This window comes from Epinephelus lanceolatus, chromosome 17 (assembly GCF_041903045.1).
Source record: "Epinephelus lanceolatus isolate andai-2023 chromosome 17, ASM4190304v1, whole genome shotgun sequence".
Taxonomy (NCBI): Eukaryota; Metazoa; Chordata; class Actinopteri; order Perciformes; family Serranidae; genus Epinephelus; species Epinephelus lanceolatus.
Genome location: NC_135750.1, coordinates 17,182,422 through 17,470,779, shown reverse-complemented (window position 1 = coordinate 17,470,779; position 288,358 = coordinate 17,182,422). Strand labels below are relative to the sequence as shown.

Genomic DNA, 288,358 nt, shown 5'->3' with positions numbered 1-288,358 from the left:
CAGAACAGCAAAACGAGATGAAACTCACTCTCAACTTCACCTAAAGTACGCATCAAACAAATTCTGTTCTCCTCTGGGGTGGAGTTAAACCTTTCAGTCTCTAAGGCTAATGGATCTTTGTCTTTTGTTTAGATTATACTTTACGTAAGGTTGTAGCTGTTCTTTATGAGACATTAAGTTCGTAGTTTTGGTTTATACCATATGTCAACACGTTTCTCCGGACATGCGAAACATTTCACTCCCAATCTCCTGAATATCACAAAGTAACGTGTTTTAAAAAATAAATGACCAGTTGTTCCAATAAAGTAATATGGTAATATGTAATAATATGTAGTAATATACAGTGAAAACAGTTGAAGAATTCTCCGTCCACATTTAGAGTTGTATATAATGGCTGCACAGACCACCGCCGTCTACAGCGCTGCCTCCGTTTAAAGGTACAGTACAGGCCAAAAGTTTGGACACACCTTCTCATTCAATGCGTTTTCTTTATTTTCATGACTATTTACATTGTAGATTCTCACTGAAGGCATCAAAACTATGAATGAACACATGTGGAGTTATGTACTTAACAAAAAAAGGTGAAATAACTGAAAACATGTTTTATATTCTAGTTTCTTCAAAATAGCCACCCTTTGCTCTGATTACTGCTTTGCACACTCTTGGCATTCTTTCCATGAGCTTCAAGAGGTAGTCACCTGAAATGGTTTCCACTTCACAGGTGTGCCTTATCAGGGTTAATTAGTGGAATTTCTTGCTTTATCAATGGGGTTGGGACCATCAGTTGTGTTGTGCAGAAGTCAGGTTAATACACAGCCGACAGCCCTATTGGACAACTGTTAAAATTCATATTATGGCAAGAACCAATCAGCTAACTAAAGAAAAACGAGTGGCCATCATTACTTTAAGAAATGAAGGTCAGTCAGTCCCGAAAATTGCAAAAACTTTAAATGTGTCCCCAAGTGGAGTCGCAAAAACCATCAAGCGCTACAACGAAACTGGCACACATGAGGACCGACCCAGGAAAGGAAGACCAAGAGTCACCTCTGCTTCTGAGGATAAGTTCATCTGAGTCACCAGCCTCAGAAATCGCAAGTTAACAGCAGCTCAGATCAGAGACCAGATGAATGCCACACAGAGTTCTAGCAGCAGACCCATCTCTAGAACAACTGTTAAGAGGAGACTGCGCGAATCAGGCCTTCATGGTCAAATAGCTGCTAGGAAACCACTGCTAAGGAGAGGCAACAAGCAGAAGAGATTTGTTTGGGCCAAGAAACACAAGGAATGGACATTAGACCAGTGGAAATCTGTGCTTTGGTCTGATGAGTCCAAATTTGAGATCTTTGGTTCCAACCGCCGTGTCTTTGTGAGACGCAGAAAAGGTGAACGGATGGATTCCACATGCCTGGTTCCCACTGTGAAGCATGGAGGAGGAGGTGTGATGGTGTGGGGGTGTTTTGCTGGTGACACTGTTGGGGATTTATTCAAAATTGAAGGCACACTGAACCAGCATGGCTACCACAGCATCCTGCAGCGACACGCCATCCCATCCGGTTTGCGTTTAGTTGGACGACCATTTATTTTTCAACAGGACAATGACCCCAAACACACCTCCAGGCTGTGTAAGGGCTATTTGACCAAGAAGGAGAGTGATGGAGTGCTGCGGCAGATGACCTGGCCTCCACAGTCACCGGACCTGAACCCAATCGAGATGGTTTGGGGTGAGCTGGACCGCAGAGTGAAGGCAAAGGGGCCAACAAGTGCTAAACACCTCTGGGAACTCCTTCAAGACTGTTGGAAAACCATTTCAGGTGACTAGAAGCTCATCGAGAAGCTCATCGAGAAGCTCATCGAGAGAATGCCAAGAGTGTGCAAAGCAGTAATCAGAGCAAAGGGTGGCTATTTTGAAGACACTAGAATATAAAACATGTTTTCAGTTATTTCACCTCTTTTTGTTAAGTACATAACTCCACATGTGTTCATTCATAGTTTTGATGCCTTCAGTGAGAATCTACAATGTAAATAGTCATGAAAATACAGAAAACGCATTGAATGAGAAGGTGTGTCCAAACTTTTGGCCTGTACTGTACATTATTACAACCTCTTCCACTGATGCCTCTGTTGTGTGAACTTTTGACTCTGCCCTCTAGTGCCATCTATTGGCTATCAATTTCAGTTTTTCAATTTTATTTATAAAGCCCAATATCACAAATCACAATTTGCCTCACAGGGCTTTACAGTATACAGCTATGCCAGCATAAATGACGTTTATGTTTCAAACGGATGTATCTGTTTTTGTGCATAAAGGGAGTGCAAATGAGCCTTAAAACAAAATGAAAGTGAACCCTAACAAAACTGTCCCTGATAACACTGGGTATTTAATGGCCTGGGCATTCTCAACTTACTAATAGGTGTAGCAGGACCTTGCTAACCCATACGTATGAGGCTGATAACCACTAATAACGCCCATTTAATCAAGTGGAAACATTCAAAATGGGTGCTCTCAAACTAAAGAACTCAAAACATTAATTAATAGTCAAAATACAAGAGGAGCAAAGAAAGCAAAATAGTGTCATATATATGTGATCATTTCAACCCGGCTATATGCCCCAGCTTGAATTAAATAGAGTGTATTTATGTACAAGTTCTCATCAGAAAACATCAGATTATGGGGTGAGACGATCGCAGTTCTTCCACTTTATCATGCAAAAAGTATGATAAAAGAACACACTGTATTTCAAAGAGAAATATAAACAACATTTGGAATAATTATATTGATGAGACACTTGTTTAACATTTCCTGGGCTACAGATGTTGGCAGATTAGCAGTACTTTATAGTGGAGCAACACACTTCCTCTGTGTCAAACAGTGCCTACAGCGATGCCTACCCGACTCTTTCAAAACCCCCACATGCATTTAAACAGGAACACATTGTATAATTCATCAGATGTTTTCTTGATGGGGAAGCCCTTGAAGTTACAGTGAGAGATTTATGAATTGTAATACAATCCCTGTGTCTTGTCAAATGCTTTAATGTATTACTTGGCTTTTGAGTCACTAAGGAGCTGTTTACATAAAACAGGGGCTCTTGCTATCATTCCTGTGGTGTGTCAACAGAAGAAGAATTGATCCATACCTTGAAAATCAATAAATCAATTGGTAAATTTATTTAGACGCTCTAGGAAAGGGCGTGCATGTATTAGGGTTCACCTCCCGGAGTGAGTCATGAGTTGTCAGTTCCTAGAAATCCTATAGGAGGACTATATCCCCCGATGGTAAGGGGTAAATGAGAGTTCATTTCTAAATGTTACGGGGAATTGAAAAGGCAAAGATGGTCACCTCATGTATGAACTCAGCAGCCTGCCGCTTTTCTGTTTCGAATATTTTCAGTCCAGTGACATAGTTAAGTGCTGACATATCTCTGCTTGTTCAACATGTCATTGTAAACAAGACCAAGGGTCTTGTGTGAAGCAGGGTACAGAGGTCAGGTAACTTAACTCTTAACTCCACACCCCAAGATTTCTTTCATTTTCAAACTTGTAGTCTTCAGCTCCAACTGACATTTCACTCAAAACCACAAATGTCAACCTCATGATGATGCTGGAGGAAAAGTCAGAGGATCACCAAAGTCATAAAGATTCATCATATGGGGACCATAAACCAAGAATTGGACAAATTGAAATTTTTGACCTGCTGATGGCGCTAGATAAAGAGTTAAGGGATCAAAGTGATCCTATGGGGGACATGAATGTCTGCACCATATTTTATGGCATTGCATTCAGTCGTTGTTGAGAAATTTCACTCAAAAGTACAAATGGCAACTTCACAATGGTGCTAGAGAAAAAGTCAGGGGATCACCAAAGTCATTACGATTGTACCAAAAATGTCTCAATCCATCAATTTAATGTTGAGATATTTCAATGCAAAACTCTGACCTACGGGTGGCACTAGAGAAAAAAGTCAGATGATCACCAAAGTCAGTAGGATGGGAACTGCCCATTGGTTTGACAGCCCATTGGTCCGACCATATTAAACTCATTGTTCCTAAGTCCGTTCCGAAATCATCAAGATGCCCTGTGGTTAAGGTCTGGTTAGGTTTAGGCACAAAAATCACTTGGTTAGGGTCAGGAAAAGATCATGGTGTGGGTTAAAATGAAAAAGAAAGTGACAAACACATAAGCCGTGAGCCTGCCTTGCCTCAAGCCGGTCGCGGCGCACCATACACCCGCCGCGAGCCGTTCAGCACCGCGGACAGTCAGACTAATGGGATGTCGAACCAATGGGCTGTCAAACAAATGACATGGACCCAGTAGGATTTCTCCTCTGGGTACAATTGATATCTGTATCAAAATCTATGCAAAACAAATTACAACGCCAGAAAAAATGTTGGCATCGTACATTTCTGCAAATCAGATGCAAACCAGATACAGTTACATTCGCACATTATGTATAATGTTGGGCAAGTTACTCTCGAAATGTAATATAGTACATATTCCGAATTACCGTCATTTGACCTGTAGTGTATAATGACATAACAACAAAGAAGAGCCTTCAGAGGATATTTTTTTCTGCTGGTGCACTGGCAAAAGCGAACCGGAGTGGATCAGTGTGGTTGAATAAAAAATGAAAACAATAAACACTTTATTTCAGGTATAAGACGTTACATGACATTGTTAATGTAATAATACTTCTCAAAATTCCATTGATGTTACTTCATGACTGCTAAAGCATAACCTTTTGTAAAACGTTACCTCCAACACTGATTATACAGTGGACACATTGAAACTTCACGTTTCAACAACATTGTGTTTAACGTGGTTAGGTTGAGGCACAAAAAAAGCACTTGGTTATGGTTATATTTTGGTTTAAGATACCCAGTTTTAGGGGCACACTCCCGGCAAGAAAACCAGCAATGTCTCTGTAACAAACAGTTAATTTTCATGGCAATATCCTCACTATTAGGTTGCTATGAAACATCAACATTTTGGGCCAAAATAGCCAATGGAGAAGCACCCACCTTTGGAGACTATAAGCCGATGGAAACACTCTGATGGGTCACGACAAAAAAAACATTCACCTCCAAATGACAGTCAGCACCTAGTTCACGTCTTGTTTACGTTGTATTTTACGTGAACATTTATGATATCTTGGGGCGGCAGTAGCTCAGTCCATAGGGACTTGGGTTGGGAACCGGGGGGGCGCCTGTTCAAGTCCCTGTCCGGACCAAAATATGGAGCGTGGACTGGTAGCTGGAGAGGTGCCAGTTCACCTCCTGGGCACTGCCGAGGTGCCCCTGAGCAAGGCACCGACCCCCCCAACCGCTCGGAGTGCCTGTCATGGGCAGCCCACTCTGATATCTCTCCACTTAGTGCATATATAGGTCCTGTTTGTGCATGTGTGTGTTCAGACCTGTGTGTAATTGACAACAGAGTGAAAAATTGAATTTCCTCTCGGGGATTAATAAAGTGTATATATATATATAAAAAAAAAAAAAATGTACATTGCCAGCATTATCGTCAGGGCTGCCATCCAACAGTCGTGGAGACATTTCACTAGAAACCAAGAATGTTGACCTCATGGCGGTGCTAGAGGAGACAGTAGGATTCATCCTCTGGTGACCATGAATATCTTTACAGATCATGATATTTACAGTTATGGTATTCCATTCAACACTTGAGATATTTTAGTCTGCACCAAAATGGTGGGCTGACCAACCAAGCAATGTTGCATCCTTTGAGATGTCCCACTAGTGTTGCTAAAAATGCTTTTAACTTGGAATATTGTCATTTTAATTGGCAGGAATACACATATTGAACTAATTTGTCTTTTTTGTTACACAAACTGTAAAATAGCATCAACAGTCAAACTGAGTATGTCAACAAGGTTCCCAGTCTCTGCTATGAAGTAACGTGCCCTGAATTTTGGGCAGCATTGTGTGTTATGTATCTCCACTGGATCCAAGTAGCTCTGCCTCCACTGTGTTCTGCGATGTGTTGTCACATTAACAAGACAAATTAAGAAACGGTCTCTTTTTGATCATTAGCCACTTTGGTTCAACGTTCAGTGTCTGCGTGTGGGTGTATGCACTGTGTATGACTGACTGAACAGTGAGGAGCCTTGCAGCCAAGGAGAGGAGCTGCAGTGTTGCTTTCTGGTAAGCTCTGCTTTTGTTGGACTCAGGGAGAGCGTGCCTGGCTTAAGAGGGGGATCAGACTGTTGTGCAATTGATCTCTTTGACTGGATATCCAAAGCTGCAACATCAACAGCAAAAAGTAGTCACAAAAGAATGGAGCAGTGCAACAAAAACTTACTATTTAAATGTTGAGAATGGTTAGTCAGCTAGTTAAAGCGTCAGAAGATGAATGTGATAGCTGAAGTTGGTTCTAGCTGACGAAGGGAAAAACAAAGATGACCTTACATCAACTCATGAAACTGAGGCTGTGTAGCATCAACTGTGACAGTAAAGAAATGCAATGCACATTTCTTTTGCAATGCATGTTCAAAACTTTTCATTTAACGAGCTACCAGTGGAGCTCGGATTTGGGAGCAAAGCTGGTGGAGGGGGGACAAATATTCCGTTGGACATTTCAAAACAGATTATCACAACCCCAGAGTTGTGTAGTGTGAAATTGCCGAGTGGTGTACTGTGAACGATTCGGCAACTGAAAAGACCCTCACCATAAAATCATAGGACGCTCGCCTTCTTCTCTTATCCGGTCTGAAAATAAAATGTCTGTTGTTGCTTCAGATGATAAAAGTGCTCAAGTTCTAAGAGATACCAAACAGCAGTGAAGTGCAACAGTAAACACAACATTTTAAAACTCAGGCCAACGGCTGTTTCGCTTGTCTACAGTTAGTGCCTTTTTTCCCCCATGAAAGGTCATGCACAGGACTCGCCAGAAAATGGTTCAAAAAAAGCAGATGAAAAAACTGTCTAGATCTCTGTGGCATCTCTAGGGAGTGTCATTTTAAAATCAAAACAGGATCTCGATGCCACACAGCTATGCAAAACTGAAATTATGATGCAGAACTCAATCAGAGCTTGTGACACGCTACATTGAATGTGTGTTCCTTCTGCAGCTTCATCACAATACTGGAACACGGAGTTGTCTTTTCTAAATGTTTGTCATTTTCTTGCTTGATTATTCACTGAAAAGTGCAAGAAAGAGACGAGCTTGGTGAAATGTAACAACCAACCTAAAAAACATTGAGGCCAACTTTCAAATTAAGATATTTAACTGGTGTCTGCCCATCTACTCAACCAGAAGCTTCTTTTGTCCTTCTTTTTGAAACATCTGCATCAATGACAAACAGTGATATAGTAAAATAAACTAAAGCAGATTTTCCATACTTACTCATCCCGCTGTCTTCCGTCTTTTCTCTTTCCTCTCTACAGTTCTTTGAAAGTTCAATTTACTGCCTGTCTGCATTTGACAAAAAAGCCAGCCTTGAACTGCAAAGATAAAGGGACACATCTGATCTCTTATTGTTATGCCAGCAGAGTGTGTAAAAACATTGGTACTTCTGAAGTGAAACACTCAGCTGCCACAATTTCTGAAGTGTTATGAGTAAAGTGTCAATCTTTCATGAGCATGCACATTTACACCTCCATGTTCTTGGAACCCCCATGTCACAGGAAATGTGTCACAGACTGAAAGGTAAATGCTCTTCCTTTGGTCTATCCAACAGAGGAAGTCATCGTTCTGACTGTCAGTGCTCTTGGGATGCAACCACGCATATCCTTGTGTAAGATAACCAATTAATACAAGGTAAACTCGATCTAAGTCCATTGTCTGAAACTAGAAAACACCTGCAACACTGCCAAAAATGTTAAGGGAAGGCTGTATATCAAGAATTAGGTGGTTTAAAACTGAAAAACCCTAGTGAAGTAAAACCTTCGATGCACTGTATCGATGTCATCCATGCTTTATTTTGAATTTGCTATCCAGGGTGCTTTTCATTATGTTAAATTATGCGTATTATTTCCCTTCTGGCATCATGGAGGTTCTTCCAATCCCTTAAATGTACCTCAAGGAGATGAAGAGTAAGGAGTGGAAAGGCTTCTGGAGGAGCTTAGAGCAAGTGATGTGTAATGCCGCACCTTGACATGTGGCACAGCATGTCATAAGTAGCTGATATCGCTCAATATGAAGCCATGGCATCAAGCACTTACATCCTTGTGTCTCTTTCTCGCAATGCTTTCTCACATCCTTGCTGGGAGGAATTAAGACACAAGGAAGAGATGCAAGTGAGGGGAGCGACAAGACATGTTGACATAATGAAAAGCAACCTCATACCCTTGTTTTACCCAAATTAGCATGTGTATGCAGATATTTTTAAATATGGGACTCTTTCCCATTGCCAGTAGAGTACCTGCTGTGTGCACGATTCTGCAGTAGATGAGTCACTCTTTTGTTTTGTTATGTTTATTTTTTCTTGTGTGTCAAGTTCAACATCAAGGATGGGCCAGGAAACGGGGTTAGTAAGCAGTAGAAAGCAGCATGGAGACCAGCGAAAATATTAGTGGTATCTTCTTTTTACATCTCTTTTATTCAGTCTCTCTCGCGTAAACATGTTGTAGACTAAATTTTGAACAATTCTTGGGCACTGCTTGGACTAGGCCTGTCACGATAACAGATTTTGCTGGGCGATTAATTGCGTCAGAAATTACTGCGATAAGCAATAATTTTGTGCTTTTAAGACCATTTTTTTATTGTTGTAATTTTGCTGTTTTTAGAACATTTTTTAAAACATTATAATGACAATAAAGGCATAATGATGCAAGTACACCCTTTTAAAGAGAAATAAACATTTATTTAACAAGAATATTTAGGAATGCAAAAAAGAAAATTTAAATATCCGAAATAGCACGTAAAAATATTGAAATAAATACGAAAAAATAGAGTCTCAGTCTCTCACTCTCAGGTGTGCAGTTAAGTTGGTCATATTCGCTCTTTTTGTTGAGATGATTTTAGAACAAACCCGGCATACTGGCTCGTCCAAATTACTGGGCTCCCCTCTGTCATTTGGTTTAAATCCAAAATACTCCCACACAGGGGCCGTGGCATCTGGTTTAGGAACAAGTTTCATGTCTTTTTCTTGCGCTCAATTCTTTTTTTTTTTCTTCGCCTCGTCTCCCCCTCACGAAGATAGCACTGTGTGTGTGTGTGTGTGAGGCCCATAGCCCTGCCTCCCCCACAGAGACAAAGACACTCGATGACAAGAGCTTTCCCTCCATTCATTACGCTAATGAACCAACTCACCTGGCTGCCAGACAATGCACGGCAGTGAACGACAAGGAAAACAAACACGCATGAATATGGCAATTGATCACGGCCGGAAAAGTTACTGTCTCCATTTTAATTTACCATGCAATTAACCGACTTATCGCATATCGCGACAGGCCTAGCTTGGACTGAGACAGATGGTAATTTGTGCAGCCCATCATATTGCAACGGAAAAGGGGGTAAAATTAGCATCAACGCCGATCAGAGCTGGAACTGATATCTTTGACTGTTGTCCTGGGAATGAATGCCGATTGTAACCATTCTCTTTACAAACAACTCAGTGATCACGGGTCTATGTTAGTATTGTCTGGGGAAGAAAGGCTGAGAATTCTTTGGGGTGGGGAGAACAGAAAACAACAGAGTAGTTCAGAAGTGGCTGAGCAGCCTTCAGTGCAGGGGAAAAAGAATTCAGCTCCAATGGTTGAACCTCATTCATCTGAAGTGAAGAAGGAAGTCAGTGAGCAAGGAAATAAGTGAGGACCATAAATATTGAGCAAAAGACTGGAGATCAAGTCAAGGCCAGATCACCAATTCCAAAGACTACGTCCTGTGAATTTGATTCTTCTGAGGGTTTTGAAGCATTGCATTGCTGATTTTGTATTTTTGTATTTTGGATGGAGGGCATGTATATTCAGTCTCTGGATTTGGATATTTCCTTAAAGTCTGTGGTCTCTAAGTAGGATTTATTTAGTTGGATGAACCTTGCAGACATTCAAGGGAACATTAGAGTTATCTTATTGTGAACTTTGTTGAACTGTGTTGGAGTATACATTTGATTTTCCTTTATTTGCATGCTGTTATCAGGAGGGCATTAAAGGCACCCAAATCCTTCAATTTTTTTCTCTCAACCAGATCTTCAGTAGCTCTCGAATTATAATTCTAACTAGGCATAAAATTTGAGATAATTGCTGCACACTGACTAATGTTTATTCTCAGCACAACCACAACAGATTGTGCATCTGAGCTAGCACTGCATATTCTGTCAGATGCTGAGAAAGAAAAAGAGCATGTGCTTTTGGAGTCTAAGTTCATATGAACTGTAGATTCCTCCATGACATTTGACAGGATCCAACACCCTGGGCTATCACAGTCAACAGCAGAACCTCAAAGACAAAGGTCACAATGTCTAAATTAATTCGCATAACTAACACCTACAAATCCACAAGTGAAGTGCAGAAGCCCTCACTTCAGCGAGATAACCTTTATCTAGTGTTACTGATTCAATGTCACACTAGATTTTGTATGGTTTTTCTTGAGATTGTGACTCTGGCTTCAGGCCAACTCTGAAGTTATAGACCACTGACCAGCATGGCAGACGCAGAGTCAAAGGGCTGCCAGGGTGGTGGTGTTTTAAAACTAGCCACTGAGGAATCTGTGCTGTTAGAAATACAGTCTCTTTGCTGTAAAGCTGTACACAGCTTTCAAAAAAGAAAGATGGTACATGCATCATTGAAACAGTGAAGACAAATAGAGATATTCTCACTTCTTGACTGAGGTTTTATTCACTGTTTGTCTGTAATCAAGTTTACATCCAAATGTTGTGTAAATTTTCACAGAATTTCTGCAGAAGAAAATGTGATTTATTGCTCAATTTCACCTACTACTGTTGCATGCATGTATTAAGGGTTGTGCACATCAATATTAACAATTTATTGCTGCTTATTCTGCAGTCCAGTGCCATTAAACCACTGCAGAAGACGGGGGCTGAACAACATGTAATTAAAAAGCACCAGTGCACCTTCAAATGATAGAAGACATCTAGCATTTCTGTTTGTTTCATGTAGTAATATGAAGCTCATTACTGTGTCCTCATTGATGCACACAAGATGTTTTTGTGTGCTGCCATTTTTCATCTCATCAGTGGAGCAAAAGCTTGAATGCACATTAAAGTCACGTGCCTCGTGTATGTCATGAATATAAGGCTAAGTCTGTCTCTGTTGCACATTGTCCCATTTTGTTTTGATCGATACACCAACTTATCCACCTCAGCCAAGTGTAAAACTTCGTTACCTTGGAGCAGGCCCGCCATCAGGGACGGTCAGAGGGTACAGACTCCGGCCCAAGGCCAATGGGGGGCCCATGAAAAGGTCTATGGTTGACCAACAATCTACTTACTGACTTAAATCACTGACAAGACAAGTTATATGTATTTACATGATAAATGAATGTAATTTTACCCAAGTCAGAGTGCCTCAGCAAAAATCAGGAGCTCCTACAGGAAAATTTAGGGTACGAAAAGAACAAAACAGTGAAAGGAGCAGAGAGGCGAGGACCAAATGTGAAGAAGCAGCAGGTATGACAGGCAGAGCTGAAGGTGAGATGTCAGGTAGAATCATTTTTAGCAAATAAAACCTGCTGTAGTGGGCTCAGCTTTAAAGCTACAGTGAAAACACAGGTATCATATTAAACTAGAGGGCCTAAGGCATCCATTGGTATCAACCATGTTATGCTATCTTGTCGGAAAGATTAATTTTCTCAATCAATGTTTTGATTTAAAGATGGTCAGTTGGATTATACTCTCAGGGAGTATAAAGGGGACCCCCTCCCTTGGATGTGGAAGAGGGGCCCACTTTTGAAAATGTTGTCACCCTGTCCATATTTCCTAACGGCTGGCCTGCCTTGGAGTCATTTGTATAGACCGGTGGTTCCCAACTGGTCCAGTTACAGGGTCTAGATTTCTCCTCAGTCATTAGTTCAAAGTCCCACAGTTTAATCTGTGCAGTGTCATAGGCTGAATCCAAATGTCCACCCTCTGGACTTGCGGACTCAGCCCTCACTGACTTCAGTTGCACATAGTGTGATGTATTTATTGTTATCACGTAAAGTCTGTGAGGGGAGAGACTGCTAGCGGCTGATGGACAGCTCTCAAGACTGTTTTACTTGTTGCAGTGGAAACGTTTAATTATCGCTGCTGTCATATATGCCATAAGTTGATTAATAGTGCCTGCTCATCTGTCCCTGCTGATAAAAAGATAGAAATCCCATGTATAGTCTTTTCTTGTGACTGAACAAAATTGTAGGCTATTAATATCTCTATCTCTATATAACATACAGGCTACACACATTCACAGAAATGTTTGTAAATGAGAACAGGACTATAACTCATTAATTGGGCATTACTGACATTAGAAAACCTTATTTGGTGTTCTTGGGACAATTTTCTTAGCCTATTACACTGCGCATATTATACATATCTCTGTATCATGGTGTGGTCAAATATAATTTTTGGCCAACACAATTCAAGTAACATTTTAAAAGACCTAACTATCAATAACTATTTTACACATCCATTAATTTTTATTAAATATGCGAAGTCTGCTGAAATCTGCACCCCAAGCGGACTCTCTGGAAGCCTGCAGAAAGTCCGCTTGAGGCCCCATGTGGACAGGATGAATTGTGGATTTCGACAGCCCTAAGCACTACCAGAACTCCCGGGAACGTGCCTGCAAAGTCCGCGAGTCTGCAAGTGCGGTACAGTTCAGAAATTTGGATTGAGCCATACCTGCGTTTGGCTATGTCATTGAGCTAGTTTGCTGTCTCTGTCAAGTAGCTGTGGGTTAGTCACTCACTCTACAGCAGGAAACTACACTTCAAAAATTTACAGTACTTAAAAATAAGGTGTTTTTTTTTTTACAAACTTGACATGTTTGCGAGTCACTGTAGCATGGGCCCACAACCAATGTTTGGACCGTGATCCACCAGTTAGGAACCACTGGTATTGACAGTAAATTAATTTTGTGATTCTTTTGTTTTGTTCCTGTTTTAATATTGTGGTATTACAAAGTAACAATTTATACTACTAATCTGGGAGTCAACATTCTGCAATGCAGGGAAGCAGGAAGTACCTCGCTTTGTGTGTGTATGTGTGTTATGGCATATGCTGCTTATAACAACACTGTAATAGAGCGAACATATATTGATCTCTGGGCTCAGGGTAGTTACATGTAAGCAGGAGTTGGATAGCATGCACACACATTTAAGCACAATCAAAACAACATGAAATTCAGGGCTCAGCTTCATTTTGTCTTTCTTGCCAGTAGTTGTGTGAGTGCGCCTGCAGTCCGGGCCAAGAGAGAGCCTATTTATCAGGCTGCTATTTATCAGGCTGCTAATCAACCTGATAACCTGCAGCTGTGCCTGCTGCCTGGCTGAGCCACCCTTCACTCTTCACCCACAGTCAGTGTTAAACCACAGCCCTCTGCTATACGCTCATATTTCTCACTCTCATTACAAAGTAAATCCTCAAACAACCTCAAAGACTTGTAATATACTACCCGACTGTGAAAGACAGATTAAAGCCTGACTTTTAGCAGATTACAGTCATAGAAAAGAGTTATGTCTTCAGATTTCTTATTACCCACTTATTTTTCATACCCAGACAGAGATCTGAGTCTTAATCCCAAACTAATGTCTGTGTTAGCTGTCTGTGGTGAACCACCTATTTGTCTGGAATCCCTGTGATCCTGAAAATGATTTGTAATGAGGGAGAACACTGCATTCACCATATTATTGCAACATTTGTCAAGGGTTGCACCCGTTTAACTGCCAGTGGACACACCATCTGACTTCATTACTTATGGTAAATTGTAGGTTTTGTGCTAAATTGCAGCTTTAGCATGAATTTTGTGTCAGGCTCTACAGGTCCTGCAAAACCAAACAGGTGTTTCCAATGATTCTGGTTGGTTATAACTGCCCAGGTTATAATATGGATAGCAGTATGTTTGGAAGTGCAGACATTTTGACTTGTAGTCAAAAAAGCACAGGTGTCACTGATAAAATAAACAACGGTTTGTTCTTTAAATTGTCCCAGTAAGTCATGTCAGTGTGACAGTGAGCCAGCATGCACAATTTGCACAAAACACATTGTGTGTGTCCTTGAGGTGTAACAAAATGTATTTCTTTCCTCGTTGAAATACAGCTCCATAACGCTACTCAAGGTCTAAAACTCCACAGGGAACCTTTAAGCAGAGTCGGCACACCCACAAAGTCCTGCGAGGGGGTCTAATCAGCTAAAAGTGAAAACACCTGTGGGGATGTACCAAAACAAAAAGCCACAAAAGATCACGACAGATTAAACTATGATACTTATTTTTCTTTTGCAGCTGCAGTCATTTCCCTAATTAAATTGTCACAAAAACACAAATCTTATCTCTGATGATAGCTAGATGATTATTATGGATTAAACAAACAAATTCATTTTCTGAGCGCTTCACCTTTAAAGGAGAATTTCACTGAATTTGCCCATCAAAGTGTGAGGAGAAGACTAACGTTACTTCTGCATATTGTGAAAGTAGTTTTTGGCTTCAGAAGCTGCATAAAATCTGATAAATTGCCTCAAGTGACATCATTCTGAAGACTACAAATTTGAAAAATATCTGGGAATGTGGATTTTTGCTGTGTACTGGTGGACTGTTTTTTGAGGTATTCCACGACTGGGGAACATTCGCCATTTACAGCTGTGCTAACAGTTGTGCTAACTAACAGGGGAAGGCAGAGAACAGCTAACTTCGTTTGTAGTTAAGTACAACTGATAGCTGGAATCAAATTATGTGAACCTGGTTAATACAGAGGAACCATTGAACAACCCTAAATCAGGACAACAGTCTTTGTTATTATTATTAATTTCAAGTTGTGCAAATACGTGAATCGTCATTCGTGTTGCCCAACACGAAATTGCATCTTAGCATTGACTTTGTATGTAGTCTCGCTGCACGAAATGCTCGCCAAGTGTGAAGACACAATTTGAAAGAAGTGAGCTTACTAGATCTGTGTAGCAACAAGTCCTCCAACCGATAAGACCACGACCATGGGGCGGCAGTTGTTCAGTCTATAGGTACCTGGGTTGGGAACCAGAGGGTCACTGGCTCAAGTCCCTGTCTGGACCAAGTATGGAGTGTGGACTGGCAGCTGGAGAGGCGCTAGCCCACCCCTTGGGCACCACCGAGGTGCCCCGAGCAAGGGAGCAAACCTGCCTGGCCATTAGAAGCCCCTGCACCCTGACATCTCTCCATTTGATGCCTGTATAGGTCCTGTTTGTGCATGTGTGTATTTTGGGCCTGTGTGTGTGTGTGTGACAACAGTGACAAAGTTGAATTTCCCCTGGGGGGGATTAATAAAGTATATCATCTTCTTCTTCACATATGTTGTTCGTTCCTACCCTCTCATACAACGGCAATAGCTCAGTCCATAGGGACTTTGGTTGGGAACCGGGGGATCCCCTGTTCAAGTCCCCATCTGGACCAAATATGGAGCATGGACTGGTGGTTGAAGAGGTGCCAGTTCACCTCCTGGGCACTGTCGAGGTGCCCTTGAGCAAGGCACTGAACCCCCAACAGCTCGGGGCGCCTGTCCAAGGCAGCCCCCACACTCTGACATTTCTCCACTTTGTGCATGTATAGGTCCTGTTTGTGCATGTGTGAGTATTTCGGACATGTGTGTTAATGACAACGGAGTGAAAAAATTGAATTTCACCTCTGGGGGAATAATAAAGTATAAAGAATTAAGGAGCATTTCCTTTATTAGTACCCCTACTGGTTACGTTTTGAAAAAGAGTCATGGTTGGGCATTGGCACATTACGTACTTAACTTTACGTTATGTAACATTACATCACATAAGGTATATAACGTGATGTTAAGCGCACATATAGCTTAAAAAAAATACAAAAACCTTTCGCTATTGGTTTCACACAGGACACAAACGCCAATCTCCTGAGCCAAAGTCCTGTTTTTTTTTACCTATTCATCCACCCCAACAACCTGGACTTTGTCTCTTGTTATACCAGCACCTTTGCTTCTGTCATAACTACTGCAGCCACTAGAGGTCACAGCCCACACCAAACGTAACTATGGGCCGTAATAAGCTGCTTGTACAAATGAGAAGTCTTCTCCGTAGCGTGCATCTCTTCTCTGCTTGAGACTAGCAACTTGAGGCTACATTAGCCACCACTAGCATAACACATAACCTGACTGAAGTTTTGGCCGTTGAGTTGCATTGTGGGTAATGTAGGCACCAGGTCTTGACAAGGAAGAAGAAAGTGCGGAATGAAAAACATGATATATCAGGTTCTGCTGCATCACTTTTGATCCTTTGTATTTGTCCATTGTGAATCGGACTCTTAAGTCACACATTCAGAACATGTCACCTTATGCGTGTGTGTGTGTGTGTGTGTGTGTGTACATACGTTCATGTCACATAACAGATAATGCTACATTTTCCCAAACCCAGTACATATTTTCCACCCTAATTGCAAAATAAGAGACACTGAAAGGAGACTGCAGTAAAGAATAATAGACTTGAATTTCATTAGTGACTTTAACAATGTGCTGAACAATTTGATAGGCACAAACACAATTAACCCTGTGCTATCCATACAGTTCACTTCATTAGCCTACAGAGTAATTGAGAATCAGACCAATGGAGTTCTTTTTTTCACACACTGTTTAATTAATCTCTATAGCTGAAGACTCAAAGTCATCACGGGAAGGCAAATTAAGTCAGACAAAAATCCCCATTGAGCAATTTTAGTTTTATTGTTGTACGAGTATAGCATGATGTGTCTGGTATTGCCTGAGTGCACTCTCACAAAACAATGGCGTCATTCAGTATTCATAAGCACTGTTGCATTGGTGAATTAATGGCTTTTTCCACTGTGTTGCAGATCGCATGTATAGACTTACTATTATGACTGTTAACGTATCCAGGAGGGTAATGCTTTTTACATAGCTGTTCTCAGTTCATATTAAGGAGTCTTGTTTCTCTCTCTTGCACACACACATACACACACACTCACATACACATCCATCATTGTCCACGTGCATGCATTTTGATTCAGTCCCTATAGATTCATTGTCCTTGTAAGTACCCTTGAGTCCAGTCAAAAACAATATGGCAATCATCAATTCTCCATTAGCATTCTGATGCCAAGAAACATATTTGAGAGGCCGTAATCATACCACTATACACCATCTGCTTCCTTACATACAGTAGACAAAGCATCAAGCCGCAGACCAACAATCAGTCCATCAGCAGACTCACAGGACTCACTGGCCAGTATAACGACATTACACAGAACACGAGTCACGTAAACCAGGACAGCTGGGAGTAAACGCAAAGTGAACAGAGCTGCTTTTATCAAATCAGAATTTTGTCAAACATGCGACATGCTCACAAAGACCAGCTTGCATGTCTCCAATATCTCAGCTCACTGCTCACCCGAAAGAAACTTTAGAGAGACATTATAACATGACATTGTAGAGTAATAGAATTCACCATACATAAAAGATTAATTTACCTCTGTCCTAATGTACATGATAATGGAACAGAGAATAGGTTGCCCTAAAGGAAACGGTTGTGCCTTTCTGTAATATCAAAGATTAAGATGTATGATTAATGTCTGTCAGAATAAAGTACTCTCGGATATTATAAAGGACTCTTTAACGCAGTGAACTCGGCAGTACAACCTTCCCTGTGTTTGTGTGGAGGGCAGATTATAAAGGAGATCATCTTAACTTTTTTGTGATGAATTTGATTCTAAACTTTTGTGTGAAAGATTGATAAATATGTGGCGTTACCTTGAAAGGTCACAACCAGTTATACATAAACAGAATGATTTTATAAAGTAATGAGAAAGTAGTACAAAGTGGTAGTAATAAGTGTATGTACATTGATTTTCTTGCTTTTGAAAAATGAAAACTCGGGAAAACATCTATCATGATTACTGCAGCTCACACTGCACTGCATGTGCTGCAGGATTAAAGAGGTTATAACATGGAGTATCTGTCAAATCCTAATGTATGCACATTTGTCTGCCATGCGATGTAATCATGGTATGGACTGTATTGCCCTTTTTAGAATGTAGGGCAAAGTAATTAGCTCTAATAGTGAGGTAAGTAGCTTTTTTCCTGTTTTGATTTTCATTTCAAAGAAACACATCTTTGTTCCGTCTTCTAAGAAAAGTGGCGTGTTACTCAGGGCCTTTGTGACTGTGAGAAATACTATTAGTGTTAATCCATGTCACAAAAATTATGTAAATACCTCTCAGGGTAGGTTATTAAAGGAGTCCCATACCTCCTTTGCTCTTGAGGGACCCCAGAGCTCCAGTGTTAATGCCACTGCTGTTCCTATTATTTAACTTCGTCAATTTAGTTATGTTGTAAAACATTTAAGTATTTCAGATATATTGAATTCTGGGAGAACAACCAATGTTACAACAACCAGTATTTGAATGCACCGTTGACACACTGCAGTTGGGACTAAGTCTTGGTTGGTGTTTGTTTTCCTGTAACTGTGCAGTTAGTGATGAGTATTAGCCCGGCAGCTAAAACACCAACCCACTGCAACAACATCAGTGCCGGCATCCAATAGCTTTTTCCACAATTGGCTCAAATAGACTCGAAATGGAGTCATTTGGCTCTCTTTGGCTGTCCAAGCACATGCCTGTCTCCGGGAGATGGCTTGAGGGGATTTTTAAGTCTGTCTCCCGTTCCGCATATAACGATAAAAAGTAGGCTCAATCTTGCCGCAACTTAAAAAAAGGACACATTGAAAGGGGAAGCTGTAATGAGAAGACTGGCAGATGGGGTAATCCATCCTGGTTGTCCAAACAAAAAAAGGTTAATAGCTTAAGTGTTTGGAGCTCTTAACAGGAGAAAAACTGACCTGCCACAAACTGTCTGGGGCAGCCCACAGCCTAACTTAATTTCCTGGCCACTGATCAGGATGGGATTGGATCAGCTTAACTTGATATAGGTCAAGAGAATAGCAAACATCTGGAGCCAGCGGTGGGTCATGACAGTATTAGACCCCACCTTAAGGTGCAAGCAGGGGAGCACCATCAGGAGAGGCAAAGCTGGCAAATGTTTTGGGTCCCCCTGAAAAATTTTGGGAAAAAAGCTCCTCATTGGCACATTTTACAATGACAACTATAAACCCCCTTATATCTCCCATAAAGGCACTACACACCGCCCCCTAAAAACCCTAAGTGAGGCCCCTTTGTGGTAGGGCTGGCCAATACGACCTAAAAAAAATATCACCATTAATTGAACAGTTTATCTCTATTTTTTATTAAAGGGCCAGTGTGTAAAATGGGTTGAAAACAGTGACATCAGTGGTCAAATTGTAGATTGCAGGGCTCACTCGCTCACCCCTCCCGTTGGGTAAATTACGGTGGCCTCGTAGGGACAAAACGCTCTGCGCAGACACGAGTTTTTCGGGAGTAGGTCTATCTAGCAACGAGGTAAATGTTTATTTAGAAATCTAAACCATGTTATGATATTGTAATGAATCACTCACGAGCAGGAGACCAGACTAGCGTTCGGGAAAAAGGCCAGTTTATTTGAGCCAGTTTATTTGAGACTCCGTCCCAAACTCTGACTCTTCTAGCGTAACACACACACTCCATACACACATACTCGTTTACAGTACCAAGCGGGTACCCCCTCCCCTCTCTGCTCCACCAATCTCCAGCCCGCACACTGACTGACAGCGTAGCCTGTAAACAGAGCTCAGCTGTTTATTTAGCCTAGCAATATCTGCGGACTATAGTAGCTGCAATGGACGACTTTGAACGCGATTTTGAAGAGTTTCTTGTAGCGGACACAGACCCAGAGCCATACCTGTTTGAGCCGGAGTACACAGATGAGAGCCGGAGTACACTGAGCGGGCGAGAAGAGAGGCTGAATCCTCCGCTCCCATTTTGCTGCACAGAATGGGATTCGGTGCTACTGCTGCCATCATTGGGGAGATATATCATCAGGAGAAAAAGCGCCTCAGAGAGTGCATCACAAGGAGTGAAGTTGCGTCTTCTTTTCCTTGCAGATGACGGTTTGGGGTCATTCTCTCCTGTTGCGTGGTAAGTGTGGTCCATTCGCAAACTTTCTAACTAAAAAAAACCTTTCACTACTCTCTATCGACGAACTACTAACACTCTCTGCTGTTTCCTCCTCCTTCTTCCTTCCTTCCGCTGTCTTCATTGGTTTATTTATACACTCGAAACGTGTTCTCTGGCTGGCTGGATTGTCCGCTTGGTCTGCTGTACATACATGGCGGCGCAAGATGGCGACCTCTCTAAAGCAAGGCCCTTGCTATATATATATATATATATATATATATATATATATATATATATATATATATATATATATGTGTGTGTAAAAGCATAATTATAAGGCTACGAAAACCAAACGAATTTTATTTTATAGCGATTATACACTTATATAAACATTAATGGGTAGAATATTCAGATTCAGATTTAAGGAACGATTATCTTGTTTTTGGTTTTTGCTCTCAGTATACTGAAAAGGTTTGTACTACAATATGCTCAACTATTAAAGCTGGGATATTTTTTATAATGAAAGAGTGCACATCTTTGTGATTTTCAAATAATTGAGGGAAACACACACAGATGAACTATTTATGATTATTGAAATTTTGTGATTGAAATCAAAGCACACATCTCTTGAAATGAAAATGTCGTATGAAAAAGGTCACATTTTAGTTTCAATTTAAAAAAGTAAGTTCCCTAAAAAAGCAGAAAATGAATAACTTGCATTTCTTGCAAACAAAATAAATTATTTGAAATATTGCCATGTCAAAATTAGAAAGTAACTCGCATCTATTCAAAAAGTCACATTTTTGATAAAAAGTAAAAATCAAGTTCGCTAAAACAGTATAAAATGAATAACTTGCATCTCTTGCAAACAAAAGAAATTTTAAATATTGCCATGTCAAAAGTAATAACTTGTACATGTTTGGCGCCACAGTCTGGTTTAAAAAAAAAAAAAAAAAAAAAAAATTTTGCAGTGGCACAGTGTGTCTTCTGTCGAGGGTTTTAACAAGGTGTTTAAACCCACTGTGCTCCACTTTAGCAATGGGAGCCATATCATTCGTGATGTAGTGAGAAACAGAGTCAGTTATTTCTTTGCATTTTCTTGAATCTTTTCATATTGTGTAGCCTTTGTAAATGCTTGTGTTATCGAGAGCTGCCTGGTGGAGGCCCTTACAACGTTTTTCCAAACAGCTTTTCATGTCGGGGCTTCAGGACACTTGGATCACTACAGACAAGCAGTATGGAGATATTTTGTGGTTTCAATTATGTTTTTGGATGTTTTAATCTGGGGTTAGCCGTCAGCCTGCATTAGGTGGAGTTGTGCTGCTACCCACTCCCCCCTCGAATCTCCACAAGTGATGTGAGGACTCTAAAACTTCACCAGAGCCGCCCTCAGCACGAGGGTGAGTAGATAGTGGCTGAATTTTCATTTTTGGGTGCACTATCCCTTTAATACCCATGGATGTATAAGAGAACTGGATACAGCATTGGAGGCGGCACCTTGTTCATTCATATGAAAGTTGCAGCTGCCCAGTATAGAATAAACCCACTGATTGGCACTGCTTCCGCATCATTTGAGCCATAGAGCGGGTGCACGAGAGACTTCTGCTGGCCAAGCTGCCTACTTCTGGTTTAGTGCTTTGCTAACATGAATTGTGATAAAATGATTTAATCGTGCAGCATTTCTAGACTTTTCTAATGTTCCTAATGTTAAACATTACTTAAGGAATGGATCAAATCCTGGTAGTGAAATGTGTCATTTAGTGGGTCTGTGAAATCTAAGTCTATGAGAAAAAAATACTTTTGGGGCCAAATGGCATCACATGACGGACTCGGAAGTTGCTTTAAAGTCCTGGTTCACTTCCTGGGGGGCTGATAATGTTAGTAAGGACAGTTCGCAAGCTACCTGTAAATGTCACCCATACAACTCTGCCTAAGTCCCTCCAAACTCTTGGATCATCACTGGTTGCACGCCTGTATAGTCTGCTATTTAGATGTTCTTATCACATCCAATTATTGTTTTGAATTGCATAGGAATCACTGGTTCTGCTTTCTCTGCCATCAGTGAGTCTGCAGAAAGCCCCTCATATAGAGGCTGACTATAGTGGGTGGGACTGTTCTCACAGGCAGTCAGAGGGAGTCGTGATTTCAGAGAGGAGTGATGAAGTCCTGCTTGACTTTCGCCCTTTTTTCAACTTAGCAGATATAGCAGCACACTGTAAAAGAGATGTTTGGTTCTTAATGATTATCCTCTGCTGACAAATCTCATCACGACCAAGGCCGGGATAAGATTTCTAATTTGAACTTCTAAAATAAACCTGCTGAATCATCCACAGCAAATATGTAACACCACGTTAAGGCAAATTTGTGTTTCTGTGTCTCAAAGCTTTAGTACTACAGGTAAGTATTTTGTTGCCTATTCAAGGACAAAGACTAACAAAAAAGTAAAGTGATATGAACAAATCTAATCACTATCATAACTTGTGATCACTTGTACTCGGCATATTTGGACGCTGTTTGAATTAAGGAAGTTGTGTTTCATGTTAAGATATTTTTAAGAAAAATTGGTAGAAATGTTCCCGGCGTTAACCCCCACTGAGAAATATTTACAATATGGGAAAAAAAAAAAAGTTCAAACCCCTGTCAGCAATATTGCTCCCCTCCTATTTGATAGTGTTGCGGCTAATAGGATTATGCAAGAAGAGGCTGCGTGTGATGGAGAGGAGGGGAGACTTCCATGATTTACAAGCCTGACAGGAACAATTAGGAGGGCACACTCAGTGGGCTATTACTCAACACAGACAAAATGAAAAGCCTGCCTTTCATTTGCATCAATGCAGCCATGAGGGAAGCAAGTAGAAGTGTAGCTGAAAAGCGATACTCTTTGTTTCCGACTGGGGAGCCTATTAAAAGCTAAAATAGCCTCTGCTGCATTTGTATTTTTGCATGATTAAGTCGAGCATTTCTGGCAGACATGCTCTTTTTTTATTTTATTTTATTTTATTTTTTCTTTGTGTGCTATCCTCACGATGGACTCTTGACACTTACAGAGCCCAACATGCTACAGATATAAAAGGCTGTGTATTGTTAGTTGCTCATTATTATCTGAATGTGTGTAATTGCCATGCACTACAACTGGTGGGATGATACGTAACATTACACTGTACAGGACTGTCATTTTCTGTTTCACACCACAGAGTCTGTAATTAAGGGCTTTTAAATGTGTTTTCTGTGAATCCGAACCAAAGGGATGAATAGGCTGGACTTTAAAGTAAAAAACTAAAAATAAGATGAGAGGATGGGCATCCATGCCACAGCTACATAATGATTATTAGTTTAAGATGATCAGCATTCATTATCATCCTTTCTATGAAACATATTCTGGCAGTATTTACTTCCATAAGAGTGAGTGGAGGTATAGATGAAAGTCTACAAACAGGACAGCACAGCAAGAGGCAATTAGAGCAGCTGCAGTATTTCTAGGCTGGCCTAATGGGTCACGTGTGAATGCAGCAACGAGGGACTTCCAGCAGCTCCCGTCCCCACATCTGCTGAATAAATGAGAGATTCTCTCCAAAAAAGCACAATGTGCAGTGACAGCTGATCAGAGTGGTGGGGAATGATGCATGTATATGTGTGTATGTGTGCTCGCTGAATGGCTCGAAAGAGGAGCAGCATACCGATCACTGTGGCACCCGGCATACAAAGACCTGGGCATACTGATCAGGATTCTGTGCACACGCTCATTTTTGTCATAAAGTAAGTAGAGGAGATGGAGGTTTAAGCAGGACTGTTTTCGTTTAATCCCACACCCACCTGCTCCTGCAGGATTTTGGACTATTACCGCCTGCTCCTGCAAAAAACCCATCCCATCCCCCCCTTGTTCCCGCTGTGATTTTGATCACTGCCACCCTCAACAAAGTTTTCAGTTGAAAATCTGTCTCCCACTTCCCACAAGGAAGATTACACATTGTGTTGCCTTTATGGAAATGATGCAGTAATTCAGTTACTCTGATGTTGAACAAGTCACCTTTGGAGGAAGTGAGTCGAAAATAAGCCCCAGCAGTGGTAACAAAAAGTGGATTTTAAAACAAAACTGTAGATCATGTCCTCATACCTTAGCTTCAAACGGTCTGTCGTCACATGGGGTTGCCAGGCAACCAGCAGATATTACAGGAAGTCATTGTGCTCGGTCAAGAAATACACCACCGATAAAACCCAGTGCTTTCTTATACCTAAACAACAGAATAGGTTGATTTGCACTGACTTCTAAAATGACTCATATGACTGGCCCTGAAATAGCATATACTACCAACACGTTCTCATCCCAAGTCGTCAGATGTTGCCACTTTGTCAGTGGAGTTTCATGTCTACATATTATGTTCTAGGTATCCTTCAGCTTCTGCTGTTGATGTTCCAGGATGGGTCATCAATAAAAGCACATGGTTAGGTTTAGGCAGCAAAAGCATGCGGCACCCAGCACCGAGATCTCAACAAAAGCATATGGTTAGGTTTGGAAAAAAACATCATGGTTTGGCCATCCACCAACCCTCCCACCTGCCCTATCAGGCCTTGCCAGCTCCGTATATAATGTTGTTACCGGCAGCGTTTTCAACTGACACAGTCCAGCGGTGTACTATACAGTGCGACCTGTGCGGTCCAGCCGCATTATGAACTGACCCCGTCCATGTATCATACTGTCACGTAAAAAGATTCCATCCAGCTGCATCACAAACCTATCATACCACCATGCAAGGTAGCTTTTGGCAGCTTTGTCTGACGCTTAAATCACTGACAAAGCGGCAGTATTTGATGACTTTGAAATGAGAGCGAGCTGACATTTTAAACACGTCCTCAACATCGTAAAATGATCGCAATTCCATTCCAAAACTACCTGGGTAGGTTTGGGCAACAAAACTACGTTGTTCATTGCCATGGTGTGGCAATAAATAAGTACTGTTGTCAGTAATGTAACGTATCATGTGACATGCCTCACATATGACATGTCACATACCTCACAAGCATAGCGTAGTACACATACTAGCATATTAGGCTACATTGTTATTTAAAAAAGCCAACCTGGACTTCAGGATACGAACACTGGTCTCCTAGGTGAAAGTCCTGCACTTGTTTGATCCACCCACCATGCCTCCTGCCCACTACAGGGGCTTCTTGGATATTTGTACGACATTACTGTGTTACTTTGCGTATTTGCAAGTAGCCAATACATATTTTCAGCACTTACCATGTAATCTTATAGCTTCACTCACTTTTCTCCATGCCCTCTCCCTTTTGTTCTGTCTCCATACAGTACTGATGTTGTTTGTGGGTAATCAGAGCATTGTGACTCAGAGACAATAGGTTTGTTCTCCATTTCTGATTTTTGGTGATATCAGCAGAATTTTAGTTCTGGCAGGCTTTTTTGCTAAAGTTGAAACAGTTCGGACACTCACACAGACAGGTATTGTATTTGTGTTTGTAGCATCTTTGCACTGACTTTCTATGAAATGGCACCGTGCAAGAAATTTGCTTCTTGTTTTGTGTGACCACACCTTTAAGATGCTCTTAGGCTCCTACAAGTGGGTTGGACTTATTTACATGTATGGCTTAGACCAATAATTGCAGCCTATGGTATGACAATATATCCAATTGTACATGTAAAGTGTGTATGCTGCATTCATTCTCATTTAAAACAAACCCGAAAAGATGCAGAAAAATTGGTCCACGCTTTTGTTACCTCAAGGCTGGATTACTGTAACTCTCTATTATCAGGTAGCTCTAGTAAGTCCTTAAAAACTCTCCAGCTAATTCAGAATGCAGCAGCACGTGTACTAACAGGAACTAAGAAACGTGATCATATTTCTCCTGTTTTAGCTTTGCTGCACTGGCTCCCTGTAAAATCCAGAATCGAATTTAAAATCCTACTGTTAACTTATAAAGCTCTAAATGGTCAAGCTCCGTCATATCTTAGAGAGCTCATAGTGCCATATTATCCCACCAGAACACTGCACTCTGAAAATGCAGGGTTACTCGTGGTCCCTAAAGTCTCCAAAAGTAGATCAGGAGCCAGAGCCTTCAGCTATCAGGCTCCTCTCCTGTGGAATCATCTTCCTGTTTCGGTCCGGGAGGCAGACACCGTCTCCACATTTAAGACTAGACTTAAGACTTTCCTCTTTGATAAAGCTTATAGTTAGGGCTGGCTCAGGCTTGCCTTGTACCAGCCCCTAGTTAGGCTGACTTAGGCCTAGTCTGCCGGAGGACCCCCTATAATACACCGGGCACCTTCTCTCCTTCTCTCTCTCTCTCTCTCTCTCTCTCTCTCTCTCTCTCTCTCTCTCTCTCGTATTCTATTACTGCATCTTGCTAACTTGGTCATTCTGGAGGTCACTAACTCGGCTTCTTCTCCAGAGCCTTTGTGCTCCACTGTCTCTCAGGTTAACTCATATCGCAGCGGTGCCTGGACAGCGTGACGTGTGTGGTTGTGCTGCTGCCGTGGTCCTGCCAGATGCCTCCTGCTGCTGCTATCATTAGTTATTAGTCATACTTCTACTGTTATTATACACATATGACTATTGTCACACATGTATACTGCCAGATATTAATACATACTTTCAACATATTGTACCACAGTAGCCAGAACTATAACTATAATATTATTTTCAATAATGTTGTTGTAAGCTACTGTCATTACCTGCATCTCTCTCTCTCTCTCTCTCTCTCTCTCTCTCTCTCTCTCTCTCTCTCTCTCTGTCTCATTGTGTCATGTGGATTACTGTTAATTTGTTATGCTGATCTGTTCTGTACAACATCGTCCTGGAAGAGGGATCCCTCCTCAGTTGCTCTTCCTGAGGTTTCTACCGTTTTTTTTTTCCCGTTAAAGGGGTTTTTTTGGGGAGTTTTTCCTTATCTGCTGCGAGGGTCCAAAGGACAGAGGGATGTCGTATGCTGTAAAGCCCTGTGAGGCAAATTGTGATTTGTGATATTGGGCTTTATAAATAAAATTGATTGATTAATTGATTGATTGATCCCACTATATCCCATTCTAATCCTCAAAGGGAGTTCAGCTCCATCATTGATGACAAATAATGCAAATGAAAGACACTCTATCCACTTACTCTAATCACCAACAGGAAATTATGCCCTTCATTTCTCCTCCGATGTACCTGTATGAAAGGTCACCAAAGTCATTGACGTAACACTGTATGATAACTACTGTACAAAGAGAATCCCACTTAGCATGATCTAAGACAAGGACTGTTAAAGAGGGCAGCTAATAGGAACCACCAACATTTATTTTTGCTGTACCTGATACAGATACACATCTTTCCTTAAAGAACTCTTCACTCGTTGCCCTTCAGTAACAGACAATCAAAGTCTCTGCATGGCTTATAGACCCAAAGTTTTTTGGTGTTTGGCATTAGTGTATGCTATTAATAATGTATTAGGTGCCTTTGTTTTTTTTTGTTTGCTTTGAATTGTACACCTCAAATATCTATGTGCCACCATTGTCATTGTTTCTAAGCAACCAGGGTACCCTAAGACCAAAGCAGTATTTTGCAAAAAGAGAGCGAGACCAATTGGATCTGGAGCTGCATGCACAATGATCATCTTCACAGATTAGAAACATATTTTTGACAGCGACCACAGTTTTCCAAAAGAAAGCCCCGGGGTGTCATGTATACAGCAGTTACAAGAGTTCTTGTTAATTTTGTTTTCGACAGAGCAACATCCATTTTTAATTCATGATGTTTAAACTCTCAAATTACAATCATTATACTTCTTTTATTGTTATCCACTAGAATGAGCATTGCCAAAGTATACTTTGTGAGCTGCAGCACATAATGAACTCGTCCAAGTAAATCAGTGTTATCAACTTGTTTTGGAAAGTTGTCCACTAAACTGCTTGTTTATGCCTTTCTTATATCCACATGTTACACACTCTCACCTCCTTGAGGCTAAAGAGTGACACTTAAAATCAGTTTGACGGCAGAGATGCTATAATTTCACAACCTGCAATCTGCCTGCTGTTTGGATATAGAACGTTGTGTAGAAAATCCATCATTGCTGAAGCACGACTCTCAACAGCTCGCACCGCCTCTCCCCAACACTTTGGTAACATTAGTAGGCAGGCTGAAGCTCACTTCTCCCAGGTTTATATCTCTGATAGACCAAATCTTACCTGGAGCACCCTTTAGCAAGACTCTGATCTGTGATGTTAGTGCTTTTCCAAATTGATTTCTCACCATTCAGGAAAACCTTAAACCTCCCAAATGTGTTTACTGTATTCCCTCTCCCATTTGATCCATAGATCACAACAGTGTCTATAGTTATGTATATCAAGCCTGATTGTAAATACACCTTCCCCTGTATGTAGGGGCAGAAGAAAGAGGCAAAGGATGGGGGAAAACACTGCTTTTATGGTTACATAATTGGAAACCTCCTGCTTCTCATGCTGGAATAACCAATTTGCCTGCGACCTGTGTCACACAGCTATAATTACCTCCATCCAATTAGAGACAGATCTTTAGCTCAGCCTACAGCAGGTACCTTGAATTTCCTTTGCCAGGAATATTCCCTTTTGATTTCGGATCTCTTTTCATCAGGATTGTGCCTTCCATCAAAATCATGGTCCCAGCCCCCCCTAAAATTTAATTGGTTGGTATTCTGCTGAGTCACAGCAGCTGGAGGAAAAATATGTATGTGTGCGTACATCTGTCTGGATTGCAAGAGACATGAAGCAGGAGAATGATTGACTGATTTTTTTTGTCTGTTATTGCCAGATGCACATTTAGAGCAGGCAGCCTTTCCTCTGTGCCTCTGGCCGACGTGACAGACATACGACATACAGCAAGACATCATAACATACATTGTACATATTTTACCAAGAAGGAGTCACTGGGCAGTGGGTAGTATATGTCCAGTCCATAGAGAGATCAGGGATGGGTGTTCAAGAGCAGAGTGTGTAAACCCAGTGATGAGTAAGCACTTCCACTATTGCTCTTGACAGATCTGACAGCTTCTCTCCAGTAATACCGAGCCGCAGCTTCATCTCAAGGGTGTTATGAATTGAGACAGATTATTTGGGGAGTGATTCAGAACTGTCATTATTAAGTCCTCAATGCAATCTGCTGCGTTTCGACTGGGCCGCCTTGAGCAGCGGTTCTGCGAGACAAAGTCTGAAAACTATTCCGGCTAACGTAGCCGTGCAAGCAGCATTTCCGAGAATAACCAGTGTTCCACTGCATGTGGTGCGGGACAGAGTGTTATGACTGAGTAGCAGGGAAGTGAAGAATGCAGAGAGATGGAGGATTGAAATAAAATGAAGAAATGGCAAGTCAGTTAGAAAGGTGGTGGGGTAAGCGGCTTCAACCCTAGAGCAGCTGATATATTCATGCACCACCGTGATTAGAATTTATATTCTGCAACCGCAGCCTTAACAGCAAAGTCTTCTGTTCCAGGTAATGTGTGTTTGCAGGTCTGTGTATGCACTGACTGCATATAATATGATACTGTGATGTGAATGTGGATGTGTTTGTTTAATGTGCATGAGTGTGTGTGTGTGTGTGTGTGCCTAATGCTCAGCATGTCTTAATGGCTGGCTGGCTACAGGTCATCACACATCATATTAAGCGTCTAGTTAAAACAGACTGCCATATGGTGAGCTGAATATTATTATTATTACAGCGGAGGCATCATATGATTTTTTTATTTATTTATTTATTTTTTACTTCAACCACACAAATTAAAATATGCATTCACTGTGTTTTCATTCATTTGTGCAGTGTTTTTTTTTTTTGAGCACCAGCTGCTTCAAAGAAAGCAGTGCCACCCCCACACACACTCCACTGACTTTAGCTGTTGTCTGTTTCACAAAAGACATTGGAGAAGAAAACTTCCTTAAGAGTGTAATTTGCCCCGAAAAATAATTGCTGTGAGTAGCAGAAGAGCAAAGGCGATTTGTAGTGAGAGCTCGGGGGCTTATTTAAAAAAGAAAAAAAAAAATGTTACTGCTTCCCAGAATCCTTTTACATTTTATAAACAGGTAAGCTATAACTGACACAGTATGGTTCAGTAGCCTGGAAATACATGATAAATAACACTGAATGTAAAAGTCATGAAGAAATGGCAACAATACAAATAGAAAATGTTATATCTTAGGGGTGGGATAGAATATGGATATGGGAATATATGGTATAACTTCCTCTTGCAATGCTTTGTTGACACACTGGTGACAAATATCAATTTTTTTATTAAAACTTGCAGGCACTCCAAACAGATTCCCCTGCCTATTTGACTTACCAGAGTCACTACTCCATGTGACTTATCCTCATACAACAGTTATGCCTAAGTAATGTACTTAACGTCAAGATAGTGGCGATTGCTCATATGATATCCTACAAATTACAGCCCCCTAAATGACGTCATGAACTTCCATTAAGTTCCGATGGTTAGGCTTAGACAAGTAAAGTTACTATGGTAGGTTAAGTTCAGAGAAAGAAATAGGGTGATTATGTACTTTATAATGACTTAAAGTGCACATGGTTCCAAATAGGGTGGGGAATATGGCCCTAAAAGCAATAGTTTATAAACAACAACAGTAACACAGAGTGAGATTCAGATTCTTTATGCAATGTTAATAGTTCAACTAGTAGCATCTACCACAAATTAAACATTTAAACAGCTCCCAAATGTCCCCTGGGATCTATATATATAAATCAACAGGCAATTTCCTTCTCTTTCAGAGGAGGGAGAGATGCTGTGCTGCTGCCTGAGGAGCTGCTGAATGAGTTCCCTCTGAGCGGTAACTCACTAAAAGAGTCTGAGAAGTCTGGGGCTGTTCATAAAACATTCAGGACGCCCAGGTCTAATGACGCCGCAGTTTATTCCGCACCACTGAAGCTGCTCCACTTTTTGGAACCACCGCGGAGACAGTAATACTTTCACTTTCAGCCATGCCCGTTGTTGCCGTGGGTAACAGTATGATGTCAATATGTCAACAATTTGAAATATCGTGAGTATCATGATATAAATTTCTCATTCATTACAAATTATACCAGTATTATTGTGAAAAAGATGACATGGCCAATGCCTAATGGTGATGATGTACTTTAAGTGAGTTGAAGTGTGCATGACTCTGAACACTGGTCGCCTGGGGAAAGACCTCTCTTTTGTGACTTATCCACCACCCTAACCTGCGTCCTTATGTGAACTGTTTTCTTCTTTACTGTCAGCACATTGGTCTCTTGATCACAGCGCTCCCAAATCTATGGGTTATACACGGAACACTGGTTCATTATCACGTTTGATATTTACGAATTTTGGTGCATTACTTTTAATAGGTATACGTAGGAACCGTGCAGGAGAACAGCCTGCCCCATGACTTCTTGTGGTGGCATTTTTCAAGTGAATGAGGGTAAAGTGAACAGACGTTAACTAACTTACAGTTAAGAAGAAACTGGCAGGCGAAATATGGTGGACAGTGCAGAGTCCAACTGCCAGGTAAACATATATTGCATATGCAATAGATTACAGTGCTCAGAGCACTGAATGGAAAATGCCGACATGTCTGCATGGTCTTGAATGACATGCCAAAACTAATTTAAATACACACCCGAGCTGATGCGGCCCACAAGGTTAAAGACACTAATAGTTATGTGGGAATATTGGATTCCGTGGTAATAAAGTATCATGAATCACGGCTCAAAGATGCTGTGTCAAGGGTTAATCCCCCCATATTCCAGCCGCATGCAGCACAGTCTGTATGTCTGCTTCACTAAATGGCCGGTGGGGTTAGTTACCACTGAGATAGCATATGAGCTCAAATGGAAAAGCTGATGAGTAACCGTGATTTAATTTGGATGAGCAGAGATGACATCTTCACGCATGAGGAAACTTCAAAGCCATATTTAGTGAGTCACAAATGATGGCCCACTGAGAGTGGTGTTCTGGAGTTCTTCTATTAGCCAAGATATATCAAAGTCCTAACTACACGTGTGATTACCATTTTTCCATGAACCCTATTGAATCTTGTTGGGAGCTCATCTCTTTTACAGAGTAGCACACAGTGCATATCTTTTTACTAATTACGCATAATATGTTCTGTTCTTCTGTGCTATTCCGAGATGCATAATGTTTTCTGATAAGATAAAACCGCTGCAAAATGAATGCATATCTGAAAATATCTGATTAGTCGCAACAATATGGGCTGCCATGGAAACAAACATCTTCCATTTTAAAGAAGTGCGTGTGAAGAGAAATAGGAACCAAGCACATCCAGCAGGGGCTCAGAGATCATTTCTCACTTTGAAGTGTGTCGTCGACCAGAGCCTGCAGTTGGTGTTGACACAAACTGGGAGCAAACAAAATCTGGGCCATTATGTATTTAATGATGGAAGAGGAGGTACAGCCCACCCACCCCACACACCCGAGAGACCGTAACTGTTACTCTCCAGGCTCTGTGGACAGCGTGTCAACACTACTGCAGAGACTTAAAAAATAATATTGAGGCCAATATGTGCACAGTGTGCAAATATTGAAGTGGCTGCTATGCAGTGTGATTGAAAACCATCACTAGAAAGTATACAGACCGGGTGATTGGGCTACAGCACGTCTAAGCGTGTCTTTGTTTTGTTATGGGTTTTTACTTCTTCTTTTTTTTTTTGTTGCCAATATTGTGATTGGGAGCAAGTGGTTTTAAATTGTTTGCCTCTGTGGGATTTTATTGGGCATGTAGTCATATTCTGCAAAGGTATCATACCCACAAAAACTCCATTTGACCATTTGCAGAAGGGAAATAAACTGTCACATCTTGCATCAACTCAAAATGCTGGTACATTATGTTTACAAGAAAAGTAGCACTTACGTGAAATCTCAGCAGCAGTATAAGCTTGAAATATGAGTTAATCCCTTTTCTAGCCATGCTAGCAGCGTGTCAGTCTGTCAGTGAGTCCACTACTTTGGTCCAGACTGAAATATCTCAACAGAGATTGTCATGAAATTTTGTACAGATAGTCATGGTCCCCAGTGGATGAAACCTCCAAACTTTGGGGATACCCTGGCTTCTCCTCTAACACCACCATGAGGTGGAAATTTTTGTCATAAATATCTCATCAATAAACAGATTGCTGTGCGATTTGGTCCAGACATTCATGGTCCTAAACGAAAGTTAAAAACTCCCCTGATGTTTGGTCTGGTGCCATCATTGGGTCAAAATTTCCATATGTCCAATACTTGGGACCAAGTACTTGCAAAATTAAAAACATTCCCATCAACCTCACATGTACTTTGTGCTTAGTGCACATTAGCACATGATACCATGCTAACATGCTAAACTAAGACGGTTACCGTTAAACCTGCTAAACATCAACATGCTAGCATTAACAGGAAGCATGCTAATATTAGCATTTAGCAGGGGTGTAACGATCCATCTATCTGGATCGATATATTGATTCAGTGATCAATGATCCAGTATTATCAATGCAAAGTGAAAACATTGATCCATATTGTCATCTTTAGGATATGCTTTTATTTTGAAAGTCTGTGTCACCATCAAACAGCTGCAGGCAAACATCAAGCAGCTAAGAGCCAGAAAGTCCTGAAGGGTAATTTATCCCATGTGCTGTTTTAGTTGTGTTAGTGGTGTCTGTTTAAATTAAACTTCTCTGCACTTAAAGGGATAGTGCACCCAAAAATTCAGCCATTATCTACTCACCCATATGCCAATGGAGGCCCTGGTGAAGTTTTAGAGTCCTCACATCCCTTGCGGAGATCGGCGGGTGGAGCGGCTAGCATACCTAATGGTAGACGGCGCCCCAGACTAACGTCCAAGAACACAAAATTGAATCCACAAAGTATCTCCATACTGCTCATCCGTAGTGATCCAAGTGTGCTGCAGCCGCGACATAAAAAGTTGTTTCAAAAAACGTCATATGAACTCTGTTTTTAGCCTCATTGTAGCCTGTAGCTCTGACTGCTTCTCTGTGCTCCGCGCTCACGTGTGCGCGCTCAGGGTGATCGGTGATGCATGGTCTCTGAAGAGCAGCAGTCTCATCAGTACTGATGTCCAGATTCTCAAGTGCAGGCATCGCCAAGTCCCAGCAGCAAAGACTTTCCTCATCCATTGACATTGCTTTGCATTTGAAACAACTACACCACCAGGTTTCCAGTGCTCGACTCTGATATTCTGCGGCTGGCTGAGGCTCATGAGCTGCGGCGGCTGCTTCGTCCAGTAGCCTGAGTTCCACCGGCTCAACAAAGAAATGCTGTTCCTCCTCAGTTTCAGAGTCTTCAGACATGTTGGGCTGTCCTTTGCTAAAAGACCGTAGTGCAAATTATCTTTTAGCTCTGTGCTTACGTTGTCTCTCCCTGCGGTGCACGTGTCACGTGATGTAAACACGGGTGAGCAAAGCTCATGCTTTCGCTGGTCTCGCGCAAGCGCGCACACGTGAACGCGGAGCACAGAGAAGCAGTCAGAGCTACAGGCTACAGTGAGGCTAAAAACAGAGTTCAAATGACGTTTTTCAAAACAACTTTTTATGTCGCAGCTGCAGCACACTTGGATCACTATGGATGAGCAGTATGGAGGTACTCTGTGGATTCAATTTTGTGTTCTTGGACGTTAGTCTGGGGCGCCGTCTACCATTAGGTGTGCTAGCCGCTCCATCCGCCGATCTCCGCAAGGGATGTGAGGACTCTAAAACTTCACCAGGGCCTCCGTCGGCATATGGATGAGTAGATAATGGCTGAATTTTCATTTTTGGGTGCACTATCCCTTTAAGCAGTAACAGTTCCTTATGTTATTTATGTGTTTTTTTTTATCTTTTATGGCCAAAAGCAAAAACAAAGGGGTGGCAACTTCTTTTGTAAGTGATTGTATTTTATGGGCATTTATCGTAGGCCCCTAAATCGCATCGAATCAAATCGTATGGTTGCAGACTGAATAATATCAGAAAATATCGTTTTCATTTTCCAAAGAATCAATATTGTATTGTGATGAAACTGATGATTTACACCCCTAGCATTTAGCTCCAAGCACCACTGTGCTTAGTGCAGAGGTAGGCAACCTGCGGCTGTGCAGCCCCATGCAGCTCTTTCGCCCCTCTCCAGTGGCTCTATGTGGCTTTTACAAAAATTATATGGTAATGAATAACACTTTTGTATTACATTTTAACTTAAAGTGATTCTTACATTTTCCAGCTGTAAAAATGTGTGCCTATACACAGTTTGAACATTCCGTCAACCAAAGTGTGCATCATACATCTATGACCTGGCACCTTGCCCTAAATTCTGGTGAACTTAAAGAGTGGTGGTTAGTTAGTGATGGAGTCTCCCTTGCTAGAAGAAGAGAGGAAAACAGAGAATTTGATAGTGAGTGGACGGATTTCTTTGCTCTCACCGCCAACACTGCAAAGTTTAGGTACCAAATAAATATAAATAGCCCACTGCAGAGGAGCCACATTGTGCTAAAACATATTGAATATGATGTCCATTTAGAACTATTTGTAATATTGCTAGGGTTTTTGTAAACCTAATAGGTTGTGTTACCTTTAGTATAAAGCACGAATATGTATTGTGGCTCCAGAAAAATAAAAATTAAAAGGCCAAAAATGGCTCCTTTGATAGTGAAGGTTGCTGACCCCTGGTCTTGTGTGTAGGGTTTAGTGGCATCAAGGGTGAGATTGCAGAAGTGAAACTACCTGCCACCACGAAACTGCAAATGGCCCTATGTAGAGCCAGTGTTTGATTTATCCGGTTGGTTTGTGGCTACTATACAGCAATGTGGTTGACTCCCTGGAAGAGGACCTGCTCAGTATGTAGATATAAACGGCTCATTCCAAGGTAATGAAAACACAAAGGTTCTTATTTTCAGGTGGTAATAAACTAATGAAAACAATATACCATTTCTGCCAGTTGATGCCCCTAAATCCTCCACACTTGACCTTTAAGTACAGCCTTACAGAGCTACTAGAATAGATTAAATGGACTCTTAGTGCTGTATGTATATATTATTAAGGCTGTATCTAATGACAGCCCTTGTAATGAGTGGTTTGCTAATGCCAAGCCCTCTCTCTGTTCAGTCAAGTGTTACAAAAATATATTCCTGTCAATATTTCTCCTGAAAACTCCCCCCAAATTATCTCAGAGTCAACAACAATCTTGTAATCTAATATTAAATCAACTTTGCGCAAACATTAAAACTCTCTCTGAGGCTGTTACAAGCTTACCCATTGTCCTAACTGAAAAAGAACATAGTCAAAAACAAATGGAGAAGCGATTCGTTCCTCATTCATGTCTGCCGTTTGTTGATCCAACGAAAGCATGCCGCTCTGAGTCTCCAACGCCAGATTAGCTGTGTTTGAATGTGGTCTCAGGAGGGATGGGCACACAGTGCATATGCAAATAGATTTACAGACAACCAATTACACTGCAAACTCCTCAAACAAAAGTGGGCCACCCAGGAAGGACCTGTCATTTCTGGATGGAGAGAGCAAAGAGTCAAAGAGTGACTCAGAGTCAGTGACACAGTGAGAAGAAGTTCTGAGTATAATGTGTTAGATTATATTATAAATTGGATTATATTCTGATTGCGTTGTGTTCCTAGTATGGATCAGAGGGACGCCGATACACCAGTACATTATGACTGACTTGTCATTGTATTCATGCACCATAATAGTTACCCAGTAATCATCTGCAGCCAACGGGGAAATAATGGGCTATGTAACAATTCTATATTACATTGATTATTTATTTTGTGTTTACGTGCCTGTGTTGTATAATGGGGTTGAATTAAACAGCATTAGCGTTGGCTTCTCTGTGGGAGTTTTTACAGATAGTTAAGCCAATTTTCCAGAGACATAGTGATTAACGGTGCTGTGCTTTTAATGCTATTTGTTGAGATAAAACTGGAGTGGCAGTTTGGTGAAAAGAATCCTAAAATAGACCAGGAGTCAAAGCATTAAGAACTGTTATCTCCTTAACAAGGACAATATCATTTAACATTATGGCAGTTTGGAGAATGACCACCATCTGTGTTCAACAAGGCGTTCAGTTCCTATGTATGTGTGTGTGTGTGTGTGTGTGTGTGTGTGTGTGCGTGTGTGTTTTTGGAGTGGGAGGTGGATAATGTGTGTGTGTGTGTGTGTGTGTGTGTGTCCATGACTGCATTTGTTATAAATTCACAAATAATACGATTACTCTGTAGAGATGGATCATCTGGATGTCCACAGCCAGGCAAGTGTCTCTGTGAAGCTGTACTTAGTCACAGAGGTGCTTTAAGTTGAATGCGACCATGCACACAACGATTCTAATGTTGTGCTGCTTGTTTACGATAATCACCACCTTACTTTAGCATGTAGGCATGCCAACATTTGCTAATTTGTACAAAATACAATGTAGAGCTGATGGGAATGACATTAGTTTTGCTGGTATTTGGTTGTAGAAGTACTTAAAATTTTGACCTAAAGATGGTGCTCGACGAAAACTTAAAGAAGCAACAGACAGCGTTTTTGCCTACATATATATCATTATGAAAATAATGTGGGTTGCACAGGGTAGTATACACAGTAAAATCAGACTATCAGCGTTTACATAGGTTACTAAATGGCTTTGCAATCTTTGCAATAAGCTTCTGCCACCGGGAACGAATTTTCGCGGAAAAAATCTGCTTTACGGCAGGAAATGCGTCATGTATTGCCAAACTGGTTGGTCAGCCAATCAGGGACTGGAGCTGGTCCTTATGAGGAACTGGCCGGGGCATGAGATAGTTAAATCACGAGCACAATGGCAGATGGACAAAGTTTGGAAGCAAGTGAACAATGGCCTCCCAAAAGAAAATGAGCTAATCTGTGTGAGGAGGTGAGGATGCACAAAAAGGAGAGTGATAAAAGAAGAGGAAAACAAGAATAAACCTCAGTCAGGTGTTCAAGAGATCGAAGGAGCTCCGTGACCAAAGAGGCTTCAACACCGGTGTTCAGCTAGCTTTCTTTCTAATGGATCAGTAAGTAACACGGCTAAATGTTAGCTAGCTGAGAGAGGACTGTACTGTACTGGCTGCTAGTTAATTCCTAGCTGGCCAGCATCGCAAATCACCACAACCAGGGACCGGGTAGCGAGTGTTGGTCGGCTGACATCCTTGTTGCCATTCTACGGCAGCCCTCAGACAGTTACTTCTGTGGCTCAGAAGGTAGAGCGGGTCAGTCGGAAGATCAGCGGGTCGATCCCTGGCTCCTCCAGTCCACATGTCGAAGTATCCTTTAGCAAGATACTGAACCCCAAATTGCTCCCAAAGGCTGTTCCATCGGTGTGTGAGTGTGTTTGAAACTGAGTAGCAGGTGGCACCTTAGCCACCAGTGTATGAATGTGTGTGTGAATGGGTGAATGTGACCTGTAGTGTAAAAAGTTCTTTGAGTAGTTGGAAGATTAGAAAGGCGGTATACAAGTGCAGGTCCATTTATTTATTTAGTCTCTCCTTCAAACTCAGTGCCAACTAATTTTGATCGATCTTCATGCGCTGCTTGGACGGACATGGACAGAATACGTGCCTAAAGATGGCAGACAGTTGCAGAAATTTTAAATGGCTGAGCAGGCAAAAATTTGCATGTCGTGCCGACTGCTTCAAAGCAGTTTGTCCCAGAAATCAATGCTGAATGTAACCTTTCCCACTTAACACAAAAGCCAAATGTAAGTTGGTGTTGATGTTTTTTTTGTCCAGTGGGAAAGGTTGGGTTAAGAACTGCGGCATCATCTGGTGTGATTTCACCAGCTGTGATCATTGTGCTCAACCCCTTTTAAAGTGTGTGTTTAGTGCTGGTGTCCCATAGGCTCCACATACCAATCACCAAAAACTTTTTATCAGCAGGTGCAATCAGAATGTGTGTGAAGCAACATCTCGAGTGAGGACGTCCTTGTTTATGCATGTTTGTGGCTATATGCAGTGATCTGACTTGTTCCAATCCCCATGTGTTTGCTGCACACAGTAGGAAAATACTCATGAATAATTTAGATAAGAAATAAAAGTGTATGTTTACTGCCTTGGCTGTTTCATAAACTAATGCAACCATTTCTCCTTCACCTAGGGATGCTGTGTGGATCTGAGGAAAGCATTTGACAGTGCACACTCTCCTCACCTGTGAGATTTCGGAGAACTCAGTCGAGATTGGGGAAATCAACCGGAAGAAATAGAATAGTGTTTGTGTCTGAACCTCAATATTCTCCTTCAATCTTTTATGCAACATCTGCTGTTTTCCCGTTCACACATTTTCACTCTCCCAAGCCTTCATTCAAATACACATTTCCCCGGTTTCAGTGGTGTATGACCACTTTAAAGTCTCTGCATGTACAATCTGTCCTCAGGGATCCAACCATAATGAATGGTTAAGCTGACAGTCATCGGCGAGCAGTGAGGGCTTTTTTGCATAAATCTGGACACTCCCCTCACAGCCTTTGGCAGGTCAATAAACGGCGTAGTAGAGAGGAGATTAAGGAAAGTGGTGGAGGGGGGGATTTTCCCTACTTGTCAACTCTGTGTTGTTCCACTCATTAAGCACAGTGAGATTAAGCTGGTGTCGAGGCTGAGGGGGATCTGTGGTTCGTGGCGGGTTGGATCGGCATGCATGCAGTGGGCGCAGTCAGAAGCTCGTCATAGGCCTATGAACAGGCAGGGCTGCGAGGAAAACAGACAATTAAATCAATAACACAACAGTCAGCAGATCACCGCGCCAGCTACTGCGCCCCCCCTTGCTGTTTTGGAATAAAAAACTCATTTTAAAAAAGCTTTTCTCCTCTTCAGCTTCAGGTTACTTACACAAGTAAAGAGTTGTAAAAGTTTGGTTCTGTTGTCATTTTATGACATCTCTACTCTTAAACCTACAACTCCAAAGTAATCAAAGATAACCCAAGTTAAATAGACGGGCATGCCAAACTTTAAAATATAAAATTCACTTTTAAACACTTCAAGGTTTCGGAGCTTTATAGTATTCACTCTGCAGTACATTACCAAACTGGTATCAACAATTACTGTGAAAGAAATTTGGCAAGATTTTAGTTTGACTAAAATCTCCAGGGCAATCTCATGAAGCAGAGTGCCAAACAATGAAACTGCGTATGACTCCCCGGGAAATTAATAGAATTATTTCACTGACTTTACTGCCAGCTCTCTCAGAGTTACTTCTTCACCTTTTCACCCTGTAAAGGTTTATAGTGCGAGTACTTAAATCAAATCAAGTAACGTTTTATTTATCAAATACAAAATAATACACACTGTGGGTAGTAAGATTCTTTTGTGCCTATAGCTCCAGAGCAACTAACAAATAGGAAAAAATGAATACAACAGAATAAAGTCACATAAAATAAAACATTTTACAAAAGGAACAATAAAAGAGAATGTTTTAAAGAGGTGAAACAGTAAACAGTGAAACAGTAAGACCATGAGTGAGTTTCAGAAAAATTTAAATATAGTCATATGTAGTATATGATTTATAATAAATTGTAATGATGAATTATGAATTGTGTGTAATGAGTTATTGATGCATGAAGGTCACCGGTTCAGCACCCCGATGGCCTACAAGAAAAAAATATAATGATAAATTTAATACATACAGAGGCACATATATTCATACAGTGCAGTATATGCATATGAAAGTATAGCATGTTGGAGTGGTGAAGGTCAACTGCTAGGCTGCAGACCATCAAATAAAAAAAAAAACTGTTTTTCATTTAGCGAGTCATCCCTGCGTTCACAGCAGCTTTAGCAGCCACCAAACGTGGATGTTTTTCTTTCACAAGGTTGGTGTTTTGTAACAAGCTTGTTAAATCACAAGTGTCCACTCCACCTGCACTCCTGACGAGACCACTCCCTTCAGGCCTGTGAGTGTCTTTTCTCTCCAAAGATGCCAGGCGGGACAAAGAGAGGACTGATGTGAGTGGTGTATGGACTTTTCACCTTTCATAATGTTTTACTCTATTCATCCTGTACGTATTATTTCAAGTCAACATATTGTTTTGTGCTTATTTTTCCAAGATTCCTGAATTTAAACAGTTGTTAAAGAGGAATGCCATAGTGGATGCATTAATGACATGAATTAAATAATAACCTAATTTACTAATATTATTTGTATTATTATTATTGTTTAACATTATGCAGAGCGGTAACATTTTGTTTCAATATTTCTTTTTATAGAAAAAAGTCATCTGACAACCACCTAAGAACTATTCACCCACCATGTCTGTATTGAACAGTTCCCTGGATCCTGTGCTTGAATGTGCACCCCAACATGTGAACCAACGTCAGCAGGTTTTTCACAGCCAGTTGCTGCGTTTCCAGCTGGGATTGTGCCAACCAAAGCAGGTATTATTATCTAAAACATGATCTTTTCCCAACCATTACCTAGTGGTTTCTATGCCTAAACCCAACACGTTAACCACAGCATTGTTGAAACATAAAGGAACATTAAGTTTCAACATATCCACTAAATAATAATGTACAAGAGTAACGGTGGGTACACATCTTTTGGTTTGCAGAAATTAACAATGCCAAAATGTATTCTGGTGATTGGGTTGCAACTATAGGGCAACTTTGATTTACTTTTAGTTATGTTCTTTATTTAGTTCCCCAGCTCCTGGGGAAAATAACTCGGTGACTTTGGTTTGCTTAATGACTTTCTTCACCTGCTAAAAGGATTAAATGTCTTTTGTGATTTTATCCATACTGATACAGCTTTCATAACGGAATTTAAGGAACTTTTATTTGCACTTCTGCTACTTTAATTGCATGAAAACAATCAGCAGTTATTTTTTAATGTTTAATGCTAATGTGCAGTGTTTCACCGCATATAAACTAAGCCTAGCACCCCCTATGTTTAAAATCTTTATGTAATTCTTGAATCTGTCAAATTTTTCTGGGGCACCCACTAGCTCACCTGGTAGCGGCAGGCGCCCCATGTACAACAGCTATGTCCCTGCCGCAGCGTCCGCAGGCTCCATTCCAACTCATTGCCCTTTGCTGCATGCCATTCCCCGTCTCTCCTCCCCATTTCATGCTATAGCTATCCCAACAAATAAAGGCAAAAAGCCCCAAAAATATATTTTAAAAAATCTGATGACACAGTTTTTGTGTAGAAAATTAGTGCAGTCTATGTGCATCTCTTTTTTTTTTTTTAGCTCATCCATTCTCAGTGTTGCCAGGGTATTCCCCCAATGTCTTTTTGAATACTGCCTCTAGGAGGTGCAAAGAAAGAAAATTCTAAATCCTACACACAGGAACTTTAAATATAGCAAACTACAGAAGTGAAAACTCACAGAAATAGATAAATAACTAAAGGAGGCAGTATTCATTGAGGGGCAATGATGTAAACTAAAGAATGTTGGCTTTCACACAGTGGTGTTAGCTGTGCTAAGCTGTATAAAGTTATTCTCATGACCTTTTTCTCACAGTACAGTCATTTGTTTGTGCATACCGTAGCCCTTTAACTTCCAAGACAACAGCTCGTTCACAGAGAGTATTGCCACAAACTAAAAGCTTGTTTTCCAGGTGTATACATTTTTAGTCATCTTCGTGACTTATTGCAGGTTTTTCTTCTGTTTCCATTGACTAAAGACATGTTGTAATTATTGGATTGTGTTGGGCAGTACAGGTTAACAGGACTTTATACACCATTAGGCACAGCCACGAACTTCCAAGAAACTTGGAGAGTTTGAAGAAATCTGAGACGTCGGTATAATCAATATTGCTCGTTTTCCAGGGAAGTACATTTCTCTCCGTGCCTCTCACACTGTCTCACTGTCTCTATTAGGCTACTCCCTCTCGTCATTTCATTTTCTCTCTCGTCTCAGTTTCTCATTAACACTGCTGCCCTGTTGGCTCCTCGCCTCCTCTGTTCCCCCCCTTTGTGCAGCTACAGAGCCACTTCTCTTTTTCCTTTGCTCGATTCAGCCCCCTTCACCATCTCTCATAAACAATGTGTCAGATGTATGAAAGTAACGGGGGGCAGGAGACATCCAATTAAAAGCACAATGCATTATTATTTCACAGCTCCCCCTCTCTGCCGTCTCCCGAAGCCCTTCAGATTATATAACAGCTCAGTGTCACCGGAGCCAGCCTGTGGAGGACAAGTTAAGGGGGTCTTCGCCGATGATGCAGCTCAGCGACTCTGGACTTTCCCCAGCAGCTTGCGTACTACCCCTCACTCCTCCTCCTTCTCCTCCTCCTCCTCCTTCCTCCCTTTGCCATATCCACCCACCCATCCACCCACCAGCCCACCCTCTCCCTGCCTTCCTAACACACACATACACACATACACTCAATCACGAATGCACAGGGATTGCAGCAACAGCAGCAGCACAGCGAGATGGAGATCTCCGCTGCGTGTGTGAGTGCCTATTCCCGGTGAGTGCAGGGACAAGAGCGAATGAGTGTCAGTGATGCTTGAATGAGGTGTATAAGGGAGAGGAGAGCAGAGTAAAAGGCAGGAAGGGGGATATCAGTAAGGACCCGATGAGGTTTTGAGGCAATGTCTTTCTGCTTTTTTCCCTCTCCCATCCCGATAACCTGAATCTTTGCCGGATGTGCCACAACTACTCCAGCTGTCACTGCACCGGCTGCCTCTCTCTCGGTCCTCCCGCAGCCTGTGAGAGCTGCTCCAGTGGCTGGACGGTACCCTGGCACCCACTGAATACATGGATGAACACTGGCTCTACAGGGGATCTGCGCTTTCTTGTCCTTTGCACCTCTGATCTGTTTCTCAAGGTAAGAGTTGTGCTTCCTTTTCTTGGAGTTGCACACATATTCACAGGTACTGCAAAAAGAGTGGGGGATTCATCCGGTCTGCCTTTTAAAATCTTAATTTAATCAAAGTGGATATCAGAGGCATGCGAGAATTGGGGTAAAATACTGTTAAAGTCTTTTGGCTAGTGATGCATGCATGTGTATGATCCCTGTGTGCATTAGATATGGATAAATTAGGGAGGGGGCATTTCTGCATCCAAGCATTGAAAGGTTTAATGACTAATCAGGAGAACACGTAAAGGTTTTTCCTTCACAACTGAACATGAAGATGAGCAGTGATGTAATTTGACTTTGATTTATATACTTATCATAATGCGTGTCTTTGCAGCCTTTGACAGACATGCAGTATTTATCTGATGATGCAGAGGCTGATTATCGAGATAGCTGTACTTGTGAATTGTCTGGGTTTGATAGTGAGGAATATTGATGAGCACTCACTAATAGACTATTTTATATTGTGCTGTGATAGACTGCCAGGATGATGATCATTTATTGGAAAACACCTATCGCATTAAGTGGCGTAGACTGTATGACAAATTCATATGGGATGAGTGATTTGCTCCTCAAGGCTAAATTTGATAAGAGGTGGATTCAGACTTATCATGACTAATGACATGTGTGATCCAGGAAGCTCTGGGGTGCTGCATCACATAGAGAGCTGCACTTATATTTGCTCAGTCGTTGCCTCTCTCTCCCTCTCTCTCCCTCTCTCTCACCCTCTCTCTGTTCCTCTATTTTCCACACGTCATTCCTTGACTACCTGAATTTACAGGAAACACTGACAGGGTACAGCTTTAAGGTGCCAAACACTCTGTGGCTTGTCTGTCTCAGCATCTTTTTCCCTTATAAATCATCTTTTACATTATACCCAAGTCAATCATCACATCGACCTGAGTACACATGTATGCCCATAGCCCAGCCCCTTATTAATCAATGAACTCATCAGGGTGATGCACTACAGATGTAAGCTCTGGCGTGAGAGGCAGACACTGTCGTCTCCATAATTTTATACCAAAAAGAAAAAAGAACGACAATAGCAGGAAAGTATGTGATCACAAAAAAATGCCCCTCTGCATATCAGCCTCTCCAAACTTACTCTTCCCAAGGATCCATTTCACAGCCAGTGCTCTCATCCAGGAGATAGAGGGATGGGACCCTTTTAAAACCTCCCGCTATTCCCCATAACAGAAAGTGCTTCTCAGTGATAAATCTTTTAAGCCAATGTCATAAAGCAAACTTTCACAGGTGTAGCCGGCAGTACGGATAGATACAGATAGCTCTGGACGACTGCTGGAAGAAGATGGTTTGTGTATGTGTGTGTGTGTGTGTGTGCGTGACTGTGGAGATCTCAAAACAGGCTGGGATTGCTTTCAAAAATTGAACAAAAGACAATATAAAAATCTGGGACCAAAGGGGCTTACATTGTTGCAGGAATAAGAGCGTGATGGTGTGTTGAGAAAAAGATTACTGCAACGCGGAGGGTGTAGGGGCCGGAACCTATACTGTACAATTGCACAGTGCGAAAAGGAATGCATATGACTACGCACGCACATAACCTTATGGATCGGACAAAGGCAGCGATATCTCGTCCTTTGCATTGTGCTTAGTTGGTGCAATGTCACGCTCTGTAATATATGCAAATAATGAGAGAAAATCCCTCATACAAAATGGATACATTGCACAGCAACAATGCATACAGTAGAACACACGGGGAGATGACAAGCACAGCAGCATTTGCCTTGTGATACACACTTGATTGCACATACTAGTAAAATGATGAGCTGTAGCACTGACAAACATCCCTTGATGCACTTAGATTGAATAGATGGTGCAGTGGAGGTTACTGTATGGGGCCACTATAATACCATTAGTTAACCATTAATGAGAGTGGCTAGACAGTGTTATCCTATGTAAATATCCTACAGATGCACTTCAGTAATTATTGCGTTGATGCAGGCTGTCAAGGATGTAAGGCAATCTACGCCGCCTCTTTCTCCCTGCCTTGCGATGGGGCATAAATCATGAGTCAGCAGTGTTGTAGACCTGCTGTTGCATGGAAAATGGATCCAACCTCCCTATTAACAATTTTTACACACAACCACATTTCAACGTTGTGGTCATAAGAAATCAATCATGATACTGTAGCGAAAGGTGCTTTTTTTTCTGCCCTCCCTTGTACATGCAGCGTTTTAGCGTGAAGAACTGAAGGGCAATTGCAACAGACAACGTGGTCTGCCAGGGTACATAAGGAGATTTCAGAGGATTACTTTTGCAATTTTAGAGTCAATGCATTATTCATAATCCTTTGGATAGCTGAGGCCAAATCAGGGAAGGACCTCAGGTCATTAGCAGAGATATAGCTTGCTTTGAGAGGAGGAAGAGGAGGAGTAGGAGAGAGAAGACGAGGAGGAGAAGGAGATTCTCGCTCAACCATGTGAATATATTCATGTGTCACGTCAGCCTCTCCTCTCAGTCTGCGTCTATCTGACTCCCAACAATAATAAGTCATTGAGAAGCTTTTCTTGATTCCCTTTGTGTGAATTACCATTTAGCTGCTTTACATGCCTTACATGGCTGCATGGGAAATTGTTCGCGCTCAGAGGAGACTTCCTGCAGATGTGATTACCTTTTCAGTGGTGTGAGATTGGTATTTCTGAGTGTGAAATAGTATGATCCCGTGTGAATCAGCCTCGAACAAATTTCTTTTTATCCGTGGAACCGCTTCTGACAAACAACTTACGCTAAAATCAAAGTGCATACTAGGCTATGTTTCAGAACAAATACCACCCCCAATAAAATCCAGCTGCTCCGAAATTCCAAAACAACTGTGCGTAAATTCATGACACAGCATACCATATTGTTCTTGTATAATGAGACTGAGCTTAGTTGCTTGTTATTTTTTTCTCCTCATCTGGCACTGAATGCATTGCGGCGACTGAAGTGACACTAGAAGCGGTTGGCATGCGGTTTCTTTGCAGCATTAATGGGAAGCAAGATGAAACATGGTTGCCTCTAAATATATTCCATTTCATCAACACTTTGAGCTGAGGGTTAGGTTACAGTGGACAGTTTGCAAGGTGAAACGCATGGCAGGACTCCCAAGAAATACAACCTCATGCTTTTTATTATCAGCCCCTGTCTGCTGTTGTGTGCGTGTGTGTATATGCACACACTCCGTAAGATGCTGGCAAGGGCCTCTTTTTGAAAAGGTGACAATACGGCCCACACACACTAATACATACACTAGTGCATGTATGCACACTCACACAAAAGACAATGCAGAGTCACCAGGCATGAAGGCAATTTTGGGATCATTAAAAAGTGTGTATTCTCTTTATGCTCTTTACACGTTAAGTCATTACTGGGACTCAACATGCACTGCAGATATAGATCAGCTGCAGATCAGAAATTAACATTAATCTTATCTACCCATTCCTTTCCTTTCACTAATTTCATGGGAGTAGTGAAACTGACAGTTAGGAAACGTCTCTTCAGTATGAATTTCCCCAACAGAACAATCACATTGATGGATTTACAATGTCTCCGAATGATAAAACATGATTACTTTCAGGGAAGCGGCGACACCATGAATAGCTTGCTTTTGTGTGGTAATAAATGATTCATTGGAGTTTATTTATCGCGTGGTGTCTTGTCATATGAAAATGATTAACCAGCTCTTTCTGATGTTTCCTTTCAACCATATCAGACATCATTTCATTTCCTTGTGCTGCTTGATATATTTCATGCTCCAGCTATGAAATGTGTTTCTGCGCGGATGAGACAGAAAATGCAGTATTTCTCATTTGATCGTATGGACCTTAATTTGAAACTCTGCATGGGGGGTGACTACAGCGGCAAGCTGTTGTATTACAAAAGTCAGTTTTTGCTCCTTTGTCTGGTCAAAGCAGTTTGTGATTTATTACATAATCAATATACATCAAGCTTTGCCATTGGAAATATGTAAAAATGGGGGAAAGATTTCATAATGATGACATAAAAGTGATTTAAACTATTTGGTAATGATGAATTAAACGTAAGAAATTAGTCAGGCTACTAATAATGTGAGAAATTCATGTTAATGTTTGGTGCATCATTAGTCATGTATGACAGCAGTCAAACAAGACAGATCTTGTAAATGAAGCACACTGATTTCAGCACATCATATTGCTGCATTCACAAACACAAGAAGTTATGATTGGCCATTCCTTAGCCCTGGTTGAACAAGCTTTGAACACAGCAGCACCTCAGTCAACTTTCCCCTTTCCTGTTGTGTTAGATATGCAATGTGCTTGGGTCATATATGTTGAAAAGAAGACCAAAATTTTGATTAAAAGATGTGGCTGGGGGACTCTCACAGTCTTCACAGACACATTGCAATGTATATAGTCACATCTTGAGTTGGCTGATGTTATCAAAATGCTGGCTGGAGTTAGCCTAATGTCAGATCACCAACATCAGCCAGGTTTGCTTCCTCCTTATTTCTGTGGTATTGGTAAGTGATTCGGAAAAGGACAGATACTAGTAGGTCTCTGAAAAGGCTAATGACCCTTTGTATTATCACTGTAAGGCTACGTGCCGCCCAAAGTAACTAATGCAACTTCCTACAGTAAAGACAAACCAGTGTGAGGTCAGCACCATGGTCTGTATTCAGTAATAAATGCATAGAGTAGCCTACTTAACCGATCCCCAGAGGGGGAAAGGCGACACATACCTGGCTTTGCACAGGCATTATTGACTGATAGTCTTGTCATCGTCTGTCTCTTCTTCTCCCTTTTTCATTGAGACTGGAAGCTTCATTTTGCACCATTTTGCCTTGTTCAGAATGATTAACATGGCGGCACAGTGGTGCAGTGGTTAGCATTGTTGCCTTACAGCAAGAGGGCTCCTGGTTCAAACCTGGGGTGGGGGAGCCCTTCTATGCGTGGGTTTCTCCAGGTACTCCGGCTTCCTCCCACAGTCCAAAGACATGCAGGTTAATTGGTGACTCTAAATTGCCGGTAGGTGTGAATGTGAGTGTGAATGCTTGTCTGTCTCTATGTGTCAGCCCTGAGCTTGTTAGGCATCCTGTCCAGGGTGTACACCACCTCTCGCCCAGTGTCAGCTGGGATAGGCTCCAGACCTCCTGCTGCAAGCGGTAACAAAAACTGAATGAATGAATAATAGTTAACAGTGTGAACATATCCTTACATTGCATACTGTCATCCCTACTGTCGGCTTCTTGAAGCTGTAGTGCCTGGCGCCCAGAAACTATCTAATAAACACTGCAGCACACAGCATCCCCATATTCCTTTTTGTCAAGTTTGTCCGAGTTAGCAACAGTAACTAAGGGCAGGACTTTGGATCAGTCAATTTTATTGATTTACCAATGACAAACAACCATAGGTGTAAATTCTTGGGGGGATGCAGAGGACATGTCCCCATCAGTATTAAGAATGTATGCATTTTTACCCCCCCCCCCCAGTAGACATGAGAGTAGCAGAGGACTTTTTGTATTTACCAATACATACAATGCACAAAGTGAAGCATAAAACTTTATCTGAATGCATGTGCAAGTGCAATGCAAGTGTTTGATGCTTACATTTACTGGCAGAGGACCCCCACCCCTCTATTTTATATGTGGCCCACCAATGTTGAAACAAACCTACACCCTTGTAAACAACTGTGGTTTGAATGCTTCAAAGCAATTATTTCAATTTCCATCATTTATAAACCATATGCTAAAACATTTGTTAGAAATCTGCCTCACATTTCTTGGAGACTTTAACACTCCTAAACCCATTACTGTGTGACCTGTGTGTGTCCCAAGCTGCCTGTATAATAAAAAGTTGTCACAAACAGTAATCTGTAAACATTTAAAGTTTAAGGTCATTTCAGCCAGCCAACTCACACGGAACAGATTTATTATGTGATGGCGGAGTATGTGCGGACTTTAGATGTGATGTCTTGGCTCTGACCTCGTCACTCCACTCAGCACAGCAGAGATCGTGGAGTGGAGATAATAAATTTCCCCCTGGGGACTTTGGACTCAGAGCCTCCAGGTGGATACAGGTGGAGAGGCCTCACACCAGCTATTATGCAGAGTCTAGTATGTGTGGGCCACAGCTGCTGTGTGGTCATTTGCTCTTGCAGGAACCTCAGACCACAAGGGGAATTTATTATACTAGACTCCTGCTACAAGTGAGCCAACTGCTGCACAGCTATACCTTAACAAAACACCTCCAACCATTGTGGGTACGATACTATCAAGTAATCTAAATGCTGAAGAATGCACAAAATCTTATCAAATGCCATGTAGCATTGATAAGACGGTGACCATAAGTGTGTGTGTGTGTGTATAGGAAGCTTGAGGTTGGCAGTGAGTGTGGTTGAGTGTATCGGTGCAGAGAACAGGAGCTCAGACGTTTAGATGTAATTATGATATGAAGAACAGTAAAGCGAGCTGTCACATGAACCCATTTGTTTGAGTTGGAATGCTTCTCTAATGTAAAGCCAAACAGGATCTGTGTGGATAAAATGTAAATGTGACTCTCCTGTGTGCAACAAAAGACTTCCCCATGAAGCCAAGAGAACTGGCTGTGTGCGAGGCCGCAGCGTGTTTAAACCATTAAAGCTCATATACAGCGTTACCCTCTAAAAGAAATTGGAGTCCGCAGTGATCTGATAGGAAACCCCAAATATGACATGAGCCGAGGGGGAAATAAGCCACAAAACCAACTGAGCCCAAAACACTTAATACTGAAACATGAGTACTGCTGTTTCACCACAGCATAAACAAGTCATAATGCATTTGTAAAACCAGAGTAAAAATAAGGTTTGCTACTCAAAGTTATCTTTCACATCTACTGGAGAGCAATAACAGCCAGCAGCTTTTGCGGTCCTATAGTTTAATGATATTGTCAACCACACAAACATCTCCTAAAAAGCATAAACTCACATTCCCACATAAATAAATATATGTTAGAGTAACCGGCAAACACTTGAGTTGATTAGGTAAAGCCGTGATCTGGCACAACACCCCGAGTTAACGGCAAAACTGTGTTTCAAGCTGGAGGTGTGTATTGGAGGCTGACAACTGACATAAGTCAGTAAACAGAGTTTCTGAATGGTGGCAGCCGGAGCAGGGAGCGTAGCGCAAACACAGTTATTATTCCAAAAAGGTGTCCCGAAGCAAATGATCAGACTTTTGGCAGGCGGGCTTGCTTATGAAAAACTACTGTACGTAACTAGCAGTTGCAAGTGTTGTCAATGAGCTGTGCAGCAGAAGGGTTAGCACAGTAAAAAGAAACTTCCATTCATTTTCTCCATAGACAGTTTTAGGTGAATCAGAGTTGGAGGACCTCTAAAGCCTGGACAGACAGGAAACTCGCCAAGTTGAATCATCAGAACAAAAAATTGAACAGCTGTGTTATTAAATATCTGCCTCTTTGATAAAAAAAATTGAAGGCACATGGTTTGTAACATAAAAACGTCAGATGAGAAATTAACTACAGCTCCAATGATGCATTTCCAATAAAACAGCTTAAAATTATGTGTTGCAAAGTTCCAGTAAATAAAAGTGGAGGCAGTAACATAAACCTATAGGCTGCTTATATTATCTGGAAGAGTTCTGTATTTTTTTTATCACACAACACTGAGGATGTCATTAAAAGAGATATTTGAAATGAGAATACAGAGTAAGGAAAATAATAATCTGTGTGACAAAGCATCAAGTATATGTGGCGCCCCCAGAAATGTTTCATAGTGTTGGCCAGATGGGGCCACTGAGAATCTTCGGGTGGCACACCAAAACCAAAAGCCATAACTAATGTCAGGAAATTGCTTTTGCTGTTGAAGTATATAGGCTAGTTGAAACTTTTTCACTATAGATTGTTAAGGAATCACATACTGATATACTATAGTTTGTGATTTTAAAGTTGATACGATTCATTATCTAATGGGCCCAGACTAATACCAGTACAGTTAGCATTATGAGCTCTACAACAGTCCTGATTTAATGTGCTGTGTTGGGCAGCAACTATTTAACGGCATTTCTCAGCAGTGTGGTGGTAACGTCAGTACTTTCTGAGTCAGATTTCTGCTGCTTTGCTATTGGTTTTTATTGGCAAGACCCACCCTACTCTGCCTCTGATTGGCTACATTGCAGTTCTTGATTTGTCTCTCATGTGTCTTGCCCATAGACTGTATATATTTAGTGGATTTGCAGTGGACACTTGAAAAATAGACACAACAAGGGCCAAGAAAAGAGCTGAGAGACACAGAACAGTAGTAAGAAGAAAGAGAGGAGAGACATACTGATGTCACGTGTTATTTGCAGGATGTGTTCATGTCCAAATGTCCCCCAAAAAAGAAGAGTTTTAATTTAGATCTTTTATTTTTTATTGCTTTTCATTAATTGGTTTTATTGACTTAAAATATATTTTGGAATTCTGGTTTTTAATTACTGGCAGAGCCAGATAGCTGACTGAAAGAGGCCAAGACAGAGAAATGCATTAAGTAGGAAGAGGAGAGAGAAAGAGAGAAGGCAATAGGCCGACTGATGATGTCGTGTTATTGGAGGACATGTTCAAATGTCATAAAGTCTGTTATTTTACAATGAACAGTCCAACTGAATTTGTTTTTTTCCTGCCTATTTGTTTTTCTGACAGTTTTTCTGATCTCTGAGATTCTGCTGCTTTGACATTGGGTAAAAAAGTAAAAGTAGCTTTGCAAGTAGCAAACTACTTTTGCCATTTTCCGTAGCTTATTCAATGTAGTGAAACTTAATTTTGATGTAGAGTAACTAGTAGCTTAGCTCACTACATTTCCCAAGTAGCTTGCCCAACACTGTTAATGTGGTATGTATCTGTGTATACACATGTTGCAAGGTCTTGCTCCTCAAATAGATTGGTTAGTATACAGCTTTTATATGAAAGAGTACTTTGATTGTAAGGAACAAAAGATCTACTAGGAACAAGCCTGCTCAAGATTAGGGGACTAATGGCTATCCAAAGAACCCATTTTCATTCAGATATCTTTAGGAGGGAGGTCAAGAGACCCCTCTGAAAAAGGCCATGCCAGTTGTTTCCATGACAATATTTAGCCTCATTTTGGAGAGGAATTTAGCCCCCTTCCTGCCTACAGGATTGGCACCAGTGAGTGCCTTAGATTTCACAAGACACCAATACGAGTGTGCCACAGCCTCTTTAAGACAATATTGATGGACTCCAGTTATTTCAGCTGGGACAGGGGGGGCAGTTGTATCAAGTGTTTCATATACATAACCAGATAGTTTAACTTGTAGATGAAATATGCTTTGTGTGTGTGTATGTGTGTGTGTGTGTGTGTGTGTGTGGTTTTCAATGTTTTACTTTTGGCACATTTCACAACATGTTTTAATAAATGCTGTGCTGTAAATTTTGGATTTGGATTTTGGATCACAGATTGTGTTTTAATAAAGGTTTATGTTGTGTTACCAGAGTGTGAAGTTATGGTCCCAGAGGAGAAGAGAATCATTTGTTACAGTATCTTACTGAAGCGATTTCAGATCAAATTCCTCCCCAGATGATAACAGAGTAACTTTTTTTTTCTCTTTTACCTTTTTCAGGAAATATGGTGAGCAAAGAGGACACCAAATGCATTGTTCTCTCAAATTCAGATGAATCCGATTCAGAGACAGGCCCATCACACAGCCTCGATGCACAGTCTGGACCAGAATCAGGCAAGCAGCAGGTGAAGAAGAGAAACAAGGCCTTACAAGTGCGTTTTAAGGATATCTGTGACGCTCAGAATGAGCATCGTGGAAAACGCTCTAGATCCATTTCCTGCAAAGTGACACACCGAAAGTACATGACCATGCCTGCCAGACGCTCTATTCCAAATGTTACCAAGAGTACAGGTGTCCAGACATCGCCGGACCTCACTAAGCGATACAAGACTTTCCCTTTTGAGAGGAAAAAGGGACATACATTTAAACATACTGCTTTGGTGGAAGATTATAAAGGACAAAACAATGGTTTTTTGAGTGACATAAAGACGGGAGGAGAGGATGGACAACCTATCGGGGAGTCCTCTAATTACAAGGGTAAGATTGTGGGCCAGACAAAGGCATTGCTTCACCACACTGATGACAGCAGTGATACAGAGGATTTGCTTTCCAGTGCCAACTGTGTGGATGGACCCTCTTGTCCAGACTCTTCACATTTCTCGGAAGAGTGCCATCCGAGCAGCCCTCCTTCCAAAAGAGAAACAGAGTACCAGGTTTGTGGGACAAGGACCAAACACAAAGGATTACCCAAAGAAGACATGGACGCTGGCACTTCCTCAAAGCGCCAGCTGGCTAACTCAGAGTTTTCACAGGAAAAGTCAAAGGGCACAGGCCCTGTCGCTTGGAACTCTTTGACACAGGTGGAGTCTTTAGGAAGCCCGTCTGTGAGCTGTAAACGGAAAAAGGGCACACAGCTAAACGAACAGCAGTCACAGACACTTCCCCATAGTGCCAAATGTTCTGTGCAGTCACAAGGGCAGTGTCGGACAAGGCATGTGTCAGCCTCCTCTAAACTCCAGCAAACAGTTGGGGGGGATGAGGGCTTTCCTCCAAGAGACACAGGAGCCCCGGGCATGGGGAGCAGCCAGCAGATAATGCCCTTATCTGGAGACAAGGATATCAAAGCACAGCTGCAGGCCATGGAGAGCCTCATCAGCTCAAGCCAGGAGACCATCAAGGTCCTACTTGGAGTCATTCAGGAGCTGGAGAAAGGTGAAGCGCAGAGAGAGGGGTGAGTAGAGGAAGCTTTACAAAGCCGTGACTTTTATACATGCAACCAAACACGCATTAAACACACAATGTACATGTCACAGTGTGCTGTCAGGAAAAACTATGACAAAAGGTAATTCCAAGTCTTGAGTCCTGTAGCTTTGGCCATCACTCCTATTGGTTATCAAACAATGAATCGCCAAAGAATGGATGTTTACACTGGGCAATTTTTGTTAATGACTTCATAGGATCCCCTAGGTTTCTCTTCAAGATAAGTTAACCTGTGATGTTTGTTTAAATGCTGCACTGATGTCTGACTGCTGGTGTTTCTCAATCTGTCAGATTTCTTTTTAGCTCTATCACTGGGTTCCCAGATTTCAGCCAGCCCAGTTTCCAGTAGAAAATGTTGGCATTGTACATTTCAAACAAATCACATCAGCGTTTCTGAAGTGATGTGGTTCAGATTGCTTGTTTATGAGCAGAGTTTCTAATGAGGAGGAGGAGGAGAGGATGGTGGATGGCATGAGACCTAGGTGAGATGGCAAGTGGCAGACCACTGCTTGACACCAGCTTTGTTTGTGGTGTTGAAAGTTGGTATTTTTAACGACGCGGCTTGACATTACCAGCAGTGTTTGTGGCGATAAAAGCAAATATTTATTGACATGTCTATCCATGGTTGTGGTGACAAATCCGGATGTTCTAAAGCCAAAACGATCTTATCCTGACCCTTACCAGCTAATCATGTTAATCACAGCAATGTCACAACATAAATTTGAAAACTGAAACACAACGAAGCATTAAGTTTCAATATATTGGCTACATATGAAACTTACAAATGTATTGTATCTATGGTTTGCAAATATACAATGCCAAGACTTATTCTGTCAATTCAGATGTTTCGGCAATGAACATTGTAAGCGCAATGTCATTGTGAGTAATTGCAATCATAGCCTGAGCCACAAATATAGCACGTAAGTTGTTTGGCATGTATGTTTACTATCTTAGTTTAGCATATTAGAATGCTAACACTTGCTAATTAGCACCAAAAACAAAGCACAGCCAAGGTTAATGGGAGTGGCATTAGTTTGCAGATATTTGGACGTGCACTGAATTGTTGAAACAGAAATTTTAACCTTCATGATTGCACTAGATGACTGGTGTACCAAATTTCACAGCAGGTCATTGAATATTTAAAAATATGTCAATAAAACCCTAAAAAGTCAACCTTATGATGACACTAGAAGAAACATCAGGCTTCACCCTTTGGGAGCCATGGATATCTGAGCAAAATGTGCTGCCAGTCCATTGAGTAGATGTTGAGATATTTTGCTGAAAGAGTGAAGACTTTGATCTGCACATGGCATTAGAGCAACAGTGGGAAAATTACCAAGCCATACCTCTAGCATAGCTAAAAAAATGGTGTGATATGATCAACCGTCAAGGTCTAATGGGACACTCCAGACACAGAGCACAATACCTGTTAGCACTGTCTCTCTCTCTCTCTCTGTAAATTTAATGCAAGAGCAAGAGCACCTCTAGTGATTCTTTATGTGTCATATTTCATTAGAGATGTACCTGTAAAGGAGAAAATGCATTAACAAGCTTCATAAAGTCCTCATGCCATGTCCGCAGCCAGACTCACAAGCATCGCAATCGTAAGAATCAATGTACTCCATCTCTAAAACCCATAGCAACACAAAGCAAATTGTATTTAAGTCTTATCCATATCCAGTGGAGAACAAGACACCCCAGTGTGGCTCTGTGGAACTTGGTTTTTAAAGGCCCAATTAGTGCAGCCTCATAACGCTTTGCCTTTCATCTCCGCAAAACGGAGCCTGCTATAGTGCCTTCACTGCGTGTTGTGTTCCTTCAGCATTATTAGAGAGGTGCAGTTACAGGATGCAAAGCCTGCCGTCCACAGTATGTTCCCAATACTCTTCTTTTTTTTGCATGGGTGGACAGACAGATAGCCTTCTGTAAAGCTGCACTTTGAGATGAATCCAACTAAAAGCCTCGCTGTTCTCACCAGGAATAAATACATGATGTCCAGTCATTTTGTAAGCCGCTGATTTAAGCATACTGTACATGCAGAGTCAGTAATGTAATGGTCCAGCAAAGGTATAATGCGTTTCCTCCATTATACTGTTTGAATTGGAAATGATATATATTACAAAATATCCCACTTCTCCATTGTTTTGAATTTTTCATGCCCATGAACTAACCACAAAAACAAAGAAAAATGTTTCCTGCAAAAGTACAACAGGAACTTAAAATGCACACACTCATCTGTTTCACATCTCCTAAAGTTTTGATGAGGTCACACTTATCAATGACATCCTGCAAAAAGGAACTACAAACAACGCATTCACGTATCATCTGTTTCACATCCCTTCATGTTTTCCAAAACTAAAGCAGAAGCGGGTCAGGCACTGTTGATATTACGGCTGTTCTAGATTCTTAACTCAATCACAGCATAATGAATATATCTGAAAAGCCCGACCAGCTTGTATGCATTATGTAAACTTTGTGTTCAAGGTCTTTGTCTTGAAGTGGTTGCAAGACAGATAACAACACAGTTACACACAGAATAGTCTGTTGCATGACCTTAGATTTTATAATAGCAGCGCATAGCTTGATGTGTGATGCATGCCAACTCTAGGTTATACTGTATTGATAAAACTGCCATAATACTGATATGCATACACAATTATACACAATAATAGGGGTGTGTACCCACGCCAGTCACAATGCTGCATCAATTAGTCGCAAAATGATGTCTGTTGTGTGTGTATATTATAAGCAAATGTGTCTAACAGAGGACCACATGCAGTATTTACCCCATATTCAAAGCAAAGCATGTCATGTTAGACAATGTGCTGTGATGTGATTATAGTTTTTGCTCACGGGATATCAATAAAAACACAAAATACCATGCAGTGCTCAGGCAGGGAGAGCAGCAGGCACGTAGGCAGGGGGTGTGGACAGTAAAACTGGAATGACGAGGGCAGGACATATCCCAGGACAGCTGACGTGGGCAAACAACACAGCAGTGAATCTGTGCCAACAAACAGTCAGCTTAGAGAACGACTTTCAGAGGTGCAGTTATTTTTTTTTCCCATGAAGCATCTATGAAATCATCCTCTGTGACATTCTGTGCTTTTTAATGCAGTGACATTATATTGGGTCATGAGCATTTTATCCTGAATGGGGAAAGGAAGTGTGTGTGTTTTTACAAGCGGTGATTATGAATTTAGGTTAATACCCTTTGATTATTAGAGCGAAGCTCTTTAAATTACAAGGATGTACATGAAAATCCGGGCAGCAGCACAGCACTAGTGTGGAGCTTGTCTGTGCAGTGAGTTACTGTCCTTGCTCACAGCTGTTCAGAGAGACTTCATTTGGGAACAGGGCAGGATGGATGAACTTGTTGACCTTGAGCTCCCATCAGCGTTTTCGATCCACGCGCTGTTCTGTCTCCCCCAATGAGGTCACCTCTCATGTCATGGTGAGCAGTTGAGGTCCAACCCCTCCACATGTCATCCAACAGGGTGAACGGCTGCCATGACAGCAAGCAATTACATGTGCAGCTCTAACGCAGCCCCTCCCATCGTCCCCCAGCACTGCAGCCTGCCATTGCATGCAGTGACTTATAGCGCAAATAACAACATGCGGAGCTGCATGCTTATGTCATTAGAAATATGAATGAAAAACTCCAGATATGGACGATGCGGACTGATACAACAAAACCATTGTATATTTAGTGTTTCATCTTTGACATATGGACGCATAAGCCTCCGTCGTGCCCGGAGAGATGGCTTAAGTAGGTCCTTTGTGGAGGTCTTTCAACATAATAAATTACAACTCTTATACGGTAAAGACAACAGACCCTCAGGGCTGTGTACCTATGCCATAAACAGAGCAGATACAATTTGTCTTGTTGATTGCTTTTTTCGAATCCTTGATGTTCATTATGTCCACAGCAAATTGAGTTGCATGAGGAATAAAAAAGATGTACAATATAGCCTCCATTTAAAGTAACGATTTTTCATTACATATGATTCATGCAGCATTGCGTTACTACTTGCTTCCTATTTCCTATTTCCTATAGGATACAGACACGGAGTACATTTTAAAACTCTGTCGTGGCAAAGCAAAATAATCCTGTTATGTAAAATCAGCAAGTCTACACACTTGATTAACCAAATCTGAGCAAATTACAGGATCAGAGCCCTTGCTGCATTTTCAACTGTTAGGAAAAAACAACACCAGCTAAAAAAACAACAAGCTGAACAAATTTTGTCTGATAGCTGATGCCCACAGGTGTTGAAATATGGAAGCTCAGGCCTGTCACTGGAGATCACATATATCTTTTTCATCTCTCTTTTCACAGACTCACCTACCGAACAGGACAAGACACAGCGAACTGTGACACTTGTCGAAACAGTGCGTGCATCATTTACAGGTGGGCTCTTTTCACTGCCAGTGTGTCGTTAATGCTGCATTAGATGCTGTTTTCTGTATGATAATTTGGTTCAGTGTGACAGGGAATGCTTAGAGGTGTTTGGTGCAGTGATGCTTTGCTTTGCAGAAAATGTAAAGGGTAATGTATGTGTGTATGAGTATTGCATTTCCAGTGGTTTGACCAAGGGCTCATAAATGTTCAACATTAGATACGGACACGGACGGAGCCTTCTGTCTGTATTCTGCATTCATTTAATTTCATATTTGTGAACGTTTTCAGAAAAGCATATGGATACAGGCAAAAAAAGAGTGGTACCACTGAAAATTGTGGGGGTATTGTAGAGTAGTCCAAGCAAGACATGACCCACAGGGCATAACAAGATGACGAGGAAATGTTAAAAAAATGGCAAAACAGAACAAATTGGTAATATATTGAAGACAACTGACCTTTTTTTAAGCCCCGCCCCTTTGTGATGGTCCCTCAAGCTGTCGGAGTAAGCATGGAGCCCACACTGTAACTAACTGCACTCCCTGAAGAAATATTATCATATTTTTGAACAAATGAAACAGTGATTCCAGAGAGAAGCAGACAGAGGGGTCTACAGTCTGTGTTTGAAGGATATATCCAGGATGTCAAACTGACTCAGCAGCAACAACAGGTTAAAAAGACAAAGATAGTTAGAAGCTAAAGCCGAACTATAGGCTACAGATCACAGTGTAAAAGTCAACCATCACATCACTGCTGATCGCCACACAAGACAATGGGTCTCATTCATGAAACGTGAGCAGAAGGAATTTGTGTGTAAACTGTTCGCAGACGGAAATTTACATGCGTGTCCGCATTCATCAATATTTTAGTAGCTCCGATCTTTTCGTAGCTACTAACAAAATCTACTTCTGCTCCTGACCACTCATAGTGCATGTGTAAATTTAGTAAAGCACATAAATATTGCTTGTCACTATTGGAAATTACAATTTTAATTCGTATTGCGCTCTGTTATGTACACAATACACAGGTGCCTTTGAAACACGTAATCTAAACATGACAAAAATATTAAAAATATAACACATTTAGTTAAATTAGTTGGCAATTAGCAAGTTTAAGATCCAGATTAGGTTCATGATTGTGAATTATCTATGTAAATCGACTCAATAGATTACACGTTCTTACATGTTGAATGATGATAATAAAAATGTCCGTAAGGACAGCCGGATCACAGCCTCTTCGGCCTTCGGCCGTTCCCACTTCATTCAAAACCCCACAAATGAATCTTCTGTTTGTTTGGTGACCGCTGTATTTTTTGTGTGTGCTTATAGGCCATAAGGTGAACGCAGTTATCGTTTCATCTCGTTCCGACATCTGGGGACTACACGATCTTTACTTCATAAAAAAGATCGATACATGTTCAGCTAATCAGCGGGAGTTCGTAGCTCATAACCCCGCAAGAGTCCTGTGATCGGGGTCATAATTCGGCACTTGTTCCGTCTGAGCGTAATGATCTGTTCCGCCTGAGCATTATTCGCTGGGTCGGTGGTGAAGTGGCGCGCATGACTCGCCACGACAGACAGCCACGTATCTTAAACAGGCAATACATCTGGCTACATCTTTCCCACATCAAATATCCGTGATCACCTACACCCGCGTGTGTAAAAGTGCACACAATTCCATGTCCTCTCACCGCAGATGCTGTGATTTGATGGCCCGGTACTCACTGTAGCCCACTCTTAGATGTCGGAGCGGAAATCAGTTTCTGTGAGACTTTTTCTGATTCACCTTACGGCCTGTTATGCGTTTCTTTGCCTCCAGTTTCATATCAAACCATTTACGCTTCACCTCTGACATGGTTCTTTGTACTACAGAGACAACATTAACAGCATCTGTTACCTCCCTCCAGGCCTTCGCTTTGCCTGTCCCTGTCACACCACTACTAACTGAAGAAAATAAAATGTTTTTTCTTAAGTCCACTTCACCCAAAATTATTTCGATCTCCGCTTCGGAAAAATTCTTTTTTCTTTCACTCTCTTTCTTTGTTTGCGCCATGACTGACAGGTCGACAGGATGCACCTACACCTCCTTATATGGTGGTCATTGGCTATTCATGGGCGGGGATTTATGCTAATTGCTGATTACCGGGAGCGCGCTGTCACTTTACCATGGATTGGCATTCATGATCATACACACGCGTTTATGATCAAATCTGAGTTTCCCGCGGTGTTCACGAATCCGGAGTAGGTTTTTAGTAGAGTAGGCTTTTATGTGCAAATCTACACACAGATTTACTCACGTTTCATGAATAAGACCCAGTGAATATAAAGGGAAACTTTGCTGATATTGAACCAGCTGTGTGGCATCACAGTGTGTGCAGATGAACAGTGTTTGGCTTCGCCCCCGTGCCGCAGCCAGCACCCGGACCTCCACCATTGGACGGGCAGGGATCTCCAAGGGAAGTCAAACAACGTTCATCTGCGCACACTGTGATGACACACAGCTGGTTGAATATCAGCAAAGTTTCCCTGCTTCCCTTCACTGGTTCCTGTACAGCAGGGTCGGTCTTTTTTTCACTGTTATAATCATTAAAAAGCAAAAGCAGCATGTGTATACATTCAGTAGGCTACATCTTCAGTAGCTAGCTAGCTAACCCTACACTTTTCAGGGTTTGATTTTGGTTTTGGAACAGGGAAGAAACGTATATCTTTTTCCAACCTCTCCCGGTAACGAGTATCATTAATACACGACGTGCCCCAGGCACAACATTTAGCTCCAAATCCACAAAACCAGCCCAAATGAAGGAAATCTGAAACGATTGCAGTCAATGGAGTACAGCTGTATTGTTGTCAGACCCAGATGCTATGTTAAGATTGTCCAGTCTGCATCCGGGGGCGGGACTTAGCGAAGGGTCAAATGTCTGTCAACATGATGTGATGCATTTAATGGCTTCACAGACCACCATAAATACAACACTGCCTCCTATCCTATGACAACCTCCTCCAGCTTCGTTGCCTTGTTTGTTGTTGTCAGAAGCATTTCAATCTGCTCTCTAGTGCCATCATGTGAAGGTATCTTTGCCAGCAAAAAGGATACATAGAAGTATGTGGGCAGTGCTGTTTACAGCGTTTGAAATCTATGTAAAGGGAACATAAATTAGCCTTAAGGCAAGAAAGATGTTATAAGGAGAATTATAAAATAAGCATCAGGGATATGGAAAAAATAACTCAAAGTAGTCAGTGTGCAGCTACTGGCAGTGCTGTACATAGTATATTGGGTGTTGCTCTGTAGCATGTTTTCTACAAAGGGTGATAAAATAGATAATACCTCCAATATCATTTGCTAGGGTTTCTGGGGGATGTGTGGCCTCAGTGTAATGAATAAGTAATCATACACAGCAGTGGGAAGTGAATAAGATAGGATAGGAAATACAGTTGACCCTGTTGCAGACAATATGAGGACCTACAGTTTTATCACGTCCCATAAAACGTGTCAGGGTGTTTTTTAGAAACAAAGGCTGGAGCTCTCTGGATTCTTTCGTTTTGTTATTTTTAAGAGGCACAGTATTTCTGTCAAAACACACAGCGGATTTGTGTGGTGTAAGTGTTCTGATATGTTCTTGGCTAAGACAAAAAAAAGAAATGACTCGGAAGCAGGTGGGAAATCCACTCAAGCTGTAACCTCGTGTCATTTGTCACTTCAGTCCAAAAGCCTCTTCCACTGAACCCGCTTGTTACCTTGTTCTCTACAACAGGAAACAGACAGCTGTTTGGGAAATACACTGCAGATGATTCACTCTGTCTGCACAGTGGGACTCCTGGGTTGTTTCCACATGGGCCAGAGTGAAAGTAGCTTACAAACAAAATCACAAATTATAGATGGACACTTTGCATACTCTCTGAACATGAAAGTTTGCTGCAGTAAAGGGATCTTCCTCCCAACTTCTGCTTCTCTTTTTTAACATAATATACTGCACTGTAATAGAGACAGCAATACAATAAGAGTTGTCCAGTCTTACTCTGCTGTCCTTTTGGACTATTTTGGATAGATTTTATTCATTTACAACACCTAGAATACTCTGAACTCATATCTGTAACATTTCTTACTGCAACGAGAAGGAAAACTGCCCTGTCCTGGACACGTTTTCCAGGATTTTTGCTTTATGTAACATTTTCAACAAGATGCCTCCTCTCTCTTTTCCCTCGACGGGTGCATTGTTTCAAGCTGACCCAGATTGTGCTATAAAACCATATTGGAACTTGAAAGCAGGATCTCCATTTCATATCAGATACAGGGGGATGAGAAATCATTGAGCCTCACAGATTTGTTCTCATGCAAGTGTCGCATGACAGGTCATGTCGTACAAGTCATGTACAGATAATCTGCCTTCTCCGCGGAGGGAAGAGAACTTGTTTGACTCAGAAATTATAATGCCTGCATTTGAATGAATTTAAATTAAATTCTAAAGTCTGCTAAAACAAAGAAAATATAAAACCTAATTTGATACAAAAGGAATATTCTCGCACTACAGCAGCTGCCTCGGGGTTTAATGAACCTCCTCCATTGCACCTGGCACTATAACATCACCTATAATGAAATGTATTCTCTCGTCCATCTCCATGACTGTCACATCCCCTTGACCGCCTCCCATTTAAGTCATGGACTGCTTTGCTCTTGCAGGACACTTTTTGGCATGTCAAACCATTCTTTATGTGTGACTCTGTTCAGACGACAGCTGTAGTAATATTTTCTCATGTTTGGGTCCTCTAATACCATTGACGCTGCAACAGTTTTTAGCTTTTAAAGTCTAGACCTAAAGATCCTCAATTATAATTATGATTATATGATGAAGACTCAAGAACAGGTGGTATTTATCATGTTAACGTGGAACACAAGCAAGGAGAAAAAGGTGGAAAGTGGACGAACTTAACATCACAATGCACCTCACATTGAATCTGGGTTGCACACTAATCAAGACCTACTGGTTATGAACCCCCCAGCTGACCCAGACATGTGCTGCTAGAGCAAGACTAAACATTATTTCATGTTTCTCTCCTGAGCTTTGGTCTGATGTTGGTCTAAGTCGAAGCAAAAAAATATAAGCAAAAGGCTTTCCTCCATCAATATTTCTCCAAAACCACAGTGGGATAACAGAGACAGAGTGCTGCAGAGCGCCTGCTACTCTCACCAGTGCAAAACAGAGAGCAGCTGTGGAATGTAGTCAATAAAACTGGAAAACAGATTTAAGCCTCTACAGAATGAGCCTGAGTCACCATCAAAGAATAAGATTCAACAACCGAAGGCAAAAAAGGGAGATCACCACTACTCAGCAAGAGCTGAAAAACTGACTCAACACTCTGTGGTAATATACCACATCTTAGCAACGCCAACTTATTGGACCTAAATCTGATTCTATCCTCAGAGACAGACAGGCGTCAGGGGAAGAATTTTAAGGCCTGTTGCTTTCCTGATGACCTGGTGTCTGACCTGATTAAAAAGATCCTTCAAATCTTGTCCGCCCACCGATCTGTGAAGACTCTTGTGGGTTTAATGATCTTTTTTAAAACAGATGGAATTCACTCAAATAGAATGAAGCTGTTCACCTTCAACCTGTTCCTACATGCAGCTGTTCATGCTGCTCCTTAAGATATTAAAGTAAATAAGGCCAAGATTAGTGATGGGAAAAGAATGTCCTATATGTCTCTGACAAATTGTGTGATAACTTTCACAGTTCAGTCAGGAACACTTTTGTCAAAGAAAACTTTATTTCCTTTTGCAGTATTATATTTGGCGGTATGGCTCTGTTCTGGGGCCCCTCTGCTTTTCCTTGGGCCTACGCAGAAAGCCTCCTCCACTCGCCGGTGTGGAAAGCTTGAGACGGAGAGAGCACAACTGTCTGCCCTTCCATGTGCAAATGAGGAAAGCCTGACTCAGAGAGAGCACACCTCTCTGCCCTTCCATGTGCAAATGAGGAAAGCCTGAGACGGAGAGAGCACACCTCTCTGCCCTTCCATGTGCAAATGAGGAAAGCCTGACTCAGAGGGAGCACACCTTTCTGCCCTTCCATGTGCCTACTCGGAAAGCCTAAGGCAGGGAGAACCCCCGGAACAGAACAGAGCAGCATCAATGACAAACAGAAATGACATTGATAAGTCAGACACAACATGAAAAGGAGGAGCTGGGGTGGAGGCAGGTTGCAAAGTAGCCTGCAGAGGAAGCAGCAACAGTAGGCAGGCCAGAGCAGCTTAAATAGGGCGCCCTGAATGAGATTTGCCAATTGGTTGCATAGAAAAGAATCATGTGATCTATCAGCTGACTCCCTTCCATCAATCAGATGCTCCATCAGTTGATTGGCTGTTTGAGATCAGCTAATGTAGCTGGGATGTGAGCTGAGCTTGACATTGTGTCCTGCCTGAACTAACGCTATGCTATGATTATAATCTTTGGAATTTCTACATGATCGTAACTTCTATGTATCATGCAAAAATCACAAATAATTAAAGATATGTTTTACAGGATTTCCCAAGACACAAAGAAATAGTCCCTCTCAATTGTCACTTATGACCCAGTAGAGCTTTGTGGTGGAGATATTTTCTGCAGAGACTCTGCCCTCTGCTTTTATTTTCTCATTTTCTCCTTATTTTCTGTGCTCGGGACGTTTATGAGCGTGTACCTCCACAACTCTTAGACGAGCTCAGGACTTTATTAAAAGGTAGCGACCAGCTGCCAGACCCAGTGCCAAACAAACAAAAAAACAAAAAAGCAAATATTGCAAGGCGAAACAGCACATGAGAATGAATCTGGGGTTGGCTTTTACTTCTTACATGCTTACAAACACTTAATGACAATCCTGCACAGTATACTTTTAATATGACAAAGACTACAGTGTGGGGCTACATCAAAATGTTTTCTGTAACAAAGAAGTCTTCTTTCATTTTTTAAACACATGGTTATTCTCTGAAGTTTCTTACTGAAGGAGGCTCTGTCTCTTATTTTACAGCCAGAATACTGCAGTGTGCCTGTGTGTTTATTTGTGTCCCTATCGATCAGACAGGCCTTTTCTTTGATTTGTTTTCATGGGTTCAGCCATTACTGTAAGTAAGTGTGGCTTTCAGTTTGAGGCTTTAAGCAGAGTGGATCTGTAAAAATATTTATAACTATGTGAATAAATGGTCATATAAGCCTGTGATGGGTATTATCTGTGTCAATTGATTTTGACTTATTGTTTACTTATGTCGTCCTGCAGAAAAACTGGGCAACAGAGTGCATTTGGGTTTCATCTAACTAACATTATAGTTGTAACTAACAGCAACATAATTTGTAAGACTGAAGCAATGAGCCCTCTGTGTAGAGGAACAGAGAAAAGTCCCAAAGCCTATAGCTGAGTTTCTCTTTTTTTCGCCTCGCTGATCTTATCTTGTGCCAACTCTGTATGTCGGCGGAGCAGCTTGACTTAATTAACAAACTCTGAACAATTTCTGATGGCAAAAGAAGTGCCCTCAGTCTGTCGCCACTAAACCAAAGCATGTGGTGTGGTAATAAAATCACATTGAAGACGCACTCTGTGGAGCACTAATAAAGTGGAAGATTATCATTTCATCTGCGCTCTGTATCGTTGAATGTTGTTTATTTCAAACCACCCAATTGGTTTTTAAGTCGTGGAATAGAGTCTTAGTTGGCAAGCGGGGTAGTGCTCCATCACAGTCCTATCTATCTCTGCCAAGGCAATTGTCATAAATATCTTAAATTCTGCAAATAGTCCTATTTAATATTCCTCGGCTGCACAAATCTTCCTAGACTGACTGAATGGTGTTTTCAGAGAGAATGAATAAAAGCATTTATTTGTTAATCTCTGCTCATATTTTCAGATGTACTTTTTAATGTCACATACAATGACCACACCTCATCACCAGCATCCCTGTTATTATAATAATGTACTCATATGGTGATTTAGACTCCTGGTCAAACCACTCTGTGTGACACCATGATGTGGAGGCCTGAGTGCAGCAAGGAAAATTAAAACCAAGAAAAGCAAGTTGGGACCAGAAGTGACCCCTCAGAGTTAGACAGCAACTGTGTATACCAACTGTAACCAAGATTAGCGGCCCCTGAGATGCAGCCCTTAATTTCAGAGCAGTCCAGCATCTCCAGTAGCTCCGATAAATTCAGGAATCGAGCAGTTTGCTGAGCTCAGGTAGTGAATCTATGGGTCTTATCCAGACTTTGGTTCTCCCCTGGCAGTCTCCACCCACCCTGGGTACACTGCAGCATCTCATACATCACTGCAACAAATAGGGCATACATATGGCAGAGAGGGAGGCAGAGGCTGAATGTATGGACGATAAATTAGGGGAATAACTTACTGTCTTTCACATCAGGAGACAAAAGGGATCCCTTAAAGGGTCCCTTCACCCATCTAGCAAAACGCCCCTTTCAAATGATTTCAGCTTTGTCTCTGACAAATGATGTTTTGTCCATAAATTTGGCATGGTGGACAGGTCCAAATATCAAAATACTCATGAGGCTTGGCCGCCGTTGTCATGGAGAAGAGGAAAGTCAGGGGCATGAATCAGAGCGGTAGCAAATTCAAAATGCTTCATCATTACAGAGGAGAATAAAGAACATCCCCATAATGGCTTCATTCACCCACTACTGACCCTGAAGTTTAAAGTGAATAGATTTAAACTGCAGATTGGGTTTTCAGGTTTCTCCACACTCTAGTCTTTAGCTTCAACCCGCTGTTAGTGGCAGATTTTAAAAATGGTGATTGTATGTTTCTTCTCCTATTGCACCTTGGGAGTCAGCGTTAACGTCCACCTTGAAGCTTTTATGTACAGAAGTTTGTATCTTTTACTTTTGATCAAAGAACCAATTATTTCTAAACAGAGTTCTTGATCTTTTGCACTAATGATGTTTCCAGCAGAGATTCATGCCCATCCAAGCAGTAGAAGTGCTCTATATGCTCATGTAACATTGTATATGGGAAACCCTATTGGGACTTTGCTGGTGCTACCATGCTTCTAGCTTGCTAGGATGTTAACCATTAGCTCACCAGTTCACAGCAAACTATCAACTAGCCCTCTGGCCACACTTCTGGCGTCACCTATTTTTATCTGATGCATTCATGCAGCTTTAAATAGGACATTGTTTCTGGAAAGGCACATTATTGTTTAGATTTTTTAGCTTTCTATTCATCATCATTGTACTGAGATAAAGCTAGGAGGCTTAGATAAGTAAAACTATGATCTGCTTGGCTAGATACTGATAGGGAAAGTTTTTCTTAATCATTAAAACCCTTGAACGTCCCACTCAATCGTTTGGTAAAGCACATTTTGAGTCACTATCCTAGTGAAAAATGTGTTGAATTCAACTCAATCTGAGCTATCTCTACCATTCAGTTTAGGCATCTTATGCTAAAAAATCCACTAGATGACGCTGTTTCTTCACATAGTTTGCCTTCTCAGTTTACCTCCTTACAGGAAGTTAGTAACAAAAAAACTCACTCCAGACTCACTCCTGTTTAGAGGGAATTTCAAAGGTAGGCATGTTTATCTCTTGCTAAAGAGATTTACGTAACTTTATACAAAAAATAAAAATCTAATAAGGGGCAAATACATTTTTAGACACATGGTCTAGTAAACGGTTCATTTATCCTTTCATGGTAAAGGCAGTGAAGCTAAGCTAAGCTAATATAATTCAGATTGACTATTTGATAAGAAATAAAAAATCTTTTGATCATTCATCGTTGTTAAATAATACCTTTAATGTTAATGTTTAATGTAAAGTATGATTTTTTTTTTACTGTCTAAAGCCATGCTCAACCGAATGGTTTAATTGTCCTGGTATGGTAAAGGTAGTAATGCTAAGATAATAAATTCACATTTTCATGAAATAATAAGGGATGAATATTCATTGTTGTTAAACCATAAGTTTCATGTTAATCCTTCATAAACTTAATGAAAAAAATTATAGCAATATGATTTTTTTCACCAGTCATCATTTTTGAGATGTTATAAAGTACTGTAGTGGTCATGGAAATAATACTAGTACTGGTAATACAACAAATTCCATGGTAAGAAATTGTTACTGTACTAACATAATACCAGCATTATAATACTACATGATTTATCATTTGGATTTTTTCTTTCTGTTTTACCATTACCACGAAGGTCCATCTCAACCATAAAAACCAATCTAGGGTCTATTAAAAATATATATTGATTTTTTTAGTGTAGCCCCAAGGACCTAAAAACACAAAGAAAAAATGTTTCCATCGCTTTTTTTTCGTAGTGAGGACATTAAAGGAGCTCTGTATGACATTCAAATCCCTAATATGGCAGCATTGCTGAAGATACAGAGGAGTAATGGCATCCTGAGCAGAGATGGAGTCAGGTTCCCTCGGTGTGTGCTGTAATCTGAGCTTCTCTGTTTATTGATGTGGTAGATGGATCCAGAGGCAAGCACCTGTGAGTCCTGAGGGTGTGCGCCCACCCTCTGGTTCCCCCTGCAGGTTATCACTATTAGCTACGTATGTCAACTCTGTTGCTGTTGATAACGCTGTTTATGGAGTTAGCAATGTTAGCTGCTAGCTGCTGGCTCCACCACCTATATGTTGTGAACTGTGTACAGACAAGCTGAACCAGAATCTTTATCATAGATATGCTCTGAACATTGTAAACAGCTACTTTAATATAAGTAGTAGTTGTAGTTGGTAACCCTGTAAAAGAAACTCAAACATGGAGGCTGTATGACGACGCTGTATCCACCCTCTGCTCTTCATATTGCCTTGCTGTACTTCGCCGCGTGTGTAGTTCAAACGAGATTTACAAGAGCATCCCTTGCAAATTATATGAGGCCTACCACTGAGTGAACCTAGAGTGCAGCAGGAAGCCCGGTTTAACAAACACGCTCGGATAACAGCATTAAAGGATTTTATTCCTATCATGCTGTGTTGAATAAAAACCAGCATTTGAATCAAAGTATACGATGTAGTTGTTTCCAATTTGGAACTAACAATGACTTTGAAAAACAGTTAAGTTCAGGGAAAGGCAACTGCAAAGCAATATGATGAGACGCAAGCAGCTAATTAGCACTTGTATCCCACGCTGAGATGGCAGAGCCGTGGTTGTTTTGGTGAACAATTGTCAAGATTGCCTATTCTGTTTTGTTCTCATTAATGAGATTGGGTTTTTCTTTGTGTTTCTCTGAAGCAGAAAGCTATGTAATATACAAGAGTGATGGCTTTTATATCTGATATACATGACAGGGGAAGAGTTTCAGCTGCTGATTTACATAACCTGTGGGAAGTTTCTGCTTCAACTGTTGCCTGTCGGTGGAAGAAACAACTGTCAGTCTCTGGTGATTCAATCTACTATGCCCCGTCATGTAGTTCTGTAGATGTTACACTGTACTGGGCCTGCACCGCTCATTTTGTCAAGTGGAGAGTTTGAACTGTGAATGGCCAAAAGGGAAATCACGGGAGGAGAAATGACTTTTTACGCTGAAAGGTGCCAGCAGCAGGAAGAACAGAGAATAGCAGTGAGCAGGTATACACTACTGAATGAATAGAGTATGCCGTGCTAAAAAGACATCTCACAGCAGCAGAATCCCTCCCAGGAGCAACAATTATTGAATGGTGCTCAGCGCACCACGACCACAGACAAACAAACGGCTCGCCACTGATCACAGCAACAGCTACTCACACTGCATAGCTAAAGAGATGATTAATCTGCTTTGCTGAATGCCCTAGAAAAGCCTCCCAGTCTCCAGCCGCTTCAATCTGTTTGTGTACAGAGATGATCTTAGATATAGGGCTTTTTGTTTGCTGAAGCACCTGCTCCCCAGTGCCACCCGCATCGTACAGTGCTGCCTCTGGCTTCCCACCGAGGCATTTGTCCACAGCGTACAGTAATTGCAGTGATCTGCCAAGTGATTAATTGCTTAATAATTGCCGAGGCTATTCTGTGTTGTGCTGTGCCACTGTGATTCTGCTGCTTTCTGTCAAGTCAACATTCTTTAAACAGCTGTAAAAGACACAAAGTTTTTTTTTATTTTACAGAAAACAAAAGAATCGTATACAGATAAAAGCTGAAAGAAATTCAGCAATAGATAATATGAATAAGAAATGGAAAACTAGTGCATCTCATACTGTAAGAAACAGCAGTTCTGTCAAGATAAAGACTTTCAGTTTACTCTAAAAACTGATTGTCAAGGATTCAGTGTGCACCTGCAAGTGTTAGCTTTTATTTGATGTGGGGAAAAAAGGAGAAAGCACATAAGAAACTGAAGAACGAGCAAAGCGCTGTGCAAAAAGAGCTTTTGTTTTGATACAGCAAACATGCTTAAAAATTCCTTTTTTATACCAATAATGAAGTTGAGTTTTGAGCAACTGGGACCCATGCAGGCCCCTGTATATTCTCGATTTGCTTTTCATTTCAAGGTCCAGTGTGTAAGACTAAGATCATTCTCGGAACCCATCGGCTGTATTCGGCGTCTGTCTTCAGGCAGATGGCGATGCAGCCTCTGGGGGCAGACCCCCGATTTTTTGGCATTCTGGTTTGATTTGGGCAGAGGAGGTGAATTTCCGTTTCCGACTTCCGTTTATATATAAGTAAATATGCTGAACCATTGCGATGGATTCAGAGTTTGCAGTGACGCCAATTATGTTCCACCTCGTTAGTTCACTGCACGGACTGTTTAACCTGGCAACAACTGCAGCCAGCTCAAATGTGATTGGTCAATATCACGCGGACTACAAACAGCCTAGCACTGGAAACCAGGGCTCTTCCGCTCTTCTTCTGGAGGCAAGATCTCCGGGGTTTGCCTACAGACTCTACATTCACTGAATGTAGAGTCTGTATATAGAGACTAGACTAAGATATACTAACAGAAATGAAAAATAATATTATAAGTATGTTTTTTAGTGTATAATCACCTGAAAATAAGAATCGTCATGCTTTCTTTACCCTAGAATGAGCCATTTATATCTACATAGGGAGCAGGTCCTTGTCCATGGACTCTGCCATGTTGCACTGCCAAACTAAACATTGGCTCTAGATAGGGCTATTCACATTTTTGCATCAGCCACGGTAATTAGCGAAGACCAGTGTCAGAACATGCTAATTTTTTGACATGAAACTGCTTTATTTTGTGTTTTAAGCTGTTTAAATCACAAGGTCCTTTTGTTTTGGAAAGGAAGAGACCTCTGCAAATAGTTCGCCTCATGATTAAGATGTCCTGAATATCTGGATCCTATGTTATCAGGGAAAACAGATGAGCACACATGAGTAGGTGCTGGGCTAGCAGCCTGTCTCCGATGTGCTGAACAGCACTGGACAAGCACTAAGTTTTTAACATGAAACTGCTTTATTCGGCTCCTTTTAAAAACCTCCTGAACACTGAAGGAATTCTAATCAGGAGACGTTTCAGCTGGTTGCAGTCTGCAATCCTCACCACTAGATGCCACTAAATCCCCCTAAATCTTACAGACTGCTCCTTTAATCCAGCGTATTGATTCATTGGAAGCCCAAACCTGCCAAATTTCTATCCGGCCCTCGATCCAGTTTCTCCCCTGAAGGCTTTAATAGAGCTCTGTTCTCAGTCGACACTTATCTTGAGGGTGAGGACAGTTCCCAGGATTCATTATGTCACTTTGAGTATAGCATATCCTTCAGCCAACTAATTACACTGCCCATCAAAGCTGTTACCCTATCAGGCCCAGCTTTGTACCTTAACGTCTATTTGTGTGCCCGCAGACGAGGAGAGGAGTACATGTTTGACCTTGGCGTGTCAGATGTCATCTCTTTCAGCAGCTTTAGTTCTCCCTTCCACCTTTAATCCTCCAGACTTTGAATGACAGGAATAAGCTTTGTAAGTCCTGTGCTTTTAAAATGTGGCGCGTTAAGTAATGCCAGTGATGAGAAAAAAAATAATAAAACGAGGATGAATCAAAAATGCCCCAAACCAAAATGCAACAGAACGTTCTATTATCAGGTACGGTTTGTTGAGGAGTGTCACTTTGGCAGGCACATAGCAGGTGATTCATTCTCTTTTATTTCCACTCGGATGCTTTCAGAATTTATTGCATACCCCAGGAATAAATACATTAACAGAGCACTACAAATCAATAGCAATAAAGTGAAAGGAGATGGTGTATAATAATGCATTTATCCCTTGCTTGAATACAGGCAGTTAATCAGGGCCTGCTTGGCCTCTCAATGGTTTCATTTGGATGGGATTAAGCCCCACATTTCTCCCAGGCCTGAGAGATTTAATCGGAGAGAGAGTTCAACTATGGTGTCGGAACAAAATCAGACGATGACCAGCCTGGGATTATACTGGCGGATGTGGAAGTCTGATGTCAGGAGCAACCTACATTCTGGCTCTTTTTTATTTATTTTATTTTATTTTATTTTTTGATACAAATATAATCTATGCAGGAAAAGCCCTTTGACTGCATGCATAAAAAATACAGAGATGATGCAAAGGAACTCTATTACTCGGAGGAGTCTATGAAATGTGGATATGTGCCGCAAGAGATATGTGCTGCCAGGGTGTCTGTCAGTGCATTTGAACTGTTTGCCTCCCTCCCAGCCTCCATCTGGACATCAGTGGATTACTAATATAAAAAAAATAACTGAGTCATAAATGTTATAGTCATCCAAAAGATAAATGGCTAACTTTGAATACAGACAGATGAATGCACTTGATTTTACTGTCAATCAAGATATCTACAATTAAATCCTTGTTTGTGCTGCACAACACTGAACTGAATACTTTTCTAAAACTCTCCCACTTATGCTTGTGTTGCAGTGTCGAGCTGGACTTCAAGCTGCAGGAGGACAAGCTACAGCCCCTGATAAAGAGACTTTGCCCCCTGGACAGCCAACAATGCCCCGCTCTGCCTTACTCCAATGAAGTGTTCACCTCCACCCCAAAACGCAAGTCCAAGACAGAGTCCAAAAAGCATGCTCGTTGGAAACTCTGGTTCCTTTGAATAAAACATGAAGGCTTTTGGAAACAGCCTTTTTGTTGGGCACATTAATACCCCCGTTAATCTCGAAATGGATGAGGGAATATTCAGAGGGAGTAATCAACATATGAGGATGGATAACGGCAGAAACCGGTTCATTTGGGGTTCTGAGTTGAGACTGCACATTAAGTCAGCCGGGGGACAGCAGAGACAAAAAAAAAATAAAAGAAACATTTTAAATTCTGTTAAACCTTTTTCTGGCATGTTTCGCTGAAGAGGATGGACACACACCTGCAAAATCTAGGTGAGCTTTGGGATATGTTTTTGTTTCTAAGCTGTGTAAAGATGGTTGTTATTTATACTCTGGCACCTCTCACTTTATATTTACGTCTTTTTATTGCCTTCTCCAATGCAATGCACTTTTGGTTTTTTCCCCATAGAGCATATTGCTTGGCAACAAGAGGAGGCGCCATGTGGAGGGCCTTTTATGAGTGAAGCTATAATCTTTGAATGGACATCAGCCCCACCTCCGGCAAAGCACAAACATTTGACTATTGAGAGGAACACGCGTAAAAGACTGAAACACAGTACAGTACATGGCAGTGTGTCAGCGCTGTTCTTATAACCCCCGTCCATTCTCTCCTCTTCCTCCTTATCTGTTAACATCCTGCCCAGATTGTCTGTCCGACTGAACGTCTGCCTGCCTTTGTTAATAACACCTGTCTCCTCCCTCTCTTTGTGTCTCTTTATCTCTTTCTGTCTTTCTCACTATCCTTCTCTCCATTTAGCTCACTGTGCAACCAACCTACTAGCCAGCCAACTTTGCCTCAGTCATCCTGTGTTTTTCTGTTGGCTACACTGACACATAATGTTCAGAATTTATATTTTAGAATATCTGCATCTTTTTAGCAAAGTACTGTGAAATGAAATTTTAAAACATATGTTCGGGGCTCCTCCTCTTGAAGCAGGTACAATTGTTGAAAATGCAGACGTCTTCTGGGTTAGGTCAGATATTTTTAACAACATATATAATGTTTGACTACTTCCAAGGCATAATATTTTCTATGATAACTTAAAAAGTGTTTTTTTTCTTTTGAATTTCCAAGAAGAAGTAAAGGCTATTTTGACATTTCTCTTTGAGTCCGTTAAGAGTTTGACTTGCCTCTCAGTCACTCCTTGTGTCACAGCAAAGCTCTCATGTGAAGTCTTGAACCGAGTCTACTTCTAAGTAATTTGTTTCATGCCCAGTTAGCTGACACTTGAAGTGTTGTTTTGTAATATTAATTTATCTTGCCGTTCAACTGCAAGTTCCATCTTGTAAAATGAAACCACTTACAGAACACCAAACATCTGTTTACCAACCCACACAAACAACTGTGCACTGAACTTGCAAGAGTAGAAGGGCTATATACATGCAGTGCTAATGGAGTATGGTAGCAATCTTACAGCAGAGAAGACTTGTAGCCACCAGCTTTGGTTAAGTACAAAAACAAACACTGATGATGTAGCAGTGACACTGACTGAACTTGCACGCTGTTCCAAAGCAGGTATTTACTGAAGTCTTAAAGTAATTTTATAACAGCAGCTCTTATGTAGATTATGGTACTGTTACATGTCTGAGAAATGTCAGGAAGACTCGCCTCCCATCATTAGACGATACAGCAGATTACGTTATTCAGGTCACCATTTTCCATGCAAAGATCTGTACCCTGAGAAAGTGCAATTTAGTGATGTGCAATATTATGCATTTTTCTACTGTTTCTACATCACAATTAAAACATTTTCAACTGAAGGTGATTCGGTGTGCTCCTATGTCGACTGAAAGCTAGAGGCAATGGAGTTGCGAAGTAAGAGGAGGTGTTTTGGGCGCACATTTATTTTTCCCATGAACAATCTTATGTAAGTCGCAGTTGGAGTCCCTCTGTGGTTGATCTTCAAGTCAAGAAATAAATACGTTAGAAAATATCTGCTTAAAGTTAATTAATCTTTTAATTTAGGTAACTACGACTCCAAAGGTGCATTTTAGTAAGAAACATCCACTCATCTATTTTAAAATTCCTTAACCTGCGCCATTGAGAAAACCAAGTTTTGTATCAATTTTGGTTGAGTTTTGCAACTATAACACTGAACTTTGTTGGCAACTGTATTTTGAATTTCTTTGTCTATGGTTGGTGCTTCGACTAGACTCCTTTCCATAGCAATAGTGGCTAAGGCTCATATAGGTACTGTGGTATTTAGAGCCTTGTCCATGCTAAAAGGATGAATAAAGCATGATATCAGGAAAACAAAGTTGAAATAAGTGTAACCGGTGGCCATAGCATAAACTTACATGATCTTTTCACGTATCCTTATATGTCGGCTTGTAGTATTAGAATTAGTGGGCATTGTCACATTATGTACATTTAAGTTACTTAACGCTAAGTTACATGGGTTGGGTTTGGAAGAAGAAACATGGTAATAATGTTCCTTCAAATAAGTCAAAGTTCACTTCACAGGACACACACACCAGTCCCTTGGGGAAAGTCCTGTGTTTGTTGAATGTGTCCTCATACAACGGTTTGTATGTGTCCTACGAATCAGCACATCGGCAAATGGTGTTACATAGTCACTGTACTACTGTACTGTCACTGTAGGTAGTTTTAGAAAAAGAAACATGGTAACGAAATACCTTAAAATGATTTAAAGGTCAATCAAAGCTCACACAGTTTCAAACTTTGGTATTCTGGGGAGAGTCCCAGGGGAAGTCCTGAAGTTTGTGACCTATTAACCACCCCAACCTTCCTTTTTACAGGGACAACTCAGGACTGTTTCTGTCTTTAGTCCCATCATTGCATTGGTCACGTGATTGCTGCCCTTCAAAATATGTGGGTTACGCACAAATTACTGCCTCATAATTATGTGAGATATATACGAATTTTGGTGCGTTACTTTTCTGGGAAAAGTATGAATAGTGCATGACTAATCCACGACCCCAACCTGCAGCTTTATGCAGACTTTAGCTCTTTTTACTACTTCCTTCTTTACTCCTGTCAGCACATTGGTCATGTGATTGCAGCCTTTCTGATTATGTGGGTTATATATGAATTACTGGCTCATGATTATATTCTTGTGCATTACTTTTTGTAGGTATACCTGGATTGTTATATTATCCTGAAGAGCCCTGTGATTGTATGTTAAGTAAAATTTAGGATATCATTGAGGGTATAAATTGAGACACAGATGGGGAAAATACTTCCAGAGCCAAAGCCCCCCTTTTACTTTGCAACTCTATATGACAGCAGACAACTACACCAGGACTAGGTGTAGTGCAGTCAGAGCTGCATTCACCCACTGTCAAGCAGTCCAAATTTTACCTCTTTTGTGCTTTAGTGAACCAAAGTTGGACCATGACCAGAGCTCAGCAGCAGCAGTGTGGTTGAGCTCCTTCTTCTCTCTTCTAATGTGATTAGTGCTCAATAGCAAGAAGGGACACAACCTTCAAGTCAAGACCAGGAGGCTAGTGGGGGTTCCAGTCCATCAAACTAAGTGACCTGATCCCGCATCCATCCCTCTCCCCTGATCACCTCCACTGTGTCTGTCTCTTTCATTCTCCTCAGCTGATTCTGTTTTGCTTTTATTTTACCAGTGTCCTTTATCGCTCTATTCCTACAGCGTTTCCTTCCTCTATTTTTTTCAACTGCTCATGGTTTTCTCTACATTTATCTGCTTCCTCTGCCATCTGCCTCTTACTCTCAAGCACGTAGGAGTTCTCATTTTCAGTTTCTGTTTACAAAAGCCAAATTAGTTTATCGATCATATGCAGTTTAGAAAAACGCTTCTCTTCCATTTGGCATTATTTCTATCATTGCATTCATATTATAAGTGCATATTTTCTTACTAGAAATAGTTTTAAAACAACATGACCAGGCATTGTTATAGCAACTGATAAGAATTTTATATATTTTAAAATATTAAAAACAACAACGTTCAAATCATTTATCTCAAAATAAGATTCAAGGGTGTACAGATTTGAGATTTTGCACATTATACATTTTTCATGGACACAAAAAAAACAGAATAAATAAAAAGAAACACTCCCTTTTTATAGCAGTGTCTGTAACTGTAACTTTTTAAAATCATATTGTGATTATTTTAAGTATTATATCAAAGTGCGGTTTATTTAGGGATGTTAAGGACTGTACGGTGGTGGAAGCCCATTTCTGCCGAAGGAAAAGTTAGTTTTTGTTTGAGATAGCGGGTAAAAAATGTACTCCCCCATAATATTGATTTAGGATCTCATCATTCTGCTTACGCTGAGTATTTTTATTTTCATTATGCATTACTTTTTATCCATTTTCCCCCTGGAAGAAATGGGCTTCTAAAGTGTAGCAGTAGTTATTGTCAAGTAAAAACATTACGTAGAAGAAAATCCTCTGATTTATTTCCAGGCTGGAAAGTGGTGTTTCACTGTCCTCTTTGGTTCAAAGTTTTGAGGCAGTTTGGCTACACTCAACTATGATGTCGATCAAGTACACTTAATCATCACTGTAGCAAAACAAGAAGTTAAAACATTGGAGGTCAGCAAAAATAACATTTCCATCTATTAAACAGCTCCTCTTTTTAGGTTTATCTGAGGTTTTGTGGTTATGAAAGAGCACTATAAATATTTAAGCATTAAAAGCATTAAAATACAGGAAGTTGCACATCTAACCCAGCCTAAATTACTTAGTCGAATCTAATAACGACAAACACAGTTGTCTGATTAGAATAATTGAGGCGATATTTGTTGATATTTGTAAATGTATAAATGCAGCCTAAAAAGCATAGTGCATAAAGAGCTTTTGGATAGTGTAATATACGCTATAAATTATATTTCAGTTTCTCTTGACACAGATGGCCTCTCCAAGATCAGTGCTTTCTGAGTGGTGTTACGAACACCCTTGAGGAAGACCATGAGGTTGGATCCGCCGGTCCCTGTGGCGTTCAGTGCAGTGCCGACACCTCTCAGCGGGCAGCCCATGGCGCGAGCCTGATTACCGGGCACAATGACATACTTGGTCACAGTATTGAGGTGGTAGTTCCGTAAATCCACCAGCGCTGAGACACAGGACTTATAGGCCTGGCAGAGATCAGAGCTGGAGTGGGACAGGATGAAGTCTCGCAGAGATGGACAGTCAGACAGAGTCTCTATCAGCTGACGATGGGCAGGAGGCATGTAATCCCTCATGCGTGTCAGGAAAGCTCCTGGATAGGCCGAATCAATGAAGAGAACAGAAAAAGAGACTTTGAGAGAAAGAAAATAACAACCTTCCCTGGAAACATTTTCTGTCAGAGCAATCAACTGACTGCACAAACAGACTGATTCATTCACGAGAGACAACTGATGGGGTCGAAGGTTGAAGGAAATGCATCTTTACCTGTCTCATCCTCATGCTTGATGCACAGCAAAGCATCAAAGCACTGAATGGTTGAACTCTGGGCTGCACTTCCACCTGATAACAAAATTGGCTCATTGCTCACACCTTCATACAACAGCCCCCTTGGAAGCATGGGGTTGTCTCGCCACCTAAAAAAGTTCACACCACATGCATGAGCTGTGAATGTTCTTTTTATAGATGCAATTAGACGCACATGGTTCCATTTGACATGTTATCCAGTTAAGCATACAGCGCAGAAATAGCGAAAAGTACAATAGTAGGGTAGAAGCAGAAGGGAATTTCATCATTTCATCTGCATGAGAGATAAATATTAAAAGCATTAATAACTTCAGTATGCAGAATATTGTTAGCGGCCTTAAAACTCACCCCGAGACAAAAATTCTCAATGTTCCATGAAATTCAGTTGGATCCACATGATCTGGAAAGAGCCAAATTCAGTTATTCTAATTACCTTGAATTTCCTTGCCTCCATAAAAGGCTCAGCATGCAAATCGATTAAATTCAGATTGGGATGGGTTTAATTCAAACTTACTGTGCATGAGTTTGAAAGTTTCCTTCATCTTCTTCAAAGACTGAGTCACTTTAGAGAGACCTTTCTGTATGCCGATGAGGTCTGAGATTTTCATAGCGTGCATCACCTCCAGAGCCCCCTGGTTAGAGTTCAAAAAAATACCATCACTGGGCGATAAGGGACAAGGACACATGCAGTATGTGGAGGGGACATATAAAATGGAATGGCACAGTTGGACAGACAGCATCAGGCTGAGGTTCAGAAAGAGGGTGGAAAAAAAGAGGAAGACATAAGAGCATACAGTACTAACTGTTATGCCTGAACTGGCAGCCATCTCGACCAACAATGACACCATGAAAAATCCCCTGCAAGTCTCGCCACCAGGAAAGGAAAATATCAAGTCCATGTTCCTGTTTTAGAAAATGATGTTTTTAGAATATATGTGCTAAACATCACAAGCACCACACCACAAACGTCACATGAAAATGTGGTTGAGAAATTCAAAACAATGTGACAGGATATCCCTTTTCTTTTCCTTGTACTCACCCAATTTCCATGTCCCTAAAATGAAAATGAAAGGAGAAATGTGTTAGTGGAGAAAGAGATATATTATTTTGCTGTAATATTGCTATTAGAATAGATGATCTGTGGACAGTGGGCATAATATCAAGACATTAGATAAGACAATTAAAAAGCATTACTCACCCTGTGGGATCCTTTAATTTCCAGTTGGCTAAAACTGAATCTGCATAAGTCAGGATTGGTGGAAGGCCGAGCCTACGGGATACCACCCAATAGGGCCAGGCCAGGGCTTTTGGAAGAATCTGTCAAACAAGCAGCATAGTAAAGTTTCAGTCCAGGAGTGCTGCCTTGCTGAGATTTTGGAGATTTTTGAGTCACGCTATGTCTCAAGGGATGGCAGTGATCAAAACCACTTTGATCCAGACTGAAATATCTCGACAACGTTAAGATGGATTGCCATGATATGTTGGTATCCAGAGGATGAATCCTACTGACTTTGATGATTCCCTCAACTTTTCCTACAATCTTTCACTTATCCTGAGAAATATCACAGCATCTACTTGATTGATTGTTTGAAAATTTATCACAGACATTCATGGTTCCCAGATGATGTGTCTTAGTAATTTTAATGATCACCCTGTGACATTTCTCAACTATTGGATGGATTGCCATGAAATTGGCTCTGACGTTAATGTCACCCTCAGCAGCCAATTGAAAGGCTGTTGTCAGTGGTGATATGTGCAAAGATAAGGGTTAGTAGTGGCCGGCCAAACCTAATATTAGGTTGAGAAGACCGTTATCAGGCCATGAAATGAAACTTTCATGGGTAACTCCACAGGTAGGGTGACTGAGTGGGAAGAGGTGGAGGTAGTGGTAGCAGTTGGGTCAAACACAGGACTTTCACCCAAGAGATTGGGGTTCAAGTCCCATGTGAAACAAACTTTTACACCCAACCATGATCTTTTTCTAAACCTAACCACATCACTTTGGCACCTACACCACAAGGAAAGTTAAACCTAATGAACCGATAACGACCACTGAATGGCCTGATAACACCCTTCTGAACCTTACCAGTAGGCGAGCAGGCCCCTACTGACCCATTTATATGAAGCTTATGACCAGAGATGGCAGCAATTTAATCAGGTGCACAACCCTGACTTTTCAGTTAAAATTTAAAGTGGCTTATGACTAAATATCTGCAAATCTATTGACATTCCCGCCAGCTGTACTTTGTGTTTGGTGCCAGTTAACAAATGCTAGAATGCTAAACTATTTGTACAGCCTCACAGAGCTCCTAGGATGTCTGTAGACTCTTAGGGCTCTAGTTTCGCAGACCGGGTGAGGCAGGGGCGCAGCGCACCTGCGCTTTGCCAACTGGGTGTGGCCAGGCGGATTTTGCAAGTTTGGCACACCGTGTGCCTGGCGCAGCTACTCCTCTTTCCCACCTCCATCCCTCCTACCTGCGCAAGTCGGAAAGAGGGAGGAGAGAAGGCGTAGAGTGGCAGATGGGTCATACACAGGACTTTTACCAAAGAGATTGGGGTTTGAGTCCCATGTGAAACAGACTCTTACCCCAACCATGCTCTTTCTCTAAACCTAACCACATCACTTTGGCACCTACACCTAAGGAAAGTGAAAGTGAAACCTAACAAATGGATAATGGCCATTGAATGAGCTGATAACACCCTTCTGAATCCACCAGTACATGAAGCAGGCCCCTACTGGCCCATATCTGCGAAGCTTATGACCACTGATGACAGCTATTTAATTGGGCACACAATGTATGTACTTTTCAGTTAAAATTTAAAGTGGCTCATGACCAAATACCTGCAAAACTATTGACATTCCCGCCAACTGTACTTTGTGTTTGGTGCAAATTAACACATGCAAGCATGCTAACAAGCTTAACCAAGATGGTGAACTTGGTAAACATTCAGCCCTTTTGGCATCAGCTTGTTAGTGTGTTGACATTAGTGGTTTGCTCAAAGCATCACTATTTGTACAGCCTCACAGAGCTAATTCCATTGCACTGTAGTGTTTTACCTGAGCAGGTTCACGTTGTCCTTCCTGCCACACGTATCCCATGCTGATGAATCCCAGCGCTAGGTGAGCCAGCCTGAGCTCCCGATGGTTACTCAAGAGGTATGGACTCAAGACCGGCATCTGGATTTTGATAAGATTTTCTATTTTTATGTTTCCATTCTCAGCAGCAGTGCAACACAATCAAGGCTTCACAAATGAAACTGTATGTCCACATTTACATGAACAGGTTCTGAACTCTAATTAGCATCAGCTTTGCTCATTCTCACCTTGTGTACCAGATCCCGCAGTTTCTGTGTCTCTATCAGATGTGTGAGATTGTTCGCCAGGTCCAGCCACACCCAATAATAGTCTGGAAGGTTAGTCTAGACGATAATAAGAATAAAATTACTTGCTTGTTGATTTTTTGATTGTTTTTTTTTTGTTTTTTTTTTTTTTTTTTGCATGGGGGATTTTCATGTTGAGTGTAATCAGTAACATCATCAGCTCGTGTTTGCCACGGTGCCTGACCTGCATGTCAGGGAATGACTGGTGCTATCAATCAGAGAGAGAAAGCAATTTAAAAGAGGGAGGCAGTAGAAAACTGAGAAAATTAGCCAAGCAGAAAACAGGGGCAACCCCAGATGGAAAATTACTGTATAAACAGATGAGTAGGCTTAATGCAAATCTTTAATTCCTAGTTTAAAATTGTAAAAGTAACATCAATGTTGACATGTAAGCTTTGCAACATGACAAAATCCATCATTCCCAAAGGTTGTTGACTGATTTCTCCTTGCATAAACCGTCAAATGAGACCCATATATGCCATTTTTTTCAACCAAATTTCTCCTTAAGACATGAAAGACTTTGTGTAACCAGAATATCTGAAATTGGCATTTTAAGTGAAATGAACCACTAACAGGCCCAGTCATGTGAATGGCTCAATAGAAACTTGAAGAGACAGGCTTTCACCAGATCAATAACCTCCTATAATCCAACTCAAAAACAAGCAATGTTATCAGTTTCAGCCTTGAGGTACTGAACATGTTGCTGAATACTGAAAAACGCCAAAAGATAAAGAGGAAATAGTCCTCAATGGTTAAAGAAATGTCCATGTGTACTTACAGGATTGTTATTGTCATCTTTTGACTGAGGAAATACAGACAGTAAAGGTCTGTATGAGAAAAGATGACAATGAAACTTACCAGTGGCTCTTCAAGGAGAAAGCCAAGCTCCTCAGAAATATCAAATGCATCAAAGTCTGCCTGCAGTGTGTCTCTGCTGTTAGTCTCCATATGCTCTGCCCTGTACTCTACTGCAGCAGTTTGGCTGTGAGAAGGGGAATCACTCTGTGTGTCTGACACTGATATCAGTTGTTAAACCTGCTCTAAGCCTGATTTCAGTACCTATGTCACATCCCTTTTTATTGCACACTCCCAGCAGCAAAGAGCCAATCAGATTTCTCGTATTGTAATGTTAGCAGTTCACAGAGCAAAGCTGAAATTCCCTCTTTTTTTTTTTTTTTACAGTGTGTAATATAAAGCGTATCTTCCTATTTTTGGCAGTAGATAAAGGAAACTGAAAACAATAGCTGCTGCCAAATAACAGAAAATGTTACGCTATACAGGCTACACTTTCTGCGAAACAAACTGCATGTGTACATGACTCAACATTTTGCAACAGTGAGGATTATGTCTGAGTCAGTTATTGAGACAAATACCAAACAAGTGTTGTCTGTTCCAAATTCAATGTACAGTGGTTAATTATTGAAAAGTAAAACTGCTTATGTTGACTCCTCATGGCTTAGAAACATATTTGACTCTCGAATGTGTTGCAAAATATCAGAAAAAAGGTCTTTGTGAATACAGGCTTTGAATTATTCTCCTTTCACCCCACAATGCCTGAGACTGAGACTAACTTTTGCAAACTTAACCCAAATACTTCAGAGAGTCAAAACTGTCCCAGCAGCTCATTAACTGAAGCTGGAGTGCTTCCAAAACTCAAACTTTAATGTAGTCTGTTTTTACTAGATAGTTGTGCTGGTGGATGACGACTGACCATAGAGGGTGCTAGTTTGACAAAGGTGTCTTAGACGATGTCACATCTCATCCACAGCAACAAAACACAAAAAGCTGTGATATGAGAAACCATGAGCTGAACAATCTGTTTTTATTTAATTATCTAAAAGAAGTCAGTGTACCAAAAGTGCTAGTATACTTGTCATGTCTGGATGCTTCACTATAATATATGGATTTGTCTCCTGCACTCCTTGAGGTGGGGCAGCATGGTGGTGCAGTGGGTAACATTGTCGCCTCACAGTAAGAGGGTTCCCGGTTCCAGTGAGAGTGGGGGAGTTCGAAGTTTACATGCTCTGAAGATATTTTAGGTGAGAAATAGGCAATGCAGTAACAATATCTTGGTTTGTACTTGATCAGCACTGCCTAGGTAAAACTAGGCGGGTCTCTCTCGATCCATTTCCATATTCTAAGAGACTCTAAGGGGTCCTGGTTCAAACCCGGAGTGGGGGGTTCGAACACTGGGGTGGGGGAGCCCTTCTGTGCAGAGTTTGCATGTTCTCCCTGTTTCCCCTGGGTGCTCTGGCTTCCTCCCACAATCCAAAGACATACACATCAGGTTAATTGGTGACTCTAAATTGGCCATAGGTGTGAATGTGAGCTTTTTTTCTCTGTCAGCCCTGTGATAGTCTAGGCGACCTGTCCAGGGTGTACTCTGCCTCCCGCTCAGTGTCATCTGGGCTCCAGCACACCCGCGACCCCTAAATTCTTGAGGTGCAAAGAGACGGATTCTGAAACAAGAAGCATTTTATTTTTGATCTTCTTTCCATGTCCCTGTGTGACTCCAGAGTAAGCTGCCTTTGCTGCTGATGAACCTGCACAGCCAGACAGACTAGTGTTTCAGCATTTACTCTAATTCTATGAAATTATCTTTGATGTTTTTCCCACCATGAGTAGCACAAATATTATCTTTCATCATTCAGCTGATTGCAGAGACAAACATTCTGTTTGCACTGTATGTTTTTGCTCCTCCGGTTTATGATTTTGTGTACAGCTAATGCTAAACAAAGAACGTTTTTCCGACTAATAATTATCCGAGCTCTCTCTCCGCTCTCTCTCCTACATCTGTAACAAATTCATGCGTCGATGAAGGCCTGCATCCGTCTCTCCTCCAACCTGTATTTGATTTTACAAATCTCTTTCATCAGATACCAGATATAGTCAACACAACAACACTCAGCTGGAAAAGACTGTAATATATTGACTTTAGCCATCTGAGCTGCACTTCATTTTTCAAATAATGAAGTGAATCATTTTGTGCGGAGGAAGGAGAAACCCACTTTCACACTTTCAACTCCTGGTTTAAATTGATATGTGGCATTTTAAGATCCTTGTCCTCACTAAAGCAGATAAAGGTACAACATTTGAAACAGTTTCTTCACTTCTTAGTATTGTGAGTACACTTTAAATGTACATTCTGTTTGTTAATCTGTACCACTTACAGGTTTAGTACCTAGGATTTAGTGGCATCTAGTGGTGAGATTGCAGATTGCAACCAACTGAAACTTTCCTCATGTGCCAAGCAGGTAGGAGAACTATGGTGGCTGGTGCGAAACATGTAAATGCAAACAGCTCTCTCTAGTGTGACAGTGTGGTTTGTCCATTATACGCGACTGTAGAAACAACATGGCAAACTCGGTGGACCGCTCTGTATGTAGATATAAAGTAGGCCTGTCAATCGATAAAAATATTTAAGCATGATTGATCACATGATTGTCCATAGTTAACTCACTTAACACATTTTTTATATATTTTATTTTTCAAGTTTTTAATACTCTTATCGACATAAGAGTGGGCAAATGTGTTTGTTTAATGTAAATGTATGTTTATTATCATTGCAACAATCCAAAACCATGGCAAAGACTGTCCAGAATATTCTCCAGGATGACCTCAAAGGGGGTTTGATCTCAAAACCTCAAACTTTTCACAAATTTGTTTCAGCGTGTGCCCTATATTTAACTCCGCCAGCTTGTCAGCTATTCTTCCATGGACTCCGGTTGTTTCAAGTGGCCAACTCGAAGTCTTGTTGAATTTCTTCCTCGGCAAATACGCTCAAAAGAGCCTGGACCTCGTAGCTTCTCTTCTTTCGCTCCATTTTCCAAATGATCAAAACACAAACGAAGTGAAGCTTGTAGAGATGAAATAAAGTTTGTAGCCACACTGGCACGGTAGTGCGGAACGCTTCAAGTGTGTGTTCCAGCATTCTTCAGCACACAGCCCTGCACCTCAAGAATTCCAGGGAATCTGAAAAGTCCTACTCTCTACTAGGTGCTTTTTTCAGGGAAAGTTTGGGGTTGAGGGAAAGTTTTGTTCCCCGGGTAATTTCAGTGGAAACGAGCCTAGGTTTTTCAAAATCCTGGGTAAATGATAAAAGTTCCTGCGGTGGAAAAGGGGCTAATGGTACTGCTCCATCACTTCCAGATTTACGTGCATCAAAAAGATTAGTGCTGTTAAAAGGAATTTGCATTAACTCATTATTAAGACATTAACTTTGACAGCCCTAATATAAATGGCTCATTGTAAGGTAACAAAAACACAATCATTATTATTATTTTCAGGTGATTACACACTTACCATTTCTGCCAATATACTGGACCTTTAAGTTGTGTTTTAACCTAAGCAACTCAGGGTGTGATTAGCTTATTGATGGACAACAAATGTACTAAATTGATACTTTTGTGTATTTTGAGGACTTTTCCACCAACATAGTACAGTTAAAAAGCATAAAATAACACTTGTCAAATATCTTAGTACTTAACTGCTAAATATTTATATAACATGCTATGTTTCTGCATCTGTAAAGTATATAAGTATCATATTTAGAAAACATAGCAAGACGGACATTTTAACCTCACTTCAGCCAGAGAAGGGTGGAGACTTTGCTGGTTGCCTGTTTATAGGACTCTAGGAAGTCACAATGTCTGAGCAAGAAATAGTTACAGAAGGCAGCTGCTTGTAAAAGTACAGCTTCTTGCTTTTGCATTTATGTTTTGTGTGTAGAATCTTAGAGGTGCTGGTAGCACTTCATACTTACACTTTTTCTGCTGTGGTGGAAGTGAAGCTTGAAACATCCATTGGTATTCTAAAGGGATACTGTATGTAGGCTTGTCCCACTGCAACATCTTCATCCGATTTCTTTGGAGCTCATATATATATAAAAAACTTAACTTTTTATGCGCTGTCACAAATTTACAACAGCATGAAATTAAACAAATGAGAATGTTGATCTCCAGTAACATTTGTTTGGGATTTTACCATCAACACAACAGCCCCATTATGCTTCCTCCCCGGCACATGTTGTGCTCATCCCTGTTTGAAATGCGTGTATTATATGGACTCAAATGCATCTGCAGTAGCTCCACAATCAAAGCCCAGTGGGGTGTGCATGGAGATGCCAAGTGAAATTTGTAATGTTGACCGAGGCTGTGTACCAAATGTGAGCCTTTGAGAAGGTTGTGCCAGTTTCCTTGCATAACACATCAGCGTGAGCCCAGTCCAAATAATGTGGAACGTCCCATCAAGAGAATGAATTTCCAAAAGGCTTCCTCGATGCATCATTCACTCTCCCTCTGACAGACGTCGATTTCCTTGCAGATATATTTTGTTCACTGTTGGGTTGTTTATATATATGTGTGTGTGTCTTTATATATCATTGCATATGAGTATCTGTTTGTGTGAGTCTGATCAATTTTCATCGGAACATATCAAGATGCTATGAGAAATATTGCATTCCTATTATTTAGATTTGTGTCCAAAGTTTGACGACTTTCCAAAAAGGTAGTGCCATTATTACCTCTGACATATCAGATCACATCTATGGATACACTTTACTTAAAATTATATAATGCATTATGCAATATGCATGAGTTGGAACTTATCTTATAATGCATACCAAAATACTGCTTGATGTATTTTCCGGTGGCTAAACCGGTTTCATGCATGTGGCTGCTCTATAGAGGCTGCTTTGTCCTCTGTCAGCGGGAGGTGCTCGGTTATGTCTTTGGAATTTGATCAGGTCAGGAGCTGAGACCCATATCTGAGCTGCTTTGTCAAACGGCTGCATCATAGAGACATAGAGCAATCGCCTCCCCCTCACCTATCATGCGAGCCCTCGCTTTCTGCCTCCCATTGTCAGCATGCTTTACTGCCATGGAACAGCAATCTCTCAAAGCGTTTAACCCTCCAAAGAGGCAGGAGAAACAGGCAGGAAGGAGAGAGGAGCAGGAGGGCGATGAAAGCTGTGGTGATCAAATTAATTTCAAGACCACTTACCGAGTCATCAGACACAGGGGGCGCAAAGGGACAGTAAATTTACTCTGTAAGGGGACAAGTGGATAAATTGTTAAAAGGGACTTGAAATCAGGGCAGCATCTGCGCAGTGTTGTACGTCAAGGTTTGAAAGGGGGGAGCAGCAGTGCTGAGGTTCATCTTGTAGATTTGCACTCTCTTTCAGTCACAGATCCTTCACACTCCCATCCCTCATTTCTTCTTCTTCTTCTCGCTCGCTGTCTGCCTCTCTCAGACTTGTTTTCTTTGCTCTCCCACATCCACGTTGTCTGGAGGCAAGAGAATGATGTCCAACTGGCACATCTACTGATGGAAAGAGAAACGCTCAGAGAAATGCATTCCCTTTTTGCTCTCCTTTGAGTGTTTGCTGTGTTACAGCATGTATAAGAATGAGATTAACAGTTTGGGAAAATATTTAACATCTTCTATAGATAATATTTTTTCGGAAAAGTCCCAGTAGTGCATACTATTAATAGTCTAAGTCTTCCTCACCATCTACATGTACGATGTATGGGCCTCTAACCCATCATGTAGCTGCTAATAAAGAACACTTTTGTATTTATTTAAATCCATCAAACGTTGCACCAGTGAGCAAAAGCTAAACCTCTCTTTAATTAGATAATCCAAGTATTTGTCTTATTAAAATGTACAATTTTTTTTCCTCTTTGAGATGGTGTCACATTTACAGTTAATCATAAACGTGCATTTGAACATAAACTGCTATTTTTAATTAAGAAAAAGGTCCACAAGGTCTTCCGCTTTGTCATCTCATGTGGCAAGTTTTGCAAATTGCCTTATTTGTAATTCATTCAAAAATAATTCCCCATGCACAGTCACCCTGGCTTCAGGCAAGCTGAGCAAAGAAACCAAGGTTAAGGACTTGTCTAAATGTTCCCTGCGAAATGTGTCAAATGATGCCCCATCCAAGTGTCAAACATAAGCCTGTTTAAGTCTGACAGTCCTCGGGGGAACTTTTTCAAATGTTGCATAATGCCAGTTTTTTATTTACCCACAGTTGGACTAATAACAAAGTCAATTTCACAGCAACTCACTCCTACACACTGCTCCTCTTGGCTTTAACCATGTTATGTGAAAGTGGGTTCTGCCTAAGAAAGTGCTGTACCATACTTATTGCAGAGGGGCTCGTTAACAAAAACCTGGCAGATGTTTTTTGGATGTACATGAGTTTTTTCTGTAACTCATCAAACTCCAAAGCTGCTGCAATAATTGGCTAAGTTTTCAAGATCTTTGTATTTTGAGAAAGCCTATGAGAACTATCACATCCTGAGATTTAGAGCTCAGCCTTTTCAGCATGCTGAGGAACGCTTAATTGGGGCTAAACTGGGTCAAATTAGTTCAGACAAAGCATTATGGTTAAGATGTCAGAAAATCGTTGTACAATGTAATAACTGAAAAGGACCATGTCAATCATATGTCTTTGTGTCAGGGAGTATTTTTATATAATGGCACATAATTTTCCCTAGTTATATAATTTTGTATGATTATGTCGTAAAAATAGCAAAAGTGTGAATATTAGATTGGCACAAATTGTGTGAACAATGAATGTCACATGGAGCACAATTCAGATTAGTCAATTGACCATGAACCCTAATGTCCCTTATATTCTTTATACCTCTCGTACTTTTGCTCTCATGTGGATTTATGTAAGCAGGATTTATACTTGTGCGTCAGCTCTGTGCAAAGCCTACACCATAGCCTACACATGTGGCCTACGCCGTTGTGAGGATTTCTACTTGTGGTGTGTCTGTGTCACCCAGCAGTTACACCTCCAAACCACTAGTCGGTGGTAGGGGTTTCTGTGAAGTGCTGTAAAGTTTAGTTGATTTAAACGTGGCTTTCAATCACAAGTACACAAATCAGCTTCACTATAACTAGCAGCATTAACAGACAAAGAATTTGTCTTTGCTGGACACATTTTCCCCCCAGAATACAACATGCTAATGTTCTTAGCACAAGCCTATGGCATTTTACATTGTATAAACTGGTTAGCAGACTTTTCCTCTACTCATATAAAGCCAGGGACAACAGCAACATTTAACAAAGGTAACTAACAAAATTGGGTTTCATTACAACTCACAAATAAAACATGTTAACGTTATTAGCACAAGCCTATGGCATTTTACATTGTATAAACTGGCTAGCAGACTTTTCCTCTACTCATATAAAGCCAGGGACAACAGCAACATTTAACAAAGGTAACTAACAAAATTGGGTTTCATTACAACTCACAAATAAAACATGCTAACGTTATTAGCACAAGCCTATGGCATTTTGCATTGGATAAATTAGCCTGGCGACTAGCGGAGATTTTCCTCTACCCGTATGAAACCAGGACAAATTACACACGAGACTTAAAATGCTATTTTGTGGAGGGTACAGTGTAGATTCGATGCAGAGCTATAAATCCTGCTGTATAATCGCTCGAAATTTGTCATATTTTAAATAGTAGGCCCTTAATTTCAGACAGAGGTAGATAAAGCAGGCTGTTCATTTGTAGCCTGTTATCAACTTTAAGCATCCAGGACACACTGCCTGTGTGAGCAGGACATGTGCCTCACAGAATCTCTCTCTTCTTTTTTTGCAGTGCCTATTTTTAAGAGGTTAGAGAAGCCACACTGTTGGCATGAGAAGTGCTGCATAGGCCAGGCACGGCTGCTGCTCAACTGCAGAACATCTTGGGAATGAGAGACTTGCCCATTTTTAACTTGATTTCCCTGAAAAATACAAATATATGGTCCTTTGATAGTCATATTGACATTATACCACCTTTTACCACAGTTTCAATGTCTTAATCCATCACAGAGAGTAAAAAAGAAAACCTTTCTGTTAAACTCAACATTCACTGTTTCCGTTTCAAATTAAAAACTTCTGACAACATTTGAGGACAAAATCCCTTTATTTGTTGACACAAGGCTTTTACTGTGAATCATTTGTAGGAAGGTGTTGTTGACAATGCAGTGGCTTGCACAGCGCCAAAAAGAAGTGGAGTATCTGCTTTTAATTTTGGAAATACTAGCAGCAGGCAGCTCTGCAGCAGCATCACTGTCTATGTGAATACTGCACGTGTGAGCCGCAGCAGTTCAGTGAGATAGCCTTCACACACTGCTCACACTGGCAGTGTGGCCTGAGTGTAAAATGACAACTGTCCGCTGAAGCTACCTGGATAATTACACTAACACTGGCTCCATGAGTTGGTTGAAAATGCTTTCTTAGCCCTAAAGGTTTCCAGCTGACTCATCTGAACACAGGAATTTTGTTCAAAGATTCTCAAATATGCACATGATAGTAACATACATGATTTCATGCTAAAGACCTAGGCTAAAGCTGTTTGTCCCAGGCAAAAAGTTAGCATCCTCACCAACTGATGATCCATGTTGAAGACTTGCAAATAAAGACATGTTTGCTTGTATTGCATCACCATCAAACATCACCACTGAATGGCATGCGTCAAAATGCCCCCCCTATTATGTATGTACAACCCCACACTGGCAGCGGCTCGGCATGTGTCTGCGCCCTTGAAAGTGCCACTTCAAGACACTTTATACTATTGTCCTATGTCAAGCCTCACCGCCCCTGTAAAAAAACTCATGCCCCCCCCCTTCCTGCTTATACATCCCAGCTTCAGTAGCAGCTCTTCTTCCCTGCTCTCATGGCAGCTCCACTCCCTTCCTCACCATGGATGTAAAGAGAACTCTTACCTCTTGCTGTCACTGTCTCGCTTGTGTGTCAAAGACAGGATGAGTTGTTGATGTTGAGAAATATCCCGAGCTATAGGGCCCATCCCATCATTAGACAATGAACAAAAAAAGATATTGCTTGCTGAGCCATAGCTCTGGAGTTTGGCGCCTCAGGAAATAGAAAGAAATCATGTTTAATTATTGGGTGTCCATGCATGACTTAAAGCTAATGCAGATGTGGAGGAAGTACAGATCCTTTAGTGAGAATAATACTAATTGTGTGTGGTCTTCTGTTGGCGAGCTGCAGTGCGTTGCCCTCTCGTCTTGTATAACATTTACTATTCATTCACTGTTCTAAGAGAAAGGCTTTTGAGTTGAGGACTAACCGATGTGTTCAGTAAATGCAATGCTATCTGGGGCTTGTGGTTTTAATTTTTGAAAGGCTAAGAAAACAATCCTCTGCGCTCCTGAAATGATGAGTATGGCTTTATACAGGCACGTACACGAATAGCTATGATTGGACAATCCCTTGGTCTGGGTATCAATTTAGCAAATGGTCAGTCAGACCTTGAGTATGCTAATGGGCCACTCTATGAGACACTGAAGCAATAAACTGCAGACCTCCAACTCTTTCTTTGTAGTTATATAAAGAACAAGAAATAGATTTGCATAACAAATGAGCATTTCTGGATCTTGTTGTTTTCCGTTATGTACTGTATTAATAATGTATACTTTTTAAATAGATTCTTTTTAAAATAAGTTAAGGCTCCAGGTCAGGCATTCATTAAACATTGTGAATGTTATTGCATTATTCAACCCATATCATTAAACTTAGATTATTTTGTTGTAGGACCTTTAAAACAGTGTTATTATGCATGTAGTATCTTTCGATCTCAGTCGTGAAAACTGTGACTCTGCTGAACAATGAGAGGTATGACAAATTATGACAGCCAATTTATCAGTCTCCCTTGTAATCCACTGTTGCCAGTATATCTCCTGGAGATGTCACAAAGACAAGCACAGAATCCATCCTGCTTCTGGTCATGTCTCTAACATATGGGGCATGTCAACACAGAGAGAAAACAAAGACTAAACGTTTTGGATAAAAAACACGTCCACTCGTAGTTCTCGTCATCTGTCTTTGTAAGTTCGGTTTCAGCATTCACCACACAGGAATGTACACACACATGGGCGTGCATACACACAAGCAACCCCTACTAAACCACCCTCTCCATTACTTTCAACATCCACCTGCTGCAGCTCCCCAAATGGACAACGCCAAGGGTGGGTCATTAGTCAAAGCTGGGGGATGAGTTGGTGTGGGTGTACAGGATCTATTCTGCACTGGAGCATGATGTCCTTTTGTATCAGTGCAGAACTGATGCTGGGATAGGCAAAGAGTAAGCTTCCCCTTTCTGTCCCTTTCGCACTATATGCATATTTCAACTGAATTGTCACAGAGCCCAGAGCTGAGGACAGCCAGTCAGTCACAGTGTGAAGTTCAGCACCACTGCTGCTCCTGTAACAAAAAAAATGTGGAGTAACCACTGAGAGATCGTTGGAATGACTTGGTGTAGTCAAACAACTCAATAAAGATGGTGCAATTTCAATATTTGGAGAATAAGAGTTTACCATTGTGATACCACTAGAAAATGAATGCTGAGATTTGCTCTAAGTAAATAATTGATGATTCTAGACAGAGTGAGAGCAGCGCAGATAAGCTCCAGGGAGGTTAAGGTTCACAGTTATCCAGGTTATTGTATCTCTCATTGGGCCTCATTAATCAATATGTTCATGTGTGTATACGTCTGTTTGTGTGATGTTGGTGTGTGTTGTCATGCCTTTCACTTTATGTAGCTGTACTCTGTGTAATCTTATGAATAAAACTGTTATGCAGTGGCGCACCTAAGGGAGGACTGAGGGGGCCCTGGCCTCCTTGATACAGATGTTGCCCCCTCCTGGCAGAAACAATTGAGGCTTACTTTGCTGTCTTTTAAAGGCTGTGGCGCACTCATTTTTAAGATAGCATGAAGATACTGGTATCTCATGAAACTATACAACTGAAGGCATCCATTACTAACAACCATGCAAATCCCCCTGAGACCCCGTGACCTCATATGAGGACATTTTGGGTTAACTGGACCTTATTCTTGATTCTGCTTAACGTAGGCCTGTTGTCCTCATTCATGGACACTTTCTTGTGCCATCTAGTGGTAGTAAGATCACAATACACTTATCCATGTAAAAACAAGATGGCAGCCATCTCTGCCAAGTCAGTCTGCAGCTAACCCTGAGACAAAAGTGGGTAAGATCCAAAACCTGATCACATTTAGGGGTTGAAACTTGTTTATTTGTGATCAATATTTTTTGTAGTTTGATATGCCATACAAACTTTACCATTTTTAGCAAAAGTAACAAACTAAGACATTGTTAATTAGGAAGTAATCGTTTGAAAATATTGGGAATTTATTGTTAGCTTGTTGAAGGACATTGGGAATTTATTATCGTTGACAGTGTTTATACCTATCAGGTCCTACTGATCCTAAATAGCTAGGAGAATTTAAAAATGTATACCAAACAAAAGTTCAGGTCTTAGGAGGACGTGCTAGCTTGTCAGGAAGGGGGCTAAATAAAGCTACGAAGTTAGACTAAATTTTGACAAGGAAAAAACTGGCATGGGGATTTTTAAAGGGGTCCCTTGAACTCCCATCTTGATATATCTGAATAAAAAAATGGGTTCTATGGGTACCCATTCCCTGCTGTACTGGTATTAATTTATGCACTTCAGATAATTAGTAATATTAATTGTAAAATAGCAAACCAATGTACATCTAGTTTGGGATTTCTTAACTCTCATATTGACATTAATTTCAACTAGCCTATATACTACATTTTTGGTTTTGGTATGACACCATGACACATTTCTGAGGACCACTGGCTTTAGCCAACAGAAATAATTGCTACAACTACAAATGTAAGTCACAGGAAAGAGCAAAACAATGCCAGATCTACAAAATATATACGCTTATTGGTGCACATCTTTAATTTCCTCATGTAGCACCTTTCAAAACTAATTTGAAAAGTGATTTGCAAAGACATATTTAGAAAAATGTAAAAACCAGAGTAAAATATTGGAAGGCAATAAAAGTACAAAATGGAGCAGGATATGATTTTTAATTCATATTACATTAAAGCAAGTCTACATTGATGTAATTTTTAAAAGAGTTAAAAAGTAGATAAAGAGCTGAGTTGCATGATCTTATTCCTTAAGTTAAAAATATGATCTCTGGTTTTTAACTTCAGCCTAAGAACCACTAACAAGGACCCACTGGAGGATCTTTGGCTGCACTCAGGCTCATCTGGGGTTATGAGGTCAGTAATGTAGTCAGCAGCTAATCCCATACACACCATAAAAACGGTCATTAAAATGTTAAAATCTTCAATAAGGCAAAAGGGTAAGTGGATTTAGGGTTATGCAGTCTCCTATTAGATCTTGTGGGTCACACCTTTCCATTCAGACCACATATTTTTAAATGGATAATCAGCATAACATTGCTCAGAGGGGCACTGAGGCAAGTGTTGGTGAAAAGGTTAAATGTATTTGTTTAGATACTCCTCTTGACATTGCCATTAGCAGTGCCTGTACACTTTTTTTTTCCTTACTAGAATGGTTACGCTGCATAAAACCGTTAAACGTTGACCTTTATATTATCAGTGTGGAACCTTTCTCATAGTACCACTTGACTGTGACACCATGTGGGATGTTTTACACTGGGCCATTTCTACCTTGCTCTTTACAGTGTCTAACAGGAGGGTGAGTTCTGAGCCTGATTTCCTCTCTTGAATGTAACTGAAATGTAAAATGTGTGACGGGCCGAGACCCCATAGAGCACGTGTTAGGTTAAAAGGTAAGCCTGCATGTTTTATTGCCACACTAAAGTGAAAGGTTTAATGGCTCTGAATGTCTGTAGGAGAAATTAATGGTCATGTTAGCTGTAGCATTATTCAGTATCTGTATTTTTCAGTAGCTTGGATCGCATCATGCGGTTGAGGATTCATGCGCATACTGAACAGATGATTAAGAAACATCACACAATTCATCTGCTGTGCATCACATTAACACCCATAATCTCTTATTTATAGCCATTTATATGTTCCATATTCAAACCGGATCCTAGAAAATCCACTTGAGATTGTATAGTGATATGCTAGCGAGAAAAAGTTATGTGCCTTAATTAAAGAAGACTATAATACCATGCCATATGTTTTGTTCTTGTAATTGTAGTCATGCCATCTTTGTGATAAAGACAGCATGTTGTTATTTGAATAAAGAACACACCCAGCCAACGTATTGTTTGATAAACTACTAATGGTGGTGTGAAAGCCGAGGGGGCCAAAATATCTGCATGCAGAACAAAAAAAAAGTTTTAAAAAATATGTGTAATTAATGCTCAAATGAAAACAATAAACACAGTCTTTTCCTTTAAGGCTGTACAAGTGGGTACAAGTCCTGGACTTTTATATATCAGAAATGCATCTGGACAGCGAGTGATTCTGCAGCGGCTGATAAATGCAGACTTAATGGTCGCCCTTGAATAAACTCCCTGATGTGCCATTTGATTAATGCATCCAGAAGTCACAGTGTAGCATTTATTGTAATCCGCTATGTGAAAAATAAGTTTCTTTCTCTGCGTGCTTCAAAAGTATTCTATCTAATGGCTGCTGGCTGTGATAAAGTAAATATCACACAACAAGATTTTTGGCTGACTTTCAAAAAATGTACCTACATAGCTACTGCAGCATAAACAGAATATAACACAAAAGCAAAGCAGAAGTTTCTGTACAAAGAGATATTAGGGTGAAACACCTCTGCATGACCTTGAAGGAGAACTGCGTAACATAAAAACACATCCAAGGTTATCCTCAGTTTTACCTTAAGAATGATCTGTTCATCCACATGGTTTTGATGTTGGTTGCTTAAATTTGGAGATGCATATCTCCTCATTGCAATGCACTCAGTGTCATCTGGTTGGTGGCGTTCTACATAGCAAAGGATTACATCTGACGACAGCAATGTGTCTTTCCAAATTTCGTGACACCGTCACACATGATAATCTCCAGACCTGTTAACAGGTTTTGCTTTTCTTATAAGTTGTTTGTCTATCTGCAGGCACATATAAGAGCAAGTTTTTAACAAAATGTAAGCATTAATGTGAGCGACTTTACCGCAGCGAAACAAAGGAAGACTAGATTGTGCCCTGGGCAATAAGCAGACTTTCTTGCGGGGAGGTTATTATGTTTTTTAGATGACTGTTTCTTGTTTTCATGCATTTCTCACTCTTCTTCACGCAGAAACACAAAAATAAGGAGAGGAATAACTGAGATTGCATATTCTTTTTTTAATATCATCATCATCCTTTAACCCAGAATTGCTGCAGCCCATGATCTGCGTCACACTCACTGACCTGTAGGTATCATTTACTGGGCAGGCTGATCCTTAGTTTGTCTTTCGAGGAAACAACAGCTCTGAGCTGTTGGATAATGAAAGCTTGTTGTCTGGGATCAGCACTGGTCCCTGGAAGCCAGTTCTGACAACTTTGACGTGAAGCCTCCCAGAGATGCACTGGACCAGATATTGTAGTCTGTCTTTTCGACATCAGGCTTGCAATGCTGCAAAACAAGTAACATTCATCAACACTAACGGCTAGTGACACGGCTCAAGGAGGAAAAGTTGCACAAGATTAAAAGTGTAATCAAAGATTTAGTAAAAAAAAAATAGAAATGAAAAAAGAGGAGAAAGACTAGCGTGAGCAGTAAATAATCTAAGGTGTGTTCTCACGTGTAATTGGATCAGTGGTGATTCTCATCTGTGAATCAATAACCTCAAATTCATGCATGGAAGATGTGCAAGTTGATTCTTGCGCCTCACGCAGTCCAAAGCTCTCACATGAATTTATTCATACGTTCTGTGCTGACAGCAGGTTGTAAATAATCATTTGGCTCATACAAGTGGTGGAAGCATATTGTCTGAGGGATAGATTGCTGTCTGAGATTCCTCAGCTGTCTTCCTGTTTTAATTCCCAAACAAATGAGACGTACGCAAGTTTTGACAGATTGTCTGTCATTCAGTGTGTGATAGCTTTCGGTGCGCATGCGAGTGTGTGTGTGTGTTTGTGTCTGGATATTTGGGGACAGTGTTGTCATTTCACAAGGGAATATTCCCTCAAAAACAAATGCGTAGCGTTTGAAAAATGTCGACCAACAAAGTGGTTGCTTGCATCTGGAAAAATCACCTTGGACAAGATATGAGAGAGTTTTAACATGGCATGGGCAATCAATTATTTATCTTTTATGGGTTGTCATTGTGACCCAGAACAAAATAAACACTTTATGCAAATGCTGACTTAAATGCAAAAGCATTGTGTACAGCACTTTACAGCAGATGCACGTTAGGATTGCGTGAGTCAACAGTCCTGCTACAACAGTGCTTCCTCGTTTCTTTTTACGTATTGATTTTTGTCATTACCTCACATGAGTGATGTTAAATGGAGGCAAATGGTGCAGTGAAATGTATAAGACTGATGGCCTCCCTCAGGCCATGAATAACTCAGAGACCTTCACAGTCAGTGAATCTATCTGCAGGGTTCTCCCATATACTGTAGGATACATGGAGGGTGTGTAAATGGTAATATGCTCCCACACTTTGCACTTGTGCACACCAGCGTGTTTATGCATGTTTTGTTAGTCCAGCTCTTCCAAATTGATTTCACTAGGTTTACACCCCAGCTCCTGTTCCAGCCCTCCTCCCTCACCAATTATCTGCCACCATGTTGGCTGCTGCTCTCTGACATGTGGGCTGCAGATGGCCGTCCTGTGTAACACTGCCAGGACAGGGGCAACTGTTCCCTGCGCAAAACAACTGTCACGATTTGCCACATGACACTTTCACTCTAATGAGTCCCATTCACTAAAATTGCTGTGTCCTCAGAGGGCACGCACACAACAGGCTTTCCCGTACTTCTGCACAGAGAACATTAAAGTCTTAGTGCACAGCAGCAGGCAGTCGTGTCAGGAATCAATGTGAGAGAAAGAAGGCCAACAAATGTATTATGAATCTGTTGTTTTTCCAATTCACTTTTAAGTTTTACATTGGAGAGAAAAGCTCTACCGACAGTGGATCATCCTGTTAAAACATACGGACCACATGGGACATTCACCTGCCACGCGCAGTGTATCTTTCCATAGCTCTCTGTCGCTCGATCACCATTATAGAGCTGGAGCTATAATGTAATTGCCAACCATATGGGCAGATGGTCCCTTTACTACATGTTTATCATGTCACCCTGCACATTCAGCTATCTTTCAATTTGTGAACCCCCTGGGACTCTAAGCGATCATGATTAGCCGATTCTCATCATAGCCACAATATACAGTGTGTGTTTTTTTATGCTTTAAGTAATAAAGGGGAGAAGGGAGAGCCGTTACTGTGATTCTGAATCACAATGTCATCTGGCCCTCCACTTCAATCCTAATAGGCTCAATGCTTTGCAGTCTGTGTTGCGTGAATATGATTGTAATTCAGTCCTAAAACAGCAGATAGAAATTGGTTATGACACTGAATTTGGAAGGAAAATTATACAAACATTGTCACTTGCCTGACCTTCACAGGAAGGAAAAAGCTGTGTAACAGCCCAAAGAAATACATTCCCTAACAAAAAGCCTTCAATTTAAGATGTAGCTTTCAAATTGATTCATTTTGGATTTAAGTCAAGCAAAGAAATACCTGTTACAGAGCTCATTGTACTTAATTTCACCACTACCTGGTGCCAGTGTCAAAAATCATTTTTCCGTGTTATATCATCACTGACTAAACTGCCAGAATTATGACAGACAGATTCTGTACTCCAACCTCTGTGATCACCATAATAACACTGGGATAATGTGCTGTATAATATGATGGATTCACTGGCTTGGTGGTTTATTTGGAGGTTCATCAGTCAAATCAGTTTCCAGAAGATTACTTCCTCTCAGCGGGAGCAAGGTCTTATTAAGGCTGACAAACTGATTAGGAGCTCTCCTGCCTCCCTTACACCTTCAGTGTAATTACTTGTGCCACTGAGGTTATGTTTGCCGTCCCGTTTGTTTGTCATTTTGCTAGTTAGCAGGGCATCACAAGAGTGTCGAAACAGATTTCAACGGAATGCGAGTGATTAGTGTTTGGTTGGGGACCTGAATGTTTTATTATATTTTAGATTATTTCTTAATAATGCAAGACACAGGCGATTTGGGCCATTTTCTTAGATTGCACTTTCTCCACATTTTCTATTATTACAACAACAAATCTAGAGGGCCGTGCAGGCTTGGCAGGGCTTTGCACTCACTCACTTACTGCTTTCTAGTATTGAGATGGTTTTTGGAAGAGCTGCTGGCCTGGCACTGACTCCTTAACATAATGTAAGAATATCAGCAATCAGCAATGCAACAATATTGTGCATTCAACATTAAATGTATTTCACATTTTTTGACTGTTCCCAGTTAGTTTTAGTGAATGTCAGGAAGCTTTTCATGTATGACCTCAGCATTTTTTATGAGACAGTTGAGGTTTATAGTAGAGGCTGCATAAGAAGACAACAAAAGAAAAAGAACAGATGGTACATCTCAAAGTTGTTCTCATGAAAAATGCAACACAATGCAAACCAACCCCTTCCTAAAAACAACAATTGGGAAAAGTGGAGCATCACTGTGCAATACAGTTCGAAATACTGTTGTTATCTAGCACAAACTTTTAAAGATTCATCTTTAGCAAGGCAACGCGCTGATAATGAACCAGAGAGCTGCCAGGGTTGAGGTGTTTGTGAGTATGTGTGTGTAGAGTGCAAGTTTCCCTCCCACATGCTGCAGGCGTGACTGTCACAGGTGAGGAGTGTAACAAGCAGCCTCCGTCTAGACAATTCAAACACATATATATGCCCTGTGATTTGAGCTGGCATGACAGCCAATCCTGTCAGCCGCTCACAGTGTCACGCTTCTTATCTGTGTTAACAACAGCTGCTCAACCTCACCGCAGAGATGAGGAGGTGTACCGTGTATAATCTGCTGAGTTAAAGCAATTACTGTAGCACTAGTTAACGAGAGAATAGAATAGAAATACCATATACAATTACCAAGGTTGATTGTGAAGCGTGGGAATTGTTTTTGACTACAGTGTAACAAATAACTATACCATCATTGGGGATGCAAAATTGTGCAATACAGTTATAAATGACATGGAATTTGCAGATCAGAGACGACTGTGCAAAAAGTGACCATACAGGTTACAAGGGCTTGTACATGTGTATTAAGTTATTGAAGAGATGTCGAAAAAATAGCTGTACTGATTCTTTTCTCCTTTTTCGGGGGGCCCAAGCTGGGGAGCAAGCACATCAATACTGGCTTTCCGCTGATGTAAAAATCCTATACAAGAAATGTATTTTTTAAATGCCGCGTGTGTGTGTTTTCCCCCATGTTTGTTTCCCTCCGTGAAAGTTCATAAGCTTGTCTCTGCCAGAGTTGTCAGGTCATTGAAGCCTCATGCCATATCTCCTCCTCGCCTGTCAGTCAAACAAAAGAAACTTCCACACGCTCTGCTATCCAGTGCGCCTGCTGTTTAGTCACGAACATTGTGCCATGGAGAGCAAATGAATGACATTTACACCACTATACCCCCACATCGGGATCTATATTAAAGTTGGAAAAGTGTAGCGAAGTGTATAACCTGCTAAGCATATATTCCTGATAGCAGGTATCCAAGTATAAATCTTGTAAGCCATTCTCAGGTCATGGACTCACAGCAGGAGAAAGAATTTCTGTTTTTTCTTGTCTCCTGCAGCCAGTCATCACGCCAGCATATTAAAAAACTTGTTCTGTGCTTTACATGATTTGCATGTTGGACCAGGAACTGGGTTTAAGGTGAACAAGAATCCATATATTATGGAAATGTTATTACAATGACAAATTGGAGGTTTGTGCAGCCTCTGTAGAGGTATGTGCTCATCCTGTGCTTTCTAGCCAAGGTTTTATCCTTTCTGTCAAAAAAAAAAAATTCGGCACTTTCCTGGCCTCAAAAAACTATTTTAATTCAGGATTTTAACCACAGCACAAAGATTTACGGTTTTAAATGACATTTAAATTAATTAATTCATTAGTAGTGCACTGCACTCATTCATATTAAGCAAAAAAGACTGGATAAGAAAGATAGATTTTGTAGAAAATGTCCTAAATGGTTCAAATGTTGTTGGCAATCTGTCACATCAGGACAGACTGTCAACATGGTCTGTTCAGACCAAATTGACATGAGGAGTACCCCAAGGCTCAATTCTCGGGCCTCTGTTGTTGAATTTATACATGCTCTCATTGGCTCAGATTGTACAAAACAGCAACATCACTCATATTTCAGTTGTATTATCAAATAATTATTTAATTCACTACATTCATGGAAAAGGGGATTATCTTTTGTTATGATTAACAATGTTCAATCCCAGAGCTCACCTTGAATTGCTGTTACTGAAAACTAATAACAAAGCATTCGTCAAAGGAATACTTCACCCCCCAAATGGCCATTTGTATATCATTTAGTTTCCCTGTGTTATGTTGAATTTGTGAGGAAAACTTTTTCTTGTTCAATCCGAACTAACCCTTTGAAACACTAAAGGTAAGTAACATTAACTAACTACCGGATCGAGGCAGCAGTAGACCAGCACCTCTGGGGATTAGCCAGGTAAAATTGTTTTTGTCAGTGCAGTCTGGCTTTGAGGAGAGCTTAGATAAGTTTCACTTTAGTTCAGTGGGCTGTCTGTTTGGGAAATACTAAGTGCACGACTGGATCAATGAGACTTTTACTGCACGAGTTGTGTAAGTGTATTTACACAGATGTTTTGATGTAGCTTTGCTGTTGTTAAATGTGGTCGCCTATGACTTCCATTCATCAAGAATTTTCCCTGGTTTTAAATTCTTCATTCAGCATAGAGGCATGCAAGAAAACAGTGTTTTCTTCGTGATTTCACCATAACGTGGGATGAGTAATTGATAGACAAATGGTCATTTGGGGGAGGAAGTATTCTTTTAAAAGGGTGGCATTAAAAGAAATGAAGCTGTTGTATCCAACCCACTACCAGCGTCTTTACAGATCTATCTTTAAGAGAAAGGCTCTATTGGCAGAGTTCTTACCAAACGAAAAAAAATAAAAAATAAAACAAATTATTCCACTTCACAGATCATTGCACTGGCTATCTGAGTGTCCAAGAATTGATTTTAAAATTATATTGCTTGTTTATAAAAGCACTTAGTGGTTTGGGACCAAATTACATTTCTGATGACCACTACAGACCTCTAATCACCTGGGAACTGTTTGATGACTGCCAGAGGACTGAAACAAAACACGGTTAAGGTTTTTTTTTTTAATCAGGCTAAAAACAAGATACTTAAAGCAAAAGGCAATCCTCAAGTCTATGTCTGTGGTAGTGAATTAATATTAAAATGTCAAAGTTTACAATGTTGTTGTAGCCTCTTATATGTCGAATAGGCTTCCAACTCGTCCCCAAACACCTGTCTTTTGATCGCAGAGTGTGAAGAACCTTGTTTCCTGACTTATCAAATATATCTTGTTGATGTGTGTGCACATATGAAGTCATAACAAAAATGAATTAATCAGATGAATGTGTGCCAGCAAAGAAGCCCTTTTCAGGCCTGCAGATGAAAAGAACATGTGGACAAAGGCTTCCTCACATCATTTAATCACCCTTTTCACTTTGTTAGGATGAGCAAGTGTTTGACCATGGCTGTTACGGTTTTTATTGCAATTTCCAAAGAGAAAAAATAGGTTTAACCAAACGTTATAATAGAAAATAGTTCACATCCCTCTGACTGTCAACAACTCCGCGTGTGATGAGTTCTGGTTTTGACTACTTTGTTTGTTGCTTCATTTGTCACTGTTTCATCTAGTTTGTCATTTATTCAATTTGTATTTCCACCGAAAACCCAGAGGCAAAATGCGAGATGTTTGTTAAAGATCAATAGGCCACATACAGCACAGTGTATCTTCTCCAGGATACATTCTGTAAATGTCTGTGGCAAGGAGTAAGGGCTTTTACTCAGACTGATAATGCTTCATTTTCTGGTCTTGATATATTAATGATATTGTCGTTCAAAGTGAACAGTGGATATGAGATGATGCAGAATGTGGAGGTGTTGGAACACACATAGCACCTGCCTACCTTGTGTTTTAGCTCCAATTTTTGTTGTTGTGTTAACCAACACTACTTTTTCTTGAGAACAAAACCACAGCAGGTTGCACTATGCAGCTAAAAAATATATAGCAATAAAGTCCTGTGCAAATGTGTCATACATTTGTGTGTGCGCGCATACACATACTCCTTTCCTGTGTTTCATACGCTCTGTATGTGTGGGGTTATGTTTGTGTTTTAACAGCCAAGTTTTAATGACATCCACTGTTCTGCCCTGAAAATCAACTATGAATTACTATGAATTATATGAAAAACTTCTGGTCTACCCTGTCAAACTCTAGCCAGAGTCGTCTGAGGGGATTCTCGTTCAGAGATGACAGCATAATTACCAAGCTCCTGGGACACTGCAGGTTTTCATAGCAGTGTGTGACAGCCTCGCATTTAAGACCATTCAAACTCCACTTGTTTTGCAATAACTTGTTAAATCCTGTCGTTTTTCTGTAAGATTTTGCAAGAACAATCAAGCGATGACAGCGCCTTGACGGGGGGGGGGGGGTCACATTTTACAGAGAAATTAAAAGTGAAGGTGCTAAGAACTTTAAGACTGACCCCTTTGTTCAATCCCTGGTCCCAACAACACTGTTCTTTTTGGTAAGAAGGCAAAATAAGTACATGCGCATAACTTCAGTCACTGTGTATGATGATTCAAGCAGCAATATGCTTTTTAAAAACGAGCTGCGGCTAAACTTGAGCAATTAACCATCATCCATATAAAACTAAATGTTCATTGCAGTAGAACTTTAAAACTCAAGTGTTGTTGATGCTTCATTAGAGCAGGTGCTACCAACATCTCCCAGATCCAGGTCCTCCACATGACATGCTGTCCTGCCATCAGCTGCCTCTGTTTTTGATTAGGCGTAACTGTGAAATCAGGCAAACTATTGTGAAATCAAGTCCTTCAAAATCCAGCTGCCTCTTCTTTAAATTTCAGAAAATCAACACAAAAGTGTCGATTAGATGCCTGGAGACTGTTGACTTCCTGGTCTTTACCGTTATATTGTGTTTATCACCAACTTGAAGAAAGATTTAAGATCACAGATTTGCAGATTTCTAGTGTGACACTCCCGCATTGTTTAACTAAATGTAGACACATTATTCGGGATAACTTGTGGAGAACACAGAAGTCAGGATCTGGACTTATTGATTAATCGACCAATTTGGAAAATTCAAAAATTGAGACTTGAACACTCTTCGCACTTCAACCATGTTTCCTACAATAAGCCATTTATATGTTACTAATTAGTTACTAGTTACTAGTTACTAGTTACTAATTGTTTTTCCACTTATGCTGTGATGGCAAATGTAATTTCTGCCTGGATTATGTTTAGAAGAGTTTAGAGACTTTAGAAGTGATACAGAAGTTGGAGGACCCAACACATTCTCAATCTGACCTCGTCGCATATCAATGTTTGGTCATGGACTTTCCACGTTGACATATGACGTGCAAGGTACACTGGGTGCATTAGTTGTTGATGTTCTGGGATGACATGTTAACGTCTGCCTGTTACATGAATTACCTATTTTCAAAAATATACTTCTGTTTTCAAAGAAATACACTATGTCAGTACAACACCCCAATTAATGTTTTTTTTCCTTCAACAACAAACACACGTGGTTACATTTTACCAACACAGGCACAGGTGGTTGGATTTAGGAAAAAAGAACAGGGTTTGGCTTTACCATATTCCAGAAGGGAACACAGACCTTGTACCAGACCCTTTCACCACCCCTCCTGCTTGCCCTACTGGGACTGCCGCCGGTTTAACTTTGTTGTTGTCCCGCCGTGTTTCCCCCTGACAATATGTATCATGCCGACATGAAAGCACAGCTTTTGTCGTCGGTGTCTGACCCCAGAAGTCACTGACCAAGCACTTCAGAGTAACACCCAGAGTCCTCCTGGGGCTGAGGATCCTACATCTTCTTACCCTCCAGCCCTAAACAATACTTTAGAGAGCCACAGAAAGAGAACATTTTTCTTGCATAACCAACCCAGCCATTTTATTTTCATATCAGCAGGTCTAAACTTGAAAATGAAAATGCAAACTGGACTTTTTGCAAATGAATTCAAAGTAGCCTTGGTCTGGATGATAATGATAACCCCCAAAGACAGAACTGACAGGAACCAAACAAGCCAAGCCAACAGTATTTTACAGTACCTTTCTTTTCCTGAGACATAAAAAAACAAGTCCCAGACAGTCAAATGAAAATGCAAAATCAAACCAATTTTCATTTAATGTGCTACAATTCAAATTCTGACAAATTCAAATGAGTCCTGTGGACTGAACCACACATGGAAATCAGAAAAATGTTTTTTCTTTGTCGTGCTCTTGTTTTGGTTTGATGTGACAAATCATACTATTTTGCTGCAGTGACTGCTGTGCATTTAGTTTATATTTTTATTTAGCTTGGACACAAAAAAACTTAATTAATATATTTTCTGTCCTCATGCTCTTGCTTTAAATGTGATTATTATGTTTCTGAAATGCTTTAATATTTCACCAGTGCACAGAAATGTGATGAAGTCTGAGGTCTTACTGTGAATGCAGCTTACTACTACTAACAATAATTATCTGCCACCATGTGGTGCAGTGGTTAGCATTGTCACGTCACAGCAAGAGGGTTCCTGGTTCAAACCCAGGGTGGGGGAGCCCGTCTGCGTGACGTTTGCATGTTCTCCCCATGTCAGCGTTGGTTTTCTCCGGGTACTCCATCTTCTTCCCACAGTCCAAAGACATGCAGGTTAATTGGTGACTCTAAACTGGCTGAAGGTGTGAATGTGAGCGTGAATGGTTGTCTGTCTCTATGTGTCAGCCTTGTGACAGTCTGGCGACCTGTCCAGGGTGTTTCCCGCCTATCGCCCAATGTCAGCTGGGATACATTCAGGGGTCAGCCCAAACCTATGGGTCAGGGGGCATGTTTTTACAGAGAGATTTTTTTCCCTCATTAACGACAGCCATATGCACTATTTTTAAGCCATTTGAAATCCTAAAAACTAATGAAACTCTGTGTAAGTTCAATTAATAACACTTTCTCCTCTCCCTCCCACTCCCACGGCTCCCTTTAATCTGCTTACTATGGGTGCTCACTCTTCTAGTTATCCACAATCTTTATCAGCCAATCAGGATGCTACTGCAAAATTTTAAATTTGTTCTCTCCTCTGCTGCCGTCAGCTGTCATGTTAGGCAGAATTGTCACGCCCTCTTCCACCCTGTTCACCTCCAGCCATCATATCCAGAGTCCAGGACAAGCTCAATGAAGGCTCATTCCTCTACTCATCCAGATCATCAGCACTTCTCCATCTTCTCCACACTCTCTTCTAATCTCATCTTCACCACTTTTACCACCAGCAGCGACCCCGGGGGCAAAGCATTCTCACTCCAACCTCGTCACATATCGACGTTTGGTCAAGGACACACAGCGAATTGACGACTACAAAAGCACATGGTTAGGTTTAGGAAAAAAGAACCGAGCTTGGCTTTACAATCTTATGGGATGCGAACACCACTCTCTTGGGTGAAAGTCGATGTTTGTTGGACCCATCTACCACCCCTCCCGCCCGCCCCAGTTGGACTTTCACCACTTTAACTTTCATACTTGTCTCGCCTCTTTTCCCCGACACCGCCAGGCACCATTAAACTACAACGGCAACCAGCCACGTATCATGCCAACGTCAAAGGATGCCTTTTTATGTCGGTTTCTGACACCACAAGTCACTGCCCAAGCGCCGGATTTTGACGACTTCGGAGTGAGACCGGGCTCCCAGGTGGGGTTCCCTATTCATGTTGGATTCATTAGCTTCCTTAAATCATACCATCTCGGTGGGGTCTAATTGCCAGAGGCTTTTCACATTTTTCATTGTCATGTGCACATGTTAATAAATACTCTTTTTACTATGAAAACGAGTCCCTCCTTACTGAAATAGATCCGGGGCTTTGAGAAAACATTCAGTGCTGAAGCCCCTGAGGCCACCACCACGTTCCCCCCCTGGTCTATAAGCTTACGTGTGTCATTCCAGCCCAACCTAATATAATCTGCGTTTCCCTTAAGTCCACTTAAAGGAAAAGACTTGAGACAGGAACATAGCCCACATGCCAGTGATTAGAAGCTGATCTGATTGGATGAGGCTGGCATTTCTTTTGTACATACCTTTATGATCCAGATCTGCATTATTAAAATTCTTCCAAGCAGTGGTCTTAAACCAATACAGTTCTGCATGATAAACCCAGCTATGCCATTGTGAAAACCTAACATAGCAGGCCTGAAGGGAGCTGGTGCGGTATACCCCTGATGTTTCTGATGTAGGCAAAAGGGGTCCTTTGGGGTTAGAGAGAAGAGAAATTGCTTAGATTTTCTCTAATGAACACAGCATAGCTTTAGAGCACACTATTGATTGCACAAATCCCCATGAAACTTGAAACAGTGGCAATCAAATGAAAAGTGACATTGCTGGAAGACTTAGAGTGGACATACTGTACAACATGAGAATTTTAATAGGATTAGCTCAGAATAGACTCCCCTACACATATCTTGAGGCAGGGTGAAAAAAACCCATTTCACACTTTCTCTTAGGTACTTTCTCTGGGCTCTCGAACTACAGCGCTCCAGTGAAACTGCAACTTTTTGTGTTTATTTCAAGAGATCTTGGAGGGTCAGTCCAACCATAGAGAAATTTCAAACAGGAATAAAAAGCAGGTTTAAAAGGTTGAGGTGGGAGGAGGTACAAGGATGACTTAAAAAGACTTGGCTCAGCTTGATGCTCTGAAGCTGGATACAACAACTGCAGTGGTCATGTAATTTTCTTCAAAGAACAAACTGTTGTTTGAATGAAATTGACTTGAATGCTAATATACTGGAGGTTACAATGTTCAGTGCACTAAAAGCCAAATTATTTGTATATAAAATCTACAGGCCACTGTTGTAGGTACATATCTACAGTATATGAACCAAACATTGAATATAGTGAATATATTCATCACTGAACTAATTTAATGTTAATTCAGGTGTAAAGATTTCCACTGACTGCATTGGACCACACATCCAGTATAAGCCCCATGTGCGATCATTGCAAGCAGAACCAAGCTGCTCTAATACACATGTTTTGGGAATGTCCAAAATGATCTTATTTTGGCAATTAATATTTAATATGCTTTCCAAAACCACAGATAAGTCTTTAGACCCATCACCCCCTCCTGCTTTTTTGGTGTGGTTACCCAGAATCTGACTTGAAATCACAATAATCTAAATAATTTGTCTTTTGCCACGCTGGTGGCCAGAAGAGAAATGTGGATTAGATGGAAAGATTGTTATCCCTCAACATTTACACAATGGATTTGGGATGTGTTGTCTTTTATTAGGTTGGAGGAGATTAGGTTTACTATCAGTGGGTCAGCAGAGAAGTTCGTATTGATATGGCAACCTCTCTTTTGCTGTGTTGATGCTTTGGGCTCTGATAACTTTAAGGCTGATTAAAGTCTTCGGTATAATATGAAACTAAGAGATAAAGCACTGGGAAAAAATCATCATTATCTTACTATATAATGACAAAAACTCTGTGTGTGTGTGTCTGTGTGTCTGTTCCACGTTTTTCTCCTCACTGACTTGGTCAATCCATGTGAAATTTGGCACAGTGATAGAGGGTCATGGGAGGATGCGAATGAAGCAATATTACATCAATTGGCCAAAGGGGGGCGCTATAGCAAATGATTGAAATTGCAAACTTTGAATGGGCATATCTCATGCCCCGTATGTCGTAGAGACATGAAACTTTGCACAGAGATGCCTCTCTTCATGAGGAACAAATTTGTCTCACTTAAAATCGATCTCTTCCTAGGAAGTTTGACCGATTTGCATGAAACTCGGTGAACATAATCTAGGGACCAATATCTAAAGTTCCCTCTTGGCAAAAGTTGGAAAACTTACTAAAACTGAGCTTCTATAAGGCAAAGAATATTGCGGAGGGCATGGCTCATCACATAAAGGTGTATAACATCTCAAGGGTTTCACCCATCACCACGCAACTTTGTAGGCATATGACCACACATAATCTGAGGGGACCCCTCCATTATTGACCCCGTCAAACAAAATGGGGGTGCTAGAGAGCTAATTTCTTATCTAGGCTGAACCGCCGTATCAATTTTACTAAACTTGGTAGATATGTAGATATGCAGGACGCCTCAAGGTGACTGGAGAAATTTAACTCTAATTGGCAGCTGGGTGGCGCTATAACAACAGAAAAATGCTTAAAAATGGCTAAAATGTGACAGATCGCTGTGGCTCCCCCTGTGGCCCAATGTTTGTTTTTTTTTCTAATTTTTGGTATGACTAAGTCATGGTATGGTATGCTGTACATAATCACGGAAACTATCAGTGTATCATTCTGTCTGTCCCACGTTTTTCTACTCACTGACTCACTGACGTGGTCAATCTACTGTACTTTCAATAAAGCAATCGGACTATCAAATTCACAAACACTCTGTCTGAATACATTGCTCTTCTTAATGGGTTCAGTTGACTATTTAATCTGTAATTTCCTATGACCTGTATCCCAAACACACACCATGTGAAACTGTACGTGGGCAACTGTGCACTCAATGGGTATGGACTAGTTAATAATATTATTATTAATCACTGCTTAGCCTGTTGGGGGTTGCGTGGGGCTGGAGCCTATCCCAGCTGACATTGCACAGGGCTGACACATAGAGACAGACAACCATTCATGCTCACATTCAGACCTATGGCCATTGTAGAGTCACCAATTAACCTGCATGTCTTTGGACTGTGGGAGGAAGCCAGGGTATCCAGAGAAAACCCATGCTGACACGGGGAGAACATTCAAACTCTGCAATAAAATAAACTTCGGTGAAAAAATATGTTTATTCAAGGCATGTAATTACACTCCTCGGTTGCTCCAGCATGACTGTTTTAAGATGATCAAGTAGCATGGAGATGGTTCAAAAGAGATACCAGGCTATGAAGATAAAAAGCACCATGAAAGAAAACTGCTGCTATTCATGATAGATTACAAAAAATGATCCCATCAATTCTGCATTACTATAAAATACATACCCATGTTTCCAACTATTTAGAAGTGTTACAGCACATGCCTTAGATTAAAAACTGGAGGTATTTAAGTCATTGATCATCACCTTGCTTCATTCAGTGTTTATATCAGCATAACCACTGGGTCATGAGTAGTGACAGGAGTGAAATATACCTCAATGTTTTTACTGTTTTAGTTGAGTAACTGGGTGATTCATCATCATGACAGTGTAAACTTACTGTACTTTACTGTGCTTTTTAATGCTACCCTACTTTGGGTGCATGGGGAGAAACAATGACTTGAATATTCAGCACTTTTTTCAGCGCTGTACCATATCTAGACGTTTATTTATAGTTTTGCCTTTACTTTTTCTGTCCTTTTGTCCACATGCATGTCTACCTACTCCCGAGAAAATGTATGTATCTTTTCAAAGAAGCTTTGGGGGGGACATCTGTGGAAAGTACTGGTTTGAGTAATCACAGGAAAGAGTAAAAGTGGGAGCAAACACCCTCAGTTTTATTTTATCTATGTTTTTTTTTCTCTTTGCTGCATCAGTACGGCAACTGCAGAGCTGTTGAGAGCCTCTGACTCCATTAATAACTTGTGCAGTGGGGACCTGTTATGCAAGGCCTGAAACCTGAGAGCCAGTCACCTGTTCCGCTACCTGAGCCTGGGCTCTGGGGACGGATGGAGGAGAGAAGAAGGGTAGACAGCCTGGCTGAGCTGCCTGCCGGAGGACTTAACTCATATGGACTCAAGGCCTAGGGTGCTGCTGCAAGCTCCAGAGATCCCTGTTGGGTGTTTTTTAACCAGCATAACCAACCCACAGGCGTGTGTGGAGACTGAATTAACTGAGAAATACCAAGATCCAGTGAAGTGTGTCCACCAGAGCTGTTAAAGTTCTACCAAGGACACAGGATCGCGTTCTCTAGCTTGGCAGAGCATATTCAGCTCTTAACGCTCAGACGGCTAACATAAGCTCACAGGGTTATTTGTATAAAGATATTGACTCAGTTGATGAGCTGTGCTTTGCTCCTTGATCCCCTGTCAGCTGAGAGGAGTTTCCAGCAGGGCTTGAGAAAAGACCACAGAAAGCTGTCGGCTACCTGATGACTGGCTGGGTGCAGCAGAGTCTGCACTGTGGCCTCTGCTGAAAGAAGTGGATATATCTACTCCAAAGAGAGAAGCGACAGCGGATGTCCTGGCCCTGACACTCTGCTTTATCAGGTAAAAGGGCTCCACAATATGTGCTGTAAAGGCTGGGTGGTAGATTTTAGAATTACGCTTCTATTTTTTCTCTGTAACAAGTCTGTTTTTAACAGCAATTATTTCAAACTTGTCTTAAAAATTATAATAAATGTCAGGGTAAGACATGAGGACACTAAGTGCATTTAAGTCAGAGCTATAAAAATAAATAAATGTCCACAGTCAATATAATCTACCAAAACCGAGCAGACTTTTCAGCTGTTGCAGATAATTCACACAGTTGCAAATGTTTAAAACACTCATGGTTTGTTTTTGCTGTCTCAGGTGACCATAAATGTTCAGTATCAAATTCAAAAAACTCTTGGGGCCACTAGTATGTTTTCCTACTGCGAATTCACACAGATTATGGCCCATGTGACCACATTCCAGTGACCCACTGTCAGGACTATTACAGCATGCTTGACTCAGTCTGACAAATTGCTCTAATACAGAAACCAGTGTGTAACTGCTGCAGGTAACAACAAGGAGCAGGTACAGTACATCATCTGTACTATCCGTGATTCACTGACCAATAACACACGTGTGTTAAGAAAGTAATGTGCATCAGCAGCATACATATATGTCTCCTACGAGAAGCAATTTCAAGTCAGTAGGTTTCTTTGTAGGTAAAATGGACACCATGCAGAGGAATAAATCATGCACAAAAAGTAAAAAAAAAAAAAGTGAGGATTATAAGACTAGTCCATAACAAGAATAACCTCAGCTAACACCAGCACTTATGACACATCTGAATACCCGCGTTTTGTCCCAGCGCTCCCTCAATGAGCCGCATTTCTGCACTGGCTGTGCTGATGGGTTTATCTCTCATATACCCCACAGCTCTGCAAAGCCTGTCTGCTTCCTAACCAGCTGTAGGTCCCATGGCCTCCCTGTCTGTTCCTGGCACTGTCAGGAGCACAAAGGTTCACTCAATCACTGGATTCCATGCATGCAACAATAAGCATATGGTCACATTAGCCAAGTACGAACCCTGTTCGCTCTCTGCGTGCTGTCACTGCGTCTCTCTCACAAGCACACACTCTGTTTCTATTTTCCTCTCCGACACGTCTTGCATATTTTTCTCCGTCTCTCACAGACTCTTTGTTTGCTGTATAAGGTTTACTTTCCAAGAAACAGGCTGGCTATAGTCTATATTTTTATGTCAACAAGATGAAAACCAACAATGTGTCTGTCTCTCAATGCCTGCCCAACTTTGTCTGTGTCTCTCAGCCTCAAGACATTTTTTTCTGCCAAAGACATACATCTTTTTAAAAAATGCTCACAAATACATAATTTCAGTTTTTAAAAAAGTTTCAGTTATTTTCTAAAACAGTAGGGCATTGTAGATTTTAGTAAATATACCCCTGACAAGCGTGAATAGTGCATTTATTGTGTTTTAGTCATGTATGCTAACCAGCATGGAAATAGACTTACATGTATTTATGGCAGGAAGGTTTATGTGGGATTGACTCAATAAACTGTAGCTCCCACATCCATTCTGATGAAGGAACATGTGTATCAAGCTTTAGCCACACAGGGAATATTTGTAAGTAGGATTAATTCATATTTGACTTTAGTCTTTTCATGACAATAAAAAAACATTTTGAATATCATTATTATTATTATTATCTATTGTGCCTTTCCTTATTGTCTGTCATATACATAATGTTGCAATATGGAACATTCATAAACATGGCAAAAGTTTCAAATAATGAGGTAAAAATATGTAAAAGCAATCCCTGCAAGCAAAAACATGAGGCTTCAGATCATTCTGAATGCTCTGTTTCTAATATATTTTTTCTACTTTTAAGACAAGCTGATGCTGGCTTGTGATGTATTTCTTTATATGGTCATTTGCTACAGGCATGCTACTGCAAATGTTTGCATTACATAGCTCACTGCTACATGTAGCTACATGCTAACATCAGAGGAACATGCAATCTTGGTTGCCAGTGTTGTTAATTTCTCCCTGATTTCAGGTCATATTCTGCTGGGACATGCTGGTAGTGAATATTTAAGATTTATAAGATTTCATAGGTAAATTTTCACAATAGAAACTACCACTATACTCCGTTTTCCAGCTGCAAATACACTGCTACATGTAGCTACATGCTAACATCAGAGAAACATGCAATCTTGCTTGCTGATGTTGTTAATTTCTCCCCGATTTCAGGTCATATTCTGCTGGGATATGCTGGTAGTGAAGATTTAAGATTTAGAAGATTTTATTGGTAAATTTTCATGATAGAAACTACCACTATACTCCATTTTCCAGCTGCAAGTACACTGCTACATGTAGCTACATCATACATGCTAACATCAGAGAAACATGCTCCTGGTTCCCGATGTTGTTCATCTCTCCCCGATTTCGGAGTGTTGAAAGCTCCACAGTAATCCAGTGCTATCATTCCCCCAACTGCAATGATGGAGCAGGGAAACAGTGAGCCTAGAAATGGAAGACCAATCAGAGCAGACTGGGCTTTTTCAGGAGATGGGCTTAAAGAGACAGGTGATAAAATGAAGCGCTTCATACAGACGATGAATACAGGTGTTCCAGTGCAGGCAGTTTGAGGAAAATAGAATGGTTTCCAGTAATAACCCAAAATACAAGTATTAACCTTAACAAATGAGCATGATAAGTCTCATTTAACAACGTATATTGTTTATTCATGCACTCTTTATCATGTTACCACGACTTAAACATTTTTTTAAAAGGTGAGTTAAAAAGTTGGTAGAGAAAACGGGAGTGAATTTGTATTCCTACACATACAATACTATAACATGCCTTTTTTAATGAGGTGTTGGGCTACTACAGCTTCAATACTACTACACATAGATTTGACAAGTCTGCAGCAGTCTATCAGAATGATCAACACCATTCTTCAAAAGATATTCCTTCATTACAACAAAGTCGTTGTCTAGAGCTGTTTCCCTAATGCCTTGATTTAGGTTGAGATCCGGTGACTGTGAAGGCCATACAGCAGCATAATTGTCATCATTTTCATACGACTAAACAATACAGCGAGCCCTTTTTCCCCATATGAAAGCATCTGCATTTGTTATGTTTCCCTGCTCATTTATTCAGGTTTGTCCTTCATACAACAATATGGAAAAACCTACACACTCATACAGTCTATGCACATATATACATGCACAATTACCTATATCCATCTGCATTTCTCTCACACACTGCAGTGTTCACACCAGCTGTTTGATGTTAAAGAATATCCCTCTCTAGTTAAAAGACTTGTGTCACCCTCTGCCTCCATTGTTTCACTGCTCATTCTAGTTATTCCGTTTAATTCCCCATTTTAAGCCATATGTCCTTCAGGCTCCTTTCCTCCCGCACAAACAAACTCCTAACCAACCCTCTTTTGTTGAGTGCAACATTAGAAAAATGTTATTCCCCCAATTACACTTGCTGGCTGGGCAAAAATAAATCAAAGGAAAAATGGGGTGAAACTGTGAATGTATAAACTTCTATTTCAGTGTTGTTGTTCGAGCCAGCATTCCCATCCCATGTGACTCACCTCAAAGAGGAACACACGGGGTAAACATAATTACTTCCCTTGTATTATATGAACTGTCCCATTCATGCAAACATATTAACAGGCAAACGACATGACTTCAATTTGCGGGGTCTCACCGTGACATTGTGTAACACAGAATGGATGCTCTGCACGCTTGACAGGTTTGTTTAGAGTAAATTATGCCTCCATTTGTTACAATCTCAGTTTTATTAACTGTTAGGGCTACATTGGGCTTTAAACCAGCTGAATTGAGAGCAGTGCACTTGGTGTATCATGATTAGAAAACTGAATTACACTCAGTGGTGAATAAAATGAGTCGATAACCCCCTTCCTATGCCTTCTGAAACAATAGGCCTAAACATTTAAGCTATTGTTTGGTGTTAAGGAATAATCAAAAATGTGCCAGGCAAGCAAAGGCAGATAACTATGTTAGGAGAGTCGTCATCAGCTGAGCTGAGCAGCAGAGAGCCAGAGAAAGAGAGAGATTGATTTTAATTTTCACTGCTGATGGGTAGGAATGAACATGGCTCTAAGCATGGAATAAATGATGGAAAGATAAAGTGAAGTGAATAATGCAATATTGAAGTATTACCAGAAAGACTTTTTTCAGTGACAGGATAGCTGTACTTTTGTGATGAGTAGGTAAGTCTGATAATTGTGTTTCAAGTTGCCTTTGAAGTGGACTTCCCTTTTATGTCATGTGGTGTGTGCAGCCTAGTTAAAATCAGAAGCTGCAGTGATCTAATGTACAATAAATTCCCTTCTCTGCTTTGAACCAACAGATGAGAAAATAGAAGACAGCTGGTCGATGTCAGTGGGTTTCCACAGTCAGAGATTCCCAGGTTTATCGACACCTAACATCAATGAGGTAAACAGCACTGGGTGTACCTGTCTGTTTACCCAATGTCTTATGACCTGGAAAGTTACTTAACACTGTTTCTGCAAATACACTGCTGCACTGTCATTGTGTACCTACGCTGTTTGTTACTTGAAGATGCAAATGGTGTTTGCCTGAAGGAAGAAAACATACAGTGAAATAAAAATCTAATTTTAATGTTTTCTGGGAAAGCTTGTTCAGTAGATTTTAAAATGATTGTTATTGTGGATGTCTGAGCCAGAGCAATATGACAGTCATCACTGTCAACCAAAAACACATAGGCTATTCTGTGCACACCCCATATGGAGTGACATTAACGAGGCATTGACAAACTAGAATAACCACCTTGCAGTCAAGTTGCAGTTACAGTTTCTATTCATGCCTGTAAAAACATGGATGCTTAACACAATCGACCAGCCCTTTCTCATTCCGAAGTTATTGAATACCGTATGATACGCGGCCGGGTGGCATCAATATGTAACACAGCCAGACACAACCATTTGCATTGTTATGATATACCATGGAACAGCGGGAATGGCACCTTTTGTAGTGGCATGGTAAGCCACTGATGGCAAGTTCTGCCTTTTACATGCGTTGTCTATTTTCAGAATACACTTACATTTTCACATGAAATGTAAAATTTGTATACAGGCAGAAAGAACAGGATTTGACTTTACAATCTTACGGGAAGAAAACACCAGCCTCCCAGGTGAAAGTTGGTGCTTGTTGTACCTATCCACCACCCCTCCTACCAGCCCTAGTGGGACTTCCGCCACCTTAACTTTCATTGTTGTCCCACTGTGTTTCCCCCTGATGCCGCAGGGTGCCATTAAACAATAATGACGACCGGCTATGTATGCCGACGTCAGAGCACTGCTTTTTTCGTTGGTGTCTGACCCCAAAAGTCACCTACCAATGGCCGGATTTCAACGACTTTGGAGTGAGTGCGGGTTGAATATTAGGAGCTGCAAAGTCCTTATAGTGTCCTTATATGTGTCCAACAAAGCCTGGACTTTCACACGGGAGGCTAGTGTTTACTTCAGGAATGCTAACCAAGATGGGGTTTTTTTAAACCAAACCATGTACTTTTGTTGACGTCCTAGTGTTGTTAGCATGTCCTGGAATGTCAATAGCAGAAGCAGAGAGATGCCTAGTGAATAATATGCAGATGTAAAAGTCCACTGACAAAGCTGCAACATGCAACAGTTTGGGATGAGAACATGTTGAATGAAAACAGTTTCAAGGTGGGCACCCAAAATTAGTGCCACCAATTCAGTATCTGACCAAATGTCTCTCCTTCTGTTCCTGAGCTATGGCAATATGTTGAGCAATGGCCATAAAAGTGTTCTTGCAAAATACTATGATGTCACAATGATGCTGATCTTTGATCTTTTGGATAAAAAAATGTCATCACTTCATCATTTTACTCTATAGACATGATTGGTATATGAATTCTTGAGCTTTGGCCAAAAACATGTATTGTGAGGTCACAGTGACTTTCACCTTTGACCTTTGATCACCAAATTCTCATCTGTTCATTCTGGAGTCTGATGGACTAAGAGTCTCATCCTACTCTCTAATGTGCTATGTGTGAGCTCAGTCCTGCGTGTTCTTTAATGAAGCAATAGGAGAAGATATTCGGTCTCAGTTAATGTAGTTTATTAAGCAGTAAAGGAATAAAATTACAGAGCTCTGGGTCTCAACTTCACGTCCCTGACGAACAACAAAGGTGTGTCAGTTCACGAAGTCTGACCTCCTGTCCTTTCCCTGACCCAGTATATTTGAGCGTAACAGAGTGTCATTGTGCACGCAAGGCGTTGTCCTCTTCTCATTGGCAGTTCCACTTCCTCCTTCACCACACCACGCCCCTGCCTCATGTTAATCTGACTCCTTCCCGCTGGCGGTGGGGGCGTGGTTCCTGTTTTGAAAGACAAGAGAACAACACAACTCCCTACACGTGCTGTACCTTACTATCTGTATATCACTTTCTATTCTTTTTACCATATATGAAACTAATTATCTAAGCATTGCGGTATGTGCTCCTCAGACTTCATGTCTCTTCCTCTCCTGTACTTCTCCACTTCTGCAAAGCAAACACATTCAGATCAGCTGAAATCATCTCAGTATTCTCATTGTTCACACATCTAAAACTTATATAGTGAAACACAACTTATAGTAAAACACATAACATCATTCTATTCCCAACAAGTCCAAGTGGACGTTTGTGCCAAATTTGAAGAAATTTCCTCAAGGTGTTTCAAGATATAACACCTGGAAGAATGTGACAGACAAGGTCACAGTGACCTTGACCTTTCACTTATCATTTTAACACTGAGTGAATGGATGTTTGTGCCAAAATTTGGAAAATTCCCTCCTGCATTCTTATCTTAGATATCACATTAAGGAGAATGGGACGAACAACTAGAAAACATAATGACTCCAGCCACAATTATTGCTGGCGCAGAGGCATAAAAATGTTTACAAAGCATGCACGTTGTAAGTTGCTCACTTGCTTTAGTAGGTCTAAGTCGGATACACATCTTACTAAAGCATCCGCATGCTTTAAGTCAGTTGTTTCGTGCGCACTTCCATAAGACACATACACACACGTTAGCAACGACGACACCATTCCCCTGCCCCATGGCACTTCAGTACTCAGGTAACTGAGGTTTAATGAAGTAAAAGAAGGTCTCACAAAACAGCATCCTTTCTCAGATTATATTCCACATCATAATGGACTTCATTTATATAACACATTTCTTTACAAGGTTAAAAAATGCTTTACAGAAAAAAAGACAGACAAAAAAAAAAGATAAAATAAAATATGAACAACAGAGGGGTCATAAAAACATCAAAACAGGAGGATGAATTCAAGTTTAAAAAATATATAAAAAATAACCAGTGAGGGATGATAAAACCCAGCAGCATATTAAATACCCATAAATACTTTCATGTACAAGAAAGTTCTAACAAGGGATTTAAAAGATGCTAATGATGTAGCCTGTGTGAACTCAGTTTGCAGGGTGTTTGGGGGGTCTAATAGCAAAAGCCCAGATCATGTTTGGTCACAAGCCGAGATCTAGGAAAAACTACAATAGCAGAGATTAATTCAGTTAAAATTACTTTTTCCACCTTAGATAAAAACAGTCATTTATAAATTGGTCAGTAATTACTGATCCAGATTAGGGTGTTTTGGTAGCAGCTGAATAATTACATGCTTAGAAACATTTGCAAAGATGCCAGAAGTCGGAGAACTAGTAATAATTAATCAAATAAAAGGACAACAGTGATAAATACCTTTTTAAAAACTTTGTTGGGATACTGTCTAAAACACAGGTAGAGGATGTCATATGAGAAACAGATTTACTAAGTGCTGAAATGTTGAGGTGAAAGAAACAAAATCATTGTTGAATGTGGGTGGATGTTGGGGATCAGGTGAAATTCGACACTGAATCCTCCCTATCTTCTGAATAAAGTGAGCAGAAAAATGTCTCTATCCAATCATTACCACGTACAAGATCTGAATTGGTTGGTCCACTGAGAGCAGAGCTCATTACTTTAAATAGGACTTTGGGGTTATGGTTATTGGATATTAGATATTCTGTCTGAAATATATGCTGATCTTGCCTCTTTCACTGCTCCCTGTTAGTTTGCTGTATATTCTTTGAGAGCGTTGTGGAAAAACTGCAGACTTTATCAACTTCCATTTGCATTCCAATTTTCTGCACGGTTGTTTCAGGCATCACGTGTGATCATTTGGCCAAAGCAGGGTGTTTGACTAGCTCTCTGATTTTCATTGGAGGAATGTGGTCAAGAATGGGAAGACAGTAAGTGTTGTAAGAGGTTAATTGTTACTGTTTATCTAGAGATTCGGATAGATAGATAGATAGATAGATAGATAAGCAGGAAGTGAGGGTTTGTAGCTTCATTATTCGTGACATCTTGGGTACCTCAGTGTGGTACTAGGTTTCATCATTATTGAAGATGAGGCCTAGAATGGATGTGTCATCTATGTGTTTTTGTCTGGCTGTATAAGAATAATGAACAAAGCTACCGTGATGTCACCTATTGATGTTGGAGACTCTTCTGAAGCCTCGAGTTTGGTACTTTGGTCATTGTCATCTTGTTTTTGGGAGCTAGTGACCATGTTTAGTAGCCTGGAAATCCAGACTCAAATCTGGAGAGATTTTGAGTCTGGCCCTCACCAATACACCCTTCCTACCCAAGAGGCGGCACTAACTGAGGCATATTGAATGCTGCCGCACGCAATTGGATAGCAGAGCAAAAAACAAGGTGATGTATTCATTGCACTAAGCCCCATTGGTTTGCCGACGAGTGGGGCTAACTGATATGCTTTTGCCGTATCCCGTCGGTAAAACGGCAAAAATGTTCTTCCTGGAAGCGAAGGCTTCCAGGGCAGTCTTCTGTTCCTCTCTCAAGGAAAAAGATAAGTGTAGTTGGTTTAGCGTTTCTTTCAAAGCTAAATTGAATGGACGTGGTCCTTCGGCAGCTGCCATCTTGGCTGTTTACTTTTCGACTCCTACGGCTGTCCTCATCATGTCCTCATCATGTTACGCCCGCCCAGAGCGCCTCTGTCAGATAGACTCATCTGATTGGTCCGATGGTGATTCACCAGGCTCTGCTCGTCGGGGCCAGATCGCCGTGCAGAGCAAATTTGAATTTTCTAGGGGCGGGGCATCTGGATTTCCAGGTTACATGTTTAGGCAAGAGGTTGGAGGTTGGAGATGTGGCGGAGCGAGGGGTGGATCTGACTTACAGACTGTAGTGACGCCTTGCAGGCCGCCTGTTGCTTAAGTGGCCAGGGCCTTGAATATGCGTAACGTTAAGCCTTAATAAAATATAAAGGGGTGAAGAATATAAAAATTCATCCCCTGTACAGTTGTCATGAATGTTGAAATTAGCCATAGAGATGAAAACCATTTTATGTAGGTTGTAAACATGTTTATTTGTGCTGTAAAAAAATCAGTTAAACATGGGGGTCGATAGGGATTGACCCGAGTCGGTCTCAGGTGGTCATTCAAGGAGCTGACGTTTCTGGCATTTCCACAGTGGTTTCATTTTTCAGCCCTGGATGCTGCAGCTTGGTCAGAGTAGAGGTGGAAATTAAAGTGTGTTTTTCCAGCTTATCTCAATACTGAAAAACAGAAACTGACCTATAATATGAGGATTTCTTCTGAAATTTGCTTGGGTAGGGGGACAGCATCTCTAGCACTAAAGCATGTGTGCCCTTGAGTAAAGCATGCATGTGAAAATGAAACCTGCAGATTGGACACAGTGTGCGTTGCAAGTGCTGCTGGCAGATCTGAACAGATGTTTTGAGAAGTCGTGGAGGAGTGTGCATATTTATGCTTATCTTCTGTCTATATTGACTATTTGATATATAATGTATTCATATTTATTCAGGGTGGCATAGTGATACAGTGATTAGCACTGTCACCTTACAGGTTCCTGGTTCGTACAGCACCTGTGGTGGGGGAGCCCTTCTGTGCAGAGTTTGCATGTTCTTGCCGTGTCAGTGTGGGTTTGCTCTAGATATTCTGGCTTCTGTCCAGAGACATGCAGGCTAGAATAACTGGTAACTCTAAACTGGCTGTAGATGTGAAAGTGAGCATGAAAGGTTGTCTGTCTCCATGTGTCAGCCCTGTGATAGTGTGGCGACCTGACCAGGGTGTAATGTGCCTCGCGTCCAGTGTCAGCTGGGATAGGCTCCAGCCCCCCATGACCCTCAACAGGATACATGGTTAAAGAAAATGAACACTTAATGACATTGTTCACATTCTGTCTCCACTGGTTATCTGCTAACTGCATCCCGTTGTCCCTGCTGTGACAATAAAGTTAAATCTGATCTGAACGCCATGCATTTTTAAAACACCTGAGATTCCAACTTAATTAGAGACCGTTTTCCAACTATATTATTCAAAAAAATATAATTTCCTCAATTTCAATAGCTTGTTATTCTACTCTGATATATGCCTGCTGTTTAAAATCATTCATGATCTCACACCGTCTACTCTTAGAGGATTCCTGGCCTATCTCATCAGTGGCAGTGGGACCAGAGCATCAGTGACCGGGTACAGAAAGACAGCTTTTGGTCAATATGCCTTCCCTGTTAAAGTAGTGAGGAAGTGGAATTCCATACCCACAATCATTAGAGACTCAGAAAGCATTACAGTGATTACAACCAACCTTAAGCTCTGGCTAAAGTCAGCACAATAGTGTCATCTCCAGTGATTGCTCTGTAATTATCACATTCATCATACTGATTTTATTCCTCACGCTGATGGACTTTTATGCATTGTGCTGTCTTATGTGGTGTATCTGCTGTTCTGTTGCTGATGTTTTTATGCCTACCTGCTCAGGGACAACAGATGCAAATTAGCTGATAGCTAACTCTGGTGCAATTACTTTTAATTGCGTGCTGTCCCTGTAAAAATAAACAAACAAACAAACAAACAAAACTGTACCTAAAGCGGCTGTGTGCTTTACTAAAGCATGCATGCGACTTATACAGTGCACACTAGCTTTTTAAAAATTGCATCAATGTCACCTCCTTCACTCCATGTCTGAATATGTCACAGAATACTGTCTCCTCCATAATTATATGTTGTTTGATCTCTGATATAATGAGGTGATATCTTTAGATTTCCATTACCACAGTTAACAATAACACTCAAACAAGAGACAAAATTATTCATTAAGCAAAATTATATTTGTGTAAAACTCTCCTGACATTTGGGTCTTGGGAATGTGAGCCAACACTAGAGCTGTTTGAGGAAGATTTGTAATTGTTTGCCCTTCAAACAGAGAGAAAGAAAAATGTTCACCGATGAGGTATCTTGGGTACAAAAGCAGCAGGATAGAAGGTATAACTCCAGAATACTCTATAGCCGACAATGTGAACAGAGTTTGCTGGATTCTTTAAACTGATTTTTAAAAAAAAAATAGAAATATTGGGAGAGACTGGTAGTGTTTTTGTTTTTGTTTTTTCAAAAGACAAATCTTGATTGTTCATTTTAAATGTCATGGCTAATTTGTCCCCAAGTGCTGCCTATCAAGTTACACATTGTCACAGCAACAGAAATAGATCAAGAAACAAGTCGGGCAGAAAATAAGTCCCTCCAACCACATCACAGCGCCTAATATCTTTTGAATTTGTCGTCTTTGTCGGTTTAATTTGACTTACACAGTCTCTCAGTTTGCAGAGGAGTAAATTGCGCACTTTGGGCACAACTCTGATATGAAGCTGTCTTTTTCCTTTTCTCTCTCTTTTCGCAGGCCTCAAGTAAGGATGTCACTGCTTCACTGCACAGGAATGTCCTGTCATGGGGTGTGTGGCGGGGGCAAGAGGAGAAGGAGAGTGTGTCTCTTAGAGCAATAACACACTCTGCCTCCGCTCAGACTGCAGATAGCCGATCTTACAGGGGAGTTTCTAACCTGTCCAGGGTTGCGAGTGTCCCAGATGTGGTGGAACGGTGGCCAAAGTCAGCATTTTCCTCCATCACCATTGCAGCCCAGAGGATTTTGCTGTCACCACAGGACCCCGTGTATCCATCCTCTCCAGCACAGCCTGTGAAGGCATCAACTCCACTGAAACTACCGGAAAGTTTTGAAGGAAGAGCCTCATCCATACCCACGAGCACAATGAGAGTGTCAAACTCCCAAACGGACGTGTGCAGACAGAATCTTTCTGTCTTGAAGCCAAATGAGTTCAGACAGGCCTACTCACCAGCTGATGGATTGGCAGTGAGAGATCAAGGGAAGACGAAAGTACAACTTGTACAACGCAGACTGAACTGCACAGAGAGCAACAGAAAGCTGGACAGGATAGGTGGCTCGTTAATGAACCTGTCCTCACAGCCTTCCTACCGGTCTTGTATCCATCTTGAGGTGCCACTGAGGTCCACTAGCTCTGTTTTGTTTTTGGACAAGTCACTTTCCATTTCCCTTGTGGAACTAGAGGAAAGAAGAGCAGGTCGACCCCCTTTGTACAGGTCTACCTTGTCTGTTCGCCTCGGTGTCTCATCCTGCCTCAGATCCTCCACAGATAACAAACCAAGCAAAATAAATGAGGGTTACGGGAGACCCAGAGCGGCCATGTTGGGGCGAAACAAGCGCAATGGCCGAGAGAGTGGTTCAGATCAGTGCAGCAGAAGCCCTCTATCAAAGCACAGGGGCCACAAGGTCGAGCAAATAGCACCCGCTCATGGTGTTAACAGCAAGGCTGATGATTCAGGCACACAGCGCCACAGCACTACTTTGGGATTATTGTCATTCAGAGGGCCAAGCCCCTCAAACACAAAGGCTGGCAGGCAGAAGGGGAATGCAGATGAGGCAGCCTTCCCTATCCGTAGCAATTTCAGGCACAGGCAGCACACTTCCAATATTGGCCCAGGTATGAATTTTATCCCCTTGCTTCAGAAGTGAGAATCTAAAGTACCTTTTGCGATTGATCTGTGTATTCCTTTCAGTGGCCCGTATATTCTTAAGCTATTTTAGATAAGATCACATTTCCAAGGTGTAACAGCAAGCTGAATGCGGTGCCAAGGTGGTCTTAGAGGCTGGAAAGTCTTTTTTTTTTCCAATCTGCCTCTCTTTTGATTTATACCTCATGCATTGTTAATAGACCACACCCACCCACCACACTGCTCCTACTGTACATTCATATTGTTTAAGATAAATCCCAACTGGTACACACACAATCAGCCTGACTGCAGATATAAATAAAGAACAAACACTTTCATTTATCCTCCCCTGACTTCCAACACTTCAATATAAAAATCTTAAATAATGAACTGCTGTATATATTAAGAGTGGGCTGACTAGACTGGATTTGCATGATTTTAAACAGTCTTTCTCCAGGTCTCTTGGTACAGAAGTGAGGATAGGATCGAGGTTATATGAGGGCTGTATTAAGAACTATAATTTGGTTTATGCCACTGTGGAGCTTCCGGTTTAATTGTTGTGGCAGACTGTCTTCGGGGTGATATAAATGGGAAGTAACACATGATACTAGTCCCAAAGCAACAGAATTGGATGTTACACTGCAGGTTTGGGCCTCTAAGAGGTAGCTGATTAATTCATTTATGCCATTTTAACAGAGTAGTTCAACATTTTGGGAAATATGCTTATTTGCTTTCTTCCTGAGTTAGATGAGGACGTCGACATTACTCTCATGTCTGCATGCTAAGTATGAAGCTGCAGCCAGCAGCTGTTACCTTGCCTTAGCTTAGTTGAGGCCGAGAGGCTGTCTGTAAACAATGTGTTGGTCACAGGGAGACAGAGATCTGTGTGGGTACATGAGACCCTTAAAAAGAGGGTGGATCATGGGGTGTACCACCAGTTGGTCCAGGAGCTTCTCCTTCATGATGGCTGTTTCCAGGCATATTTTAGAATGACTCTGGGGCAGTTTGACAACCTGCTGACTATCGTCGGGATGTATAGTAGCGGTATCCAGCAACCGCTACCACCAGTTTCTCCTCTATTGTTTACCAACTGTAAACTTGTGACCACCACAGAAGGCCCGCCTCTCAGATCATCCACTTGTACAATGGGGAAAAAGATAACTAAAAAGAAATGACGTGGGCCGTTTTTCCACTCTGAGTTGAAGTCTTTTCAATTCCAGGAGTTCAGAGTGCTCGGGCAAAAATGTGAGGCACGCAGAGCACAGAAACGCAAGGCACATCGTAACGCAAAAAAAAAAAACAGAGCTTGATTCTCATTAAAAACAATTACAAAGCTGCCTATAGGTGCTGGAACGCGTTCTGTGCGATCAGGGCCTTAAGTTGGGGACTATCTGACTTAGCTTCTGCTGGTTGCCTGGAAATCTCACACAAGAAAGGACTGCACCTGACTAAGATAGTCTGGCTGTTTCCCCTGTTTACATTCTTTAAGCTAGGCTAAGCTAAAGGCTGCTGGCTGTAGCTTCGTATTAAATGGATAGACATGAGAAAGGTATCAATTATTGCATCCACAAGAAAATATATAATAAAAGTAAATATAATAGTATATCCAAAAATAGTGCTATCCAAATTGTCAAAACCATTTCTTTAATATCAGGGTTTAGAAACCTAATCACCAGAATAAATGTTGGCATTTTACATTTCTGCAAACTACGTATAGGTTACATATGCACATTATTATGTATGGGATACATTTAAACTTCATTTCAATAATGCTGTGGTTAAGGTGTGGTTAGCTTGGGCACACAAACTACTTGGCAATGGATAGGAAAAGATCATGTTTTGGCTTTAAATACTTGGTTTTGGTGGCCCCATTGGATAGGCAGCGGTGTCTCATTAAAAATCCTTTTTAATGACACTGTTGCTGATGGAAGCACAGCATTGACACGGCAAAAAACAACTTCTTTTCATGGCACTATCCCAGCAGGAAACACAGTGACAGGTTACTAAAAAAAAAACTACCTATGTTTGGTGGCTAGAAAGCCAGTTCTGTTGTTTGTTGGTCTTGAACAGTGATCTGCAGCTTGGCAGTTTCCTCAGTGTCACACCATCTATCTTGACCTACACATCCCAAAGACAAAGTCAGCTTATATCTTTAGAAACACTGATATGATACATCTGAAACATACAAATTTAACGTTTCTGTAGTTGGCCAAAACATACAATGGCAATATTTTCTTCTAGCAACTGGGCAGGTTTACTGTAGCAGCACAGGTAAGCTGAATTAATTAATATTGATAAGTACAGTTAATCTGCTGTACCTTATGTACACTTAGTAGACTCATACTGTACCGGAATTCGCAGCCACAATGACAAAAGAAAAAAAAGTGATGTCACTGCCTGAAGCAGTTTTACCTGCCTGCCTCCCCTGTTACTTTGGCTGTCTCAAGAAAAACAACTGCAACACGACACTTTTTAATAATTAAAGCCCTCTCTACACTCATTATTTATTTTCTGCATCATCCCATACCCTCATGCGTTTTCTTCTTTAAACTTCTGTTCTTCTCACTTGGTACTTCATTTAGTCCGCTGTCTGAAGGGCAAGACATATCCTGTAGCAATAACTTGACTGGCGACATTACATTTTTGCGTGTGCTTCGTGGACCATGTAATGATGCTCTTCCTACGTGCCACATGGTCATGGCAGGGAATTCTGTGGAGATATGTATTCCACAGAAGGTAGAGGAATGGGGTTACGGGTGCAGGATGGATGCACTGTCATCTTTTGCATTATTCATAGGCCACACTCATGTTCCCTCTGGGTTTTTTCTCGCTATGAGTTGTGGGGGTAGTGTGTGTTTGTGTGTGTGTGTAAGGGTCAGTGTGAGGTCTGTTCATTTTCCTGCTTTCTGCGGATCATAAAAGCTCGGATAGAACTCGAGAACATTGTGCAAATTGTGCTATAACTGAGTGTAAGAGGAAGAATACAGTCTTCTGAATTACATTCACTCTATGTCTTTTATATAACATCAAATTGTAACAAACTGCATCACAAACTGCACAAACACACATCTATTTCAAATTATTTCTCCCTGTGAAAGTTACCCTGTGAAAACAATCTTGTTCTTTGCTCTCCAATCCACTTTTTACTTTTTCTACTTTTGTTTCCTTTCTTTTCTCTTTGGGAATGATGTGACTTTCCGATTTAAAGTTTACAGCCATTTCACTTCTCTCTGTGTCTCTCAAGTGGACTCCAGAACTTGGAGCAAGCAAGCTGGGAGAGAAAAGACAGAGGAACAACAACATGACTCTTCCTTGGAGCCTCAACATGTCTCGGATCAAACCTGTCGTTCCCAACTTAAGGCCAATTCTCTGGAAGGCACAGCCAAGACTCTCAGCCTCCAAGTAGGAGCCACAGTTCAAATAATATCTACCTATACTAATGCACAATAGGAACAAGCTAGAGGCGCTCCAAGGCAAACCTAACACTGAGCTTGAACATTCGTCATAGACCTTGGAAGAAGCAGTTTGACAAAAATATTCTTGTCACAAGTCACACATTGTTTGGAGCTTGTGGCCACCTCATGGCTTTTATTAACAGATTAAGTTTGCTAGGTTGTCATGGAGATGGACATAATTCAAGCCTGTCATGGTAAATATATTTGGTGGACAATATATTGTTTAAGAGATAATTGCTATACACTATAGTATTGTCATTTAAAGACCATTTTATACCACTTATATAACATCAGAATAGCATAATAATGCAAGTACACCTGAATTGGAATGGTGAAAAAAAATTTAAATATCCAAGACCTAAATAACCAGAAATTACAGCAGAATTTTGCAAAATGTCTTTTTGGTTTGTTTTTTCGCTTTTTTTTTTCTTTGTTTTGTTTTGTTTTATTTTATTTTGGTTTATTTTGGTTTGCTTTGCTTTGCTTTGGTTGGGTTCAATTGGATTCAGCTGGATTTGTATTTTTTGTTTTTTTCCTGTTCGTTTGACTTAGACACTGAAAAAAATACATAGGAGTTGCTCCCAAGTTTTATAAATGGTTGGAAAAACCCTGCTGTTTATTCTGGTGGAGTGTTGGCTGAAATGTTGCTGACATTCTTACATAGACAAACACGTATGTAAACCTAATGGACAATGTTGTACACTATATGGACATGACCTCGATAATTATGCTGACTTCGTCCATAACATAAATATCATGACCGGCCCAGTCATCTAGGGACATGAGTAGACTACTTATCACAGGATAGCATGTGATATGTGGTAGCAGTTAACTCAATCACCTGAATAAATGTTGGCAGTATACGTTTCTGCAAACCACAGAACCACAGATGTTACATTTGCACATTAATACGTAGCAGATACATTGAAACAACACTGTGGTTTTTGTGTGGTCAGGTTTAGGAAAAGAAAAAACAATCTGGTTTGGTTATGGTTAGGAAAAAAAAACATGTTTTGGCTTAAAACACCCAGTGAGGGTGGCACTAACCCAACTGAAAACACAGCAACGTCTTGATAAAAAACAAACCGTTTTTCATGGCACTATCCCAGCAGGTACGCAGTAATGACTTTGTAGAAAACAATCACCTTTCATGGCACTATGCCCAGTGGATACCGAGTGATGACTTGCTAAAAAGCAACTGGATTTGTTATTTTTTGGGCTCAAACAGTGGTCTGTAATGGTCTGCAGTTTGGCAAGGAGAGGGTTTGGCAGGTGTCTCACCATCCACCACGCCATCAGCTTCTGAATGACAAAGTCAGCTCATATATTACTTAAGATTAACTTAAGAAATGTCCATGATACATATGAATCAAATCAAATCAAATTTATTTATAAAGCATATTTAAAAACAACCAGAGTTGACCAAAGTGCTGAACAGTAAAATAAAATGCATAAAATAACATAACATGGTAACAGCAAAACGTAAGAGAAATAACAAACCCAAAAACATGCAAAAATAAACAAGTAAAAAACAAAAGAAAGCACAGAATAGTAAGATCTGAAAATAAAATATGAAAGATAAAAGAGAAACCTTAAGGACAATCAAAGTTTTTAGAAAACATGTGGGTCTGAGGCTTAGATTTAAACCTGTCTACAGAAGCGGAGCACTTAATTGATCACAGTTGCCCCTTAGTCTCAATCGTAGGACTGCCAGCAGGAACTGGTCTTAGGATCTGAGAGATCTAGGGTTGGAAGTGGGGCAGAGGAGCTCAGAGATGTACTTTGGTGCCAGGCCATGTATGGCTTTAGGAAAACATACACGTCACATATTTGTGGTTTGCAGAAATAAACAACATTTTCTTGTGGTGACTGGGCTGCAGAGGTTGTAACCTGTCTCTCTTTAGCAGTTGCCCATGGCATTGAGAACAACTGAAACATGTTATTACTCCACACATTCTTCTCCCTTGTCAAAACCTGCTGCCTACATCCCCCACAATGCCACTCAAGTGCAGCCGGAGACACTTGTGTGTTATGCTAGTTGCAGCTAAATTACCCTTGAGCTGCTAGTCTTAAGCAGAGATGAGCAGCGTGCTACAGAGGTCTGGTAACCTCCCGTCTCTCTCTACCTTCACACCCCCAGATGTTTTTCATTTTTAAACTTTTAGTCTTCAAACCCAACTGGCAATTTATCAGATTTTGCACAGTTCCTCCCGAAGCCACAAAAGGCTTTATACAACTTTTTTTTTTCACAGTAGTACTCTCCAAGACCTGTAAACAGACTTTGATGTGTAAATTCTTGAGAGTTCACCTTAAAGTGGAGCTTGTGCTAAGGTATTTTTTGTTGTCAAGCCCTGACCATTTTTTAACTGTTTTATATGTGCATAAGGCTACAATACAATATCACAATAAACAAGTAGTTTAGTTCGTTATTCTTTCTGAGAGCATTTTCGGAGACTGTGTCAGCTCTAACAAGGAGATTATTTCACACAGGTTCAAGCTAAAAATGAATAAAAGTCCACGGTGGCAAATTGATTTGCGACTGTCTACTTGTTCCACCGCTTTTGATCTATCAAAGTTAGGAAGTATCAAAGAATGAGCGAAGCCGCAGAGGATGCAAATACAACAAATAACGGTTCTACAAAGTACACAGACAAGACTGACAACATAAAGGTCATTTATGTGGTTGAGGAAATAACAGGAATAGCTGCTCGGTGTTATACGCGGTTCAGACGCACTGATCAGATGTGGAAAAGTGCAGTGTCGGTGCCATATGGAACCTTTAGACCCCCAGGAATGATGTATTAGACTATTTCAATTAAGGTTTTCCTCACAGAGAATCTTAATGTGTTTACTCTTGGAATAAACATTATCACAACAGAAGCAGCATCTCTTGAGGGGTGATTTTTACACTTGGAGGGATTTTTGCTTTAGTTGGTGTTTGACACAGCCTCTGCCAAGTGGAGGGGGAAGGAAAAAATCTTTTAATGATTTCAGGGTTTTCCGTCTTTTTCTCTTTCCGTCTTCCTCTTTTAATTGAATTTTCATTTTCCTTTCTACCCAGTTAATGTAACAAGTTTTATCTCAGCCTTGTGAGAGGTAAAGATCCAGTGAGGTTTCTAAAGAATTCAGATTCCCCCCCTGAGTAAAGCTCTCTTACTTTTATCCCCCTTAAAGCTGAGCATAGTATTACCATGTTGCCTATACCTCTCAGCTATTACGAGGCTGCGAGGAGGATTTTCCAAGGTTAAGGAAAAGATTACAGATATGTTTCAAATGGATTCTACCCCAATGAAGATTTTTTTCCCTTTCTCTTTCCACAGGATTAGTGTCTATGAGTTCTACTGTGTTCTTCCCACCAACAAGCAGCTCACTGTACATATCCTTCTCCCCCGCCCCAGGAGGCTCTGGAGCTCTTCAGGCCAGACTTCATCAGCCGATCTCAGGGTCGGGTGAGGAGGTTGGAGCAGAGGGCTAGGAGAAGGAAATCGCTGCAGAACTCCAATCCAGACCTGGTGCAGGGCCTCAGGGAGGATCGAAGCAAGCAAAAGAGGAACTGCACCACCCCAGATCCACTTAGTGGTAAGTGCAGCTGAGTAACCTAGAAAAATACAATTTCATCTCCCTGCCCAGCCAATCAGGAGGTTTCTGTTCTGCTGCCAGACCACCCGTGATGTCAGCAGTAGCCGCCAGCTGGAGATCATATGTAGAAGTGAAAGTGTGACATTCAGCCTATAGTGACGACAGCAAGCAATTCACAGTCTACCACTTGAGATGGTCTCCTAGGAGCCAGTGCAGTGCAGGCCCTCGTCTTCTATATTCATCTTGTTCCCCATCTGTCGTTACATCACTTCTGCAGGGACTAGCACATTCATCAAATCCACGGATGAAGGCTACTTCAGTGGGTGTATAGTTTTCTGGTGAGAAGGAGCCCCACACATACACTGGGAAACAACTAAACAAGGAAGTTGTAGTTATGCCATATTGATCTGTTTCTCAAATAATTCATGTTCAACCCAACAACCTCAGCTGATGTGGGAAAAAGCTGTGATTTGACATACTATTCTCCTCATATTGCCGTGGCAATTATCCAACTTTGCTCTCTGCTGGCCATTATCTAGTATTGCAGATCAGTTGGAGCATTTTTTCCTCTGAAACTCTGTATGCAGGGAATACACACAAGTTGAGACTAAAAGTGTCTAGAATATAAATGTGATGTTCTCTTTTCTATTTGCTCCAACTTTTGCTTATCCCACACAAAACTGGTTTGCAGCCAGGAATTAAACAAGGTCAAATACAACAAACAAGCATTTGTCATATGGAAGAAAAGAGAACATCTTATATATAAACTCACAAATACAGATAAAAATGAAATTAGAGCACAGAGGCACACCGAAATGAAGAACTTGGGGCCAGATATGATGGAAAGCCTTGGTCATTAACAGGGATCAGGGACCCCTAGGGGTCTCCAGAGTTACTGCAGGGGGGCCGCCAAATTACTGTTTGATAATTTTTTGAAAGTTTTTTTTCTTTTCAAAAATTCAAACATTAACACAGATCCAAAAATATTTTGCCTTTTGCATCAACTTATCTTTGTGAAAGTGGAGTTTCCTTCCTCACTTACCTGAAAAGCAAATACAGGTCAAGACTGCAGTCTGAAGCTGATATGGCCCTTTGCCTGACACCCTCCATCTGCCCAGTTTAATATGCAATGCAACTTTATAAGGTATATGAAGTAGGAGGTCCCCACTCCATCTCTCTTACAGCTCTCTCTCTCTTAGACCTTTGATGTAAAGGACATTAAAAAACATATTTCTATGCAAAATGCCTGGTTTAAACAAGCTTTCATCCAAAACTGGTATGATTTGAATAGTCTGCCTACAGATAATTTATACAGTATTTGTACCATTTCAACAGCTTACTGATTGTGATTCAACAATTCAGCTGTTTCTCTTTATCCCTTGGATTAGAGGTGTCAAACATATGGCCTGCAGGCTAGAGCTGGACTACCAAATGGTCCAATTTGGCCCACTGGATGACTCTGCACACCTAATATCGATGCACTTGTAAAGACTAAAAGGGGTCAAGAGCAAGTGTTAGTAGACTAATTCATGTAAGATGCAGCTTCAGAGGCTTTTCCTCTCTGACCAGAATACAGCTCTCTGAAACGACAATCAATATTTAGTGTGTTTATATTTAAAGATATTTTAAAGATTGTGCAAAACACTGTTAGTCAGCAGCTTCAATACAAACACATCTGTATCAGACCTCTATCTTAAAACAATACTGGTGGAGCCAGTGGCATAAGTTAGTTACAATGGGCCCCAGTGCACGCTAGCTATCATGCACATACCGTCCTGTCACATGATCAGAGACTTGACATTGGAGAACACCAACATAAATATTTCTCAGCAATCATCATTGCATATCAGAAAATATAAAAGAAAACATGAAATTTATTAATTGAATTTAACAATTTTAATAGTTGGCTTTGCCTTTTTCAAGGGCATATATAGCAAATGGCACTGTTTTTAATTTAATGAGAGTTCTTCTTTGAAAGCATTTACTTTTTCAAGGTGGCAGTCAATCATTCTCCACCCAACACATTGTTGGAGGGCCCACTCTACTACTCTACTGGCCCCCCTAACTCAAGGGCCCCAGCGCAAACACACTGCCTGCACTGTCTGCACGTACGCCCCTGGGTGGAGCCATATAACTAAGGCACTGCCAAAACTTTTCATCTGCATGGTTTGTAAAGCAGGGAATAACTTAACCTGCTTTGTTAACAGCTTCCACTATAGTTTGATGTTACTACACTATACATGAGTGGAAGTGTATGGAAAAATGTACACGTAATGTCAGTGAATGTGAAGAAATTGGGACATATTGTTTGAATTGCATATATTTTTCTGAAGAATGGACTTCTTTACATTAAAAGAAAGGGAAAGGTTTGGAGATGTTGGTTCAGCCCACTTCAGATCAAACTGGGCTGTATGTGAGCCATGAACTAAAATGAGTTTGACACCCTTGCTGATGTTTATCAGATTATCTGTAGAGATCTGTGACAAATCATAAACAACCTGCATAGTCTCAGAAGTATTTCATTAAACTTCTACTATTCACTGCAGCATAGTACTCTGTAAACTATCTAAATAAAGAGTTATCAGGCAAGATGTAATAACCGCCTGTCTTCTCTGTCAGCAAAGAAGACAGAAGAATAGATTCACGTGTCCCTCTGCGCCGTTTGGTGTCTTACTTAGTATTTTTCAAAATTGTTGCAATGTTGTTTGATGTCATAAAGGTGTATATTATGATTTCTGTGAAGGAAATACTGTTATATATTCAGTAAAACACTCTCTCCGTCTTTTTTTCCTTTGTCTTTCTCTCATACTGAAGCTGTCAGACTTATAAACTCTGACAAGGCTTTGTTCGGTTGAAGTGAGCGCGCACCACATCCAACATTTCTCTCAGCAGTTTTAACACAGCTGTTTGATTCTCTGTCTGCTTTAAGAAAATATGGGATTTTTAAAAGCGAGACGGGGAATTGATTCTCTGCATAGGTTGGGTAATACTTGAATTTCTTAAATGCTTTCTGAATACACCAGCATTAACACTTTTTTTGATACACATTCATCACAGCAGATTGTTTATGGTCATTTTTTATTTACGGTAAACTTCACCGCTCAACCATTTAGTAAAACATTAATAAAGCAGGGAGTGATGATACTTCAGGTATCTGAAGCTTTCCAACTTTTGAAAGGTCACAGAGGGGTCGTGGAATAAGGAGCCTTGAATAGCTCACACTGGTCTCTGACTGAAGTCTGAAGTCTAATTATGAACAAAGAGTCTTGGTGCTGTTGACCTGAGCGGCAGCACTCTGCCAATTCACTTCAGTTCAATCTGTGAGAGACAGAAAAGTCAGACTTAATAGGACTGGATATGGCTTTGTATGGTGTTTGATGTGTGTGTGTGTGTGTGTGTGTGGGTGTGTGTGTGGGGGGGGGGGGTGTTAATGCTCAAATGTGTCTGAAAAAGAGAGATCACAGACAGCCCTCAGTGTTCATTAACATATTCAAGATTCATTTACATATTAATTCTTATTTGTTATTCCTGTGTGTGTGTTTGTGTTTGTGTGTGTGTGTGTATGTGCATGTCCTAGATAACCTTTTCAAGCCTAGAGAGAGGTCTATATCAGGCAGAGAGATGCAGCTGAGGTCCAGACGGTGAGTCCTCCAGACCAAACCCACGTCAGACGATGTCACTCTGTCTCTCCTTGCTCTTTGTTTATTCTGTCTTTTTTTAAATCCATCAAGTTTGTTTGCCATATCTGCCATGCATGCGGCAGGTTTGCACACAAACATGACGCACAGTCACACACCTACATACTGTATGGATACAATAGATGTTTGATGTCCAAATGTCTTGACAGCAGATATGAACTACCCTCTGTATACCTTATCGTCTTTTTCCCCCCCTTTGCCTTATCTGGAAAGGCACACCTGATCAGATGATGGCTGCCCATTGTAATTTTTTTTCAGTAGCGACACTATCTGACTTGAAGGATCTCTTAACAAATTGGCTGTAGTTGTGGGAGTGAAAAAGGAGTCTGTGTGAGACCTGTTTATCAGCAGATCCAGGTTTTTGCCGGCTGTGGTCTCACTAGATAATACCTTGTCTCTAGTATGCCAATCTGCTGGCATAGCTCAGCCACCCTCAGACTTCTGATGCCATATTCCCCCTGCCCTGTATGAATTTGCCTTTTCTGTGTCTGTAGGATTTACAACAAGCTACCAGAGGTGACAAAGAAGAAAGACGAGGAGAAAAAGAGGGCTGTATCACAAACCAACAGATTGCGAGCAGACGTCTTTAAAAAGGTAGAGCTGGGGTTTATTTTTGGTGCAGAAATCTGCTCAAAAACGTTGATCAAATGTGTCAAATTAAAACTCAAATAATGATGCTGCGACGGGTTCACTGTTTTCTGACGGCATCCCATGCTGTTTAACACTCCACCAGGGTCACATGTTAAAATTAGAAAGCTTTTTTTTTTTTGCAAGAAATGGTGTTGATGAGGAGGTTTTTTTTGGAGGTGTGGATGTTTGTAGCTGTGGTCTAGTCACACTCATTTGTCACCCAGGATGTGGGCAGCGCTGAGGCACAACTTTTGTTTTTTTCCACTTTATTTTCTAGTGTTGAAAAGTAAAAGTCAGATCAAATAGTTCACTTCACCCTAAACTTGAACATTTTATATTTGTGGGTGCGGACAGTGGCAGATCTTCCAACAGGCACCCTAGGCAGTCACCCTAGTTTGTTTTTTTTGGTCCTCTGACATTAAAAAAAAATCAGACTTAACGGAAATAGTGAAGTGGAGTGTAAGTGGAGATAATTAGAGTAAGAAAAAAAGAAAAGGCAAAAGGGGGAAAGATGAAATTTTCAAATTTGTACATACCGTATTCTTTTATTATTTGACCTTTAATGTTATTTGTTAAGTAAGTTGTCTATTTTTTTGGATTTCTCATTAGCTCTTGTTCTTATTAAAAAAAAAAACAAATATAATATACAAAAACTTGGCCACAAGGCACTGAAGGTCCTAGATTCATCATGGATGGGGATAAGAAATGTCCAAAACAGGTGTCTGGATAGTATATTTTATGGCAACAATATTTTAATTTATCTAGTGTCTATCTTATCTAGTCTTGATTAGATGATATTTCTTTTGTTTGTTTTTTTTTTGTTGATCTATGAAACAAGTCTATTTGTATAGCACATTTCAGCAACATCATAAACATCCAAGTGTTCGACACAAAACATCAAAAACATTAACATTACATTACGTTATACTTTTATAATGTGTTTCTTTTGCGCGTTGAAAAGAAACACATTATAAAAGTACATTTGAATACAATTAAAAAAAAAGCCTAGAGAAGAGAAAAGAAAAACAAGCTAAGATTGAATATGACAGGTGATAAAAAATACAAGAATAAAAGTTACAGTGCAGTGCAAGAAATGAATAAATATTTGATTTCATTAAAGGCAGCAGCAACAAAAGAGTGTTACAGCAGACCCGCAGTTACCCTGGAGGCTGTTCCAGATATTTGATGAATAAAACTCCTCCATGTTAAGTTTAGACTCTGAAAACAGAGAGCAGACCAGTCCCAGACAACCTGAGGGGTCTCAATGCAGGGACCACCCAGCCATGGAGTCAACACAGGGGGGACCAAGTCTGCACCCCTGCCCCCATGCAGCACACACATTACACTTAATGTAGTCTACCTTACAAATATAACATAATAAAGACATTAATGATAGTTGAATACACCTGTGAGCTGTGTAATGCTGGGGTACGGCAACACCACTTGGACAAACCACACACAGAACTGCAGTACACCATAATACTAGAACAGATTGTAATAATAATGACAATTTATTCACTTTATTTCTGATTTGATTACATTTTCTATAGATTATTCCGGACAGTGGTGTGTTTGCCTGTTATAGAGTAGCAGTATTTTATTTTATTTTTTTTAGATTTTTATCAATATGTTGGGGGTGGCGGGCATTTTTAGCACATTTTAATATGGGGGAATGTGTACCTCTCAATTTATGTTTTCTAATTTCTGCCTTGTTTGTATGGTTTATAATGAAGCAGAGAGCACACACCAGTTCAAAGGAAGGCTTATTTCAAACATGGTCCCAAGATGTTAAAATACAGACAAAAATATGCAATATAACCTTAAACAAGAGTATATATATAAGTAACGTCAGTGCAAACTAAACCAAAAAACAGATATCCAAATTTAAACAGCAGCATTCAACAAAACCAGTGCATATTTGGTTTATTTTGGTGTTCTTGAAGAATAAGAAGTTGTTGTAATTAGATAAAATCTAGATGATACATACTCATGTATACATGAAGTGTTAGGTGTATTTCAAAGGGGTGTCCCTGTATATAAGCATCGCTCACAAGGATAAAATGAAGCATGGTTTGATCATCATCCAGCAGAGGTCACTGTTTGACTGCTAAAGCCAGATCCTCTGTCATTTATCACACTGGATTATCATCCAAATAAATGTGCATTCAGCATTAAAATCCATCCATTTAAGTTATATTTCATGTGGAATCTTTAACCTTTTAGTGACTGGGGCATTCTTTAAAATCAGATCAGGAAACAATTGGCCTAAAGAAATTAAAACTAAACCCTTCTTGCATCACAGCTAAGCCCATTTCATTTCTTACCCCATGGTTTCATTCTGGCGTTCAGTACAGTAGAAGCCAAAGGTCACACAGCCATAACTTATTTTACTTAGAGCCCCTGTTGAGGTGATGCATAGGACCTGCTTTAACAGTAAGCACCCATGTCCTCCAGCAGTGAGGGGCATGTGGCAAACGAATGATCTATTCAGGACATTCAGTGTCAGACGGATCCATTCAGCTCCACTTGAGGGTACGCCTTCACTCACACTCCCATTACAACTCATCCACAACAATGAATTACCTGTCAGTCAGGTGAGATGTGAAATATGTGAAGAGGTGTCTCCATTCTCTTACAGATAATTACACAATCGTTTTCAGATGGCGTGTTTGTGTAATAGAGAGAATATGTGTGTGTTTTTTACCAAGTTATTACTCAAGATGATCTCAAGATGATTGGCCTGTCTTGTTTGCCAACGTTTAAGTAAACTGGGAACAGTTTTGCCCCAGGCCTCCAACAATTTTCATTTTAAACAGTGATTCTACAGTGAATCAGCGCTGTGTGGTTTACTGACACAGCCAGCAATTACAGAGCATAGTGTGACGTCAAATGGCTCTGTAAGAGAACATTTTATTTCTCGGGGAAATGGAGCAGCCGCGAGTGTTACAATGCCAGTGTGACCTCGCCACCTCTCAAATGAAGCTATTAGCCGGGCTCAACCGCAGCGAGATTGGGAGAAAAAGGAGTGTGTTCCGTCACGATAAACACAGAGTCGTGTGTGCTTTAGAGGCCTCATTTTTTTTGTCAGAAAGTCAGCAACACACACAGAGAGAGGTTGAGTCCAGAGAAGAGTCACAGAGGGGTCTGATAGTGAGAGGCGGAGGGTGGCTGGGTTTGAATGCTGGCTGAAATGAGATTCCAGCTGTTGGGTTACACTGTGAGAGGAGGGTGATTGCATAGCAGTGTGTTTGGTCAGATAGCAAGCTAGAATTATTCCCCCTACCTGGGCTCGGCCACCTCGGGGGTGAGGCTGATGGAAGTGAAAGCCAATTTAGCAGCGGGAGTTGCTCCTGTGTGATGCAGAGCTGCTCTTAAGAGATTGAAGGAAGGGAGGTGTGAGTGCAGATAGATGTGTTCTTGATCGTTTTTTTTGGGGGGGGGGGGGGGGAGTTATCAGTAACATTGTTGTTTTTCCTGTTTTGCAGAGACTTCTGAACCAGATCCTGCACAGATAAACGAGAGACACCGAAAGGCAAATGGAGTTCATTCACTGACCATTCTTCAATTTTCTCAATATATATTGGCTTTGCAGTTAATCATCTATGCATATCATTCCCACTGCCTGTGCATGATTTAGTTAAACCTCTGTTTCATGTTGTATCTTTGTTCTTTGAAAGTAGTGCAACAAAAATATGTTTTGCTGTTCCCAGGGTGACAGGAAGACATGTTTGGTGAAGCTTACTTGATTTGTCACCAGTGTTTAAAGAGATAATTTGATGTGACATGTAGCAAAGACAGTCTAAAATTCATTCATTCATGTATTATCCATCACTGCTTATCCTGGTATAGTGTTGGGGGATAGATGGAGCTTACCCCGGGTGTCACTGGGCGAGAGGCGGGGTACACCCTGGACAGGTTGCCAGACTATCACAGGGCTGACACATAAAAATAGACAACCGCATATGCTTACGTTCACACTTACAGGCAATTTAAAGTCACAAGTTAACCATGTCTTTGGACTGTGGGAGGAAGCCGGAGTACCTGGAGAAAACCCCCACTGACACAGGGACAACATGCAAACTCCACACAAAACAGCTCCCCTACCCCGGGGTTTGAACCAGGAACCCTCTTGCTGCATAAATGCTGATAAAGGGAGGTGGGACCAAGTCATTTTGCAAGTCTCAAGTTAGTCTGAAGTCTTTGCACTCAAGTCCAGAGTCAAGTCTGTAGTCAAGACAGGGAGGTCCCAGGTCCTAAACTTTGAGTTTCAAGTCTTAAACAAGTCATATTGTGCTATTCAGCAGATGAAATGTCATTTTAACACAGAATAACAATAAATTAAATTTACAAAAATCATGAGTGCTTTTAAAATTTGTTTATTTGTTTATCAAAACAAGTACAATTGAAATTAATCATAACAACATAATGCTGACATTGCACTTTAATAGGACAAAGCGCTCTTAAGCAGTACCACAATTAGCTCATAGCGCCCACATTAGCTCGCTAACTATGCTAATATTAGCCTCAGCTCCCTGTTCTTTGTGCAACTTAAAATGTCAGACGAGATTGGATGTTGTTGCGTTTCCGTCCATAGTTCTCGAACTGCATGTTTTGCATACTGCAGTTGTTTTTTTGGTGACCATTTTGTAGTTTTTGTACACAAATGAAATTATATTTGGTATCATTTTTTCCAATTAGCACTCACAAAGGTAAGGTTGGTTTGTCATGGTTCTCTGCAACTTGACTGGATGCTGTTGGGTTGGTTCAAGGTGGATCTGGGGGATTTAGTGCTGACTGGGAATGAACAGCATTAGTGTTGGTTGATTCAGGAAATCAAGGAAAATGAATTGGCTGGTGGCACAAGTTCGTAATCTGCAGGCTTGGGGGAAGGTATCAAGTAGTTTCAAATCAAAAGTCCTTGGTGTTAAAGTCAAGTCAAGGTGCAAGTCTTCTGTGATTTTGTTCAATCTGAAGTCAAGTGATCAAAGTCAAATTTGAGACTTCAGTCTGACTGGAGTCCAAGTCATGTGACTAGGGTCCCCTCCTCTGCTAATAAGTTAATTGTTGTCTGCAGACACTGACAAAGCCCAACCTCCTCACCTACCACCAACACACTCATAATTAAGGGTTTGACGGCTGAATTATTTAAGAAATGAAACTGTAATCTGTCTTCCCCGCTCAAATTAACACCCACTGATTAAACACAACACAGATTAATCACAGAATTTTGCTCATTTCCTTCTTAATGATTCCATTCCTTATCTACAGTATCATTTTCCTCTAATGTATCTCAAGTGTCTCGAAATGAAATAAAAGCATTCCAAGGACATTCTGTGTAGAAGTAGTGTCATTTTCCAGGAAATTGAGTCTCAGTGCTCTGAGCAAAGCACCTTGGCTCTGTCATTGGTACAGTACTGTAGGTGTTTATAAAGTGGGAGAGGGGTGAGCGGTGTTTCGTCATTGGCTGCACGTCTGCCTCCAGGCCTCTGGATCCTCCCATCCGGAACACTGGAATTCCAAGCTAATCGAACTCAGGAGACACGCAACGCCTGTGAAAGGGGGCCTTTGTCACAGAGCTCCGAACCAGAGATGACATTGTAATAAGAGAGGAGACTTCCGAGTGCTGCAGTCCACATATAGAGTCTGTAAAGGTGACTGACATCTCTGTGGCATTTAAACAGAGCCTGCTGGGATGAAGAGAGGACAGGGGAAGGACATGTGCCGCGGGTTTCAGATAAACACGCTGTATAAATGCATACTGTTAGACTTTTGGTGAGTGGCTTGCTCTGGAGTAAATACTGACAATGTTTTAAACGTCTGACAGCGTGCTGGGTTAAATGCTAAATTTTAGCCTGCTACTGTAGTTAATTCTCCTCCAGTACTGAAAACGACGGTCCAGCTGCCGTGTGCTGCAAGGTTTTTGTATCCACAGGGATCGATTGTGGCCCACAGCAGGGAACATGTAGTAAACAGTATTGATATCCACTGACTTTACTGTTGCCTGTGTTACCAGAAAACCAATCTAAAAGAGTAATCCACATGGGAGAACTGCACTCCTGCCATGCGGGCTGGTTCCAGATGATGAGCACAGACTGACAGGCGGTTGTATACGAGGAGAAGGGCTCCTGTCAGTCAGCCGCTCTCTCTCTGAGGCATCATGTGTCTGCATGTCACATTGCTATCTCCGCATAATGTGGACTGTGTACTCCGAGGCCCCTCGACTGGCCTTGACTGACTCGGATGCCCTGAGGGTAAAGCTGATATGTCTGGCTTAGAGAGGAGAACACTAGCTGAGCTTCCAGGGCTAATTGTGTACATTGATGCAGAGACGCTGATTGTAAGTGCTGAGCCATTAGTCATTTCACTGGCACCAATATTATCTGAATATCTAGCCTCGTGGACATGTCTTTCTAGCAGCGGCTTTGTGTTCTAGGATTGTGACATCATAGTCGTAGAGGCAAAATGTCCTCCTTAATATATAGAAAATGTGCATTTGCCCCTGTCAAAGAAAACAAGAAAGAAGCAGAGGGCTTTTTAGTTTGGGGAACTGCAATGCCTCCGATAAAGTTGCTGATGGCAGTATGCAACCTCAAATGCAATGGCTGCAATTTACGATTGAAACAGGCAGTAGCGGGACATTTCCACCACAAACTGGTGCACAAAAAATCCCCAAAGCAGAGAAAATGAAGTGTCTGACACAAAATAGTTGAACCAAACATTGATAGTCTTTCCTTTCAAAATCCAGGGGCATCGCAGTGGGACTGATTTCTCAGGGCCACAAAAGAAGGGGGCCTAAAAAAGAGCCTTGTTTGCATTTTTTCATAATAAATTGGTGCCATAACTAAATTAAAAATGGCTAAACAAATTGTTTGGAAGCCTGAACTTTGTATAGAAGAATAGTGAAAGGCCCCTCTCACCCCTGAAAGGTGTAAAATTATAGTCTGCCCCTGCGCTAGGATTTGTCTCTGAACGCAGCTAGTGCCGATTGAGTGGGTGCTTATGCTGCTGGAGCACCAACGCACACTGTCATCTCTTTCCCCAAGAGAGGGAAATCAGGGTTTCAAAGCAGAAAAGAGATAAAGAAAAGAAAGGGACAGAAAGCAAACTGACTCTGTCAAAAAAAAATTCAAAAGGTGCACGAGGGAGACATGGATCAAGAGAGGAAAGGCAGGATTCCACAGAGACTGCTTATTCATAGAGCACAGAATCTGGTGCTACGCCCCTGTCAGAGTCTACAGTATTTACTGCACATGGGCTTGAAATTGATGTCAGCAAAGAATCTTAAGGTGAGGCAAGGAAAGGCGGGGTCATTCAAAAACACTGGATAAAAAAAGAACAACAGAAAATAAGTGTTTTTTTCGGGTTGTACATTTTAATGAAACTCTTCAGAGGGAAAAGGAAGATTCACAGATGCAATAAGACACTTTGGGATTTAAAAGACACGACTCAATCAAAGTCAGCTCCGGCAAAGCAGTTCATTTCATCCTTTTCTTTGCAGTTTGTAGCCTCAGCGAAGATGTGGAGTGAACTGACGCAGACTGTGCAGAGACATCTGTGACTTTTGTGCCTGCAGCGTACACACACCAAAAAAGATTAGACTAAACCAGACCAGGTAGCCTGTGAAAAACACAGATGGGACCAGGGTGATGACAGTTTGTCCATATGTGTGTGTGTGTGTGAGTGTGTCTGGACACAGAGATAGAGAGAAAGACGACACAATCTCATCCCAGGGGTATTTCAAAATGAGGAATGACTCACCATGTTGATGGGCTGAATACTTTTTTAATATACAATATTCAAACTGAAATTAAATCATGAAGTGCTCTTATTACAAACATGACAAATGCACATTGCGCAGACAAGACACTCAGCTTTACTTTAGATCAAGGATTTCCTAAAGAAACGTTTGAGGGTTCAACAGGTTAAAAGCGTAACATTTTTTGAAATGTCAGTGTGTAATACCATCAGCGCACATACATAGATTCATTCTGCACAGCTCATCATGGTATTTCACACTGCATTTTCCAGCAAATTACATCCCAAGCAGCCTAACTGGGAACCGCCAAGGGAAGTGCCCTTTCCAGAGTTTTTCTTGTACCTTCCTTGGTTGTGCCTCTGAGGCTGCATCCATCATATCTTACAAAGAGTGAGTTAGGAAGGAAGTCAATCATCATAATCCACCGTGGACCCACTGGATCAAAAACAACACAACATTTTGGCACACCAGAGAGCAGCTGAGAATAAGCCAGAAAAACATGGGGGACTGAAACAAGAGGAGAAACATCAAAGCTCTTATTAACTGTATAACATGTTTGACACTATGTTATATCTACAATAAATAGATAAATGTTCCAATGTAAAGCATGATCCATTCATACACCTCCACCCACAGTGGCTAGTAAGAAAGTACTGTAAGAAACACACAGAAAGAAATTCCAATTACATTCATCATGTTTGTTAGAATACTATATGCAAATTTAAAGTTTTTAAATGCAATACAAAGAAGAAGCAGCTTCTTAAAAGTTTAGCTTCTGGGAAAGTTATATTTTGTTCCATCAAATGTGGAGTCTAACAACGCTCATATATTATTTGGTAAGATTATTGTGTCTCCTGAGCAAACATCACATCACAAAACACTGGCATTTACACTTTCTGATAAATATAGACTAAATCAACGTATGTTTTGAGCTGAACCGCAAAATGTCTATAATTTTAAAAAGCTCCGAAGACATCTCTCCTGCAAGGGAATATTTTGGTCAAGATTGTCAGATAGACACATTTATATGACAATTTGTTTTTTCTCGCTTGAAGGGTTCTATTATATATTTTTTTTTCTTATCTGCTGTGAGGGTCCAAGGACATGTGTTTTTGTTTATACTTTGGGTCTTATCATAGGCTACATTAGGGGTAGGTACCCAGCAGCTCTGGAGCCACACGCTGCTCTTTAGCCTCAGTGGCTCCTTTTGGCTTTGAAAAAAAAAAAAAAAATCATGAAAATCAGTTACAGTGTTTTTAATGTTCACTTATCAGTGCTGTCACCTTGGAGCGATTCTGACATTCTCCAACTGTAAAAATGTTTAGCCTATACATACATATTTCAGCAACTAAAATATGCGTCAATCGTCTTCAGCCCAGCACTGTGTCCTCTACATTTTGCCTAATCTCAGCAGCGGTGGCTACAGTAGTCTTGAATCTCCCTAGCTTGGCTAGTTATGGATTACAAATCCAAGAAAAGTAAAGAGGAAACAGAACTGAAGTGTGAATGAAGAGATTAATTTGCTTTTACCATCAACTCTGCAAAGTTAAAGTTCCAACTAATCATAAACAGCCCACTGTAGTGCCACCTGATGGCAAAAATATATAAATGAATGCCCATTTAGATGTATTTGTAATTTTGACAGGGTAATTTAAATTTAATAGGTGTTGTTACTACAGCTCCAGAGAGATTTTTAAAATAATTTCTGGACAAAAATAGTGCTTTTTATAGTGAAGGTTGCCACTCCTGGGCTACATGAAGGAAAAAACAAAGAAAAACTACAGTGCGTTCCAATCAGGTTTCAATCCCCATACTACTATACTAAATAGTATGCCAGAAAAAGATTTAGTATGTCCCAATACATAGTATGCCAAAAACTCCAGGGTGTTCCACTACATCTGGTCCGATTTTGCATTATGCAAGCTAGCATTCTTTTCTGGCTATTCCGACCCACAATCCTCTGCATAGCAGACAATAAGTTGCATCGACTGAGCCGCAAACACATGACAGCTTGACAGCTGATTGACAGCTGATTGACAACTGTCAGAAGTCGCAATGACAGATGACAGCGCATTCAAGTAACCGATGACCAGTCGAACAGTAATAATAGGAATATTAATTGTTTAAGTAAACAAAAAAATCATAAATATCACAAACAACAAAAGGACATAACTTTATAATTTTAAATAAACTACATTCAATGCAAAGTAACAACAGCAGAGCTCTGGTAAGTATCTCCATGGTAACAGATATAAAAGTAAGAGGGTCAAAGTTCAGGCCATAATGTTATGAAAAAGTAGTAGGTCTATGTCCCGACTGCGTGCATACTGCATCCAACAGTAGGCTGTAGGCTACTTTCCAAGGGCAGCTGCAGTACCTGCTAAACGGAATGCACTCCTACTATTTTCCTCCCATGATCCTTTGCCCCGCGTTAACCGGTCTGCTTCCGGGAGGCTGGTGCTGCATACACAACGGAAAAAGATATTGTTTTTTTCGCAAAAACATCCTCTCCTGGAGGCTTTTGACAAACTGCCGAGAAAAACGTGATGCAGCATCGAAACTTAGTGCTCCTCAGGCTTCTGTGCCTAACATTAGTCCACTCAAACATGGAGAAACAGTCATGGCTGCATGATGCGCATCTGCTGAAGCACACCTGGCTGGTCAGGTGGATTGATAATGCCCCTTGAGCACGGCCTGGTAGCAAAGCTGTCCGTTTCATTGCTTTGCATTCATGTAATACACTAAATATCTACAAGTGTTAATTAGATGGTAATCTGCATGAGAAATGATAGAAAAAATGGTATAATCATACTGATCAATTGGCCCACTATATTATCATGGATAATAGGTGTGTATTCCACATCTCACAACATAAGCTGTTTCCCTTGGATGCATTAAGTGGGTAAATGGGTGAACATTATAATAACTGTGTCAGTATTTGTCCGGCTTTAGGACCCAGCGCAGCTTGAAGCGCACATGGCGAAGTGTGGCTGCTCCGGTCCTGGAGGGGATGGCAAGTCCACTTCACTACTCTCCAACATCCTCTCATTCTGCCTCTCCTGCCGCTTCTTGCCATACCCTTACCACATGAGCAACACCTCCACACACACTGCATTTAACTAACACGTGCATTTGGACGTTTCTCCCCTCAAACCGCTGCCCGCCAAACGTCGGGTGGAGGAAGGAAAAGTTTTTGACAGCTTCTTTCTTGGAGTGACAGCCTGCCACATCACGTTGGGGTCTTAGTGGTGAAGCTTTTTTTTTTTCTTTTTCCTCCCCCTACTACTACACCACCACCACCACCACCACCACCGCGGTGAACTGCTTTGACCCGTGTCTCCACCCTGTCACCTGTGTCAAGTGGTCGTGCTGCTCTGACAGCGCAGTCTGACCGGAGCGCTTTCCCCCGGCTTCAGCTCACCGCGTCCGGGCATCATGAGAACCTGGAGGCGGCAGAAGAACTTTGCCTTTCTGCTCCTCGCTCTGCGCGTCTGCTGCTGCCTCTCCACGGCGACGGAAAATGCTGACAACACGGTTCACAATAAAGAGGAGGGTGAGTAGACAATATAAGTGTTACAATTTCTGTTATTAGTCAGCTGGATCATTTTCGTGTAGTGCTGCAGATGTGGAGCCACAGCTGAGCATGGTTTTCAGAGTGTGTGGACTTGATTCCATGCTTCATCCGGATACACACAGTGTAAATATCAATGTGTTTGTGTAGGTTTACCTTGTTGAAGTTCATAGAAATTCTAATATGTTAAAGAGGACACTTAAAATGCCAATATTACACATCAGCTTTTGCATTTCTCTTCTCACACAGCCCCTTTTAATTGTCTTGCTGTGCATTTTGCATCTTGGAAATTCACAGAGAAGAGTGTTTTTGTTTTTATCCAAATCCATTTTTTTCTGCTCAGATGGAACAATACAGGGAAGTGTCAGGATGGACAGATGAGTTTAACATCCAGGAGGATACAGCTCTATCTTTAGGGTGTAAACACAAATCAAACAGGATGTTAGTATTATTCAGCTGCTAAACTTAATCTGCCGAATGAGTAAGACACTGACAACCGGGTATTGTGTGTGTAAGACAGAGCTCATCCTAGGAGACAAATGTTTATGTGTGTGTATGCGTGTGTGTGTGTGGCTGTGCACGTAGTAGCAGGACTAAATGGCAAAGACGAGAGAACTGAAAACATAAATCCATCCATGTTTACGGTTAAAGTAATGTTGAGCCGTTAAAGTGGTTTCTGTTGATCTTGACAAGTTGGGAAGTCAGGATCCAGCTTGCTCCAATTATAAATAAGGTTAGAAATCAACTCTAAATAACTTATTTCTCAATCTCAGGTGATTCAGATACACACAGTGCCTGCTAAAACAACATTATGTCATGATCAGAGCGGATTGAAAGACAAAAAAATGTCCACACTATGGTAAAAATAGAAGTTTATGTCATGTCTTAATAACTTAAACGCATTTCTCATCTAGCAAAAGTTAAATGCAATCCCGGACTATGTTTTTCCTTAAGAAGAAATGCACAGACTGCTCATTGTTTGTGATTCCGGGCTAACAAACATAAAGCCTGAGGCTGCATCATTAATAGCACCACACAAATTATAGCAAAGCCTCCCTGAAAATTACCCACGCTGGCGGAGAAATAGGGCGATGCAGTTCAGGAGATGTTTACCACAGACATCGTCTCAATGTGGGGTCATTAGAGCTCTCACTCAGAGGGTTAGCTGATGTATGAATGCAGGGAGTAAAAATAGTTTGAAGGGGTAGTGTGAGTATTGAAATAGGGCAGTACGAACCACCACTTTGATGTCAGCAGGATACTGACTTCAGCCCTCTCTCTGAAATGTTTGTCATGGCCTCCCCTCTCTCGGTGGAGACAGCGCTACTGTGTCTTTATCATGCTGGAGTTTGTGAGACAGAGTGAAGCGAGAGAGGTTTTCCTCAAGGCAGATTGTCCCTCGGTTTTCCTGCAACATTGTTTGGATCGGATTATCTAATTGGAAATAGATACAGAAACAAGCAAAGCATGTTTCACTTCAGAAATTCTGCTGATTATATTGGTTTAATGATGGCAAGGTGGGGACGACAGGAAAAAAAGTTGTCCCAGCAATATTGGTTGAGTTGTATTCATGGTCACAAGTGTATGTATGTGCATATGGTAAACTGGCTTAACATGTCCTTAAGAAATAGATTAACAAGGAGAGTAGTGTATGCAGTACAGTAAAAAATGTAACAAAAACACATGGTCTTAAAGTACCATGATAATTCGGGATGCCAACTGAGACTGTCCTCCCAAGAACAAATGGCAGCATCAGTAATTTACTGTATGTAAGTAATAAGTCCCTCTAGTGGCTGTAAGAATTATGAAATAGAGACATGTTTGTATGTAAGCCACAAAGTCCAAAGTATGTAGAGGAAATTGGATGGGAAAAGGTTGGACTTTTACACAACAGACTGCTGTTCACTTCCTGTTTGGGCGATATGACATTATGCAATGTATGATATGTAACATCTTTATGGGAAACCTCAGGTTCTGGCATTTATGTGGATGCCACCTGACACTCTCCACCCACCCAAACACAGTTTTTAGACCAAGTACACCCCCTCATGGCAACGGCACTCCCAGATGGCAGTGTATCCCCATGCTGCACCGCAAAAACTGTTCAGAAATGGCCCAAGGAACGTGACAAAAAGATCAAATTCCCCAGATCAAGAATTCGTGGAACATGCTGGTACCAAGAGGAACTCCCAATCCATGGTTGGGCCTCCTTGGACCAGACTTGGTTCTGACCTGTCAAGGCATGGACACAGGACCTCTGGGGTGTGTCCTGTGTTGTCTAGCACTGAAACACTGGTGGCAGATCCTTTGAGTGTTGTGGGTTGCAAAGTGGGGTACCAGCATGTCCCAAGGATGCTCCATTGGATTGGGATCTGGGGAATTCGAAGGCCAGGTCGACACCTTGAGCTCTTTGTCGTGTTTCTGAACAGTTTTTGTGTTGTGACATGGCATATGGTCTTACCTGGGGGCCACTGCTATGTGGGAGTGCAGCTGCCATGAGGGAGGGTTAGGTCTGCAGTGGTGTTTGGGTGGGTGTAGCATGTCAGGTGGCATCCACACAAATGCCAGGAAGCCATCTATGTGAAATTGGAAAAACCATCTCTCAATAGAGGAGGAGGTCTGCGACACCACCTGTCCCCACTTATAATGCTGTCCTTTCATCCTTGTCCAGGAGGTTTAACACCTCTAAAAGCAATGGTCGTTCACAAATGGCCTCATGTGACTCTAACGACTCCAATGACCACCGTTGCGGCAGGAGTTTCAACGACCATTGTTGACACACCTTTGGAGCACTAACGAACCAATGACATCATTGGTCTTGTGAAGACCTCCTCAGAGGTTAAATACCTGGTGCTTCCACACCAGTTTATCAGACTAGTTCCAGCCTAGTCAGACAAGCATGACTGATGAAGCCTCTTGGATAAGAGGTGAAACATCTTCTAAGACAAAACTAAGTCCAGTTGCATTCGATTCAATTGCCTTGAGAAAATGCCAGGACACAAGATTTCCCACCAGGAGGTTGCATTGTAACAAGATGATCATTATTATTAATTACTTCACCCGCCAGTGAATTAATGTTTGGGTTGATTGGTGCATAATGTGAAATAGCAGAAATCTGTCCACCGGTAGAGGTGAGGCAATATGGATTTCAGCTGCATTCTATGTAGCAAATCAAGGCTGGATTCTCGTGTGACCTTGGTTTCTTGTGAGTCAAACTGCTTTGCATGTGATTTGGGCCGACATGAAGGAGGAGAGTGAAGCTGTAAACCTTCAAAGTTTAAAACAATTTTTCAGAGGAACCTTGAAGCTTCTATTTTGAGAGAAGGTGTTTTGAGTCCAGTGTTTTAAATTCAAGTATTGTCTCATGCGAGGCAGTTGGTTTTTTTTTTGTTTGTTTAGGAGTTCTAAATAAATTATATATACCATGATTCTGGTCCCTACTGACAGTCACATTGATTTCTTTTAACATGATGGATTTCTCCCCACCCTTTACCAATGAGTTATTTTAACCCAGACCATGATCTCTTTCTAACCAAGGCATTTTTGTGCCTTAATCTAAGAAAGAAAACGATTTAATATTTGCAGTGGTGATTTATTACAGTTTTGGAAGGCACTGTCAAAATATTTCGTCATGATAGAGCATCAGATCAGAAAAAAATTGCAGTGTGTGTGTGTGGTGTTCTGAAAGGCCATTACAAATCGAAAGGACTTGTTGATTAATTTTTGAAGTAATGAATAAAGGTGGAGTATAGGTTAAAAATACATTTGTTCATCAGCAGGGATAAGAAAGTTCCTGGGACTACCGTTTACATACTTGACAACATAAACATTCTAAATGGGCTGCTTTGTATTTCCTGTTGAAGGTGACAGGAAGCAAACATGGACACAAGCTGTTTCAATGCAATGCAGCTCCAGTTAAACAGTCAATAGGCAGCTCAGGATTTATACTAAGTGCAAAGTGGCTGGTAGGTATCTATTTAGCCAAAATGACTTGGCTCCACAGTGGCCTAAATCCGGTCCAACTGGTCGCTTGACTTTAGCCAGATTTGTGATGAGTGCCCTGCCAAAATCAGCCAAACTTGGGCCAATGCCACGAGTTGACATTTGCCCAAAGCTAGCCTGAGATCTGCTAACTGAGGCAGATTCAAAGCCTAAATCGGCCAAAGTCGGCACCTCAAAAAAAAAACCCAAGCCAAATCTGGCAGCCATGTATGGACCAGAGCAGACTGACATTCAGTCCATCCATCGCCAGAACACCTCTGAATGTGCCAGCACTCAGATGCAATCGGCTACCTGGATAGAGCTCAAAAACTGTGTTGTGTTAGCAGTTATTGAAGTAAGTGATGCATCTGGTAATACAGACTTTCTCTGGTGTGTCTTGTCGATTATATACTGGCCTAGAAGTCAGTAATATTTGCTTTAGTGAATATTTCTACAAGAAAATTCAACAAGTGAATGCACTGTAGAAGTTAACAGGTAGTTTTCATTGAGAAAATTCAAATGAAATCCCCCATCTTATCCCCCATGTGTTTTAACACACTTCCTGCCAAAAAGCAAAGAGTCAGTTGCTGTGTACCAAATCCTATTTACTGAATATGCTTTACAACATTTCACTTCGTCACATTGTCTGTCTCCCATCGCGGAAAACTGAAAAGACAAGGTGTCGGGGACAAATCAACCTTTCCGTTCAACAACAGAAAGACTTCTTTAAATGATCAAAAGGTTGACTGACAGCTGCTTGAGCAATTCTCAGAATAGTAACACATTTCTTGTTTAAAGCTGGATTAAAAGAACCCTGTCTGTCTAAATGTTGGTGTAATTAAATTTAAGAAAAACTCTTTCTGAAAGAATCTACAAAGTTAACATCAGGTGATCTGTAGATGAATTGGCTGTGTGCTGATTAGCTTTCAAAAACGCTAAAAGCAAAAAATAAAAGACGTCCCATAAGGGCATGAATCAAGCAGACTATGTTTACAAATCTTTGATGAATTGCTCTCTCTGTCTCCGCCTGTCTCTCTTTGTCTCTCCTCTGCATATCAACTGGTTTTCTGAGGGTCTGATCTCCTCTTCTGGGCAGAGGAAACTCAATAAATAATTAGAGACAGAACCGAATGACCTGGATTAGATTTGAGGATATCATCTGGTCAAGCCGCGGCATCAGACAAAATTAATTAGAAAGATTAGAATGTCTGTGTTGTCTAAACAAACAGGAGGAGAGGAGAATGAAACCTGCCCCGAGCCCCCTGAAACACAGAGAAATTCACTCCCTTTGGTTGCTCAGGTGCACAGCCCACCTTTCAGCACAGTTTCGTGGCATGTAACTCACACCCCTCCTCCAGTCCATGGTAGAATGCTGACGTATGGCTGCCATCCCTGTTAAAACAACCCCTTTCTGCTAAAGCCATTTAGGAAATAGCCTCACCCTAGTCTGCCTTTTAAACCCTTGGGTGGCTGTCGCTTGACATTTTGAGGGCAGGCTGGCATTGATTTGTTAGCCACAAGGGAATGACAGTCATAGTTAGAAACGTCTCCCTCTGTTAAGCATCATTGGCCATTATAGCCATCAGTGTGATTTAGCTTCCTTCTGCTGGCCACGTGCTGCTCTGCCCGGGGATGACAGGATCACGGATATAGTAGATAAGCCGATGTTATGAGACGGCAACACGACACATAAACCAGTGGCATGCACAAGTCAGAGATGCATACAGCTGCTGTGTGATAATCTGAGAAACCAACATGCACACACGACCTATTCCAGATTAATATTCCAAAGACGGATGTGAGAGGTGTATCGTGAAACTGTGAGAAATATGGGTGTCAGACGGCAACAAAGCTGCAGACCACCACCTGCTGAGCCCTGACTGACAGCAGTCTGTCACAGTTGTGATAGATGAAGGTGGGTGCATTTCCCCTCGATCTGCATCAGCCTTCAGAGAACCAAAAGAGACATAGAGACAGGTGCAAACGCAGTCACCTACCTCTCTTATCCATTCACACACAATTTTCTCTGAAATGAAGAGAAAACATTACTTTTTGTGGAGCGAAGAGAGGAAGAAAGGAGTAATGAATAGATACAAAGTAGGAAGGGAACATGAAGTCACTGCTGTCACAACGTATCTGTAAACGGCAAGCATTGATATTATTGCTCAAACGCAGGATGAAGGCCGATATTGGATTTACGAGAGGTGCACACATGCTGCTGCCAGTTCGCACATTTAAAGTGAATGAGAGGCTAGAGGTGTAATGGAAGAAATAGGGAGTATTTTGGCTCACAAAAGAGCTGGTGAACATATGAATTCTTTAGAGCAGCGGTTTGCTTGTTTGTTTCTGTTTCTTTGACAGAGCGCCCTTCTCAAGAAATATTAGGTTGTGCTTGGATGAGAGGAAGGACTGATTATTTAAAGTGAACTGATGCAACAACACAATTCTGGTCTGAGACTCGTGGTTGCACAGCGGACTGAACAGCTGGGTCACCCTGCATCAATAATTTCACAACAGAGAGGTCATCACAGCTCTGTGTCAGTGTATTTACTGCAGGACATCGTTGATTGGAGTCCAGCCATGTTCTTAAACCATCAGCCGTTATATTGTGGGGGCTTTTGATGGAGGGAATAGAGGCTGTTTTGACAGAGTATTATATGAAGTGAACATCTTTGTGAAGAAAGACCTCGGTTGGTTGTGCTTTGCACAACCAACCACAAGGACCTTGATCTCTAAATGTGTTTGTGTGTGTGTGTCTGTGTGTGTATGTTTTGTACTTGAACGAATGTCCTTCAATAACAAATTGTTATTTTATTTTATTTTACCTTTATTCCACCGGTAATATTCCCGCCGAGTTTTAAAATCTCTTTTACAAGGGAGTCCTGGTCAACACAGCAGCATAATTCGATGAATATATTATTTAGAGCTGCAAGGATTACTTGATTTATCATCGGTCACCAAAAAATTAACCACTATATATCGTTGAATGATAATTTTTAATGCAAAAAAGCCAAACATTTGCTGGTTTCATGTTTCTGAAATATGAGCATTTGATGCTTTTGTCATACACAAAAATATACATAATAGTTTTGGATTTTTTTATTTATTTATCCATTTAAAGACCCTTTGGCTCTGGGAAATTACACAAAGCATGTGTCACTGTTGTCTGACATTTTATTGACAAAATAATTCATCAATTAATCATGATAAATAATTGGCCATTTAATTAGTGCTGCACAATAAATCGAACATTAATCATGATCATGATTCTGGCTACAATTAAATGATCGATCATGCTATTGACATTTGAAATGCATGCTCCACTTATAGAAAACTCAGCTGCATATTAGATCAAGTGCTCCCTAAGCTAACAGCAGCCTCCATTGTTGAGGGGGTGTCATGCCGTTATGTGTGCACTCTGCAGCGGCAGCCTGTGGAAAACTTTCCAGAATGCTGCAACTGCAGGTGGGCAAAATGAATATCATCTGTCATCAACCATTATCATCTGTTGTCTTGAAACAGGAGAGAGCAAATGACATGCAGAGAGTGCATGTGGCTTGCGTCTGCACCCGCCACAAACCAACACAGCTAACTTTGTTGAACCACCTGAAAAGTCAACAATCAGCAGTAATATGAATACATGAAGGCAGAGGAGAACAACATCGGTAACACAACCTTACCGTTACAGTTAATCCATGTTCTTGTCCAGCGTCAACTCAGACATTCAGAGCGAGCAGCATCACTGTGGCATGTCATGGTAAAAACAAACATATGCACAGATACATATCCATGAAATATGGACTGAATTCAAGAGAAGAAGAACCTTATTTTGATGCAAGAATTTGTTATTAAGCCTATGATAAAAGTAAAAGCACTGATCTGTTGATTCAATTTTGGATAAAACGGTTTGGTACAATTTTATTTGTAATTTGCTTCCAGGAGATGCACTGTGAATAAGACCAGTCTCTATAAAGCTGTACTTGGGCACAGCGGCGCTTTGAGCTAAATGCTAATGTGAACATGCTAACATGTTGAAAATGACAATGCTAACATTCTGATGTTTCATGGGTACAATTTTTAGCATGTTCACTGTCTCAGTTTGGCATGATAGCGTGCTAACATGTGCTAATTAGCACTTAAAGTGACACTTGCCTTTCTGGAAATTTTACGCTTTTCTTTGTTTAGGTTAAAATGCTATTAAGAACCTGATGGCACACTAAAATGTAAGTGAATTCCACCAGAGATCAAAACTCATAATTGTACCATTCTCAAATGGTTCTAAGAAAACTCCGACCAATCATTGCATTCGGACCGAATGGACCGAACAGCGTCCTGTCTGTCTTCCCCACATGGAGGCCTCCGACTGATGTTACCGCTCACGTACAGTAACATCCACAACATTATATGTGACTCCTCTTCTACGCTTCTCTTGGTGTGTTACACTCGCTCTCCTCTTCCGTGTATCTAACGTTACCTTGCCAATGCCTACGTCTATCATAGACGTAATGAGGACGTAATATAGGAGGGGGGAGTAGGCCTTTGGAGGGAGGTGGAGTTGTGGATGTTCAAATTTTTCTAAGTGCTGTGTGAAATGCAAGAAAGGTAATAGTAGCTTTAACACAAAGTACATCTGAAGGAGAGGGAACGTTATTAGATTTGCAGGTAGTTGGTCATAAACTCTAGGCACTCCATCCCATAGTTGTTCGGGTAGGATCAAAGTGATTGACCAATAAACCGAACTATCCAAACCATGCTGCTAGCATGGCTGAAAATCCATATTCATTGGAAACCTGTCTCCCCCACAAATAGCTGCTAGGTGACCCAGCATGTATGATACGTTTCTGTTAATCCCCAAATCCTCCAAACTGAAATCCCCATCGCTCTGAGACATAATGCCAAAATCTGTGCAGGACAAGATGGGAATTGGCTTTTCCACTGTTGCTCCCACAGGATGGGAATGTGACACACAAGCAAATTTCACCCACCCTGGGAAGTCTCATATTACCATAACTTCACTGTGAGCCACAGACCTCAGAGTTTACTCCATTGGGTCAATAACGGGCTGATCTGTTTGGAAAAGATCTGGGGGGGTCCCACATCCAGGATTATCACCTTCTCAACTTCAGCGCTAATTACTCCAGTGTGTCATCATCATCACAGGGGGAAAGAGGATGATGAGGGAGTTGATAGAGGGAGGGATTGTTGAAATGAGGCCTCTCAGCCCCTTTTCCTTTCTGTCTCTCAGCCTGGTCTCCCCCACTGTCAAAAAGAAGCTTATAATTTTGTCCCACACTGGAAGTCAAATTGTTCACCCCCTCTTTTTGTCAGTATCTACATGCTCAAAGAAGCTGGTGGTAGAGGAGCCAGAGTGCAGGAGTAAAAAAAGTAGTTGTCACAGCAGAAGTGAACAAATAAGGAGTGAAACGATCATGTTGTCTTTTGTGTCATTTAATAAAGTGATAAAACAGAATAATAAGAGTTATAACAGAGTCAATCTATTTCAATTGAAAGGTCAGAGCTCTGGCACCTGGAGTGTCCTCTGTAGGTCTGACAAAGAATCACAGACTCAGTCACATAATTTAATTAAAATTTAGAAGTGCACAGCAAAATGTAGGCGAAGGGAGGCCTCCAGTTAACTGATAACTGTCATGAGAGCAAGCCTCCATACACAATTGAAAACTCTCCAAGGACACAGTTTACTTCAGGTAAAATGGAGCCTTATACACATAAGGAAGCAGAATACTACATGTCTGTACATGGTAATGGATAATTTTGTTCCTACAGTAGTCAATTATCAATTCATTTTAGTAGAGTTAGTAAATTAATACTTTTAATTGCTCTGTTTGATTAGGAGTGTAAGTTTTTTTAGCCATACTAGCAATATGACACAGTGTCTGTTTGTCATTCTGTTAATTGGTCCAGATCCAAATATCTTAACAACTAAAGGATGCTTCATTGCCATGAAGTTTTGTTCAAACAATGACGTAAAGTCTACTGACTTAAGTGATCCCCTGACTATGAGGTTGACATTTTTGGTTTTATATTAAATGCCTTGACAACTTTGATTGAATGCAATTAGATTTGGTACAAATGTCCCCAGGGGCCCAGAGGATGAATCCTAATGACAGTAGTGATGATGACTTGACATTTGTAGCGTGGTAACACTAGAAAAGTGAATAAATAAACTATACTCAAAGCTTACAACATGCCTACTCAATACTAGGGGTGGATATCACCAGAGGATCCACATTATATTATCACAATACAATGTAGTTGTGATTTTCAATATGTTGCAATATGCTGAGTATTGTGATAAAATATATTGCAATGTATTTCCTTTTTTCAACTGTAAATTATGTCCCCAAAGGAAAACTTTGTCAGCATCTGTTTTATTTAAAAAATTAACTTCAGTCAGTTCATCTCACTTCAGTCATTTTTTTTTGCAGCAAAACGTATCTAGTGAACTGAAAAAGCAATTAATTATATTATTCTACTAGGCCACCTAAAGTTTGCTTTGTATTTGTAATCTAAAGCACTCAAACCACAAACCACAGGTTTACAGTTCAACAAAAAAAAAAAAAGAAGCTCTTCTGCATAAAATCAGGCTCCACCCTCAGCCCCATCTTTTGCCCAACTCCAACCTGGAAGTGACTTCAGGTAACTCAAAGACTTACGAGAAATGAATCAGTAGCTATGTTTCCATCCAAAAGTGATTTGAATCATTGGGAAATGCGCATTAAAAGAAATAACAAAAGCAAATAGCAGAATGACAAAACAGTGTAAACTAAATGTGTGCGCTTCATCTAGACACAGTGTGTTGGCAAAATATCAATGCATTACAAACTAAACAAACTGGAGCAATTTGTATTTCAAGTGACTGCAAATTAAAGCTAACTGAGCATGTGGTAATGGCGTGGATGAACATGGGAATCATTCAACCTTTGGTGTAGATGTGGGCACGGCGATCACAATATTATACTCAATAATTGGCACTGTGTGACGATACGATACACAAAAATATCGCAGTACTAAGGCTTTTTTCCCCACCCCTTGTTAATCCAGTTGAATTTTGAGCATGCTGTTGATGTGCACTATTCTCTCCCAATGCAAAATAGAAGAGATGCTCACAGTCTATTTCTGAAGTTGGACGCTGAAAACACACAAGCAGTGGTGAGGTGTAGCAAGCTGCTTTGTAATGCCGGGTGTGTTTTCAGGGTAATCGGCAGCATCACGATTTACAAACGATGTCACATTATTGTGTCATTTCTTGTTAGTAGGAGTATAAACTATAATGATTAGTATAAAGCACATAATATATAGATTCAGTGTGTCGTATGCTTTAAAGAAGCTAAAAATAGCTTGTTTCATCAGCCCAGTAAAAGGCTGGTAGACATGGACTGAGGCAGAAACATAATTTCATAATTTTCCCCTTCTACCATCATCTCTAAATAAATCTACTAAAAATGTAAAAAGATATTTAAAGAGGGTTTTCAAGGGTTCGTCTTTGAACATTGCAAGTGCCTGGAAATTACAGCCCTGGCCAGTGTCTTGTTGAATATATTGTAATTTCCATCTTGCTGCTGGAGAACATGAACTAACAGAGTGTAAGCTGGCCAGTTCATTATGCTGCTCAAGATGAAATGCAGAGATGAAAAATCCATTTCTACATTTGCTCTCTATGGAGAAAGGCAGCCTGTGTTTCAATGGATGACTTATTTTATCAGTTGAAGTCTTTTTCTTTTAAGTTGCTTCTAGCATCAAACATCAATTCACATGCAGCAAAGTAGCTGTACTCATTTTTTAAACAATGCTGTCTGCTTTTGCATGTCTTTTATTAGTCTAGGAACATCATACTGAAGAGGAACTGTCAGCAGCAGGGCCTTTTTTTAATGTTTATAAAAAAGGATTCGTCAGGAGCCTTTTAACAGGGGGAACTGTAGAGTGCTCTCTTTGATGTGCTGGAAGGAAGAGTGTTTATTATGAAGGGAGACCAAGGCTTTATTTTAGTGCTGAGTTTCACTCTGTGGCAGACTCACTGTACAGTAACAACCTATAATATGGTAGATGGTCTTAAAGATTATGTTGACATTGTTCTGTTTCTCTGAGTGACTCCAACTTTCTGCTAATTAAATAAATGTCACGACAAGCTCACCATCTAATTGATGTGGCAGGAATAGTTACATGCCATTTTTACTTCCAGGAACAACTCTTTAAAGATAGTCATGAGCTGCATTGTGTTTCAAAGCGGCCTCATTCACCATTCTCTTTGTCGAGGGCTCTTTATATCCGAGGGCACAACGTAGGTGTAGCATCCGTTGCTGTATTTAGGTCAGTGGTGTTTTCATACGGAATCAGTAATTGGATGTATACAGAGAGCTCCACTGAAGTGTTTGTTGAGCTCCTTTGTTCCACTTTGACCCAAAAGATGAAAACATTTTAGCATCTTTAATCCTCCCGATTTCTCATGTCAGAGAATGTAGAACCTGGAGGGTCTGAGTTAGAAGTACAAAAACACCAAAGATGCTAAGATCTTCACTGAATCAGAGCACTTGAACACCGACTCTTGTACTTCCTCTCCTCAGATTCCCCCGTAGATTTTTGTCCTGTGTAAGTGTGTGTAAGGTGTAGATGAGCCTGGTCTTTGCATCACAAGTATGTTCACCAGTTGTATGAAATGTGCCATTGGATTACTAGATATTGCTATTGGTATAGTACACCTAACAATAACCCTTAAAATTAGACCTGAAAAAACCCCTCTGTGTCCAATTTCTCAAGTGGATATTTTGTGGTTTCTGTACTCTATTTCTTGGGTCATGGACAAAACAGATAAACATTTTTCAACATTTTATAGACCAAACAGCTAATTGACGAATCGAGAAAATAATCAATGAAAATAATTGTTAGTTGAAACTAGGGGTGGGAATTGCCAGAGGATTCACGATACAATATTATCACGATACGATATTATCACAATATATTATCATAGTACGATATTATCACAATATGATATTATCACGATACAGTATTATCACAATACGATATTATCACTATACAATATTATCACGATACGATATTATCATGATACAATATTATCTAGATACGATATTATCACAATACGATATTATCACGATGTTACTGTGATATTGTGATAGGCTGTGTATTGCATAGAAATATATTGTGATATATTGGTATTCTATTACCTTTTTTCACAACTGCAATTTTTTTCCCCAATGAAAAAATTTGTCAGTGTAAGGTGAGCCCTCAGGTTCATAGTATTCCTGCACTATTCTCATATGACACTGCTTGCAAATCGCATGTGTTATATCCAAGTCCGTGTTTCCTTCCATGTTAAAAAAAAAATCCAAAATAAGTCCAGATGTTTCCAGATGCCCACAGCTCATTTCTGATTTCTGTCTCCAGTGCCTCCATCTTTGTTTTGTTTAACTTCCTGCCAAAAGCTGCTGACTGAGACCTCTGCTGACCTGGAAAACAAAACATCAGCACCGTCTAGTGGACCTTAAAAGCAATTGATTTTATTATTCTAATACCAAAAGTTGTATAAAAATGTGTATTAGCAAAAATGAATGAGCTCAGAGGTAGAGCGGATCGTCCACCAATTGGAAGATTGGCGGTCCGATCCCCGACGCCTCCAGTCTACATGGCGAAGTATCCTTGAGCAAGATTAGTGAACCCCAAAATTGCTTGATGGATGTTCCATCAGTGTGTGAGTGTGTGTGTGAATGGGCGCTTTGAGTGGTCAGATGACTAGAAAGGCGCTATACAAGTGCAGGTCCATTTACCATTTACCATAATAAAAGATTGATCCTTGGCGTCTGTGTATGGATACACATTTAGAAAGCTTGAAACAGTTAAATATGTCAAACTTTTGAATTTACCTAAAATAATGTTTTGACATTTTAGAGAAAAAACAAATTTCAATGGGAAATGGCTGCTTTTATTAGCCCTTCTATCCAAAGCACTTACAATTTGCCTCTCATTCACCTATTCATACACTCACTGATGGCAGCGAGCTAGTGAAGTGCAGGAGTGACCATCATTAGCAATTTAAGGTTCAGTGTTTTGTCTCAAGACATTTTGACACTTGGACTGTAGGAGCTGGGGATTGAACCGCCAACCCTCTAATTAGTGGACAAACTGCCTTTAACCACAACTGCTGCAGCTCATTTGCTTTGCTGAGAGTTCAATTAGAAGATCAATACCACTTTAATATCTGTGCATCTCCTCATATGAAGAACTGTTCTCTCAGTACTTTTGTTAATGTAAAACTTTGCTGTACAAGTGGTTAAAGATACTCAAACATCTTAAAGCCTAATGTTAAACAATGAATAACCCTGTTATTAGCAATACTTCTGTTAAAAACATAATGTAAACGCCCGTTTCTGTTGGTTTCAATCTGTGATAGTTGAATCAAACCTCTCGACAGCTGGTAGAAAACATTGCAGACCTATTGTATTCGACTGTTTTCAAGGACGCTCCTATTTTTTAAATTTCATTTCATGTATTTGTGAACACGAGACAAAAAAGCATTGAAAGAAAGAACAAACCTGTCCACACTGATAATAATACCTATCATACGTCCGTGCAGTGGCTTCAGCTTGGCTCAATACTGGCCCATTTTATAATCAATATGTGTGATCAATACAGTAGGCACTCCCAGAAATGATTCTGGGTTAGAGCCAGACTTCCATCGAATCCAATCGCAACAGTTGAACTCACCTCTGCCGTGTGTTACTTGTCAGCGTTTTTGGCACAATACCTTTTTTTTTTTTTAAAGACATTTGTCCTTGTGTATAATCGTAGTACCTTCATCTTCCTTTTTTCCGCTGAAAGAGGATCCTCCAGTGAGTCACTGCTGGCCAAAATTCAGCTTTTGAGGGCAGTCACAGACGCATCACAGGGCTTTGATTGGAGGGCTGTTTTTGCAGCTGCCGTGCAAATATTGAACATTAAATCTTCGCCATTTTCTAACCCATAATCAGAGTTCTTATCCTCTGATCCGCTGTTATTAAAGGTCGGCTCTTTGAAATAACTGGAAAGTCATGTCTCTGGGGTCCTATTGTATTTCCTCGCTTTCATATTTGACTTGAGTTGAAAGCTGTTGAGACCAGGCCTGTGTGGTTAGGAGCAGCTATGACAGAGGTTATCTGACAGTTTTGCAACATAAAAGATCTAATTTTGATTCTGGTTAAAGTAAGTATTTCACAATTCTGTAGCAGGGTTCATGAACAATCAACAGCTTTGACGATTATCTCTCAGCTCCTGTCTGCCCATTCTCAGCAGCATCAGCAGCAAAGATGACATGCTTTAGGTATATAATAATGAAGAATTTGTTTACATCAGGGCTGAAATGATAAGGTGATTAATCTAGAAGTTGATCAAGAACAATGTATCTGCATCAATTTTAATATTAGAATAGTAATTCAGTCTCTTTTTAAAGCAAAAATGTCAAAAATATTGGTTCTGACTTCTCAAAAGTAGATGTTTTCTGGTTTTCTTTCTCCTCTGTGTTAGTAAACTCAATACCTTTGGCTTCTAGATTGTAGCACAAGATAAGTTTAAGTGTAACAATTTTGTGTATTCACAACTTCACCCTCCTTCTCCATGTCAGCCCAAATTGCATTACCTTGCGAGGCAGCTGGATTCACAAGATCTCATGAGAATCCAGCCCTGATTTCTACATAACCTACCCCGAGTAGCTCCTGCACCAGAAATGGTATTGTCAAATCTGGACCGGTGGACTGTAGCGTGGTTTATACCATCATGTCCCCTAACCCTGTTTCACATAGGTTGGTGTAGTAATGAGACCTGTGGGTTCTAGTTCCCTCGTCTCAAAGTCAGTTTTTTTAGCTTCTCACCATTTTCTGTACTGTGACATAACATCGTTCAGTAATTACCCAATAAGTGGCTAAATGACACTACAGAACATCATCACAATGAACACGTCTTTACAGTCACATTTGTGTGGTGACGATGGTTGTAGCCTAACGTTTTTACTCCGGCAATTCATGCTTCAAAAATTGAAAAAAGGGGTTTTCATTTGCGAAGATTGCTTGCTGAACAGAACGTGTAAGTATCCTAAACTTTTGTTCGACACAGAGATTCATTTCTATAATAATCCAAAATCCATTGGAAAAATCTGGCTTTTTGTCTAGGGAACCAGGGTGATGTCAACGTCTGGATTGGCCTTCAAAAAACATCATTCCTGCAGCGCTTTATAGGCCAAATGATTAATCGACAAGCATTGTCGCCTCATAGCAAGAGGGTTCCTGGTTCAAACCTGGGATTGTGGGCTCACATGCCCTCCCCGCAGCGTGGTTTTTCTCCAGGTTCTCCAGCTTTCTCCCATAGTCCGAAGACTAGACTAGATTAGGCTAATTGGTGACTCTGAATTGTCTGTAGGTGTGAATGTGAGCATGAATGGTTGTCTGAATGGTTGCATGTTCTCCCCGTGTCAGCGTGGATTTTCTCCAGGTACTCCAGCTTCCTCCCACAGTCCAAAGACATACAAGTTAATTGGTGACTCTAAATTGTCCGTAGGTGTGACTGCGAGTGTGAGTGGTTGTCTATCTCTATGTGTCAGCCCTGCGATAGTCTGGCATCCTGTCCAGGGTGTTCCCCGCCTTGTCCATTGTCAGCTGGGATAGGCTCCAGCCCCCATGTGATCCTCAAGAGGATAAGCGGTTACAAAAAATGAATGAATAAATGAGTTCACATATAATATTTAATCTAAAACTGAAAGTAATGTTGACAAAATAATCTCACCATAAGGCCCGTTGAGTAGTTGCTCAGGAGCTTTTGATCATATTACATGATCTTCATCAGCAGATGGAGTTTGCCAAGTTGTCATGGAATTGTAGATGTCAGAATGTTTAATGGACTTTCCATCTATGCCGGCTTTAAAGTTGGCCATAAAAGTTCATTCTTGACTTTGGAAACATCACTCACAAGGTCCATTTTGTAGCTGTTCTGGAGCTTTCGTATGATATTGTGTCAACTGTTGTTCTCAAGGTCAAGTAGAAAGTACCTCTTATTCCTGTGGTAAAAAGTCTAAACATGTATGGTGTAATAATTTTTCTTTTCCATTCAATACACAGTATGTTGTACATAATTTGTATGCAAATGTTATTTTAATCAGCTTGCAGGAGGTCGCTGAAGTCCCACTGTGACGTTTGCTCTCTTGTACTCCCTGAACACTTTGTGCCTATAGATTACCACCTGTCCTTCATCTGCCTGTTTTGACCTTCCTCACACTGTTTATGCTCTTATTCATCTCAAGAGAGGGACTCCATGATGATATTGCTGATTAAGCAGATATAGTATTGGGTGTGAATGAAAAGTAGCGTATTCAGTTTCTACTATAGCCCAAAGGGAGAGCATATAATGCTGCACATGCATTTTTTAATATACTATCTGTGCATATATCATTTCCTTGCTTTAATCACCCCAACAAAATCTACACTCTTATTCTCCAAAAAGATGAATAAAAGAGAAAGCAAAAATAAGTGCAAGTCCTCATGCAGCAGGTAACATACTAAGTGTACATAATGAGGTTGATTTTGAGTCCAGCAGCGTCCCCTGTTTGACTGAGGTAATTGCAGCTCATTTTGTTTGTTTATATTGTTGGCTGTGTCACTTCCCTGCTGAGTAAAGTGGACATCAGCCCCTGTTTGAACACACATTACTTACCAGTTAGTTAGTAATCCGGCTCATGCTTCGGGTGCAGTGCTAGAGAAGAATCACCCTTGTTAAATCATCAAAAGCTTTAAAAGAGCTAGCTTTAAAAGAAATCTGGTTTTTGAGGCTTTTTAAAAAGAGAAAGGAGGAAATATCTTTTTGGCTGCCAAACAGACTTGTGTTTTTTAGATGTATGACCCGCAGCTGATTTCCTCTTGTGTCCAATATGGGGATACAGCTGTGGTTGGCTTAGCAATCAAGATACTCTCCAGAAAACATATGGGATTAACCCAGTTTTAGTTTGAATTTCAAAGGTTCCCAAAGAGGATAAAGCCCACGAGAATGATCATGAATCTCATATTTCTTTGCTGTTTGAAGGGAATGCTTCTTTTTGGGAAGCAGTGACGGATGTTGCATGGAAACTTTAATCTTCGTCCAGCCTGTACCGAGGCCTGGACACGAAGTCCTTCACAAACCTTTTGTCAACCTTTGAACTTCTCTTTCAAGCTTTTATTCTCCACACAACTACTTCCTGCACGACTTTCCAGGTGAACAACATGAAATCCTTTGAAGAACGATTGTCCAGAGGTGTGCAACTCTTTGTGTCTTGCCCTCTGTTGTGGCAGGCCTTTCGGCCACTTTTGAGTGTTACTCTTCTGAACAACTTAAAACACTTTAGCCCTCAGATGTGGTGACATCATCTTGAATGACAGGGCTGCAAGATTACAGCCAAAGTGATAATCACAATTATTTTGATCAATTTTGAGATTATGATTAATTATCACGATTATTCATTGATTTTTAGGGACAATTTATTTTTGCAATGTGACATTTAAATAAACAGAGCACTGCTTTTACATCCATGTTGTGCTAAATTCCTGCTGATGTACCAATCTTTGCATTAAGATAAGACTGGTCCTTTTTCACAGTGCATCTATTAGATGCAAAATATATATCTTACCCTAAGTAAAATCAACAGAGCACTGCTTTTACTTTCATGTTGTGCTACATTCCTCCTAATTAACAAATCTTTGCATCAGAATAAGACTTAAAGTATTCAAATAAAAACACAAGACATTTGTGCTCTAAAAAAAGGATCAGCACTCAGTGAAAAACCTCCTAAGCCCTATGATAAGCTATTATGGCAAGGCTTAACTATACAGACCAGTGAGCAGTGATAACTAACATATCTTTGGGGTCATCGGGTAACCAGTGTTTTGTCTAGTTGGTCCCACGACACCTCCAGGAGACTAGACAGTGACCTCTGGCGTCCCAGAGACACTCCCCTAATGTCAGGTCTCACTGCTCCCCGCACCAACCCAATAACCTCCTTTACCTTACTTACACATGGCTTTCTCAGCCCAAACAGCACCGCCACCTTCAACCAAACCCAGGCTCCGTACATGCGAGCTCCAGGTAGAAACAGTGCTGATGCTACCTTTCCTAGCACATTCACCATACTCTATCTCACACGCTACATAGCATAACTCCAATATAAGCTAAAGTTAAAGGAGATAGATAAAGTTCATCTCCTAGAAGCAAAATATCCCCTGAGACTGTGTGTCCTTATTCAAGGACATCACATTTTGGGTGGACTGGACCTTACACTTCATTCTACTTAACTTTAGTCTCTATATACAGACTCTACATTCAGTGAACGTAGAGTCTGTAGGCAAACCCCGGAGATCTTGCCTCCGGAAGAAAAGCGGAAGAGCCCTGGTTTCCGGTTGTAGGCTGTTTGTAGTCCATGATATTGACCAATCACGTTTGAGCCAGCTGCAGTTGTTGCCAGTTTAAACGATCCGTGCGGTGAACTAACGAGGTGGAACATAATTGGCGTCACTGCAAACTCTGAATCCATCGCAGTGGTTCATCATATTTACTTATATATAAATGGAAGTCGGAAACGGAAATTCACCTCCTCCGCCCAAATCAAACCGGAAAGCCAAAAAATCGGGGGTCTGCCCCCAGAGGCTGTATCGCCGTCTGCTGGAAGTCAGACGCTGAATACAGCCGATGGGTTCTGAGAATGACTTAACTTTGACCTGTTGTCCTAGTTCATGGACACGTTTTTTGTGCCATCTAGTGGTAGTAAGAGCACAATACACTCATCTAAAACAAAGATGGCAGCCATCTCTGCCAAGTAAGTCTGCAGCCGACCTCGACATGAAAGTGGACAAGATCCAAAACCTGATCAGATTTTATGGTTGAAACTTGTTTACTTATGGTTAAAACATCTACAGTTTGATATGACGTACAAACTATACCAATTTTAGCAACAGTAACAAGCTAAGACATTGTTTATTAGAAAGTACTAGTTTGAAGACGTTGGATATTTTGACTTTATTATCATTGACAGTGTTAAGGTTTTTATATTTAACAGGTCCTACTAATCCCAAATGGCTAGGATATACTTAAAATTGCACACCAAACAACAGTTTGGGTCTCAGGAGGATATAATTAAAGTTGTACCCAAAATATAGTCTAACCGAAAATAAATATGCCATCACAGTGCAACCAAATGAGAACAGTGTTTATTGAGCAGACATATTTGGTCAAGTGGAATATGATTGCATTGGTTATTTTAGTCTGTCTTTGAGGGCTGGATGAATATGGTGATGCACTGTGCAACATTGCTATTATATGCCTGACTCTATTGTGCATACTGTTTGTGTAGTTTGGCGAGCACCTTAATAGCACAGCCATTTAGCCGTATTTCCATTTGTTGCAGTAAATGGTTATATCCAGGACTAGAGTATTATGACTGAAGAGTTACTCACAATTAACATCACTTGACCTAAATCTGAAGTACTTCCAAAAAATGAATCATGATCAGTTTTTAGAGACTTGATCCTCGCCTTCTGCTCCAGACATTTGATTTTGGTTTTGCCCTTCCGCAGCCGCAAGATTCAGAATAGTTTTCACAGGCTGCCGCTTTGTGTGCACCCTGCAGAAGCAGCCTGTACAAAACTTTCCTGAATGTGTTTCAGTTTAAGAGGCATTTGATTTGTCATAATGATAAGCAAAGCACGCATTTCAATTCATGTCAATATCGCAGTCGATCATGTTAATTTAATTGTGTGAGGCCAAAGTCATGATCAAGATTAATATTCGCTAAGTTGTGCAGCCTTATTGTATTGTTTTGGACATTCCTCTGCTTTAGCGTGCTCTCTGCATTGGTATGTTTTAATTAACAGAAACTAATTCAGTGTCTGAGATATCGAAATGAATTGCGAGGACACCAGTGGAAGTGTTGAAGTCTTTTATTAACAAGACGTCTGCCTGACTTTCCCTTTATAGCTCCTTTTTATTGGCACTCTAGCCACAGCCTGTGGTCTCAGTCATGCTGCTCCGTCTGTCGAACGTGGTTTTCATGCACCACTAAAACCAACAAACTACCATCGGCACATGTTGAAATACCCCATTAAATACAGGAGGTCCCTTTTATGCCCTTGTTAGCTTATTACGCGCTGTGGATAAATGGAGAGTCTGGGGCCACACTGAGAGCACAGGGCAAGCGCCACCACAGACCGTTTGAAGTTGAAAGAAATGCAGTTGTGGTGGCGCAGGAGTCATCTCTGAATTTCATCTTCAAAGAAAAGAAAGAGACTTTTAAGAGACAGAGTGCTTGAAAATGAAGACATCTCCAGCTGGGAGGAGAGAGGGAGGAAGAGTAAACAAAATATGTCAGACAGTAGTATCGCCGCTCGGCGTACTACTGAACTCTTGTTGTACCCTGCGTGACGCCACACATGCAACGCAGACAAACAGATGCTTCATGTGCATATCTCAGGGGATTAAGGAACAGGCCTAGACCTTAGATGTACAGTAAATGGAGACGCAGCACGCTCTCCGAGTCTTCCTTTGGTGATAGCAGGGGTGTGAAACCTCAAACAACTTCTCCCCTCCCCTTTAACACTGCCTGCCTACTTCATCTCCACAGCTCCTCGCTGGGTCTGTACCGTTTACTGGGCTTCACAGGAAGCCTGCTGGGCCTGCTACAATTCAGACATGCTCAGTGAGGCCGTGGGAGCATTAGGGACAGCCTCTGTTGTCTGTGGGAGAAGAGGGAGGAGAGCTTGAGAGAGAGACACAGAGGGAGCAGAGGGAATTGTGTCTATGATTCCCACATTCTGCTTGAAGCCACTGATCCGGTTTCTTATATTTCATCCTATGCTATATATACATCCCGTTTTGTTTGCCTCCCAAATGAGCAGCCTTTTAAGGGCGAATTAGCATAATTGGCTTCTAACTTTGCTAATTTAACTTCAGTAGGAGTTTAATAGAGGAGCTTAAGAGAGGAGTTTAATGATATGTTGCAGAGAGAGCGTGGAGAGGAAACTGAGAGAAGCAGCAGACTGCAGTGCCAGTTTCTGACCTTAAATGTGAAGTGAAAGAGTAAAAGATAAAAAGTGGAAAAGACAATTTCATCCTGCCAGTTGTTTTTCTTTTTTCTTTTTTTTTTCGTCTAACCTCCATCCCTATCTGGAAATATCGTAAAGGCTGAGTTCCTCATAAACTGTGCGAGAGCATCTATTATTGATGCTCTGTCTGTGTGGCTGTGGTCCTACTGCAGAAAGGCCCTTTGGGGGACAGCACATCTCCTCACAGGAACAAGAGTGAGCTTTTACTCTTTCTCAGCGGCGCAGTCCACAGTCCTTAGTCATGCCCTGCTGCACCATGTGTCTGAGGCTTCCCTGCCTTTGTTTCAGGGTTTTTCTGTCTGAAACATTATTGGTGTGTTTGAATTATTGAGGATATTACAGAGAAGTTTTGACCCATACCACTGACCCCTTTGTCGGCATGCCAGAAACATTTTATAAGCATCTCTGGTATTTGCAGTGTGATTTTTAATTTCATTCAAGTCTTTAATCTAATTTGTTATTTTTTTTCTTTACAGGAAGTAGTCCAGACAAGGCTAAACAGCGAGGGGAAGCAATCAAACCAAACCACTATGGGACCACCGTACCTCTGCTGCTGAAGGGCAAGGAGCGCAGACCTTTCCTCCAGCTCACGGCCGGGGTAAATACTCACAAGGCCACTTAGCGGCACTAGCTTAATGCTAATAAGCTGGCTCAAACAGCAGTGTGGCAGATGCCAGCGTGCTTCCAAGGGCTCAACCAAGTGCAGATGTCTGTCTTTTTGTTTGACATAACCACAGTATATGTCATGACTCCTTCCCCTGTTGCCTCATTCCCTGCTTGCTTGATTTTTCCTCAGTAGAAAGTCCCTTCCTTAGCTCTGTTTATCCTCTGCCAGCTCCCTTTTGTGGTCTCTCTCCTTGCGAGCTCCCTCTCCTTTGTTTGCTGAATTCACCCTGTAGGCCATACACGCTGTGGAATTATTCCTGAAACATGTCAGCCTTTCAACAGTTTTACAAGTCAGCAGTGCACAAAACTGATGCTGCGAGAGCAAGCCGACAGCGTGAAGCAGCCTCATTACACCTTATAGATGGAGTCGTTTTTTACCTGCACTGTAAGATGTACGCTGGATTACAACATGCACACATACAGTCAAACCAGCTCTCCAAGTCTGTGTTCTCAGGCAAGGAAAACCAGTCTGTCCTACCCACTACAGCTGGAAAAGAAAATGTTTGAAATTTGGCATCCCCCACCACAACTTAAGGAAACTTTTCCAGAGAAGGGAAATGCGTAGGTGTTGAGAACTCCCCAAGCAATCAAACTTTTTTTTGTCCTGGTGCGTGGAAGCCAGCATCTGAGGAAGTCTTTTTTTCCCCAGTCTTATGCTCCTCTCTCAGAGTCAGTCAGTAGGAGAGGGGCAGTGAAGTTAATTACATAAATTGTTTATCACCCACATGTCACACTGACTCGAGAAAAAAAGCTACTTTTAGCTTTATGGAGTTAATTATGCGCCCCGTTTTCATCTACATCAGATATGTTTAACCGCCAGCCACTGCTGACGTAAATCACTTCTGTTGCGGGGATGCAGTGGTTTTACAGTAGGCTATCTACAAGCTGACCCTTCCCCAAATTAAACTGCCTTCCAGGGCAACTGGTGATTGTCTTACCACAGATTTCACGAAGACTTAAACCTCCCCGGATAACAGATTGATACAGCCTCTCCTTGTGCCAATAGAAGGTTATGAAGCAGTCGTAAAGTATTGCAGAGTCATTACTTACAGTGACATCGCCTCCACACACACACATACTTGCAGCCACACAAACACAGTCAAACTGAGTCTCAGGCAGAGCTGCAGACCGACTGGCAAAACACTGGCCTGAAGGCATCGGTCAGCAGACTTAAGAAATGCCACTGTGAATGAGGACAGAGTACGTCTGAAATATCATCTCATGATACATAAATCTGTCCCTGTTCCTCACTGAGCACATGTCTGGCAATTTCTGTCTCTCTGCTGGCGAGGATAAATAAATATGCCATGTCTTGCTTTGTCCTTTTCTTGTTTTTTTCATGTTGGAAGAATGGTCTGAGGCCTCAGGCACGAATCCACGTTGCCTCTGTCCTGCTGCAAGGGCACTTCTTCGCTCTGATAACAACTATTTTCCGGAAAGCATCAAGTCATCTCAGAGCTGTTTGTTGGGAAATTGCCGGTTTGACATTTGATTTAGGATTAAATCTCAAAATGCTATTTGACATTGTGAGCAGCATCTCCCGCATCACCCTGGCTTCTTGCAGCCATAAATCAGTGGCACTGAATTACTCACATCACATACTCATTACAGTTGCTCCTGCAATGAAATACAGTTTTTCTGCCAAAGAATCCTATCGCACAGGAGGCAGCGAGGAACAAAATACTATCCAGCATTTAGGATCATCTTTGCAGATAATAGTCTCGTCTTTACCAACTACTTTTAACAGAAAAGTGCAATTTAAAGTTGTATTCCTTCGTGCTGCTTGATTTGACGTCATTTGGTTACCGTGGTAACGGCAAGTGCGGTGTAGTCACAGAGACGGAAGAATAGGAAGTACACTGGCCACTTTGCCGTGAACGTTTGACTCATACAGAAGTAAATGACACATGATAATTTTCTATGGTGAGAACACAGGTCAGCGGGGCCATTAAGTGCGCTCACTAGTTTGAGAACACAGTTTCAGCCTGTTCTCACACCTGTTTGCCTTGTTAAACAAAAAAATACAAATGGTATATCAATCCAAGTGTTTCTCTTTCACAGAACTAAGACTAACATTAGCTAAATTACCTTGTTATATCATTGTAAAACACTCTTCATGCGAACTTGACACACTCACCAAAACTGTCTTGGGGCTCAATTATACCTACAAAAATAAATATCCATCCATCCATTTTCAACTGCTTATCTGATGCCAGGTCGTGGGGGCAGCAGGCTGAGCAAAGTATTCTAGACATCCCTCTCCCCAGCAATGCTTGCCAACTCCTCCTGGAGGACCCTGTGGTGTTCCTAGGCCAGATGAGATATGTAATTCCTCCAGCGTGTTCTGGGTCTGCCTCGGGGCCACCTACCAGTTGGAACTGCCCAATGAAAGTAAATATGTCTGTTTCAATCTTTGTGAACGTCACTGCCCTCATACTTATGAGTCCTTTATGGTAGTATAGATAGATAGGTACAGCCAATAGATGGCACTTAAGAGCAGAGTCAAAACCTTCACACAACAGCAAATGAGGTGATATAGAAGAGGTTGTAATATTGTACCTTTTAGCGGAAGTGGCGTTGCGGACGGCCGTGGTCTGTTAGGCCACTAAATACATTGCGACATGTAGAAGGAGAATTCGTTTCACTATATTGCCGATTCATTCCGTTCAACCATTTCTTGAATGTCTTCATTGTCTCCTACGGTCGTATCTCACGCTCATCTCACGCTCATCTCTACGCTACACTGCCCACGTGATCTTCGGTGGTACTGCTCCGTTTCATCCGTATCCGTAAGCTTTAAGAAAACGTCCACAAATACTGACATCATAAATGCAGAGTACAGACAGAGGGCTCCATCCATGTCAGTATGTAACGTTGAGCATAAATGAGCCTGTAGTTAGTCTTGTTAGTCATGTATTTAACAACAGAAAATGAAAATATATGAAAATATGCTGATCTGCACACTGTGTATCACCACGCTCTCTGCCTCTCAGCTGTCTGCTAAGCAGCGACTCTAACTCGTTTTTTGAAAGGCAGCTACAAGACATGTTTCAACAAACTTGCAATTCATGACAACAAAAGAATCAGGGAAATGACAGTTATGGTAATGTTTTAAAAGTAATGGATTGCTTATTTGAAAAAGTACAACTCCACTGCTCATTGGTCGTTATTGCAAAACCTTATTTCAGTGATTTCAGGACTTGGCACACGTCAGTTTGTTTATATGGAAGTTAGCCCGCTGTAGCAGTAGCAACTGTACATAAAATAGAGATGTTCCAATACCATTTTTTCCTTCCCTATACTGATAAGGATTACTGACCTTGCGAATCAGCAAATACTGAGTACCAATCTGAACAATTAAAAAAAAAACAAACAACAAAACTGTATACTGACCCTGTATGGATGTTCAGTGATTGCTGTCATTGTTGTATGGTAACATGGTTAAAATCTTTGTTAAACCTAACCTAAACCTAAAAAATTTACACTTTCCAGTGTAAATATTGTGTTCTAAAACAGTAGATACCAGCTGCACAGCACACAGGATCTCTACAGGCCCTTTAAAAGTCTTATAATATCTTAAATTTAATGTTAGGCCTTAAAAGTCATTTAATAGTCTTAAATTTGAATTTTGCTAGGTCTTAACTCCTACAAACATTTTGTCTAATTTCATTTATCCATTTTTGAATTTCTTTTTGTGAAAATGAGTGAAGCCTTTCTGTAGCCCTTTTTAAACAGGAATTGTGCAAATTTGCAGGAAAGCCCAATCAGTCTTTTTTCAGCATTGGCAGTATAAAAACAGAATCGGGGAGTGCGGCAAAATGCCGCCTACCTACTTTTGTTTATACAGAATGCGCCTTTTTCGGGGCAATGGGGGGCGTGAGCAAGTAACAAAACGTGTAGCTCAGCGTGTGACATAAACAGTGACGTGGGAGGGAAGCCGCGGCTAGTCAGGCGGCGGCTAGTCAGGCGGCGCTAGTCAGGCGGCGATTCTCCCATAAATCGGCCCGTTCTTCACCGTTCCCATCATCTGACGGTTAATGGCCTCTTCGTTTGCGAGGACAAGGAGGGCGTGCAATTCCTTGTCTCCCCAGTTGCTCATCTTTACAGTGTCTGTCAGGTTTGTGTTTCCCTCTTGCTACTAGCTGCTCGCTAATTCCTGCTATCTGCTGTTTCCTGTTTATCGACCATCAGTGGGTCGAACATGCGGCATCATCAACAGCTCCTCCCACAAGTCTTCAACAGCCCCTCCCATTGCGGAAGGCTGCCTCGGTCTGTTTAAACTAAAAGGGCTCCACCAATATGACTACCCTGCGGGGCGGAAAATTTGGCACCTCGGATCAACTCGCCAATCCGGCTCTGTGTGTCTAAACACTCGCAGCTGACTGGCAAAACGGCCCAACATTCGTGGAAAATCTGGCAGTGTAAAAGGGGCTTATGTTACAAATCTTTAAAAAAACTATAATGCTGTCATTTTACTTCAAAGTTTCGCTTAGCTGTTGGCAAAATGTAGATTGACTTAACTCACTCTAATAACCATACTCCCACATAACATTTACCTCTGCACAAGACCACATACTTCTTGCCTGCGATGCTTACTTGCGGTTTTTAAATAAGTAAAACATGATTTGTCCAAACATCTGTCCTATATTTGGTTAAAAGGTGTCTTAAACAGGTCTTAAAAAGCATTGACTTTAACCGTCTGATACCTGTAGACACCCTGGCACAACATGCTTTGTAGGCTACTGTTTCAGACAGAGTGGCAAAGAAGAATTGACTTATTGGAAAACTGTCATTTTATTTGGCTGTGAAACTTCTTTAAAAGTTTATTAATAAATTACGTGGCATTGGATCTGTGCACAGGCTTGTGTAGTCGCCGATACCTGACCCATAATTATAGGCAGTATCGGAGGTATGACTGATGAATGAGAATGTTTGTTCTACTGTCAGTCTGTTTCTATGGGTGTAGTGCTACATTCATGGAGCAGCTTTCTTGTCAGAAATATAACAGAAGAGCGGCTGTTGTGTCTGTTCACAGTGCAGCCAAACAATAAATGCTGCTGACCATATATAACATAGAAAATGGGATTTGGTTTCATGACTGTGTTCAGGATTATAACTACAAAGAGACCGTATGGATAGAAAAGTTACGTTGGTTGGTTAAGCTGTGAAACTAGTCCACTACACTTCCTTTTGTGTGGTGCACAGAGTGGGTAAGCGTAGGATGTGAAGGCTTTCTTCCTGTTCCTCCAACACTATTGTGCCGTGCCACATCCTTCCTTGTATACAGCCTGTGTGTCAAACTGAAGGTGAAGCTTCACACACATGCTGATGCACAGGCAGGATGGGTGAGATCCGGGCACCACCTTAACACTCCCATCATCTTTTTGTCTTTCAGAGTTATCCTGCGTCACTCCAGCTGCTGGTACGTGCGGAAGGTGAACAGCTGATCCTGTTGCTGGAGAAGAATGAGTGAGTTGTCCTCTGATTTATTTTAAATTCTCCTTCCAAAGTCATTGTGAGCACCAGGACAGAGGAAACTAGATATTTATTATGTTAATCACACACAGAGCCAATAGATAAACCCCGGCTCGCAGCTATGGCTGGTTGGAGTTATAAATGCAAGAGGAGGAGAAGTTGTATGGTTCTGGGCTATGATATAGTATATTCAAGGAGGGAGAAAATAATATGTCCCCTAGTGATTGGAGTCTTTTATGGTTCAGTCTCTCTGAAGGGCCGAGAGATGAAAGCTGATAAAGAATAAGGAAGAGGAGAGCTCTGAGGACATGCTTGTTCTCTCCTGCTTTGCTTCTCCTCTCCTCTCATCATTCCACTCCCTTCCAGACTGCGGAAAATAACACAGTGAACTGTGAAACGAGGGGTGAGGATCATTTGGAGTTCATAAATATGCAGATACACACACACGCATTCTCAACTGTTTCATACAGAGAGGAAATACTGCTGTAAGGCCAGAATAAAAAGCACGTAAAGGCCAGGTTACATGTCGGGGGAAATTTATAATCTCACATCAATGATGACGACGACGCCTCCGGTCACGTTTCTGCTAATGTTTCTCATTCAGTCGGAGCAGACATAATATTCTACCCTGCTGCTTACAGGTATAGATATTGACACTGGAGTGATGGATTTGTTCCACAAGTGGTCAGACCTCCGTCACTGGTAACTCGAGAGAGTAAACACAAATCGGGCCACTGAGATTTTCTTGTTGCGTCCCCTTTCCAAACTGCAAAAGTGTAGTGGGAGTTGGGAAATGAAACACATCTATGGTTGTTGAGATTGAAAAGTGAAACTGCGGCTATTGATTCACATATTCAATCTCTCTTTTCCACCTCAATTCCAGCTGGAAGTCCATTCATTGCTGTGAGAACTTTTAGGATCTGCGATGTGTTTGCGTAACTCCTTATGTTTTATTTATTTATTTTATTTTTTCGGACTTGAATTTCTCCAATACATAAAAAAATTAGAATTTTTGTGACAGATCGTTGAAGGTAATTCACCTCTATTTCTGCATTTTTTCTGAGTGAAAGGTATAACGGCGATGGCATGTTTAGCTAGCTAACATTGGTAGCGTGCTAGCTGTGTAACGAATCAAATGCATGCATAGTAGATCATACATCTTTCAACAAAGTGTTTTGCAAAACTGGTTCCACATCTGACAGGCCGACCTACTCACGTATTTGTTGCTATGGATTATTGGTCTTGTTTTGTCTCTTACTTGCTCTGTGTGATATTCTACAAGACGTGATGCTGAAAAACACTAAAAATTAACTTTTCTATCATTTCTACAGTGGCATTTTTATCCATCTGTATAGAGATGCACTTCCTTGTGCTGAACACTAGGGGTGTGGTCCGTAAACTTCACGCAAGTACCAACACAAAGGAAGACTGTGTTGAGATGAAGCGTTAGGGCCAGGTCACACTAAAGATTTGTGACAAGACAAAGAAAAGTTGCAGCGGTGTGAACTGGTCCATCAAGCTGGGTGATGGTGCCACCTGCAATTAAGCTTCTAAAGTCGCCAGTGGTTGGTTTTAGAACATAAGTTAAATCACCTGCTTCAACAGCCAGTCAACTTGCAGCAAAGTCAGCTGGTCAAGTCAGTTATAAACTGTCAGCAGACAGCGTGTTTGCAGTCCTCGAATGAGCCCATCTCATCTATATCCACGCTGCTGTTGACACGTGTGTCGGTTTATTCTCCTCAGATGTCCTCAGTGGTTACTCTTTCAGTCATTACTTGTACTTGAAAAGCTGTGAGTTTGACAGATGTACAGAGCATTGGCATGGTATTGGTGCCAATGGCAGGTTTTTAGGCACACAACGAGCAGTCACAGGTTTCAACTTATCTCGTTGTAAATCTTTGGTTGGTCCATACACTCACCAGCCACTCCTGTACACCTTGCTAGTACCAGGTTGGACCCCTTTTGCCTTCAGAACTGCTTTAATTCTTCGCGGCACAGATTCAATAAGGTGCTGGAAACATCCCTCAGAGATTTTGGTCCATATTGACATGACAGTATCACACAGATGCTGCAGATTTGTTGGCCGCACATCCATGATGAGAATCTCCCGTTCCACCACATCCCAAAGGTGCTCTATTGGATTGAGATCTGGTGACTGTGGAGGCCACTGGAGTACAGTGAACTCATTGTCATGTTCAAGAAACCAGTTTGAGATGATGTGAGCTTTGTGACATGGTGTGTTATCCTGCTGGAAGTAGCCATCAGAAGACGGGTACACTGTGGTCATAAAGGGATGGACAGTCTGGCCATTGTCCTCTGACCTCTGGCATCAACAATACATTTCTGCCCAGTGGACAAACAAATAATATATTAACCCCCCTCCCCCTGTCATATTTCCCCTCATGAATAGCTCAAGGTAACCTGCTAGCCCTCAAAAACACAATTCAAATTACTTCACAAACAAACTAAAAAAAGTTCTATAAATATGTTGTCCTTGGTCAGAAATTACAAACTCCCTAGAAAAACTCTGTCCTGCCTGACCCTTCCATTCCCTGTTCTCCGTGAGACCCCCAGTGACCTCAGCATCAGCTGTGAGTCATCCGTCACCAGCCTGAGGCCCGGGAGCACGCTGCCATTCCCATCCGGCCTGTTCTCTGTCAGGCCAGATGTGTCCTCTGATATTGCTTCACCAGTTCAGCCAACTCAGAACAGGTGGTCTCTGACCTCTGCGCAGGTCTGTTTTGTCGAGGCTGTGACCATTCAGTCTGGGGCAGAAGGGAAGATAAGGGCACATGAGGATGTCGCAATACCTCAAATTTTTATTGAATCACTCACTGTAATATTTTCCAAGCTGGCAACATTGAGTCCTGCTCAGATTTGTAATTTTCCAACATTAAATATATCCACATTAAACCAATCCAGTGTCGCTGAGATATGCTTGACAGCTCAATTGCTCAGCATTAATAAAAAATGGTCCCTTTTTAGGGTTTAAAAAGCAATTTTTCAACAGCAGGAACGAAATATGGCAGTTAAAAGGCAGTTTCATAATAATAACAGCACTTTAGAGGTGTGCAATGCAAAAAATTTCATTTATTTTTTTTTTTCACCCAAAGCTGCTCTCCTGGCTTCACTCACTGATGCATGCTCTCAGTGTGGATATCTCCATTGGATATTCTTCATAGCAGGGTCTTATTTTTTTTTTATTTTTTTTTTATGAAGCCACTCTACAGTTCATGTTTAATGCCTCAAGGCTGCATGGAATAAGTTTGCGTTTTAATAGAGCTCAACAGGGAGCCAAGGGGTCATGTTTTACTACTTTTATACCATAAAAAAAGTCTTGATTGGATAATGAACTTGAGCTCGAGTATGCGATGTTCCTACAGCAGCAACAAAATCTCATCATATATGAAGAAATATGTCGAATATTTTAATTAAATCTCCTAAACAGCACCAGATCTAATAACTAGTCAGTAGTTCTAGGTCAGATCATGACATTTTTGAATGGAAATTAAGTGGGAACATGAGGAAATTATGCCCAACACATCCCCAATTTCCTCTTTAATATAATAATCCAATATGGCATCTAATATTTGAGTAACTCAATAAAGTGTGGAAGTTATTCAACTTTAAAGCTACTTGAAGGGAACGGCGGTGAAAACATTTAAAAGTTTAGAGGTAAAAAAAGTACAAGCAGCCGTTAAAATGTGGAGGCGAGTGGATGTGAATGCGGGGAACTCAAGAGCTTAGTAAGTGGTGGCTCTTTGTGCTGAGTTATGGCAGGTTTTCTGTGAAGGCTCATCCTTTTTTTGCACGAATCTGCTGAGCCCGTGCAGTTTGCTCATTTGGCACCGCTGCCGAGCACACCTGCTCCAAGGCCAGTGTGAAATGATCTCAGTCCTCACCAATATAAACATGCTACCAGATCCAATTAATAAACTGCTGTTTGTTAGGCGCTTGGCCCCGGGCCAGGAAAAACTTGGCTACAGCAGGATGAGTACAGATCTACTGAGGAGAGAAATCAGCGGGGGGTCTGCTTTGTGTGTGTGTGTGTGTGAGGGGAGTGTTTCTATAGGTGGCATACAGCAAGACTGAATGTGTTTAAGAGAGCTGGAGTCTCTTTGTTTTTGTACACGCTTGAGAAGGATTTGATTTTCCTGGGTGGTACAGGCCAACTCTTTTGTGTCCTTGGCAGCCAGTTGGATGAAAGTGTCTGAATAAAAAGCATATCGTATAGGCAGTGAGATGCCTCTGTATCCACACACTCCTACATTTTGTCACTCTTACAAGGTCAACAAAAGTGTATCGCAGTTGCCAAAAGAAGAGCCCTGCAAACCTCAGTGAAACATGTTCCTGTTTGTTCGGAGTAAATGTTGTTTTGCACTCTTTGTTAGTTTGGATTTTTGTTTTGTCAGCTCTGCGCCCGAGCAGCACTTTGGGACGTGACTTAGATCGGCTTCTGTTCTTGATTTCAGTTGTTACAGCCTCATATGCCGTTACACATTAACGTCTTTGTCCCACATGCCACTTCAATTAAAATAAATAGCTTAACATGGTTAAAAGGGGGAAAATGTTTTCCTATTACTCTGTCATATCTTTTTTCTTGTAAGAGTAATGGGAAGGGCTGTGTCGTATACAATATTTAAGGCCTGGCGTGTTGCGCGGTGCAAACAGAGCTGGACAGACATGCAGACTTGTGCCAGCCACGGCTGCTTTGATGTATAGCATTGATCAATGGCACAGTTGGCCAGCTTCAAATGATTAATGGTGGCTCGTATGGGACATTCCACATTAGTCTTGATTAAAGACTTCAATAGCACTGTCTGGGAGACCAAGGTGCTCGTGTGTGCGTGTGTGTGTGTGTGAGAGAGAAGTATTAAAGATGTACAGCTTGGCCCATTTACTGAAGTTTAAATTTAATGTCTTAATTTCTCGTTTCTAAGGAGCTTTATTGTTTAACATTGTTCAATACTAGTGCTGACATTTTCATTTAAAGAGATACTATGTAACTTTTAATGACCACAAGTGACAATATTGCCAGGCTCACGCCAGAGGCACAGACGATTTTCCAGCTTTCTTTTGCAGCCAAGTCAGCTTTTAGAAAATAAATACAAGAACGGCAACACTTCTCTTTATATTCATTATCATTATCTGTGTCTGTATCCGTTCAGACAACAATATTCTCAGTCTATGCAAATATATTCATATACAGGACAGGAAGTGGGCGTGGTTTGTAAAGGAAGTCATGTTAAAATGGGCAAATGTTGTATTTTCATACCTTTTTTTCATTGCCAATAAAACTGTTGTGCCGTCAAAGCATCAAATGGATTTCATAATGGCATGTAATTAATTATGAAATATATTTCCACATCCTCATACTGTGCTTTTCATCTGTCTTAAATTTTTAAATTTTCTGAACTATCTATATGCCTATGAAATAAATCCAGAAATAAATGAGGACATAAATTTATAAATAAATGGAAGTATAGATATGTAAATGAAATAATTTAATTAATTAAATAAATAAATAAATATAAAGGTTTTTATTTTTAAAAGAGAATGATTTTCAAAGAACATCTTTAATTTATTTCAGACTTTGAGACTTTTAAATTTTTAATGCCACATATATTTCACAGCTCTTTTTATTTCCGTGTGTTTATATTCCCATGAGAAACTGGTTAGGTTGTTAGTGGACACTTAGTCAAAACTCCATGAACATACTGTATGGCTGATACATAGACATCTTAGATGGATAATTATTGCCTGAAATAATATTTTGACTGAGAAAATTAACACTGACGGCTAAAAACTGCTCCTGATGCGCTCTCAGACAGCTGTGCGCTGATTCGTTTGGGTCGATCAGAATATAGCGATCACTTTTCAATTATATGTAGTAATTAAAACGATTAGTTAGAAAATAAAAGTCTTGTGTTGCATCTTAATGATATGATATTAATCGATTTAAAGAAACCTAATGCACAAACATGTCGGGTTTCTTTCCCCGATAATGAGCAAGTCTCTTTGCATCACATTATTTGTGCCCTTCCAAAATATGTATTCGGATTCAGGCACATCCCAACGAGTCACATTTTCATTGTGCGTCACTTTAATCTAATTTCAAAGGACACTGTTTTTATTTTTATGAAAAAGCTCTTTTTTTAGCTTTACTCCTTGTAACACAGCGAGCTGCATGTGTTCATAGTGCAACGAGCTCTCTTCACAAGACCATGCGTTTCCCAGTGAGGACATTTCCTTTCATTCTTCTGTGGCAGGAAAGAAAAGAGGAAAGAGCCCTTTTGAAACACATGGCCACATCTAAACAACGTCATTATGTTTTTGGCAAAAAAAAAAAATCCCCATAGCAACATCCTCAGTGTGTTTTCTATGGGAAAGAAGATGCACTCCATTTCAATAACACAGCTGACAATGCCAAGATCCGTGTCAATGTGTGGTGCCACAGAGGAGGTTTAATATCACCCAGTGTGTTCAGTGAGAAGGAGCTCAGACAAACAAAGAGAGATCCCAGGTTTCCTTTGCACTTTAATTGGATCTGTCAAGAATACGAGATAAGTCAAAGAGTATGTGGCTCTGTCTTTCAGTGGCACAATGTAGAAAAGTGTTGGCTCTTAGCTCGTTTGGGTTGTAAAAGGAACTTTTATGCGTGTAACTATTCAGTGATGATGGGTTTCCATGCTGTCTATATAAAGCCACGCTGCCTCGGTGACCTGCATGAGGTCAGGAAGTAGATAGATACTGGATGTTGAGCAGCAGCAAACTTCATAAGCAACACTTTGACTTGTTGTGATGCTCTTTTCCTGTGACATGCCTCACTGTCTTTCCATCTACATCCAGGTTTTTCAGCCCCCCCTCCCTTATCTCTGGCTGTCTCTCCCGTTCCCTTCCTCCCACGCTCTCCACATGCATGCTTGTGTTTCCACTGAGCAGCTCTTCTGTCACCATGCAACCTGAGACTCTGTCAAAGCCACCAGTGGGGAGCGTTGGACCTCAGGCTGCTGTTCGGTGCCAACACATGTGTACTCGGACTTTGGTGCCAAGTCTCTGTGTGACTTTACTTTGGATGCCAAGGCGTTTTGTTCTGCCTGTCACAATCAATTCAAACATTATTACAAGGTTAAACACCAGTCACCTACAAGCAAGGGGGTTTCTATTAGCTGCTTCTCTGCACTTTGCTTCATTGTGTATGCCAATTATTCTGTGATTGCCTGTTGTGACACAATAAGGCAGAGAAAATGATGTCTAATGTACTTTTTGCGTGCTAATTGCAAGAACAACATCTATTAAGGCTGTGTTGAGGCAGATATCAGCACTGTGTGAAAAAATAGCCTACCATGCACTAGAAGACTTTGAAAAGACTTTAGAAATATTTAAAAGACTTGAGTCTGACATGCTTTCACATCGAAAGACAATGTGAGTTGTTAATCTTTGAAAAGACTGGGGATCATGCAGGGTCACTGTTTGCAAGACTACAGCTAGATTCCTCTTGAGAATTTTTCCCATCCTGCTCCTGGTGGAAGATATTGCGCCAAACTTCCTTTAAGAAATACAACACGTTAGCAGTTCCTTGCTTGTCTGCAAAAACACACAACTCTAGAACCACAAGATTAAAGGCATCAAATGTCGAACAGACTTTGTCGCCTCAACATGTGACCAGCCTCCTTTGGTTAGCTGCTCTACTTTAGTGGAAGAAGACTGTGGGAATGCGAGGCGAATCATTTCAAAAATTAAGCTTTCTCACTAAAATAAGTTCCAGTTGGTGGATCAGATACACGCAGAATTACACCGACTCGTATTCACTCCACAACTCCACCAGTTTCTCCTCCTCCACAGTTCGAGAACACTGAGATTTGTTCATGTTCTTGTGTGTCCCTTGACTCCCTTCCATGTTCGCTGACTACCAAGTTTGCTGCTTCTTCTGTGGTGCCGGAGAGACCGCAGCTGTTGGTTTTAACAATGTTCCAAGACTGAAAACGTACGCTAATATTTAATATGTTTGAAGAGAGAAAGACTGACTTAAGATGGCTCAAACACAGTTTCATGACCACATTACACCAAACAATCAAGATCATGGGACACTGTACCAGCTGAGGTAAAACTGATTTCATTTTGATGATTGAATTTTGTCTGTGACAGTGAAGTCTCTTGAGAAGTCATTTGGTGTAAGGCCAGGATAAAGGAATAGTGTAAGAGCCACTTAAGCTCATATTAATATTTGGTAAGAATATCTTTGCTGATATGACATATCATCCAGGTTTTGATGGTATTTAAGTTTACAAAACAGTTTCTGTATACTTTGAGTAGTGTATGGTAGTGGACTATACTGAGGTTATGTTTATATTAACTTTGTTTATGTGTTAGAATACGGAAACAAGTTATTGACTAGAGTTGTACCGATACCGATACCAGTATCGGAAATGCCTCTGATACTGCCTAAAATGTGGTATCGGCGAGTACAGCCTATGACCAATCCGATACCACGTAATGCCTCACGTCATTACGTATACACACGCTAAAGGCAAATGAAACGGAGCGGAGTTTAAAAAGCATTCTACTGTAGCCTTTAAAATGTCTTTTTTACCAAATTGTGTGGCTGCACTTTAACCTGTGTCTTGATCTGTGTCAACACTGGATAATAATAATAAAAAAAAGTTTTATGGCATTCATTCTACTATTATGTATTTATTTCTTAATATTTTACATAGAGTTTTAGGAGTTGAGACATAGAACAATTCATATCCCATCCATTTTTATTTTACGCGCTGGTATCAGATCGGTACTCCGTATCGGGAAGGAAAAAGTGGTATTGGTACATCTCTATTATTTACGCCATGTGTTGTTCCGTAAGAACGTTTAGTGTGCAAGACAGAGGGAGATTGTGGACAACGTTGTGCGTAAAGACTAGGGTTGGGACTCGTTAGGATTTTAATGATTCCGATTCCTTACCGATTCCTTCTTAACAGTCCGATTCCTTACCGATTCCTCTTACCGATTCCTACATTATATTTATTATACTTGCTATACTTAAACAAGTATATAATAAACACAAATGCAATCATACCATTACAAAAACTTTATTCTAACTGTTGCACAGTAGCCTACAATTAGATGAAAATACACATTTGTGTGTTGTGTATTTCAGATTTAGAGCTTGTATCATCTCCCTGAGAATATATAACAACAAAAAGTGATTCTCTGATTTCTACAGTAACACTATTACCTCAAATTAACCATAGCAATGTAATAAAAATACTTATATGCATTAATGCTTGGGCACTGTTATTTACGTGACAACACCTGAACATAACACACATAGACACACATTGGCTGTTTGTTTCTCCCCTCGCTGGAAGTCTCGGACCTCCAGCCGCCCACCTCCGCCTTGATTAAACGCTGAAAATTAAATAAAAGAGAGAGACAGGTTTCTCCTATTTTATCTTAATTTGTTATATTTCTCCTTCTCCCCTTGCTGGAAGCGTCGGACCTCCCGCTGCCCGCTCCCGTCTCAAACACGGAGGTCTGTGTGACACAAATTCAGTGCTTGGACTTTGGACCCGGTTCCAAAAAAGAACCGGATCCGGATTCCCAACCCTAGTAAAGACGACTTGAAGTTTGTGTTGATTTGTATCCTAATTAGTTTTTGACTGTGTTATGCAGTGTTGAATTGTAGTAACGGTAATACGATGAGAATATGTAGACATAGAACTTCAAGTCGACAGTGGACCGCACAAGATGTAATTTTGGAAGGACTTGGCCTGTCATTTTGTTTACTTTTTGGGATTCTCAGTAAGTCTTGTAAACTTCTCCCTGCCTCATGTGAGTACTGTGGAGCTCCAGAAAAGGAACAGAAACACGAGTCAAAACCGAGACACCTGACAAACTAAGCGGCCAAGGAACTTTGGTATGTTGAAATGGCCACGACAAATAGTCTACGTTTTGGGAAACACACTGATTTGTTTTCTGGCAGAGAGTGAGTTGAGAAGATTTAAACCACTCTCAGTGTCTGTTTGTTATAAGCCCACAGCCGGTTGGCTTGGTTTAGCACAAACACTGGAAACACAGTCTATTTCTTGAGTGCAACCAGTAACATCCTGGAGTCTCCATGATGCCAACCGAGAGAGCTCTGACCAAAAAGATTAAGACAGGACAATGCAATACATTGGCCAATCAAATTTATGCAATACATGCACACGTTACTTTATAACAAGAGCAGCATATTTCCACTGTTGACGTGGTGATTTTGGCAACATGGAATTCAATTATTGAAGTTGTTTTACTTTCCAAGAGTTATAAAAAATCCTTTTTCACAGTATTACAAACCGCTGTGCAGGGTTTCGTTATCTGATTAGCCTTGAAAGTCATTGATCCATCCCTCAGATTTACTGCATTTCTTTGGTATTTCGGTATCACAAAATATCAGTTCCCACCAATAATACAAGAGTTTCATACAGGTTAACTGCAGTGAGTAGAAGTCCTTTATCTGCTGCTAGCTTTTTGTCAGTGTATGGTTGAGAAACAAAATACTTTGACAGTCAGACCTTCCTTTCACTTGAGCATATGTGCAGTGTCTTGTCTGGAAAGATGAGATGTAGAGCACACTGTTCTAACAAGAGTTTTCACACGTCCTGTCTGTTTGAGTATTGATGCGAGTGAGTTTCACCTCCTTTTCCCCTGATGACATTGTAGTTGTAGTTTTTGCTAAGCTTTGAGCACATACTAATCGCATTTTGCCTCCTGCCATCTTTAATTAGTTGGCTAAAGAGTTTGTGGATAATGCAGAGCGCCCTTGGGGAAAGTTGCCCAGTCCTGAAGGACAATAAGAAGAGAAAAGAGAGAGAGAGAGAGAGCAAGAGAGTGAGCAGTCTTAGGCGTTGCTTGGGGAAAAGATTAGAGTGGTAGTTTTTTGACCGGTGGGATCAGAGCCAAGCATCAGAGCCAAGCTAGCTCAAAGTATCTCAATAGATCATTTTTTTTTTTCCTCTTTTCAAGTCTCTCCCTATCTCAGGTTCACTTTCTCTGCCTCTCTCCTTCCCTAAAAGTGTGATTGATTTTCCAGAAACAAAGATCTCTGGGGAAGATATGTGTTAAGCCAGATTTTTCTTCACTAAACAATAGTTTCAGTTGATTTGGCTACAAAGAAAATCACATACTTTACTTCTGACTTAGGAACAAGTGTTAACATGATGTTATTCACATATTTATGTGGTTATATAGCTTGAGGGTGCTTTCAGACCTAGAGTTGTCTTGCTTTGGTCCAAATCAGGGACTAATTTTGTTAGAAAGTTGCACAATTGCCTAGAGTTGGTTCCTGTTCTCACAGCAGCATTTACAAGCTAATGCCTTGATCTTGATTGGTCAGAATTTCCATGTGGGAAAAATCCAGGAAGTAAACAAAGTGTTGAAGAAGAGTACACTTGCAAGATAAATGTGACACTTTCTAATGTCACAATGGAGGGACAACTACGCAGGTTGATTTTTAACGCTGGTCATCGTGGACTATATTGCTGTCATTGTTCATTTTAGTCAAATCATACAGTTTGAAAACGAGGCGCGGCTCCAACTAGAAAACAATGTTTTGATGCATTGGATGTGCTGAATGTGCATATTAAGGCAGTACAGGAGGAGGTGCACATTAATAATCCTCCAGGACTGTAACATGCTCAAATTTGTTTATCCCAACGATGCGTAATGCAGCTGCACTTGGTTCAGATCACACATTCTCACCACAAACGAACCGCACCAGAGTTCATTTGTAAGCAGACCAAGACCACCTCTTCAGAAAGGTCTCGGTCCGGTTGTTTTGGTACGCACCCGAGTGCAATTGTTGTGTTCACACCTGCCCAAATGAACTGCGCTTAGGGGGCAAGTGAACTTGAATTTGATTTAACCGAATCAAACAGGGCAGGTGTGAAAGCACCCGCAATCAACCTATAATTAAGATTATGTTTGACAATACAACTACATTAAACTGTGGGTGGAGTACAGCAAATAAAGTTGAGAATTCTGAGGGCTTGTTCCAGGCATTGTGATCATTTTGCTTTCAGTGAAACAGTTGAATACATTAATGCACTAATGCAGAATGTCAGCATATGGCATCATCTATTTGTTCACTGCTACAGACCTATTTTTAGGGGCCTGCGGCAGCAGCAGAGAGGATGCTGAGGGTGTTGCCACAGCACTTAGCCAATATAGTCAAGTTGTCTCCCTCTCCATATATGTTCATTTCTCATTCATGCAAGGGAACATTGAGTGGAACATCTCCCAATTTAACTGCTTTTAACCTTACATATACTGCGCAGAGTGTGGGTCGCCTATCAAAGTTGCTAGCTAGCAGAACAATGAGGACCCTGTGAGTGCGAGTGATTTTCTGTTTCCTTTCTGAGCACCTAACACGCAGTATCGCTCTCCAAATGAGAGCACAGATGTGATGCATTTGCAGCCTCGGTCACACACTCCTTATAAAGGCTGCGGCTCTTTTTTATTTTAAATTAGACTGTGTGATATACGCTCAGTGTGGTGTCAGCAGAGTGAACTATTGCCTTGGTGTAGGTGAGCAGAAAATCTATTATCTGCGTTGGAGTTTCTGATATGGACTGAGGCAGATGTTGATGGTGCATAATATCCATATTTATCCTCAGCATTATTTATCTGCATCGGCAGGAAACACTGCTGTAAAAAACCCGGGGAGTGTGTTACATGAGTGATTACATCACCTCGCTGTACATAAATAGATTTCTCAAGATAATGAAATTCATGTGAACTGTGCATTACTGTATAATGCACTTTCATGCATTTGTCTGTGGCAGCATACAGCCATTAGTGCTCAATTTCTCATCAAATTACAGTTCCAAGGTCAAGGAATCAGCCCGCAATAGAGTGTATAAAAATCACTTTTCACACACAACCACACCATAAAAGCTCGATATAAAAGCTTTAATGAGAAATCCTTTTCAAAGTAGAAATTACTTTGTGTGTGGTTCACATCCTTTTCTGCATTATATCTCAGCACGGCAAAGAGAGTGGGTCATTTGTAGTGGGCCCATGAGAAATAAGGGCTTCTCTGCGCAAGACCGCACAGCTTAGCAGCTGTCTCACACTCTCAGTGGCGTTTATCTGATATGGTTAATGCTGGCAATATCGCTCACCAAGCTATCAGACCATACAGGTGATATAAGACACAGATTATAGGGATTATAGAGATTGCTGGAGATGTTGCTCTTGAGCCAAAGTCACTGGTCTACAGGTGTTATCATGTTATATGTCTCAGATCCATTCAGATTACAGTCTACCTGTGCTCAAACTAAACATAACAAACACATATAACCACGCATGTATAACACATGGCAGCCTGTAAGAACTCTGGCAGGTCAGCATAATGCAGGTTGCAGCACAGTGTGACAAACAGCTTTATCAGTGAACACATGGCTTACATTCATCAGTTCACAAGGTCAGGGTTGTTTACGTAAAGCACACACACACACAAGGTAGGTCGATACGCACACACACATGAAAGGAAGTGTGTGTTCACAATAAATCCAGATGTGCCTTGGAAAACAAGGTGGAGAGGAAGTGCATCATGTGACATCACTGATTGAGGGGAAGTTTTCGCTGTGCTGGGTTCATGCTGAACAACACAGGGCAGCAGCACAATTAATCCACAGGCTGTGTGTATAAACAGAGAAGCCAGAGGGATTTTTTTTTCTATGGACAAAAATACAAAGACATGCTGTTGCTGATTTGGTTCTGAATCTGCAGAGAAGCAGATGAATGTATACCTAAAGAGATAAATATGTTGTTATCTACAAGAGATCATCTATGGTTCATCTTTTTAATATGGGAAGGTGTGTTATGTGGTTAAACTTAAAGGGATATTTTGCTGATTTTCAACCAGCTTTGTATCATAACAGTGTCATAACAGTGCCCAGATCTCCCTGCTCATCTCCCAGCTCCCTTCCGTTGGCTCTAGGGTGTTGCTCAACTACAGATTGTCCTCCACATTTTTGTATGCTCGCCACCACAGACAGAGAAAGAATAGAGGTGGATCAGGAGAGAGAACTTTCTCTCTCTTTCTCTCTCTCTCTCTCTCTCAATATGCTTTATTGGCATGACATTTTACATGTGGCGCCAAAGCACAATTACAATGTAAGACTGTGAAAATTAACAACAAATTATTAACACAAAGTCATAGACATAATCTTATTTCCTCCAAGTAGATGTTGCATTTTAGTGGGACTGCCCCCGACAAAGAAATTTTCATTTAGGGCCATTAGTCGACTAGTCGCCCGCATGTTTACGATATTAATTCAATTATTAAATGATATATTTTGGGCGGGGCAACACAATGGTTTGAGGTGAAGGTGTGAGAAAGAATAGTATCAGTAACATTGTTAACACTGTGCTACATTACAGAGAAATACAAAACCGTACTAATGAACCTTCATTAATATAGGCCTATATTTTATCTACAAGTGCACATCACACACTGAGCGAGCCGCCTGTTAATGACGCTGTGGGCTAATGGGCATGTAGCTACTGACATGTTTCAGACGATACGTCATGTTTGTAGTCGACCAATGAAAATGAGTTTACATATCACCTTGGGTTCGTCCTTCACCTTCTCAAAATGATCCCACACTTTGGATTTCCTGCCCGACATGTTATTAACTAGCCTGTGGAATAACCACAGGTACCAGCCCTGGAAATTAACGTGACTCCTGTCTGACTGCTGAGCGTGGCCACTTCCTGTGTCTGTCCTTTCAAATTAAAAACCTACATGGTCCAGACATATAGGTTTTGATTAATTGTGACAAGGCGCAGCTCCTAATAAAGTTTCACGTTTTTGTTTTTTCTTTTTGTTTTGTTTTTTTCTGCAGCTAAGCGAACAATAAAATCTTGCCAACTAATTACCTTTCCTTTTTTTTTTTTCTATTAGGGGCCAGCGCTACGTTTTAGTCTGGTCAGAGAGTGAATCAAAATCTCTAAGTTTACATTTAATTTTTGTGTAGAACTTTGTTCTGATGTCTTCATAAGTGCCACAGTGTAGCAAGAAATGTTCCTCTGTCTCTGCCTGTCTCCGAGGACAGAGCTGACACAGCCTGTCTTCTCTAGGCAGCCAGATCTGCCTTTGTCTGCCAGTCTATGGCCAGGCAGTGATCATTAATACTCTTTCTGTCTTTCAAGCTCAAACCAAACTCCGATCAAATGTTAAAACTGGCCAAATATAAATCAAGATTCAGTCACTGAATTACCTATTTTGCAACTAAAATGTCTACAGAATCATATTTTAGTACACTGTTTGGCTGCAGTACGAGAACTGTAAACATCAAGTGGGTGCCATACTGTTTCCTGTATTGTAAAAATGGAGGCTGGAAAAACTGAGAACAAACAGTAAAACGAAGCAGTGTTGATCAAATGTAACATGAAAACAGTCTGCACATTGTTGCTCCCCTAAGTGCAATTTATTGGCACATCCTCAAGTGACGTTTGGAGCTGAATGCTCCTCTCTCAGTCTGAAGAAGAGCATTCAGCTCCAAACGTCACTTGAGGATGTGCCAATAAATTGCACTTAAGGGAGCTACAGACTTTTTTCATGTTGTTTATTGCTTTTCTTTTTTTACCAATCCAAGAGTACTTGTGTGAGCCCAGTTTTAGGAAAAGACCATTTCTCTAGCAGTAAAATGCTTCCTCGAGTAGTCTCAAGGATAATATGTACAACTGGGATTTTATTTTTGCTGTTTGGTCATATTTTTAACAGCTGTGATAGGCTAATATTTTCCACACAAAAGTAATTGCTGAGATCAGGGAACATGTTGACATTACTTCAATGAAGTCTGACAATGAGAAAAACAAGAGCAGACGAATGATCAGACGGCTGTAAACAAGCGTCTGAACCACTTTATTTGGAGGTAAAACTGAAAGTAAGCACAGCTGGAACGCTACAATCCCTAATTGCACTGACAAACTGTGTGAATGCACAATTAGGACCAGCAGAACCAGAACCAGAATTCAGTCTGTAATATTACAGTTCATCTTTGTGTCTGTAAAGCGTTTTCTTTTACTTGGTTATGAGTTCATGTTGTTATTGCCAGAAAGAATGATTGCCAAACCCAAGAGCCAAGTTGGAGTTATTCTTTAAGGTTACCTCGCATTGTGAGGATATGCTGTGTGGTGACCTGTGCAGCACATATTGTCTGAGCTTCAACTCTTGAAGGTCAGTGACATTTTTTGTAATCCTTTTACAGACCTTATTGAGAGGCCACTGGCTTTATGACTTACGTATCCTGTGGTCAGTGGGTAAATAAATGTAGTGCAGAATTGTATTTTAGATCGCTCACACTGGCCATAGCTATCAGAGAAATGTCAGGTGTCTTAAAGCTAGAAACCCCAAAATCAGATCTCTGATTAACTTAAAGCTCTTTGTTGTTTTACCACCCGTAGCCCGTTCAGTAATTGACATCTCCCGCTCAATACCCAGCAGCCATGACGACTCACGTTATACTACACCAGCATGAGCGTCAGAGTGCTCACCCTGATCCTCATGTTAAAATGATACATCAGTGCCAAGTGAAAGTTTCCATCTCCACCATGTTTGCAAGGTAATGGGGTGGAGAATGACAGATTGTGTGCTATTATCTTATTGGAGAATCAGCGCAGCATCCATGAAAGTGTAAAGACTGGGTTTAATGACGTGAGACATTTTTTAAGAGGAGGGGAAGAATGCTTCACGCAATCTGGCACCAGAGAGCTGATGTTCTGGGATGTGTGCAGTCAGTGGAGCGACGGCGTGTTATATTAAAGCAGTTTTAAGTGCTCCTTACAGCTTGAAGTTTAAAGTTGTCTATTTTGTCAACTTTCAGGGTTTCAGAAAAGATGTCATGGGTGTGGGAGAATGGGAGATGATTCATATTGATATGCACCAGTTATTCTTTCCTTTTTTTTTTCCAGGAAAAAAATGACAGTAAGAAAAAAAATCTACCTTTAAAGCAAGAACTCTGTCTCTCTGCCTCTCTGTCATTCTGTCCTCCGCATCTTGAGAACACTTTATCCGATCTCCTACACACTTGGCAGGTGTATTGCTGGAGGACCGAGGACCTGTTGAGTTGAATTTACAGTTTGGACACGCGTCAATATTAATGAACTTTGAATGGAAAAAAAACACTCTGTGGCTCTCTGCAGCAGCGGGGGCGGGGCCTTAGGGCTCTGCAGACTGAGTCGAGCATGTCATCCATAGCGGGCCTTTACATGCCGCAGCTAATTGACTGCACTTCACCGTTGCTGCTGGATGCTGGATATCCTAACGTTACTATCAAAAACTTCTTCACTTTCCTGTCAACAAACATGAGCACATAGCCCACAAGAGCAGCACTACTCTGCCATTGCAGCTCTTTAAGTTTGTCATACTAACTTATAACCCTAAAAAAAATGAACTAATAAAAAACATTAATTAAGCCATGGACTACTTTATAACTGTGGTGGTTATGTCAAAGCAAGTGACTAATGCAACTACCCCGTTTAGCATATTTCATCAGTCTCTCTGACTGTGAGTAGCTGCAACTTGAGTGTGTTTTTCACGGGCTGATTTAGTGATTTGGGAGTCCCAGACATGTTGGGCATGCAGTGGAACAAGAAGTACTCCAAACTTTTTTTGTTTTTCCAAAGTAAAACTAATACTTGTTGAAAGTAAAACTATTTATACTGCACTGTGTAAGTCCTACATTGACAGTAAAAGAGAGGCATTGTCAGCATAATGTACTTAGATTTACTTGAAAGAGTACTTTGCAGATTTTCAACCAGCTTTGTATCATCATAATGTGTGCAGTATGTGTAAATGAACTTTGGTAAACTTCTGTCCATCAAACCAATGCCTAGATCTTCCTGCTCCCCTCCCAGTGAAACTCCTCCGGATGATGCATTTCGCAGGCTCTCAGGCTGTTGCTTGACGTACAGGCTGTACTTGTGCATTTTCATTTGCCTGCCACCACGTACACAAAGCGTATGAGAATGGATTAAGAGACAGACCTGCCCTGCTCTCTCTCTCAAACTCAGACCAAACTGTGATCAAATGTCATATAAACCAAGAATCTGTTACTGTACTGCCTATTTCTCACCAAAGATGTCTTTTAGAAACTTATTTTAGTGCACTGTTTAGCTGTAGTAACAAGAGTTTGTGAACAAGAAGTGTGCGCCATACTGTGTCTGCATAGCAAAAAAAAAAAAAAAAGAGGCTGAAAAGTAACTGTAATCAAACAGTAAAACTAAGCAGTACTGATCAAACCTAAACCAAGACTCTGGTTCTGCGTTGCCTGTTTCTCATATCAGATGTTTTTAGAAACATGTTTTAGCTTACTGTTTAACTGTAATCGTTTGGTACCAGCTGGCCAGCATTGTGTTTAAAGGGATAGTGCACCCAAAAATGAAAATTCAGCCATTATCTACTCACCCATATGCCAATGGAGGCTCTGGTGAAGTTTTAGAGTCCTCACATCCCTTGCGGAGATCGGCGGGGGGAGCGCCAGCACACCTAATGGCGGATGGCGCCCCATACTAACGTCCAAGAACACAAAATTGAATCCACAAAGTATCTCCATACTGCTCATCCATAGTGATCCAAGTGTGCTGCAGCCGCGACATAAAAAGTTGTTTCGAAAAACATCATATGAACTCTGTTTTTAGCCTCACTGTAGCCTGTAGCTCTGACTGCTTCTCTGTGCTCCACGCTCACGTGTGCGCGCTTGCGCGAGACTAGCGAAAGCATGAGCTTTGCTCACCCGTGTTTACATCACGTGACACGTGCACCGCAGAGGGAGACAACAGTAACCACAGTAGCTAAAAGATAATTTGCACTACGGTCTTTTAGCAAAGGACAGCCCAACATGTCTGAAGACTTTGAAATTGAGGAGGAACAGCATTTCTTTGTTGAGCCGTATTTGTTGAGCCCGAGTATACAGACGGAACTCAGGCTACTGGACAAAGCAGCCGCCGCAGCTCATGAGCCTCAGCCAGCCGCAGAATACCGGAGTCAAGCACTGGAAACCTGGTGGTGTAGTTGTTTCAAATGCAAAGCAATGCCATTGGATGAGGAAAGTCTTTGCTGCTCAGACTGGGAATTGGCGATGCCTGCACTTGAGAGTCTGGACATCAGTACTGACGAGACTGCTGCTCTTCAGAGGCCATCACCCTGAGCGCACACACGTGAGCGCGGAGCACAGAGAAGCAGTCAGAGCTACAGGCTACAGTGAGGCTAAAAACAGAGTTCACATGACGTTTTTTGAAACAGCTTTTTATGTCGGGGCTGCAGCACACTTGGATCACTACGGATGAGCAGTATGGAGATACTTTGTGGATTCAATTTTGTCTTCTTGGACGTTAGTCGAGGACTCTAAAACTTCACCAGGGCCTCCATCGGCATATGGGTGAGTAGATAATGGCTGAATTTTTGGGTGCACTATCCCTTTAACTAACAAGTTTGAGTGTTTGTGGGAGTGCTTATTGGTTCAGTGTGGCACTGTGCATTCTGGTAGTTGTAGGTTTTCTACTTCTTGGGCAAAAGTGAATGCCACAGTCCTTTGTCTCTGTTTTCTGTAGTCATGTAGCACCAATTTAAAAAGCATTTGTGTCTTTTTTTCTCTTAAGACAGCCTAGTTTTACGAAAAGACCATCTTTTCAATGGTGAAATACCTCAAAATCTGCTCAGTGTGGAGCGTTCAATTCTAATATAATGCTGGATAGTTTAATGAATAAAATTGCATCATGTTGTATTTGTTAGATTTCCTGAGTGAACTTGAATCTGCACTGTAAATGGTAACACGTCTCCGTCAGGTAAATGTAGTAGCACAGTGTTACCTCTGGTGTCATATACGGTTGAGTTGCATATTTTTTAAGTGCTCTGGGGACAGTTTAAGTTATTTTAGGGTACAATGAGCTAGAATAGCAACATAATTCAATATTTTTGATGGGACCCTTTTAGTCTGGGCCCCAGGCAATTACCTAGCTTGCATAATGGTAATGTCTGCCCCTGGCATTATTTCCTGTGAACCAGAATGTACTTCACTGTTGTTTCTGACCCCGAGAAGCTGTGACTTGGGTGTGTTAAGCAACTGTGTCATGGCAGGTGTATCACTCAGGACTCAAGGAAGAACAGCATCGATTGTGAAGTTGTTTGAATGAGCACTTCTTGAGGAGGCTACAAGCAGCAATATCACTAGCCAAGCAATCAGCCCGTTCTGAAGAGGCATGTTTTGAACGGGCACTGCACTCGTAGAAAAGGGAAGGGAAGGAAAATGAAAGACAAAAACATGTTTGATATTTTTTTCTGCTCAGCTCTTAATTGCATATTTCCCCTGAAGACACAAAAAAGTATGGCTGAACAATGAGGCTGCCCAGGGGAGCCACCATAGATTAATTGGACAGATAGGAACCCTCTGACATTAACATTTATGCATTTGTTTACTCTTTTTCAATGAATAATAATAGGCCACCTCCCTTGAAGATCCCTAGTCACTCATTAGTTCCGGTGTGTAGCTTGTTATGGATGGGAATATTGAAGCAGCAAAATACAGTTCATCTCAGTAGTGGGCAGGCATACAAAAACTATTTCTAGAGGTTGTTTAGAATACTTCTTTCTCACTAACTTTTAATGAAGATTTGATGCCACTGCACACACTTGTTACCCATACATCAGCTTCACTATGCAGGAGAACATTACAGGAGGTAAAATGGTAAGCATGCAAATAATATTTTGCAAACTCTGCAAAAGATCCAATTTACTGTATGATATTTTTTCAGTATTTAATTTGTAGTGATTAATTTTTGAAGATTTATTAATTCATTTCAAATATTCAGGCATGGTGTGCAAGTTTTTTCTTATCATTGTTATTATTTTCTTATTTGCCAAACATAAACTCTGTGAGATGTGTATTTTAGATTTTACTGGCACTGTTAGATAGCAGAAAAAAAACATTTTTTAGGAAACATTGATAACTGGCTATTTATTGAGGTTGGTATGCTGTAAACTTTGGTTTCATTTAGAACATTCTGAAAAAGCCATAATTTATTTTTGTAATAGAAGATCCACATTGACTATAGATGATCAATTATTAATGGTATTTTTCCAGAGAGAATTAACGATGTAATATAGAGGAATACAACTGCACACTTATTTTTCTTAATGGACAGTAAAGTGGAAGCAGACGGCTTGTGCTGATATTATCCTCGTTCACATTTAACCCCACAGCTGTGTGACTCCCCATTACCATAAAATGAAAATAAAGAAGTAGACCAGAACTATAAATAAATTAATGAATAAATGCTGTAAAAATGGTTTAATACTGTTTTCCTGTCACTTTGTACTCCACTCAACACAATCGTTGGCAATAAAAGGCTACCTGAGTTAACATTTGACTCAACATAAGTGATTACAGATAACCATCTCTTATAGAACGTATCAGTAGGACCTCTTTAAATATATTTTTTTTATGCCTCTGTGCCGGCAACAGCTGTGGCTGGGCGCATTATGTTTTAAGGTTGTCCAGATGTCCATAAGTGCGTACGCCCCCTCGTGAATGTGATATCTCAAGAATGCTTGAGGGAATTTCTTTAGGTTTGGTTCAAACGTCCACTTGGACTCAACAATGAACGGATTTTTGTGGTCAAAGGTCAGGGTTACTGTGACCTCACAAAACATGTCACAAAAACAATTACAGGCAACCATCTCTTATAGAACTCATCAGTAGGACCTCTTCAAGTATATTTATATTTATGCCTCTGTGCCGGCAACAGCTGTGGCTGGAAGCATTATGTTTGAAGGTTGTCCATATGTCCACATGTCTGTTGTACATCCCATTCTCATGGATGTGATATCTTAAGAACGCCTTGAGGGAATTTCTTTAGACTTGTTTCAAATGTCTACTTGGACCCATAAAATTGACTGATAAGATTTTTGTGGTCAAAGGTCACTGTGACCCTGTCCATCTCATTCTCATTAACACAATATCTCAAAAAAAACCTTGAGGAAATTTCTTCAAATTTGGCACAAACGTCCACTCAGGCTCAACAATGCAGTGGTTAGATTTTTGTGGTCAAAGGTTACTGTGACCTTGTTCTCGTTATCACAATATCTCAAGAAAACCTCATAGGAATTCGTCAAAATTTGGCACAAACGTCCACTTGGACTGATTAGAATTTGGTGGTCAAAGGTCAAGGTTACTGTGACCTCACAAAACTTGTTTTTGGCCTTAATTAAAGAAATCATATGGTAATTATGACAAATATTCACACAGCTGATCACAGTGATGATATTTTATCCAAAAAGTCAAAGGCTGACTTCCCTGTGACATCAAAATGGTCTGCAAGAACACTTTTTCTGGTGATAATTCAGCACCATAACTCAAGAACAGATGGGGAGACATTCTGTTGGCACTGAAATGGTAACGGTAATCTTGAAACTGTGGTTGTTGTATAAATCTTCTGTGCTGCCAAGTTGAGGATGTGCATAAAGCATCCATGTTTTAGAATTTGTAGTTTATTTGCAGCGACATCCGTACTGAAGTATTGTCAACTGTCATGACTGCATGTAAGTATGGACAGACATGGATATAAACTATAAGTGCAACTTGACTGGTTCACAGAGGCATACAATGTGAGGCGGTAATTCTATTTCCCTAAATGAAGAAAAGATATTAAATCCTCAGGCCAAGAGGAGGTTGAGGATGGAATTATACTCTTCCTTGGTGATTAAAGATAATCAGTATAAGATTTCCGTAGATTTGTAACTGTTTGCATTGTTAGTACGATAGATTCATCATGCATATATCATATGTTCAGTGCTCTGCTATGAACAGCGTATTTTTCTAACAGCTCACCACATAAAGAGCTTATGGTTCACTGCTTGTTAGTGGTGGTGATGTTGCCTCCAGGCTTTTTGAGTTCATACCATCGTCATCCGGCGCCCAGAAATATTCTGTGCTGCTTTGTTAGGGTAATAAAGAATTCATACACTCCTTGAGCCACACATCTCACATTCATAACGGCCTAATGTTTAGCTGTGAAAGCTTGGAGCGTTAATTACCACAAACAGCCTCGGTGGTGCAATATGTGGGGAGGATACAAACGCCAACGGCTAATTTTGCACGGAGATGGACATGTTGAGGCTGCCTTACAGCATCTGACCATACCCAGAGAGAAGTTAGACGATTGGCCTGGATTCATACGCAGGGTTCGCTCTAACTGTACTGTAGATGAGCGCATTTTCCCTCTCACTGATTTGACAAACTATTTCCTTTAAAGGGCGCGTGGGGAATATGACATCATGCTCTTTGTACAGTTATGAGGAAAAATATGTTTAGTGTGGGAATCGTTTTATGGCGTTAAATATTCCGGACGTGTAGGCCAGCAGCTATGAAACAGTTCATTCTTTAACAGCTCTGCTGTACCTCACTGCTGTTTGCTGTGGTGGTAACCGTTTAGTTCACAACTGAGAGAAATAATAGCATTGATTTAGCTTCGGTTCAAATTGCAATGTTTCACAGCCACCAGACAGCTTTCGTTAAAGGTATAAAAAGATTTAGGGCTTGACAGTGTTTTTAATCTTTGTTTTGCACCTGCAGCCTTGCATTTTTACCCAAATTTTGTTATCAAGTCTTTTTGAGACTCTATGATAGTAAAAAGCAGTGCCAGTAAAAAGCAATGGGTGGTAAAAAAGAAGAAATATCTGGAAGCATAAAAGATAAGGTTACCATCGGCGCGCTATAAAAGAAAATAAAACCCTTTGGAGATGTAAAGAAGATATGTCAGAGGGAGGAGGCATACCCAGAGGAAAGAAATGGACTCCAGTGATCTGTGAGCTCTTAAGACTCAAACGCTAGAAAAATGTCTGACAGCTGATGCACAATCCCGTGCTATGGATACCTACATTTACCTTAAGGCGTTTATGTTATACAGTAACACAGTCACCTTTCACTGTGTGCTTTAAAGTGATCGGGAGAGTGGTACACTCCAGTATGGATACATTAGCATTATCAAAATGTCTCCTTCTAGAGGAATGTTGTCTTTTTTCCCCTGACCAGCAGAAGCCTCCTATCTCCCCAAGGAGAAAAATCATATGACCTCACAGTCACTTGCTATCATTTTCTCTTATTACTTTCTGTCAACACTCATTTGTTATCTTTCATGGGGCATACAGTCTTCACAGATAACAAGTCAAGCAGTCATGAAGGAGATCATATGGTCAGTGATGTAGCTCAAACAGGAAAATGTCATTTATTATCATGCATTTGTGTTTTCCCATGAATGCCTGTGATTTTGTTAATTTCAGAGAGTGTGTGAGACAGACAGTCTCCCCTAACTGTATCATTACACCGCGATTTATTGTTCACGTCTGCTTTCTAGTGCAGAGAGCCTTGTCTCTCCCTCTGCAGTTTGCTTTACTGATGTGATGACTTCACTCGCCTCGGGCTGCACATCACACACACAGCTGTGAAGCCCGAGGTGAGGGACGCAGACAGAGAATGTTCTCTGAATGAGTGTACCGCTCTCAGTGATTGAATGGCAAAAAGGCAGGCTTTCATTTGGGTCTGAACTGAATGTCAGCTATAAAGTGGACACAAGTTATAACACTCATCACTGCGGCTTGTAAGCTTTGAGCCCGAACACTCATAGTTTGAGTCATTGGTACATTTGTATCTGCAGGGCTGTTCTAGGACTTTAATCTCTATAAACAACATGGTAGAAAGGACTATTTGTTGTCTTTGTGTCTTTCTTTTCTTTATGATCACAATCGTATTCTGGGAAAAGTGTCATCATCTGGACCTTTGAAAACTCTCAGCAGAATCATTTAAAAGTGAGCGAGCTGCTCGGTCTGTGACTTCTAACAAAGCAAAGAGGGATCTTGACTCATTAAGGAGCTATCTTTGCTTTGGTTGGTCAATATTTAAGTAGGCTCAGCCGATCAGCCTGCTTGTTTGATATTGGTCTGCTGCCTGCTGGAGTGTTTGTATTGGAAATTCTTATTCTGCTCTCATTAATGTGACTTTTAAGTCACACTAGCAGCGGGACTCAGGCGCTTGGTCAGGTGGTTGGTCAATCCATCACTTTGGTTCAGACTGAAGAATCAGATGTGTGGATGTATCTTAATGACTTTGCTGATCAACTGACTTTTCCCTTACTGTCACCATTGGGTTGGCATTTTGCTTTTAAGGAAAATATCTTAACAGCTGTTGGATGGATTGCCATGAAATTTGGTGTAGGTATAAAGACTTTTAAAGACACTTTAGTGATCCCCTGACATTGTATTAAGTGCCACTAGCTGATATTCAAATGGTTGATTTTCCAGTGAGCCATCTCCACATCTGTTTGATGGATTGGCACAAAATTCGGTGCAGGCATGTATTGTTCTCAGAGGAAAAATCTGTCTGACTTTGGCGCTCCACTGACTTCTCTTTCCATCTTTTAAAAAACACATTTTCAATTTCTATATATAGTACTTCCATTCATTCATTTTTCATTGCTACTTATCCTGTTGGGGATCATGATGTTGGCATTGGACGAGAGGTGGGGTACACTCTGGACAGGTCACCAGACTATCACAGGGCTGACATGTAGAGACAGACAACCATTCATGCTCACATTCACATTTACGGCCAATTTAGAGTCACCAATTAACCTGCATGTCTTTGGACTGTGGGAGGAAGCCGGAGTACCCGGAGAAAACCCATGCTGACACAGCAAGAACATGCAAACACCACACTGAAGGGCTTCCCTACCTCATGGTTCGAACCAGGAAGTACATACACTCAATATGTATGTTCGCTGTCATTACAATAGTATATGTTTGTAACTGACTCCCGGCACTATGGGAGTCAGAGGGAGGATAAATGTACAGAGGCACATATAGGTTACCTACACAAACTAATAAATACATTAAAAGTAGAAACACATACTGATAGGTGATCCTATACGAGCCTTTTCAAGACACATCAACACATTGCGCCAATAAACAGGTTGTGAACAAAATCAGTCAAGGGCAAGAAAAAAACAAACAAAAGTAATTATGATCACACCTCAGGGACCAGGCGTCCTGGAACAGAGTGACTACAGAGGTAAATACTGCATTACTCAGACACGACTGTGAAGAGTCAAGCAAAAGGGTTACAAATAGACCCAAATCTTTGTCTCCGATCCTTGCAGTCTATCTTCTCCACTTTTAAGCATGACAACATGTCATTCTTTGGATGGGGCAGCCTTCTTCCACTTGTGTATAATTACACGGCGTGCTGAAATGGAGGCGAAAGTAGTGGTGCCATGACCCTACGACCGGCAGTCACATTTCCTCCAGGGGAACTCCACAAAGAGCGACAAACGGATTTAGCTCAATTACAGTTGTTAGAATTGTGGAAAGGGAACACAGTCTTCCAAAATTGTCCTAATCTAGGGCTCCCCGGGCTTTTCTGCTTTTTTTGGCTCAGTATGAAATGTCTCTGCAACTATTACATGAATTGCATGAAATTGTGTACACACATTCATGTTCGCCACAGGGTGAATTGAATTAACAGTTCCATGACATTTAATAAAGCGCCATCATCCAGTCAAATTCAAAATTTCTACTATATTTTGGTTTATTCAAAGCAGCAACCACCAAGGTTGAATGCCAGCTGACGCTGGAGGGCCAGAAACTGCAGTTCTTCAACCTGAAGCTGGCTCCAAAGGCGAGTCAGTTCCCATAGACCCCCATGTTAAAATGGCCCTGTTTACATACTTCTACATACAATGGCAAATGCAGATGGGCTACAGCAGTAGAAGACCACACCCGGTGCCACTCCTGTCAGCTAAGAACGGGGAACTGAGGCTACAGTTTGAATGGGCTCACTAAAATTAGCCAACAGAAGATTGGAAAAACGTTGCCTGGTCTGATGAGTCTAGATTTCTGCTGCGACATTCAGATGGTAGGGTCAGAATTTGGTGTAAACAACATGAAAGCATGGATCCATCCTGCCTTGTATCAACAGTTCAGGCTGGTGGTGGTGGTGGTGTAATGGTGTGGAGGATATTTTCATGGCACACTTTGGGCCCCTTAATACCAACTGAGCATGGTTTAAACACCACAGCTTACCTGAGTATTGTTGCTGAGCGTGTCCATCCCTTTATGACCACAGTGTACCCATCTTCTGATGGCTACTTCCAGCAGGATAACGCACCATGTCACAAAGCTCAAATCATCTCAAACTGGTTTCTTGAACATGGCGATGAGTTCACTGAACTCCAATGGCCTCCACAGTCACCAGATCTCAATCCAATAGAGCACCTTTGGGATGTGGTGGAACGGGAGATTCACATCATGGATGTACAGCCGACAAACCTGCAGCAACTGCGTGATGCTATCATGTCAATATGGACCAAAGTCTCTGAGGAATGTTTCCAGCACCTTACTGAATCTATGCCACCAAGACTGAAGGCAGTTCTGAAGGCAAAAAGGGTCCAAATTGGTACAAGTGGCCAGAGAGTGTATTATACCTGCTTGACATTAGCATTTTAAAGTTGTCATTGTGAGCATGTTAGTATGCTGATGTTAGCATTAAGCTCAAAGCAATGATGTGACTAAATAGAGCCTCAAAGAGCTGCTAGCATGGTTTGACACATGAACTTTTAGTGGGACAACCTAGTTCAGTGCACATTTAGGACAAACATATACTAGGAGGCCTGTTACTAAACTGATGATATAGTTACCACCACAGGAAACAAGTTTGTTGTGTGACTTACTGTATTCTCACAAGCTACATTTATGTGGTTGCTTTTAAGAGAGGCACAAATGTACTTGAGTAATCTTTTACAAAGCCAGAGAAGTAGAGTGAAGGAAGGCACTCCTCTAATTCTGCAGTTCAGGGGATTTTTCTGTTTTGCTCCCTCTGCTCCTCCCACCCTCATCTCCTTCTCTCCCTGTTATTTATTTATTTTTTTTACTGGCTTTGCTGGCTTTGTACACTTCAGTGCACCCGCTACAGCCAAGCCTAAGCTGAAGGGACACTGAGCTGTATGTAAATCAATTTGGAACGCAGCCGTATGTGGAAATAGAATTAGACTTGTCAGCCACACCTCTTTAGTTCCTCCTCTCTTCTTCATCGCTCTCTCCTTCTGTAGTAGTGCGCTCTTTTTCAAGTTAGGCGTACAGTACCATAAGTAGCAGCTATAGGAAGGCTTAGGGTCAGGCTCGTGGGGGAGAGGGGATTAAAAGAAATCACTGAAGTTAGCAGTCTTCAAAGGAAGCAGAGAGACTGCAAGTGGAGCCACATTTCTCTCAAATGGTTTCATGCTCAGGGGGCTTTGTGTAATGGTGAATTATTACATGAGGCATGGAGTCACATATATGTAAATGAGGCCCAGCGCTTTAAATTTGCACCGAGCATTGTACTCTTCTGGACGCCTGAGAAAAGGATGATATTAAAAAACACTGATTCATGTAAACAACGCATCACATCCACTTTCGGCTTCATCGATTATGCTGTCGTAGCGAGCCTGTGTCTGCTAGGTTTGATTTGTTCTTTTCAAATAAAACTCATTTAAACACGTGTTTGGTTCAGCAACAACAGCAGTTCTATCTGTTGTTATTTCAGATATGACAGAAAGTCATATCTGACGTGGGTTTTTTTTATGCAGCAGAAAGAGGAAGAGGGATTTTGTATGGTGCACGGTAATGAGTTTTTCTGCAGTGGCCTCGTCTGTTTGGTCCCTGCATTGTGACAGTCATATTTCCGGGAGCCATTCATTGATTGTTGTGTTGGATGTTCTGTGTGACAGCAATCCACTTATGTCAAGGGATGGAAGGGGAACAGGAACATATGTTCATCTGAGACATCAGGGATCAGAGATTGAAAGGTCGACAATGAATCACAAACATGTCCCTGAATGCTTTTTAGGCTATAAAGCAAAGTGTGGAAAGCTCCTCATCTTGCTTTTAGAAACAATCACTGATTCATGCCATACTGTAAATTAATTTGCAGAGAAATTCAATTAATGCTGAAGAGCTTTTTGTAAGATGCTAAATTAAAAAAAAGAAGAGGTAGGAGATTATTTTTTAAGACGAATAACAGTGCTTTCCACCTCCCAGAGGTGCTATTAAAGAGCCCCTCATTCATCACAATTAACCTGAGCGACTATTAGTGAATCGTTAATTAGATGTTGGACTGTGTCTAATGAATCGCAACACACGCTTAGCAGCATTGAATCAATGGTTATTGACTCAGGCATTCATTGGAGATTTTTATAACAGTTTTGGAAAAGAAAAATGTAAAGGTAGAAAGGTAGTACATTAGCAAAGAAGCTCACTGTCAGTTCACAGTGCACTTTATAAAACATGGTACAAATTAATCCTAGTTTACACCAAAGATTCTCAGTATGATGACTTGTAGCTTTTAACTACTTGCAAACATTGGTCTGCAATGTTCTGAAAATCTGCCAGTTTACATCAATGTAGTCTCTATATACAGACTCTACATTCAGTGAATGTAGAGTCTGTAGGCAAACCCCGGAGATCTTGCCTCCGGAAGAAGAGCGGAAGAGCCCTGGTTTCCGGTTGTAGGCTGTTTGTAGTCCGCGTGATATTGACCAATCACATTTGAGCCGGCTGCAGTTGTTGCCAAGTTAAATGGTCCGTGCAGTGAACTAACGAGGCGGAACATAATTGGCGTCACTGCAAACTCTGAATCCATCGCAATGGTTCAGCTTATATACTTATATATAAATGGAAGTCCGAAACGGAAATTCACCTCCTCTGCCCAAATCAAACCAGAATGCCAAAAAATCGGGGGTTTGCCCCCAGAGGCTGTATCGCCGTCTGCCGGAAGTCAGACGCTGAATACAGCCGATGGGTTCCGAGAATGACATCAATGCAACTTGACAGGATGGTATATTATCTCCATAGCAATGACTCTCTGTAACAGTGATAGTGAGATACTTGCAACAGTTGCATTTCTACAAGTAGTACTAATTAAATGACGAAAACAAACAAGCTTCGTAGTCTACCACGAGAAATAGGCTCCCATTTTTTGTAACCTGTATTTTTAGGACCCTAATGGTGTCTAGTTGAGAATTTTTCTTGTTGCCAAGGTCAATTCATGGCCCATTGGGTTCATTTGGCGGCCATTTTGAATTGATGTCCACGCTTATGGCGAAAAACGCAGACTTTCATAACCCCTGAACCACACAACATACAAAGACAAATATACCCACTTTTTCATATAATTTGGACACCAGGAATTGAATGGAAAGGTCACTGACATGCTACAACCACTCTCTATTAGTAAAAAAGGGCAAATTACACAATTTAGGCTCATAACAATATAACTTCGGCTATTTTGTTTCGCAGTTGTTTCCTGCAGTTACCAAATGTAGCTACTTTATTATCTTACATACATCTCAAGGTTATTAAATGGATGAGGTCTGTGACACCAAGGTGGGTCAGTTTGAGGTTGGTGAGGAGGACCTGGAATCAGACCAGGTACTGGAGGAAGTGTGAATAACGCTGCCGCATGTTAGGTGTGGCTTATGTTAAATAAGCTAAATAAGTTTCCCAATCTTACATATGTATAAGGTCACAGCTTTGTTCAATACAATTACCTGGAGTAGTTTTGACTGTCAAAGGTGAAGAACAAGTCCGCCATGTCCCCATTGTGCTTAAGGGGTCGCGCCAGATCATTGGTCTTCACAGAGAAGAGGAGCTTGGAAACGAACCGCCTGCGGTCCATGACAGACAACAAGAATACCACTTTCTTGCCGAGATGGGATAGACTATCAGATGGATAATAAATATGCCAAAATCTTACAATAACCAGCGCCCGTTGATCAGTTAGTATGTGTGTAACATGCACATATGCAGCAGGCAGCAGCAGCGACACAACCTGAGGACAGAGACTGACATACATGTCTACAGCAGCAGGGATGTACCTGACTGACAGGACTTAGGCTGGACAGGGATGGAGGGCTGTTTTCAGAGAATGCCACAACAAGCGAACACGCTGTCCGCTGACAGTTTGTAACTGACTTGACCAGCAGGCTTCACAACAAGCCAGTTGGTCGTTGAAACAGGTGACCTGCCTCCTGTTTTCAAACCAGCCACTTGCAACTTGACATGCTAAGTTGCTGGTGACACCATCAGCTGACTTAAGTCCAGCTGAGACAGGCCAGTTCACACCGTTGCAGAGGAACAACTTTCCCCTGCAACATTCTAAAACATTTCATCTTGAATCTTTGGTCTGATCTGGACTTGACTCTACAGTTGCAGTTGTAGAACAGATTGACAGTTTGAGGCTGAGGAAGATGATGATCTTCCACACGTGACTAATTTCACGCATCCGTCAGAAACTCTACATGTCTGTTCCATTCATAAATTTCACCACCTGTCTCCTACAAAATACTAGAGGAAAATTTAAAGCAGCAATTGAAGAATTCACACCGGCTTTTCTGCTGAGAAGAACTGAGGTGAATATCAGACCTCGTCTCGTGTGCCGCTCTGACTCTAAATTGCATTTGATTGGCTGCATGTTCCTCTTGACAAAAATAGGGATGGAGGTGAGGAGTTGCTAAGAAAAGAGGTATAATCACATGAAAGTATTTTGGTATTCGGGGAGAAACTCGCTCTCCTGCACTGTTTGGGTTTAGTGGCAAAACACAACTGACACGTCTGAAGTGCGGTGAGGATGACATTGTCTATCTGCTCTCTATTAAAATGCCAAATCTTTTTTAAAAAACACATATGCTCGAGATAAAATAAAACCAAGGCCTTTTTTTAAAGGGTTGTAATCCAAAAGCTCAGATTTATTTCTTTTTATTGCGACAGTAAAAAGCAAAGAGGGAAACATTGGAGCCGTAGAGAAGTGAGAACCAAGGGCATTTGATCAACAGCAGGGTCATTCTCAGCTGTGAAAGATGCACATACCAACACCACGGAGCAGAAAGGTAACAAGCAGGGGTAAAGAGAACTCTTGTCAAACACACAGTAAACATTCATGGCCTCATAAACTGTGTACTCTTGCCAAGGAGTTGATTACAGGCAGATTCCATCATGTAAAACCGGCGGCTTTACTTTAGTATGTGTGATAGTACCACGGGCCACGCTGCCCTAAGCTGGCTCTCCCAAACATGCCTCCAAAGTCCAGCACGTGAGCATTTGCTTGGAATTACCGCTCACATGATGCAAATCCCATCTTTACTGTATCAGAGCGATTTTAATTTGCCCTCCTTTAAACAAAATACTATAACGTTGCTGTTTGTCACTTTTTAAACACTGCTTTTGCAAGTTCAGTATAAAGATGCATATTTGGGGGTTTTCCATAAAGCATCTTCTGCCCTCTGATGTGTCATCCATTTTTAATGAGACATACCAGGCTCTTTAAAGTGATTACTGGCCGCTGGCTTATCAGATTTATTTAAGAGCTTGCTAATGGCGTGATAAGGCACATTAAAGCGATAATAAGTATTTAATGAAGTTAAATGTGGTCAGGCTCAGGCCACGGAGGATTGATCCCTTTTTAAACAGGTCATAAAAAATGAACTTTGAATGCACAGATAAGATATTAAATGGTCTGGAAGTATGGGAAAAAAGTACATTATTGGCCCAATCCACTCTGGTCTAATTCTGGTTTTTGGTCCATGCAAGCTGTGTGGGATGGCGGAGCACTGTGGGATATGAATGATTTCCACTGTGATTTGGATAAACACTGCGGCGTTCTAGTTTTTAAATCCTCTCCAGCTCCTCTTCTGTCTTGTGAATCCCGTGTTTTCTGCAGGAAAAAAGTCAGATTTGTGAAACTTTTTGTTTGTCTGTTTGTGTTGCTGCATTATATTCACCTGTGGTGCATTGATAAGTGAGTTTATTAGAATATATCAGACAGAAATCACGTCATATTTGAAGGTACAGAAATAAAATAATCACTTCTTTGCATTTTTACCTGCTAGTGCTCCCTCTTTCTTTCTTTCTCTGTCTCATACATACACACACATTCACACACACCCTGAGATCATCCTGCCTGATGTCAGTGTGATTATGCAGCTGCAAAAGATGGGTGTTCCTGCTGCTCCTTTGCCAATGCTCGGGGTGGGGCTCACTGTGTCCATCTGCTCGTGGCCCTAGGAGAAAAACGCACGCACAAATGTCCACACAGTTTAAAATACATCCACACACACATATGCACAGAAGTACACATGCACAAAATAATTACCTCAGCAGGGAATCTAGTCAGTCATGCTGAATGCCAAGGGATTCAAGGACACATACAAATCACCTAATAAATTCACAGCAAATCAAGTCTCCCCTTGCCTCAGAATGCTAAGTATTTCATCCACATTATCCCCCCAAATCCTCGCAAGCAACACCGAATCTACATAAAAAGTCAACTAAGGGTCGAGTTTTCTTAGTCGTCTTAAAACACAGACTCTTTTTTTTTTTCCAATTCAGATTTACAGTGTTGAAAAAAGTACCTGAGTGTTTGATGTTTCTGTTCTCTCTCCCCCTCTCTTTCTCTCTCTCCCTTCTTAGGGGTCTTTTTGCAAGCCATTACACTGAGACACATTACCGGGAGGATGGAAGTGCATTCACCGGTGCTCACAACTTCACGGTACGGTGGCACTCGAGTGCTTTTGACATTTATGGTCCAGTTGACGTGCAGTGGTGCTCCGCAGTCACGCTGTAAAAACTGACCCTTTAAAAGTGTTCAGGAAGGCAGATGTTTTTTTGTTATAACTCATAGAGGATCAGTAGTACAGATTATATTCTACATTGTAGCTTATGCATTAGTTAAAAATCAAATTAAGGATTGAAAATTAATAGTTCAATTGTTTTTACCACCACAGTGTGACCCAGTGTGTATTTGAGCCCCTGGTCGTTGCCGAGCGGGACATCCATCCTGTGGCCTACATGATGATAAGCTGTGTTTTATGCTGGCTGTGTTTCAGCCAACATTGCCATCAGGATTTTATTATGGAATCCCCTTTCAGCAGATGATCTATCCCTGAGTACTTTTTTTTTTTACTTTTTATTCTGTGTGCATGCTCGCCGTATAAAGCAGAGAGCCTGCTCCCCCTGAAAATGAGGAAAAGATTGATGTTCATTTTGAGTACTTATCGGGGCTCACTGTGACACAATTGATTCTTCATTGTATGATGAAGGTATTTTAACTTCGAGCCAGGTAGAAATATGGTTGCACTGCATTACAGCATGTAGGCATTTTTAACAAGCATTGTAGAGGAGGGATCACATTTCTGTGGCGTTTCAAAAACAGGTGATTTGTGTGCAGGATTTAGTGGCATTAGCTGTGAGGATTGCAGATTGCAACCATCTGAAACATCTGCCATGTGTCAAACGTAAACTCCTGGTTAGGATTCCTTCAGTGTTTAATGTTCAGGAGGTTTTTACCAGGAGCTGAATTATCCACAGAGGTCTCTTCCTCACCAGAACAAACAGACCAGGTGATTAAAACCGGTAAAAAACACTGAATAAAGGAGTTTCATGTTCCAGATCTGTGTTTCTTTGATGGTGTTTGGCTCGTCTCAGATGGCCGCTGGCCCACCTGCTAATGCATGCTCACCTTTTTCTCTGATAACTTAAGTTCTAGTCCATATCCATTGGTAGCTTTGTCACCTTCTACCTATGCCAATCCTCAATGCCTATGTGCAGTTTCACATAGATTGACCACTTCAGTGAGTAGAAAAACGTGGGACAGACAGAATGACTGACTGACAGAATGACACACTGACAGTTTCCGTGATTATGTACAGCATACCATACCATGACTTAGTCATACCAAAAATTAGAAAAAAAACCCAAAACATTCAGCCACAGGGGGAGCCACAGCGACTGGTCGCATTTTAGCCATTTTTAAGCATTTTTCTGTTGTTATAGCGCCACCCAGTTGCCAATTAGAGTTAAATTTCCCCAGTCACCTTGAGGCGTCCTGTTCTACATATCTACCAAGTTTAGTAAAAGTCAATATAGCGGTTAGGCCTAGATAAGAAATTAGCTCTCTAGCGCCCCCATTTTGTTTGATGGGGTCAATAATGGAGGGGTCCCCTCAGATTATGAGTGGTCATATGCCTACAAAGTTGCGTGGTGATTGGTGAAACCCTTGAGATGTTATACACCTTTATGTGATGAGCCACGCCCTCCGCAATATTCATTGCCTTATAGAAGCTCAGTTTTAGTAAGTTTTCCAACTTTTGCCAAGAGGGAACTTTAGATATTGGTCCCTAGATTATGTTCACCCAGTTTCATGCAGATCGGTCAAACTTCCTAGGAAGAGATCGATTTGAAGTGTTTTTCAAAAAATTCAAAATTGCGGAAAAGCTACATAACCAGAAGTTATGGGTTCTTGGGGCAACTTTGTTCCTCATGAGGAGAGGCGTCTCTGTGCAAAGTTTCATGTCTCTACGACATACGGGGCATGAGATATGCCCATTCAAAGTTTGCAATTTCAGTTGGTTGCTATAGCGCCCCCTTTGGCCAATTGATGTAATACTGCTTCATTCGCATCCTCCCATGACCCTCTACCACTGCGCCAAATTTCACATGGATTGACCAAGTCAGTAAGGAGAAAAACATGGAACAGACACACCCACAGACAGACAAAGTTTTCGTCATTATATAGTAAGATCAGACGTTCCGTAAGATTTTACCAGGAGCTAAATTATCCACAAAGGTCTCTTACTCTACAAAACAACTGGAACTGATGATTTCACGTTAAAAACTCAAAGTTTTCCGATGCTGTTTGGCTCATCTCATAGGGGCTGCTAACTAAGGTGGCCAACATGAAAACATGATTGTCCCTTTCTAGAACCATTGTTTGATTTGTCCGTCCTGCAGAACAACATGGCAGTTTCCGTGGACTAGGACCTGCTCCCTATGTCGATATAAACGGCTCATTCTCAGATATCAAAAACACATAGATTCTTATTTCCAGGTAATTATGCACTAAAAAAAACATACCTCTTAAATTATATTCCACGCCTGCCAATATATCCCTCTAAATCCTACACACTGGACCTTTAACATATTTAACAGTCTCTTGCCTGTTTGCAGCTAAGATGGATTGAAATCATTGTTTAATTGAACGGTGGTGAAGACAGTTTGACAGGTCGCTTACAGCTCAGAGCAGAAGTGTTTGGTAATTCGGCAGTGACTGACAAGTCAATTTCCTGCAAAGTTATGCAAACAGCGTTTTCCACTCTCTCTCTCCCACCTTTAATTCTGAGTGGGAGGATGTTACAAGCGTTGCATCAGGCTGTCAAACAGACATACTGTATTGTCTTAGATAAGCCTCGCACAGCTGCACACTTTCAGTACCTGCTGTCACTGAACTCAGCAGTCAGCCATGTGTTAATCAGGGATCAGTGGAAAGACGTGCACTCTAAATAAACTCTGCTATCTTGTGAATTATCTGGTAAGACAAAGAAGTCAGTGAAAATGTAATGATTTTGCTCCTCAAGCATACAAGTCAACACCTATTAAAAAAAAACCTAAACAGTAACTGTAAATCAAGACAATTTTACCAACCCTTAAATGGGATATAAAACAGGAGAACTGGATGTTTAGCAGCTAACCAAGATGTATTCCGTTTTTATTCTGCTTTTTGTAGCTCCAGGAAATCCAAGAAATGAGCTTACGTCTAAATATTTCACTTTGAATGCATTTAGCTACTTTAAAAGTCACAGACACATTGCTGAGGAAGACAGTCACATCCCTGCCTGATGTTTTCTTGTATGAAAGGTGAACTAATCTAGGTCAAGCATAGCCTCAGCACAGAACCTTTGTAGCTGCTCTATTTTTATACTTAATGTAATGAATCTCAGTTCCATCACCACCTGGCTCAGTTACTTGTACTGTATTTGCCAAACAGAAATAGTTGGAAACGACTGTTTCATGCAAAAAAAAAATCTCACCTCAAAGTATTTCCTCCTGCAGTTCAATATTTGGGATGAGAAATGGTCAGTGTAGTGACTAATGTCGGTTGATTTAAGAGGGCTGGAGTGCAGCTAGACAGTAAATGGAGGTCTGTGCTCCCTCTTAACGAGAGTCACTTCCCCTGCTCTCCTTCTGTGCAGACAACAGTGTTCTCAGTGTGTCTGAGGAGTCTTAAAAGTCCCCTTCTCTTTCTTCTAGACCACTCTGGTGGAATGATGAAGGAAAAACAATTACCACTTTCCTGTCACCTCCCATCCGTGTCAGTTCTCCGTCTCTCTTCATCTGTGGAGGTTGCATTCGTTTCAGAGAAGCCTGTTTCTGTGAAGAGGGAAAGACTGTAACCAGCAGCTTGTTTTTTTGTTATGATACGTTTATTATTTTATCTAGTGAGTGAAGTGTTTTTCTCTTTTGTTTATAAAGGCTTCTTAAATGAACACTTTACCTCTTTCAGAACAACTGCTACTACCATGGGGAAGTCCAGGCGCATCCAAACTCTGATGTCACCCTCAGCCTTTGCTCGGGCCTTCGGTAAGAAACATACCCATCATTTAGTATTCAAGCAGCATCTCAGCACTGCCCTTTAAGTGCTATTTGCCTCTGCAATGTTTATATTTACTCCACACCGCACAGCAGCCCATCGCTCTTAAGCCCCTTAAGCGCGCTGTCAGTAAGTTGGTGTGTGGCTCACAGGAATAGGAGAAAATGTCACACCTCATTGTCTTTGTCCACAGAGGCATCCAGGAAATATCTGCCCTCATTTTGGCAGTAATTTGCTTCTTGCTGTTGCTAATGACCAAGCAGAATTGGAAGATTCAGGATATGGGCAACAAGTTCAACAATGTCATATCTGGCTTAATTGACCCTTGGCTTAAGCCCCGCCCCGTTGTGATAGTCCATCAAGCTGTCAGAGCAAGCATGGAGCCCACACCTTCACTTCGACTGCACTATGTGAAGAAATATTAAAGAAAAAAAAAACACGATTTCAGAAAGAAGCTGACAGAAAACTACAATAGGGATTTTAAGGATATATCCAGGATGTCAAACTGACTCAGCAGCAACAACAGGTTAAAAAGACAAAGACAGTTAGAAGCTAAAGCCGAACTATAGCCTACAGATCACAGTGTAAAAGTGAACCACCACTTTACCTGTTGTTGGAGACAGAAGACAATGACTATAAAGGAAAACACCAATTTTCAACCAACTATGTGTCATCGCAGTGTGCGCAGATAAACGTGTTTGGCTTCCTTCAGTGCAACCAGCGCTCGGGCCTCTGCCAGTTAATGGTTGGGAGCTCATGGGGAAGCCAAACATCTTCATCTGCGCACAATGACACACAACTGGTTGAATATCAGCAAAGTTGCCCTGCTTCCCTTCATTGGTTCCTGTAAAGCAGGGTCGGGTTTGATTGACTTTTACAATCATTTAAAAGCAAGAGCAACAGTGTCATTCAGCAGCTGGCTAACTAGCTTACCCTACACTTTCTAGGGTTTGATCTTGGTTTTGAAATGGGAAGAAACGTAAATCTTCCTCCAGCCTCTCCCGGTAACAAGTGTCATTATTGCACATGCCACAGGCACAATGTTTAGCGCTAAATCCACAAAAGCAGCCTGAAAAAGGAGAAATTGGGAAAAAATTGCATGACACTAGAAACTTCATGAAGCACAACCATATAGTTGTCAGAACCTTTTCAGAGCCAGCCCATGTTACTCTATGATTGACCAGTCTGCATTCAAGCGGCGCGACTTGGAGAAGGGTCAGTTAAACATTTTTGCAAACAAAAGAGTTTACTTTGCCAATGCAATTACAGCTGTTGACAAAGAACATTTAAGTCCCTATGAAACAGAAATTAGAGCATCTTTAGCTTCTGCATTGTGACATATTTCCCAGTGTAGGGGAATATTTGAGCTGTGTACAATTACAAGCGGGATCTACATCAAATCCTTCGTATTTGATTAGAACGCTAAAAAGTGGACAGGCTAAGGGTCTAGTGGGACATGTGGCTACAGTGAAGCGACCCCCACACATGCCTCCTTCGCCATTAGATCAGTAGGGCGAGTGGTGAATCAATCAGTCCTCCGTCACATTGTTTTGGAAATGAAACCAAAGGTTTTTCCCACTGATATCCCAACAACCATCTCTTCCCATCTCTCTCCACATAAATCTGTGAGCTATTACAACCCACAAACAGAAATGCAGTTTTATATGACTGGTGTGGCTAGCTAGTCTCCAAAAGTCTCATTTAATTGGATTAACTTTTGTAGAAGTTCCTGAGTACAGAATGAGTCATCAAACATTTGAAACCCTTGTACAGAAGCGCATATATTTGGCATATAACAAGAGATAAATGATGAATTAACACAGGGACACAGGATTAACTGGCAAAATGTAATGTGTATTTCATAGTGACTTTAAAGTTACCAACAGTTTATGAATATTAATGATGTGAGAGGGAGAGGGGATCATTTCAGTAACAAAAAGAAGGCAGATGTATAAGAATACTGAACTAATATAAGACAGGATAAATACTGTTTTGTCTCCAGAGGGAAATTTTGCTTGGGCAATACCCCTATGCCCAGCTGTAATCAGCTTTCAGTACAGTGGTTCTCTGCTGACAACAAAAATAAGAACAGAAGATACATATACTGTTCTGCTCATAAGTTTATATACCCTGGCAGAGTTTATAATATGTGCCCCATTCTTTAAAGAGAACATGAGTGATCAGGCAAACACATTTCTTTTATATTTAATGGGATTTAAATTAAACTATAAGGCATCACATATTACGATCACTACAAAGATCATTATAAAGATATTGAGTGGGTCCCCGTTCAAAAGTTTGCATACCTTTTAGTTGACAAGACAAATATTATTGGTAATTACTTTAATATATATTTAATAGGTCTAGGAGACTTGATTATTATACAGCTTTATAGTGATGGGGAGCTATATGGAGAAGGGGTGGGAATAAATAAATGAATAAGTTTGTACTTTCACACTGCTTTTTGGACATGTAAATCAAAGCATATGTTGTTTTCAGTTTTCATGCTTACTTTAGTAACCTGTTGGGTTTTTTTATGTCTGTCTACCACTGTATGACTATTTTGTTTATTTACATGTTCGAAATAAACAGCTAGTAACTAACTAACTAAGTTGTTAATAGTGTGTATTGCTCCCTTTAGCATCAATGATGACTTGCAGTCTTTTGTAATGGTTGTAGACGAGGCCCTTCATTTTATCAGGTGGTAGAGCTGCTCATTCTTCTTGCCAAAAAGCCTCCAGGTCCCATAATGTCTTGGGTATTCCTGCATGAACCAGTTTGAGATCCTCCCAGGTCAGGAGACTGTTAAGGCCACTGTAGAACATTCACTTCTTCTGCTGTAGCCACTGAAGGTTCCGCTTGGCCTTGTGTTTTTGATCACTGTCATATCGGAAGGTCCAAGTGCGTCCCATGTGCAGCTTCTAAATTTATAAATGCAAAGTATCCAGTATTTTCCGGCATTTTGACATTCACTCCCTCCCTCTAATGTCAGCAATCCACCTCGTTCCCTCACAGTAGGAATGGTGTACTTTTTGTCACAGGCCTTGTTGACCCCTCTCATAACGTAGTGTTTGAGGGCTGTGAACAAAGTTTTTTTTATCTCACCACTCCAAATGACTTTGTTCCAGAAGTTTTGAGGGCTGCAGTATCAGTCACATTATCAAAAAATGTCCAGGTTCACACATTAGCCCAGAGGTGTGTAAATATATGCACACAGTAGTATTACACATGCCTTGAGTAAAGATATAAAAACATAGGCATTGTAGAAATGAAAAGTCATTAAACCATAACAAATATGAATTACATAGAGCTTTTGTGCATAAAGCCATGAGGAGTTTTAACACTAACAAGACTAGTGTTTAAAGCTCTGTGTGGTTTGGCCCCTCTGCCAAAATTTAAAAAGATCTTTTATAGTTTGGCTTCAGTAGAAGTTGGCCTGTAGGAAAAAAATGCCGCCTCAGTTGTAACATATTCCATTAGACAGAGCCACATTCAGTCAAATTCTGCTTTTGAGAGATTGCTTATGCTTTAAGGCTTTGTTTTCAGACTTGCGCTGCTGTCTCTACAGAGGTTTCATCGCACTTGAAAACAAGACGTTTATCATTGAGCCAGCGCCTGGACATGACAGCGGTGTTCACCTCATCTACCGAGTGGAAGAACTCACACTGACCCCGGGATCCTGCGGCCACGGCTTCAACATGTCCTCTGTCGCCCCTGAAAACCACATCAAAAGTCCCTTTCAGTCCTTCCACACGAGGGTGAGATGTTTTTTTATCATAAAGCTTGTATCAGAGCCAGTACATATCACAGTTCAAAGCTGTGTTGTCATCGGTGTTCGCAGATTTTTTTTGTTGTATTTAATTTTCAAACGTTTCTGGAGAGGGTGAGACTGACATTCACTTGATGAAAGATAAATGGGCTTTTGACCAAAGATCAGAAACTGGCACGTGGACCACTTTGGATGAGTTCCCAGAGGGTGTTGCCATGGGCTTGACACATTTTATCTGCGCTTAGAGCCCAAAGTCGAGGGCCCATGCAGGTTTGGCCAACGATTTACATGGTGCAGGTGCAGCATCCATCTGCCACTATTCCCAAGCATTAAAAACTCCATCTGAGTCAGGAAGTGAAACTCACCAACATACAGTAGTTAATGACCCCTGAGTAATAGCTGGGCTTTGCCATTTTAGAAGAGCATCAGTTCTGTCTCAGCTGACGGGATATTAAGCAAGAGGATCACTGAATATGGATGGATGACACTGCATGATTTTGTGTGATAACTATAGTGCTGATACTGGAATGAAGTAAAGTTACTGGCGGCTTAGTAGCAGCTTTCTGGCAGACTTGCTTATTTGCTTTTTTGCCAATAGTTAGATGGAACCATTGATACTACCCTCATACCTGATTGTTAAATATGAAGCTACAGCTAGAAGCTTAGCTTAGCAGAACTTAGCAGGACTGGAAACAGGAAGAAACATTTACGGCAATTACATCACTCCTGAAAGTCACTCAGCCCAAGAAATGTCACATCCATGCTCTCATCAAGTGTGATGCTGAAAACTGTGGCTTCTTTCAAACCTGCTGCACTTGCACTTTGATGGCATTGTTCAGCACTTCTGGCTGACATGGGAATGTCTTTTATTCTTGATTTCATTGTCCCTTTGTTTGGTAAATCCATTAAATAAAATCTCTGAGCTTCAGAGGAAAGTCTCCTTACCGTGTTCGCCGTAAGCAAATGACTTTCCACATTTTCCAATTCAGTGAGCAATGATAGCGCAGTGGTTCCCAACTGGTTGGTCATGGTCCCAAAGTGGGTCATGGGTCCATTCTGAATGGACCACAGGTGACAGGCAAATGTATCAAGTTTGTAGAAAACAAACAAACTTTTTTTTTTTAAGATATTTTTGGGGGGCATTTTCAGCCTTTAATGGATAGGACGGACGAGTGTGAAGGGAGGAGAGAGAGAGGGAGTGACATGCAGCAAAGGGCCACAGGCTGGAGTCGTCTCAAAATGGTATTTAACACTTAAAGGCACTGTATGTAAGAATGTGGCCAAAACGGTTACTGCACTTAAATTGAAAATACTGCTGCAAGTCGTGTCCGCCCCCCCCTCCTCTACAGATCGGAGTTTGCTGGACAACGGCACGCTGGAGACTGATTTGTTTGCCCACGGGCGGCTGCCGTGGCAGGGCCGCGTCACCGTGTCTTTGATCTTCAGTTTTCCAGCGAACCGTTCGAGCAAGTCGGGCTTCTCTGCTGCTAACGCTGCTGCCGGGATACAGCGGAGGAGGAGCCGGCTGCTAATGCTATGTACCGGGACACTGCTAATGCTGCTTGCCGTGCTGCTAACGTTTGTTTCTCAAAAAAATCAGTCGGGTCGATGACCCACCTGCACATGGGCTACAATGTATGATCGAAAATGAATGACAGTTGAAAGTATTCGAAATGTCCACCCCCGTCTAGCTATGATGCTAGTTAGCCAACTTTGGGTAAAGCTTACCTGTCGAGGAGAAGAGTAGCCACTTCGACATCCGATTTCAAATTCTTCTCCACTTTCAGCCGTCTCGACCGTTCAAAAGCATCTCCTATATTGACCCTCGCTTTGCCTCGAGTTTTGTCTTGGCGTTTTTGGGAATCATAACGAGGTCGTTTGGGTTTAGTTGCACCGACAGCCATTGTTGCTCAGTTGTAACTGTAACTGATGCTGAGACTCTACTGACTGCGTGACTGGTAGACGGCGGTGGGTGGCGCAACAGGCCAAAACACAAATTCAAAACATAAAAATGATTTGCAGACCGTAATTTTTTTTTTTAAATGTGAATATTCTGGCTGTACTATTGTTGTCGGTGAGATCAGTATGTTATATGAACATTATTCCTCAGTCTCTGTGACATATTAGGATGATTTTACAACTATTTGCTTTAGATTTCTTACATATAGCTCCTTTAACGTTCATCAAACAACATTTTCAAGACATATAGTTCCCACAGCCGGTCCTTCTAAAACACAAAATCCCTCTTCTCTGTCCACAACATTTGTAATGCCTGGACCTTTACTTTAGCTTTCTCAAGTAGCGGGCCTGCTATGGCCTTACCGAGCCCACTCCAGCAGCGTCATTGTTTTTCCCACTGTTCAGTGAAGACAGAAAAAAAGGTAAAAAAACGTAAAAATATCTTTAAAAAAACAAAAATTTGGCATGCGCATGAGAGAGCGATTAGCATTTCCATAAAACTCTCTTGCACACCATGTGCCACCATTGACATGCTTGCCTTAGGTTGCTGACCCCTGGATTAAACAAACAACATATAACATGTCTTGTATGTATAACATGATGAGCTTTAAAGCTACAGGTTGTTTTTTTGCCTTTGGCCTGAGCAAGTCAAGCTGTTTCCCCCTGTTTTTAGTGTTTATGCTAAGCTAAGATAACCAACTGCAAGCTGTCTCATAATTAACGTACAGATATGAGATTGGTATTGATTTTCTTCTCTAAGTCTTTGCAAATCTTTTTTCGGGTATTGCAGGCTTGAAAGGGTTTATCTTTAGGCTTTTAATATAAGCCAACAGGAAGCAATAGTACATCCATTGTGTGTCTATGATATTTGCCAGTGCTTGAAATATAAAGTCGCCTGATCTTAAGGAGGATCAAGTGGATAAAAGTACTTGAAAAACATTTTTTTTAGCAAATCTCAGATCATTTACTAACAAGCAGCATCTCTGTTTTTACTACAGCATAAAAGGCACACTCAGAAGATGACCAAGTACGTTGAGCTGATCATCGTTGCAGACAACAGAGAGGTAATGCACCCACTTCACCTCCATTCACAAACGCCATGTTTGAACAACAGAAGACAACACAGTGGAAACACAGCAGCCCCTCATGTCATGGAGCAGAAAAAAAGCAGGGTAAGCTGTAGTAACAGCAGAGGAGGTCCCGCTGGGGCTGCAGAATTAGGTCAGTGTGCAACAAGCAGTGTGGTCTTGTGGCAGAGGCTTCGTTTTGACAGGAAGTGCTGAACGATTCCCCAGCTGACCAGACAGGAAACAGGAAAAAGTCGTGTGGATACAGAAGAGTCCCCCGTAAGCACTGACAAGCTCATTGTGGGGTTTCCTCTTGGCAGCCCTTTGCTAATGCCCCTGACCCGCATGGAAAGAGAGGAAACGGGGAAAAAAAAGAAAGGATAAGGGATCAAGAATGTTGTCAGACTCAGATTTGAAGTACAGCACCAACACAGGTGGATACACAGTAGGGTGGAAATAGTATGTTTGACTTTGCTGCAATTTGGATCAAAAGCTTTGCAGGCTGTCAAGATCTGCCAATATACCTGCTCCCTGCGGCCACGCCATTTGTCTCTCTAACACTAGGAGATTTTTCTAGATCCAGATGGTCACAGCTTGACAAGCTGCCTAACACTCAGTAAAACGTATTGCCTTTGCAGGTGTCCAGCGTTGTTTCATGCCTTTTAGTTCTGAAGATGAGTGTAACTACAGTATTATTCATGTCTTCATGCAACTCAACTACCTCTGAGCGGACATGTTCCCACGTCTACCGCTGATTACATGTCTTTGTGTTTTTAGTTTCAGAAACAGGGGAGGGACGTGGAGAAGGTGAAACAGAGACTGGCAGAGATAGCCAATTACGTGGACAAGGTAAAACATCCTCTCCCCTTTGCACAGAAGGGATAAATCACTTTTTTAAAATAGAAATATTGCTGGCAGCGGAGATTAATGGGATGACTGTGTGATGTATTAATGTCCTACTGGAACAGCTGCTTTTAGTCTGTCTAAAAGCTCTGCTGCCAGAGCTGTGGATCTATAGCCAGCAGATATGGTAGGCAGATGGATTTGTTTAAGGGAAGCAGAGATAGAGACAGGAAAAATACATGCTTTCATCATGTAGAAAACATGAAAAATTCTAACACAGAAGGTTTCATTTATTCAGCTGTTTCTTCTATGAAATACAATCTAACTGAATTGAGTAACCAAAGGTGACAGTGTCTTGGATCATTCATGTAATCTAAGCTCCATAAGTCTGCCAACCTTTCTCTCCACACCGACTCTCTCTGCTTATCAGTTTTACAGGGCCCTGAACATCCGGGTGGCCCTCGTGGGTCTTGAGGTGTGGAGTGACTCTGATAAATGTCCCGTCACCCAGGATCCCTTCACCACCCTGCACGAGTTCCTCGACTGGAGGAAGGTCAAACTGCTGCCACAGAAGCCTCACGACAACGCTCAGCTCATAAGGTGGAAATTTAATTTAACAGGAGATATCGAGTCCAGAAATGAACAGAAAAATGTTTATATTGGTATGCAAACATAAGGCCGTACTAATGTTTACATGACTCAGCCCATCAGCTGCTTATACTTTGCATTATTGCGAACCATTTTCCAAAGGGTGATTTCTGACCCAGTCAGCAGTTGTTTTCCATTAAATTTCCTGTTGGGTGTAAACCACGTTGCTGTAAGTTAATTTTCACAGAAAATTGGAAATAATTAAAAATATGCTGCTACCTGAATGTTTATTTGGATCCCCATTAGCTGTCGCCTTGGCAACAACTACTCTACTAGGGTCCAAATGTACAATCAACAAATGTTTGCACTTACACCACATACAGTGAATAAAACAGTTGCGATATCACCATCATCTAGAACGAAGCATTTGACAGTACAACACAGTGTTTCCCCTGGGATGGAGTTGTAGCAGGGAAGGTACTACAACGCAAATAAGAAAAAATGCACAAAACACGTGCAATTTTATTTTTATTTTAGAAAATCTTAACTTATTTTATTTATCCATTTTTTAATTGTATTTTATTTTATTTTATTTGTCCATTTTTTTAAATTTTTTTTATTTATGCATTTATTTTATTTATCCATGTTTTAATTGTATTTTATTTATCATTTTTTTAATTTTATTTTATTTATCCATTTTTTTTAACATTTTATTTTACTTTATTTTATTTTATTTTTTGTCAGTGTCAGTGTGCCTTGCCAGGAAGTTTCTATTGACGCATGTGGAATACCTACAATCGCTGTATCCAGAGTGATAATTCTTAATCCATGATCAGCATTATTTGCTTCATTGCTGACATCTACCTGGTGCTTGTTGTTGTAATCGTTGTCCTGACTATATTGGGCCCTAAGTCAGTGTCCAAGTCCTATGCCCAAAGTTTCTCATTTACATGTTTTCCTCACAGATGTGTGAAGTGACCGGTGCATAAAGCATACTTAGTGGATATTAATGTAACATTAATTTCATAAGATAAGACAAAGCCCTCTCCTTTCCTCTCTTCCCCTTTCTCATCTCGGAAAAATAAATAAATAAATTCAGCAGCAGCGGTGGTCATATTTCAGCACTGGTGTGATGCCGCTGCCAGATGCACATAGGGGGAAAACTGAAACATGAAATCTCAATTCATAATGCAAAGAAAGTTAAAGTGTTTTTTACTTATTCATGTTTTAGGCTTGTTCTCAAAAATACCCACTTCAGTTGACAATCCCATTGAAATATGGCTCTGTGCATTTCCTGTTCTTCCATGTGCTGGTCTTTGAGGTAGTGTTATGTTACCTCTCCTCACCTGTTTGATAACTGTGTGTGCTTCTAGAAATTAAATATGTCTAATTGTAGATAATTTGACTGTTTTAAAACCACTGCATTTGTCAGCAAAGTTCATCTGCTACATCTAAACCTGGTAGGACATTAATCTGCCTTAATAGAAATCCAGCTGCAATAATACGTTCACAATAAGTGGGTAATAAGCTTTAAAAACGCACAGCTGGTTTCATCCTGTAACATTCTTATCTCCTCATCGACCATACTTCTGTCCCTTGCAGCGGGGTTTACTTCCAGGGCACCACCATTGGCATGGCGCCCATTATGAGCATGTGCACAGCTGAGCAGTCTGGAGGCATTGTCATGGTGAGTATAAAACCTTCGTGCCGCTCCCACCCTCCTCTTCCTCTGTGCAGCCTGATTGTATCAGTGTGGACATTGTTCAGATTCAGCAGGCTAACACAATCCAGACATGATTTACACAGAAAAGGTGTTCGCCATTTTCTGGCAGGAAGCCGTGCTTTTAAACATAATGATATTTGTGCTGGCGCTGCCTCAACATTCATGGCCTCATCATTACCACAAACACCAACGTGCACAAAGGAATATGTAAAAATAGACTCTCAGTGGTTATGCACCCCCTTGTAAGGTCATTTTTAGTCTTGCTATCATTCAATCAGGCTTTCCTTTGACATCTCTAAAAGGCTTGGTGGGGCAGGGGGGTAAATCAATGGCCACAGCGTTTAAACAAAACCACATTTACATTTTTATGAGATGTGATAAATTGTTTATGCCAGCCCTTAAAGAGCACACTTTTGAAATTTTTACACACAACTGCGCATCACCCCTGGTACACTGAATTATTGCACATAGTAAATTAGCTGCCTGTCGGGCTCCTCTGCCGGCTGGAGCACTTGACATCTATGCCAAATCACAAAGTGGATATCAGCCCAGTGCCATTACGCTCCAGCCCAGATGTGTATCCCCCATTAATAGATATGTTTTCTGCTGGCCGTGGCTGCGGTGAGGCATCTCCAGATGTTTGTCTTCCCCATTACTTAGAGATGGCAGATGTCTTGGACGGAGATAAAAGGGCCATGTTACCAGTTAGAAGGCGGTCAGATGAGATGAACCATTTCTCAAACCATTCACTACCATGTGTGTTAATCAGCCTCAAATCCTTTATTTGCTCCACATGGCCTTTCAGTTTAAACACCATAATGCTATTTATTTTTCCCCATTAAACTCACATGAGTCTTTCTATGTGAGTGGTTTGGTTCAAACTGTGACAGCTCACAATACCCACTTTTTTATAAGGTATTCTTTGCAGGGAGTTACTTTCTCACATGGATGGAAAAGATATCAGAGAGACTATCGGAGCATTTCTAGTAACCAACACTATCAAATTCTCACCATCACAACAATGCCTTATAGCTGCTTCAAAGTAATGACTGTGGCTTCCAAGAGTTTCATCCATTTCTGCTGACTCTGATATTACACTTTTTTTGTGAGGAAGCGCTCAGCTGTGAATTGCACACACACGCCGAGACACACACTGATAAACATGACGGGAGCAGGGGAAAGTTTTCCCATCCTTCTTGTTAAAAGGCGGGGTGCAGCTCCCCACGATGCCGCTCTGTAATCAGAGCAGAAAATAGCGTGCCCTCAGCTTTGACGTCTGACCCCGCCTTCAAAGGAAGCGTGTGATTTTCTCATGTGGAGAACTTTTGAATAATGCAGCGAGATATACAGTAGCTACGTGGGTGACTTCTTTCTCAGGATTCTCAGATTTTAAATGCTGACTTGTGCGTAATAATAAGAGTGGGGGCGTTTTGTTATGTATCGATCAGCTTTGTTAAATATATAACCAACATACCATCAATTATACAGCATTTATCTGGCTGGAACACGCTTCTCTGGGCATTAAGGTGAACGTGCATGGCTCTTTTGAAGTCACAGACATTTGTGTTTGGATTTAGCCAACAGGCTGCTGGCAGTAGCTTCATTAGTACTATACATACCTGAGATCAGTATCAGTCTTCTAATCAGAGGCCTTGTCCACACAGGTTTCATTACAAATACAGCTATGCGTTTTGTTTTTTTCCGGCCAAACACATTTCACGTCACTTAAAACAGACCTTTTCTAAAACTTCATCCAGGGTGAAGATTTCAGAAACTTTTCAGTGTTGACATGCAGACAGAGAGGCGTCAGAGTGTGTGCCGTTATCTCCTTTGTGAGGCGTCACAAATGAATATTTACACATAATATACAGTCACTTTTCCACTATATGGAAGAACAGAGGTGTCAGAATGCCAACAAGGTCAACATCATCTTGTCAGTGAAGATTCTCAGTCATCCAGGTCATGATAATCTTGAGTGCTATATTGTAGGCAACTGGACTTGCTTGAGTTTCTTAAAGATGTTTCTTCTTCTTCTTCAGTTCTGATGGACTGGAGTGGAGTCGTAGGCTTTAAAATCTGTGTGGGTGTGAACCCTTACAGGTCACGTGTGACTCAGAGCTCACGTGACCTCAACGACTATGTAAGGGTTCACACCCACACAGAGTGTAAAGCCTGCAACTCCACACCAGTTCATTATATCTAAAGAAGCCTCTTGGATGAGAGTCTTAAAGAAACGCAAGCAAGTCTAGTTGCCTATGATGTAGCATTTACAGTAAAATCAACATCTTCTTCTTCTTCTTCATCTTCTTTGTGTGGCTGTAGGGTTTGGGTTACGTCACCGCCTGTTGGTTTGGCCTGCTCTTACCAAACCAAGAAGGGGGGTGTTGACTTCAATGACAGGCCTTGTGTGGATGGGAATTTTTTTGAGAATAAAGGAGGGGAAAACCCTGTTTTCAGAAATACCCCTGTCAGTGTGGACTAGGCGTAACTTGCTTATTCACCATCTGGCAAACTATTAATTTAATGTCGCAACATCAGTAAGAATATTCTCCCAATAATATTGTGGGAAGTGTTTGCAAAATCACGCATGAGATGATAAAAATTGATGGTCAACGTGTTAAACTATGTTCTGTTGTTATGCATTACATTAATTTCATTTAGATAAATGTCTGATCAGTCACTTTCTATCACCGAATGAGGAAACAACAATGGTGATTGAACCCATGGCCCATTGATGAAAGCCCATGCATTTGCAGCACAGTATTACATCATCACACATGACAGTGGTGACTAACATCATCACATATGAATACAATTGGGCTCATCAAATCCACAAGAGTCTCAGCTCTCTAGTCATACCCAGTTGATGCAATTCCAAGACTGGTTAGGGACCCCGTTATACAGAAGTATTCAAAAAAAACATTTTTACGAAAAGAGAAAGATATGCATTTGTACTGCATGCAAAAACCTGCATGGTTTTGCCAAAAACTGCATGAGATTAGCACCAAGTGGGCATGTCTGTAAAGGGGGGACCATTTATAATTTGATATCTTGAGATGAGAGTTCAAGGGACCTCTTGAAAATGGCAAGTTTTTCCCCTTGCCAAAATGTAGTTTAACTTTGGAGCATTATTTAGCTCCATTCCAGGCACAATTGGATGCCTTCGGTTGTCTAGGCTCATAGGATACCACTACCTTCATGTCAGCTGAAAGAACGTTTACTTTTGATTATTGACCCACCCACCCATGATACTCTCTAGTAAGCTTACCCAAACCCGCCCCACCCGCGGGTTGTGGGTCGACCCGTGCAACTCTGTCAGCCTGATTTCAAACCTTAGTCTGCAAACAAACACTGCAATTACTGCTTATGGACATAGGTGCCACCAAAAGGAAAGAAACAGTGATCTCTGAGATTGTAACTTTACCAACTCATTGGGTAAACCTCTTAAATTTCAATTTGCTCAGAATAATGTGTTCAAATAGCAAAATTCAGCTCAAAAATGACACAAAATGATCATATCATCACAAGACGATGTGGATAAGGAGCTGTCATTTTGTCATTCATCTCCATCTGTCCTCATTCCAGTCTCACCTTGGTGTATAGTACGGCACTAACTTTATTTCTCAGTCAACCCATCAAACTCTCCCTTGTCTCTGTCTGCATCTCAACCCGTCTGTCTACAAAACTAGGTGAAACCGAAACTTCCACCACTCTCTCGTCATTCTCCGTCTCTGTCTGGCATTTGTCTTGCTTATCAGTGCGGCAGCAAGTCATACAGCGCTGAGTTTATGGAGCTTACTGCAGTCGCAGTCTCCACCAGCAGCGGGTGTGATTGGGTCTGCAGGGGTAATGGAATGGCAGATGAATGCAGGCCTCCATGAGGAGAATGAGTAATAGAAGAAGGACGAGGGGCCAGATCGGACAGTTACTGAAATGTTTTGGGAATTGGGGATTTAAAAATTGTCTTCTTTGAACTTTGCATTTTCTTTCTTCTCTTTTTCCCCCTTTTTGTGAGCGATGGTGCACTTCAGTAAGGCTTGGTTTCAAAGCGTGACTTTGTGTGAATTTCACATCACTCACAATCAAACATACAAGATTGCACATAACTTACGTGTTCTCACGTTCTGGTGTCCCTTTTTTTCTCTATCCCAGGATCACTCTGAGAACCCGCTGGGTGCAGCTGTGACTTTGGCTCACGAGCTGGGACACAATTTTGGGATGAACCACGACACTCCAGAGCGCGGCTGTGGCTGCAGGATGACCGTTGACCGTGGAGGCTGCATCATGACCCCGTCCACAGGGTGAGTTTCTTGTGATCTAGTTCATACAAAACAGTTTCCATGAAGAAATTAAATGTTTGCAATCAAGGTCAAGATTAATGTGATCCAAATGTTCCTGCTGCTGGACTGATGGAGACAGCTGTAATTTGCAGCTAAATTTTAATTAAATGCCTAATTCACCACACTGTTATTGCAATTATTACTGTTTTCTTTAGCGTTTCACTACTATATATGTATTTAGATTGTAGCTTCAGGCTGATATGGCTTATAATTTAAAAATATTAGCTCAGACATGGGTTAAAATTCAGCACTTTAGGCTGTTTATCTCTGTTGTGGGTGCATCGATTTAAAGCTGTTAAACAATTACCCTTTTAAAGCCTTGTTTCACACAGCTGCGGGATTAAAATGTTTATTAGTTTTACTTTTCTGAATAAATTAGGCCTTTTTTTCACCTGAGCAGTCAAAAAAGATTGATTAAGATCCACAGGTTGGATCATGTTCATCTGTACACGGTGCTCCATTGTTTATGTGTTGTTGTATGAGAGGAAGCTCAACACACGCACACACACATAGACACACAGTTTGGCCTGAGACTAAAGCAGCTGCTCTGGTATTCTACTCATGTTGCCTGGGTTGCCGAGATAACACTGCTGCTGCAAGTGATGGACGGACTCTGTGACTGTTGGTAAACAGCGAGCAGATAAGGCGAACCCAGAGCGCAATACCAGATTTCACTCTTGGTCCGGTGCCAGTTTGGTTTGTCTGATGGTGAGTGCCACAAGCCACAGATGAATGTGGTCAGGGTGGATTCCATAAGACTGTGAGGAAGACGACGACAGAAAGCCGCGAGATACAGTTACAGTTGGTATTTGGATATTTTTTTAAGTCTTCAATGTACAAAAGAATTTCTCACACAGACCCACCCACTTCTTAGAAAACCATCATCTGTCGTAGCCTTCATCTGTCCCACACATCAGTGATATCAGTGGTGTTAAATCATGCACGTTGATGAGGATTTGTCCAATTTTGAGAATATACTGTAGCAGGAAAGGTTGCCAGCTGGGCCGCTGCTGACCATTTGGGTGCCCTGAGCGTAATTGCTTTGTGGTTATGTGTATCAAATAGCTTATAATGGTCTAACGGTGCCTATTGTAGTTGTGCTTAATCTTAACTTTAAAAAAAGTTCATCATGATTGATGATCAGTGGCTGTTTGGGTGCCCTCCACACAGTGCATGATGTGCACGTAGTGGCAGCACTAGTTGCCAGATCTTAAAAAACGTTGTGGGTGAGCCACAGCTTCAGCTGTTTGAGTTTAAGGCCAGTGTTTACGAGATGGTGGTGGTGCAGTGTTTTCCAATTTGAGGTGAATCAGTCATCAAGCAAGCAGATTAGAGACGTCCTCGACTGTAGGTTGGTTAGCGGCGATCTATGCAGGCTGTCAGAGGGCGAGGATCAATAACAGTGCTACATGCACTTGAAAATATATTAAAAACACCTGCTCAACAATCCAGTAGCAGACAGGACCAAAACATATGGTTGTGGGTTACCAGGTCACACCCACATCATAAGCAATTCTCATCTACTCCTGAAAAAGTTTTGCAAGTTTGCAGCGGGTCAGATGGAGTAAGTATTCTACGCCTGAAGCATGTTTATGGAGAATGAACCATAGCTAGACCGGTGAACTGGCCAGGGATCTGTATCAAGGTTGTTTGTGTATGTCATGTGGTTTAGATTACTTTAAGCCAATGTATAGTCATAGGATTTTCTAAACTCCCAAACATTTATATCAGTTTTGGTCGGCAGAACCCACATTGCGAGGTGCCCACAAGCTCACCTGGTAGAGCGGGCACCCCATGTACAAAGGTTGTGTTCTTGCTGCAGGGGCCATGGGTTCGATTCCAGCCCACAGCCCCTTCCTGCATTTCATCCCCACTTTATCTCCCCCTTTCACGGTAAAGGCAAAAAAGCCCCAAAATTATCTTTTAAAAAAGGAACCGTATTGGAAAGACTATACAATGAACCAAACCAATTGCGAAGACACTTTTGATATTTGTGAGTCGAGCTTCTCTCCTATTGCACTGTAACATGTTATAAGGCAGTGGTTCCTGACTGGTCGCAGCCACACGGTCCTTAGTCATTAATTCAAAGTCCACACAATTAAATACATTCGGCGTCATACTTGCCTTTGGCCATATCTTTGAGCTAGTTTACTGTGTCTGTCACTTAGCTGCTCATTAGTCACTCACTCTACAGCAGGACACAGCACTTCAAAATAAGAGTCCTGTGCTGGAAAGTCATTGTACCTAAAAATACAGTGTTTTTAACAAACTTAACATGTTTGTGAGTCACTTGCGGTCCATTCAGAATGGGCCCATGACCCACTTTTGGACCACGACACACCAGTTGGGAACCACTATTCTAAGGGAGAAGATGCACAGATGAAAGACACAGTTACAATTACATCACAATCTGTCCCTGTGGATTTATGATTTTACTGGCACTAGTTGTGGTTATTGTCATTACAGGCTGACTGAACATGCAGAATAAGGCTTCAGTTATGTTCATAAATCAGCAGAGACACAAAGGAAGAAAACCACGGGTGGCGTGTGACCACATTCTATAAAAATGCCACAAAATCTGCTGAAAACACATAAATAATATAACGTACTAAGAATTGTCCCAGAGATCTTGAATGACCTTTTACTACACATAAAAAAAGAAGAGAGGGGGAGGGGCTGTCAAAAACTGTGCTTATTTGTGCAGCCGCTGGCAACAGTGAGCTCATCCTGCTGTTCTCATACTACAACATTTATTACAGAGGAACACCACGGGATTTATGCAGTGTAGTTTTATGCGCTCGACGTCCTGACATGACGACTTTGCTGCAGCTCGTCAACGGCCAAAGATATTTAATGATGTCATGCGGAGCGTTTAGAAAAATGACTTCATGATCTAAATGGGTGAGAATGAGTCAGAGTGGTATTGAATTCTCTACAACAGAATAGGTTAATGAAGCACAGTCTCTGCTTTTCAGCACTCTCTGCTGTGTAATTATGAGATCAGACACATTAATAGTTGAGTGAGGTGATCAGTGACCTTTCATTCTGAAACTCGCTCCTCTGTTTGCTAAGTAAAGGCTGGGATAAATCCATACACAGCGGTACGCTGACATTTTGCCTGGCAATTTTGTGTTCATACCCTGACTCCAAGTATCAATATTTCCATGTTTAATTATCAATATTTAATTGTGCATTGACCATTGCTCACTGTGGTCTGTATGTTTGCACAATGAATTTAATGGAGTTCATTGATTTTTACAAAGTTGTTGATCAGTCAAAGACTCACAGCGTCTGCAACAAAACATACTGAGGTGAGATGAACACAAAGAGAACTGCAAGATAATGCAGCACATTAACAAGTCACACCCTGAGTGACTGCTTTATTACTTACACCTTTACAATTAGGTGAAGTCCAGTACAGCTGTGCTGTTAGCTTATCAGATTTAGTTTTTCATTGATATTGTATCAGAGTCTGTGCAAGTGTTTGCCAGCTGTTGAATTTTCTACTGCAGAACTTTGGCAAAATGTTGCACGTAGGCCTGGGAGATAAGGCCAAAAATGTCATCATGATGAAAGCTTTTGTATCAGTAGATTAGAGCTGCCCCCGACTAAGACTCACCAATAGTCGTCATTTAGTCGACAAGTCGCCCGCATGTTTACGATATTAATTTAATTATTAAATTACAATAAACTCACACACTGGAAAAAAACAACTTAAAATTAATTTTGAGAAGGTGAAGGATGAGCCCAAGGTGATATGTAAACTCTGCAGGCAAACATTTAGCAATCATTTGTCGAGTACAAACATGACGTATCATCTGAAACATGGAAGTAGCTACATGCCCATTAGCCCACAGCGTCATTAACAGGCGGCTCGCTCAGTGTGTGACATGCACTTGTAGATAAAATATAGGCCCATATTAATGAAGGTTCATTAGTAGGGATGCACCGATCCGATATCTGGATCGAATATCAGGATATCATCAAAATAGATGGATCGGGTATCGGAAAATGCAACCTATACCAGAGGTGATCCTTTCCCTTTAAATCTATTGTGATGCGAGCTGCATCATACGTCATGGAGCGGAGGAGAGAATCTGCTGTGTGGAGGTATTTCACACTATTTCAACTGCTGTTTCACAATTGTTTATTTTTGTTAAAAGTAGATAGTTCATCATTGCATTAATCTCTTTCATCTTGTTTCATTTTATCGTAGGAAAGAACTGTGTAGTCATCAATGCCTGATGCCTCTAGTCTTTTCTGTTCTACATGTAAAGGTATATAGCTTTTTAGGTCAACCATGGTATGGGATCAGTATCGGCATCAGTATCGAAACTGAAAAAGCTGGATCGGTGCATTTCTATTCATTAGTACGATTTTGTATTTCTCTGTAATGTAGCACAGTGTTAACAATGTTACTGATAGTATTCTTTCTCATACCTTGAACTCAAAACATTGTGTTGCCCCGCCCTAAATATATCATTTAATAGTTACATTGATATCATAAATATGACTACTATTGGTTGACTAGGAAAATTCTTCGTTGGGGGGCAGCCCTAGTCGCCCAGCCAAAGTAAAACCATGAATCTATGGATCATTTCAACATCTTTTGACTCATTGTTTTGGTTTTTCAAACCATAAAACTAAAATGTTTTGGTTCAACTCTGCCACTCTCATTAAACCCAGCAACTAACTGGTGAACAGAGTAGAGCGTTTAGCAGGTAATGAGCCAGATATTTCCCTCAGGAGGTGGTGGAGATAAAAACAGCTAAAAGCAGAGTAAATATCGGACTTGCATTTGTTAGGTGAACACAAACAAAACTCCAAATGAATGCTAATGTTGCTGTGTATCTGTTGGATGTGCAAATAGGCAATTTGTTGTCTTTACAGCTTATTTTTATGTTTTCAAGGGGCCAAGAAAATGAAATCAATTACCGCTGCTTTAAACCTATATTAATGTTCTTCATGTACTTCCTTTGTTTTGATGTTATTAAGGGTGAGATACCCAGTGTGTTGTCTAGACAGTGTTGTTGTCTTGATGGTATCAGTCCTGCTGCGTCAGGCTATGAGCCACGAAGCTCAAAGTCTGGAGTTTGTCATGGGAAACATTTCACCACGTCTCTGAGCCAGCTCGAAAGATGAAAATTATGACTTTAAGTTCAAGCTTAACTGCTTGTTTCCCAAATTGAATTTCCTGGACTGTCAGCCCAAATTCACAGTTTCCTGTTGACAAAACCAATAATTTCACACAACAGTCTAGAATTAATTTCCCCCATCACAGATCTGCTTTCTTTTTGCTTTATATTAGCAGCCTCCTTTGACCCTCAGCCCAAATGCCTTGAGAATGTTAAACACATTGTTGTAAAGCAGTGTAGCTCGTTTGACTGTGTGTTTTGGATATTCTCAGCTTAGACTTGCTAATGGAGGAGAGGACAGGCTGCATCTAAATGACGTGATTATCAGTGACGCTGCCAGCTGCAATCAGGGCCAGGGCACACAGAGAGAGATCCGCAGAGAGGTGCTTTATGCCTGGATAGACAGGCGGAGCAAGGAAGCGGTGGTTTTATTTGTCTTTTATCTCTCTCAGTGGTAAAGCAGGAAGAGAAACACAAAGAGCGATAGAGGTGAGAGTGAGAGACAAACGGGAGAAAGACGACAATGAAGGCATTGTTTGGGTACACATGGACGCCTATGACATGAAGAGTGGGCACGGGAGATTTGTGTCATAACAATAAGTGGAAATTTGAGGGGCAGAGGTGAGGAATAGAGTTGGACGTTTTGAAGCAGAGATGTCTTTTAGAAGTTGAGCTAAGAGTTGCATCAGAGGAACGTGGGGAGAAAGCTCAGAAGTGCTTTCCTGTGTCTATATGTGTTGCTGGGAAGAAAGGTGAAGCCCAGCAGGGAGCTGTGGCTGGACTTTGAGGCCAAGAGGTGAATTCTTTGTCAACACAATATGAAATACCTTGTGAGTCTTGTTATTTTCTTGCGGAAATGACAGAGTGCTAGCGAGGTGAGAAAGTACAAAATATCATTATCTGTAGACATTCTGCTGAGGTGAGGAGGGAGAGAGCAGCTTAGGTTGCCGGTGGATGAACGTTTGCAGTAAATTTAGGTTGTGTTTTGCTTTTCCTCCTGATATTTAATCACCATAGGCTTCTGCCAGTGTTGCAGCCTAACATTTACCGAAAGGTCAGACATGTCTCTCCTGCTTAGCTCAGACTAAATGCATGTCAGTCTGTAGAGCAGCTTAGAGAGCAGCAGAGACAGCCTGATGTCAGTCAGAGAGCCTACAAATAGAAGAGCCCTTCATAGCTCTTGTGTGACCAATGTGCTACTGTGTCTTCCTCCTCAGAACCCGCTGGCCTCACGTGCTGAGATGATCAAACTGACAGGACTCATATGCACTGCACATAAGGCTTTAGATCCAGGAAAAGCTGCCTGGTGCACAAGAGACTGTACCTCTGCATCTCTGTACAGTGTGAAGGCTTTTTCGCTGAATGCATGCATGACAAACAGGAGGTACAGGTTTTTGTAGGATTTCATTTAGGAGGCAGGGAGGGTCTCAGAGAGATGCTACTGGGTTACATTATTGGAAATGCAGGATTCAGAGTGCTTTGACACTTGCTCTGTTTGGTTCGGTTCAGTGGATCTCAAATTCGTTTGCCCCCTAAGTGCGGTTCATTTGGGCAGGTGTGAACACAGCAATCACACAAGACCTTCTTTAAGAGGTGGTCTCGGTCCGGTTACAAATGAACTCTGGTGCAGTTTGTTTGTGGTGAGAACATGTTCCAACCTCGTTCAGAACCAACTGCAGTCACATGACACATTGTTTGGGTTAAACATGAGCATGTTACAGTCCTGGAGGATTATTAATGTACTTAATGTACTCTTCTTCAACGTATTGTTTACTTCCTGGATTTTTCCCGCATGGAAATTCTGACCAATCAAGAGCAGCTTTCTCGCACAAGGCATTTGATCTGGTCCGCTTGTAAATGCTGCCGTGAGAACACGAACCACCTCTAGGCAATTATGCAACTTTGGAACAAAATTAGTCCCTGATTCAGACCAAAGCAAACTCTAGGTCTGAAAGCACCCTCAGGGCCGAATTCACAAAAGGATTGCGTGGCTTTTGCGGCCGCTAAACCGGTAAAAATGGAGCAAACAGATACCGTCTAATTCACAAAGCATGCGCAGAGGGTGAAATGCTCCACTAACTGCGCTGCCAAGCAGATTGCATCTCGGTGCTCCGGTGTTATTTGCACGTATTTAAATGAGGTAATATGTATATATTTGGTGCAAAAATTGCCCCTTTCTATGCAAATGAGCCTCATTGATGAACAACGTCTAATTCACTAACACCAGTGCTATTAGCCACACGCAGTTTAAGTGAAGTAAATAACGTCTTTAGAAAGCTGGTGCAAACTGGGCGCTCCTCTGTGGAAGCCTCTCGCCCAGACTTTCCAGTGATCGTGGCAGCAGTGATCGTCTGTTAAATCAGTCTGTAAATAATATTTTGACATTATTATTATAATCATTATTACTTTAATGGCATCCGAAGATATTGATGCGTTGAACAGGTGACAGTCTGCGGTCGTTCTCAAAACGCACTTCTGTCACGCACTTCAAAAGCAACTTTCAATAATTTATTTTACAAAACGGGGGAAACAAACGTGAAGAAAAACGGTTCCGTAATTCATATTAAATTCAAAAGATAAGGAAAAAACAGCTACAAGTGAGAGGGAATAGTGATAAAGTGGTCAAACTTGGTCAAATCCACAGCCTCAACCCATCCGACACTATTAGACTGACTCACCAGCAGACATCACTACATGAGGGTATACAGTATTCAGTACTTTGACAAACACTTACCATGTCATGCCATGTGTGGCTAACTGCAGTCAGGGGCAGATCAGGGGCAAACTGCACTCAGCTGCCAAACTTTGTGGGCGTGTTTGCGCTGGTATATCATGAGTGCAATATCCTTTGTGAATAGGACGTTAAGACGGAGCAAACTGCGGGTGCAAGTGAAGTGCAATTCAAGGTGCTGTCAGCGTCCGCAGTTCATTCTTTGTGAATTCGGCCCTCAGTGTCTTTGAAACCAGACCCATACTGGGGAAAAAAAATCTAATACAGTGGTTCCCAACTGGTGGGTTGTGGTTCCACTCTGAATGGACCGCCAGTGACTCATGAACATATTGAGTTTGTAAAAAAACACTTTATTTTGAAATACAGTGAATTTCTGCCACAGAGCTTTCTACTTTGAAGTGCTGTTTCTCGCTTAAGAGTTAGTGACTAACAAACAGCTGCTTAACAGAGACAGCAAATTAGCTTGATGACATGGCCAAACACAAGTATGACACTGAATGTAATAAATTGTGCGGGCCTTGAACTAATGACTAAGGAGAAATGTGGACCCCATGGCTGGACCAGCTGGAAACCACAGAAAAAAAAATCTTAACCTCTGTTGCTTCAGTTTTGATCGTTATCTTTTTAAATGTGTCTCTTGCGAGTCTCCCAACTGAATGGAAATGCAATTCTAAATCACTGTTGCACGCCTTTAAATGATCAGTCATTTCAGGCCAGTGTTTCAGCTGATAAGTGAGTCTGTCAAATCGCAGCACATGGGCTTGTTTAGGTTGAACAGTTGTGTAGTATTATGATTATTTTTTTGTTGTTCTCTTTGTGATGTTGGTGTGCATCATCTGCTTAATTTAAGATAGTGAAAACAGCTTTGAGTGTCTGTCAAGTGGAAGGAAGGGGAAAGCTGTTCTGCAGGAGGTGCACTCGTGTGCACATATGTGCCTTTAGATAAACTGTTGTCGTCAGCAGTAACTGAGAGAAATTAGTTTAACGCTTTGACATTGTTCGTTCTTTGAACGCTTTGTTAGCAGTTTAGCTCACCTTGTGCAAACCTGAGCAGATGGTGTGTTCTGAAGCTGTGAGTTTTTCTTCTTTCCTTTACATTGTTTTGTTGAACTTTTTCTTTTATTCATGGATTCCTGCGCACGGTTCTGCTTTCTTTAACATTCTATTAAAAGTTGTCCAAAGTACATTTACTCGGGGAGTCTCCAGGCACCTCAAAAGTTGTTTTAATTTGATTCAAAGGGCTACACTAGGACTACAAAATTATGGATGCATTTTGATGCATCAAAATTTGTTATTTCTACACATGCTTTATTTTTCTCTACTTTTAATTCATAGTGTATTTGTAATGATCCATGATTAATTAAAACAGAATTTACTTGCATACAGTGTGGCTCTTGTCCAGGTCTCTTTTTCCATCAGCTTCACAGCCACAATGCTGCCATACCCAAGCTTTTAAACCGGGGGGTTGGCCGTCAGATTGTATCCATCTGTGGATGATCACGTTAACCCATGGATACTTATGCCAGTGTAGTGTTTTTGCACACTGTAATATTTCACCCAGAAATAGTATGCAATTCATGTACTGTTGGTTTCATACTAAGGTTTGGGACAGACTAAAAAATCATTCTTACTGTTTTAGCATTGTGATGCACCCAACAATCGATTTTTCCCCACCCCCTGACATTTACTGTCCAGATGAAGACAGGGCTTCAGTCATTATGAGTGTATAGGCTGTTTTAGTATGAGTAAGTTAACCATGTGAATGAGAATGCACATGTACTGTACATGAGTGACAGGATACACATTCCTGCCGGTGGTTTTACATTGTGGTAATGGGGTGGCTGTGGCTCAGGAGGTAGAGCGGGTCGTTCACTAATTGGAAGATTGGCTGATCGATCCCCGGCTCCTCCAGCCCAGCATTATGGGCAAGATACTGAACCCCAAATTGCTCCTGATGTCTGTGTGAGTGTGAGTGAATGGTTACTGAGCAGCAGGCTGCACCTTGTATGGCAGCCTTGGCCACCAATGTGCGAATGGGTGCTTTGAGAAGACTAGAATGGGCCGTACAAGTGCAGTCATATTTACCATTTACCATATTCCCTGACCTGCAGGTGGTGGTAATGTGCCAAGATATGCTGTAATGCAGCAATAAAGACAAAACAAAAAGAGGACTGCAAGCTTGTAAACAAAGATTGAAATACTTGAAAATTAGCTTTGCAAATTCTTTATGAGCATGAAAATAACTTCAACATGTTTGTAAGAGCTCCAGGATACATGCAGTGCTCTGTGGTGAGAAACACTGGTTGCAAACACAACTTTTGTTTGTGTACAAGAAAAGTCCAGAGGGACCCTTTAAGCAAATCCCCCCTTTCTGAGAATCAGCAGACATGGCAACATGCAAGGGGGAAATTTCTGTTTTTCTTGCCTCTTTATACTGACTGCAAATGGAAACAGCTGAAATGTTATATTAGATTTCTTATTGATATGGCCAATAAAAAAGCAGAGCAGATATCGCTGAATGTTTTCTTCTGTCTCTGTTAGTTGGCAGCTGACTGAGTCTGCAGCTCGTCAGTGAGATAGCACCACACATTTTCCTCTGACAGCATCACAGTTGTGTGAGGCTGTAAGACACTGATGAGATTCTGATCGTTAACAGCGTGCTATTCACATTGTGAATGACATATTTGCCTTTCAAACATTACCAACTGCCAGAAAGGAGCTGACTAATTAGATTTTGTGTAACTGTTGTGCACAGCCAAATTAGTTCCACCCCAGCAAACTACACCTGGAGAGGGTGCAGGGCTTTATGCTAATATTATCCAGGGAAACCTACACTCTCTGCTCGGCTAATTTCCTGAACAGCAGAGCAGCCGTGTGGTCTCAGCTGTGATAATACACACCTTCAGCGAGGGTCTGTTGCAGACTGAGATCTGCACATTTGAGCTGTTGCTACATTATTAAATGCTGATTTATGGTGCTTCTGTCTAGAGGTTTATCAGAAACTGTGACTTGTTTTCATGGTGGTGCGAACGTGGTTGACTTTTCATTTTTTTCAACTGAGGCAGTGTTTTTGTAGCACTCCTCTAAATCTATTTAGAATTAAAAATGTAACTGAAGAAGATATACTTTATTAATCCCAGAGGGGAAATTCATTTTTTTCGCTCTGTTTTGATATAAACAGAGGCCTGAAATACACTCACATGCACAAACAGGACCTACACATGAATTAAATGGAAAGATGTCAGAGTGAGGGGGCTGCTAATGGACAGGCGCCATAAGCAGTTGGCAAAGGGCACTTTGGCAGTGCCCAGGAGGTGAACTGGCACCTCTCCAGCTACCAGTCCACACACTATACGTGGTCTGGATGAGGACTTAAACCAGCAACCCTCCGGTTCCCAAGCCAGGTCCCTAGGGACTGAACTGCTTCCCCAAAAAACTGCAGACATGCATTAAAAAAACAAACATCAAAAGCCTTAAAAACAATTTTATTTATCAGCTCCTACTATGATGACAGTTTTCTACAAAGGTTAAAGCACTTTTGACTTTTGTGGAGGGTTGTCCCCAACTAAAAATTTTCCTAGTTGACCAATAGTCGTCATTTAGGGCCATTAGTCGACTAGTCGCCCGCATGCTTACGAAACTAATATTATTAAAATTAATATTATTATTTTTATTCTATATTTTGGGCAGGGCAACACAATGGTTTGACTTCAAGCTCTGAGAAAGATATGCTACAGTAAGTGGCTAATGGGCATGTAGCTACCTACATGTTTCAGATGATACATCATGTTTGTAGTCGACCAATGAAGATGAGTTTACATATCACCTTGGGTTCATCCTTCACCTTCTCAAAATGATCCCACACTTTGGATTTCCTGCCCGACATGTTATTAACTAGCCTGTGGAATAACCGCAGGTACCAGCCCTGGAAATTAGAGGCCGTATACATGCAGCATCTTTAACCACCTAGGTCTGGCGCTGGGTGCTACTTTTAGGCGTCTATTCAGTGCCAGCTTTCAAGAGCACAGCGGCAGGTTGCATCTGAGGTTGCTAAGCAACCTTAACAAGCATCATATAGCCTATTTACCTAAAATCCAGAGTGCAGAGCTAATCTTCTTCCAGGCGCTGTTTATAAGTGTGTAGGCCTATCGTCCGTGGGACAGATGTAAAGCTCTGGGTAGCCCTGCACTAACATGATCAACTTTTCCGTATTTATCAGACTGAATATTTACAGAAGAAGGGAAAGATATCTGTCGGCTGTGATTGGTTTGTAATGTGACTCCTGTCTGACTGTTGAGCGTGGCCACTTCCTGTGTCTGTCCTGTCAAATTAAATTCCCATATGGTCCAGTCCTATAGGTTTTAATCCATTTGACAAGGGGCAGCTTCTAATAGAGTTTTATGTTTGTTTGTTTTTCTGCGACTAAGCAACCAATGAAATCTTGCCGACTAATGACTTTTCTGGGTGACTACTAACGTTTGGTCGTATATTAGGGGATATGTTGCAGTTCACCAACAAGCCATTGTCTATCTGCATAGCCTACTGCACTTGAAACATTCTCCACACTTCCACAGTCAGCGTCTCAGCAGTAATTTAATGTTGTCTTTTCCTGTTCACAAAATTAATTTCCATCCTCCCCCTGAAATCCGACATTCAGCCGATGGCACAAAAACACTTGGAAAGCACCACAACATATTCTGGCCTTTACTTTGCATTTGTGCTAATCAGTGTCTGGACAGTAAACTCCTTCAGTGTGTCTGCTCATTGTCATAAAGAACCACACCAGACAGTGGGTGACGGAGAAGCACGATATTCTTGCAGCATCCCTTGACACCCTTTGAGGCTGACACGGCATCTGTTATCAGGAAGTAGTGGGCACCTGTTACCTGCGGGGATGTCAGCTGCAAATTAGGGCTGCAGCTCAATTATCAAGGCCCTGATCATACACAATCACCGGCCACATTAGACATCAGTTAAAGATAGATCATTTAGAATGATTCCTTGGCTGCCATCATGGCTGCTCGGGGTGCCCTCTGCTTTAAATAGTCGAGCGTATAAATGACTGAGCACGTCTTAATCGCTCACTTGTAGAAAGCGGCGTTTAATTGGATGTAAATGTCATTTCACAGATTCAAAGCCCAATCAGTAATATTACATCACTTTTATGTTTTTTGTGTGTCAGCTTTGGCATTTACTAGCATAAATTGTTTTTATTTTACATCATGAAACCAGTAGGAGGGATGTGCAGTGTGTTAGTGATGGAGAACATATGCTTGGACAGGTTAACCCTGGTGATTAAGTGTGTTTTTGGTTTATGCTCAGAGACTGTCAGTGTTTAAGAAGATAAATCATTCAATAGTCCGCAAAAGGGAGTTAACCCAAAGCAAGGCTGTGTTCATAGACCTGAATTTATGTTGTTTTTAACACGCATATATCCTTTGGATCTTGTTAAAACTTTCCATGTGGGTCTGATTTGGTCCAAAGAAACTGATTTTCCTCAGTGAAGAAATCTCCAACTCCCCAACTTTAACCATTAATGCCGGGTTATTGAGAACAGACTTTGTTTACCCCTTGTACACATTCCAGCCCCTCGCGCTGATCCCACAGCATGCCTGTGTTTTGTTATCAGTGGCAGCCCATGCTATTTACAAGGGGCTCGGTCTGCTCCGTGACATGGCTTGATTTGCATAGTCTGTCTATCCTTGGTTTTGTACATGGGTCTCAGCACACAGGGCAGCAAAGCTCTTTTTCTGTTATGGTGGTGAAGAGACTCTAACAAGTGGATTATGGGAGCAGACGAGGGCAGGCAGAGACAGGTAGATTGGCTTTTGGTCAGCAGGAGATGAAAGCAGCCAAGGTGGACAGTGTGACTGAAGTGGACGCCGCGGTTTCACCCAAGGGTGGCCGTTAGAAAAGGATGTTTTTCTGTGTTCCATGTTCCCAGGAAATCTGTGCTCTCTCGTGTGGGGGGGGGGGGGGGGGGGCAGTGAAATATCCATGCAGCAGCAACAGCCAAATCCCCCTCAGGCAAAGGCAAAGCATCACACACAAACCTCCACCTCTGTCCAACGCCAGGCTCCATAAACATATTCTGTGTAATGTTGAGTTTTCACAAATCTGTCCCGTGAAGCTGCGAGCTTTGCAGACAGTCTCCACGCCCCGTTGCGTTTGAAGACCCCAGTCAGTCTATCGCCGCATAAGTATGTGTGTGACATGTTTGTGTCTGAAGTCGAGCTTTTCAAGCATCCGATGCCAGCTGCCTCTCTCTCTGTGCCATGTCTGCCAATCTTCTCTGCTAGCCATTGCTCCCTGCCGCCCAACATCCTGTACGTCCTCCCAATGAAGCTAGACTATGTCCCATTATGACTGTGTGAGCTGTGAGATACTCATTATACAGCCTAAAGCCTGCTTTACTGTGTCTTGTGAGGCTGCTCTTGTTTGTAAGCTGGCATGAAGCATGAGGCCGAGGCTTGGTTATGTTACTCTCTTAAACTGGGATGTAGTACTGGATGCCCTGTGGCTTTTGTTTCATACTGCCAGTGTGTTAGAAAGACCAAAGCAGGACACAGGTCTTAGAGGAGGTTAAAGCACAGAGGCCGGTATAGAAATGTTTAATGTTAGAGCCTTGGTTCTTGGCAATACCCAACCAGTACATTATTTGTAGTTACATACAGGGCTGGGTGATATGGCAAAAAATATTATCACGATAATGATTGATATTGATATTTATCACGATATATAATTTGATAATAAGAAAGCAAATGATTTTCCAGCTTCCCATGGCACTCGTCGTAAAGCTGAGGCAGAGCAGTTTGAGAAAAATATTTCCTGCCTGGGAACTTGTCCCTGCAGTCTCGCACTTTATTTAGTTTCTTGAACCCGTCTTTCCTCACGGTGCTCATGGGTATCATGACTTTGGCTAGAAAGTATGACACTGCGTCTGTTATATCTCTGCTCCTTTTCGATTGCTTCTCATACGGGGTTATGGCAGCAAAAGAGGACACTTTTGTGGCTGTTTTGGTGCAGCCCCCCAGCAAAAGTGCTCGGCCATTGAACACTTGTTGGTGGACTTACTGCAGTTTTGGCCTGGATTTTCATGCTCTCAGTAGGGCTTCAACTAACGATTATTTTCATTTTATTGAAAAATGTGTTAAAATGTTGAAAAATGTCTTTCTGTCTCTCCCAAACCCCAAAATTATGTCATCTAATGTCTTGTTTCGTACTCATGCCAAATGTTTTTAGTTTACTGTCATGGGAGAGTGTGTAAAGCTGCCAATATTTGAACGTAAGAAGCTGCAATAAGAGTATTTTGGGGTACTTTTATAGTACTTCTCTATGAAAAATGACTCAAACCAAGTAGTCGACTACTAGAATAGTCACCGATTATTCGTTGCAGCCCTAGCTCTCAGTGTAGTTGCTGGGATGCTACCTTTTAAGTTAATGGAAAAGGTGTGTTGTGTTTCCCATCCTGGTTGGCACCAACCGACGACATATTTTGCAGACCGTCTTTGTCCGAGCATCGTCGGCTTTCAAGTAGCCAAACCACTTTCAAATTATTGGCGACGTGTAACCTTTTTTACCCACAAATTCATCTGTTTTTGAGGATAGTGCGAGCTCTTTTTCAGGTTTACCTCCGCTTTGCTCCTCACTTCCACTCATTGTCCCCTGTTTTCGTTATGCCCACGCTACCTTCAATTCCACCCTACCTCAGCTCACTCACCTCAGCACAAACTTTGCAGTGAATGACACAAATCCCCAACACTGCAGATTGACTGACAGCTGTCAGCTGTGTCTCCTCTCGGGTGTGGATACCCAACCCAAGCCTGACAGAACCAGAAGTGTCGGGCGGGGTTCAGATAAATATTTGCAAATGATGTTCGGGTTGGGTCGGCGTATGGCTGACCTGCTGACTGTCTTGGGCTACTTCTTGTTCAGTGCTGGGACATGAACACGTGATCTAATAGAAGAAGAATGTCTTCTATGAGGAGGCTGAATAAAGACTGTAAAAGAAAACAAAGTCTTTTGTGTGGTTTATTCTTTCGAGAAGAGCAGTCAGGTCATACAGAGACTTCAGTATCTGTAGAGTGAGATCTGAAAACAGTAACTAACAGTCAGACATTTACAGACAGGGCGGAAAGGTCACACAACAGAGGTATCCAGGCAGTTGATAAGAAATACTGGTTTGAACCAGTTTTGTGTGATCTGACCAAGGACAGGATGAATCTGTTACAGGGCACTGTTGCTACAGTAACAATCATACAGGCACCTCTGTTCTCGTGGTGTCCATTGTCGTGAGCATAATAAGACAGTATGTAGAAATTTCCGTTACAGTGACAACACATGAATGCAGCACAAAGGCTATTTAAGGTGGTAAATATTTATGAGAGTTATTGTCAACAATGGAGGATATCAACAATAATTCATCACCGATCGTTACCCAAAGCTGAGTGTACTTGCTTGAAACATTCTGGCCTTTTCCAGTTAGCAGCAGCAGCAAACAGGGAATGTTAAGCCCAGTTCAGAGCAATGATTTGCGACGAGACAAAACCGTTTTAGAACGTTGCAGAGAAAAGTTGCAGCGGTGTGATGGTTGTGTGATGCTGATGGTGTCACTCGCAACTCAGCTGGTCAAATCACCGGCGGCTGGTTTTAGAATGTAAGGCATGTCACCGGTTTCTAGAACCAGTCGGCTTGTAGTGAAGTCCGCTGCTCAAGACAAAATGACCGCAGACGGCATGTTTGCTTGCTGCAGCAGGTGCTCTGTCCCCGCTGAGCCCTCTGTTTCCATCCTCATGGTGTGCTGGTGTCGAACAGTTGATCACTGATGCTTGCTGTATGCATTTACACCCCCTCACACACCCACACACATTCTAATTGACGGATCAAGTAGAAAGCCTGAAAAGCTGTAAATCAGAACACAAGTACAGAGAGCCGTAGCACAGAGATGATGCACCATCTCATCAAGTGTCATTGGTGTGAACCGGCAGGTTTATAGAATGTTGCAGAACAGCGCATTGTATGTAACTGCCTGTTTCATCTTGTCTTGTTGTGAATCTTTGGTCTGAACTGGGCTTGACCTTAAATGCGTCAGGCTCAGGTCACATTCAGACAGAAATATGCAGCCTGTGCCACCCTTGACCACCAAACTGGCCTTAACTCTGGTAAAGCAACCGGACTTTGGCTGTTTTCTTGTTTGGTCCATGTTTTCATCCATCCCGTTTCTCTTCATGGATGGTTTTCTGTCTTTGTATCTAAGCCTTGGATGTGTTTTGGTCTGTCTCTGTCCCCAGTCTTTATATTCAGTTTCTTTTTCCTGCTTATCTACATATTATATTTGTTTTTCACTCTCCATATCTCTTTCCCTATTTATTTCTGGTCCTTGGTTCCTAGACTCACAGAAGCTCACTCTAGCAGGAGGACCATTCCCTCGGGCCCCACAGCTGTTATTGGCATATCACACAGTTTCATCTTTAAAGTCATAACATTTTCTCGTTTTCAATACGAAATCCAATTTCTTTCCTCACTAAATTAGACATTAGTCAGCCCTTCAGGTAAGCGATACCAGGGAGTGAAATGAATGTGTTAGAAATGATGTGGTTTCGGTCTTGCTATTTTACCAAGGTTCCACATACACACACGTGTGCTCACACACACAAGTTATCCACATCCAACATACCCCTCCTCGTACTCTTCCCTCCAGTCAGTTGCTTAAATTGTCCCGGTGTATCCAGGATATGCCTCTTGAAGATGTAGCTGCCAGAGAAAATGTTTCTCTGGACACTTGATGGGCCGTTTATGTATTGAGGAGGATTGAAAATCTATTGAACTGGAGCTCATACAGTACAACGTCAGTAGACCATTAAATTTGTGTGAAGGGCCTCTTGAAAGAGCAGATTGAACAAAGGTCTCAGTGAAAGCTGTGTCTGTGTTCTGGCTCAGCGGAATGATTGAGTCCACCCACTGCAGACCATTTTGATTTCAGAGCAGTAAAAGCACACAAAGCAGGATTTCTTCCATCTCCTGGTATTTTTCATGTCATGAAATCTTGTCTTCATTTCAGTCAACCTTGATATTCCATTCTTCTTGTAGGTATCCATTCCCAACAGTGTTCAGTACATGCAGTAAGAAGGACCTTGCTGCCAGTCTGGAGAAAGGTGTGGGCATGTGTTTGGACAATATGCCAGAAGTCAAGGTGCTCTATGGAGGCCAGAAGTGCGGCAATGGATATGTGGAGGAGGGAGAAGAGTGTGACTGCGGGGAGCCAGAGGTAAGGTGGAGCGCTACGGCAGCCGTGACTGGTCGACATAATCGATGACTTTGATGCTTACAATGTGTCAATATCAATACTTTCAACAAATGCTACAGTTTTTTAGAAAGTGGCAGCTGCAGCAGAGTCCGACTCTATTGCACTCTAGAATCTGGTTTTGTTTTAAAGTGATCGATGGTCCTGACTATGTGTGTGTGTTAGTGTGTAATCGATGATCAGTATAATTAAAAGGAGTAAGATGCCCCAAGGTTGACAATGTCCTTTAAGACATCAATGTACTTACTATTCTTAGAACACTTACCTCATATGTGGACATCACATTTTGGGTTTGCTGCACCTTAAACTTCATTCTGCTGAACTTAGACCTGTTGTCCTCATTGATGGACACTTGTATGTGCCACATACAAGTAGCAAAAGCACAATACAATAATCTATGTAAAAACAAGATTGCAGCCAACTCAAGTTAGTTGTCAAGTTAGTCTCGACTGTCTCAGTCGATTCTGACACAAAAGTGGACAAGGTACAAAACCTGATCAAATAACATGGTTGAAACTTAACTTATTTATGCTAAAAAAAAAACATTTGTAGTCTGACGTTGCATACAAATATGACCAATTTTAACAATCATAACAAACTAAGATGCTGTTTATTAGGCAGTACTTGTTTTAGGACATTGGGAGGTTATTATTGTGTCATGGCAGCATTTCACACAGGCCAACGAGGTGTGACAGACAAAAAGCACATTCCACGATTGGAGTATGGAGCAAGAAAAATTCATATGAGTTACAAAACAAACAAAATCACCTTGCTTGTAGAAATGTTGCATTATTTGCAATTTTGTTTTTGCAAAGCGATGTTCAGGCATTGAAATTAACAGTTTTGAACAATTTTAGACCTGAACAGTGACCACTCAAAACACTGAAGCATCGTCGCTTTGTTCAGGCACTGAAATAAACAGTGTTCTACTTTATTACATACTTGGAATTATTAAAAATAAATCCATTGTCCTCATAAAAGGACGTACTTTTTCTCAAAACTACTTAGTGTTCAAAGACAATGTTAGTTTTTTTTAAACTTATCAGGTCCTGCTAATCCCAAATAGCTAGGAAAAATTAAGAATGCATACCAAACAAAAGCTCGGGTCTCAGGAGGTTAATGGCCTCCACTTCACCGTTGTAGCTTTCCACTCCGGTGCGATCATATCGCTTTCAGAAGCCTCTTAATCCAGCACGAAACAGCAGTGCTTTTGTTAAGTCTGTATAAAACCAATAAATCCAACAATGAATGTCTTCTGTGACTGTTTATCTATTGATTTGTGTTAAAAGGAGTTATTGTTGTTGTCATTAGCTGTTAACTGAATCCTACTGAGGGCAAGAGTCCATCCCATGATGCATTGGGTTGAGTTTGTTGACGAATCAGAGGCTGTGTTGCTTACTGGGCATGAGGCGTTATCCCAGAGGCCATGCACATTGGAATAACATGACATTGACCCCAGTAATAATGATTGAATAATGAACAAATAATTGGGGCCTTGGAGGCAGAACCTGTGTACACTGTACGTTCGCACCACTGACTAAATAATAAGCTTTCTTTTTTAATTTATTTTGACGTTGCCTGTTTACACCTACAGTTTTGCGCTTTAATATGTAAACACACTATACAATGACAACAGTTTTTTAAAATTAAATGAACTCACATAAAGTGGTCAATTTGATTTTTTTAGAGGAATATTAATCGTTTAGTTGAATCAACTGTTTGGTAAAATTGTCAATAGATTATTCAATAGAAAAATATTGTTAGTGGCAGCGCTGTGAAGAGCAGAGGCCTTCATCCTGACCTGCTTCAGTGGAGTGGATCAGTCTCAAACACCATGGTTGAACTGGGCAGCACTCTGTAACTAGGTGATGGTGAAACTGTGTAACAAGAAAATGTTTTTGCTGGATAAACAAAAGTTAAAACACAAAAGAAAATCAATTTCAAGTCTTTGGTGAGTCAACATTCAGCGAAGGGTAGTTAATTTGATTCAGGAGAATTCAATGGGTGGTCCGTTTCCCAAAAGTATCCAAAGAACAGGTCTGGTTTCTATTAAGATTCTCATGTCTACTTACAGTGCACCACCCACTCAAATCAATATATTAATACGCAAACGTAAGGAAAGACTAGATAGAAACAAATCATGAGAAAAACACTCAGAGCGTGCACTGTTGTAACTTGATACTCCCTTTACAAAGCCAGGCGTCCAAAGAAAACAGCACTAACTGTCCTGTAAGCAATCATCCAGAACCACCGAAAGTCTCAACAGCTCCCTCAGACCTCCCAACAAAACACAACAAACTCCAAGTTAAAACTTTCTGTTGACACTGACGTTGTGTTTGCGGCTTAAAAGCATTGAAACCTGCCGTGCAAAAACAAGCCTAAAAGCTCAGCAAATCGCCCGAGGCCTCCAATATAAGTGTTTTATTTACATCACACCTTCTCTCAGCATCCCACATGTGCCGAGCAGCGCTCTGACAGGCTGCCACAGTGATGTCATGTCCTTGTTGAAGGCCCATTAATCAAACCACTGTCCAACTGTGTGACAAAGGAAACAAACAAAAGCATAATCGGGTCGAAGCTGAAATAAGCTTTCTTTGGCTTTGCCACCCAAACAACTGGGCACGCTCTGATGCATGCATCCACCCACACACGCTTTGTTTCTGGCTCGCACACACTGAAGGGCGCCTTGGGAAGTGGAGTGAGAATCACATGTGGGAAGCAGGTAACACTCAGTCACAGCCGGGGCAGCCGTGTGGAGAATTGACGATGAATAGATAGCTATACTCAAAATCCCTTGAGGTTGATGGGTTTCTCGGAGAATTTTTGTCGGTGAAAACCAGTGAAAAATAGTCTTCACAATTCTTTAAATTGCTTGTTTGCCCAACCAACTTCTAAGACCCATAAATTTATGATGATACAAAACAGCAAATCCTCTCATTTGAGAAGCTGCATCCACTGAATGTTTGGCATTTATGCTTGAAAAACATCTTTTAAACCTTTTTAAGTGATTGTCTCAGCCCTTCATCAGACAGATATTCATACTGCCCCATCTGATTATCTGCGTCGCCAATCGGATCCTCTCAAATTCCTTATCAAATGTAATTAAATTTAGCTTTTAACACTTTCAGGTAACTAAATATATAAATAACTCAAAGATCCAGATCAGAAACACCTTAATTAATATTTACAACCTGTAGAGAAGACCTGAAAATGAGATCAGCAGAAGATATGAAATATTGATTAAATATGCATCTGATAGAATGAAACAAGTTGTTGCCTACTGAATTTTACACCTTATTTTTCATGAGCTGTTTACTCAGAATACTGGAGGTCATGATGCAGAGCTATTAAGTTAATAAGCTTGAAATATTGATATAATAACCATAAAAGTTTAACCAGGAGATTTAGCTGGAATTGAGGTGATGCCGTCAGCGACATCATTCTTGACGAGTAAAGATGCCTGCTTGCTGTGAGCACATAACAACCACAGACAAGTTTTATTTTAGCCATTACTAAATTATTGTTACTTAGCTGCAGCTGATATGGTCGGTGTAGGGCTGGGCAATATGAAGAAAATAAATTATCACAGTATTTGTGACCAAATGTCTCGATATTAATGTTGTGATGACATTTCAGGGTTGACTGTAGGTGCTTTCAAAGAATATTCAGATTTTTGGTAAATAATCATCAGTAATGTGGCAACAGAACAGCTACAATATTACATCACTTATGGTATCAAAAATCTAAGACAATATTTAGTGTCATATCAGCCCTAGGTCGGTGCCGTTTGTCATTTTAAGCGATCAAAGGGACAGTCAGCACCAGCCAAAATGAGCCTGCTAACTTTATTTAAATGAACAAAGAAAGAAAAAAGGCTTGATAAGAGATTCGTTAGCATCAGAGCTTAAAGAAGCCCTCCTGTTAAAGTCAAGTTTTACCCTTGTTAACATGTCCATATGGTGTTTTCTATGCACTACAAGACATATTATGAGCAAAATGAGCAGTCAGCGTCCATGGTTCAGCATTTCCGCCTTGGAACTGCAGTTTACCAATGACATTCTCAAAAAAACGGATTCAGACAGACAGGGTTTCTTACGGCACAAACATAAGGGAACCGGTCCCGAGGCTTTACATATCATTAGCATAACGCTACAGTAAAACGAGGAGTATCAGAGGAGAAGCCAGGTGCAGCTGTGTATCATATTTAGCAAGTTAATTTTCATTGTCCCCTTTTAAACGTCATCACTCAAGCAAAGTCATCATCAGTTGAAGACACACCTTCCAGGGTTTTCCTTGGGTTTTTTCGAGACCAAGGTGGCAAAGGCCTGTGGCGGGGGGCATCTATGAAAGGAGGCCCCCACATGCTTGAGCTTTACACTGCTGACTTGTATGAACAGAACAAACACGTCCTGTGATTTTCAGCCTTCTGTGATTATATACACCTTATGTACACCTTTACAGCAGGCACATCCTGACAGCTGAGAATATTACTGTCAGGTATTGTCCCCCTTCTATTAAATATGAAAGGATGCTGAAAATCACAGGACATGTCTGTTCTGATGATACAAGTCAGCGGTCCTGAAATGTGTGTTTCTCTTCTATAATACACATTCTACATCTCGGAGGTGACGTCTTTCCCCATACGGGCTTCCTTCGCCTTTCAAACGGGGCAGAGCTCCGTGGGAAACAGTAGGAGAGACACAGCCTGAGGGGGAACTGGGATCTGACACAACACGGAGGGAGAAGCAGGTCCATGGAGCTGTGCACCAGACGGAAAAACAAGTGCGTCGCACCGAATGCGTGCTGCTATGGCGTCGCTTTGGGTTGTGAGCAAGCATGACACGTCTACATTGAAAGTAATGGGTTTGTGCATGCAAAAGACGCTACATCTGAATGCCCCCCATGCACACACACACGCTTTTACCAAGGCGGCGGCCAAAATCACCCAGTCTTAGATAGGCAGGGAAAACCCTGCCTTCAAGTGGGTAGCCCTGTTGTGATGGAAATGCAGATCCCTGCTGTGCTGGGCTGACGGCCCAAACCAAGCCAAGCCGAGCCAGCCCATGACTGTCAAAATGGGGAACTGGTCGCTACGTTTTTAAAGCGTCCCAATCTTGTGCTGCTATTGGCTATGGACTACACACCCAAAGGTTGATACTCAGAGGCATCCTGAACAAAGCAGAATACAAAGAAAGTAAGAAAATACAAGCAAAGGACAGGTTCTTTGGAGATACAGACACCATCACACACTGCTAGTGGGTCATAAGGGATGATTGAGAGGGATTTCTTTATTTATTAATTTGTTTTTGTAAGTCTTACATAGTATAATTTTAACAAATCTGGGTGTTTTGTCAACCGAGAGCAGTATCCAAAATGGAACCAGCTATCAGAGTCCATCCCTAATCAGGATTAATCTGAGCTTTGTTTCTGATGAAAGACTTTGATTTTTGAGTGAGCGTTAAAGTTTTTGTACTTTTGCTGAACTACCTCTTTAAACTGACTCAACATTGTGTTTGATTATTTAGCTAAGTAGTGTTATGACTATGCACTCCATCATTTACAGACTACTGTAGTTAGGATTTCAGTAGAGTCATTGTGTTTGACCACCAATAAACCAACTGTAAGATTTACATTTACCAGCGTGCCCCTCCATAACCTCTGTGATGTCACCACAAAGGGCCTGCTTGTTTTATCTGCCGGCCCACTCAGACCCAGAGATAAAAGCAAACCTTTTCTCCGCTCTCCAAACAATAATCTTACATCAGGACCAAGAGGTAAACAGCCAGACTCATAAAAAAAAATACAAAAAAACAAAACAAAACACATCAACTGAAAATTAGACGTCCAACAAGCCAGCCGCCTCCAGGTCCCAGCCTTCAACACATCTTATCATTACCTTAGAGCCCCATGAGTGAAACAGCCACGTTGAGAGAAGATAAATGATAGTGGGAGTTGTTTTCTGCGTGATAGTGCGATGCGTGACACTACTTGGAAAACAAAGCTGATGTGTTTTGGCATCCAATGAAAGATAAACATTGCAACACCCTCCCTGAAGTCTTTTACAGCACTACTCCCCTTTCGACTTCTCCTTATGTATCCGCTCTCTTGTTGTCGGTTTCTGCCAGCAGCCAGTTGATCTTGTCAATGTGGTGAAGTGGCTACAATCTTCGCCTCTTAAGGGCTTTCAAATCCCACTCCAGCTGCCGTCCACGATACCCTAATAGTCAGCTCTGCCACATCTTTCCACTATCTACATCAAATTGGAGTCCAGGGTGTTAAACATACACCCTTCCAACTGCTGCACTGGATTTTTATCTCTTGCTCCTCTGCTTCATCGCATTAAACACGCTCCTCTTAATGTTCGGAAGTCTCCAGAATTCCCAAATCCAGAACATATGAGCTTCAGTTATTGGTCTCCACTCAAAGGTCTCCAGGTCAGGGTAAGTAAGACGGGAATTCCCGCACAGGAAGTGCACTCCCCTGACCTGGAAGTCTTGATCTGACAGGGACCAGCTGAGAGAGTCACTCGAGAGAGATGATCAGGTCCACATGTTGTTAACTATTTTGTTTTTTTTCCCAGGAATGTATGAACCCATGCTGCAACGCCACCACATGCACCCTCAAAGAAGACGCTGTGTGCGCCCACGGACAGTGCTGTGAAGACTGCAGGGTAAGACTTTTAATGTGGGCCCGAGTCTGTCTTTCACATTCTCCTTCCACTTTAGATCTCTTTTTCCATCTGAAATGGCCTTCTGTCATTCACATAGCTAAAAAGATCTAAAATATTTTCTCTGCTTCTCTGAACATGACAAAAAGATTTGCTCTGCAGAGGTGAACATTTTTCATTTCGAAACTCAAGTGCAAGACCTTAAACTTTCTGAAATGCTGTTAATTCTCTCTGGTAGGTTATTAAGGGACTCATAATAGTGTGCCCTCATGTATAATTTGATAACTCAGCTCATTCCAACTTTGTATATTTTACCTCAATAGGCCGATTTCAATTATGGACAAGGTCTCAAGTTGGATTGCATGAAATTCACTTTCACCGAGCTATTAGTGGAATCTGCTTTGACATGAAAATCTTTTTTCTAAGTATCTTAGATGTGTGTTCTCTTTTTGAAAAGGAACATTTGTTGAAGATGATTAAACACACTCACTGTGTCCTGAAACATGTTTCTGCAAAGACCTCCATTTTAAGTCAAATTAGTCCATCCCTGTGCTTCACACAAAAGTGTGTTTGACCTCATGGCATGAGACATCAGTATTTTTCAATGTTTTACGTAAGCTGGAGCCCCGTGTCGAAGGTGCTTTTGGTGTGTACAGCTCGTTTTGGGCATGAAAATGGTTATTTTATTCTCATATTTAAATAAGCCCTCCAGTCACTTTTCAGTTAAAGGCATGATGGCGGTCTTACCGAGTCAGATCCAATAATCATTCCATAACAAGTCCGACACGGCTCAAGTCTGAATTAACATAAAGGCCAGATCAGGACGAGGTTGAGAATCTGTCAAAATGTGTCTGCTTCTTTAGAGCTTGTTTGTTATGCACAAACAAGAGAAAATAACCACAAAATAATCATCACAAATAATGCTGGTGATTTTCTAACTTTATATCTAGCACAATCATCAGGTCAAAATTATAATTTGTCCAATACTTTGGTTCATGACCAAAATCCCATTAGCGTCAGCTGTACGTTGTGTTTAGTGCTAATTAGCAGACGCTATTTAGCCTGGTGACCAGACCGCTCTGTGAGCTCATGTTTCATTTGCTCAGGCAGATGCATCCGATCCCTCTTCTGTTCAGATAGATTTCCAGGCCGGGCCAATCACAACTGTTCATCCAATGTGGGCGGGGTTACAATTAGAGTTGTACCGATACCAGTATCGGAAATGCCTCCAATACTGCCTAAAATGCGGTATTGGGTATCGGCGAGTACAGCCTATGACCAATCCGATACCACGTAATGCCTCACGTCATTACGCATACACATGCTACAGGCAAACGAAACAGAAACGGAGCGGAGTTTAAAAAGCATTCTACTGTAGCCTTTAAAATGTCTTTTTTACCAAATTGTGTGGCTGCACTTTAATCTGTGTCTTGATTTATGTCAACACTGGATAATAATAATTAAAAAAAAAGTTTTATGGCATTCATTCTACTATTATGTATTTATTTCTTAATATTTTACATAGAGTTTTAGGAGTTGAGACATACAACTATTCATATCCCATCCATTTTTATTTTACACGCTGGTATTGGATCGGTACTCTGTATCGGCAGATACCTAAGGTTCAGGGATCAGAATCGGTATCAGGAAGGAAAAAGTGGTATTGGTACATCTCTAGTTACGATCATTGGCAGAGGAGCATCACCAGTCCAGATTTGCAAATCTGCACTTATTGCTGCTCTGATTGGTTGTGATTGCCTCCAGTCTGTTTTGTCCAGCGCAAAAAAACAGGCTCACGAAACTTCCAACTGTCAAACTTGAATGTAAATTCTGTCACTGCATTGCCTATTTCCCACAGATGTTTTCAGAAACATGTTTTAGGGTACCGTCTAGCTGTAATTTGAGAATGTTTGTGACCAGGCCCACATGTTTTTCCTGCTTGGAAATGGACCAAGTACAGCCCCAACTTGCATATGGCGCTCAGCACTGTGTCACACGTTTCATGCTCTGATTGGTTGTAGGTCTATCCAACTACATTCAGAGGCATTTTGTGGCTGCTGATAGCGCCCCCTAGAAATGGAAAATGAACTGCGAGGTGATGTTAATGTTATCATGCTAACATGCTAAACATGCTACAGGGTACATTATACCTGCTTAGCATAAGCGAATTAGCATTTTTGTTGTGAGCACGGCTGTAGACTTTATGGTCTTGTTTCTTATTTATCACTGTCAGTGCCTCCACGTTTAAATAAAGACATAACAGAGCATTTATCAAAAAGCATTGTCCTTGACAGATAGATGGAGTCAGCAATTCTCCAGATTCATTGTCTGAAAGGGTTTACTGTAGCGTATCATGTCATGTGTCTACAGCTGAAACCCGCTGGCACCCTGTGTCGAGAGTCCAGTAACTCCTGTGACCTGCCAGAGTTCTGTACTGGTGCCAACCCTCACTGCCCAGCCAACGTTTATCTGCATGATGGACACGCCTGCCATAGCGTTGAAGGCTACTGCTACAACGGCATCTGCCAGACTCACGAGCAGCAATGCATCACTCTGTGGGGACCAGGTAAATCAATGGCTCCTGATAAGTTTGACGGTGTACATCATCCTCACTTTCATACTGGGAATCTTTCACTTCATTATGGTGATTACATTTTGTATTTTGCTTGTTTTTCTTTGTGTGCAGGAGCCAAGCCTGCCCCTGGGATATGCTTCGAGCGAGTCAACTCTGCAGGGGACCCTTACGGGAATTGCGGGAAGGACTCCAAAGGCTCCTTTGCCAAATGCGATGCGAGGTAAGACGCTGCAGCTGCAGTGATGTGGTAGAGGTGCAGAGAAATTACTGTGCAAAACACAACTGATTAGCTTGAGTGGTGTCATTAGCAATCTTCATTACGCTGTGGAATCTGACATGTGATCTTCAAACAAAAGTTTACATGGGTGAAAGAATGTAATTTGAGGAAGATAGCGGCTAATTACTGTCTAGGAAAGTATTCATGAATCATTTCATGCTATTCTTGTAAGCTAATTGTTCTAAAGATCTTCTCCCTTTGGGTGAATTCTGTAATCAAGCTCTTTGTTAATTGATGTAATTGCTTTAATGACCGGAGGACTGAAGCACTGCAGCTCTCCTCAGCAGTCTTTCATCTGTCTCTACAGTTACTTATCTGTGTCTCTGATTGACAGGCCTTTATGTTCAAAGCTTTATTGATCGTTTTACTATGAGTCTTCCAACGTCTGTGTGCATGTGTGTTTCTATTTCTGTGTGTGTTGCACGTAGGGATGCAAAGTGTGGTAAAATTCAGTGCCAGGGAGGAGCCAACCGGCCAGTGATTGGAACAAATGCAGTTTCCATTGAAACCAACATCCCGCTACAGGAAGGAGGGCGTATTCTGTGTCGAGGAACGCATGTTTATCTGGGCGATGACATGCCTGATCCTGGGCTGGTTCTGGCTGGTACAAAGTGTGGAGACAGCATGGTGAGTGATCAGTTAGTGATTTATTTTTAGTGACATTTTAGGTCCTGCCTGCACATATACAGATATTTTTGAAAACTGATTTGTCCTGCTTTGTATAGGGGGAAAAAAAATCATCAAATTATTCATTATACAAAATAGCTGTGTCCACACTAGAATGCAAAAATACTCCAAATGCTCGCCAGCGTTGGCTTTCCTTGTCGCAAAAGGTAGTAAAGTGTACAGGCCACACTTTTCAAAACACCTCCTGGATGTCATCACTGTTGAGTCCCCTTTAATGTAAGGCCAAAAGAACTCACTAAAAGATACAAGTAATACTCTGGACATGCAAACGTTTTCGTTCTACTCCTTATCGACAACAATACCATTCTCAGAATTGTCCCGCCATCTGCTGGTTCGCCTGGATCTGATCCAAAAACATTGTTTCATCAGACTTTTAACCGCAGACGCTGAGGTGGACCAAAAAACACTGGATGCAGCAGACGCCTCCGTTCATGCGTGAAGTTGTTGAAGTTTAAGTGTAAAGAAGTCATTAGACCAAGCAGTGCATTAACAAACCAGTAGTCTACCATTGCTGTTATTGTGTCTGGTGGACGCTCATTACACAAAGCAATAATGGGGATGTGCAAATTGAGGAGATGATGTCATCTTTCCCCACATGCCCTGTTTTATGTGTCCACACAGATACACAGAAATCAGATTTTTGGTAACTCTCTCCATTTGGACGGCATTTTCAAAAAGCATTGCTTTAGTATCCTAAAATTCTGTTGCGTGTATACGAGGAAAATATATGTTTTTACACAATATGAAGGGTGCTTTCACACCTGCCCTGTTTGGTTTGGTTCAATCGAACTCAAGTTTGCCCCCTAAGTGCGTTTCATTTGGGCAGGTGTGAACGCAGCAATCACACTCCAGTGTGCACCAAAACAACGGAACTGAGACCTTCTTGAAGAGGTGGTCTTTGTCTGGTTGCAAACGAACTCTGGTGTGGTTCGTTTGTGGTGAGAACGTGTTCCGACCTGGATGTGAACCAACTGCAGTCACATGACACATTGTTTGGGTTAAACATGAGCATGTTACAGTCCTGGAGGATTATTAATGTGCACCTCCTCCTGTACTGCCTTAATATGCACATTCAGCACATCCAATGCATCAAAACATTGTTTTCTAGTTGGAGCCGCGCCTCATTTTCAAACTGTATGGTTTGACTAAAATGAACAATGACAGCAATATAGTCCACGATGAGCAGCGCTAAAATCAACCTGCGTAGTTGTCCCTCCATTGTGACATTAGAAAGTGTCACATTTATCTTGCAAGTGTACTCTTCTTCAACGTTTTGTTCACTTCCTGGATTTTTCCTGCATGGAAATTCTGACCAATCAAGAGCAGCTTTCTCACACAAGGCATTTGATCTGGTCCACTTGTAAATGCTGCCGTGAGAACATGAATCAACTCTAGGCAATTATGCAACTTTGTAATAAAATTAGTCCCGATTCGGATCAAAGCAAGACAAATCACGTGTGACCAAGTATATACAGACCATCCAGCTTCCGTCTCTGATGTGTTATTATTGTTTACAATGTCAATGTATATGCACTTTTTTATAGCTTTTGAAGTAGCTGTTAGCTTATTGTTTATTGCTCCATAACCACAGCATGCAGCTATATTATCTGTCCTCTAGAGACCCCAAACGGCTGACAGCTGTATGAGCCTACTGAAGTATTCCTCTGAGTGCTGAGCAAAGAGTACTGCAGTACGGGGCGAGGCAGAGACAGAGACAGAGAAGCTGCCCTTCCTAAAGAAACGGGCTAATAAAGTTAACTCCCGAGTGACTCCAGTGATCCATATATACACATCATGTTAAGGGCCGGGAAGACCCTTATGGTAACCAGTTATTTAATTAGCTGTGCCTCTGAACTTTTCTCCCTCTGTATGCTGCCCTCAAACCCTCTCTCACCACACCAGTGACATCAGGACCTTTACTGCCAAGAAAGAGGCAGAACAGGAGCTTTGGGCAGGAGCACTTGACTTCTTAATTGTCTCTGCAAATGAAATTCTGTTCTCAGTCCCACATTTTTGGCAAACTGGCTATGAGAGCATCTGATGTGGGGCTTATATGGTCAGTGTCACCAGCTTCCTTTTCTGCTGTATATCAGTGAGTAAACAGATAAACATTATTTTTTGAAGCAACTCTGTAGCACCAGTACAGACTTACAGGAAGTTAGCTTAGCGGTCCAGTAATGTAATTTCCCTTATTTGCAGTGTTCACTGGCCTGTATACTCTCTTTATGGTGCCAGGTGAAATGTTGTTCAGGTGCATAAACTTTGCGCAGGTAGGGTTAATACTCTGTGCCTGAGGAGTCCTCCGTGCAGCAGCCCTCCTGGTTCTCTCTCTTCGAAATGTTAAAAATATCAACTTGTGCAAGACATTGTTGTTTCTCCCCATTTCCTGTAACACACAAAACATATTACACAAGATTTGACACATCGGCCAGACTTGGTCAGGCCATACTTGCACCTTTACAGATACCCATGGAGTCTCTTCAGTAGATCTCACAACTGGAAGATTGCATGTGCCAAACCCCTCGCAGCTGTGGGTTTAGCTTGGGAAAGGCCAGAGCTCTGCCTACGTGGTTGAAATTTGTCTGACTGTGTGAGGGCCGGGTCATGTTAGAGAAGAACTCATTCCGTATGATATGCTGTCTGACGGGTCCAGCTTTAGGCTGTGGAACCAAACCGTGGTGCCTCGCAGTCTTACAAGTCCTCGTAATCTTTTTCAGCTACCTCTAGGGACGTGCCCTTGGAGCTAAAAGGCCTTTGAGCTTTGTGTGCAGAATGGCTGTCTGCCAGGTTAGCTTGTCTCCTGGCAAAATGTGAGTGAGCTCCGCACATTATCTGGAAATGTTGCTGGCCTGAAGGTGGGTCTTTGTCACAGGCCTTTGTTCTCCTCAGAAAGGTTTCCTATTTTCCATGCCAAATCAGGGCGCTAAGTTGGCAGCACACAGCAGTAGCAATCTGAGGAAGATGAGAGCTCGAAAAGGCTTTGTCTAATGCAGGCCGTATTTTCTACAAAAAAGCAACAGATGGCTTTTACCAGTCTGATGTTTTGTTTGTTTTTAGGGGATGTACAGCATATTGTGCCTTTTTTGCATCTTTGCCATATGAAGTGCATTAAGGGTTGTGATGTGTGTGGTACAGCTGAGTCAGTGTTGGGGCTGCACAATATGTAAAAAAAATCAGATTGCGATCACTGTGAAAAATATTGTGATTGCGATATGAGTTGTGATTTCATTGGGAAGTGTAGTTTTTGCCTTTTGATTTCACTGACAAAAATATAAAAATGAGGATGCTGTTATTTTTACTGGGGTCAGTACCAAACAAGGATGTTCCCTTACATCTCTAGAATATCACTTACATCTCTGGGGCACAAAAATGCTTCATTTTTAATGGTATGTTGTGACACATTTTACTTGATCAAAAGATTGCAGCTGATTTGATTTGGATATTGCACTTGGCCATATTGCAATTTTGGTTATATGACCCAAATTCCAAAAAAGTTGGGACGCTGTGTACAACATAAATGACATAAAGCAATATTTGGCAAATGGTTTGTGACCTATATTCAATTGAATATGGTGCAAAATATTTAATGTTCAAAATGATAATCTTTATTATTTATTTTTATGTTTTTATTTTTCTAAATATGCACTCATCATGCAGCACATTCCAGAAAAGTTTGGACAGGGGTAAGTCAAACTGGCAAAGTTGTGGAATGCTCAAAAAAGCCTTGTTTGAAACATTCCACAGGTGAAAGGTTCACCCTCAAAATGCTCAGTTGTTCACAAGCAGGACAGGGTGAGGTTCACCACTTTGTGAAAAACTGCATGGAGAAAAAATAGTCCAACAGTTTAAGAACAACCTTTCTTAATACACAATTGCAAAGACTTTAAAAATTTAACCATCTACAATCCATAATATCATCAAAAGATTCAGAGAATCTGGAGAAATGTAAGAAATGTCTGCACGTAAGGGGTAAGGTTGAACACCAACATTGAATGCCCTTGACCTTTGATACCTCAGACAGCACTGCATTAAAAACACACACGACTGTATAGAGGATATGACTACATGGGTTTAGGAACACTTTGGCAAAGCACCGTCAGTAAACACAGTTTGTCACTGCATCGACAAATGCAAGTTAGGGCGCTTTCATGCAAAGTGAAAGCCATATATCAACATCCAGAAACACTCCTAACTTCTCTGTGCTCGAGCTAATCTGAGCTGGACTGACACAAAGTGGAGTAGTGTCCTGTGGTCTGACGAGTCCACATTTCAAATTGTTTTTGGAAATTATGGACGTCGTGTCTTCCGGGTTAAGAGTGCAAAGTTCAAAGCCAGCATCTGTGATAGTACGGGGGTGTGTTAGTGTCCATGGCATCATCGGTAATATTGCGGCTTTCAAATAAGTTCAGAAATAGCCGCCCTCAGATGCCGTAACGGGTGATATGATAAACTAACTGTCTTTGGTTTAATTTGACTCACTGTTTGATGATCCAGGGTGCTTTGGTTGGTTTAACCCTTAGATGCATAAGTGGGGTCAAAAATGACCCCAGGGGTTGTTTTTCTTCAACATCTATGGAATTAAAAGTTTTTATCATCTCATATTCCAGGTATTCCTCATAAAACATGTTTTTGGCATGAGGCCATTTGCATTTAAAAAAAAATTATATACATTTTAGTTTCAGTTTTTGTATCACTACCCCACTCTTCCATAAGTGGGGTCAAAAATGACCCCAAGCATTTCCTATGGAATATCAAGGGTTAGACCTAGGAATCTTTGATTCTTATCGACTGTGACTGTCAGGTATACATTTACTGTTGCACTTACACATATAATGCCAGCCAGTCTCACCACCCAGGAGGATTTTTATACAGCAACAGACATGTTAGTATTATATTCGTTTTATATCTTGGAATATATATGATGTTATAAAATATGAACTTATTTTCCGCATCCATGACTTTTGTGTGATAAAGTATAATATTATTGTCATCAAATTAGCCTACTTTGTAGTTAGCTAACACTAGCTAACTAAGTTAGCTAGTGTTAGCTAACTACACTTTGATTATTATTATTACTATGATATTTATAGTTAATTATTATTAACTATATTGATTATTATTATTACTATGATATTTATAGTTAATTATTATTAACTATATTGATTATTATTATTACTATGATATTTATAGCTTCCTTGTAATACAATCTTACCATTATTGTGTGTGTGCGTGCGTGCATGTTAGGTAGCCTGTTATGCTATTATTGATTATTCAATGATGTCATTAGTAAATGTGTGTGTGTGTGTCTGTCTGTCTGTCTGTCTGTCTGTCTGTCTGTGTGTGTGTGTGTGTGTGTGTGTGTGTGTGTGTGTGTGGGGTTCATTACTGCATTTGTTGTGTAGAGATAAGCAGACTTACTATGATATTTATAGCTTCCTTGTAATAAAATCTAACCCGTTAGGTAGCCTATTATACTATTATTGATTATTCAATGATGTCATTAGTTGTCAAAATGTTAATAAAAAGTGATAAATGAACATGTCAAACATGAAGTCATTCTTTTGTTGACCAAAATATAATACAAATAATCATCTTTAACCAAAATGAAAGAAATTGCTTAAGTTTATCACATAAAACGCATTGATTCTAATTGGGGTCATTTTTGACCCCACTTATGGAAGAGTGTAGGTATTGGTAGGTCATGCATCTAAGGGTTAAGAGTTGATTGACTTGGGGCGTTGGTGGCTTAGTGGATAGAGCAGGCGCCCCATGTACAAGGCTGTTGCCGCAGCAGCCCGGTTTCAACTCCAGCCTGTGGCCCTTTGCTGCATGTCATTACCCCTCTCTCTTCCCCCTTCACACTTAACTATCCTATCTATAAAGGCAAAAATGCTCAAAAAAAAACAAACAAAAGAGAGTTGATTGATTTGCAGGATGTGTAGAGAGTTGCAGAATGACGTCATGAACTGATTGTCGTGACTGTCGCATTTAAAAAATGAAAACAAAAATCCCCAAACAAGCATTTCCCAAATAAACAGGCCTTTACAAAAACAAAGTTCAAATCAATGGGGTGTTAAACGACTTCATCAAAAAGTAAAAACTAAGATGAACCAAATAGGCAGTGGTTAAAGACTGTCATTTTTTCAGTTAAAATTGTTATTTTTGATTATACACAAAAACAGACAACCTGCAAATGTAGTCTTTCCTCTGAGTAGATGTGCAGCATCTACATGCAGCAGGCATCAGTCATGCACCTGCTGCTTAACCAGTGCACATCCAAGACCCATATGATTCAACTGTGGACACTTTTTCTTGGTCTTTGTCTTCATCTTCTTTGGCTCTTCATTTCTGTACTTCTTGAAAAATGCCTAATGATGCTTCCCTCTTTATAGGTGTGCCTGAATCGCCAGTGCCAGAATGTCAGTGTCTTTGGTGTGCATGAGTGCTCTGGGAAGTGCAATGGACGTGGGGTGAGTGCAAAGTACCTAGCAGCTCAATATTAGTGTTAGATTATACACTGTAGCCTGTAAAACAGTGCAGCGTCTCTGTGAGGACCCTGTATTTATCTGTTTAGTCACTTTTTGACCGACTGATCAGAATTAAGACTTACAGCCCTGTAATTGCACACAGTGGCAGAGCAATGTATTTACAGTGCAGCCTGTGAGTTATGGCAGATGCTCCTATTCTGTACAATCAATCTTCATTGTCCCACTGAGGTTAAATCAATCCCATTTAACAGCATCATTTATAGCCTACTTAAGGTGTTGTCCATCATCTTCTGGCTACACGGTGAGAAGATACAGTGCAGCTCTGCAGGGAGAGACCACAGCTGTAGGAAAGTAACACTTCCTGCCAAGAAATGATCACCTTTCTCCCTTAGTGTTTCTTATCAATAAATCAGGACGGGTGCTTTTATGTTTTATTTATTTTGTTGTTTGGGTTTTGGAATCAAAGGCTCACCTGGGGCTAGTTTAGCTTACAGTAACCTCCAACCCTCATCGTCAGTTATGGCAATTTACGGTGCAGAGATTATTTGTAATGAGAAAACCAAACCTGTGATCCTCAAAATTGCACCTTGTATCTTAAACTTTTTCTTATTATCTCGTAAATGACCCCTGAACCAAATTAGTCCATCAATAAAAAAATAAAAATAAAAAAAAAACATGCTCAGCAACAAAGCTGCGAGTTGATTGACTCACTGCAATAAAAATAATCACATAGAAAGTGCTTTGCAAGAGAATTGAGGTATAGAGAAATGGTTTCCCATTAAGAGCGTGGACTTGAGCTGCATCTTCGCCCCTGCAGAAATATCTGCCAAATCAATTTGTCTGCCATTTTCTCAGACACCTCGCGCAGTACGAGACCTGACTGGAAAAGTAGTGATTATCTGAATTTACTGTGGGGGTTTAAAGAATCCTGTTTGCCTGCAAGTCAACTCACTTTATCTTGCTGGGCATGTATTGACTGTAGGTACAGTGGTGTCTATATTTGTTGCTTTTCCATACCTTATATCCATAGACACCTTCGACAAATAAATATATCTAAATGCAAAGTGTCATCTTGTCTGACATATCAGATATGATGACGTGAGAAACTGAAGACGGAGACAGAGTGAGCATCTCATACAGTATTCAGTGACTGACTGCAGTTCCATCTTATTACCATTTCAAATATACGAGATACCCTCAGAAATTACTTTTACAAATTAGCATTTTGGGTATAATCTGCCTCGTATAATTGTTTTTTGTATGCATCCTCAGCTCAACAGGATTTTGAGGAATTAAGTGCCTGTTAGCATTTTACATTAAGTGGTGGTGTTTTCCCCTCACACACACCTAAAGTCATACCTCCCTCCGAGTCCCCCCCCCCCCCCCCCCCCCCCCCCCCCCCCCCAAGTGCTTCTTAACGCTGTCAACCCGGTGCGAAGGAGTGTCCGTGGCCTGGAGGCAGGGAAGGCACTTGACTGCACGTCTGTGCTAAATGTAAATCCCCCACAGCTGCACAACTCCCTGTGCACCTCCCTCCCTCCAACTGACAGCTGGACTGTGTTACCTCGCCAGGGAATCCTCCTGGATCAAACTTCAGCACTGGAAACCTGAGGCTTTACAGGATGGACTCTCCCTTGCACATGTTTTATCTATTACTACTCTCAGTACACACACACACACAAGTGAAGCCACTTAGTCTAACTGCATCAGAGTGGTTTATTTGTGAAAAATAAACCAATTGAGTTTTCATCTTGTTATTTGTGAACAGGCCCATACATCATTTATATGTGGAGTCTAGCTGGTGGGAATACAAATGCTTTTTGATACTGTTTTATGCAGGAGAAGAGGAGTATCAATATTGCATGTAATTTACAGTAGAACTGCTTTGTTTGCAGGTGTGCAACAATAAGAAGAACTGCCACTGTGAAGCACACTGGGCCCCTCCGCTCTGTGAGAAAGCGGGCTTCGGTGGGAGCATCGACAGCGGGCCAATGAGACTGGCAGGTAGGGTGGACAATTTAATATCCATCCTCACTCATCTAGACATCTCCTTCTTGCAGAGTCAGTGCTGGATTGATGTGTGGTTTGGACTGGAGTGTAACTTTCCTAGAACAACACAACTCCCCCTCCACACAGCAATACATTACACGGTGTGCAGTCTGCAGCTTTAACAGAGGGAGAAAATGAATTTTAGTCCTCAGAGTGAAGAACAGATGAATGTGAATCACAAAGTGTGCTGCTGACCGTGGCCTAGCTGTAACAGTCTTTGCGTCATGTCCTGTCATTCTGTGCTGTAGATGTGCGTGTGTGTGTATTAATGTGCGTGTTGTCATATATGGCATCAGCCGACAGTGTGGTCATTACTGTGGCAATCCTGGTTACCCTGGTCAGCCTCCTGGTAACCACCGTCATCATATTTCTGAAGAGGAAGACTCTGCTGCGCCTCCTCTTCACCAATAAGAAGAGCACGCTGGAGAAACTCAGGTGACATTTCTCTTCACGAAACACACACAGAGCCAGTTTGATTGTGGCTCAGTCTCATGTCATGAGGCTGGAAATGTAGAAATTTAGATTACTGGATCACAAGTTAAAGGTCCAGTGTGTAGGGTTTAGGGGGATATATTCGCAGAAACGTAATTAAATATAAGTATGTTTCCTTGAGCGTGTAATCACCTGAAATAAGAATCGTTGTGCCTTCATTACCTTAGAATCAGCCGTTTTTATCTGCAAAGGGAGCGGGTCCTCTTCCATGGAGTCTGCCATGTTCCACCGTCATGTTTCTACAGTAGCCCAGAAGAGACAAACCAAACACTGGCTGTAAATAGGGCCATTCAAGTTTTCACGTCAGCTACCATAGTTAGCAGCCCCTCCACGACAAAAAGTGTCAGACAGACACAGATTTTTCTTAAAGCAAAACTGCGCCATTCAGTGTTTTTACTCATGTCTTGGCCAGGACTCCCTGGAAGAAGAGTTACTGTAACTCAATGGGACCCTTCCTGGTTAAATAAAGGTTAAAGTAATTAAAATTGGAGACCTCTGCTCTTGCTAAAACCCCCCTAAACATCTGGGGTCGTATTCACAAACATTCTGAGAACAGAGAGCTCCTAACTAAGCTATACATTTTTAGTAAGGAGTCCTAACTTAGGAGTGATTTAGGAAAGTTCTCAGAGCAACTCTGAGCAAGGAAGGGACAGAGACTTCTACTTACTGAGGGGGTGTGGTTGACCCCGTTGCTAGGGATGACGCATTATTTTAACAGGTGTGATTGGTTGTCCTTTTGTGAGCCTGCAACACCCAGTGGAAACACCCAGTGGAAATGAAATGAACTAACTGTGAAAGTGTTGTCATTGTTAGTGTGATCGCTCTGCCGATGGAAGGTTGAGACAGACTCAAGTCATCACTGCTGCACTGTTGCATTTTTCCCCTTTCTTAGTACTGTGATCATTTTATTTCTGGCATTATAGCATTATTACATTTGGTATTATCCCCGCACGATTTAAAGAGGCAACAGATAGGATTTGGGTTTTTTTTAGCTTGGCGCCACCTAGCGTCAGCAGTGTTGCTCACACTGTTGCAAAGACCAAATTGACCGTGGTGATCAGAGATAATCAATAAAATGTAGGCTGTAAAGCCACCACTCTATGTATATGTAGAATGAGAAGGTGTGTGGACACTCTACTAAATAAATGAGTAAAGAGACTGAGCAACAATTATCAGATTTATCTGAAGAAAAAAATAAATAGTAATGCAAATAATTATAGCAGAATGCACAGTACCAGTACAAACAGCTCACAGTAAATGATACCAATATGCACAGTATCAGTTGAAACAACAGTAGACACATAAGGGATAATGTATAGTGAGCCGGTGACTGTTGAAAAATAACTCCTGACAGGGGAATGGAACCCCGACGTGCGAGGGCTGCCGTAGAATGGCAACGAGGATGTCAGCCGACCAACACTCGCTACCCGGTCTCTGGTTGCGGTGATTTGCGATGCTTGCCAGCTAGGAATTAACTAGCAGCCAGTACAGTACAGTCCTCTCTCAGCTAGCTAACATTTAGCCGTGTTACTTACTGATCCATTAGAAAGAAAGAAAGCTGGACACCGGTGTCACGGAGCTCCCTCCATCTCTTGAACACCTGACTGAGGTTTACTCTTGTTTTTCCTCTTCTTTTATCACTCTCCTTTTTGTGCATCCTCACCTCCTCACACAGATTAGCTCATTTTCTTTTGGGAGGCCATTTTTCACTTGTTTCCAAACTTTGTCCGTCTGCCATTGTGCTCCTGACTCAACTATCTCATGCCCCGGCCAGTTCCTCATAAGGACCAGCTCCAGTCCCTGATTGGCTGACCGACCAGTTTGGCAATACATGACGCATTTCCTGTCGTAAAGCAGATTTTTTTCTGCGAAAATTCGTCCCCGGTGGCAGAAGCTTATTGCAAAGATTGCAAAGCCATTAAGTAACCTATGTCAACGCTGATAGTCTGATTTTACTGTGTATACTACCCTGTGCAACCCACATTATTTTCATAATGATATATTTAGGAAAAAATGCTGTCTGTTGCTTCTTTAACCTGTAGCATCATTTAATCACTGTCACCCAGCGTTTGGAGAATATTTCTCCGACCTCTTTGTGTTTCTGCCATTTTCTCCTCTGATTAAGAAACTCTTCAACCCCATAAAAGTCCTCCTCCCTGCTCCTAGTAGTTAATACCTAATAGTTTTTCACTTTAGGAGCTCTCTCAAGGTCTAAGATGCTTTGCGAATAATCTGTACAAGGACTTAGTCTTAACTTTAAGGGGAAATTCTTAGAAAATGTCTGAGAATTTTCTTAGAATTTCATCACTAGGAGCAGCTCTTAGTACCAGGAAACTTTGTGAATACGGTACAAGGAAATTAACTTACCAGAGAATCAAGGTTAGCACACATTAAGTTATAAGAGAAAAGAAAAGAGGTTACCACATGTTAGGAGGTGCTGGGCAAACAGCCCGTCTGCAACGTGCCGCACAACATCAGAGAAATGCTGATTTGTAACTTAAAACTGCTTTAGTCAGTGTTTATATTGGTTTCAATCACCGAGTCCACTTGTTTTGGAGAGGAGAGACCTCTGCAGATAATTTGGCTAAAAACCTTCTGAACAAGAACACTGAAGAAATTCTAACCCGGAGAAGTTTCAGCTGGTTGCAATCTGAAATCCTCACCACTAGATGTCACTAAATCCCCCTAAATCTTACACACTGTTCCTTTATAGCTGTAAGTCACTGATTTGAAACCTTTTCACTGTAACTTACATCTTACAGTGTGGCACCTACACCTTATCTTAAAATGACACAAGTCACTTTCTTGATATAGTTTAATATTTTATCATGGGTGCTTCTACATAACATTAGACAAATAACATAAATACTTGTTTTTGTGTAGCTAAATGATTTCTCTTGCTTGATCAAAGCGCTATTTCAAAGGTTAAAAGTGAACTTATCTGAAACTGTTGTTTATATGAGTAATATTTATAAACAAGGAAAAACAAGTCTGTATTTTTAGTTATGATCAGCTGAGAAATACAGAAAAACCCACAAAAATCTGCAGTGAAGGTTTGTGATTATACATCATATGTGAATGTACCAGAGATGCTCTCTAAATGTAACATATACGTATATATGTTCAAACAAACTATATTTTTGGCCTTTAAAGCCCTTGAAGACTTGGTATTGAAGTATTTCTCTATAACCTAAATCATTCATGACTAAAGAAGCAAGGATCAAAGTTAAAGTTGGAAAAAACACACCATTAGATAACATCTATGAAGAGCTAAACGCTCAAACACCAGCTACTGTGCGTCATTAGGACTGTGTGGGTTATGGTTTGATCATGTTTGACTGACAGTGGCCTGGCAACATAAACAAGCAACACACCAACGGTCATCGCAGTCTGACTCACATGTTCCTCAACTTTGTTTTTTCTTCTGAAGCTGTTAAGTTCTTGTTGATATGAGTGATCATTTTAATCATAGGGTAAAAACAGGCCAATATTTTCAATTATGATTAGCAGAGAAACACACTTAAATGCTGTGAATATACCCCAAATTAGTGAGGCCCTTGGAGGCAAGCGAAAATTTTGGTGATCCATCCTGCAAGTCTGATCTAAACTATTTTCTCTCCTGTGTTTATGACTGAAGAGCAAAAATAAAAGTTTCTTTCCAGGACAATCTCAGTTAGGTTTTCAGTTACTCTTTATTAACACGCTCACCGCCGAAAGTAAAAACTAACCCCAGACTTACTCTCATTTGGCGTTTCCCCGCGCTATGTGTTGGACTGTGGGGGTACACGCCCATTAACATCCTGAGCACAGAAAATTAGGAAAATATAGACAGAGGGCAGATAAATACACGGCTACACAGTTCTAGTAGGTCATAAGCGATGATTGAAAGGAATTACTTCTGTATGAGTTTATAAATTGTGTTTTAGGAAAGTCCTGCATTGCATTGTAGATGAAATATGTGAATCAGGTGGAATATATGGAGCCCCCTAAAGTTGATATTTTTTATTTTCTGCGTACAAGTTCATTATCCTGTGGGAACAAGTTAGCCTGTTATTATAGAAAATATCACCTTATGGGACTTTAGGGGCTCTGTAGGAGAAACAAAAGGTTTGCGAGGTGGAAAAAAAAGTGTTTCCAGGATAATTCTTCTAAGTTTAGGTTTTTGTAGTAAAATAAGAAGGTATTGTCTACCTAACCCTTCATTTTAACTTTACAAATCAGCGGTTCTTTGTCCATTGCGGTGCGTTCAAAGCGAACATTCGGAAAAACTAGTAACAGGGCATCCGACAGAAGTTCAGCTCAAGGTCAGTGAGGATATTCCAATAGAAAACAATGCAAGGTGTTTTCACACTTGGTCCTTTTCAGCACTCTGAATGGACTCAGAGTGGTGAGCCAGTATTTCTTGGGCATATGTGAACACTCCAAGAGAACTCAGACCCCTCTGAAGTGAACCAAACTCCGCAGTGCCATTCACTTAACCTATGCATTGTGAACACAAAGCACTCCAGATTCACTCTGCTCTTAGCCCTTTAGATCACATGCTATCTGAAAATAAGATGAAACCACGTCGACCTGTAACAGTTGCAAGGACGCAGGACGAGGAGTAGTTTGGTCCATGAAGATATTGTGCATCTCCAGATGTGGAGTGTAGAACTCAACAAACGGCAACAGTCTACAGCTCAGAAACACTCAGGTTTTCCTCCAATTTTAAGTTCATCTGAAAGCGAGGGGCTTCATAACCGCACTGCAGTGCCGTGTCAAGGTATAAATAAAATAAACTATGTCGGTATAAATATGTATGAACAGAAAGAGGACTGAGGCCCCATCAGAGCTGAAGTGGACCAGAGAGAGAACTGAGTCCTCTTTCAAATGAACTGGGTGCACTTTAAGAGGACTGAGTTTGGTTTGTTTAAAAAGGACTAAATGTGAAAACACCCTTAGTTTCACTGGACATTATGAGCAGAGATATTTAAATATGTTTGACTTCAGCTGCATTTCTGGTTAAAAGAAAAAGAAAAAAAAGCAAAGTTAATTACCTGATAATGGAAACCGTGCTTGTATCGTGCTTATAGATCTGTGGAGGCCAACAGGCCGACCAGCCCCATCAGGAATCAGTCCATGTACAGACCCACACCACAGCGCAAGCCTCCACCCAAACCCTCTGGAGCCAACATTTATAAGGTGAGTCACTCCCGACAGTATACGCCGCATTAATCAGCGTGTGTACTGTATGTTTATATACACCCATATGTTTACTGTACACATGTGTGTTTGTGTGCTCGTTTCTGTCATGGCCCATTTGATTTGATTTCTTTTGTAATCACACTCTATTAGATTCCTTCACTAACCTCCGAGCTTCAGTTTGGAGTTGTCATGCTTCCAGGCTTGTTGACAAAACCGGATACCGGATAATTGATTCAGCCTCTCAATCTCTCTCCCTCTCTTTCTCTCCTAGAAATAATAATTACAGTGCTTTTGTTGACGGGAGGCAGAGAAAGTGTAATGGAGAGATTGCTCCATTTAAATGAGACTCAGCTCCTTTTAATACTTAGTTTGTGATAAAAAAAAACAGATTTTTGTGTGAGAAGGGAGCAGAGTTGATTGATTCCGGCAGAGGGAGAAAGCAGGTTTTTGATTTGTTTGTTGAAAGTGATAAGCACAGCGGGAGATTACCTATCATTTGTATGTATGTGACAAGACTAACTAGGTACATGCATTTATATTCATGAGTGTGTGGATGTGTTTGCACTGGTCTGGATCTGCGGCAACTGTGTGTATAAAAGTTATATTTATATTCTAATTGAGCATAGAGGTTCATCCAGTTCATGTGGAGTAGTTTTCTCTCCACCAGAATGAAACAGCCTGTCTGTTCTCATTATGGTGACCGCTTCAGCCACTCGCTGATGTCCAGATGTCAGTCAGCATCAGCAGCTCTTTTTGAATACATCTGCAGTGTGTGTGTGTGTGTGTGTGTGTGTGTGTGTGTGTGTGTGTGTGTGTGTGTGTATGTGTGTGTGTGTGTATTGTCCAGCAGCCAAATCCTTTCTGGCCATTTTAGGCGGCGTTATTGGTTTGTTCTGGAGCGGAGGGGTAACAGCTGGTCAGGACATGTGGTCAGACTCTGGCTTTTACAATTTCAGCACGTCATATCTAATAATGTTGTTTTCCAGTTTTACGACTGATTCTGACATCAGCTCTTTCACGATAACGAGAGTTTTACTTTTTACGCCTGCACTGCAGTGGCTACACGAAAGACAAGGGCTGCTGCTGATGATTATTTTCATGCTTATTTAATGTGTTTATTATTTGTTTGGCTGATCTGATAACCATTTCACACAAATAATGTTTGAAATGTTTATTTTCACACAAGAACGTAGTTAGAGTTTGGCCTCTGGACTCCGGCTTCATCACTCCCTGCAGATATGTTTACATGAGGTGTTGGGAGGTGATGATTAAATGCCTGCTGCCCCCCATCTTGCAGGTTGATTTTGGGGTGGAGGTGACGCTGAAAGAGCAGGCAGCATTGACGAGGCAGAGGGAAATTTCTGCAGCTCAAATAGGCCGCTAAGTTTAGAGGGTGTGTTCTGTAGATGACCTATGGAGAGTGAGGTATGACACATGTGTATGAATCAGTGCAGTTTGAGTTGACGGCCTGAACTAGCTCGCAGGCGTTGCTCCATTTAGTCTACGAGGTGTCAGAGGAAAGTGAAAAACACACCTCAGAATTCCCCAAAGGCTCGTCTGACATCTTTAAATTAAAGGTCTTTGTGGGACAGACTTTTGGACCTGATGTGAAACTTGTGAAAGACATATTGAGGGTCAGGATCTGAAAGGGAAGCACAAACAGTAAGAAATCATCTGAATAGGCTCGAGGAGGGCTGCACCCAATGACCTTTGAAGCTTCTGTCGAGGTTTTCATGTGCTTCAAATGTCTGTCGTCATATTTTATGATGTCATCACCTTAAACAAAATCCTCAACTTGAATAAAGTGATTCATCAGATTAGATATTTTTCAAATTTAATCCACTTTTTTATTGAATACAACCCGTCGGTTTTGTCAGTATAAATACATGTAGACAGCAGGCTGATCCAATAAGGGCATAAACAGTGATGAAATAATGATCACACCCTCAGGCTTATAGCAGCATTATAATACAATAAAGAGAAATGGCATTTAAAAAAAGTCAGAACATTTTAAATTAAATTGTTTTGAAATCTGAACTGTTTGGTGCAGACGTTAGGTGTGACCAGTATTCACTCGTTGTAAAAAACAGGGGCTGTAACCTTGGTAACAGTGTTGAAATGTTTGGATCACACTAGTCAGAAACAAACCTATGCAGCGCAGCCACAACTGGATGCTGTTTCTACAAAGAGTTTAATAGTAATAATATTAGTGTAGCCTAAACTTTATCTGCAGCATAAAGACAAGGTTTAAACAGAATGAATGAACATGGGGGGAATAAGCTGCGCAGCATTCAAATGTAGGGATGCTGTACTATCGGCGCATCAACGGTATCGCCTTTAAAATGAACCATCAGAATCAGCACACATGCTTTTTCTTATTTTGCACAATGAATAAATATCACATACAGTGAAAAGCATGTATTTCATGTCTCCATCTGCTGGTGCATCATCACGATAAGAGTATGCATGCGTAATATGATGTTAATTCCACTACAGAAGAGACTTGATGATCACTAATTAGGTGGGTAAAAAGGGGGATATATCGATAACGGTTATCTGCCAAATAAGTTTTTATATATCGGCATTTCAGATATCCCTGTTCAAATGTTGATTCAGAATTCAAATGTCAACTTTATGAACAAAGCTTTGAAGCTTCAAACTATTCAGTGCAGCCTTAATAAATAGACCTATTCCCAAACAGAAAGGACACATCAGAGGTGGCAGCAGCATGCAACACCAATCAACAAGCAGCCATGATTGAAAAGAGTAATACAGTTAGTGGTTCTCAACCCTCTTTTGTATCAGGGAGCCTAACGCCAGGGCCACACTGCCAGCGAAGTGCTGCGAAGCGCAGCACACCGAAATTCTCACGCGAGCCTGTTCACACCAGACACGCATTTCTCCACGCCGGTCAACAAGCGCTTCTGCTCCCAGCTGTTGTCTCTGTCACGTTTGGGGCTGTTTTTCCATCATGGGTATCTCTCTCTGTTTGCGTGTACCCCCCTATAGCCAGCCCACACTCACTCTCTCTCTCTCTCTCTCTCTCTCTCTCTCGCTCGCTCTTTCTTTCTCTCTCTCTCTCTTTCTTGTGTGTGTGTGTGTGTGTGTGTGTGTGTGTGTGTGTGTGTGTGTTAGTGGGTGTGAGTGTGTGTTCATCTCTCTTGTGCTCTGTTTAGATACCACTGACTAATATGTATAGCCTATATTCCTGCTCGGCTTGACACATTCCCTCGCGGCTCGCGCAGAAAATAGACCAGACGCCGAAACAATCGCTGCAGCACCGGCCACGGAGCTGCGCGGCGCGGCCGGTGTGGATGACACAATCGGTTAACATGGGCACTGAAAGGAAACTGGCTTCGCTTCGAGGCTATTCGCAGCGCTTCCGCGTCCGGTGTGGCCCTGGCGTTAAATTGATACACATAAGGTCATGGTCAAGATTTTGCTTGTTAGATATGATTAAGACCAGAATTCTCTACTTGTCTACTACAATTGAGGAGCGAAACCAGAATAATCACTCTTACGACTGTAACTCAGTGGTTTTCAACTTTTTTGAAAAGCACAACAAAAGGGCAAGCCAAAATCTCAAGGCACACCTGTATTTATATCTGTGCACAATAGCCTCTGTAGCCTGTGTTATCACTCTTATCATGACATAAATATTTGTTTTATTTACTAATATGGAATAACAGTTGACAACCAACTATTATATTCAATATTTATTAACAAAATGATTCAAGAATTAATTTTAAACGTTAGAAAATTACATAAAGCACCAATAACATCCATTTGAACGGGAAATAATGTAAGATAATGTGATGTGTAACACACTTATTATTCCCTTGTGCAAACGGTGACAAATAGGTTCCCTGTGAAGGTTTATATAGGTAGATTTTGCCTCTTTATTAGGAAATGGGTGGGCACAACATACTGATACAGTCCATTAAAAATGAATTCGTAACTTCAGCTGAATATTGCAGTAATAATGTGTGGTTATCACAGAATCCCATGGCACACCTGGACTTACATCACAGCACGCCATTTGAGAACCACTGCTCTAACTCACATTGGGATCACTTCTATAATGAATTGAACAGTGAATATAAACTATTCCACATTTTTTGGGGTCCCTGAACCCCTGGTTGAGAACCACTGATAACGATCACATACCTACACATATTGACACAGATACATGACCCGCACCAGTACAGTGCAACCCTACCCAGGTACTTCATATTTGCTTGTTTTGGCTGACCAACAGCCTAAAACCAAAGAAATATTGAAGTAATATTTAATACAATAATATAAAAGTGAGAAAAGCAGAAATTCCTCATATTTGAGAAGAAAAACAGCAAATCTGTGTTTGATAAAAGATGAATAACGCACTCAGTATAGTTGCTCATTAGATTTCTGTTGGTCAACCAAAGATTCATTGCCAATTGTTTCAGCGCTGCATAAAAAATTCAGAGGACACAAGATATCTGGGGTTGTGAGCGTGGAGGAGAAAAGGTGTTGGCGGTGTCACATTTTAACAAAGTGCACATAACTTTAAAGACTGGTATTATACATGCTGGCTCCATGTCACGCTGCCATGGCTTCGCTGGGGCGCCTGAATACAACAGAGATTGTTAGTAACACCTATAACAAAAGTCTGTGTTCTGCTGCCATTACACAGAACTGTAAGAGCTCCTGAAAATAACTTCCTCTCCTCCTCTTTACAGCCATCTCTCCTGAGTGCCGAGCCTCTTCTCCCCCCACACAACTTCCACTCTCACAGCCTGCGCAGACTGCCCCTCTACCAGCCCTTACACATCAGCCAGCCCATGCCGGTGTCTCTGAGCGTGGGCCAACCCACCCTGCCTCCTCTTCCAGCACACCACAGGGTGCTGCCCGCCCACACCTCCCTCTCACCAACTCGAGTGCCACCTTTCCTCAGCCTGCCACGCCAGCAGCCATCGTACAGAGTCGACCAGGTTTGTTTGACTCAAGAGTTCATAAATTCTACAAAGTTTGTAGCTTTTACTTTGACACAAATCGTCTTGTAATGTGGGAATGGGAATTTATTTATATGCCCACAGCTTTAATGGACCATGTATATGGTATGGCCCATTAAATTCAAGTTGTGTCTATGTTCCTGTACATTACTTCTGACCATTTTCTAAACCATACCACAGGTTTGACTGTCTCCAGAATATATTATAGGCAACCATCAACTGTATTTCATTCTGATGAAGTATGAAAATGGACCTGCTGTGACTTGAAACTGTCTTGAAATTGGTCACAGTGACATTCTTTTGTTTAATGTCAAAGTTAATTCTCATCATATTCCAATCAATCCTCGGTGGTGCATTTAAGGACATTCTGACATCTGAGGTTTGAGACAGTTGATAAAAAAGCAGTGCAATTACAGGTTGTGTTGTTAACAAAGCAGTCTCACTGCTCTGGAGCTTCTTGTCGAATCACATGATCTGTAGATGTTCAAATCTCCATTTTTCTGAGCAAGCGTCCATGTTGGCTTAAAAGTTCATTCTTGATCCTTGGAAACAGTCGCTGACAAACAAGTTTTAAGCCAACGTGGACAAGAAGTCCTTAAAGTTTTTGCTGCAACCATCATGAAGTAAATGTTGATTGGACAGTGTAATGGTTATAGAGTATTGACGCCACAGTGGCATTTCGATTTTATTCCCTATAAGCCTCGCTTTTACTATGCAGTTCGGTGCCACCACATGTGACATCTCCTGGGGAAAATGGAGGCTCAATTTTTGGCACAGAGGACATGTTTCAACCATTGTGCAACCAAAACAGAAAGAGACACAAGCAGCAGTGGAACAACCAAGTAACTAGGGAGACTGTACCAGGCAAAAGAAAGAGCTCAGTTGCTAGGTTATTAAAAGAAAAAAATGCAAAGTGATGTGGTTATCTTAGCGACAGCGGTGTCGACAATAGCACCACTTTGAAACACCAGAGGGGGGAAAGTTGAATGTTCTTTCTCCACTTTAAGACCCCGTGTCCACCGAAAGCACTTTTCTCCCAGCTGAAAACACCAGGCACTCCTCAAAAGACACCTGGCTGGGAGCGCTTGGGAACACTTTGGAGGTGCAGCATTTTTTCAGCTGAGGCGCTTTGGTTGCGGATACAACCCCGAAAGAAAAATGAGAATTGTAACATCTATATCTCCATGAATACTGTGTAAACTCCCTCTGCTGAGGAAGATTATGTGATGCAATCGAAAGCTCCAGAACATCTTCTTAGTTGAAACTGTGGCGAGATGATTTTGTCAACCTCTGTTTTCAGAATCAAAAGCAAACTTTTAATCTTAAGAGATATCTTGTTGGGAAATCAGACGAATGAGAAACAAACAACATGTGTAAAATGTTTACCCATTTGTCGGTTGTCACGGTTTCCTTGGGCACATAGAAGACACGTCTTAAAATCAGCTCACACTGCATTACCACATGACAGTATTATAACTTTAACGATAAATTACAAATGGTCACTGTGATGGACGATCTGTGTCAAGCAAATTTTAAGTCTTGTGATTTTCACAGTGATATTAATAGAAACCAGTGGAGGGAAATGGAAGGTAGGAAATCAATCTGAAAGCCGAGGCGCTCTTTAAAAATGGTGTGCAGTAATGTAAAATATATGCAAATTGCAGTTAATGGTCTACGACATGTACAGCTACTTGTGTGGTGATTTTTAAAGGTTGTAGCGAAGCTTTGAGAGCCGGAAATCACTGCATTTCTGCACTGCAGGTCGACTCGCGCGCCCACATATCGACAGCAGAATTCAATCCGTCTCCTTCTCTGTGACCCAGCTCCTGAGTAAGGCGCTGCTTTCTGCTGAGCCAGCGGTATCGGATGCAGTGTAGATAGTAAATCCATCTGTCTGGTGGATTTGGTGGTGCATCCAAATCCTGATACCTTCCAGCGAGAGGAGCTGTGCTGGATGTCGGCGCTCTGTGAGCCGCAGCAGGGGGCACAGGAGGATCGAATGACGCGTGCTGCTTAAAAAAAAGAGGAAGACGTTAGCTTTATGATGTGACACCTTCTCTCTGTTGGAGAGAGAGCATAACATTATCCCAGATGTAAAACCAGAGCATGAAGGACTTAGAGGGAGGCGTGCAGGGGATCAATCCTTATACCCTCAAGGTTAATCATTCAGGTGAGCAGCAGCAGTGCTGAAAAATAACTAAGTACATTTACTGAAGTAAAAGCACAGTTTTGAGGTACCTGAGTATTTCCATTCTCTGCTCCTTTATACTTCTACTACACTATATTTTGGAAGCAAATATTGTGGGCTGCTTCACTGCACTACATTTATTTTACATCTATAATTACTAGTTTTCACTTTCAGATTAATATTTGTTAATAATTAAAATAAAAAGCTTATAAAATGCAACACTCTGGTAAAGATGAAACCAGCAGTTCGCAAAATTTTGGCTTGTAAGTTGTCTCAAGAAAGTCATGTCTAGTTGAAGTCTCTTGTTACATTCTAGATGTGTATAAGTTGATAGCATTTCCATCAAACAGTTTTCGTTTAGACTTTTTCAGATGGTTTTATTTAATTAACTCTTTGAGGCCCAATGAGGTTAAATTATTCAATATTTTTTTAAAAATAAAGATAAAAAAGTTCTAAAATGTAATTCACAGTTTTCTTGCAGAACGTCCTCTGTCTATCACCATTAATCATCTGAATGTAGAGTAGTTGAAACTAGCTCCAACTCAAACCATTACTTTCAATTTTTCACTTTAAAGTCGAGATGAAATGAAAAATGTCTTTTTAATCCTCCAACTCAAACCCAGAGACACATCCCTGGACATATTGTGCCCCTGTTTAACAATATATGTGGAGAAAAAAAGAAAATCAACAGTATTCTTAAGTCAAAAATCCAATCAGGGTTTTCCTGCTAAAGAAAACATGACGTGTGCTTATGTAGGCAAGTACCAAGTAATCTCAGTCAATATCATGACATCCACCCCATAAATTAATCTGCAACTTTTAGCCACAGAGAGCTAAGATTAAGTTAGTTAGCTAGTAACAGCATGTCCACAGGGCTATAAAGGCACACTGACAAAAATTTGTTCACTTTTCTGAAAGAGGTATCTGGGACAGCTAGCGAGGCAGTAACTTATAACAGCAACATTGAATTGAAGCCGTTTTCAACCACATTCATGCCATAGAACCACACTCCAGACGGCACTCTGTCAGAAGACTCCGCTTGCAAATATCCGCATGGGACTGAGCTCGAAACGCGCTGTCAGTCACAAAGGGGTTCAGCCTTTTAGACAATTCCTCCAATCATCATCATACACCGAGCGTCCTCTCCCGCCTACCGCTCCATTAGGTCCCAGGGAAGCTGAGCCTCCCTGGAAGTGACGATTTTGTCGCATTTATCCAATGATCGTCTCGCTTTGCTGCATGAAAAAAACCTGCTCAGCGCTGTCTCATAGGAATGCTTGGAGGCTCCGCATCAACGTGCTGACACGAGAATGTATGACAGGGAGGTCGCGTTTGAAAACTGGTGATAAACAGCTGACGTTTGAACATCATTGTCATGATGTTAAACGCATCCTAGCGCACATTTAATGCAATGTAAATTCTTATTTTAATGTAAATTCAATAGTGCATATTTGACCATTTCTTCTATGATATTTTAGGGGAAGTTCAGCCTCCCTTGTTGTCTCAGAGCAATCGCCCCTGACTACTACTACTACTACTAACCAGTTGAAATTACATCGTCAGGGCTTCACTGTTATGATACTTGAAATACCATTTCATTTGGACTTTACATACACTTGCTGATGATGCCTTAGTACTTTTACTTACGTGGGATTTTAAATTCAAGACTTTTAATTGTAATGGAGTATTTCTTTACATTGTTGTGTTGGTACTAGGGTTGAGTCAAATACTCGCATGAAACAAGTATCCGGTACAGATCATGTATTTTTAAGAAGTACGAGTATCATATGAGTAAAACATGTCATTATCTGTACTCGTGATGAGGGAAAATAGCTGTGTTTGATTTGTTATTCTCAGCTCAATGCTGAGGCTGTTCTGTAAATACTTTTCTCGCAGGTAATAAATATTGCAGATTCTCATTAGTTCATATAAATTTGAGGCTTAACATAGCAACTTCTGATTAGGCCCAAGCTACTTTCGACTTAAACCCCATTCACTTCTGGGATAAACTCCGGCCATTCTAAGTACAAATACATATAATTTAGTCGGTTAAACAGATACAGACACAGATACAGATAATGGTGTACTCACTCATCCATAGTTGGTACTTTTACTGAAGCAAAGGGTTTGAATACTACTTCTACCACTGAGCAGCAGAACCAACTGGCATCATATCCACTTCTTGATGGTTTTGCTGGGGTCCATATCGAGCACTGCAGCACATCAACCTTGATTGACATGAACGTGTGCCAGCGTGATGCACTTTAGCTGAGAGGCCGCTGCTTGCTTTATAAAAAGGCAGCTCTCTGGCCTGCCAAAACAATGAAACTGCACTACCTGCTAATATCTACCAGCTCATTTCGCTGTAATGAAGCAGATGGAGCGAGTGGAGTCGGCACTTGTAGGTCAGAAACAGCAGAGGGGATTCTGTTGGGATTTAATAACAGTCCAGCAAGGACGTACAGGACATCAATCCCTCAATAGAAAGTGTATTACAAGCTCATTGTAAAACTTGACACAACCTCACCTGCTGTCTGAGCCAATATGTCTCATTTTAAAAGACTTTTTCGCAGGCTATCTTATTCCTGTGTGCCAATTGCACTCCATTAATGTTGAGGTATTTCCGGGGGAATAAAGCCGATCATTCATCTATTACAATGAGGCAGTGCATGAAAAGAAAACAGTGCGGGAGCTGGGAATTTTCCCAAACACACCTGCTGGTTATTATCTTGAAAAATACATATCACAAACCTGTAGTCGAATAAATGTGATGCAAACAAGCTCAAACCCTGTTCAGCTGCACCACAAAAGCAGACTGGAGCATTGCACTGTTGAGGAGGGAAAATCATGCCTTTCCAAAATGTCATCTTTTCAGGAACCTCAGAAAAATAGCTTTGCTTTTGGCCAGACGACCACGCATTTTTCAGCTCCTCCGGAGGGTTTTGAAAGGTGCTTGCAAGCCCAACGCTCATAGATCTTTCTCAAGCCACGGAGGACAGTGCAATCCTTCATTTTGAATTAAGACATGTGAACACCACCAAGATTCCAGCTACATCGCGAGGTTTGGTGCCAAAAGCGGCATTAGAATGCACATGGGTCCTGGATTATTCTTGCATTTGAGTGGATGCATCTGTCCATTTACATCTTTGTTTTCCTCTGTACACTCCTCTGAGAACAAGCCTGCTTTTGTATGTTTCTGGAGGAGTTATTCTTCACTTTAGCTAAATCATCCATAACTTACACATGTAGGAGTTTGTCAGGGACGAATCTGTGCTTAAAGATCACAATGGGTGGTGCACTGTATGTGAGATAATGTTAGCTTCAGTTAATACTCATATACACTTTGCCTAAATCATAGAAATCCCCTACTGTGTAGATTTTATTACCCCCAAACTCTCAGCAAGTATAGGAACAGTATCCACATGGGACCAGGATGCAGATTCAGAGTACAACGGACCTTCTGTGCCGTTAACGGAGCTCAAATTGATTAAAGCATCATAACATTTCAACCTCCGCGGGGCATCTCGTGTTTTTAACTGCGTCTGAAGAGCTTTGGGCTGTCGTATGCAGAGAGTTTTGCACATTTTGCAGTTTGTAAAAATAATTTTCTCTCAGTAAAGAGGCCACTTCGGTGCACCTTGGCTAATAAATATTATATGGCATGAATGAATTGTTGCTTTTTGTTGTTTTAATAACTTCTTACAGACCATCAGTAGACAAATAAATACACTGTAGTGTGACTTGTGATACTCTGGGGAAGATGTAACCTTGGATTATGGCTGAAATATGTCTCAAGTTATTAGTTTGTAACATCAGTGAATTTCAGATAAGTTTTAAGCAAAATGGGCCAAAAAGGACCTTGCTCTATCTGCTCAAATGTCAGTGTTTTCTTGGTTTTCTTAGTCCTCTATGATTATTAGAAAGGCCTGCCTGTTGTTCAAATAAAACAAACAATTCTAAGACGTTAGCTTGGGCTGTAGGGGAATTGACCTTTCGCTAAGCCCTGCCCTTTTGTGATGGTCCGACAAGCTGTCGGAGTAACTAACTGCACTCCCTGAAGAAATATCATCATATTTTTTTTGGAGAAATGAAACAGTGATTCCAGAGAGAAGCATACAGAGGGGTCTACAGTCTGTGTTTGAAGGATATATCCAGGATGTCAAACTGACTCAGCAGCAACAACAGGTTAAAAAGACAAAGATAGTTAGAAGCTAAAGCCGAACTATAGGCTACAGATCACAGTGTAAAAGTGAACCACCACACCACTGCTGATCGCCACACAAGACAATGAATATAAAGGGAAACTTTGCTGATACTGAACCAGCTGTGTGGCTTCACACTGTTTGGCTTTGCCCCCCGTGCTGCAGCCAGCACCCAGACCTCCGCCGCCAGATGGGCAGGGATCGCCAACATTCATCTGCCCCCATGACGCACAGCTGGTTGAATATCAGCAAAGTTTCCCTGCTTCCCTTCACTGGTTCCTGTACAGCAGGGTCGGTCTTTTTTTTTTTTTTTTTTTTTTACTGTTATAATCATTAAAAAGCAAAAGCAGACCCTGGTCTGCGCCGGCCTGATGCTTCGCTATGATTGGCCAGTCTGCATCCATGTATGGGACTTAGCATAGGGTCAGTTGTGATGGGGTTTGATCTGTTTTCCAACAGTTTATAGACCAAAGCCGAACTGGTTTAATGGAGAAAATAAACAGCTGATTAATCACTAATTAATACAGTCATTATCTGCAGTTCTAATTTGATATATCTCTCAATTATTTCAACTAACATACAGGGCCAAATGTAGACAGAGACCGAACCACTGCGTGATAGTTGGTCATGCTACAGCAGAAATAGCAGATATCCAGGTCATCACAAAGGTGCTGGATAGTGTTATGCCAGGGCTCTGTCTGTGCAGGCCAGAGTCAGTCATGTTGAAACAAGAAAAGGTCTTCTCTGATCTGTTGCCACACAGTTTGAAGCTCAAGCTGCTGTCTAAAATATCATAGTTTGCTGTAGCGTTAAATAATTGAAACCAAAGGGCCCAAAGACTGTTTGAAAGTAATGCATGTAGCCACTGTGACGTCACCCACTGGGTTGTGGACTCCTATTTTGAAGCCTTATGTTTGGCATTTTGGCTGTTGCCATCTTTGATTCTTGAAACCAGACCAGTTTTTGACAATAGGGTGGAGCTAATCCTAATGCTAGCTGCTAGCTTAGTTAGCATGGTGCATCTACAGTCTTTGGTTAACTGTAATAATGCTAATGCTAATTTTCCCTAGCTAAAAACAGGCTTAAAACCATTCTTACCAGAAAAAGTGAACATCCGACTTCTGAAAGGGTCTTTAAGTACAATTAAATGCTGAAGAAGACTTTTTTTTTTTAGGCAACCGAAATGTTACAATTAAACTTTGATAAATTGAAAACACATTGGAAAAGGAACGGCTAAGCCTTTGCTCTGTGAGTTTGGGGTTACACCATAGTTACGTAACCTGCCCAACTTTGTCGGCGTGGTAGCAGATCGTCAACAGATGGCACCCAGCTTTCACTCAGAGCGACCACGCCCTTAATTATGCATAAGTTTAAGTTATAATAACACTTAAACAGGTGAGATATAAATAACCACTCGCACAATTGTCATGAAGGGGGGAATTAGCTATAGAGGCCAAAAGCATTGGGCTGTAAACATGTTTATTTGCTGTAAAGTTTGGCATGTTAACGTGAGGGTCTATAACAATTGACTCGATTTTTGAGCCAGCCTCGAGTGGCCATTTGATGAACTGCAGTTTTTGGGCACTTGCGCGTTGGCTACATTTTACAACTTCTGATGTTGCCACTTGGGCCAAAATGATGAAATACAGCTCCAGTATGTAGACAGGGGTCTCTACACACTTTTTGCAGCGAAGAAATAAAAGTTAGGATAAAAATCTTCTTCATGCAAAGTTCTGCTGATGTGAAACCTTTCTGCGTGTGAGCCCTCAGCGTCACACAGCACTGAACACTCACAGGTTTGTAACTGTAAGTCTGCATGTTGATGTGACAAACTCAGTCACGTCTTGACTGCGCTCATGAATGTTTTAAACCTTCCAGCACTCTAAGTCTTATCCATGCGTGATGTGGAAAACTTTTTTTTTCTCTCTCCGTGTGCATATTACATTAAGTTTATCCATGTACTCCTCCGAGTGTGTGCTGTGGTGTGGGTGGGTGTTGGGAGGATTTGCGCATACATATGTGTGCGTGTGTGACAGTAGCCCTGGCTGCCGGTAGCAGATGCTTATCACTGCCTTGCCTCCTTGCTGTAGATTAGTAACACATGATGGCACCTCATTCAGATAACCTTCTACACTCACAGAGCACTGCCACAGAGGTGGCAGAGACAGAGGAGGGGGAGGTGGTTTGGGATTCATCTCGTGTTAGCTGTGGAAATGCAGAGGAGATACTGATAACACAGTGCCCTCTAGTGAAACGTGTCTGTCTTTGTCTTCAGATAGCTGCCACACAGCTAATCCATATTCAAAGGGAGGTAGAAGGTGACAGTTTCCATACGCCATAGCTCAAGATAAGAGTAATTTGATTTGTGGTGTTTTTCAAATTAACGTCAGTTAGCAAACGGGATATTTCACAATGCTTCAAGACCAAGTTAGTACAGTGCTATTCTGCATTTAAAAATCAGTTAATTCAGAAACAAATCCAACATTCCACAAGACACCTAATTCTTGATCGTGCACCTCTGTGCAGTAAATACTGGAGAATTTAAATACATTTTATTGTATATATCAAAATGTGTTTATAGAATTGACCTGAAGGACTGAATTTGAGCTCTTCTTTCTTCCTCAGGACTTTGAGAAACCCAGTCCACCCCAGAAACCCCTACCTGCAGACCCACTCGGGAGGAGCTCTCGGCTGGGTCACAGTGTCACAGCAGGAGGGGTCCACCTCCCCGGAACTGGACCCCTCCCCATACCTATCCCCACTGTGCCCAGGCCGCCACCCACCATCCCTTTACCCAGCAGGTCAGTGCAACGTGACAGAAATGCCATGTCTTTGTAGCCCTTTTCAGACATGGAATATATAACACTGGCTTCTTCTGTCTGTTAAAGTAATGACTTACATGTCCATTACATAAATATTTGTCCCAGCTTTATTCAGATATGAGATACAATGCATGCTGTTTGTCACCTGGTTCATAAGAGGAGGAGGTGACACTGAGGGAAAGTAGAAATATCAAGGACACAGGTTGCATCACTGATGGATTTCAAGGTTTTTTTCTACTGAAGCCTGAATTGATGACCAGTGTGAGTGAAAGGGACACTCGCCCTCTCCTCTCACTAGTGAATCTCATAATACATTTTGTTATTTTTGATCATTTTTTGATTGATCTGAGAAACCCCTCCCCAGCAACTTGGCTAATTTGTCGTGTCTCTTGGTTTATCAAACTACTTTTGTTTTGTTTGTGCATGAGAGGAGATAGCTTTGTCACACTGCTCTAACCTTGGTCTGCTGTAGCCTTTACATGTATCGAGTAGCATTTAGTTTGATCAAAAATGTCACCACAATCAAGCCGTCCTAACATGATTACCTTTGTGACTTGAAAGTTGTCTTTTAAGAGACTCGTGCTTATTCAAATAATGGACTGACATGCACAGATGGATCACTGAACCTCTCCCTGGCCACTACCTGCAAAATGTCACTCAAGGAGACAAGTACCAACCACAAGAAGACTCACAATAACCACAAAGAAGCATAAGATGACTACAAAGATACACAAACAACTACCATGAGATGCAGAACAGCGGCAAATACACATAAAGAGAATCACGACAACGACAAGAAGGGGCAAAACAACTACAAAGCCGCATACAATGACCCCAATAGTTATCTGTCCATAACTACTGATATTGATATTATATCTAGTGACCACAATAGAGGGTAAAACAACCACAGACAAAAAATAACTACAAAAAAAATAATACAAGGACCCTCAAAATGATTACAAAGACACAAAATAAGTACAAAAAAGATGCAAAACAACAATAAAAAAGAAGCTAAAGTTGGTGGGGCCTTCTGCATGTCTGTGCCCAGGGACCCATTGTCTCATTATCTGCCCATGCCGACTTGTAAAATTGCCATCAGATTAGCAAAACAAGGTATGTCCAAAAGGGGATATTTTGCAGTAGTATATACTATAGTGCAGTGGTTCCCAACTGGTGGGTCGCAGTCCAGAAGTGGGTTGCAGGTCCATTCTGAATGGACCACAGGTGACTCGCAAACATGTCAAGTTTGTAAAAAGCACACTTAATTTTTAATTACAGTGAATTTCCGACAAAAAGGTTTTACTTTGAAGTGCCATTTCCTGCTGTAGAGTGATTGACGCTACTTGACAGAGACAGCAAACTAGCTCGAAGACATGGCCACATGCAAGTATGATGCTGAATGTATTAAACTCTGTTGACCTTAATCTAAGGAGAAATCTGGATCCCATGGCTGGACCACTTGGGAATCACTGCTATAGTGTATAACATGAATTTGTATTTCAGTAAAATAAACTATCATGCACATGTTGCTGATTGTATTTGATATCACACATTTTATCTGCACTGTGGTGATGACATCATGTTTTCTTGTTTCAGACCCGTGCCGATGTTGCCCTACAGACCACCAAAGACTAATAAGGACTGCTGAGCTCTTGATGTCGTGGACGAGTAAATGTCCGACCAACAGACGAAGACTTTCTTGATTTGCACTAATTACTGAGACTCTGTACGACCTCTTGGACAGTCGGAAGCATCACAGAGTTTCCAGTAAAAGGGGGCTAACATCACACCTCGGTGCTACGCCTCTATAAGGTGCTTTGTTGTCCTTGCTCAGGTACCAATGAACTATTTATCTATTTAACTATTTAACTGCGGTATTACCAGTTTGTGCACAGAGCACTCTGATCAAGAGTGATTTTCCCCCACGGAAAAGTTCAGAAAAGAAGGAATCATGGTGTGATTTAGAATATTTCTTTTGCATTCTTTTGTGATTTTTATACTTTTTTTTCTCAATGAAATGCTGAAATATATGATGTTTTTATAACCAGTTAAGTTGCTTGAATAAGTGAAGCGCTAAAAGAGTTTGTCTTTGGGTTAAAATGAAGATAAAGGGAAATGGAGCACAACTCAGCATGTTGCCAGTGCAGCTTGTGGGCCATCGAGCAGTGTTAATTATTCAGTTTTTTATATTTTTATGATGTATTCAATGCCAAATACATCTTTTCTATCATGTCACCACGGTGCTACAAAGTAGATATTAATCAGATCTTGTTTGAAATGAAATACATTGGACTCACACTGCGTTTTTATTGTGGGATTAATCCGATCAGCTCATTTCACAGCCTCACAGTCAGGCTCTTTTATTCCCTTATAAGTTCACTTTCGCGGTAGAGCACTAAACAGGAAAAGTACTTTTCACACATTTCAGGCCGGCTCTGACACACTGCTCGGGGCACGCGTTGGACGCTCCACATGCTCTCCTGATACTGGCAGACGCTGCTGCGGAGTCTCAACAGATTTGACAGACTGATTGTGTTCCAGAGAATTACACCAACACCAAATAATTCACCATTAACTCTGGTGTTTGTATGTTTAACATTCACACTCACTTTGTCCTCGAGTGGGCGAGCCAAGCGGGATGACTTCAGCGCTGTGAGCTTTCCAAGCTCCCCCTCGACCGTGTCCAACAAGATGTTTTTACCATATCTGTCCTGTCTTTTTTTTTTTTTGCCTTCGTAACATTCCATTTGGATTTTGTAGGGCTTTGTTTTTCTCGAACGCTGAGATTATTCATGCATTCACAGCTTTGTGCATCAGATTCAGAGCTTGGCATTGCACTTCATTTCTTTGATGTTATTTGTTGTTGACTTGCTGTTATACCAAGAGGGATTCAA

At 41.2% G+C, this 288,358-nt stretch overlaps 4 protein-coding genes across 6 annotated transcripts; 3 read left to right on the top strand and 1 right to left on the bottom strand.

Annotated features, from left to right (window-relative positions):
- The first annotated feature begins 43,151 nt into the window (after positions 1-43,151).
- insyn2ab (inhibitory synaptic factor 2Ab) lies at positions 43,152-75,836 on the top strand. Of its 2 annotated transcripts, XM_033612797.2 has the most exons (6): positions 43,152-43,494; positions 43,692-43,854; positions 53,477-54,647; positions 59,016-59,087; positions 73,884-74,347; positions 74,484-75,836. In XM_033612797.2, the coding sequence occupies exons 3-5, from the start codon at positions 53,482-53,484 to the stop codon at positions 74,065-74,067; spliced, it is 1,422 nt and encodes a 473-aa protein (XP_033468688.1). In that variant the 5' UTR covers positions 43,152-43,494; positions 43,692-43,854; positions 53,477-53,481; the 3' UTR covers positions 74,068-74,347; positions 74,484-75,836. The 2 variants fall into 2 exon arrangements, with proteins under 2 accessions (XP_033468688.1, XP_078016968.1); XM_078160842.1 differs by lacking the exon at positions 43,152-43,494 and having other exon boundaries at positions 43,579-43,854.
- A 2,114-nt stretch (positions 75,837-77,950) lies between these two features.
- Positions 77,951-83,951, bottom strand: LOC117248703 (indoleamine 2,3-dioxygenase 2-like). The gene is made up of 10 exons (XM_033613922.2): positions 83,718-83,951; positions 82,803-82,898; positions 82,537-82,656; positions 80,677-80,795; positions 80,518-80,532; positions 80,282-80,381; positions 79,993-80,110; positions 79,827-79,878; positions 79,440-79,588; positions 77,951-79,266 (listed from the first exon to the last, which is right to left on the bottom strand). Exons 1-10 carry the CDS (start codon positions 83,805-83,807, stop codon positions 78,890-78,892), a joined length of 1,236 nt encoding a protein of 411 aa, XP_033469813.1. The 5' UTR covers positions 83,808-83,951; the 3' UTR covers positions 77,951-78,889.
- A 28,781-nt stretch (positions 83,952-112,732) lies between these two features.
- Positions 112,733-141,685, top strand: LOC117247917 (uncharacterized). The gene is made up of 8 exons (XM_033612573.2): positions 112,733-113,119; positions 117,450-117,535; positions 124,841-125,957; positions 129,212-129,369; positions 132,821-133,001; positions 136,579-136,642; positions 137,194-137,293; positions 140,815-141,685. The coding sequence occupies exons 2-8, from the start codon at positions 117,476-117,478 to the stop codon at positions 140,842-140,844; spliced, it is 1,710 nt and encodes a 569-aa protein (XP_033468464.2). The 5' UTR covers positions 112,733-113,119; positions 117,450-117,475; the 3' UTR covers positions 140,845-141,685.
- Positions 141,686-148,340: 6,655 nt separating this feature from the next.
- adam12b (ADAM metallopeptidase domain 12b) lies at positions 148,341-287,872 on the top strand. 2 transcript variants are annotated; one of them, XM_078160843.1, is made up of 23 exons: positions 148,341-148,638; positions 171,233-171,354; positions 176,818-176,891; positions 210,430-210,508; positions 214,298-214,374; positions 217,953-218,142; positions 221,111-221,176; positions 221,957-222,028; positions 222,453-222,622; positions 224,213-224,297; positions 228,486-228,634; positions 246,629-246,806; positions 253,423-253,512; positions 255,880-256,075; positions 256,196-256,304; positions 256,790-256,988; positions 263,441-263,518; positions 265,432-265,540; positions 265,834-266,020; positions 271,150-271,258; positions 275,980-276,231; positions 285,268-285,443; positions 287,061-287,872. In XM_078160843.1, the coding sequence occupies exons 1-23, from the start codon at positions 148,521-148,523 to the stop codon at positions 287,110-287,112; spliced, it is 2,937 nt and encodes a 978-aa protein (XP_078016969.1). In that variant the 5' UTR covers positions 148,341-148,520; the 3' UTR covers positions 287,113-287,872. The 2 variants fall into 2 exon arrangements, with proteins under 2 accessions (XP_078016969.1, XP_078016970.1); XM_078160844.1 differs by having other exon boundaries at positions 265,882-266,020; positions 287,061-287,260.
- Positions 287,873-288,358: the final 486 nt, after the last annotated feature.

Bases quoted from the DNA above. Each gene is read 5' to 3' on its own strand.
- insyn2ab (XM_033612797.2), top strand. From the start codon at position 53,482: ATGGTGAGCAAAGAGGACACCAAATGCATTGTTCTCTCAAATTCAGAT. The intron at 54,648-59,015 runs GTGAGTAGAGGA...CTCTTTTCACAG, and splicing joins GGTGAAGCGCAGAGAGAGGG to ACTCACCTACCGAACAGGAC. The intron at 59,088-73,883 runs GTGGGCTCTTTT...CTTGTGTTGCAG, and splicing joins AGTGCGTGCATCATTTACAG to TGTCGAGCTGGACTTCAAGC.
- LOC117248703 (XM_033613922.2), bottom strand. From the start codon at position 83,807: ATGGAGACTAACAGCAGAGACACACTGCAGGCAGACTTTGATGCATTT. The intron at 80,796-82,536 runs GTAAAACACTAC...CTTGTTTGACAG, and splicing joins GACAACGTGAACCTGCTCAG to ATTCTTCCAAAAGCCCTGGC. The intron at 79,589-79,826 runs GTGAGTTTTAAG...GAACTTTTTTAG, and splicing joins TTGAGAATTTTTGTCTCGGG to GTGGCGAGACAACCCCATGC.
- LOC117247917 (XM_033612573.2), top strand. From the start codon at position 117,476: ATGTCAGTGGGTTTCCACAGTCAGAGATTCCCAGGTTTATCGACACCT. The intron at 125,958-129,211 runs GTATGAATTTTA...GTGTCTCTCAAG, and splicing joins CACTTCCAATATTGGCCCAG to TGGACTCCAGAACTTGGAGC. The intron at 133,002-136,578 runs GTAAGTGCAGCT...TGCATGTCCTAG, and splicing joins CACCCCAGATCCACTTAGTG to ATAACCTTTTCAAGCCTAGA.
- adam12b (XM_078160843.1), top strand. From the start codon at position 148,521: ATGAGAACCTGGAGGCGGCAGAAGAACTTTGCCTTTCTGCTCCTCGCT. The intron at 171,355-176,817 runs GTAAATACTCAC...TTTGTCTTTCAG, and splicing joins TCCTCCAGCTCACGGCCGGG to AGTTATCCTGCGTCACTCCA. The intron at 210,509-214,297 runs GTACGGTGGCAC...TACCTCTTTCAG, and splicing joins CCGGTGCTCACAACTTCACG to AACAACTGCTACTACCATGG.